This window comes from Anolis carolinensis, chromosome 2, assembly GCF_035594765.1.
Source record: "Anolis carolinensis isolate JA03-04 chromosome 2, rAnoCar3.1.pri, whole genome shotgun sequence".
Classification (NCBI taxonomy): Eukaryota; Metazoa; Chordata; class Lepidosauria; order Squamata; family Dactyloidae; genus Anolis; species Anolis carolinensis.
In genome coordinates, this window is record NC_085842.1 from 87363987 (window position 1) to 87642315 (window position 278329).

A 278329-nucleotide genomic window follows, 5' to 3' on the forward strand; every position below is an offset into this window, starting at 1 on the left:
ACCAAATGAGAAAATGGAGGGTATGCCTGGGAGTGGGCCTCCTTGTAGTTGAAGACCTCCTGTCCCCAGCGTTCTTGCAAAGTGAAGGGCAGCTTGGTCAAGATCTGCCTCTGGGACAGGTGCTGATCGAGGCACTTCAAACCGGGCAGTTCTGGATTCTCCTTGGCCGACTCTAATTCCGTAAGGAGATCGCTGAGGTCCCACAAGAGTTTGAAGTCTTTGAGTTTCAAAGCTGGGAACCTTTGGAGCTTGTCCATAAGAGATGCTTCAATCTCTGTGCTGGCCCCATACCTCTGCTGCAACCTGGCCCAGGCCTTTTCCAGGGCTTTGTCGGGATCGGCTACGTGGGCTGCGTAGATCTTCTTAACTTGTGAGGATGAGGCTGGGCCCAACCATGCAGCCAGAAGAGTCAGTTCTTCCTCAGGCAATAACTTTAAGTCTCTGATTGCTCTCTGGAAGGTGGCCTTCCAGAGAAGAAATTCCTCAGGCTTGTCCGAAAACTTTTCGACACCCTTGTCCTTAAGATCTCTTCTGGGGCTTCTGATGATGGAGACAAGCTGGGACTCTGGCGTCGAAGGGAACAATTGAGGAGTTTGCTGTTGTGGAGTGGACTCCCACCGTGCACCTTGCGTCAACCTTTGGCCTCTTGGAGGGATGACATCGACCACTGACGAATCGGTGGCTCCCTGTGCAGCTGTCTGTAAGGGCCAACTAGCACTTGGCCTTGAGGCCCTGATTGACTGACCTAGGGATTTAGCAGGAGGCACAGGTAGCTCGGGCAAGGGTGAGCTCCCCGCTATGACGCTCTGCTCTGCAGGAAACTCAAAAGTGACTTTGGGGCCCTGCTCTGGGTAAGGAGAGAAGTCTTCCTGTTCCTCATCCGAAAACTGGCTGTTTAAGCTATTAAGATGCACAAGCACCTTGGAAGAAGGGTCCTGCTTCGGCAACTGACTTACATTTTCTTCTGTGAGTGGCTCAATTAGGGCCTTGGCCAAAGTCTCAGCCCTTACCTTTTTGGCAGTAGCATCCATCCTTATTCTAAGCATTTCTATTTCACCTTGCCTTTGGGCCTGTTCCATTTGCATTTCGCTTTGTCTACGGGCCTGTTCTATTTGCATTTCGCTTTGTCTACGGGCCTGTTCTATTTGCAGTCGTTGCTCTTCTTCTTTAAAGGGAAGGGTGAGATCAGCTGCCTTAGCATCAGCCTCCGCCCCCGCTACCTTGCTCTTTAGCTCTAGACGTGCAGCCTCCTTAATGTGCAAGGCAGCTAGGGAAGAGATGGCACTCCCAGCAGCAGAAGACTTGCTAGAGTGGCTATGTTTAGATGATGCACACTCCCTTAGCTTAGATACCTGGCTAGAGCGGTTGGACTTAAGACTAAGTGCCACAGCAGGTGATTTTAAAAGATTGGTCTCATGGCTGCATAAAGAAGACTGATTTCCTTTTGACTCAGACCTTAGATTAACAGATGGAGAACCAAATTCCAAGGCATCTAGAATTGCCCTCACCTTATTTTCTTTCTCATTAGTGTCAGCTAAGACACTCACTATTTCTAACTCTGAATCCTTGGCGTTAATGCGCTCGAGGACCTGGACTATCTTAGACACCAAACCCCTCCAAATACCGAAGGTCTCTTCAAGGTCTGTCTGTAATATGGATGGCACCCTTGTAATACCCAAGCTCTCAATTCTGTCCATTAATGTTACAATTCGCTCCCATGCCGAACCTAACCTCACATGGAGGAGCTCCTTTTCATCTATTAGATGGGCTAGCATCTTGGCTGAAGGGTGCTTTATCCTTTGGGGCCTTTCATTCCTACTTTCAGCCTCAGAAGGAGGTATACCATCTGCATCATCTTGAAATTGCATAGACATTATGTATTCTTAATAGCAAGTAAATTTACAACAAAGGCAAATGCAATATACCTGCAAGTAAATTTACAATAAAAGCAAATTCAATATATAATACAATTCACAGCACTTAACCATAGCAATATATATCACTAAGTAACTATACTTTACAAAGATTGTGACCTTTGGCGCCAAACTTTGGTAGGCAAGCTGCAAAATGCCAACTGACAGCAACTTGCCACTTGATACCTCCCTTGCCCGAGTGACGTAAACTGCCAAAATGGCGACTTCGCCAAATTTTCAAGCACCTTGTGCTCCGCGGCTCGAGGCCTGCCGCCGAAGGAGCACTGAGGCTGGCTTTGGAAAGGAGGAGAGAAGAGACGCCTCCTCCCCGCTGTGAAGGGAGGTCACCACCACAGGACGATGAGACAGGTCACCACCGCAGGTCAATGAGGCAGGTCACCACCGCAGGATGATGAGACAGGTCACCGCCGCAGGTCAATGAGGCAGGTCACCACCGCAGGATGATGAGGCAGGTCACCACCGCCGGACCATGAGGCAGGTCACCACCGCCGGGCGACTGTCCCGGCCGAGATCCTAGCCACTGTGAAGACTCAGCCAGAACTTTCTTTTGGAGTTACCAGGCTTATCTGGGTCCCGGCCTGGTGCTTCTGGACTCACCACCTCTGTGTGAGCCCAAAGACTGCTGCTGGAGCTCCGCGGCTCGATACCTGCCACCGAAGGAGCTCGGGGTAGATTGCTGGGTTTTGCACAGCCGTGCAATTGCAGAAACAGCCGCAGCTGAAGAGCAGGATACTGCAGAGGCTGAAGGAATGGCAGCAAGCTTCACTGCAACAGACCAACAAAATCAAAGTCTCTATGGCCGTGCAGGCTAGCTCAAGCGGAAAACCGCTGATCGACCTCAAAACTGTGCCGTCCGCCAGACAATAAAAAAAAAAACTATAAAGCTGAAACGTGCCGTCCTTTATCCGGGCGAACTGCAAATCCCTATAAGCTGTCCTAAAATATTGAACGACTGAGTCTGGAGAACTTCAAAAAAGGATGTTTATTCATACAAGGTTGTAAACCTGGCACAGATCTTAAAGTTGCAGAAAATGAAACAAATTTCCATAGGTTTTAGTTGCAGAATTATCCCTGGTTCCAGAAGGCAAAGGTGATTATAAAACCACTATACCCTAATCACGCTGTCTATATTAGAAGGAGAAACTCTTTCCTTCCCTATCTTTACAGCAAAGATTAGTTCTAGAAGCGATGGAATAACCCTGCTCCTCTAACTAGATTTCCTATTCCAGATCAGTATAATTCAATACTTATCTAATTTGGATAGGCTTAGATTGGCCTGGTTTTGAGGATGATTTGTCCCAGTTAGCTTTGCACAGCTGCAGCACGTTGGAAGACTATAGCCAAAATGAAACTCTAAAATGGAGACTAGACCCTGGTAAAAAGGGCGGTCCTAAGATGTTGTACTCTTTGACCAATCATTGCAAAGAACACTGCAGCCAGCTCTTGCAGACTTCAAGCCACCTTTCCTGGGCTTTTGCAGCCAGAGGCTGAAACAAAATGCAAAGGAGGGAAAACAAACAAACGACCAATAAGTAAGGCAAACCATCGTCCTGGGGGACGGAACACATCCCCAGACTTCATATGGCTACCCAAAATATCAGATAATAGCTACCCTTATAGAAATGAAGGATTTCTGACACAAGAAGACTATAGAGTCATGCTGGAGGATCCAGAAAATGATATGATAGGATGGATTTTGTCAAATGTGGATAAATGAAATTGTAAAATTCTGCAAATACAATCATACTATGTTTCTTCTGTTATAAATGAAAAAGGGAGTGTAATTAGTTGTTGCATATTGAACCTGATAACCACAGGACCAGAGTAGCTCCATTAATGTCAGAGTCCCAGATTGCTACTCAGACATTGCCATAAACTCACAGTAATCATCCTGTAGCTCTTAAAATTGAGTGGAACAAAAGTAACAGCGGAGAAATTAGTCTGCTGAATATATACAAATAATAGTGTTCCCTTCTTCAGAAAGTTTACTTAAATGTAGTGCCATCCTTTGGAAGGATGTGTTAAACAGAAAATGCAGAACAGGTAACTGTAGGATAAGGACATTTATTTCTTAGATCAGTTGCTTCATTTTGACATGGTATCCTTACCTGTATTGAGATTTACTGACAGTCTGTTGAGTTATTTCAGCTGTTGATCTGTAGCCACTTATGTATTCTGTTATATTCTGAATTTTTACTTTTTATTAACTGGCCCAAAATGCTCTACTAGTGCACATATATAAAACTAGCTGTGGCTGGCCACACGTTGCTGTGGCATATGGGAATTCTTTGTTAGATAGGTGGAATAACAGTGAATAGCTTTGTAGCCTGAAAGCCTGGCCATTTTCTTATGTGAATCCTTGTTTGGTGAGGTGGAATAGAAAGGAATAGGCTTGTTGCTTGGAAGGTTAGGTAGTTGCCTTTTAGGGGAATGTTTTTTTTGGGCTGGTAGAATTGTAATGAATAGACTCAGTGGTTCAAAGCCTGGGTGCTTGCTACCTAGGGGAAATCTTTAGTTTGTCAGCTTCAGAGTAGTATCACTGTTTCAAAGCCTGGTCGCCTTTTACGAAGGTTAATCTTTTATTGCTGTGGTTGAATTGCACTGAATATCTTTGCAGCTCCAATGTCTGGCTGTATTTATTATTTTGTATTTTATATATATATTACAAAATATAGAAAGCATGGCAATAAGAATAAGAATAGTAGAAGTTCCCTCCTATGGTAGCCCCCTCCTGAAGAAAGCCCCTCCTGTAATTCCTCGTCCTGTTTTTCATTGTTTCCCAACCATGTGTTCTATTGTCGGGACTTTCCTTTCCTTTGTTTATATTTTGTTTGGAGGGGGGAGGGAGTGTGACCCCCCCCTTGCCTTCCCTCCTCCCGGTCGGGAAGCCCATTCCCCTTCCCTCTTCCTCCCCTTTGTCCTCTTTTTCCTCTTCTTCCTTCGCCCCTATGGGGCGGCCGAAGGGGGAGCAGTAATTCTTCCAAAGGAAGAGAAAGAGCAGGAGGAGGAGGGAGACCCTTGCTTAGCTTTTTCTTTTCCTTTTCTGGCCCTGGAAGGGAAGGCCGGAAAGCCCATGGACTTGGGAGTTAGAAAGCCGTGGAGGAGGTCCGGCGGTGGAGGGACGATAGGGAGGCCCATGGGTGCAGGAAGGTGTGGGCCCCAAGGTCCCGGAGGAGACTGGGTGCAGCCTGAATGGGCAGAAGGAAGGGGACGTGGCCTGCCGGGAAAAGGCCAGTAGGCATCTGGTAAGGGTTCGCAGAGAAGGAAGGGGGGACCTGAGAGAGGGAGCAAGCTGATCCTGGGCAGCCATGCTATCCCGAAAAATACTTTGAGTTCCGCACACATGCGTACATTGCCTGTTGTGGGTTTTGGCCTTTTTTTTTGGTGTTATGATTGTGTTTTTTGTGTGATTGTGTTGTATCTTACTGGAGGTAGGGATGATGGATTGTGTTGCCAATTTTAGAGTTTGGGGGGTGTTGGGTTTTGTTGTTTTGTGAGTCGCCGTGATGCCAAAAGCCTTTTATATATATAGATTGATCGGGAGGACAGGGGCAGCCAACCTAGCAGCAGAATGGTGGCTAGTTCCAGCATCTGGCTGATAACATCTGTTGCCCATGAAGGTAAATCAGTTGCCAACTTGCATAACTGGCAGTTGTGTTAAGCACACTCCCACCTGCTTCAGATGCAGGTTAAAGAAACCTGCTTTGAAGTGGGTTTCAGCCCCCGCAGGTGCCCAAAAGAACCGGGCTTTCCTGGGGGTTGTCTTCATGCCAGTGTGGTAACTTCTGTGCTGGCATGGAGCCATTGACCCTCCCCCACCCCAGAAGTAACAGCACAGCCCTATACATCTGGTCCTTGGTTTCCACTGGGGTTTGATTCCAGGTCACTCATGTATACCAGGTGCCATAATAAAATGCTATTCCTTATTAATATGGCAAAATTAAGATTTGTTTTTTGGACTTTTGAAAAATGTTTTTAAGCCATAGATGGTGAAATGTGTGGGTGTTGATGTGGCGTCTGAGAGTAGGGAGGGATGTTTCAATATATCTACTCAGAATAAGTGCCACTGCATTAAATATCAAATTGCCATAGTCTAATCAGGACCACCCCAGCCACTTCTATAGTGGCCCTAGCCAACTATTTAAAAAGATTTACATCAATTAGAGAGCATAGGAACAAATTATAACTGCACTTTACCCACTCCTGGTGTGTGCTATAAGCTGTGTGTTTTTGTGTGTGTGTGTGTGTCACCTGTCGGCCCATTACTTTCATAGAGTTGTCTTAGGCAAAGGAATATTCAGAAGTGGTTTTGCCTGTTCCTTCCTCTGAAATATAGCATCCAATGTTTGTTAGTGACCTCCCATCCAAGTACTAACCAGAGCTGGCCCTGCTTGGCTCCAAAGATCAGACAGAATCTAATGCCTTTAAGCTTTTACTGTAGTAAAATGGGGCGGCAGGATATTACCTCCATTAAATTTCATAACTGAGCAGGAAATTGAACCCCATCCCAAAGAAACACTATCCTGTGCAGACTAATGGGCAAGACCAGGGGTCCCCAAACCTTTAAAGCAGAGGGCCGGTCCACAATCCTTCAAACTGTTGAGGGGCCAAATTATCATTTGAAAAAAAAAACTGAACAAATTCCTATGCACACTGCACATATCTTATTTGTATTGCAAAACAACAACAACAATAACAATGAAAGAACAATACAATATTTAAAAATCAAAACAATTTTAACCAACATAAACCTATCAGGATTTCAATAGGAAGTGTGGGCCTGTTTCTGGCCAATGAGATAGTCAGGTTAATTAGGATTGTTGTTGTTGTGTGCCTTTAAGTCATTTCAGACTCTGGGGGAGCCTAAGTCTAAAATTATTTATTTATTCATTTACTACATTTATTTACTACATTTATATCCCGCCCTTCTCACCCCAAAGGGGACTCAGAGCAGCTGTATGTACATACAATATATTATATTATTAGCATAGCGCAATATTAGCATAATATATTACTATATTGAACTATACCACTATACTGTAATATTATATGTAATATATAACATATAATTAATATTATTATATGGTATTATTATTAGTATTATATTGTATAAAATGATAATATTATTATCAATATCATATGTATATACAATATATTATATTATTAAAACGGATATAAAAATATTATATTATAAATGAGGGCGGGGGCCAGGTAAATGACCTTGGAGGGCCGCATCCGGCCCGAGGGCCTTAGTTTGGGGACCCCTGGGCAAGACTATCCTTCAAAAGATATCCTTTATCCCAAACCATGTCTGAAAGCACGTTTTAATACAGAACCATCTTCTTGGGGAAGGAGGTGTGACTGGAATTATGGAGGTAAAAACAAGTTTCTTTTCCTACCTTCTTTCCCACCCCTCTAAAAGAGGTAGGCAGGAAAACTTTGTGTATTGGGGGGGGGGGGTCATGTTCTGCTTAATGCAGATGTCAGTTAATTAAGGAATAAGGTTATATCATTAGTGGCCAAATCAATACAAAAAAGATTAAGAGCTTTGGACAGCAAGCTCCTGCGCTTTCCAGTACAGCACCCAGGGCTGTATTTAGCTAAAACTCAATATACATTAGCAAGGCAATCAATGTTGAGTTGCACTGGGATGTCTTCTTGAAATACTTTAATTGGACTCTTTCTAGAATTATCAATGCTTTACAAGACGTCAGCTTTAAGCAGAATCACTCTTGTATATGATGGACAACCCAGAGCCTAGGAAGCTACATTCTCTTTAATTACAGCTTTTCTTCCTTCCTGATGCATATTAATAGTGATTTTTCCCTTCACAATTGTTTAGTCTGAGTGACCTGCCAAGTGTGCTGGCAAGAAAGGCAAATCAGTGCACCCATGATATTAGTGGTGGCCAATTCTGCCACCTTCCTTGCCGGCCTCTCTAGTCCCCGCCTTCAGACCTAGATTTCTTCGGAATAGATAAAGTGGCAGCAGTCAGGCCTGGCTGCCAATTTTTTCTCCTGGGTTTAAAATCTGGAAAGAACACAAATCAAACTGCTTGAAATCATCAGGTCAATAAGCAGAAAATGTCAAATCAATAACATCCATGATCAGCTGATATCTGACATTGCAATATTACACAAAGCTGCACAAATGGGGCTCATAATGTAATGCTTACTCTAAAATGTTTTCCGTCATGTTTATTCAATACAGAAGTGCACCACAAAACCTTATCTAAGATAGCTTTCTGTGCCGCACCCGGAAATAACTAATCCAGTACTACTAATGTTGCATTAAGCCCCGAAGGCCCCATCAAATCTGGGAGTTAGCAAATACAATTACTTTATTTTTTATATATATAGTTAGCACATAGTTGCATACAGAAGGAGTGGCTCTGGGAAATCAAAGTCAGCAGCAACTTTTGTTGTTATAATGTGAGCTGCAAAAGTTTCTGTTTTCAGTTTGCTTTGTTCATAAAGTTCAGCAAGTCTTATACACAAAAACACTCCCTGGTTCTTCCAGAAAGGCAATCATTAGAGATGTGCAAAACCGCTGAAAACTGATTAGTAATCCGTTTCAGAAATTCAGACAGCCGTCGCTTTGATTAATAAAGATTTGGAAGAGTCCTGTTCGGATTCGTAATTCGAATCTTTGAAACCTCGTGATTGCTTTGCTAAGATTTGATCCATTAGTAACAATTAGTAAAATTAGTAACAATGGGGGAAATTTTAACACATATTTATTTTAAACTACAAATGGTACTCACTTGAATTTCTGCTCAATAAAACAACATAAGCAGGGCATGAATCCTGTACCTATGTACATTGCATTCTTTGAACTTTCTGCTGCTTTGAGAATCTTTTGTAAATCCTGCTTAGAGCTTCACATTACTACTGGCATCTCAGGGCCCTTCCACACAGCCATATAACCCAGAATATCAAGGCAGATAATCCACAATATCTGCTTTGAACTGGATTATCTGAGTTTACACTGCCATATATTCCAGTTCAATGTGGATTTTATACAGCTTTGTAGAAGGGGCCTTAAAGTCCTGCAGAAAAATGTCACCTGTGAAGCTTTCCCCATCAGATCTGCATGCAGTGCTACTACCGATAAAGGACAAAGCTGCATTTTGATCAGAATTATTTTCTCTAAACAATTTTGAAGTTTAAACTTTGAATGCCATTTCTCCTTTAGACTATTAGCTGCCTGCCCCACTCCCAAACCAAAGGATACCAATATTCTATAAAGCACTTATTTGATGGGCTTGCAGTGCTCTTACGTGAGTGCTACAAGAACCCAAGAAGAGCAAAGATTAAAAATAACAGCAATGAAATCACTCCATTATATTGTAGTCAGAGCACAAAACAAAATGGGCTTGCAAGGGGCATGACTCTGTGGTTTTGAGACATTTCAGTTTTGTCTAAACAATTAAGCAAACACGATCCTTTCACAGAATATACCAACCCTCTTCCTGGCCATTATCGTTTGGCAGTTTCCAGTAGGCACTGTGGTAAAGGTGTGTCTCAAGAACAATTTGGAAAAAGCGCATAGTTGTGTACAGGCTTGCCTTGGAAGGACTTTATTTTTGGCTCTTGCAAAAAGAGAATGTAGAAGGAATTGTCAGAAAAAAACAAACCTCAGTAAGGCTGTCTGATCTCACAGTGGCAGCTGGAGCATCAGAGGTTTGTTGCATGTCTCTGGCAGAGAAAGAAGCTTGGTCTTGTGTTTTTTAATAGTAGAGTTAAAGCTTGGGTACCTATCACCACATGTTGCAATTTGAAATTATATCTGTCTATTGTTAAAGGTGCCGATTCATGCCAGTTAGAAAGTTAATTGTATTATGTGGGGCAGTTATAGATCCAAAGGCAAAAAAAAAACCAAAACAAAGTAGAGATAAACACTAACAGTCCATTGTTGATATCTCTAAAAAAAAAAAAAAAACCCTAAATGAATGCATGTTTTGGGGGAACCTTCATTTCAAAGTTATAAAGAACTTATTTCACTGAATAGCAAGGAAAAATCCCCTCATTCTGTTATGAGGATGGTGTCCAGCAGAGCAACTGTGCACCCAAAGCCAGCTGTACAGTATAATTGTTGCAGAAAAATATAATTGCATAGCTAACACATTACAGCATAATCCAGAAATAAGATGGCATTTATTTAACACAGAGAGGCAATTTATTACAGCATATGGGAGAAGATGTTGCTTGATTAACCCATGGGTGCTTTGCTCCTGCCTCCAAAATTATTCCCTTGAAATTTGCCAGGAAAAGATCAGCTGCTTCAGATGCACTTTCTGTGGCCCTGGAAAATCAAATGCAAAGTGTATCTGTGCTAGAAATGCACAGAAATAACTACTAACCTATATACAATCTTAATTCACTGTACTGAATGCAAAGGCCAAAGCAGCTATATCATGAGAAGTTATATAGAAGAGGGAATATGAAGAGATTTGGTTTGTAATATAACACTATGAAAAATGGGAAATATAGTTTCCCTCTTTTCCTTGGCATCTCATCACATTAATCTGTATCTATTTCATATTTTTACATAAGGCTGAAGTGGCCAATCTTTCAGAGATCTGTTCAATAAAGTGGTATTTGTTTGTAGCTCCCAGTTTGTAGTGCCTATTGACTTATGATGAATGTGAATTTCATAGGTTGGTCTTAGATGAGACATACTCAGAGGTGGTTTGCCATTGCCTTCCTCTGGAATATAGCCTACTGTCCCTGATATTTCTGTGGTGGTCTCTATCCAAGTACTAACCAGGCACAACCCTGCTTAGCTTCCAAAATCAAATGGAATCTAGTGCCTTCTCAGATTTTCGTTTATTAAATAATTATCTCATGCCCAGATACATCTGGGTATTCTCAAACTCATTTTAGCTGCCGGGACACATAGCCTTTCATTCATTTATTGTGCTTACTAATGTATTTCTTTTCCTAATTTTAATCCCAGGTTTTTGCTTACATTAAAATTAGAAGGAGAGATCAGTAGTACCAGTAAGTGTAAGAACTAAGGACACCTGCACTCCAGGATATGTTTGGGGATGCACTTATCATCTGTTTCCATGTTTGGGGGCTCTGTATAGTGATCCAGAAGAGCTACAAGATTGTCATCCTGGATGAGGTTGTTAACCACATTATGCTGATGCTTTGTCAGATGCATCATCTCTACCAGTTTTAGATGCCTGTATTAACATTTGGATCTGTGAATAGTGCAGGTCCGTGATCATATCATTTTTCTTCTTCCCTATCTCACTTTAAACCAATGTTTGCTCTTTTTAATAGCTTTTTTGTGGTAGTTTCTATACTCTGTTTTCATTATAATATATATTTTGTGAACTATCCCGCAAAAGTTACATTACAATTAAAATATAGCAATTAAACAAAAGAATATGACAAGGTTTGAAATGCTAGTTCTTGAGGCATAGCCCTGATTAAATTGAGCCAGACAATTTAGGAAGCCATGGTGTTTAGTTTGCTACTTTAAACCGTGTGAAACACATAATATGTTAAGTGAACTTAACAAACTTGACAAACTTGAGCTCTTTCCCCTTTCAGAGTAACTCATACAACTCCATGTAGTATTCTCTGAAATAGAAGTTACAGTGTATCCTCCATTACCTTTCCAGTTTAATTAAATGTTCTTGGAATTAAGGCTGTGTTTACATTCTTGCTCTGTGCTTCTGGTAGTGACTGCTCCATTTATAAACTGACTGGATACAGTCCAATCATCTCAAGTTAATGTATCTGCCACTCACTGAAAGCTAAGACTCCTGGGAGGTTTGCTATATGAGTCCTTTTAGTTGCTACAGTTATTAACTGTTGTGTCTCTGAAACTGAATTATTTATATTTGCTAGATATCTATACACACCTTTTTATTATCTTTTACCACGGTGGATGAAAGAAGTCTGGCATTACAAAGTGTTGTTGTTGTTGTTGTTGTTGTTGTTGTTGTTGTTGTTGTTGTTGTTGTTGTTGTTGTTTGCCTTCAAGTAGTTTTTGAATTAAAGCATTCCTATCATCGTTATGGCCCTATCCATACAACACACATCAATATACCCTCCAACAGTCCCTATTAATCCTCTACCATTCCACTTTTCAGATGCTTTTTCAGTGTCCCAGTTTCGCTCTCTTCTCAGTTCCCTCTTTGTCCTCAGCTGACTTCAGGTACTGCAAACTGAATTCAATTTACCAATGTACTTTGTATTAGATCAACAGAGGGGAGAGGAGGGGATGGAATCACAGACTTCCTTGTATTCTTAGGCAAAAGCAGATTGCTGCAGTCTCTCCTAGTTTAAGTGTATTCCTTATTAACAATTTTTGTATCTTAATTATACTCTAATGATTGCTTGATCACATATGTTCAGATTTGTGAAATGTTGGAGGATTTGATTCAAAGTGTGAAGAGGATTTCCACTTCATTATTCATAGAACCCTTTGAATTACTGGGGAACATGCTAAAGAGGTTCTTGGTTATATGGATTATTCCATAGAGGACTGATAGAGTAAAAGCAGTGCACATGGGGAAGGAGTGGTTTGGGTCAGCTTGTGAGCTCCTCACATACATTTACTCATGCATTCAGGGATTGATGATTTAGTTGGATTTTTGCAGAAACTGTATATTGAGATGGAAACAAATATTTCTCATTTCAGTCACTGAACCCAAAACTATGTGACATATACCTTGTTGTGGAACCTCATCAACTATATTTTTACTTCATTTATTTAAAATATTCATTTATTTAACTGCTGCTCCTCAGTCGTTTAGTCGTCTCCGACTCTTCATGACATCCTGGACCAGTCCAGCCAGAGCTCCCTGTCGGCCATCACCGCCCCCAGTTCCCTCAAGGTCAAGCCAATCACTTCAAGGATACCGTCCATCCATCTCGCCCTTGGTCAGCCTCTCTTCCTTTTTCCTTCCATTTTCCCCAGTATCATGATCTTTTCCAAGCTTTCCTGTCTCCTCATGATGTGGCCAAAATACTTCAGCTTTGCCTCTAATATCCTTCCCTCTAGTGAGCAGCCGGGCATTATTTCCTGGAGGATGGACTGGTTGGATCTTCTTGCGGTCCAAGGCACTCTCAGGATTTTCCTCCAGCACCAGAGTTCAAAAGCGTCTATCTTCCTTCGCTCAGCCTTCCTTATGGTCCAGCTCTCGCATCCATAGGTTATTATGGGGAATACCATTGCTTTGACTATGCGGACCTTCGTTGCCAGTGTGATGTCTCTGCTCTTCACTATTTTATCGAAGTTGGCCATTGCTCTCCTCCCAAGAAGTAAACGTCTTCTGATTTCCTGGCTGCAGTCTGTATCTGCAGTGATCTTCGCACCTAGAAATATAAAGTCTGTCACTGCCTCCACGTTTTCTCCCTCTATTTGCCAGTTATCAATAAGTGTAGTTGCCATGATCTTGGTTTTCTTGACATTTAACTGCAACCCAGCTTTTGCACTTTCTTCTTTCACCTTGGTGATAAGGCTCCTCAGCTCCTCCTCACTTTCGGCCATCAGAGTGGTATCATCTGCATACCTAAGGTTGTTAATGTTTCTTCCAGCAATTTTAACTCCGGCCTTGGATTCCTCAAGCCCCGCATGTCGCATGATATGTTCTGCGTACAAGTTGAATAGGGAGGTGAAAGTATGCAGCCCTGCCGTACTCCTTTCCCAATCTTGAACCAGTCTGTTGATCCGTGATCTGTTCTTGCTGTGGCTACTTGGTTTTTATACAGATTTCTCAGGAGACAGACAAGGTGACTTGGTATCCCCATACCACCAAGAACATGCCACAGTTTATTATGATCCACACAGTCGAAGGCTTTAGAATAGTCAAAAAAGCAGAAGTAGATGTTTTTCTGAAACTCCCTGGCTTCCTCCATTATCCAGAGGATATTGGCAATTTGGTCTCTCGTTCCTCTGCCTTTTCTGAACCCAGCTTGGACATCTGGCAACTCTCGCTTCATGTATTGTTGGAGTCTGCCTCAGGATCTTGAGCATTACCTTACTGGCATGTGAAATAAGTGCCACTATGTGGAAGTTTGAGCATTCTTTAGCATTTCCCTTTTTTGGTATGGGGATATACCATATATACTCGAGTATAAGCCGAGTTTTTCAGACCTTTTTTAGGACTGAAAAAGCCCACCTCGGCTTATACTCGAGTAAAGGTCCTGGTTGGCTTATATTTATTATTTTACTCTATTTTATCATTATTACATTTATTATTTTACTCTATTATTATTAAAAGGGCACGTAAGCACATTTACATTGAAGAAGATGAGAATAATGATTTAATCAGAGTTGGACAGTCTTATTTTAAATGACAATTTTATGTAAATATTCAAAAACATTTAATCTGATGCCTCAATTAATTTAATTTTATTGGTATCTATTTTTATTTCTGAAATTTACCACACTTGGCTTATACTTGAGTCAATGTTTTCCCAGTTTTCTTGTGGTGAAATTAGATGCCTCAGCTTATATTCAGGTCAGCTTATACTCGAGTATATATAGTAAATTGATTTTTTTTCCAATCTGATGGCCATTATTGTGTTTTCCATATTTGTGGGCATATGGCATGCATCATCTTTCAAGATTTTCGAGAAAGGCCTTATACCTCCCCAAAAAGCCAGCCACTGACTCACCTAATTTGTGTGGACACAGCACTAGTGATAAGAGCTTGAAGAGAAAGCTGGCCATAACAAACTATGTTTTTTTTCCTGGTAATTGAGATAACAGGAGGACTGTTCTTCATAACAGCTCAATCTTATGCCTGATTCTTACTCAGAGATTTTTTTCACTGAATGTTCTCCTAGGAAAACCTTCATAGCTTTGCAGAATCTGGGTGATTGTTTGCTGGGGTGGGGGTCACCTTATTTGTCATTCGGGAGCAAATCATTGCTCTCCCACTTGGACTACGGGGTATCCTGATTTGCTATTTCTCTGGCTCTTGTGTCTGGCTCAGTCTCACCTAATGACAACACGATATTGCTGTGCATGTAGTATTTAGACTTTCCCCAGTGTTTCATGGACACAAATGAAATACAAAACACAGACTATGTACATTTACCGAAAACTGGCTTCCCCAGATCTCTCAAAACAGAAAACCTAAGTGTGTAGGTTGACTGTCAAATTCCTGGTAACAGCTAACTTTGGAGGATTGATTGCCTGTTGTGTGGGAAGGTGACAGAAACCATTTTAGAAATGTTTAACAACTCAGGATTTGGTGGGGTTTCATTTCAATTGTATTGCTCCCTAGATGGGGTGAATCAGAGACTGGCAGCGAGTCTTTCTGGGATTCTGAGACTTCGCCAGTTGCCAGTAGACAGTAATTTGAGTTGCCAGTTCAGGATCATTTCAGGCCAGGTCTCACCCTGAGCCCTTGGGAAAGCCCCTGGGGATGTCTGTAACCATTATGCATTAACTACCAACCACAGTTGCTCAGTAAGTATGCTTGTCATTCAACCACATACACACAGAGAGCATATTTTGCTGTTTAGAAATGAAGAAGTAAATGGAGAGACTGTTCCCAGAACAAAGGGGATTGAGAAGATTATTCTTTCTCACTTACTTGTGGCGTTATGATAAGGAACACTTAATTTTTCCTACTTGCTTCTGGCCAGAAGAAGGATGTAGAAAAGATCACAGGATGAGCCCTGGCACTGCATAGAGGGAAGCTAACTATGGATGCACCTACACTGTAGAATTGATCTAGGGTGATACCACTTTAACTGCCAGGGCTCAGTGCTGTGGAATCACAGGAGTTGTAGTTTTACAAGATCTTTTGCCTTCTCTGCCTTTTTTTACATAACAAGTTCCATGTTGTTATCAGAAACCACTTACTATAATGACCAGTCTTCTTCATTCAAAGTATTGTGCCTAATCCCAAGAAACTGCAGAAAGAAAATGTTGCTAACAGTTATTTTAAAAGTTTTTGTAATTCTTTTGGAAATTACAGCTTTAATGATAATAATACATCTGCAAAGTTTTTTAGCCCTATACCCAACTGAAAATAAAATTGTTACTGTGTTCAATTTAATAAATGCTAGCAGCATACTGAAAGTCCCTGCTTTTCTATCCCAAAAAACAAATTAAGATTCTGAAATATTCTACCTTAGAAACAATTATCAATCTCATTCACCAAGCTGTAATTAAAGTGGAGGCTTTTAAGCATATAAGTATTCTCTGGGCTGCAGTTCAGCTTTTAGTAGAGAAAGATCACAAGGCAATCTGTGACAAAACGTTGCTGTGTGGAATGCTGTTGATCAGAGTTTCCAGTTAGCATCTTTTTCTGCAAGAAGTCTCTTAAATGGCCTCATTGAATCCACTCGCACTTACAGTACTTTTCCCTCTCTGTTCTTTCTCCAAAAATGTGATGCAATGACAATGGCATTTCCCCAACCCTACTCAAATTGGTTGTTGACATGAATAAGTGGATGAACTTAAGCTAGTTATCAGTGGCTAGATGTTTTGTATCCCTACATAGGTCGGAATGTTGTTGAACATAGCACCCCCACCTCCGTGATTTCTAGTTTCCTCAAAGGCAAGATTACATTAATATGAATTTGTATATATTTTTTCATTTTTGCCACTATAGCGCTATTTCGATCCAGAAGCATGCTGGCAGGTGATTCACAGCAGACTCCGACTCCCTTGGATATTGTTTCAGCCCTTAATAAAATGTATCTGTATTTAATTTCTTTATGTCTACATTGTATCCTTGCCTCTCTATTTATTCTATATAAAGTATATGAAATGTGTCCTGACAAGCATAGAAGATCGTCACCTCTGCCTGACCAGGCAGGGTGCTATGTGAGCAAATGTCCAGCAAATGTGTCCCGGGGGAGTTCCCAGCACCAGAAGATTGCCCCACCATTGTGCATGGGCAATAAGGATGGATGCTTTCCTGGGACCAAGCAGAGATAAGCCCCAGGTGTGTGTACAGATCATCAGCCTCTTGGGGCTAGGAGATTGCCAACAATAAAGACAAAGACTCACAATATGCATCCAACTCTGGACCCTGATCACTTTGTTTCAGAGACATTTTATTATCATATTCCCATTGTTATCACCCAAAGCTGGACTATTATACTAGCCAGAAGCCCCCTAAGACCTTCAAATATGGTCACAGGAACTTCCTAAAGTCATCCCCTCCCAGAAGGGCATTCCCCACAGCTGTCAGAAACCAACCACGACCATCCTCTCCCAGATGGGAGGGAATCCCTGCCTGGAACCAGTGACATCAGCAGAGCCCAGCCAATCAGCGAGTGGGCCCAGGCCAGCCCCTTCTCTCAGCCAATCTGAGGAGAGAGCAGAAAGTTTGGATGGAAACCGAAATGCTTAAAAATCAATGCTGTCTGTATTAATGTTTATGCTTGTACATTTTGGCATCAGCCATACTTGCATCCTTTCTGGGCAGATTGAGTAAAGCTTCTGCCGCTTGTTTTAACCTGGTGAGTGTGTTTTTTGACTTGGAACTTCAGGCTTTTAGTATATGGCTCACCAGGCACAGATCCTCGTTTCCACAGTCCTGACTCTAAATTTGACTACAAGAAGAATGTGGGCAAATGGTTATAGTTGTTTATCCTGCAGATTTGTCTTTTTTGTGAATAATTTTTATTTTTTTATAGTGAAGTATGATACATTGAAAGTGGTAGAACAATATATCAATAGAAAAGTGGGAAAGTATCGGATTATAATCCAAAAAAATCGGATTATACTTCACATCTTGGCTTCGGAGTTGTCTCTTTCGTTAATTGTGTCTTTATGTATTCCGTTTAATCTGCTTTATATATTAGACAGGTCTATCATAAAATCCATTCTTCTTTTTGTTAGAAATTTTGTAAAGTTTGTCCAGTCTGTTTTATTTTTCCCTTCTCTTATTTTTTGTGTTATTTTGTCCATTTGTACTATATCCAGTATTCTTATTATCCATTCTTCGGGGGTTGGGAGTCTTTTTCCTTTCCAGATCTTTGCAATTGTTAATCTTGCCGCTGTGCTTAAATAAAGAAATATTTTATTGTGATCATTTTAATTATAGAATCATAGCATCATAGAGTTGGAAGAGACCACACAGGCCATCTAGTCCAACCCCTGCCATGCAGGAAAAGCACAATCAAAATACCCCTGACAGATGGCCATCCAACCCCTATTTAAAAGACTCCAAAGAAGGAGCCACCACCACTTTCTGGGGCAGTGAATTCCACTGTCAAATAGCTCTTATGGTCAGGACGATCTTCCTGTTCCAGTTCAGGTGGAATTGGTTAGTGCTTGATTCCCTACAGAGAGACATCAAGTTGGACAACCTCCAAGAGTGGAAAAGCTGCAGTGACTCTCAACCTATTGGAGGACTTATCTTATTTCTGCTGCTACTGGTTTTGTTGCTTTGCTGTTGAAGTTTGGCAGTGAACAGTGTCAGTTACAGCAATTTGACTTAAAAACAAGACACATAATGGAAACAAGGGACCTTACTTTAAGGTAAATTGCTAACTTTTTGTCAACACTGAGCCACCAAAATCCAATTATATTGTGACAATTCTGAAGCAGCCCTAAGACATATATTTCTGTGGGGTTAGTTCAGATTCACTTCCAGACTTGTAAGATATGTAGCAATCAGGCAGAGATTCTCCACAGGTCCAGACCTGAATAAAGTCTGGAAAGACTACCATCAACATACTACATGGTATGGCCTTCCTTCTTTAACTGCCGGGACTGACCAGAGACATTTTGCTGCCTGAGATGGAGCAACAAATTATTCTCAACCTGCTCATCTTTAGCGAAAAGTACTTGAAGCCTGCCAATTTTTGGCACATCAGAAAATGACAGAAGTTCTTTCCCTGATCGATTGAAATAAAAATACAGCTGTCTTCCCTTATACACAGATTTTGCAGCTACAGATTAAACCAGCCACTGCTTGAAGATATTTTGGAGCTGGGGGGGGGGGGGGGTCCCCAAAAAAGCAAACCTTGATTTTGCTATGCCCTGAGCACTATGCTAGCATGCCATGTGGAAACCTTCTGCCATTTTATAGATCAATGGTTCTCAACCTTCCTAATGCTGCGACCCCTTAATACAGTTCCTCATGTTGTGGTGACCCCCAACCATAAAATTATTTTGTTGCTACTTCATAACTGTTATTTTGCTACTGTTATGAATCGTAATGTAAATATCTGATATACATTACGATCCATAACAGTGGCAAAATATCTAATATAGGAGCTCCCAGTGGTGCAGTGGGTTAAACCCTTGTGCTGGCAGGACTGATGACTTGAAGGCTGGGTGGCTGACCTGAAGGTTGCCATTTCGAATTCAACCCAGTGAGAGCGCGGATGAGCTCCCTCTATCAGCTCCAGCTCCATGTGGGGACATAAGAGAAGCATCCCACAAGGATGGTTAAAACATCAAAACATCTGGGCGTCCCCTGGGCAACGTCCTTGCAGATGGCCAATTCTCTCACACCAGAAGTGACCTGCAGTTTCTCAAGTCGCTCTTGACATGAAATAAAAATCTGATATGCAGGATGTATTTTCATTCACTGGACCAAGTTTTGCACAAATACCCAATACGCCCAAATTTGAATACTGTTGGGTGGGAGGGATTGATTTTGTTATTTGGGAGTTGTAGTTTCTGGGATTTATAGTTCAACTACAGTCAAAGAGCATTCTAAACTCCACCAACAATAGAATTGAACCAAACCTTGCACACCGAACTTCCGTGACCAACAGAAAATATTGGAAGGGTTTGCTGGGCACTGACCTTGAGTTTTGGAGTTGTAGTTCACCTACATCCAGCCTTCTCTGCCAAAGGGGTTCCTAAGACCATCAGAAATATGAGTTTTCTGATGGTCTTTGGCGACCCCTCTGACACCCCCCTTGCGACCCTCCTAGGGGTCCCGACCCCCAGGTTGAGAAATGCTGTCATAGATCATCAGATTTTCTCCAGTACTTGTTTTGAGTTATTCACCATTTTATATAAGCAATGCCATTTTACTATGCCATTGTATATAATGGGTCTTGAGCACCCACAGATTTTGGTATTCATTGTGGAACCTGAAATTAAACTCCAGTGGATACGGAAGGCCTACTGTAATGACAAATCAGCTCAACAACCACTTGATTCCATTTGATGATACGTTGTTGTTGTTGTTGTCAGATTCAGATAACAACAACAGCAACAACAACAACATTCAGATTGACTGTCACTTATGGTAATTCTATCTATTTTAGCCTTTACTTGGCAAGATATATTCAGAGGAGATTTGTCATTGCCTTCCTCTCAGATTCAGTGGGTATGCCGTGCCCAAATGCCATCCATTCTTCTCAATCCTGAGTGGTGTTTGAACTTCGGTCTCCTGGAGTCTTAGTCCAACACTCAAACTACTGCATCACAGTGGTTCCCTCATTTTATGGTGTATACCCCAAATCTAATTCCTAAGGTGATACCATGTGCATAATGCTGGGGCTGCTCCTATTTCTTAATGTTCTCTAAGTAGTGATTCACAGATAGACATACCATGAAATGGTATCCTATTAAATTCATGAGGTTGCTATACATTGACTCAGATACACATACTTCCTCAGGATCTTGCCACTGAATGTATGAACACCATCTATTTTATCTAATGTGAGATGCCCGGAAGGGTCAATTTTGCTATGAGATTCTCTGGGGCCACATGCATTACCAAAAAACAAAATAGTATTAAAATACCTGGAAACACTATAGGATGATACACTGCTCTTCTTCCTAATCTTCTTCTCAACACATACTCCATCTCACCCAGCATTTGAACCCCCAGGAATTGTTTGCAATTTATTATTTTTATATAATTTATCAAAGTAATGATGATTGATGAAAAGGATAACTAACTGGAAGGGAATTGATTACATTTTGGAACAGGTCTGGATGGTAATTGCAAAATGATTTGGGGATAGCTTCTTGATTTGCCCCTGCCTTGCATTTAAATTAACATTCTTGTCACATCTTTAAATGAACAGTTTGGTTAAAAAGTGTGAATATGAAAAAAGCTCATGGAAAAAATTATCAACCTCTCCTCATTTGTAGTTCATTGCAAATGACTTGAGGTATCTTGTGGAAGAGTATAAATAGGTTGCCAATGTGGATCTACAACCTTAACAATTAATTTTAAACATAAATACAGAATAACAAATTGGAATATGCAGTTTTTATGCAGATGTGTGTCCAAGCATCCTATGTACTTTTAAAATGTCTTATAGTACGTCCAGTTTTTTGGAAGTTCCTATTCCCAATATCACTGCAAATACTGGTTTTGGGGCATGAAGTGGTGGTTTTCTCCCCAAAGGCATTAAAATGTGGAACGCAGGAAGCTTTGAGGGGTCTAAACACGCTGAAAGCATCAGATCCACCTTGTCTTTGAAGCTAAGCATGGTTAGTTTTGATTCATACTTGAATGGGAGACTGCCAACAAATACCAGATCCACACTTGTCAAACACAAAGCCCACAGACCAAATCCTGCCTGTCACATTATTTTATGTGGTCAATGAGGCTTTCAATGTCAAGACAACCTACTCTTATATAGTCTTGCAATTACAAACTGCCCTTTGAAGGCAACCGTAAGGCTGATTTGGTCCTTGGTGAAAATGAGTTTGACACCCCTGCTGTAGATGAAGGAACTGGCAAAACCACCTTTTGAAGATTCCTTGCCTAAGAAAACCCTATGAAATTTATGACACACACAAAGCTCCTCTCTATTAGATAAACTCATTTTTTCTGCAAGTAAATAGGTAAACCTTACCTGTGATACCACACCAGGTGGAGAACACATTGGATATCATGAAGCTCATCCAGAATGATTTTAGATGAGATGGCCAAAATCATTGTAAATAATTTTAGTTTATTTTTGGGCCCATCAATTCTATAATCAATTGAAGAGTTCTCAGACAAGATATGACTTTTTAAAAAGCAGCAGACAGCCATCGTCCTATCTGGCAATTCCAATGAATGTCATAAAATGTGTATTTGATGCTACATCCTACAACACTTTATGACTTAATTTTCTTCAGGTTGTGTAATAGAGCATCTTACACAGCAACATCCAGGAAATAGTTTTACATTTGCAGCTAATGTACTGACAGTATATAAACCCTATTGGCAGATTTACTGCTTCATGATGTGAACGTACATGGTTCCATCTTATCTTTTATCTGAGTCAATGCGGCCAATAAAAATAAGAATTCCAATACGGCCGATTAGTTTAGCTTGAAAGCATCTCATCGCATCATTGGAGCTGTCATCCATCCAAAGTTTCCTGGGAGACTCAGAATGCATGATCAAGCTTGAGTTTCTAGGTATATTTGATGGGATCCCATATGAATTTGAAATATATATCTGGGAAGCACTTGATATTTTGGTCCCATTATCCTGACAGTTGGATGGTTTGTTATAGCAAAAGAAGCATGGAATGCTAAAGCCCTGCAGAACCAGACTGTTCTACGTACCTGCATCCATTTAAATTAAAGCAGGCCTGCAAACCTGCAGCCCTACCGGTGTTTGAGCCCCCAACTCCCAGATGCTCTAGCCAGTGGTTCCAATGCCAGGAATTCTGGGAGCTAAAGTCCAAAACTCCTGGAGGACCACAGGTTGTGCAGGCCTGAATTAAAGCAAGGGTGGAATCGTGTAGCGTTCCAGATGTTGTTAGACTGCAACATTTCTGGGCAGCACGGACTCTCCGCATCCCTGGGCAGCACAGCCAATGGTGAGAAATAATTGGAGCTGTAATTTATTGACACCTAGAGACTTGTATTGTTATCACCCTAAGGTTGACAGGAGTCACCCTCACGGTCATAGAACTGTGCAGCTGCCTGAGTATCAAGCCACATAGGAGCAAACACACAAAGGAAGCTTTACATTGTCAACCCATGAGGTTGATAGGAAATACAGCCCAGTCATGAAAGATTTCCATCCTTGCATTTAGACAGTATTGTATCTTACAGAATGACTGGAGATACCTGGGCACCTGGTATCCTGGAAGTGTTTGGCTTGACCTTGAAGGAGCTGGAGGTGGTGACAGCTGTCAGGAAACTTTGGCGTGGGCTGGTCCATGAGGTCATGAAGAGTCGGAAGCCACTGAATGAATAAACAACGACAACAACACCACTTGGGCACCATTTGTGTTCCAACAGTCCAACGTATTCCTGATGTATTTCAATAGCTTTCTTCTTAATTTCCTGCTGCTGATGTACTTAAATAATATTATTTATGCTGCTAGTAAAATGGGGGGGGGGGCTTTAATCTGCTTTTGGACCTAGGCATGACGGACCTGTGCCCTTATCTTCTTCTCTCCTTCCAAGGCCAAAGCAGTGGCAGTTGGGATGAAGAATGTCCCCTAGCAAATGTATTGGTAGATGCAGCCCTCCAAGATCTCCTGTGGGTCTAATGTCTTTCAGTCTTTCACAGTTGCCCACCCCTTCTGTATTGCAATGATTTTTGGGTATCCCTCTAACATACAACTTTTAAAAAATCAGTTTTCTCATTTTATAGAATGTTACTGTTATAATATTAAATACGACTGTGCTGGTATTCTCTGGCATTTTCCATACAGATATAAACTAAATCTGTCAGCACTATGGACATTGTTTCCGCTAGTTAATTTTATCTATGTCTTGCATGAGGACCTTACAACATCTGTTGTGATTATGCTCAGCATCATCATATTTATGGTCAGGTTGGTGGGCAGCTGTTCCTAGGAATCAACTATTTAGAATATTCAGGCATTTTACGTTTTGTTTTTATTAAAAGGCACATGTATTCAGTCAATATGAAATTAAATCCACCCATTGGGACCCTACCGTCTTTTTTGGATGCTTCCCAGAATTAGTTCTCCCTCTCAGCATCACCCTAGGCATTTTGGTTGGGGAGGCAACAGCATGTCTGTTTTGCTAATCTGCTGCTGATTTGAATGGGGTTTGATAGGAGCTATGAATATGGGCATAGTTCTGGGACAAGCATTAATTTTGCAAGAAACTGGAATGATACCATGTACTGCTTGTGGAACTGGTATATAACAGTAGTTATTTTATCTGTTACAGTAGGCCCTTCACTTTCACTAAGGTTAGGGGTGCAGAACCCCTGTGAAACTGGGAAAATGTGAATTAAAAAGAAACTTTTTTATTCTAAGAAAACACTTCTCTGGGGATTTCTAGGTCCTCCATTCCAACTATATGGTCAACTTGACTATAGTCATGCTGGAGGACCTAGAGATTCCTGGAGGGAACATTATCAGTCAAATCCATAAATAATAAAATTTGGAAAAGTTAAACCTGCAAATAGGGAGGATTGAATGTACAGTAAATCTTCACTGTTTTTATTTCCTACCACTTTGTCTGAATGTTTTAATTTAACTATTACGGTAACAAGAACAAGTGGTACACTTTTCCACACCGAACACATTGATCAATACTGCACTCACCTTGAGAATTGAGTACCAGTTCTTGGGAGAGATTTTAAGTGATAGGTGTCTATGAAGTACAGTAGAGTCTCACTTATCCAACGTTCTGGATTATCCAACACATTTTTGTAGTCAATGTTTTCAATACATCATGATATTTTGGTGCTAAATTCGTAAATACAGTAATTACTACATAGCATTACTGCGTATTGAACTACTTTTTCTGTCAAATTTGTTGTATAACATGATGTTTTCGTGCTTAATTTGTAAAATCATAACCTAATTTGATGTGTAATAGGCTTTTCCTTAATCTTTCCTTATTATCCAACATATTTGCTTATCCAACGTTCTGCTGGCCCGTTTATGTTGGATATGTGAGACTCTACTGTAGTTCACATACAATCATGAGCAAATTTTAATTGCTCTCTGTGTTAGTGAACAGGCAATCTCCTATATCCTTAAATTATTTTTGGAAGATTTGCTTGGGAGAGCATTGCTGTATAGATTAGTTGTATAGATCAATACCGCAGTTGCCCATTCACACTATATGACTATGTTCCACTTTCAATACCATGGCAACATATTATGAAATCCTGGGGTCTTTAGTTTAGTGAGGCATAAGAGCTCCGTGGCTGAGAAGCGTAAATGCCCCTCTTTAAACTCCAGGTGCCAGGATTCCATGGGAACCATGGCAAATAAAATGAATCCTAGAGCTATAACTGGCTAATGTGAAATGGCTCCTAGCATCTGTCACAGTGGTCCTTGGTATCTACTAGGATTTTATTCTAGGACGCCCCATAGATATCAAAATCCATGGATGCTCAGATTCCATTATATATACTGGCATGGTAAGATGATGTCTCTTATATAAAATGGAAAAATCGATGTTTGCTTTTTTGATTAAAAAAAAAATATTTCCAAGCACTGGATGTTGGATTTTGTAGCTACAGAATCCATGGATCTGGAGGAACAATAATACTATTTTGCATCTATTCTGGGACCGCATCTTCTTCTATAAACCGGCGCGAGTCCTAAGATCGTTGGGGAGGCCCTCCTCTCGATCCTGCCTCCATCTCAAACGGGGTTGGTGGGGACAAGAGAGAGGGCCTTCTTGGTGGTGGCTCCCCAACTTTGGCATGCCCTCCCTAAAGAGATTAGGCTAGCCCCCACTCTCCAACTTTTCTGCAAACACTTGAAAACATGGCTTTTTAAACAAGACTTTGACCATGTTTAGTGATTATGGCCTAAATCACTACATTTGAGAATTAGTGATTTGTTTCACATGCACTTTAATGGGGACTGTTATTGTTTACAGCTGCTTTTTTGTAGCTTGCTGGGTTTTTACAATATATTTTAAATTTATTGCTGTTTTAAGTGTAATTGGGTCAATTTTATTCTTATTAATTTATACTTTTTGTATTTTGTTGTACTTGTATATTGTTGCTCTATTGAGTGCTTTCTGTGAGTTTCCCCAAGTTCCATCAGAGAGCTGGTGGCGGGATACAAATAAAGCTATTATTATTATTATTATTATTATTATTATTATTATTATTATTATTATTATTATTATTCCCACGGTGCCTTACCTTTGCCTATTTTGGGTAGGAGTGATGGAAATAGTAGCCTAAATTAACATCTGGGGGGTTGAAGTTTTTTTTACAGCAACTGCATGACTTAACCATAAGACATTTGAGCCCCTAAAATGAAAACCAGCCTGTGTTAGCACCACAAAATCCTCTTGGCAAAATGCCACAAAAGCTTTTTGGAGGAGACAAGCAAAAAAATGTGGACACAATTACATTCACTTTTTGTGGATACGGTATATTTGTGGAACCTGTCTGGACTTCATACTAATTAAATCATATATAAATTATGCCTCAATATAAGATCAGATTCTACTTCCTCTGACATACTGATCACATCATGTGCCTCATAGTCCGCATGAAGCCTCAGATCTTGTAATCAGATGGAAATCTTAACCTTCCCCCCTTTGGCCTTTTTTTCCTTAGTTTAACCAACATCACTGCAAATAAAAGCTTACTGAAGTGCATGGAAGCTTCTGAAATGCCATAAATAAGCAAAGTTAATTAACTCCAAATGTACCACTAGTTCTCTTAACAATTTTTTTAAAAAGCAAATCAATTTATCATTGTTGTTGTTGTTGTTGTTGTTGTTGTTGTTGTATTATGATTATTATTTAAACACTGCTTTTTCTCTCCACAAAAGAGACTCAAAAGGACTATATATATTTAAATCAATTATGGTTTTATTGTCTACATAGATCTGTATTTGAAAGAAAGTAATCCTAAAAAAGGGCATTATTTTAGTGCTTTGAGTCTCCATGTGGAGAGAAAAAGCAGAGTGTAATTAAACATAATAGTAATAATAATAATAATAATAATAATAATAATAATAATAATAATAATGTCCCAAGGGGTGTCATCTCTCCAAAGTCATCTGCCCCAAACAGCAATTTGACTAGATTACTGTGAGTTTTCCAGGCTGTATGGCCATATTCCAGAAGCATTCTCTCCTGACGCTTCACCCACATCTATGGCAGAACCTCTGAGGATGTCATAGATGTGGGTGAAACGTCAGGAGAGAATGCTTCTGAAACATGGCCATACAACCTGGAAAACTCACAGCAACCCAGTGATTCCGGCCATGAAAGCCTTCAACAGCAATTTGACTAGAGCCCCAGCTTGAAACTGTGCCACAAACAACTATTTAGGTCTGAAAGCAAGTCAACAAAATGCACACCAGGAAGTGAGGTAGAGGAATAACCAAGAACAGTGGCAGTGTATGGTTCCCATTCCAAGGAAACAGGAGATCTACTTCAGGTTTCACAGAAGATCTAAAAGAGCTGTCCAAGGTGTTAATACCATTCTGTTAACAGGTTCAGCACTTTGGAAAGTATGGGTTAAAACCTGGAATGGACACCCTACCACACTGACATTGGAGCCCTCGGCCACCCCTGTTTCTTTGTATGGGAGAATGAATTCTGCTTTTGAAAGGGGTGCGGGAAGAGTGAGGACTGGTAGCACTTCAGGTATTGTTACACTACATCTTCCATCATTCCTTACCACACTGGTCATGTTGGCCAGGGATAATTATAGTCAAAGATGTTCTGGAGGGACACATACTGACCTCCAAGCTTTGAGAAGATATCTGCCACACACCAATTTTTAATATATTAAGAAGTCCCATTAAAAATAATGAACTAAAAAGAAGGCTGCTTCTCAGTTAATCAGAAACACCTTTCTGGTGGAAATTGTTCAATGAATTAATAAAAGTGATGAAAACATTTTAAATCTCTTCATCATCATTACTCATTAAATGGCAGTGAAGTGCTGTTTAAAGAGGTTTTGCAGATGTTTCACCGAATCTTTGGCATTGGTAGCTTGGAAGATGAATGCAGGAGCATTGCCCATTTTCAAGAACGATAACATCATTACCATGAGGCAGAATAAGACAGTAACCCCTAGAAGGCCAATTTGGGGTATTATGAAAGGACAACCAATTGTTAGGATTTTTTATTTCACCTTTACAATATTTTTATACCTCAGGAGAGATGCTAGGGCAATTTATTGCCAGAGGTGCAAATTAACCTGGCAAGTCTTAGTTACCTCAACTATGGGAAGGAGCCATCGATGGTGTCACTAGGGTCAGTGTCACTCACCTCCTCCCAGACCAGACCAGACCAGACCAGACTACAATATTGTGGTAAAATATCAGAAAATTTTACTAAATCAGTGGCTCTGCGAAACCAGCAGCACTGAAAATGGCAGTGTTCGTGCAGTTGAAACCACACGATTCGAAGTGTTATTTGTAATTGGATAATGACAGCTCTGACCAGAGCACATTAAAAGGGTCAAAAGTCAATTAGGAGAGAGGTTTAGCCTTGAAGGTATATTGATGCAGGACTTGGCAGTTGGGTTTTCAGAAAGGTTTTCGTGGATCTGTCTATCTCCAGGGACGTTCTTTTTGTAAAATAAATTAAATTTCTGCTGAAAGATGGCATCAAAACGGCATGGACAGTCATTTTGATGTCACCTCCTCAAAGAGTCATCCAGTGAGATCTGTACTTTACACAACCTTTAGGAGACACTGCTTGCTGCTCTGCCTCAGACTACAAGTTACTTGGGGCTGGCCCTGTTTGGGGCTCACATGTTAGCCTGCCTCAGTTTTGCATTTCATTTTGGCAGCTGTTCCCCAGACCATGGCTGTGAAATGTGAAAAGCTAGGCTGGCTCTCTCCCTGTTATCCTTTTATAACTCGGGTAGGCTTTTAACAACTAATCAGATGCTGAGGAAAGGGCATTTTTTTATTTAGAGTATTTCTATTTCACCTCTCAGGACACTACGACTCTCCTGTGACTTTAGATTGTGTACTTTTCACATACATTCTGTTTAAAGAGTACATTTTTTACATTTATAATCGGCCCTCCACATTTATGGATGTAACTTTTACAAATTTAATTAATATGGTCTCTAGGAATCTAGAAGGCCCAGTGGCACAGCGGGTCAAACCGCTGAGCTCCTGAAGTTTGGCGGTTCGAATCCAGGGAATGGGGTGAACTCCCGCTGTTAGCTCCAGCTTCTGCCAACTAGCAGTTCAAAAATATGCAAATGTGAATAGATCAATAGGTCTAATAGCTCTGGCAGGAAGGTAACAGCACTCCATGCAGTCATACCGGCCACATGACCTAGGGGCTGTCTACGGACAATGCCGGCTCTTAGAAATGGACCAGCCCCCAGAGTCGAACACAACTGGACTTAATGTTTACCTTTACCTAGGAATTGCTAGGTATCACAGGTTTTCCAACATCTGCTGACTATAAAGCCAAACTGGAGGAGTGGAGGTTCCTAGAGAGCATTTTTTAAATTTTCTACTCCCCTAATCCCAGCAAATGTGGAGGGCTGACTGTATGTTGGTCTGGGGACCACTCCCTCCTAATGTTTTTAAAGATCTGGAGTCCCAGTTTTGGGAGAACCACAGGACATATATCAAATAACTTAAAACCAAAACAATTAATCTTAGGACAGAAGTAGACACTCTTCTTGTGGAACCATGCACAAACCTCTGTAAAGGAGGCCTGAATCTCTGACAAATACACAGAGACAGAGGAGCCTTGAGAGTTTGAATGTCAGTTTGTATTGCCTAGTGAGTGTTGCAAAAGTTTGGAGGCAAAGTGTGGAGCATCCATGTGAGGAAATTTGCCCTGGCAGACTGCACTAAATGTAGGCCATGCTTAGATAATGCAGGTGGCAGGACAGGCCTGGGGCCCTGCTTTCCTGTAGGGCCTACACATTTCTTTTCAGTTTAGTGAAGTGGCCTCTCCCCACCACCTCCCCTCTCTTTCTTTCATTCTTTCTAGGAACGGTACTGGCAGTCAGCACTACTTACAGTCAGATCTTTAAATTAAAAGATTCTGTGCCAGGAAGTCGTCTGAGAAATTGTGAATTCTCAGATGCACTCAAAGAGCGCCAGAACAATGTAGTGCTTAAATGGTTAGACTGCAACTTAGGAAATCGTCAAATTCCCACTGAGTGATGGAATTTGGCCTTGGATACTCCCTCTCAGTCTCACACATTCACAACATAAGGTTGTTGTGAAGATAAATATGAAGGAGAGTCGTTTATCACTTTGTGGCAAGAATCATAGAATTGGAAGGGACTGAAAGGCCCATCCAGTCTAACCCCATTCTGCCTTGTAGGTAGAAACCATCATAGGACTCCCAACACATGGCCAATTGACCTTTTGATTAAAATACAGTAGAGTCTCACTTATCCAACATTCACTTATCCAACGTTGTGGATCATCATACATTGTGATGTTTTGGTGCTAAATTCGTAAATACAGTAATTACCGTGTTTCCCCGAAAATAAGACAGTGTCTCATATTAATTTTTGTTCCCAAAGATGCTCTAGGTCTTATTTTCAGGGGATGTCTTATTTTTCCATGAAGAAGAATTCACATTTATTGTTGAACAAAAAATGAACATTTATTATATACTGTACCAGGGGTTCCCAAACTAAGGCCCGGGGGCCGGATGCGTCCCTCCAAGGTCATTTACCTGGCCCCTGCCCTCAGTTTTATAATATAATATTTTATATCATTTTTAATAATATAATATATTGTATATACATATAATATTGATAATAATATTATAATGTTATACAATATAATACTAATAATAATACCATATAATAATATTAATTATATGTTATATATTACATATAATATTACAGTATAGTGATATAGTACAATATAGTAATATATAATGCTAATATTGTGCTATGCTAATAATATAATATATTGTATGTACATACAGCAGTTCTAAGTCCCCTTCGTGGTGAGAAGGGCGGGATATAAATGTAATAAATAAATGTAGTAAATGAATAAATAAATAATTTTAGACTTAGGCTCGCCCAAAGTCTGAAATGACTTGAAGGCACACAACAACAACAATCCTAATTAACTTGACTATCTCATTGGCCAGAAGGAGGCCCACACTTTCCATTGAAATCCTGATAGGTTTATGTTGTTTACAATTGTTTTCATTTTTAAATATTGTATTGTTCTTTCGTCGTTGTTGTTGTTTTGCACTACAAATAAGATGTGCAGTTTGCACAGGAATTTGTTCGGGTTTTTTTTCCACATAATTCGGCCCCTCCACAGTCTGAAAGATTGTGGAGCGGCCCTCTGCTTTAAAAGTTTGAGGACCCTTGTACTGTACAGTAGTTGTCATCACAAACCAGCATAACCAGACAAACTGTGAATCCTATCAATAATTGCTTGTTACTACCATTATTTCCATGTACAACACTCTATGGTAGGTACATTTACCGAACCTGCATGCTCTGGTGTTCTGTTCGTTGGGCATGCTTCCAAACAAAAACTTTGCTAGGTCTTACTTTCAGGGGAGGCCTTATATTTAGCAATTCAGCAAAACCTCTACTAGGTCTTATTTTCTGGGGATGTCTTATTTTAGAGGAAACAAGGTACTACATAACATTGCTGTGTACTGAACTACTTTTTCTGTCAAATTTGTTGTCAAACATGATGTTTGGGTGCTTAATTTTTAAAATCATAATGTAATTTGATGCTTAATAGGCTTTTCCTTAATACCTCCTTATAATCCAACATATTCGCTTATCCAACGTTCTGCTGGCCTGTTTATGTTGGATAAGTAAGACTCTACTGTAGTAAGATTGCACCACATTCCAGTCTCAAAAAGCTTTTACCCTCCAGAGAGGTTTTCCAAATGTTTAGATTGAATCCCTTTTCCTGTAATTTGAATCCATTGCTCCAGTCTCTAGAGCAGCATGTTGGTATCCTTTTGGAATTGTGATGTATTGTCCCAATGCCCGATCACTGTCTCCCAAAACAGTTATTTTATTTTCGGCTCAAATACAGAAAACAGAACATCAGTGGACAGCATAAGAGCTTTAAAGATGGACCTAAATATGGCATAAACACTAAGAACTGGGAAGCTCTGGCCCTGGAGTGTTCTAACTGGAGGTCAGCTGTAACCAACAGGCACGAATGGAGGGCAAAAGGGAGAAACGTGCTTAGAGGAGGGCACATCAAGCAAATCTTTGTCAGGACTGCATTCTATCTCGAAATCTATGTCCTCATTGTGAAAGATCATTCAGATCCAGAATAGATCTCCACAATCACATATGGACTCACTGCAAGACCCTACCCTTGGAAGGCAATCTCACTTGGCCACGAGGGAGGGATCACCTATGATGATGATGATGATGATGATGATGATGATGATGTCCAGAACTGGACAGAGTATTTCAAATGAGGCAGGAAACAAAGCAGAACAGAGTGGTATTACTACATCCTTCATTCTAAACACTATACTTCTGTTGATGTAGCCTAGAATCACATTGGCTTTTTTAGCTGCCACATCATATTGCTAGGATAGCAACCAGCCTACTATCCTTTGATTACATGGACTTTTTTAACCCATACTTTGCCACATTTTGACTCTTTGGTTCTTACTAATTTTATATGTCTGGTTTTAAATGTGTTATTGGGTTTAATGTCGATATATTGCATTTTAAATGTTGTGTGACACCATTGTGTGCTATTTGTAAGCTGCTCCGAGTCCCTATGGAAGATGGTGGCGGGGTATAAATCAAAGTTTATTATTATTATTATTATTATTATTATTAGTTGTTGTTGTTGTTGTTGTTGTTGACTCAGGTTCAGCCTTTAAAGGACATTTTCAAGTTTTATGTAATTTCTTATAAGTTCTAAAGGGTTTTTTAATCAGCAAAAGTAAAAGTGACAGGTAATATGGTATTCAACTACGGTAGTTATTTTCTTATTGTTGCAATAAGTAGGAACAGCAAATTTTCTTCTGTGTGGAGTATAAGAAGTAACAGGAATTAAGCATTTTAAAATATGCATTGTTTTAGCTGAACTGCCTTTATTTGTTATCTTTCAATTTTAATTTAACTGTTTTAATAATTGTAGTTAGTTTAATTCTGATTCAATAATTATTTATTGCATGTTTTAACTATATTGTTGTTTGAAAGTGTGAGCTGCTTGGGGGTGGCAGAGTGAGGTATAAATAAATATAAGAACAATAACAGCAACAACTTTCCATTTTCTGGTTTCAGATTTGAAAAGCAAGAACCACATCACTTGGCTCTTGATATGTTATTACTGCATAAGAGGCACAGGTTGGCATTGTGTAGAGAAATGCTTGAACTGAAAAGGACCATGACTCTTGCACCACATCATTTATTAACTTTACATGAGTTTTGCACTGGGCAAAGGACTGTGGAGACAGCAGAGTTGTCATTTCTGGCCTTAAAAAGCATTCTGGTGTCTTTATTAAGAATACAACAAAAGGCAAGGATTTGGAAGACAATTACATTTCCGGTCGATGCAACTCAATGCTATGCCAAAGTAATGTTTATCAAACTTTGTCTCATAATAATTCCCTTGGGTAGGAATTGTAGTACATGAGAACTCTCAGAATCTTGATTCAAGTTGTTTTTAGTTTTGGAGTTCATTACAAGCGTGGACAATGGCAGTGAACATTGTTTTCTGGCTGGCTTTAGATAGGATGCATTTGCTAATGGATTCCTGGAGCATTTTTTAAAATACTACTTAAAGTAAGGTTTATGTCTTTATGTTGACTGAATCAGGGTTCCCTAGAGACAACTATATTATTTAGTCACATTTTATTAACAGTATCACTCATCACAGGTAAGAGTTATATAGGACCGAACAGAGAAAGATTTACAGCTTTCTTGACACATTGAATTGCCACTATGAAGTCATCGTGTTATAAGGCTGAAGTTAGAGACTGGGTCACTCGGTGCCTAGAAGTAAATGATGGAGAGGAAAGGCAAAAATGTAAAACTGAGGGGTTTTTAAAAAAGAATGAAAAGGCAGAGGCAGAGTCATTGAGGCGGCAAGTAGCTCAGGTCAGAAAAGCAGAATCATCAAAGCTTGATGAAATTGTATTTCCATTGCATATTAAGCAAGCATCTTAAACTGGTATTGCATCCTAAGAGATTTTAGCCAGGTTAATGTATCTGCTGGGCCACTTAGCTGCATGTATTCCCATCATAATCAATAACATGATTGCAAGTAAGCAGCTTAACCATGGTTTCTTCAGTGACTAAATTGTCTTTGGAGCACTGCTGTGGTTTTTAAAATGGATTGACTGTTTAAAAAATGTTCTTTAACAAATTTGATCAGAAGGTGGTTTCTCTGTCAAAGCAGGGCCGCTACAACTGAACCAGAACATTTTGCAAAAAGTTGCTGAAGAGCTGGAGTTTGTGCACCCTAGAATTTACAGTATCTGCACTATTTTGTGCAAGCAAACAAAAGAGCAAAACAGGCCCTAAACCATTTTTCAAAGAGTCCAGGCAAATATGATATCCCGCATTATAACTGCACCTCACTTTCATTGACACAGAATTTCCCATTTTTGTTTTAATAGGGCATGTTCTGAAAGTTCTTGATGTAGCAGCTTCCTGAAACCAAGCATTTCAGCAATCTTGTCGGTGCCTACATGGAAGGCTGGTTTGAACAGTAAGCATCCTGCCTTGATTTTCAAGCATGAAAAGAAAGTAGTATATTCCTGAAAAGAAAAACATGCATTACTTCAGAAAAGTTGGGTAGATCAGTGTGAAGACTTGATGTGATGACAGGGATGGAATCTTTTTGGATCCCACCTCTGCCACCAAATTTGCGAAGGATTCACCTTCTACCTCTACGTATTCCACTTTTAAATGTTATCGGTGCCACCACCTTTGAAAGATGCTTTGCTCAAATAATAAGCAACATTTGAAGAAACAGTAACTTGTTTATTTATAGCACAAAGCTTGATGGTTGCAAGAATGTTATATCTTAAGTTGAACGATGTTACTTCTGTACAGTAAGTGTTGCAAGACTTCTCAATAGTTTCACTGAGCTTAGTATGGTATCAGCTTTATATTACTTGTTTCTTTCAGTTAGGAATACTGTCCTTCTTGAACTTAGTTGATCTGTACCTGATCAAACTTGGACTGGGGAGTTTAACTGGTTAACCCTAGTCCTCCTTGACTTAGGGATATAGCCTCAGCTCTTTAGTTATTCCTACTAAAGGCTCAGCAACTTTAATTTTAGCCCTTCTCCGCTAAAACTCTCTAGCTGCTCAACTTCCTCCCACAATCTTTTTTTTCGATCACACTCCTTTCTCACTGAACAGAACCAACTGCTCTGCTCAACCGACAAACTCCAACTGCCCAATTCCAACTGCTAAATTTTGAATTCTAAGGCTTCCACCAGCAAGGTGAAGCCACGCCCCTTTTCCTGGCCATGCCTTAGAGGCTCCCAGCTTCTGTATAAGAATAGCTGAAATATATAACCTTAAACAGTCAACCTAAACATAGCAATCATGAATAAAACACAATGATCATGACATCTTTACAATCAGGAACAAGGAGACTTGCAAATTTAACTTTTCTGAATTTGATATTTGACACACACACACACACACACACACACACACAGAGTCTCTCTTGGGTTTGTGATTCTCCAGTGTGTTTTTATTGACAACTTCTGTTGGACATTGTGTACTGGAGGACCTGGGGATTCCTAGGGTACAGGCACATTGCAGAATGAAAGCAGCTTAACACCACTTTAACTATATTGCTTGATGTTATAGAATCCTGGGATTTGTAGTATGTTGTGGCACCAGAGCTTTCTGACAGAAAAAGCTAAATATCTCACAAAACTACAAATCCCATATTTCTATAACATTGAGGCATGGTCATTAAAGACTGGTCAGACTGTTATAGTTCTGCAATGTGGCTACACCTTTAGATAAGTGTTCTCGCAGGTGAAAAAATAGTGGAAGGCTGGCTGTACCGTTTGGGAAGAAGCTCTCTTCTTTTTAATGGGCAGTCAGAACTATCTAATGCATAATGATTTCAAATGCTTATTCTGCTGCTACCTGTTAAATGGGAATATAGTTGATATTGGAAATGAAATATAAGTACAGAAAAACAATGCACAGATGTGAGCTGGTTGAAACACAGGCTTACGCATTTTTTTTTTTCGTGTCAGGAGCAACCGGAGTTGCTTCTGGAGTGAGAGAATTGGCCGTCTGCAAGGACGTTGCCCAGGGGACGCCCGGATGTTTTTGATGTTTTTACCATCCTTGTGGGAGGCTTCTCTCATGTCCCCGCATGGAGCTGGAGCTGATAGAGGGAGCTCATCCACACTCTCCCCAGGTGGGATTCGAACCTGGCAGCTTTCAGGTCAGCAACCCAACCTTCAAGTCACTTAGTCCACTACGCCATCTGGGGGCTCCGGCTTACGCATTGAGCTAGAGAATCTCAATGCAAACTTTACTTTAGTTGGGATTTGCTAAGTAAACTCAAATAAAGAACTGTTTCTCAATTGCACTGCCTTATAAAGGGGGCTGTGACTGAGAGAAACAATATTTATTTAGTACAAATATTTCTAATATATAGTGGGTCCTTGGTATCTACTTAGATTTGGTTTAAAGACCCCTTCAATGTCAAAATCTGTGGAGGCTCAAGTCCCATTATAAACAGTAATATAATAAAATGACAACATCAAAGCTTGCTGTTTTGAATTTTGGGATATTTTCAAGCTATGAATGATTTAATTCATTGATGTGTTGTTCAAGGCTTTCATGGCCGGAATCACTGGGTTGCTGTGGGTTTTCCGGACTGTATGGCCATGTTCCAGAAGCATTATCGCCTGACGTTTCGCCCACATCTATGGCAGGCATCCTCAGAGGTTGTGAGGTGTTGGAAACTAGGCAAGTGGGGGTTATACATCTGTGGAATGTTCAGGATGGGAGAAAGAACTCTTGTCTGCCTGAAGCAGGTGTGAATGTTTCAATTGGCCACCTTGATTAGCATTGAATAGCCTTTCAGCTTCAAAGTCTAGCTGCTTACTGCCTGGGGGAATCCTTTGTTGGGAGATGTTAGCTGGCCCTGATTGATTCATGTCTGGAATTCTGAGTGGTGTTCTTTATCTTTATTTTCATGGATGTAGAATCTGTGGATACGGAGGGCCCTTTGTGCCCTGTATCGGTGGATTTCAGGATGTATATCACCAATGAAAACAAGAAAACAATCAAACCATACAAATAATCATGCATAATTCAATATAAAATCAGTCTTTGCATGGGTCAGCATATGGTGGGCAGAATAATAAGTGGTGAAATGTATCTCCAATACAATTAGAGTATAATTTAATTATAGTCAAGTCTCAAATAAAATGATACCAAGTTGGAACATAGTTATTGGTCAGCAATGGCTCCAGGTTGGGGATGTTTTATCCACAATATGCTCCCAGTCCTCCCACTGTCTGCCCCTCCCATAGCTCCCCCCCCCCTTCCATTGCTAGGCTGTTATCTATTTCCTTGCTCTGCCCCCCTGTGCCCAATTTGTGCTATTGACCACACGAAGGTGGCAAGTCGGGCCACTTGGAAGGACTGGCAGAGAAACTTGCATCATGGTCAAGGAACAGCAACAAGGAAAGTGTTGTGGGGGGTATGTCCTTGAAGTTTGCAGTGGGTCTTCTTGTAGGGATCTGAACTTTTGCTGGTGCCCAGCAATGCAGATTCCTCATTCCATGTTTTAAAAATGATAGCATTTTCAAACAGTATATCCGGCCATCTGAAAAATAGAGGTCAGAGGACTGCAAATGAGAATCACTATTGTATACTTGTCCCATTTCCATTTAGTGCCATTATTGTTCTTACCTTGGTTCTTCTTAGCTCACAATTCAAATTAGACGTATCTTTCCATCTCAGCAGATGAATAAACCACAGGGACACGATTTCATTATCAGTCGTGGAAGCAACTCCTATTTTTTAAAAGAGCAAAGAGATGGCTTGCGATACTCAAACATGGGGTTGCAGGCAGAAGGATTGTCTCTAAGGCTATCAGGATAGCACCTTTTGCCAGCAAAAGATGACAGAAATAAATAAAACTCTGGAAAGAAAGGTTTGCTCCTGCCATTTCCATAATGAGGGAAGGTCTGTTTTCCATCAGAGCTGTTCCCTGCTTTCCCTTAAGTGTATTCTATCAATGATTGTCCCCTAAGGGCTGGAGACTAGATAGCAGCACTACATCAAATAATTGGAAAGTCAAACTCTGTGTCCTATTACTCATGTTAACAGGCTCTCCAGATAGTAGATGTTTCAGATGGAGAGCTAATCATCGCTGCCACCAAGGGCTGTCTGTATGTCTGTGCCTCCCGCACATAAGACATCACCCCAGCAGTGGCCAATGACATGTCCCCTGGTATTGCATTGCGAAGCCCCTGATTTGTTAGATGACAAGAGAAGAGTGACAATGGGGAGGTGGAAGGGAATCATAAATGTGATTAGTTAGAACAGTTGTGCCTAATTTTCCATGTTGGCAAGCAGCGGCCATTGCTAACAAATTGCTTGACTTCCAAATGGTTTGATTCAAATTTATATCTCTGTTTATATTGCTAGCTCGTTAATGGAGATTCTGTGCTTGTACACTTTCTATTATTTAGCCATGAAGAGAGGCAGGTAATTAATAATAATAATAATAATAATAATAATAATAATAATAATAATAATTTAAACTTCCCTTTAATTAAAAAATATAGAGATAATTTTCATAGTATAGATAGATATGAGAGAGTGATAAATAGGCAGACTTAAATTCTATCTATCTCTGGGCAAAATTGCTTATTTCCTTCCTCATCTTTATTCTCTTAGATAAAGTCTAATTTTACTGGACTACCCTGTATCCAAAAGGCTAAAAGACCCTTTTACATTGTGCAAAACTCTTAACTGCCTTTAGGTGTGAAGGTAAAAATATTTTCAGAATTAAGAAGGTGATATTATATTGATTTGTCATCCACAGCCATGAGCAGACTATAGTAGATCCACAACTAGTGGTGGCTGACATATAAATGGGACAATGAATCCTCTACTATCTGGTACTGGTTTCAGGTAAAAATAGTGACACAAAGCAGATTTGAGCACATCTGTCTGCCCCATGAAACCACAATTGTTCCCCCTTCCCAGGTCTTCATTTTCTTAGGAAATCTGGGTTTTGGAGACACCTATTCATCAAGAGAATTGGTAGTTGGTTCTTTCCTTCAAGATCCCTATCAAAAGTGCTGTGCTTACTTTTGTCTTTAATATAGTTGTTTAAAGTGTATGGATATAAACTACACAAAATTATATTACACCATTTCTCCATTTAGCTCTTAACTTTGTAACTGTGTAACAGTTCTCAGATATGGGTTTCATGACTGAGCACAGATTCAAACTCTGGCCTCCATAGTCATAGTTCAATGCTCAAACCACACTGACTCCTGATATCTAGTGTACTTTAGAAAATTAAGTATTCTGGACCAACACCTTGAGGAGCCAACCAAGCTTCAGGTTTTTAACCATTGTAATCATGGATGTCACTGAGATTGGGGACATAACGGGTTCAGATTAAAAGAAGGTCCTCCTCAGTGGCTGCACCTACATTCTGGAATTTCTATCACATAAAACTAGTTTAACTAGGCTGAGACTTCTCTGAAAGCATTAACTTATTTTTAAGCATACTTTTGTTTTGTTTTATGAGATAGGCACATTTATCTAACCTTGTTTTATCTTCTGCATCTTAGTGTATTTTTATGACTGTTCTTGAATGCACTGTATTAACTGTTCATTTTAATTGTACTTAGCTACCCTGAGTGTGTAGGAGCACCTGAGCGATGGGATTAAAACTGGTTATTTAAATAAATAAAATATAAGGTCAGTTCCGCTTTTTCTACAAGTCTTTAGTTCAAGCTTGGACTCTGTACATATTGTTTGCAAGCCTGTTTCTACAGTTGTAAAGGTCAAGAAACCACAGAGGTTGGGATCTATTCAGTTTCTGAGTACATCTGCAACTCCGGTGCTTTGTATGCTCTTGTCTCTTCTGAGGGGCAATGCACACTAGGTTTTTTTTCTCAAGATATTGGTTTTCAGTCTCACTACAGCTGTTAATTTGCTCAGCGATGTTAAGTTGATTGTGTTACCACTGATTGGTGAAAGATTACGGAGCATGCATTTCAGCTCTAATTGAATTGTCACAGATTGTACTTTTGTATTCCGTTGCCATTTCATACCAATCTTTACATGCTATTTTCTACTTACGTGTGTGCGTGCATGTGTGTGTAATAATTCAAACTTTAAAAAAAAATACCATTTGAACTACAGCTCCCAGAATCTATGCAGCTAGAAGTAGTGTCCAAAAGGTAAACTTCCCAAGTTCTGAATATCTGGCAATGGAGGTTGATGTTCCATATATCTGATGAATTGGGTATTTCTCCATGGTCCCTTCCATAGAGCTGAATAAAATCCCACATTTTCTGTTTTGAATTGGAATATATGGCAGTGTGGACTCAGATAACTCAAAGCAGATATTGTGGGATTTTCTGCCTTGATATTCTGGGTTATATGGCTATATGGAAGTGCCCCATGACAACTCATATCAAAGCAAAATTTCTGGTACTAAAGCTGAGACAACACTAAATTGAATAGGATTTAATTCACTTTCTAATTGCTTGGTACAACAAGAAGCCCTTTTTATGCTCAAGGTTTTTGAAATTTGGTACTGCTTTTCCCACTTCCCTGGACCTGTTTTTGGATGGTTCCTACACTTCCTTTACTTTACTAAAATTATACCCATATCTACTGTGTCCAAGGTTCACAGCATTTCATATAGATTTAGGGTGTTTAGGCAGTCATACTAAAATAATTTATTTGTGTAGCTTTAAAGATGATATTAGAATTGAGTGGTTGTCTTATATGATCCCTGTAACAACTTATTTGACTGCTTCATCAGCACTACAATAATAACAAAAATGCCTGAATCACTAGGTGCTGCAGAGTAATTAAGTTAAAAGGAATAATATACCTCACAGCCTCTGAGGATGCCTGCTATAGATGTGGGCGAAACGTCGGGAGATAATGCTTCTGGAACTTGGCCATACAGCCCGGAAAACACACAACAACCCTGTGATTCCGGCCATGAAAGCCTTCAACAACACATTGATGTTAGAATTCCCTTTTTATCTCTCAGTATGTTTGTACTTGCATACACAGATGCATACATATAATCTACCAATACTTTCTGCTGTGTTGTGCCCATTCTAAAGTGGTTGTCTTATATGATCCCTGTAACAACTTATTTGGCTGCTTCATCATCATCACAATAGCAACAAAAATGCCTGAATCACTAGGTGCTGCAGAGTAATTAAGTTAAAAGGGACAACTCATCCCTCCAGGCTTACTATCTAAGAAAGATAACCCCATTAGGAAAGGGAGATGAAAGGGAAAGAGGCAAAGTCCTGAGGTTAAAAGGTCTCTAGAGAAAAGAGGCTTTCTCAGATGCCTTTAAATGCAAAGAGGGATAACTGCAAATATGGGAAGGAAGGAAGGAAGGAAGGAAGGAAGGAAGGAAGGAAGGAAGGAAGGAAGGAAGGAAGGAAGGAAGGAAGGAAGGAAGGAGGGAGGGAGGGAGGGAGGGAGGGAGGGAGGGAGGGAGGGAGGGAGGGAAGGAAGGAAGGAAGGAAGGAAGGAAGGAAGGAAGGAAGGAAGGAAGGAAGGAAGGAAGGAAGGAAGGAAGGGTGAAATGAGAATAACTAAATTCCAGAGATCAATGACTATGGAACTTAAAAGTTACTCCCCTTTCACACTTTCATCCTTCCTCTCTTACTTTCACCCTCTCCATACTTGCAGATATCATTCTTTGCAACTATGTAAAGGCATCTCCAGACCATTGAACCTCAAGATTTTGCTTCTTAAGCTTTCCTTTCCCTTCTCTTTCAGCTCCCATAACAAGACAATGTGCCTAAGGCACCAGCTCCCATTTCAGTTTGAGAGCACCGTTGGGCCTAGTTTGAACTTGAACAGGAGGCTTCCAATGAATATCAGGAACTCTGGGCTCCATTTCAGAGGAAGGAACTGGCAGAAAGCTCTTGCTTATTAGGTTGCCATATATCAGCAGGTGACTTGAAGGTTCCACAAGACTATGAGGAAAGACTTTTCTGCCACATGTGCCAAAATATCTTGGGTGACTTTAGATCAGGCATGAGTAAACTTGGGCCCTCCAGGTGTTTTGGACTTCAACTCCCACAATTCCTAACAGCTGGTATGCTGCTTGTCACCTCTTCGTTCCAATTCTTTTTCTACATTAGTAGCATTTTCTTGTTAATGGGTTGGGGAAGATTTTTACCTGGAGTCACCCTTATCTAAGAACCAATAAGTCCAGATAGTTATAGTGTATTCCTGGTGCTATCACACTTTTTTCTCCCCTCCTGCCCCAGGGCTGAATTGAAGTATGCAATTTGTACATCTATGCTTGTGCACAGACACATACATACAAAGTCAAAGAATATTCCTACATACCAACATGCAGAAACTTTCAGGGGATGTGATCTTTTAACTCATCCTGTACAGTGTTTCTCCAGCTTTGACCTGCCAGATATTTTTGACTTTGACTGCCTCAAACCCTGTTCATGCTGGCTAGAGTTGCCAGGTTGAATATAGAATTAGGCTCTGGTAACTGCAAGCCCAAACAAATGGAAAAACAGGATGAAGCTGGGCAAAGGTGCCTGTTTTCTCTTCGCTTTCAATACCTAACTTTCAGCTGCAGCTGTTCTCTTTTTTTACTCTCTAAAGCAGAGTGTATGTTAAAGCACTGAGCTGCTGAACTTGCGGACCAAAAGGTGCCAGGTTCAAATCCCAGGAGCGGAATGAACACCCGCTGTTAGCCCTGCCAACCTAGCAGTTCGAAAACATGCAAATGTGAGTAGATCAATAGGTACCGCTCCGGCGGGAAGGTAACAGCGCTCCATGCAGTCATGCCGGCCACATGACCTTGGAGGTGTCTACGGACAACGCCGGCTCTTCGGCTTAGAAATGGAGATGAGTACCAACCCCCAGAGTCGGTCATGACTGGACTTAATGTCAGGGGAAAACCTTTACCTTACCTTAAAGCAGTGGTTCTCAACCTGTGGGTCCATAGGTGTTTTGTCCTACAACTTCCAGAAATCCCAGCCAGTTTACCAGCTGTTAGGATTTCTGGAAGTTGAAAGCCAAAACATCTGGGGACCCACAGGTTGAGAACCACTGTTCTAAAGGAAAACAGGGAGAGGAAGCATAGAAGTGGCAAAGACAAGAACAGATCTTGTTTATAAGGGCAGCAACAGAAGTCACCACAGCATAGTGGTTTGGGCATTGCACTATGATTCTGCAGAATAAGGTTCAAATCCCTGCTTGGCCTTGAAACCTTTGGGCAAGTCACACATTCTTAGCCTCAGAAAAGACCATTAAAGGTTCTCCTTAGCATCACTATAAGTTAGAAACAACTTGAAGGCACATGACAACAGTGATCACTTCATGAGCGCAAATGGAAAATGGATTCAGAATAAACCACTAAATCCCAACAGAATAAAAAGGGTTGCTTTGCACTTATCTCTTGGGGCTTACTCTGCTCACCTAGTGTCACTCGATCATAATTGTGGTTTTTTTGGCTAAACATACTGTAAGTTGGTGGCAAGCTTGCCATTCATGAAAACTTGAACAGAATATTTCCTCAATATTTTGATCCATCTATCTCCAACAAAAGCTGATTTATTTTGAAAGGCAGGGATTTCAGCAAATCCCATGAGGTGGCAGGTGGGTCTTTACATCCTGAGCCTATAGGCTAATCTGGCCATGATGAGAGCCAACAATGGATTCACACAAAGAGGCTCCCAAAATAATCAAAGGTTAGCTATAATCTAGTTATCTTCAGACTGAAGAGAAATTTTGAAATGTAAGATTGCCGTAAAAGCCATAAAAATCAAGGCGACTAAAATACACACATAAAAGTAAGGCACAAATGTGTATTACCGACTGTTTTAAAAGAACAATGTTTTCTCCCATCCTGTTAGGAATTCAAAATTTTATTAATAATTCTATGTACACAGCTTTGTCTGCTTCAGAGAAATTATCTTTGCCATCCCCAAAGATTATTCTGGTGGAATTTATTTCAGCACAAACTGTGAGCTGAAGATCTTTTAACCCTACAAATAAACCCTCATAGCCCAATAATTATTGTATCTTAGCAATTTATTCGTGTAATGGGCACATTAGCCTTCATCTTTTTATTGATTCTCGGCCGCTCTCTTGCGAGCAGGTTGTTCCACAGGAGAGCAGAGATTATTAGTCTAAAATTGGGCCGTTGTGCAATGATGTGATGAACTAACTCCTACTTTTCCAATGGCTCCTCCTCGCTTAATGTCAGCTAAGTTAATCTGCCACTGTCTCAGATGTTATCAGCTCCATGCACAGCGTATTTAATTAGCCTCTTGCTTTAAAAGCCAGCCCTGGGTGTCACTTAAAAGATGCATCTATTACATACTGGAGTGACAGAATGAATTATGAGCTCTCATTATGAGGCCAGTATGGAGAAATTGGATTACTGAACTCTTAGCAATCAGTACCCTTTTGCCCTTTTCACTCTTGTTTTCAAGGAAAAGCCCAAAGCGCCATCTTCTGCTCACTAACTGGAACCAAAAATAATGCAAGCACTCAGCTCCATCCAAGGGGAATTGCTAAGAAGGGGGCCTTACAAATTTAGATCTAGCTTCCTGTCCATCCGTTACCTCTTCTGCTTGTGCATGCATGCCACAAGCCAACCAGAGATGCCCAGACTGACATAGAAACTGCTTATGAGCCAGGAAGGATGATGGAATGATACAGCTAGGCTGGCATGCTAATAATACGGGTGAGGGTGGTACCCGTAGGGATGTAGAATGACGGCAAATTGGATTCCCAGAGCCCCAGCACACATGCCTTTTTTGAATGAATATGCCATCTCAAACCTCCATGGATAGGACAGTGAAGAGATAAGAGTTCTGTGATCCATCTGAATGTACCAGGGCCATAGAACCTCTTATGATCTGGGCATATTGACCGTAAGACACAACAATAGAAAATTCACCTAAACCCTTATACATAGCCATTCAGATAGCCCTATCTAATTGCCACAAGTATCTTGGCACAATCTGCTTATGGACTCACATATACGTAGCTCTTTCACAAAGACATTGACTTTGTAACTGCATATGGTCAGCGTAGACTCATATAATGTTGTTCAATGCAGTTGAACTGCATTATATAACATACACTGACCATACAATGCAGTTGAAAATTGCATTATATGGCATTGTAAATGGGGTCATAGTGATTATTACAGATATTTATCTTTTTGGAACATAAATAACAAGCAGTATAGACAGGGCTGCCCCTAGGTAATTTTCAAGTGTAAGCAAACAGAATTTTGCCCCCCCCTTCACAACCAATCACTGAAAAATAAAAGTGTCGGATAAGCGAAAATGTTGGATAATAAGGAGGGATTAAGGAAAAGCCTATTAAACATCAAATTACATTATGATTTTGCAAATTAAGCACCAAAACATCATCTTTTACAACAAATCAACAGAAAATGCAGTTCAATACATGATAATGTTATGTAGGAATTGCTATATTATATACTATAATATATTGCTATATTTGCGAATTTAGCACCAAACATTGAACTTGGATATAGGGCAGTGTGGACTCAGATAACCCAGTTCAAAGCAGATATTGTGGGTTATCTGCTTTGATATTCTGGGTTATACCGTGTTTCCCCGAAAATAAGACAGTGTCTTATATTATTTTTTGCTCCCAGAGATGTGCTAGGTCTTATTTTCAGGGGATTTCTTATTTTTCTATGAAGAAGAATTCACATTTATCATTGAACAAAAAAAATGAACATTTATTATATACTGTACAGTGGTTTTCATCACAAACCAACATAACCAAACCAGACAAACTGTGACTCCTGTCAAGAATTTCTTATTACAGTAGAGTCTCACTTATCCAAGCTTCGCTTATCCAAGCTTCTGGATTATCCAAGCCATTTTTGTAGTCAATGTTTTCAATATATCGTGATATTTTGGTGCTAAATTCGTAAATACAGTAATTACATCATAACATTACTGAGCATTGAACTACTTTTTCTGTCAAATTTGTTGTATAACATGATGTTTTGGTGCTTAATTTGTAAAATCATAACCTAATTTGATGTTTAATAGGCTTTTCCTCAATCCCTCCTTATTATCCAAGATATTCACTTATCCAAGCTTCTGCCGGCCCGTTTAGCTTGGATAAGTGAGACTCTACTGTATTACCATTATTTCCATGTACAACTTGTATGTACATTTACCGATCCTGCATGCTCTGGTGTTCTGTTCGGCGGGCATGCTTCCAAACAAAAACTTTGCTAGGTCTTACTTTCAGGGGAGGCCTTATATTTAGCAAATCAGCAAAACCTCTGCTAGGTCTTATTTTTTGGGGATGTCTTATTTTCGGGGAAACAGAGTATGGCTGTGTGGAAGAGCCCTGAGGGTCCTTCCACACAGCCATATAACCCAGAATATCAAGGCAGATAATCCACAAGTATGTTTCAGTCTACTTGGAATAAATGAAGTGTGTTTAAGAAGTGGTCCAAGAGTCCAGAAGAGCCTTGACTCCCCATATGACCATCATCCCAATTTCTTTGCTAGTTAACTTGAACCCAGTATGCTTTATTATGCCAATTGTTTGCCTTAGATCAGGCATGAGGCAAACTTTGGCCCTCCAGGTGTTTTGGACTGCAACTCTCACAATTCCTAACAGCCTACCTAACAGCCTACCCGGAGGACCAAAGTTTGCCCCATGCCTGCCATAGATAGTGGAGCAAATAGTTTTCATGGTTGCCCCTTGCTGTTAGGAATTTTGGGAGTTGAAGTACAAAACAACCGGAGGGCAGAAATTTGCCTATGCCTGATGTAAAGTAAACAAATGCAACTTGGCAGCACTTTTAACTGCCATGACTCAATGCTATAAAATCCTAGGAGTTTCAGAATGTCTTCGGGCCAGTGACTCTCTCCCTCCCTCAAGCCCAGGTATCTGAAGCAACCAATCAGGAGGCCACACCTCAGCCCTCCCGGGAGCGCTCGGAGAGCTCCTTCAACCCCCTCCCAAACCCCCCGCCCACCCCGAGTCCCAGCTTATGGCGCTGAGGAGTCAGGCGAGGACTTGGGGCTGCTGCAGGAAGCGCCACAGGTCGAAGGGGCTGCCTGGAGTCCAAAACACCTGGGTCACCACTGAAGCTTGAAGGAAGTGACTCTGCGCCTCTGCTTTAAAGTGAAGGTACCTCGGCGCCACTTTTAACTGCCATGGTGTCCTGGTCGCCGTGGAGGCGCCTCAACGGTGCCCCCTAGAGGATGGCGCCTTCAGAGACCGCCTGCTTCGCCTAATGGTTGAACCGCCCCTGAGTATTGAGTACTGAGTCTGGGTATACATAGTTAATAACTGGGAAATCCCAAATTCCCCAAATCCCCAAATTTACCACAAGATTGTTGGGAGCATAACATGGGATTACCCCGTGTATTAATTAACTTATTTGTACTCTCCTTTTCAGCCAAATATCTCATGGCAGGGTATATGGATTTTCAGTCTCCCAACAGCAATATGCAGTATATTGATATAAGAAACTATAAGAAGCATGTGAGGCCACTTCTACACAGCTGTATAAAATCCACATTGTCTACTTTGAACTGGATTATATGGCAATGTAGACTAAGACAATCAAGTTCAAATCAGATAATGTGGATTTTCTGCTTTGATAACCTGGATTATCTTGCTGTGGAGAAGGGGACTTTCTTGCTGCAAACCACCTACTGAATGCCATCTGCTGGAAATCATGGCAGGAATTAAACTTCTCCTGTCCAGGTTTAAAACTCTATTATAATATATTGCCCAAAGTCCACAAAAGAAAGACAAAGTGCAAACTTGACCGATGAATTCCCCTTCAACAGACAGGAAGAGAATGAAGAATCGAAACCTTCCCTATGTAGGTAAAGATAGTATGGGAGGAAAAGACATATGTGTGTTCATCTCTCCTCTGCATGTTTAATAGCCCAACTCCTGAAATGGGCTTTTGAACTATAAATAGACCCAGTAGTTATCTCTGCCAGCCGACTGGTTCTCAGCATCTTCTTCTGTAGTAGTTCCTCAAAACAAACACAAAAGGGCAGGGTCTCAACCACAAATCCAAAACACACACAAGATCATCACATAAACAAACAAATATATAACAAATACCAAAAACCAATAAACATGATGAATATGAGCAAATATGAACAATGGAGACTTGAAAATAAAGAACTAAATAGAATATCATATTGAGCATACAATATGAAAAATAGCATACAACATGGCCCAAAGTCACGTTGCATATATGACAAGGCAATGCAAGAAATATAGTAAAGGTTAAGGTTTCCCCTGACGTTAAGTCCCGTCATGTCTGACTCTGGGGGTTGGTGCTCATCTCCATTTCTAAGCCGAAGAGCCGGTGTTGTCCGTAGACACCTCCAAGGTCATGTGGCCGGCATGACTGCATGGAGCGCCCTTACCTTCCCACTGGAGCGGTACTTACTTATTGATCTAGTCACATTGGCATGTTTTTGAACTGCTAGGTTGGCAGGAGCTGGAGCTAACAGCGGCCGCTCATGCCGCTACCGGGGTTTGAACCTGGGACCTTTTGGTCTCCAGCTCAGTGCTTTAACGCACTTCGCCACCGGGGCTCCTACAAGAAATATATAATAATGTATATATGTGCAACAGAAAGACCAAGACTTATACAAGTAAACAACCCCCCAGCTGTAAGATCAAGTAATTGTTGAAAGAGTGATGAACAAGTGAGTGATAACAAAAAACTTTATCAAAAGTCCAGCAAACAGTTACTGTTGATTGATTACTCAAATCATATGCAACCAGGAATGGGGTGGAAACAAACTCTAAACCGTATGTGGATTGCAAGATTCCAGCTACACAGTAGCCGATCTGAAATTCATGTCCTGAATATTGCTTATTAGGTTTGCATAAGGTGGCTGGTTTTTGAGGGTGCAGACTAAATGATCACAATTTTGCCAGGCCTCGCTAGAGCATTTTCATCCTTCAGGGTAGCAATATATTTGGGTGCTGGAACAAACTCATCACTAGGAAAAACGTGTGGGTTAGGTTAGGAATGAACACATGAACTGCCAGAGGTTTTTAGACTGTGTTGGCCCCATTTAAGGAGGCAACCCCTGGCAGTGAGACCAGGGAGATGCCTGTTGGCAGAAATCCAGGCAAGTGATTCGCCTGAGCTGCCCATTTTAGTGAGTTCCTGCTATGACAAGCATTCAGATTAGGCCCAATTGAAATTAGCCAGCAAGCAAGGGGAGAAGGTGATTTTCAGCCAAGGAAGATTTTATTATCTGCAGATAAGATGCTAGCTAGTGATACATTCACAAAGTAGATAGCATACAGAATACAGTTTCACAGCCCCTTTTATACAAAAGCTGGTAGGCTGCAGCCAAGCCTCGAATTCTGACCAATCGCAGAGAGGGGCTTGGCTCACATGCCAGCATGGGCTGGGACAAGGAATGATTAAGTGTCAATGAATGGGGTTCCTTTTACTCAACAGGAAAAATAACAAAGTGATTGAGGGCATTTTCTGGCCCTACCCAGGAATGCTATTGTCTTATGAGATGAACATGGCATGGCCCCTTAATAGGGCTAGGCTGGTGGTTCCAGACCCCAGAGAAACAAAAATCATATATTAATACAATCATGCAAAAATGACAGAGGATGGGTTTGGCTGTAGACATGCAGATTCCTTCTGATGTGAGAGGTCCCATTCATCAATGGCGCAGGTGGTGAAATTGGTTCTTCCCCAGAGGGCAGGAAGAGGTGATTGCCCTGCCCGAGTAAGTTATTGTGTTGCAATATCCAGGTAAAGTCTAAGAAATGGGTGAGGCTGGAAATTGATGAGGAAATTCCCAGCTTGGTTTCTTTCCCCCAGGCGATGCAATTGTGTGGGATGCAAGACATCTTTGGGTTCAGAAACAAGGTTTCCCTTGGGGATCTCAGGAGCATAAAACATTAGTTTAACACAACATATAGGCAAAATAAGAACATATAGGGGAAAAAATGGAGCATTTAGGGCAAATTATATACACGAGAGACATAGTTTTCCAAAGTACCTTTAACAAGCCAGGCTTCCCAGAGGAAAAAGGGGAAGGAAGGCAGGCAGAGTGGAAGAAAAGGAGGAAAGAGGGAAAAAGTGAGGAAGAAAAGGGGAAAGGAAGGAAAAGAGGGAGGAAAGGAGAAAGAAAGGAAGGGAAGGAGGGGGAAGTGAGTGGGGACCTGGCCCAGGTAAACTAGACATCCCAAGGACCCAGGGCTGGTTTTCTCATGCAACATAAACTGCAATTCGCAACACAAAATCCTAGAGTTGGAAGAGACCCCAAGAGCCATCCAGTCTAACCCAATTTTGCTATGCAGAGACACACATTTAAAGCATCCCTGGCAGATGGCCACCAGCCTCTGTTTAAAATCCTCCAGAGAAGGAGAGTTCTTCCTAATGCTTAGGTGGGATCTCTTTTCCTGCAACTGGAATCAATTGCTCCATTGTGCCCTAGTCTCCAGATCAGTAGAAAATAAGCTTGCCCACTTCTCAAAGTGACATTTTTTCAAATATTTAAACATGGCTATCATGTCCCCCCTCAACCTTTTTTTCTCCAAGCTAAACATACCCAGTCCTGAGCCATTCCTTATAGGGCTTGTCTTCCAGACCTTTGAAATTTTTGGTAACTCTTCTTTAGACACTTTCCAGCTTGTCAATATTCTTCTTGAATTGTGGTGCCCAGAACTAGACACAGGATTTCAGGTGAGGTCTGACCAAAGCAGAATAGAATGGGACTATGACTTCCCTCAATTGATGCAGCTGAGAATCACATTAGCTTTTTTTTGCTGCTGCAGTACACTGTTGACTCATGTTCAGCTTGTGAACATCCCTCATCAGAGCTCCTGATGGCACAGTGGGTTAAACCCTTGTGCCAGCAGGACTGATGACTTAAAGGATGGGTTGCTGATCTGAAAGGTTGCTGGTTTGAATCCAACCCTGGGAGAGCACGGATGAGCTCCCTCTATCAGCTCCAGCTACATGCAGGGACATGAGAGAAGCCTCCCACAAGGATGGTTAAAAAAAAATCAAAACATCCGGGTGGCCCCTGAGCAACGTCCTTGCAGATGGCCAATTCTCTCCCACCAGAAGCGACTTGCAGTTTCTCAAGTCACTCCTGACACGAAAAAAATCAGAGGCAATGATGGCTAGGATTGGTGGATGCTGAGTATCTTGGTGGCTACACATCCTTCCTCCTTGGTTTAAACCAAACTAAGGACACAATAATTAGAACTGCCTGATATGGTACAGAAGCAATCCCTGAGATTTAGGGAGACCCGTTCTACATAGCACCAGGCTGCAAATTATTATCCCAAGCTATATTATTTTGGGAAACACTTCAGATGTGGGTATGAAGCCTGCTGGGGTTTTTTGTTTTGCTCCTCCTTTGCCTTCTTCCTCCACCTCTCACCTCTATGTGGGAAAATACAGCTCTTAGATGTCCAACCCATGGGAGTTTGGTGAGGCACCAGCAGTCCTTGGCAGAGAAGGCTAAAGACCCGGTAAAACTACAACTCCCAGGATTCCATAGCACTAAGCCATGGCAGTTATAGTGATGTCACATTGCTTTAATTCTAATGTAGATGCAGCCTTGGTTATTTTTCTTCTACATGATTTTAATATTCCCTAAAGAAACCCTTCCAATTGCAACATTCACACTTGCCTCAAACAGACAAGTTCTTTCTCCCACCCTGTGACTTTCCACACATATATAAACCCCACTTTACTAGTTTCCAACAGACCTTTCAACCTCTGAGGACACCTGTCATAGATGTGGGCGAAACGTCAGGAGAGAATGCTTCTGGAACATGGCCAGACCTCCCGGAAAATTCACAGCAACCCAGTCTTTCTTTTGTTTGTTTTGGATTTGGTTGTATTTCTGTACATAGGCAACAGTATAACAAGCATGGGCAAACTTCGGCCCTCCCGGTGTTTGGACTTCAATTCCCACAATTCCCAACAGCCTGTGGAATTGTGAGAGTTGCAGTCCAAACACCTGGAGGGCCGAAGTTTGTCCATGCCAGAGTTCCATCCCTAGTGAGTGTGCAGAAGCCGCCAGCAGGAGGACCGCAATCTCATTTGTCCACTGGCCCCGCCCCTCCTCCTTAACACTATCACCTCTCGACCAATCCCCGTCCACGAGTTTGTGTTTCTCCCGTTTTCATTAGTCGAGGAACGGGAGAAGGCCACAGAGGCATTGTCCAATAGGACCTTCGTATTCTGGTTGCGCGCGCTTCCAGGAGCCCTAACCAAAGCCCTGATTGGGCGAAACGGACCACTCTAAAAACATGGCGGCGGCGAGCGTGGCGGCGGTAACGGTGGCGGCCGGGGCCGGCTTGGCGAGTGCGGACTTCTCCGACCTGCGGACCATCAAGAAGCAGCTGCTGGACGTGGCAGAGCGGAGCCGGGAGCGCGGCCTGCAGCACAGCGGGAAATGGTGAGAGTCCCAGCCGGCCGTGGTGCTCGGAGGGTCTAGTGCAGCGGCTCCTTACCATTGTGTATCCAATAGGTTTTGGACTTCAACTCCCACAATTCCTTGCTATCAGTACAGCTGGCTGGGGCTTCTGGGAGTTGAAGTCAGAAATGTGTGGCGGAACAGAGCTTGGGAACGTCGAAGGCTTTCATGGTCGGAATCACTGGGTTGCTGTGAGTTTTCCGGGCTGTATCGCCATGTTCCAGAAGCATTCCCTCCTGACGTTTCGCGCACATCTATGACAGGCATCCTAAGAGGTTGTGAGGTGTTGGAAACTAGGCAAGTGAGGTTTATATATCTGTGGAAAGTCCAGGGTGGGAGAAAGAACTCTTGTCTGTTGGAGGAAAGTGCGATTGAACACCTTGATTAGCCTGGCAGCTTCCTGCCTGAGGAACATTCACACTTGCAACACTTACACTTGCCTAAAACAGACAAGATTTCTTTCTCCCAACCTGGACATTTCACAGATATATAAACCCCACTTGCCTAGTTTCCAACAGATCTCACAACTTCTGAGGATGCCTGCCATAGATGTGTGCGAAACGTCAGGAGGGAATGCTTCTGGAACATGGCCATACAGCCTGGAAAACTCACAGCAACCCATAGCTTGGGAAACCCCACATCACTATGGGCTCGTTTGCAGGGGAGAGATTTGTGTCCCCTTCCATTTGATTGAGGGGCTGCGGCTGATGGGAAGTGGACTTCCCCCAGGCCCTGATCCTAATTCCTATGTGGATTTGGTGCAGAGCTGATCCTGGCACGAGGAGTTGAGTGAATGTGGCATTTGAAGTTGATTCAAGCTGCGGGTTGAGTATCTCTTAACCCCTCCAGGTGTTTTGGACTTTAACTCCCACAATTCCTAACAACCAACTGTTAGGAATTATGGGAGTTGAAGTCCAAAACACCTAGAGGGAACCGAAGTTTGCCCATGCCTGCCTTAACCAGAAGTCCAAATTACACCAAAACCCATTATTATTGACACAAAGACATAGTATGACACAGCAAACGAGATATACAGTAGAGTCTCACTTATCCAACATAAACGGGCCTGCAGAACGTTGGATAAGCGAATATGTTGGATAATAAGGAGAGATTAAGAAAAAGCCTATTAAACATCATAATAGGTTATGATTTTACAAATTAAGCACCAAAACATCATGTTATACAACAAATTTGACAGAAAAAGTAGTTCAATGCGCAGTAATGTAATGTTGTAATTACTGTATTTACGAATTTAGCACCAAAATATCACGATATATTGAAAACATTGACTGCAAAAAAGTGTTGGATAATCCAGAACGTTGGATAAGTGAGTCTTGGATAAGTGAGACTCTACTGTATATGCTGGATTTCGTATCACAAAATCACAAGTCGAACACTTCCAAAGTGTTTAGGACTGTGTGATGTGATTATTATTGTTATTATTATTTATATGCTGCATTTTCTCTCTCAAAACTCAAAGTGATGAACGGTACTAAAAACAATACAGTATTCCAAATCTAAAGACTATAAACACTAATGTAAAATTCTCCACATGAGTAGCAGAGGGTGCATCTACACTGTGGAATTAATGCCATTTGACATCCCTTTAACTGCCAGGGCTCAGTGCTATGAAATCATGAGAGTTGTAATGTTTTACAAGGTCTTTAGCCTTTCTGCCAAAGAGTGCTGGTGCCTCACCAAACTACAAATCCCATGATTCCATAGCACTGAGGTAGTTAAAGTGTTGTCAAACTGCATTAATTCTACAGTGTAGGCATACTCTGGGGTAGTGAAAGCTTTGCTTTCAGTTGGTTCAGGCTACACAGACTTTGTTTCATGCACACGATTATTAAAAATAAAATGTATAAAATTACCTTCAAGTTATATGTATGAGACAAATTATTCCTGTGTGTGTGCGCATATATGCAAATATTCTGAAATCCTAAACACTTCTCATCCTAGGCATTTCAGAGAAGGGATACCCAGACTGTATTTCGTTTGGGCTGGGATTGATTTCCTACTTGGCAGAAATGGGATTGGACTGGATGACCCCTGTGGTTTCTTCTCACTCTTACGATTCTATGATTTGTGAACAATATGGATTTTAAAACTGCCAGTTAATTTAAAGGACACACTGGCTGCAATGTGAAAACATAAACAGCATTGGAAATCTTGGCGCATGTGTATCCAAAAAGAGTTGGTGTGAGCTAGGCGTGCTTCCTGCCTGTATGCTCAGTAGATATTCTTATTGCAGGGCCTCGGAGCTGGCATTTGCCCTGGACCCTCTGCCCTTGAATGAGCTGCCGCCTGCGCCTGCACTCACAGAGGTATGGACAAGGGGGGATTTTCTTGTGACATTTATTAGAAATCTACTAAGGATGTCTCTCCCAAAAACCATCATCTGGTAGTAAAAAAAAAAAAGGATATAGGGCAGTGTGGAAGGGGCCTTAGATTCCTTATAGCAGTGCTGGGGTTCTAAGTCATCAGGCAAGCAATAATAGTTTTTTGCAAACAATTTCCTTTTTAGTCACTTTTTCTTGGCTTCTCCTTTACTTTAATTTCTTATCCATTAGGCCTAAAACTAAGTAACCCTTTAAGTATTCTGAGAGAAGATACATTTTAATTATGCAATGGCACTTGGTCTGACGACCACAGTTCCTTACTGTCATTTTGTGGATGTTTGGTACATTGGAAACCTAAAGTTAAAGAAAAATCATCATCTTCTTTCCTTGAAACTTTTCTTGCCAAAAGGGAATTCATTATGTTGGAATTCAAGTTGTTTTCTTCTTTCTTAGGAAGATGCTCGTGACTTAGACGCCTACACACTTGCTAAATCTTACTTTGATCTCAAAGAATATGATAGGGCTGCTTACTTTCTCCGGGGCTGCAAGAGCCAGAAGGCCTACTTCTTATATATGTATTCTAGATACCTGGTAAGCTAATAAAACAATTCAGTCTCTTTTCTTGATTTTGACCTCTTTTTGTTTGTTTGTTTGCATGAACAACCCTATTGCATCTAGAAAGGGAAAACTAAGTTGCCACTTTTCTTTCTGCTGAGGCTGGTAACTGAACCATTGTCGTGAATATGTAAATATAGGATGATATTAGATTGGTTATTGCAGTTGTCTTTTTTATTTTGCAGTCAGGTGAAAAGAAGAAGGATGACGAGACAGTGGATAGTCTGGGTACGAAATTACAAACAAATTCTTCATGTTTTTGTTTTTAATGCTTAATTTGGTACTCTGGCAAATTATTTTTTAAAATAAATAAAATGTGAAATACGAAACAAGAGCAAATAATGATTCAGTCTTTTACATTTCTTTCCTTGCCATACATCTTTCTGAGGTTAAACTGAGTATCAGATTCTGTTATTGAATTGTGCTTAATACGTACACATTTCTCTCTATATACTAGGGTTTATAATGTTGCTTTGATAATTATCCAGCTCCAAGGCACAGTAAGCAATACATCATTGCTGAATGTAACATTACTATTAACAGTACTATTTTGAGGCATCACAGAGCTGGGTAAAGCTTGAAACAGGGTCACTAGGTTTAATCTTAGTGGTTTCAAGTACAGTAGAGTCTCACTTATCCAACACTCACTTATCCAACACATTTTTGTAGTCAATGTTTTCAATAAATTGTGATATTTTGGTGCTAAATTTGTAAATACAGTAATTACTACATAACATTATTTTGTATTGAACTACTTTTTCTGTCATTTCTTGTATAACATGATGTTTTGGTGCTTAATTTGTAAAATCATAACCTAATTTGATGTTTAATAGGCTTTTCCTTAATCCCTCCTTATTATCCAACATATTTGCTTATCCAACGTTCTGCTGGCCCGTTTATGTTGGATAAGTGAGACTCTACTGTAACAAGAAACCAAAGAGGATTGATGGAAATCTGTGTGTCTGATTCTTGAATCTGCTTCTCTGGAAGATTTTCAATGTGAGAAGTCTTTGGATAAAAGCAATCCAATTTGTTATTTGTAAAACACTTGAGCTGCTGTAACCTGCAGGACTTTTTTCAAGTCATAGTACTCTTCCTTCAACGCCTGGAGGCGGAAATTACTGAAGCAAAGTCCATAATTGGGTTTACTGGCAATTGTTTTGTGTTGCTGTAAACTGTTCATTCCTATCTACTCTACTGATTATAAGCCAGTATAAGTTACACATTTATCAGTTTTACATTGGTTGGAGAGAGATGAAACACATACTAATAGCCAATTACTCTTTCTTACAGGTCCCTTAGAGAAGGGACAGGTGAAAAATGAAGTTTTGAGGGAGTTACGGGTAGAGCTTAGCAAGAAACATAAAGCCCGAGAGCTGGATGGATTCGGCCTTTATCTGTAAGTATCTAAGAAGGACACGAGTAAATAACGCAGGGAAAGAGGTGGAAAAATTCATAGGGTGCACTTTTCTGTATATGAATACAGTTTGAGTATCCCTTATCCAATCTTCCTGCAACCAGAATTATTTGGGATTTTTTCAGTCTTTGCATATATGTCCATAATGGCATATCTTAGAGATGGGACACAAGTCTAAACATGAAATGGTTTATGTTTTATACATACCGTGTACACATAGCCTGCAAGTTATTTTATATAATACTTAAATAATTGTGTGCAGGAAACAGTCTGCATACATTGAATTATCAGAAAGCGAAGGTGTCATTATCAGCCATCCATGTAGACATTTTCAGATTTTGAAGTATTTAGAATATCAGAATTCTTGTTAAGGGGTGCTCAACCTGAATTCCCCCACTGTTAGCCCCAGCTTCTGCCAACCCAGAAGTCCAAAAACATGCAAATGTGAGTGCATCAATAGGTACTGCTCCGGTGGGAAGGTAACGCCGCTCCATGCAGTCATCCCACATGACCTTGGAGGAGTCTACGGACAACGCCGGCTCTTTGGCTTAGAAATGGAGTTGAACACCAACCCCCAGAGTCAGACCTGACTGGACTTAATGTCAGGGGAAAACGTTTACGCTTTACCTTAACTACCACCAATTTCTCAATACTTTATTTCCCATACCACCATACTTCGCCACAGCAACGCGTGGCCGGCACAGCTAGTGTGTGTGTGTGTGTGTGTGTGTGTGTGTGTGTGTGTGTGTGTGTGTGTATGTGTATATATATATATATTAGTGCATTTGTTCTGTTTTATCATGTCATGTTTGCTGTTAGCCGCCTTGAGTTCCTATATCTGGAGAAAGGCAGGATAAAAATAAAGTTTTTAAAAGAATAGGAACATTTTGAATGTAACAATAAATCAGAATTGCTCTGCATTGTGGCTTATTGCTAAGAAGTGGCATGTTGGGAGCATACTGCTGGATAGTTTCCTTTTGTTTTGTCCATAAGAATGGCTGAATAAATCAAGAAATCTCCAGCAGAATTAACTTCCAAACTAGGATTGGGGCTTTTTGTTCTTCTGCTAAGACAGACTGTCTTCATAACTTTTGACTCTTGGCTTTTGGCATAGCAAAAAATCAGAAATCTTGATTCCAATATAATGTTAAGCAAACTAGTACTGAAGGTTTCCTGCTTTGTCTGCCTTCTCCCTCTAGCAGGAGGAAGCAAGTAGCAGCAATCAAGCATGCTGTTCATAGTAGTTCTTAGTAGTTCTTGCTTCCACTTCCACACAAAGTCAGCTTGAGTGTCAGGAGCGGGCACAGTGTTTTTATAAACCCTTGCCTTTGTAGTAGTTTTTTCCCTCTGTAACCCATCAGGTACGGGGTTGTATTACGAAAGCTTGACCTAGTGAAGGAGGCCATTGATGTCTTTGTGGAAGCTACCCATGTTTTGCCCTTGCATTGGGGGGCCTGGCTGGAGCTGTGCAACTTGATTACAGACAAAGAAATGGTAAGTTTGCAGATTCTCAAGGGATGTATACATTTTTAGATTCAGTCTTTGTTTCTTGTATAATTTAACCATGAAATTACCATATTCTTGATGGTTTTCCTTAAGGAGAAGCAGCTTAATTTACCTGGAAAGCTGTAAATCACAGGTGTCAATGTTAATCCATTCCAACCATCTAGGCAAATTGAATACTGTTCTTGGGGGGCTGCTGTAGACTCCTCTAAGTGTATCCTTCTTCTGTTTGTTGGTTGATGCCAGCTGAAGTTCCTGTCCTTGCCAGATACCTGGATGAAGGAGTTCTTTTTGGCACACATCTACACAGAACTGCAGCTGATAGAGGAAGCCTTGCAGAAGTATCAGAGCCTTATTGATGCAGGATTCTCCAAAAGCACCTACATTATCTCCCAGATTGCAGTGGCTTATCACAATATCAGAGGTTAGTAACATTTCTCAGACATGGGTCTTCTTCCTGTTTGGCTGCTTGCAGTACTTACCATTGTGTCTGTCTTTCTCTGCAGATATTGATAAAGCGTTGTCCATCTTCAATGAACTACGAAAACAAGATCCTTATAGGATAGAAAATATGGACACCTTTTCTAATCTGCTGTATGTTAGGGTGAGTGTTTTTTCCCCTCAGCCACTAATCCCACATCACCCACATAACTACAGTGTCTCTCTAGAACAGTGGTTCTCAACCTGTGGATCCCCAGATGTTTTGGCCTTCAGCTCCCAGAATTCCTAACAGCTGGTATACTGGCTGGGATTTCAGAGATTTTTTGGCCAAAACATCTGGGGACCCATAGGTTGAGAACCACTGCTCTAGAACATTAAACACGTATATATGTGTATATATAGGTAAGTGTTGGCACTAACAGTATGATTTTATGCATGTCTTCCAAGAAATGTGTTCTACTAATTTGATGGGGACTTTTTTCTTGGTGCTGTAAATATTTATATACCCTCAGTTCAGCAGAAAAAGACTTTAAAAAAGTTTTAACTTAATTCTAAACAGAAAATAGAACTCTAGTGGTTTACACTGAAATTTCTGTCTGTTTTTGAGCCTTTGTGGCTTGATCATCTTAACAGGATGAAGACCGTAAATATGTGTTACTTGATTCCATTGCAATGGTGTTCTTACATTTTCAAAAGGTTTATGGGATGCACCCACAATATCACTTAGCAAAATTCAGATTTGTATTTCTTACTAGAATATCCTGATTATTCAGTCCAGTAATTCAGTTTGAGGATTGAAAACTTTGAAGAGCATATTTCTAATTCCTGAATCTATGCCTTGTTCTTACCCTGTTTTACCTTCACATTGATTATATGGTAGCCTTTGACACCTTGTGCTTATCTACCTTTATCACCCTAGGGAATGAAGCCTGAGTTGAGCTATCTGGCCCACAACCTGTGTGAGATTGACAAGTACCGTGTTGAGACCTGCTGTGTGATTGGTGAGAGACCGTCTTCCTTCCCTCCTTGCTGAAAGGGGCTTGTGTTTAATTTCTTTCCCCCTTTACATATCAGCTGTTGTTTCCCAGTTTCAGGTTAACTTTGGTTCACTGATCATTGTACTTTCTCCCAGGAAATTACTATAGTTTACGTTCCCAACATGAGAAGGCAGCACTTTATTTCCAGAGGGCATTAAAACTGAATCCCCGATACCTGGGAGCATGGACTCTCATGGGGCATGAATACATGGAGATGAAAAATACATCAGCAGCTATTCAGGCATACAGGTTTGTTTAACTGGCGCTTTCCAAAATGAAAGTTTCACTTTGGATTCTGCATCCAGTGCTCTAACAAGAGACTTCTTCCACTCTGGTTAAGCCTCCACCTCATTGACCTTTTATCTCTCTCTCTGACAGACATGCCATAGAAGTTAATAAAAGAGACTACAGAGCATGGTATGGACTGGGACAAACATATGAAATTCTTAAGATGCCTTTTTATTGCCTCTATTACTATCGACGAGCCCATCAGCTCAGGTAAAGAAATCACCATAGGCCTCTTTTGTGTGGTTGCAATAGTTTTAGCAATGTCTTTATCAGGGTGTGACATCAAATTCTTGTAAAGGTTGGGAGTCATGTGACCCTTCAGCTATTGTAGCAGCAATGGTAGGGCTACATGATACCCACCAACACTGCATATTAATTTATTTATTTGGAAGCAACCATTTAAACATTGACATAGTTTTTTTTAGCAAACAATAAAACTGTATGGTGTTGTGCAGACTATAGTGGATTTACTAGAGGCGGAGGATTATTTTTCCTCTTTTTAAAAAAGTCTGCATGTCACCATATGGGAAGGGCATAGTTAAATACAATTATTGCACAGATGTTAGATTGTATTGTACTGGTCCATGTATATACATGTACATAGATTTGTTTTATTTTTTATGAATATGTAAATTGTAAAATAATATATGTACCTCAGAAAATAAAAAAGGAAGTTCTCAGTGTTACAAATAGTAATGCTACTTTAACACTATATAGAGCTTTCTGCATCTCATCATTGGCTCTTTTTTCACTTCAAGCTGATGAGTGAGTTAAAATCCAGATTTAAAGTATTCTGAATTTAGATCCCAGTGCCAAATTCCAAACTCTTACTTGGGCATACTGTTGGATTAGTGAGAATACTCAATGCTCAGCAAGTTTAGGATGACTGTTGAATTCTGAGCGCATTGGGTCAGTTTGTCAGCTAGCTGGCTGTTTTGTGTTTTTCACAGACCCAATGATTCACGAATGCTGGTTGCTCTTGGAGAATGTTATGAGAAATTAAATCAGCTAGTAGAAGCTAAAAAGGTATGAGGGACTCAGATTTGCATTTCAATATTATTTGGGTTAACACCCCAAAATGCATAAAGGCTTTGTGTTTCAAATGGACTGTTATATTGCAATATTTTGAGTTGTCTCTGTCTATGCTGATCCATATGTATTGTATAGTCTTTTTTGTTCTGTTTATGATTTTGGACAGGGTTCTATACAGCAATAAGGATCACTCCTTCAAATAGTGTTCTCATTGCTTTAAGTTCTCTGTTCCAAAAAGGAGATTCATCTCTAGGCATTTTTTTTTACTCATTTGCCCCTGCCAAAGGGCATTGAGGGGACCGGGTAATAATAATAATAATAATAATAAAACTTTATTTATACCCCGCCACCATCTCCCCAACGGGGACTCGGGGCGGCTTACATGGGGCCATGCCCAAGACAATACAATAAACCATAACATAATACAATTAAATAATACATTACATAAAATAAACAGTACAACATAAGATCAAAACAGCAATATAACACGAGCGGGCTGCATGAATACTACATTTAAAAACTAGATTAAAAATTAAAACTCTGGGTGAGAAAGGGATCAGAATAAAACCTCGAGGGACGGGACATCAGATAGTGAACCAGTCTAGAGGATAAATATCGGGGGGGAGTAGCATAGAACATTTACTCTCCGAAAGCACACCGGAAGAGCCATGTTTTTAAATCTTTCCTGAAGGCTAAAAGGGTGGGGGCTTGCCTGATTTCAATGGGCAGCGAGTTCCACAAGCGAGGGGCCACCGCAGAGAAGGCCCTCTCCCTTGTTCCTACAAGGCGAGCCTGAGATATAGGTAGTGGCGACAGGAGGGCCTCCCCTGATGATCGGAGAGGTCGGGCAGGTTTATGGTAGGAGATACGGTCACGAAGGTAGGCGGGTCCCAAACCGTTTAGGGCTTTATAAATGATGGTCTGCACCTTGATTTGGGACCGGAAGATGAACGGCAGCCAGTGGAGCTCCTTAAACAGCATTTTGCTTCCAATTTGCATTAGACAGGTTATGTTCATTTCATTCTTTTTTTCTTTACAGTGTTACTGGAGAGCATATGCTGTTGGAGATGTGGAAAAAATGGCACTGGTGAAATTAGCAAAGTGAGTAATAAACAGCATCTCTACTGCATTGGATTATTATGGGCTTTCTTGGCAGTTTGGCAGTATACACCCATTGGATATGTCCCTATTGTTATTGGTGTGGCCATTGGGAATGCCTGGATGAAGGAAACACAGAAATTCAAATGTTGATTTATTTCTCTTTTGGTCTATAAATATGTGCAATTATTCCTGCCCAATAACAAATTAGAGTAGTACCATCAATTCTGTATGAAGGCTCACAGAGAATAATAAGTGTGTTTTCTTGGTAGATACTTAGGCCCAAATCACCTTGTTAGTCCTGTCTAGAATTTGTTATTATTGTGTGCTTTCAGGGCATTTTCATCTTAAAGTGTCCCTAGAACAACAGTTTTCTGGGCTCAGTTTGTGTGACTTACCCAAGGTCACCTAGTGGGTTTCCATGATTGAAGAGGGGACTGAACCCTGATCTTGAAAGTTTTGGTCTAATGATCAAACCAGGGTTCTAGTCATTGGCTTTAGTGTCCTTTGACCTGGGGCTTCTTCATCCATTTTCTTATTCTTTTCCAGGCTTCATGAACAGTTGAATGAGTCGGAGCAAGCGGCTCAGTGTTATATCAAATACATCCAAGATATACATTCCTGTGGGGTGAGTGAGTTCCCTACTACTTAGGAAGGGAAAGCAGAGATACACGGCCAAACACAGCTTAAATATTTTTATCTTGTTCTAGGAGATTGTGGAGCATCTGGAAGTGAGCACTGCCTTCCGCTACTTGGCTCAGTATTATTTCAAGTGCAAACTCTGGGATGAAGCTTCAGCGTGTGCCCAGAAATGCTGCGCATTTAATGATGTGAGTAGACATTTCGCTGTTGGCAGAATGTTTTACTACGATTGTCAGAAATGTATGTCAACCCTATTCACGTTTCATTAGAGCAAACATTTTATATATTAACTATCACTGAGAGCAGCCTTTAGATGTGGTCCACTCACGATGCTTCCTTAACACTATAAGACAAATCAGTGCCAGATCCTAGGTCATATTGCTATTTTTGCCAAGGTCAATCAGGTTAAAAGCTGTAATAAGACCTTTGTGGTGTGTGACATAGAACAATGTTTGGGTCTTAAAAATGTCTTTTAAATACAGTCTAGTGCAGGCATGGGCCAACTTCAGCCCTCCAGATGTTTTGGACATCCAACTCCCACAATTCCTAATAGCCAGTAGGCTGTTAGGAAGGAATTGTAGGAGCTGAAGTCCAAACATCTTAAGGGCCAAAGTTGGCCCATGCCTGCCTTAACCAGAAGTCCAAATTAACCAATTGCCTATGTGCCCTGTTGTAGGTATCCATGTATATGAATTCCTACTAAAAACCTTTCATGGAGCGTGGCTGGATTTTTTTGAGCAGCTTTGGTGCATGGCGTTTCTAGCTATTATCAGTTTTTGTTCTTTGTTAATGATGTCCCTTCTTTTCCAGACCAGAGAAGAAGGGAAGGCCCTCCTGCGACAAATCCTTCAGCTAAGGAATCAAGGAGAGACATCCTCTACAGAAATTGCCACACCCTTCTTACTTCCATCCTCATTGTCTGCCAATAATACTCCAACACGCCGTGTGTCACCACTGAACTTGTCAAATATTACACCTTAAACCATGCCTACCTTTCTAAACTGTCTTGAGCCAAAAGAATAATCCAGCTGGAACCTGGATGTCTCCTCCTAATGCTGGCTCTCTAGAATGGGGTTTATAGTCTGCACTGAATGCTGGTAGCTCCTTATTGAGGCAGTTGTTGTACAGCAGCTGTATCCAGAATGAGCTGAATACTCATCAACCCTTTCTTCTTGGAATGAGATGTCATACTAGTTAAGAAGACAATTTTCCCTACATCAAAACATGTTTAAATTGTTTTTCTGCCTTTCCTAGGTAATCATCACAACATGATAGTTACTAATGTGTTGAATATATATAACTCATGACAAGAAATAGTGCCTTGCTCTTTATTTCAAGATGCAAGAATGGGTTATTGAGCTGCTGGTCCCTTTTCACCTTTCAACAAACCAAGCTGCCTTGGGTTAGTAGTCTAGGAGCCATATAAATAGCACAACATAACATAATGAAGAAAGGCCTGGTTTAAAAGCTGGTCACTAATCAGTGAGAATGCTCATCTGTTGTACAGCCTAATAACATGGAATATTATTTTTGTTCAGATAATTGGTTCTTGATAGATGAGACAAACGCCTGTTTGGTTTGTTGTGGCTATAAGCAGATCTCTTCCTTCAAAGTGGCTCTACACAGTTCTTTGTAGAGGAGCTGATATCTATTAAACTGATGCTCTTCTTGGGATGCATAGTGGAGACTGAGTATGCTCTTGTAACTTAATGGCTGTGGCCATTCTTGAGTGTCACACAACAGAATGTCTTTGTATGTATGAGCTTACTCAAGTCAACCGTGGAAAGTGCAGAGGAAGCCAAAAAAGGACTTGTATAGATAGTAATATTAAAATAACCTTGCATTCTACTTCTGTCATTACATTTTTATCAGTACATTTCATTGTAACTTGTTTGATAAAAAAAAATGTGGCTTCTTTTTTGCATATCTTTTTCTAAGAGATCTTTTGTACTCATCCTATTTATAATGTTATATGCAGTGCTTTCAAACTCTGGCCTTCCAGGTGTTTTGAACTTCGGCTACCAGTTCCTGGCCATTGGACAAGCTGTCTAGGCCTTTGGGGTGTTGGGGTTCCAAACATCTGGAGGACCATAAGTTTGACACCTTTGAGTTATAGTGAGAAACAGACTCATCACTGAACAAAGGTATAAGGCCAGGTCTTGCTGCTCTTTTAATCTCATCAGACTGAAAGCCAAAACCAAGGTCACATCATCTGTTATAGAACTCCAATATGCTGATAACTTCTGTACGCATTCAGAAGATTTACAAGCCACTCTAAACACCTTTGCAGAAGCATACGAGAAGCTCAGCCTCTCATTTAACACCATGAAAAGCAAAGTGCTCTTCCAGCAGTTGTCAGCCAATCCCTCTGCAATGCCAGGAATACAGCTTAATAGTGTAACATTAGAAAATGTTGACAATTTTTGCAGACTTGGCAGCCACCTCTCCACAAAAGTCAGCATTGATGCTGAAATATAGCACTGTTTGAGCTCGGTGAGTGCAGCATTTCTCTAAATGAAGCAAGGTGTTTGAGGATTGGAGCATCCGTAGGGATACTAAGGTGGTTGTTTATAAAGCTGTTGTCCTCCCAACCCTGCTATATGCCAGCGAAACATGGACTGCCTACAGACGTCACACTCAACTCCTGGAAAGATTCCATCAGCGTTGCCTCCAAAAAAAATCCTGCAAATCTCTTGGGAAGACAGGCGGACAAATAGAATGCTGGAAGAACCAAAGACCACCAGCATTAAAGCAATGCTCCTACGCCATCAACTCCACTGGACTGGCCATATTGTCCAAATGCCCGATCACTGTCTCCCAAAGCAGTTACTATACTCCTAGCTCAAGACTGGGAAACATAATGTTGGCGGACAGGAAGAGAGTTAAATATGGGCTCAAAGTCAACCTTAAAAACTGGCAGACACCGAGAACTGGGAAGACCTGGCCCTTGAGCAGTCTAACGAGGTCAGCTGTGACTAGCAGTGTTGCAGAATTAAAGAGGCACAAATGGAGGGCTTAAGGGAATATATGCCAAGAGGAAGGAGTGTAAAGCCAACCGACTGGGACCAACCCTTCTGTTTGGAAACCGATGTCCACTGCAGAACATGTGGGTCAAGAATAGGTCTCCACAGCCACCTATGCATCCACTGCCAAGACACTACACTTGAAGGGCCATCATCCTCGGTCTGAGAGATTGCCTAAGTAAGTAATCTAGCACTATAGCTGCTATACGTTCCAAGGTGTTTCTTGCTATTATGATCTACGCTGTCCTTGTAGGACAGTGTGTGACTGGACAATGAGTTGAGGACTTAGAGGGAGGCATTCATGTTTTCTGCAGGTGACATTCACTCTGGGGACCTGGTGATTCTGTGTATTAGCAGGAACTAAGGCACCAGAGTAAGCAGAAACTATGGTTGGCCACGCTGAATGCACCAGTAGAAAATTGATCTCTGGTTGTTGTCGAAGGCAACCCTGATCTCTGGTTCTTTGGACTACTACACATAGATCTGTTAAGATATCTTTCCAGGTGGCAGTTCCTGTCATTGCAACAACAAAAAGGTTAATAACCCCGCTTTTGTATCCATGTGCAAATAGGTACACTTTTTTCAAAAGGGCATGATCATTGTGTCCTGATCTATTTTTAAGGCCAAAATGATAGATTTCAGGATTTACTACCACCATCCTGTCTGTAAATATCCTGTTATGTAAACTGATGTTAAAAGACTAGCCTCTTACATGTCCAGAGGCTTTGATTATTTTGCTAAATTGCCAGGGAAAGAACACTATACAGTAGTTAAACAATAGCTAGGTGGATCAAAGCATGAATTAATGTGTCTGATGAAGCATTGCATCTGCCTAGTCAAAACATTGGATTATAATTTTCCATAAAATGGCCTGCTAAACAGTCATACTATCTAATGTTCCATTTACACCAAACAGTTCAGTCCTTCCATTTCCCACCCAAGTATTTTCAATGGATCAATAAAATCTGGTTGATGCTGCCTCTGGAATACACAGCATTTGTTTTCTTTTTCTAGAATTATACCTAGCAGTTATTGTGGAGAGACATTTGTACTCGACACATATTGTATTTTTTCCTGGCTGTTCTGGGATTATCTATAACTATCCTTCTGTTTCAATATTGCTAATTGTTTTAAAGCGAGCATCTACTGACCCACAATGTATCTGTAATTCCTTTGTATATTTAAGGAAGAGACAAAGTGAGCTTATGCAAGATCAAGTTCTGAAAAGCATCTAATGTAGGAAGTATATACCTAAAAGAGTAAATAAAATTGAGAAAGCGCCTGCTGAAATTGCTCATCCTACAGAACTGTAAAACACAGGTTGTTGTTAACTCCATTAATTAGCTGAATAGTGTGATTTTTGAGGAAAAGGCTAACAAAACCATTTTCACAGATAAGAGAATTTGTGAAATAGAAATACACGAAGACATATTGCTGTGAGAAAGTATTTTTCTTTTACATCATTAAAAGCAATAACTAAATAGAAGGCACGAGATATATACAGAAACCGCATTTAACACAGACTGAATACATAGAACATGCAGAAACACATATATAGGTTGGGAAAACAAAAGATTATCAATCCAGGTTCCATATACCCTGGAATAGCAGCTAGCCTGAAGTAGTGAAAAGTCATGCATAGAAAGGATCTTTGGGAAGGCAAAATTTGATCATACATTCAGGCCTCAACACACTATCTTAAATCAGGATATAAACTGTGCTTCCCTCCAGATGTTGGAAATATAGCCAGTGGTATGTAATGCTGGAATTTGCATTCTAGCATCTGGAGGCCTCATTCCCATCTAAATCAGTTTAAGTTCCAATTGGAGCAGACCCACTAAAATCAGTGAGAGTGTGATAAGTCATTAATAGTTCTATTGACTGAAGAGGTCTACTCTAATTGGAACTAACTCTTCAATTTAGACCATAATACTTTTTGGGTTAAAACCATACACAGCCATGCTCACGAGAAGCCTACTGAAGTCAAAGGGACTTAAATGTCAATAGGTCATACTATAGAAGTATGGCTGTATCTGGACCTAAGCCTTTAAACGTAGTGGCAGCAGTCCAAAAGGCTTTCAGTACTTTTTCCCAAAAGTCATGGTTTTGAATGGAGGAGATTTTCGAGCACGTAATATGCGATTGTAGGGGCTCTCTGATGTTACTGAAGGGCAGGCTATCGAGCGAGTCAAGAAGCTGCGCAAGAAAGGCTTCTTGGCAGGGGTCTGACTTCTAGGCTGCATATTTTCATTGTTTGCACAGAAGCGTTTTTTGGCAGAAGGGGGTAGGGGTGCAGGTGTTGCCACTGCTGCTTGGAGTTTCTGTACTGTTTGGTATTGCTCTGCGATACAAGTTGCTTTCTTCCTCAAATCTATCTTCACCAGCATCATGTTGTTATGAAGTTCAGCCAGAGTCTGGTCCTAGAAAGAAAAGATAGCAGAGAGATGACGTCTGGAAAAGGTCTCACATGACAGATACAGTACTATGTTAATGAAATGTCCCAAAGTTTCAAGTGACACAATTCTGGTATGAGACTTTATAGACTAGAGTCATTTTAGCAGACACAGTCAATATACATTAGCAATTTCACATAAATGAAAACAAAGCAATTACATTCCAGTCACTTAGAAACAAAATTGATTATAGTTTTAGCAATAAAACCTACTGTAATTCAGATTTAACTGGATCAGAAGCCACTTTTTTTAAAGATAGAGCAAAAAGGAGAAAAATAATGAAGATGAAGGGAAAGCAATGAAATAAACCCACTAGAAAGCAGAGAAGCTAGCTTTCCTGGAGAAGGCAGGGGGAAAAGAATTGAGGAGAAGGGCTAGGGAACCCATAGTAAATACACTTCAGAAGATACACAGGAGATCTTGCCTAACCTGTGATTGGAATTAAACCTTTCTTGGAAGGCTCTTTCTCCACTGACTGAGAATTAGACAATTCCCTGTGCTTAGGCTCACACAAGGAACGGGGTATGGCAGTGGAGGAGGGGATTCCAGTGAACAAATGCTGACTGCTCTTCTCTCAGAGAACAAAGCAATGGCAATTGGTATGGAGGAAGGACCAAGGCGTGATTCTTTTAAAAATGCCATCAGATATAGGCCAAGAACCGATACCAGTGTAGCTCTCCCATGCCATTCCTTGCCTTTCTCCTATCCATGCAGATGTCAACACCCAGGAGAAAAAGAATGAATCTAAACATGTAGCAGGGAAAGAAGGTGTGCTTGCAAGGGAAACAAGGGAGTTCAGGCAAGAGAATAGCCCCCAGGTAGTCATGCATATTGTATACATATGTAGTACTCTGATATATTTTGGTGGAATTGCCCCAACTGAGGGTTATTTTTGAGCCTAACATCTCAGATTCCCCAACAATGCCACCCATTATAGCTCTCCAAATATTCCCTGGTTTAGAAACTAGATTATAATTTTACTGGACTACTGTGTGAAGTTGTTTTAATTGTTGCGATCTGAGGCTGCAGTATTAATAGTTGGATTTCTTGTGGCTCTTTTGTTCTGCAGGGTGAGATAAAAACTTATCTTAATGAACTAACCTGGTAATGATTGCCTTGTGCCATAAAATGTTGACACAATTCCTTCTCTTACCTGCTTGATCAAGATCCTGTCACAATTGGCGAGGGTCTCGCGGAGCTTCCCGGCCCCTGTGCTGTGACAACAGGCTCTTTCAGCTGACTGGAGTGACTGTTCCAGCTTCAACAACTCAGAACGTAGCAACCTCACATTCTGAAGGAGGAAAGAGAGTCAGCACCAGACATCCAGCTCCGGAACAGACAGAATCAATTACACCAGAAAGCCCACAGCAAGGAGGGCAAAAAAGACACGGTGCAGCCGGTAAATGGAAACATTGTGTTTTTGGAAGAGCATTCCCAGAATTAGCCAACCACCATGGCCAAAAATAATTTCCAAGCTCTAAGTACACCCACTGCAGGAAGACAAGGATCTTGCTAAAGAGCTGAATCAGACAGTTCCTCCCAATGAAAATAGATCATTGAATCAATGAATTGAGCTGATTTGCTTTTCAACTATTAATTCAACAAGTTTAGTTGGGACTAACCGGTATGAATGAGCACATGGTAAAGACGATCAGTGGCATTTGCCAGGGAAAATGATGTTTCCCTTCTCTCTCTTCTACATCAATGCAGTTACCTTTTGACCTTCTTCTAGTTTCCGGTCCACATTGGCAGTTATGGGCTTTGCAGAAGGTGGAGGTTCCGTCATCTTCCGGTATTTACGTAACTCTGAAGGGAAGCAGAGCAAAACACTACAGTTGTTACCTCAACAACTGACATTTGTACTAAGTTTTAATTTTAGAGTTGAATCCTGAAATGTGTAATGCCGTCTCTTAACAAATATAAGGTACCCTTACAATTAACCAACAATTCTAGTTCTAAAAAACCTGAACACTTGACTGTAACAGGGTTTTAGAGTTTGGTCTTGGTCCAAAACCTTCACCCTACAATGATAAACAGTGAGGAATCGAAAAAGATCATGCTGAACGTTAAATAAGCTCAGGAAGAGACCCCATTTTGCATGATTGCTGTACAATACTCTACTGTGGTTTGACGACCCCAGTTTCTGTTTTGATGATTTATAGGCCTGAGTATGTTGGGAGAAGCACTTGAAGACAGGTATGCAATAAGTGTGAAGATACTAGGCTAATGAAACACCCAATTGACATTTCTCTGCCTCCAAGGAACAGAAGAGCAGCAACTATTTGCTGGACTTAATCTCATCTACTGTCTTCGCTTTCTCCTGCCCAGGACCTTTTGGATTGAAGGGTGGGATATACATGCTAGTAAAGATTTCATTTTGCTCTAGCTTTATCCCTCTCTTTGTCTGCTACAACTAATGAAGCATAAGGAAAGGACCTGTAGCTTTTCCACGTGTTTTGGCCTGTGATTCTCACTAGCTCTGACTAGCGGGACAAGATGTTAAGGGAACTTTAAAGACATCTAGAGATGTTCCTATGCTCTTTAGAATGCAAGGCGTGCCCTCGAATGGCAATTCCCAAACTTTAGACCTTCAAGTGATTTGGACTTTTAACTCCCAGAAGCCTCAACTACCTTGGTTAATGATCAAGTATTATGGGAGCTGAAGTCCAAAACTCCTGGAGACCCGAGTTTGGAAAACACTGCTCTAGATTAACAGCTTCACTGTTTGTCAAACAAAATATTGGCAGGTCTAGATGGCACTTACAATCTGAACAATTCACTGCTAGAAACCCAATTTCTAAGTTCTTCAAGCAGACCTTTTCCCATCATCCACTACGTGGCCTGATCTCTTCTCAAAGGTCTGCTTGGAGTTTTAGAAGACATAAAAGGAGATCCTCACCTTCATTGGCTCTGCTCAACTCTGCCTGGCATTGCTCCAACTTGGCTTGCATCTGCTGCTGCAAATTCTGCTGCTGGTTACATGTCACTCGCTTGGACCTGCGGAGTGACTCCTCCACTTCTTGAGGCTTTAGGTCTTGGGATTGTTGCTGTTGTTTTGCTTCTTGCAAAGCCGCTTCTAATTCTTTGATTCTTTCATCTCTATCCTGAAGAGGAAATACAAGACTAGAATTAAAGGAAATGAGAAATTGGACTTACCATGAAGACTCACTCTGGGAAGATTGGAGAAGCAATCCACTATGACTGGGTTTAACTTCCGCATGCCAACTGGACTGGCAGAAGACCACGTTCTTTTTCAATCAAGGCACTAAGGGCCTTTCCCCTTCTCTGGCAAGTTTTATGATTAAGCCTTAACTAAATTTATTTGTTTTTGTTACTGGTCCCAAGGAGGGTGTGGATTGTGTCTCCTGACATCCCAGAATGAACCTTCATGGTAAGTTCAATTTCCCATTCTTGGGATGGAAAGGAAGACCAATTCACTATGACTGGGACTTATCCAAGCCCTTCTTCTGGATGGGAGAATCACTTTGATGTTACCGATTGCAGCATGATGCTTCCAAAAGCTGCTTGCACTGACTTACACTGGTCCAACTTACAGCGTCTCACAAACACTGAAGTCTTGACCCATCCTGCAGCATATCCTGCAAGGACACTTCAACAGACAAATCTGTTGAAAATGCCCATGATCTTGTCGAATGCAGTCAAACGTATTTTGATTGCGGCTTATAGTCATGGTATTGCATGCAATATGCATGCCTTAACTCATCTTTCAATAACTGCTCTAGATACTCTTTGCCTCAAGCTCCTAGGATTGTATGATATAAACAAAGTCCCTGATTTAGGCACAAAAATTGAAAATAAATTACCTCCAAGGCACTCTTTCTCTGTTAGTACTCAGGCAGAAAATACAGATTCATTAATAATTTTAATCTTTCCTGCTCCACTGACAGAAATTAGGTCTCGCTAATAAAGCTGCCTACTTTGACATCCTTCTTGATGATCTTATGAGAACTAAGAATACCATCTTAAACAAAAGCATTCTTCTCAAAGCCTCCCTAGTGGTTCACGTGAAGTTGTTGTCAACCTACTCAGCACTAAATTCAAATTCTAATTTCTTTAAATAAACCCAAGTCAGAATAGAATAATGGAAGAGACCACCCAGTTCAACCTGCTGCCATGCAGGAAAAGCACAATCAAAGCACCCCTAACAGATGGCTATGCAGCCTCTACTTAAAAATCTCCAGAGAAGGAGACTCCACCACCCTTTGAGGCTGCATATTGTACTGCCGAACAGCTCTTCTGTTCTGTTTGTGGAACTGTAGCTTACTGACTGAGAAATACAGATAGGATCAGTTACATTTTTAGAGAATAGCTCCCACAAACCCTCAGCAAGCAGTGTGTCATCTTTCCAAGCTCTGATGAAAAGCAGCTGCAGAACCCAAGTGTAAATATCAACTCCAAAACCTCCAACCTGGAACCTTATGGTGCCTCCCACCATTCACATCTAGCAAGCCTATTTGCAACCTCTCCTGTGGAAGATGGGATTTGCAGACCTATCATTTGGAAGGATGCTCAGCTGTAGTATTTTCATTTAGTTTTGTGTTGGCAACATGATCATTTTAGCCTGCCTACATACATCCATTTAGAATTTCATGTACAAGCCAAAAAAAAGTCCTTGTGCCTCCATGTCACATTTTCCACCATGACTTGATTAGGTGCAGACACATATGAAATACAGCAATATAAATAGTTGTTAATAAAATAAAAGGCTGCTTTCGTTGAAAGCTAAGTTGATGGTGTCAATTTGAACTTTCTTATCTTTGTGCCTACAAGACAAGTTCGTTGTAAAAGTCAAAGTGACTGAGATAAAAACAAACAATTTATCTCAATTTCTTAACAACTCCTGTGCTTCAGGGCCACATGCGGTGGGGTTGCTCTCTGAATGATCTTGCCTGCAAACACTTGCCTTCAGGATGCTTTGCATTGTCTTCCATTCCAGTTCAAACATACCTCAATTTGCTCAAGATAATAGTCTGTCAGCAACTCCTTCTGACTGTTCAGGTTGCTCTCATGCATCTTCTCCAGTGTGTCCTTTTCAGCTTCCATATAATCACTGCAGGAAAGAAAGGTGAAGTAAGGGGGGAATGAAAATAAAGAGCCACATTATACAGTGAACCAATGGAAGAGTTAGTTTGCTGCCTGAGGTGAAATATAAAATTATACTCTTCCCCTAATACCAAAGTAAATCCAAGTTAAATCTTAATTTAAGACAGGCAAGGGGATGGTATCCCACTCAGGAATAGGTAAAATTACCCTTAGCACCACCTTTCCAGCTCTGCCTACTTGTATCCCTCTGCTATTTTGCAGCATCCCTTGCTGGAGGCAGCAGCATCAAAAATGCCCAATGGGAGGGCTGGCCCTGCTATGGATTAATCGGAGCCTTCCAGATAGGAAGGAACTGCAAAGCAATGGTACCTCCACCATCGTTCCTTCTCTTGGAGCTTCTCCATCATCACATTGCAGACCTCCTCACGGACCTGAATTTCCATCAGAAGCTTATCCCGGCGCTCCTTCATCAACAGTTCTTGTACAGCCTCAAGAGCCTGGGAAAAACATGTGTACCGGGGAAAATGATGAGGCGAGAGAGAACACAACAAGGGCAGCTTAACCAGAAAAGTCAAGAGCATCACAGAGATCCAACAGTTTGATTTGTTTGTGTGGGTGACTTCTGCTGGCATAAATATCTTTATGCATAAACATCTACAGCCCTGGGAAGGGAATATTAACTAGCATGAATGTATGCTACACTGGTATTACTCAAAATGATGGTGTACAATGAGTTTCCAGGAAAGAATAAGTTGTACCCAATGGATACATTGGCAAAAAAAAATCCATCAGGTGCCTTAAGAAGAACTATGGTACAAAACCACTGAGCAAGATCTCATTTTCTCAAGCTCCATCTCTTGCAAATCCTAGAGATGCCAGATGACTGCTATTAACTAAGTTGGAATGCTTTTCTAATAAAGTCTAGATCTTATTAAAATTATTTTAATGGCTTAAATTTTGTACTCCAAAATGACTTTGCCAGGCTTTCAGCAAGTAAGAGTTCAAATCTCTGTCTCTTCTTGGCTGAGACCTAGGCATACGCCTGTCTGTCCATCCATCTATCTAGACCCAAGAACAGCAAGACATTTGCTACAACCTTGCGTTTTCTACTCATGCCATTTGGCAACATTAGGCTTGGCCAATGACAAAGAAATGAACTTGCCTCTTTGCCATATGCAGTCACATCTGTTTCATCCTCACTTCCTTCATCGGATGCTGTCTCTTCATCCAAAACACCCATGGGGTCCTTGGGGCTTTGAATGCCATGCTCCTTTACAAGAGCCTGGATAGTTAAGAGTCCCACCTTTGAAGGAGCCTGTATGAGCTGGGAAGGAACACAGTGCAGCATCTAAGTTCAAAGGTCTTTCAGCAAGAATGCATTTTCTTCCACTGTTTTAGACCATAGCAAGGATTACCATCTTCAAGGATTACCAACTGCTGAGAGTCTTCTGACCAAGGCTTTTTCCTGTTGTGGCTTCTAAAAGAGTCTTGAGCCAAAGTGGCCATCAATATGTGCTTTTTCTTTTAATGGGAAACAGCTATTAAAATTAAATTAATTACAATCAATACATATTTATAACAGTTATTATATACTTTATGTTGGTTGGATTTATATATCCTATATACTCAAGTATAAGCCGACTCGAATATAAGCTGAGGCACCTAATTTTACCACAAAAACTGGGAAAACTTACTGACTTGATTATAAGACAAGGGTGGGAAATGCAGCAGCGACTAGTAAATTTAAAAAATAAAAATAGATAAAAATAAAATTACATTAATTGAGGCATCAGTAGGTTTTTGAGTAATTACATAAAACTGTAATTTAAGATAAGACTTTAATAAGATAAGACCATCCAACTCTGAGTACGTATATACTCGAGTATAAGCTGATCTGAATATAAGCCGACCAGGACCCTCACTCAAGTATAAGCCGAGAGGGGCTTTTTCAGCCTTAAAATGGGCTGAAAAACTTGGCTTATACTCAAGTGTATACAGTACCTGTTTTCCTCTAAGAAGTAAAAGGCAGTATACAGTGTTCTATTCATTTCCACTTAAATCTTACAACAATCCTATGAAGTAACTCAGATTGAGATTGGCTCAAGGTAGGCTAATGAGTTTCCTGGCTCAGGAGAGACTAGAATGCAGATCTCCCAAATGTCAATCCATTACTAAATTCTTACAGCATCTCCATAAAATAAAACAGCCCTGCACCTCTAATTATATACAAACTAATCTCCATTTGAAGGGGAACACTTCTCCCTAAAAGGAGATCATTGTCTAGATAAAATGAAACGAAGGTCAGGAAACAATGACCTTTATATTCAAATTGCAGACTACATTCAGCTATCCAAAGTAGGGTTACTAGATGGGAAACTGGAGATAGCTCCTACACCTTTATTTGTTTTTAGAAGGCATTTCAGCAGATGTTGCTTGCTACCTAATAAGGTGACAACCATTATTTTCTCAAAAAGTGCTATTTTATATAACAATTAAAAAGTCAGAGCAATGATATTCTAAAGAGATTTCTGAGGCCCTAAGAACTCACAAATTTTCTACATTTTCTAAACTATGATACCTCTCCACATTCTCCAGGGGCCATGAAAGCAATTTTGCTATTTTAGGTCCAAGAGATCCCTTTTTAAAAAGCAGGATAAAGTTGAAGTTGATAGCCCAGGGATTGCTAAAGACATGGCAAATGTGCAGCTCCTAAAGTGTGGTATATCTACAGATTTTATACATATTTTAAAATGTGGGGGCATGGCAAGGAAGGAATGTTCTCCTGAGGTTTTATGAGCAATTGAGGGAAGCCCCCAGTCCCTGTCAATTGTTGTCCCCACTTTATACCCTTGTAATGGGATAGAGAGAATATAGCAGGGAAACCTGAGGTTCACAGTGGCCACTAGTGTCTGCCGTCTTACCTGGCTGGCAATGGCAGAGAATTTAGCCACATGGAGAGTTTCATCATATGACGATGCACATGGGTTGATGTTAACAATCATACAGGACTGCCCACGCCCGGTGAAGAAGCCTTGGAAGACGCGGGTTAGCTTGCTGTCGCGAAAGGGCACAACACTCTGCTTCAGCCTATTTGGGATTTTTTTTAAAGAAAGGGGGGGGGGGAATTGACAAGAAGCACCTGATAAGTGAAATTCTATGAGCTCCAGAACACTTACACATAAGCAATTTTTAAAAATTGGCCTGTACAGGAAGCACTTCTTTTGAATTTCCAACCAACTGCGTGATGCACAGCATAGAAAAAATTGTCAGAAATATTAAAAATTAACTAGGTATTTTTAATTACAAAAATGTGAGTCAAGCACTGAAAGGATTAAACAAGCTAGTGACACCTTGAGGAGAGTGAGTAGGACGAAGCCTGTTAGTGTTAGTGGGCTAAAGCTAATGTCGTCCTGAGGAGTGTGAGAAGGTTTCAGTGTGAGAAGGCCTGGTGAGAAGCTTCTGTGAGAGAAGCCCCTGGTTGATGGTCTCATGTGTGAAGCTCCAGTGTGTAGGCTGCTGTGTATAAAGCTACTGTGTGAAGTCCCTGTGTAAGTTCGGCTGAGAAGAGGCACTGTGGGAGCAAAGCTGTTTACATGCATGAAAAAGAAGCCCAGCGTGGAAGCAAAAAAGGAAGTATAAAGAACCTTATTTGTGTTATATAAACATTGTTTTTATAAATAGTGCAAACATATTATTTTGCTACAAAGAAAAGCCTCCTAAGGAATATAACATTGGTTTGTGTTTTTGTTCTTTTTATCACTTTTTGCTAATGATGCTGGGTCACACTTCTGCTACTAAGTTACTCTACCATACATTTATGAGGAGGGTATTTTGTTAATAAGCCCATTCGCCCAACAAAAATAAGCTCAATTTAGGATCATTTTGAACTCACTTAGATTGCTGGTTCTGCCGCAGAGTCCTGAGGCAACGCCCCAAAGTATGCAAAGATGTGTTGATGTTATTTGCCTCCTTCATGCGGTCCCCGGTTCTTTGCTCTTTGCAGCGCTCTGAGCCAGCCAGGTCACACAGTGACAGCCTGGGGAGAAGAGAGGATCCTGGTCAGGATTAGGATTCCAGATGGTCTCAGTCCCTCTTGTGGAGGCTTGCTTTTCCTCCATGTTTCAGGGGTGCATCTAAGCTGTTGATTAAATGGCCCCAATTTAGTTGCCATGGCCCAATCCTGAGAGCTGTAGTTTGGTAAGGCACCAGCACTCTTTGGCAAGTAAGGCTAAAGACTTTGTAAGACTACAGCTCCCAGGATTCTACATCATTGATATCATTAAGCCATGGCTGTTAAAGTAGTGTCAAAATGCATTAGTTCTACAGTGTAGATGCACCACAGGTTAAAAATCAGGTTTATGTAAGTGTGGGAAATTCTTTTAACCAAAGATTGAAAACAGTTTCAGAAAGGGTCTTGATGACTTCATTGCTTTGGGGGGGTGGGTACAAATAAAAATAAATAAAGAATATGCTTCTTGAGGTTCAAGCTGTTACTTCTAGTAATAAAACTGTAGTGTCCATACAGCTGACTGATCCCTTTTGGATGAAGAAAAAAATCCTATGAACACTGGGAGAGAGGGTAGACTCAGACCTTAGAAAAGTCAGTTTTGGGCCAGGACATGAAGTTCCCACTCCACTTTCAAACACTCCACTCCCACTTTCAAACAGTAAAAGCTGTTTAAGCAAGGAACAGGATGATTTGAAGAGCAATGGATTACATATTTTTGGAGGTTGGATGGCTATCTTTTGGGAGTGCTTATTTATTATTATTATTCCAGTATAGAATCCAGCAGTGTATAACAAATTAAAAGTCTACAAATAATAATAAATAATACATTTTATTTGTATACCACTCTATCTCCCCGAAGGGATTCAAGGCCGTTTCCAACGTAGGTAAAACATTCAATTACAAACAAAGACCAAAAAAAAAAAGAATTATATTAAAAACAGTAAGTTAAAACAGTTTAAAACACAAGTGAAAGATAAAAAAAGAACAACATGCTCAATTAAAAAGCCGTTCTGTCATATGAATTAAGAGCCAAAGGCCCTTTTTTGCCTCTGGGCAGAAGCAGAACAGAGCAGCCTCCAAGAAGACCCCCTTCTCCTGTGTGGTTGGACTAAGTGGCCCTTGTGGTCTCTTTTAACTATGGGTCCATGTTCATACAGAGCACGACAGCCTAATAAAATATCTGGTTTAGAATATAGGTTGGTCATGTTCAATAGAAGACAAAAGAGGGCTAATTATATCCCACACTCATTTCAGTTGCCATACAGAGCAAGTAGAAGGAAGTGACTGAAATGTTTTAGATACAAAGGTGTCATTGTGAGGAAAATCTTGTAGTTGGTATGCATGCTTCTCCCAAATACCACACAAACTCCTGAGGACACAACAGAAACAAAGATTCCCCTCCCCTATTCCCACTTTCAAACATTTCAGCCACTTGACAGCCCTTAAAGTTAGGGTAAAATTAAAGTTATGTAAAATGTTTTACTTACTCACTGATCGTGGGGACCATTTCATTGTTGCTTTCCTGAAGGTGTAGAATTCGAATAGAGAAGATGCTGTGACTGCAGAGAGCAAGAGAGAATACCAGTTTGTTTCAAATTCTTCACTCTTTTTACACTCCTGCACATACCCCAGCCACTGTGGAATTTTTAACGCAAAAAACCCTCTCCATCAACACTGCTGAATATAACGATAATATTGCAAACCTGCGGCTAGAATTCTGGTTCATGTGAGTGCTCGCAAAACTTTGGTTTTTCCGACCAAGTTTCAACAGTCTCCAGGCCTCATCAGCATCTTTAATGTTGATCCAGTTAAGATCTGAGAAGAGGGAAGAGGTCAAGGAGTCGATTTACCAAGCTTTCTATCACCATTTGTATCACATATCTATTACATTTATTTACAGAAGTGATCAGTTGGATCCTGCAGAAACAGAGCTGCTGAACTGAGGTGACAATCCTCAGAGGAGAGGTTGATCTTTACCTTTGACATAGGGATTGCCTGTTTGGTCCTCACACAACCGCAGAGTGGGCCTCTTGGGATTCAGGCCATGCACACTCATCTCCAGCAAGTCATAAATTAGCTCATTGTAGATCTCAAAGAAGGAAACCCAGATGGAAAACTGCACATCCTCTTGAACCAGTAATGATACTTGATCCGAGTCATAACAGGGCAGATGTGTCTCTACCAAGGAAAACCAAGGATGTATCTTGTCAGTGACTGTAACATATCACAGCCTGACCCAGTTAGCACAGATTTTCTCCACATAAAAAGTTGCTCCTTCACCCAAGCCTGTGCCCAACCTATAAACTTCAATAGATTTCCTTATCATAATTAAAGGGCATGGCTTGCTCTATTAAGGAGGAATCTGCAAGGTTTCTCACATGTCTCTGAATCATAAATGCTTTGTTAGGCCTACACAGTTGGTGACAAGGGGATTAGTTTTATTGAGACCATTACAAATCCAGCTTCCCAGAAAATGTACAATGTCTCTCTCAAAAAGGTCAATTAATTCAGCTGAAAATAAAATATGATTAGCAATCAAAATTCCTAAACATCAGCAGGAAAGTAAGAAACATATTTAAAAAGAAGTTCCAAAACCACAAAACTTTATTTACTTGTCTTTTAAAAACATCAAATGACGAGGTGTCAGAGAAGCCTGACTGCAAGGACATTGCATTGAATACCATAGCTGAAAATACACTATTGGAGGCATATCTAGAAAGTTTACCATATGATAGTAAATAAAGAAGATGCCATTTCAGGTAGCCTAGCATCTGATTTTACTGTTACTTGGAGCAGCATCTTACAAACAACTCAAAGAAACACCCAAAGGAAATGGGTATGTGGATGCTTTTGATGCCAGATGTTCTTAGTTATTTTCTTGAGCTTTGATATTCTTCATTTCTTGAAGCCCTTCCCTTTTCAACTCTGATTACAAAAAGCAGGAAAAAAAAGCCTGTCCCAGAACCTGAATTTGAGAGCTGTAGGTACCTTCCAGCTGACTGGTACTGGTCTGGCTGGCAGACTGGGAAGCAGAAGAGAGGCCACCAAAGCCACTGTCAATGCTTGTGGTTGCTTCTTGGGATGCTTGACATTTGTTCAGAGAAGTAAAGAGGAGATCCTCCTACAAAGTAAGAAGAAAAGATCACCACACTATTGACTGGGTAAAACTTAGTTACCTCCACAGAATCAAACGGCTTGGGAGCACTCACTTCCTTCATCCTGCCACACATCAAAGCCTGCTTTTTCATTTCCTCCTGTCGAACCTGCTTGCTGTCCAGCCAGATTACCTCACTTGAGAGGATGGGCTTCAGGTCTGTGGCTTGGTACATCCGAGTCCCAATACTGTTAAATATAACAGCCAAAGAGCGGGGCAGGATTCCCCCATCAGCCCCATTTCCTGTATGCCAAGAAAAGAGGTGAGAAAACTCCTCAAAACCAGACTCTATCTCCAGGGCAGAACTTGTACCAGCAGACACCAAATGTATCTTACCTTGGATAGTATACGTTTTCCCTGAATTAGTGACACCATAGGTATAAACAAGCCAGTTCTTTCCATTGAGCACATCCGTTACCACATCCTTCATTGCTGCATCAAAGAAAGACTTCTGGCTCACGTCTGGCCCAAAGATCTGTATTCCAAACACAAATTAATGCTCTGCAAGTTACTAAAAGCTGGGTTACACTTTGTACTAAAACTTTAAAAAGTTACAGTTCTTAGTATCCCCCCACAACAGAGAGACAGAAGTCCCATATCACTAGATCCGAGTGCGTACCTGAGTGAAGGTGCATTTATGTATGGCATGACCGATGCCTCGTTCTGAGTTTTTATTTGCAAAAGAATCTTTGGGTGCTTTGAGAAGAAGAGTTTCATGATTCTCAATACAGACACAGCCCTGAGAAGGGAACATTCAGTAGTCAACACAATATACAGTGACAGCACAACCACCTTACTGAAAGCAGGCTGGCAGATGATAGCCTCACAGTCAAATTACTTCCAAGATTTCATATGCCATTATAAAACCAGCCAAAACAGACAAGTCCTTAGACCTCTCTCTGGTGATATTGGCCAAAATGATTGGTTATTGAAAAGCTGTTTTTCTATTTTTAAATGTTTTAGTGCCCCCACACACAAAGGTTGCATATTTTGTTTCTAAAAACTAGCTAAACCAGGAGATAAGACCATACTTTGGAACAAAAAAGGGATATGTAGTTGCTAATATGCAAGCTAATGAGGACATTCAAAATTATTCCCTGGCATGCAAAGAATACAGACTGTAGGACTTGTAAGGTCCTTCAAATTGCTAAATCAGGAAATACACATTCTGTTTTCTAATTCAAAACCCTGGTGGAAGAAACACCACATCCACAAAATGCCACCTCCCAGAACTAGCTCTTTATAAGCTGTTGGCCTGCAACTCCTATGAGTCCCAGTCTGCACAGCCAACAGTGAGGAGTGATGGGCCTTCCAATTCAACATTTGAAAGACCAGTTATTCCACCATGAAGCAAGTTTACGACTGCCCATCTTAAAGACTATTTCTATTTGACTGACAGAACCCAATAAACCAAAGGCAAAACAGGCAAATGTCACAGGTTCCCTCTGACAAAAGCCCTCCTAGGCCACCTTGTTGCCCTCCTCCTTTGTCCTAGACACTCACTTGATCTTCTTGTTTCTCCACTTCTGATGCCTTCAGAGGCCGCACCCTTGCATACACCTTCACTTTCCCACTGGTGTCAGAAGCAGCCTAGAGAGAATACACAGTTATTTGTTATCTAGAACAGGAAACACTGCTAGCCTGAGACTGCAGCTCTTTACACATTGATCTGGGAAGTAATCTTCCTTGCCATTTTTTGGACTTCTGAATATTTAGCTCATTCTACAACCAATTAACAGCTCAATCATTGAATATATGCCTATGGTCTGTCTCCACAAGCCCAGTCTTGACAAAACAGCTGGTGGCTAGAAAACATAACTGTGGTGGCTATTGGCTACTCTAGATAACCAATTCTGCTAAAGATCTGGATTTGGCACAGCCAGTGCCCAGACTCCTTTTCACATTTTATGTGGGTGCCATTAGAGCCAGTGAATTCAGAGAAATTATATTATCTCATTGGGTCTCAGCTCACAACCACTGGCATTCAGTTCTTAGGTACAGAACCCACGTTTGGCAGTTATTCACTGACCAATGCACATTTTGGTGCCTCAAATGTTAGTCCTGTTTCTGGATATATTTGACCTGCTTATTCCAAAAAATAGCACCAATTCTCCCTACCAGCTCTAGTTTTTGTGATACAGAATATATACCATCTACCAATCGCAATCTGCTCACCCATAGAAAATCATGATAACTACATCTAAGAAACTAGAGCTGATGTAGTCTATCCAATGCAGTTATCTGAATCAGCACTCCCCAAAATGCCAGGAAGAGACTAGAAATTAAGATTTTTTGGGGTTGGGCTGTGTTATTCTTTGCCACTAGTGTTTAAGAATTACAGTTGATTTCCAGCTGCTTCCCTGGTTTGTAGAAGCAAAAAAAAAACAAAAAAAAACCCCAAAAAACAAACAAACAAACACCTAGAGAGCAAGGGTTTTTGCTCCTCACCTAATCACTCTTACCTGCTCATGGGATGTAGAGATGACAGAGAAATCTGGCAAGAGAGATCTGCACAAGCCAGCCCCGCAGTCTGCCACTGTGGATTCCAGTACGGGGGAGGCAACTGCTTCGTCATCTGAAAATAAGTTCGCTGGAGACTCAAGTCCATGGGCCATTGTGACTGCTTGCCCTTACTGCAAAAAAAAAAAAAAGTTTAAAGAGACTTCACTCCAGGGTTCCCCACTGCTGTCCCTTTCTGCATGGGAATAGTGTATGGCAAGAATGGGAACTGTGAAGCTTTCCAGACATCGTTCACCTCCAATTCTCAGCAGTCTTTACCAGCTTGGATAACAATAAGGAATATGGGAGTTGCAGTACAACATCTCGAGGGCATCCTCCTTCAGTCACTTGGCACATGTGCTTGAATTACAAGGGGAACTGCACTCTGGGGAAAACATGTCTAATAATGAAAGCCACATGCAGCTTAAAAGTAAAGGGAATTAGCAACCCACCCAGGCTAACCAGGGTGTGCCAACAGCACTCTTTGGTACTAATGCCTCATGATTCAGCAGCTGGCATATCTTAGGATGAGTCCTTCTTGAGATGTAATAAAAACAAAATACAGTAAATGTAAGGAGAGATAACACATCTGAGTGGCTAGCTCAGACAATGGCAAACTTGGGCCCTCCAGATATTTTGGACTTCAACTCCTGCCATTCCTTAAGCAAATTAAAAGTTAAACAAACATTTGCTTAAGCAGCTGAGGGGGAAAAGAAAGGGACCTGAGACTGTTAGGAATGGCAGGAGTTGAAGTCCAAAACACCTGGAAGGCCCAATTTTGCCCATACCTGGGCTAAACAGAGAGGCAATGTAAAAGAGAAACAACCTCCTTTTCTTTGTCCTTCCTTTATGACATTTTTCTTATAGGTCCCTATTTTAAAATGTAATCTGGGCTCAATTCTACATGATAATGCTAACATTGTTACTGTGCCACATCCATCAGCAACACTATGTAACACAAGTTTGGTTCCTGGGTTATAAATGCCATTTCCTAATTGGTTCTAGCATAAAAACATGGACAAGGTGTATTAAATTGCAAAAACTTTGTTTTTGTGGGTTATCCTGCAGCACATTTGCTGTAGTTTTTCAATGAATATCTCGAGTCTCAACCAATTGAGCATAGTTTGTGGCAGCCACAAAAAAGGTATTTCTGAAGTATAACAACTACTTTCCAAGTAAGTGCCACACAATTGAAGAGGAAATAACACTCATATTAGGGATCGTCCCAGTGACTTTGAAACAAGCAAATTGAACAATAAATATGCTGTTTTCCTGTTATTTATTCAACAGAATGTTTAAAAAGTATTGATACATGGTGCAGAGGAGAGCTTTAAGAAGTTTCCTTAAATTCCCACCTAAATGTGCACTAAGGTCACAAAGAAAGAGGAATTCTCATATCCATGGAGCCTTGGGGTTGCTTACTTGACTAGAATAGATTCGATACTATTCAGAATTAAATCCAATCCAAAAATGGGAAATTGTGCCAGCTCACATATTATCAATTGGTTATATTAACTACAAATGCTCCACTTTAAATGGAGTCACTATTTTTGGGAGAGGAAGATTACAACTAATATTTGAAGTAGAATGGTGAAGAGGCCTTTCCTGAACAATCTATATTCTTGTGTTAAATAACACTAGAGGCATGTACTTCCTGTAGGCACCAATGAGTTGTTTGACTGTGACTCAGGAGACCAAGGCTCGAATCCACACTTATGACAGCCATGAAAACCCAGTGGGTGTCTCTCCCCGGAGTGTGGTGGAGGCTCCTTCTTTGGAGGCGTTTAAGCAGAGGTTGGATGGTCATCTGTCGGGAATGCTTTGAATGCGATTTTCCTGCTTCTTGGCAGGGAGTTGGACTGGATGGCCTACGAGATCTCTTCCAACTCTATGATTCTGATTCTACTGCGTTAGGCAGGAATGAAGACAACGCCCACTAAAGGACACCATCCCTGCCCCTCCAGCTGAGAGGGAGCTCGGGAGGCTCAGCCTTTCCTCCTACGAAACTATTAGTCTTAAAATATGCTTGAGTTAGCCAGCTAATCTACTTTACCCTTTACCTGCTTTGCTGTTTACACAGGCTGTGCAAAGGATTCTGGAGGTAGGTTTTGTTTACTTTATAGTATAGAAAGAAACATGAAGAAGGGGATTGTAGAATCCCCTTCTTCCTGAGCTCAAACTTGGCTGTCTCAGGGATGCTGTGAGGTTTCCGAGCTGTATGGCAATGTTCCAGAAGCATTCTCTCCTCACGTTTCACCCACATCTATGGCAGGCATCCTCAGAGGTTGTGAGGTCTGTTGGAAACAAGGCAAGTGAGGTTTATATATCTGTGGAAGGTCCAGGGTGGGAGAAAGAACTCTTGTCTGTTTCAGGCAAGTGTGAATGTTGCAATTGATCACCTTGATTAGCATGGAATAGCCTTGCAGCTTCAAAGCTTTTACTAGAGGCACACTGCTCCTTTGCCATTTAATGCAGTTTCAAATTGCATGGTTTATTTATATCAGTGGTTCTCGATAAGTGGGCTGTGAGAACCAAAATCCAGTCTGCAAACCTCCTTCCTCTTTATTTATTTTATTTCTGCTTCTTTCTGCAGAGCTCACCATTGCATTGGATAGACCACATCAGCTTTAGATTATTAAAGATGGTTTTCGGTGGGCGAGGAAATGGCACGTACTGGATTGTATATGTTCTGTATCAGAAACTAGATCTGATGTGGTCTGTCCAATGCAATTTACTGAATCAGCACCCCAAATAACCAAACCAAATCTAAAGTTGACCAGAAACTGATTTGTAACCCTTTTGGTACTAATGTTGGAGAGTGGTCCCTGGTCAAAAAAAGGTTGGGAACCATGGATTTATGTAAGTGTTTCTCAACCTGGGGGTTGGGACCCCTGGGGGGGTTGTGAGGGGGTGTAAGAGGGGTCACCAAAGACCATCAGTAAACACATATTAATTCACAGTGCTCTCCGGAGGTAGGGGAACTACACTTCCCCTAAATCACTGTCAATTCCACCCAAATCCCGCCAGTATTTTCCGTTGGTAATGGGGGTTATATGTGGGAAGTTTGGCCCAATTCTATCGTTGTTGGGGTTCAAGGGGCTCTTTGATTGTAGGTGAACTACAAATCATAGCAACTACAACTCCCAAATGATAAATACAACGATAAATACACACAGTATACTACACAATGTCGAAGAGATAAGCAAACACTATAAAGGTTCAAAACATAAAAAGAAGTATGTATATTAGAGCATCATGCAAAGGCCACAGAAATAGTCAGGCCTCTCTGAGTACAGAGCTATCTTCTTTCTATGTCAAAAAGGGCTGTGGCGCAGGCTGTTGAGCAACCAGCTGCAGCCAGTGCAACAAATCACTCTGACCAAGAGGTCATGAGTTCGAGGCCAGCTCGGAGCTCCGTGTTTGTCTTTGTTCTATGTTGAGGCATTGAATGTTTGCCTTATATGTGTAATGTGATCCGCCCTGAGCCCCCTTCGGGGTGAGAAGGGCGGAATATAAATACTGTAATTAAATAAATAAAAAAGATAAGCAAATGCTATAAAGGTTCAAAACATAAAATGCAATATGTAATTTAGAGCATCATGTACATACAATATTCACCTGAGAGTTAACAATAATAATGAAAATAATAATAAGTACAGTCAACTGTTGTAATACACAGTAGTATTTTCCAGACTGTAATGTTTAAAGAAAACTGTAATCATCAAGGCTTAAATGTGGACTAGAGTCAAAACATATCAAGTATTCTCCACTATTTAAACAGTTTCTGAAGACTCCAATTGGATTTGGCAACCAACATAGTATAAACACATTCAACCTTTGCAAAATAATATTTGTTAATACAGTAGAGTCTCACTTATCCAACATTCGCTTATCCAACATTTTTGTAGTCAATGTTTTCAATACATCACGATATTTTGGTGCTAAATTCATAAATACAGTAATTACTACATAGCATTACTGCATATTGAACTACTTTTTCTGTCAGTTTTGTTGTATAACATAATGTTTTGGTGCTTAATTTGTAAAACTACAGGAGAGTCTCACTTATCCAATGTAAACGGGCCAGCAGAATGTTGGATAAGCGAATATGTTGGATAATAAGGCGAGATTAAGGAAAAGCCTATTAAACATCAAATTAGGTTATGATTTTACAAATTAAGCACCAAAACATCATGTTATACAACAAATTTTACAGAAAAAGTAGTTCAATACGCAGTAATGTTATGTTGTAATTACTGTATTTACAAATTTAGCACCAAAATATCACGATGTATTGAAAACATTGACTACAAAAATGTGTTGGATAATCCAGAACGTTGGATAAGCGAGTGTTGGATAAGTGAGACTCTACTGTATAACCTAATTTGATGTTTAATAGACTTTTCCTTGATCCCTCCTTATCATCCAACATATTCGCTTATCCAATGTTCTGCCAGCCCGTTTATGTTGGATAAGTGAGACTCTACTGTATATCTTTTAAGACTTCACAGGTATTGAAAAGCTTATTCTAGAAGAAAAACCTTGACCAAAAGTTCTTTTGATTCTTTGAGATCCTGTGTTTGATTCTTTGAGATCCTGTGCTCTCTGGATACAGGTGAACTATCACTCCAAAACTAAAGATTAATGCCCATCAAACCCTCCCAGTATTTTTTGAGTCATGCGAGTTCTGTGTGCCAAGTTTGGTTCAATTCCATCATTGGTGGAGTTCAGGATGCTCTTTGATTGTAGGTTAACTATAAATCCCATCAACTACAACTCCCAAATGACAAAATCAACCCCCCCCCCCCCTCAATTCCACCAATACTCAAATTTGGACATATCGGGTATTCGTGCCAAATTTGATCCAGTGAATGAAAAATACATTAGGCATATCAGATATTTACATTACCATTCCTAACCATAGCAAAATTACAGTTATGGAGTAGCAACAAAAATCATTTTATGGTTGGGGTCACCACCACATGAGGAACTGTACTAAGGTGTCGGGGCGTAAGGGAAGTTGAGAACCTCGGAGAGAAGTTTGCACTGCGCGCGGGCGGCCCCTAGAGGCGGAAAGGAGAAAGACAACTTTGGAATTCTTTGTAGACCAGGCCTGGGCCAACTTCGGCTTTCCCTCCAGGTGTTTTGGAATTCAACTCCTACAGTTCTAAACAGCCCATCTGTTAGGAGTTGTGGGAGTTGAAGTCCAAGACACCTGGAGGGAGGGCCGAAGTTGGCCCAGGCCTGTTGTAGGCGCACACAACGCCGTTGAACTGCATGTCATGGTACCGGACAGGCCAGTTCTTAGGGGGCACGTGCTCCTTCCATCCAGGCAAACGGAGCGCCGACTCCAAGCCTCTCCACAAACCTCCACAGCCCTATCCAGCAAAGCGGGTCGACATCGAAACAAATATCGCTACGAAGAGGCGCTATCTAACGAAAGACACTCTCCCCGCCCCTCTGGCCGTTACAGCTCGGCTCCCGGTGAACCCAAGCAGCAGCCACGCGGCGACAGGACTAACAAGAGGCAAAGGAAACCGAAGGAGCGTTGTGCGTTGAGCGGCTCACCCGGCTTCTCTCTCGCTCTCTCGCTCGCCCTCTTCCACGACCAACCCTCCCGATTCTTCGCTCACCTCCTTCTGGCTTTTCCACTTGTTTCAAACCTCGCGGCTGATCCAATCAGCCAATCAGAGCGCGTAAAGCGCGGCATCCAATCACCGATCGCTGCGTCGCTGTACACTGACCAATAGCGAGGCTGCTCTTTACTGCTCTTACCTCGTGGGCGGGGCTTGCTTTGTTTCATTACAGTTGGTCCCTCCCTCCCGGCAGAGACCAAAGAAGGCATGCTGACACCTCCTAACAAAGGATTCCCCCAGCAGTAAGCAGCTAGTCCTTGAAGCTGCAAGGCCATTCAATGCTAATCAAGGCGGCCAATTACTACATTCACACCTGCCTGAAGCAGACAAGTGTTCTTTCTCCCAGCCTGGACTTTCCACAGATATATCAACCCCTCTTGCCTAGTTTCCATCAAACCTCACAACCTTTGAGGATGCCTGCCATAGATGCAGGCAAAATGTCAGGAGAGAATGCTCCATACAGCCAGGAAAATTCACCGCAACCCAATGATTCCAGCCATAAAAGCCTTGGACAACACACTAGATTTAATTTAAGTGCCATGACTCAATGGTGTGGAATCATGAGTGAGGTGACTGTCACTCATTGGCGGAATTACTCAGGACCTTACAAAATGATAACTCGCATGATTATGTAGCATTGAGTCATGGCAGTTGAAAGTGGTTAAATCTGCATTAAGTCTACAGTGTAGATCCGCCCAGAGACTAGAAGTGTGTTGTGACACATTCATGTGTTGGCTACAGTGTGTCATGCGAATTTAACAAAAAACCTCTATGTGAAATAAGCAATAAATTCTATTTTAAAAATAGTAATGAAAAGTTTTCATGAGTTATGTTGTGTCCCTATAATTTCATTGTTACAATTTAGGTATGTGTCTGTTATCTCTTATAAGGGGTTGGTTTAACCTCCAATTTGCTAGTAAAACTGAATTACTGTGTCACAAAATGATGCATGTCTAAAAATGGTGTGTCAGCAACACTAAATGTTTGGAAATCTCTGTTTTAGGCACTTATTAATAAATTTATTTGTAGTAGCAATCTATTTGCGGATTTTAGTTGTGTTTTGCTTTGATTTATGATCTACTCCTGTTGAATAAATTGTTATGTTTTTTATAAATGCAAGCACTCTGAACATTGGGTTGCTGTGTGTGTTTTCCGGGCTGTATGGACATGTTCCAGAAGTATTATCTCCTGATGTTTCGCCCACATTTATGGCAGACATCCTCAGAGGTTGTGAGGCATAGATGTGGGTGAAACGTCAGGAGAGAATGCTTCTGGAACATGGCCATACAGCCCGGAAAACTTGCAGCAGCCCAGTGATTCTGGCCATAAAAGCCGACAACACATTCTGAACATTGTATTTCTCCCTCAGGTTCTTCAAGGAGAAGTCTCATTCTTTCTTCAATGTGAAGGAATAAAGTTTCATGAAATATATTTTAAACTTAGCGTGCTCAATGTTTTTTCATTTTCCTTTGTGTGTAATATTTATTTGCCTCCAGCAGACTTGATTTCACAAACTATGATCATATATAATTGGTTGATAACTCCCACCAGCTCTCATGTCCGACCTATGTTGAGATAACACTAGCAGTGAAGGAGCTATTTAGCAATTCTTGGAAATATGACGCAGAAAGGTGGACACATTGGCTGAAAGATTCTGAGAACTGTAGTCAAGAAAGTAATATTTCCAAGCCTCGTCGTTTGCTAGTAATGGTTTATAGAAAATACAGTTTCAAGCAGCCCTCGATGGCACAGCAGGTAAAACCACTGAGCTATTGAACTTGCTGACTGAAAAATTGTCAGTTCAAATCCGGAGAGCAGGACGAGCTCCCACCATTAGCCCCAGCTTCTGCCAACCTAGCAGTTCGAAAACATGCAAATGTGAGTAGATCAATAGCTGCAACTCCAGCAGGAAAGTGACAGCGCTCCATGCAGTCATTCTGGCCACATGACCTTGGAGGTGTCTACAGACAACTCCGGCTCTTCAGCTTAGCAATGGAGATGAGCACCAACCCCCAGAGTCAGACACGACTAGACTTCATGTCAAGGGAAAACCTTTACCAACAGTTTCAAGAAGTAATGCTCTATATTAGTCGATTAAGAAGCTGAGGGGGAAAAGAAAGGTGCCTAAGGCTATTAGAAATTGTGGGGGTTGGATTCCAAAAAACCTGGAGCGCCAAAGTTTGCTCATGCCTGCTCTATATTCTCTAACAAGGGACATAAACTATGTTTTCAAATACAGGTATTTGATGGTCCTTTGTTTTATTTATGTATGGAGTTGTGTCGTACCCCACAGAGAGGTGGGAAACGAATAACATGTATTTTTATCATTATTGTTAATCTGGGTTCATTTATAGTAGGGATGGGGCAACTCTTTGGAGGGCCACATCCATCACTGCACACTGTCCCTCAACAACAACAACAACAACAATAATAACAACAACATCAACAACAACTTTATTCTTGTACCCCACCTCCATCTCCCCGAAGGAACTCGGGGTGGCTTACATAAGAAAAACAGTCCATAAATTTAAAACACAACATAATAACATAGTTATAAAACAACATAACATGACAATTATTAAAAGTAAAAAAGGCACAAATTGAATGTTCCTAGCTGCAGTCAGTGTGGAAAAAGAGAACCGAGGCTGTAGTCCCGGCTTTGGGCATATATACTCTTTGGGAGAGTAGGTGGGGCTACCATCAAAATGTTTCAATAGAAAAGGTCTAGAAGGTTCCGAACTGCATTGCGCAAGCGCAAAGGGAAACCCATATGTGCGATTTCACAGACACCATGAAGAAGCATGCATTCGACGAATGACACCAATATGCAAGCAGCTAAAGGAAACCATGGGATCGAAGCAATGTTTAAATGTCTTAATGCTTAATGTTTTATGGTTATGCTGATGGTTTGTATAGTTTTTAATGATTTAATGTATGGCTATATGTGATTGCTTTTAGACTTGTAATGTTCTTTTATATGGATGTGAAGCATTGAATCTTTGCCATTTATGTTGTGAACAGCTTTGAGTCTCCCCAGGGGTGAGAAAACAGCATATAAATGAAATAAATAAATAATAAACACAGTAAAAGGTTTCTGAGCACCACCTAGTAGCTGTTAGACATTTACATGAATCTGCAGCATGCAGTGTTTACAGAGTCCTGTGGTCTGCACTTTACCCACTCCAATTTATGCCAGTGTTGAAAATCCTAAAAGGTGAATCATATATTGTCATTAACACCTATATAATCGTTCAATTCTAGCATGCTACCAAAAAAAAAATTAAAACAGCATAGGCTGTACATCCTGCGGCAATCTAGAACAGAACAGGTCTGGGAGAGTTAAAAGTCAACACAACATTTATTATGGGAAAACATATGTACTTTAACTACCCAAAAGGGCTCTAAGCCTTTGCTTATGATGCCAATAGACATACTTTGGTTTAATGCTCTGAGCTTCTCTTTCCCTTCATTTCTTCTTCACTAAGGTTCAGTTAAGAAGAGAATGATTTTCCAGGAGTCAGCACTGACCAGACTATCATTAATTTTCAAGTTATAACGGAGCCTGCTAACAAACAAATGGGAGAAATATAAGAACATAAAGGATCTTAGGAAAGGGAAAGGGGTTATGCAACTGATAAACTTTATTGAATTATCAAGTAAGGCTTCAGGTGGGTGGACTGAAGTCTGGCATCTCAACTTCAGATGGGCTTTAGTCGTCTGGGTCCTCAACACCTAGAAGGAGAGAAAAACAGTAAATCTCCCTACACTAGGATGACTAATGTAAATGTTTCCACCACACACAAGCTCCTTGCCTCTCAAGAAGCCTTGCATTTCTTCTGAGCACAGAAGGACCTCGCCCAGCATCTGGAGCTGCTCCAGGACCTCTCGCTGCATTTCCACAGCAATGCGGTGTATGTGGTGGTTGGAACTATTGTACATTATAGCATTCTGGAACATCAGCATGAGATCTCTCTGCAACTGGATCATGCTCTGAATCTGGCCTTTGGAGAGGCTCTTCTTTATGGAGGAAAGATCCATAGGCCTATAGAACGCAGGAAGACATTAATGTTAATGGTTTATAGCAGCTTTCCCAGCCTGCTACAATCCACATTTCCTGTACTATGACTTCCACCATTCGGTTATTCATGCTGTCTGAGGTTGGTGGGAGTTGCAATCCAACACATATAGAAGGTAGCAAGTCCAAAAAATTATTTATCGTAACTCACAAAGAAGCTCATTTTCACAAAACTCCCAAAACCAATAAAAATGTGTGCTTCCTACTCTTGCCCCCAAATCTGTGCCATTTTAGTCCAAGAGCTAGTGAGACTCAAGTCAACAGAAATGTGACTAATAAAAATGAATATATTAAGGAATGGTCATTTTAAGAAGAGATAAGTAAATCACTGATCATCAAGAATTCTGAGAAAGGCCCATATATTTGGGAGTCAGCTCCATATATGTCTTTGAAATTTAATTGCATATAAAATATTGTTGGCACTATTTACTATCTGGAGGAGGCAGAAACACTGCTGTGGGAGGAGAGAGAGACAAGCAAACAATAAAAACCAAAATGACAGCATTCCAGTGTGTAGTATATTATTTTGCTTGTATTTATATGTAATGATACTTGGAAAGCCTATCCGTGTTAATATTGCAGTGCTAAGTATGCTCACTGCCAAATACAGAGAACTTGTCTTTCAGCAGCTATCACAAAGAATCGAGAGGCAAATGCTTTCTACTGTCTTCCAAAATTAAAATAGCATCAATATAGGCTGAAGGTCATTTTTTGCTGAAATGGTTCTGTCGGTCTGAAGCTTTCTGGAGCATTTAGCTGGGTCTTAGAGGATTCGGTTAGATCCCCAAACATCGAGAAAATGGCACTATATAGAACTGTATACAACGTTGCATAGAACAGTTCTATTCCAGTGTATCAGGAACCCTACTATATTTGTTAGTGATGGGTGCAATTGTTTCTTTCTTTCCCAGAAACTTGCCAGTGACAGCCAATGGCACCAGTCCAAGGAATATAACTGGTGTAGAACATAGATGAAATAAAAATGCAACCCCACTAAAATTGTGCTCCACACCAGCTCTCCCATTTACTCCCCAACTGACCTCTTCACCACTTCATTATAACCAGGAGCCTGTTTCTCCGAAACAGCCTTCAAGAAAGGTCCACTGAACCTAGGAGGAGAAAGCCAGACAGGATAAAGAAAGCGAACTAGGGTTTTCTATATATTTTGTCCAATGACTGAATCCATCATAGAACTTCATGCCATGTGTTGTGTATGAAGTAACCTAGGAATGATTTTTGATAAAATAAATTAGCAGATGTCATAACTCAGCTGTCTGGCCGAATGAGTGTATAGTTCATGTTCACCATTAAAAATGCTAAGAATAAAATTCTGAGAGTAAAGGAGAAGGCTGAAGCATCAAGCTTTTCTCCAGGCCAGAACTGTACAAGATTGTATCCCTTTAATTAGATATGAGGGATGGGGGAAGAAGGGAAAGAGAGGGGAAAATAACGGGAAATGGAATCAAAAGTTGTTGGATCAACCATCTTGGTTGAGTAAGCTTTCTGATACCTAGGACCAGCCAGGTTTTCACCACAATTTTCCAGCCCACTGGCTACAACTATTTCCTTAATGAAAACTTGCTGTGGACTAACATCCAATAGCTCACAGACTGGCAACAGTCTATGAAGAAATACTTTAAGTAGCACTAGAGTAAATTACCAGCTCTTGGCATATTTGCCCATTCCTAACTGCCATGATGACTTTGAATGTACCTTGGTTCCCTTCCCCTCTCCAAACCACAGTAACACACCTGTGCCCAGTCACCATCTTCAAGATGGACAGCAGAGTTCTTCTGAAGACCAAGCGCTGTTGGAGCAAATCCTCTTGACTTGGTTGCGTCCTAGACAGTAAAAGACACAACATGAGCCATACTATACTTAAGGAGAAGTTGTCAGAGCGGGATGAAAGTAAAATGGTACAAGTGGCTAATTTATAAAATTCCAAACAACTATAAAAGCTGGCCAGCACAAGATGCAACCACTAGGTTGTAACCCAAATCCAGAACCACTAGTGATCCTGGGACAGCTGACGAAAGACCATTGTTAAACTTTAAAAGGCACTGAAAGTAGTATTACATTGCTATCATTGTGTAGTATGAACCTCCCGACATGTTGCTCCTTAACTGTTTTATTGTTTCAAAACACTGCTCTTGTGTCAAAGCTAACATGCCATAATGAGGGTTTCAAGGAATGAACCTAAGAAGCTGTTTTATGCGAAGTTGGACCACCGGTCCATTTAGCTCTATATTTCTCCATTGATGGACAATGGCTTTCCACAAACTAAAAGTGCATCTTCACTGTAATGGCTCAATGCTTTAGAATCATGGGAGTTGTAGTTTTACAAAAGTGCAGGTGCATCACAAAACTACAAATGCATGCATTTCATAGCACTGAGCTGTGTAGGTTAAAGTGATGTCAAACTGCATTAATTTTGCAGTGTAGATGCACCCTAAGGCAGGAATCATTCCCACTCTTATTTGTGATTTAATCTGAGGACATCTAGTTGGAAGATACGGTATCACAAACTGTCATGATTTCCTGGAAGTCATGCCACAAATGTCACCATTGATGGCATATGACATATAGACATTTTAGGCAGACTATTTGGCTAAACATTTGTTGTATGGGAATTAAAGGACTGCTGCAGAGTAAGGAAGCAATGAAAGGCTGTTTGCACCTGGACTGATAAGAGTTAGGAGTGTAGAGAGGGAAAAGAGACACAAAGGATGGGAATCAAAACTAATTTCCGGTAAAAGGCATTAGCTCAATGAGATGTAATGTGGTTAGTAAACCAATGAATACAGAGGATGATAGTTTGAACAGTATTCTGAGGTTAACCAATGAACAATCCACTGCATCAAATTTCAAAATGCGAGACTTTTATAATCTTGTAACTGTGATCAGACTCTCAGTCTTGACAACGTAGTGTGTACCTTTTAACAAGTGAGACTTTGATTCGGACAGATAGCTAGGCTGCAGATTCAAACACAAACAAACATAGAGAACACAGTGCAGGAATTATTTATGCTTCCTATTCCTCTTGCATTATACTTAAAGTTATTACATAAATTGTTCTGGAAGCTATCTCGTCACTGGCTAGACAGTCACTCCTTGCCCTGCCTTCATGTCTCCATCTTTTTATGTCCAAAACGTAATACAAAATGCTTTGGAATTCTCTGGTGTGAGCTTTTGACAGCAGGCCTCAAGTCATTTACCTGTGCTTACATTTGAGGGAGGAGTAGACATACTGCTTTTTGTACACAAGAAGTTTGAGATGTAAATGTGTCAGCATTACTTACGAAGGCAAGGAGGCTGTACTTGTGGAAGGAGAGCTCATCCAGGGGGTTCCACAGGGACTGGGGTCATCATTTCCGTAACTCATGTGAAAGTCACTGTCCTTCCAGTCCTCAGCTTCCTCCTCAGTGTTTTCCACAGCTACCTCCTCCTGGTGACCAGAGAACATGAATGGGCTCACTTGACAAACAAGAACCCCAAATTCAACCCCAGATCTTGTTTTTTAACTATCTGAGAGGTACTTTCTTCTCTCACTTCTTCCTGTATGTGGACTAGAAATTCCTTTGTGTCTTCTTTGTAACTCAGGCCTCCTTTCCCATTTTTCTCACCAGTGGTATCAAGAGCATGAGGACTTTGTGTCAGATTTGTGCCATCAATGCACAGTGGTTCCATCAAATGGGTCACCTGGAACAGAAAATGGCAGGTTCTGGACCGTTCTAGAACCAGTGACTGGTCTGAGATCAGAGCATATGGGTTTTTCATCTATATTCTTTCCTCCCAATAGGTGAACTTTGCATAAGAATTAAAGTAAGAGACAGAGTGGTAATGTAGGACTGCATTCCAATAATATCAGATCTATATCAGGATTAGAACTGGATAGAATATCAGAATTAGAACCTGCCTATTTAACTAGACTAATGCATGAAAGGCTAGTGTGAGGAATGCTGGCTCAGCGCAAAGGTCCCTTCAGCTGAGCTTCCCGTTTCTACAATAGCTGACTAAATGCTTATGGGGTAAACACCAGAGGACCTGAGTTTGATATAAGACTTTCCATGTGTTTCCAACAACTAATTTCAGGTTACCTTTGATGTTGAATACTACTACTGTCAGGGCCAGCCCTAGGTAATTTTCATGTGTAAGCGAACAGAATTTTGGCACCCCCCCCAAAAGCCGGCCCAGCCCCCTCCTCCTCCTCCTCCTCCTCCTCCTCCACCTCCTATGGAGCCCGGTGCGGACGAATGCAAGGTAGGGACGCCACCGGCGGGAGGAAAAGGAGGAGGGGACAGGGCTGGCTGGGGGGGGGGGGGGCAGCACCAACCCCTAGGCTCTACGGTGGTCCAGGAGAGCATTGGAGAGATTCCAACCACTACCAGGGAAATTGGTCTTCTTATCGCTCTTTTTCTTGTTTACTTGGAAAACTCCCTGGGGATTTCTCCCAGGCAAATATACACAGGCTTGGGCCATGTGTTTCGGATAAAAACCCGTTCAGACCTGCGCTGGCAGTGGGCGCTTCCCCACCACTAGATCTCTTTCTCTCTCTCTCGTGCCTCCGGAGCAACCCAAGCCGCCTTGTAAATGGAGCGGTCCGGCAGGCTCCTTTCGTCCCTGCCCACAGTGTGAAAACTTCTCTCGGCTAATGGCGAGGGCCGTAGCATCGGAGAGGGCTCAGAACGCGGCATCTGCAAGCGCATTCCTGAATGGCTGCGACAGGGGGATCCCAGCGCCCAGCCCAAATTAGGTCATTCCTGGGCATTATGAAAGCGATACTTTCTTGTCCGGGAAGGGACGAACGAATGAATGAACGGGCGGGACGGGAAGGAGGTCAAGACCTCTTGAACCCAGAAGACTGAAGGGCCAGGGTTTCGGGTCCACACACGTGGATGCTAGGCTTTTGCAAGTAGCGTGGCTCCCTTGACCCTCTCAAGTAGCTAGTCCTTTTGATTTCCTTTTGCTGACCTACAAGTTGCTGAATATCCCCCCTGCTCTCTGTTGCCCAGAGGACACAATGGGCTCCCCGGCCAGGGTCCTGCCACGAGTGGTGCTGGTGCTCTGCCTGGGTGGCCCCCTGGGAGTCTCCACTTTCAGGAAGGAGAGGGGTGCCCACCCGGAGCCCCAGCTCAGCGAGCAGCAGCACGAAGACAACCAGAACTTCCAGTATGATCACGAGGCCTTCCTGGGCAAAGAGGAGTGGGCAGCAACAGGCCAGTAGACCCTACAGTGGCCCTGGGCCACCGAAGGGCCTAGGTGCCTGGCGCTGCCTCCCCCAGCTGGCCCCGCCCCCTCCTCCTCCTCCTTGTGCCTACCTTGCCATTGTCTGCACTGGGCTCCATAGGAGGAGGAGGAGGAGGAGGAGGAGGAGGAGGAGGAGAGGGCAGGGCCGGCTTGGGGGGGGGGGGCAGCGCCAGGCCCCTAGGCCCTACTGTGGCCCACTAGGGCCACCATAGACCCTAAGGGCCTGGCGCTGCCCACTTCCAGCCGGCCCCAGCCTCTCCTCCTCCTCCTCGCGCCAGCAGCGTCCCTACCTTGCCACTGTCCGCGCCGGTGAAGGTCTCTCTTGTTGTCCCTCAGGGCACGCCTCCCTCCTCACCTGCCTGCCTCTGGCAGCGAGTCTGGGAGGAGGAGGCAGGGGTGTATGCGCATTCATGCACGCATGTGCGCACGTGAGAGGGCATGTCCCCTTACAGCGGGGAGGGAAACAAAGAAAAAAAAGACAAGAAGCTACTCAACTTAGAGGCGCCTCAGGAGGCGCCTCAACTGCGCCCCCCAGAGCATGGCGCCTTCAGCAACCGCGTAGTTCGCCTAATGGGTGAACCACCCTTGACTATTGTAACTAGTGCCTATTAATAGCTTTATCCTCCTTGCCTTCATGTTCATGTTCACATTCACCTTCACCTTCACCTCCATCTAGATGTCTCTACTAAATAAAACAGAAATAGCCTATTTGGGAGGCTCTCACACCAAAGGCAGACCTTGTAGCTGAGTAGATTCTTTTTCAACAGATTGTTCCAGCTGATTCGTTGAACTATTTGCAGCCATATCATCTCACGGTCACCTTCTCCCCGGTCCGTTACACCTACTATTAGACATACCTCTGATATGAATTGCAAAACAATTTCATTCTTGCACGTCTCGGCTCCTTCTTTATTCTTGGTGCTGACTTTTTCACATGCTGCAAGGTCACCAATTTCTGACCTGCCATTCTCTTCTTGGCTGCTGCTTTCCTCTAAGTCCTCCTCATCGGTTTCTTCCATTTCTCTCCAATTTCCCCATTTCAATTCAAGATCCAAACTAGAGTCTGGAGAACTGCAGGAAGATTGGCAACTGCTGCTTTTCTCAGATTCAGTGAAGACTTCCCCTTTGGGCTCTAGCCAGGTCCACACATGACCCATCTACAAAGGTACACATGAGATGGAAAGAGCATTTGTCAAAGCAATCTTTTCTAACTTAAGTGCATACCATAGACATTAGAAAATGCACACTGGGTGGGTCAGAGCTTCAAATCTAGATGTACAGGGAGTGGGATTAAACGAAGGACCTTTATTAGCTAATCCAAATTATAACCCAACAAAGGCTATATTTTCATAAAACTTTAAAAAATCACCATATTATCCCAACTTATCATAGAACTTTATGATCTTTGTCCTGGGTTCAAGGAGGGATGGGTAAAAGAAACAGGGTCAGAACACAGCTGAAATAATTTTCCTAAAGTATCAACAAGCTGGGCTCACCTAATTGAGTAAACTCTTAATCCAGTATCATTTAAGAATACTTCCAAGATACTCAACACTAGAAGGTTCTGAATGGGGTCTTGGTGCAGAGACCACAAAGAAGAATCTATTTCCATATAACAGGCTAAAAAATTCTATGAAAAGGCAAGGCAAAAGTACTGAAAATAAATTTAATTGATTTGAAAATTACACATTGGTGGCAGATTCCCAGAACTTGTGGGTAGTTGAAATTCTGAAGGGGGGAGGGCAGTGTAATCTCCTCACACCTTTTTTCAAAACAGCTTCCCAGAAGCTTTAAAGCATGTGTTTTGCCCTCATTTAAATGTACAAACAGTTAACTTTGTGGAGGCAATACTTCTAGGGGCTGAAAAACTGGCTGGGTTCAGGCCATGCTGCAGTATGCACATCACCCACTCTAGTCTACATCCACTCCAGTCGGGGCTTAGGTCTGAAATGAAAAGCAACTACTACAGTCCCTCATTAGACATAGGATCAAACAAATATTGAAAAAGTTATAAAAACAGATTGACTACAGCACTATCACGCATGTCTGCTCACTTGGGTAAACAAGCCAGAGTTGCTGACTGATTGCAAATCACAGAATGGGTGAGACTATTTTATTTGCTATAGAACTCTAATATAACAGATAGTTTTGTCATGGTATGCAAAGATACTATATGTGTGTTAACTGGAAAATCAAATGCATAGAGCCGATTTGCTGATTTCGCAAGGACCTGGGAATTAGTTTGTATCTGTTGCTATCCTGCTGCTGGAGAACCTGTTTGAACTGGTATCTCTCTCTGAGTGTGTGAGTCTACTGAGTGCTGACTGGAAAGAAGATGGCTCTATACTCAGAGAGAGGCCTAATTATTTCTGAGGCCTTGTTTGCTGTTGATCTTCACTGAAGCAGACTCATGGCCTAAGGAAGGATTGCCTATTAATTGCTGATTTCTATAAGCAATCGGAGGGACTATTGTAAATACCATGGTTCCGTTGATCTTTTGGATTCAGTAAAAGTTCCTATGTTATTTGTTCTGCAGAGCTGAGTGGTGCATCATTCTGCAGGGTGTCTCCTGGACTCACGGGAGCATGTAAGAGCTTCCATCTATCACCCACAATCCCCAATAGGTTATGAGCCCAGTCTTACAGCCTGTTTGATCCAGTTTCACACCTGCTTGTGTAAAGTGCCACTGCAGAGACTATTTTAAAGACTGTAGCTGTGATTTTGTGAAGCTGTGCTTTGGCATAATGAACCTGGAAGTTGGACGCGAATCTTGTAGCTTTTCCCAGGCTTGGGACCAATAACTATTTCACCTGGAAACTTAAAATGGAAAGTTATCTGAGGAGGGAATCCTTGTGGGGATGCACAGTGGCCCCGATCCAGGAGCAGGCTGCAGAGGAACAATGCAGAGCAGATGAAAGAGCAAGATAAACACTCATTCTTAGTGTGGATGATGACCAGTTAATCCACATTGGCAGGCTGGCAACAGCCCGTGAGATTTGGGTAAGGCTGTGGGAAATCTATTCTTCAAATTCAGCAGCATTGGTCACTGTTCTTGTGAGGAAATTATACAGAACACATTTGCAAAGGGATGGACATTTGAAGGAACATTTGCAAACACTGCAGATTTTAGTTTTGCAGCTGGAGGAGAGAGGATTTCACCTCACAGAAGAGAACAAATGTATATTGTTCTCTCCTTGATGGACGATTCTTCTGATAGCATTGTTAATGCATTAGAATTGCTTCCAAAGAGCCAGCTAAATCTGCAGTACATTTGTGCAAAATTAACAGCCAACTGGAAGAGGAGAATGGATCGTGGCCAGGAATTCCAGGGAAGGCAGTCGACAGGAGCAGCTCCAGCAGTAACCAAGGAAGAGACAGAGAAGATCAAAAAGATATGCTTCAGCGGCGGGTCTCCTAGACATTTCAAGAGGGACTGTCCTAAGTAACAGAAGAGGAAGGTGAACCAGAGGAGAAGTTCATCGCATGTCAAGATGGTGCAGTCCCAAGGAGACAGAGAAGATGAGGACATTTTTCTCATTGAATCTAGATGCTCTCAGCATGTTGTGAATAAGAGAGAGCTAATTTCTAATCTTGTTAAACCTGAATATGTAAAAGTTTCTCTTCCAGATGGTGTTTGTTACCATGTTGAGGGGCAGGAAGATGTTTATGTTAAGCATTTGGCTAGAACGTTGAAAAATGTATTATTTGTTCCAGAGATTGAATATAACCTCGTCCGTGAGTTCTCTGGATAAGCAGGGGTATGATTTGAATATCTCTAGGGGCAAGGTTACAATCTTAAAAGGGAAGAAACTTTCTGGGACTGTAAAGTTGCAAGGAGATTTGTATGTGTTAAATTCGAGGGGTAATCAAAGTGAGGTTAACATGATTAACAAGAATATACTCCCATTCATCAAGAGTGAATAAATGAATTGCACAGGGCATTGGGACATCAAAGTTTTAAGGTGTTGTACAAAATGCAGGACTTTGGTGAAGGTGTAAATTTAAAGGATTGCCAGAAATTTCTAGATTGCAACATTTGCAAGAAGACTAAAGCCCAGTCTGCACCAATTTGAAAGAAGAGCTAAGAGAAAGCTTTTGATCTAGTTCATGCAGATCTGATTGGACCATTTAAGCCCAGTAAAGGAGGGGAAGTTTTCTGTTTATGTATTTTAGATGACTATTCCAATTTTTCCTGGAATTTTGTTTTAAAGCAGAAGAGTGAATTCTTTGGCATATTCAAAAACTGGGTAGCCTACGTCAAAAGGCAATTTAATGCTGGGATTAAGGCACTGCAGACCGACAGAGGTGGAGAGTTTACCTCTCACAATCTGGAGAATGGAAAGAATGAACATTATGTCAAACAAATTCAAATTGTTAAAGACTCTTTGCTAGAAGACTCAGGTCTACCTCAGAATCTCTGGGGAGAGGCAATACTAACAGCAGGATATTTGATAAATAGCCTCTGGTTAGAGACAAAGCAAAACACTCCTTATGATTTGCTTTATCAAAAGAAACCACCTCTGGGACATTTGAGGATTTTTAGTTTAGAGGTATGGGTTCATATACCAAGGCAATAAAGAGAAAAGGGCAGGATAAGGCCTGAAAGTTGATTATGGTTGGTTATGCACAGGGGGCGAAAGCCTGGAGGTTCCTAGATAAGGATGGCAGGATTGTAATTTCCAGGTCTGCTAATATTGATAGAAGTCAAAAATGGGAAAAGGTACATGCAAATAGTGAGGTTTTCTTGCCTGTTGCTAATGAGGGAACTCATGAGGGTAGCAAACAGCAAGAACAAAGGACTCCTGTCATTAAGCGATACAAGTCTAGGGAATCTGATAAATCTGATGTGCAATCATCTTAGGATGAAATAAAGGAAGAGCCAACAGTACAAGAAGATGGCAAGTTGCTTAGCACTAGTCAGGATGTGGGCCTGAGAAGGACCAAAAGGGTCATAAGAAAGCCTGAAAGATACAGGATTTGTTTAGTGAGTCAAGAGCCACAGACTTGAGGAATTAGTAAGTGTGCCTCAGAAAGAAAAGGAGTTGTGGTTAGGGGCTATTGAGGATGAGCTAGAGAGCATGAAGAGGCTCAATGTATATAAACCAGCAAAATTACCTGTAGGGTAAAATCCCATTGATACCAGGTGGATTTTTAAGCACAAGGTAGATGCCGATGGCAAGGTCAGATATAAGGCAAGATTAGTGATAAGAGGTTTCACATAGGTCAAGGATATTGACTACAAAGAAGTATAGTCTCCCATAGTCAGTCCCAGTTCAGTTAGACTGATTTTAAGCATTGCGGCTTGTTTGGATTTACAGACATTTTGACATCAACACTGCTTATTTAAATGCTGATTTGAAGGAAACTATATATATTGTGCCACCACTGGGTACAAAGGACAGGGACGATAATGTGGTTTATCATTTACAGAAGGCTCTTTATGGTTTGAAACAGGCGGGACTTGCCTGGCACGACTGTCTGAGTGAGGTTCTGGTTGAGGAAATGGGTTTTGTTAGAAGTAGGGCAGACTCATTCATGTTCACATTTATTTATTTACAACATTTATACCCCACCCTTCTCACCCGAGGGGACACATGGGGACTGAACCAAGATTACCAAACACTCATTGTGTTTGTGGACGGTCTGTGTTTTTCTGCGAGATTAGTACAGGAAATTGAACAGTTCAAGAAGGAACTGGGGAAGCATTTCAAGCCGAGGAATTTGGGTCCTGTACAGTATTTACTAGGAGTTAATATTGTGAGAGATAAAAAGGGGGCTTCATTTTGAGCCAGAAAGCCAAGATAATGCAAGTGCTGGAGAAGACAGGAATCTGAATCCAAATCTCTGAAATTAATTACTAATCAGACTTCAGCTGTTTCACACACCTCTAAATACAGTATGACCCCTTTATCTATGTATTTGATATACAGTTTCACTTAACTGCGCTCCAAAAAATACTGCCATCAGCTATTTATTAGCCTCTCTAGATCTTCCAGTGTGATTCTATGGCGTGATTAGAGTCAATGTATAGTCAAAATATTGGGTTTACCACAGCCCAAGTATTGTCAAAATGTAGGGTTCCTGGTGGGTCTTGGAATGTATCTCCTGTGAATATGGAAGTCATACTGTACTGCCTTTTGTACTATGGTCTTTCAGGCTGGTGACAGAAATTGAGCTGGAAAAAACCCAAACCTCAGAACATAAAACATTTTGTTCTCACCTTCTCATTTCAGTTTTCTATCTGGAAGGGATTTACCGTATTTTTCGCTTTATAAGACGCACCTGGTGATAAGACGCACCGCTTAAGGGCCCCATCAGATGTCAAAAGAGGCAGAGGCCCAGCAGGCCCAGGTTCAGCGGGGAGCTCACCAGCTCCAGCAACAGCCCGCCGCTCTCTGGGCTCGCGCCCTCCTCCTCCTGCGCCATGGCCGACGAAGAGCAGAGCCGAAAGGGAGGGGAGAGAAGGGTCTCTGAACCAGGAAGGGGAGGAGGAAGGGGAGGAACTGGGAAGGAGAGCCAACGGGATCAATGCCCACAAGCCCGAGGAGGAGGTGCCCAGGAGGAGGCGCGCCATGCGTCTCTTTGCAGGGAAGGGAAGGCCCCTCTTTGCAGGGAAGGGAAGGGTCTCCAAGCCAGGAAGGGGAGGGGAAGAGGAGGAAGAGGAGCTGGGACGGATAGCAATGGGGATCAACACCTCCAAACCAAAGGAAGAGGAGGCGCGCAGTGCGTAAAGCTTGGTGCATAAAGCTTGGCACTTTAGCAAAGGAGCTGCCCCTCTCCAACGCCCCTCTCTCCAGGGAAGGGAAGGGTCTCCTAACCAGGAAGAGGAGGGGAAAAAAAGCAGGAACTGGGAAAGATAGCAATGGGGATCAGCCAAGCGCGCGCCCCTGTTTGCGTGTGTGCGCGCGTGCACGCTCTCCCTCTTTCTTTCCTCTCCTCGCCTCGTGAGGTCATATTGCGTTTATAAGACGCACTGACTTTTCCCCTCTATTTTGGGGGGAAAAAAGTGCGTCTTATAAAGCGAAAAATACGGTAATTTTTCCCCAAAATATGCAACCTTTACCAGCAACATGAAGTGATACTGTTCAGATTTTTATATAATATCAGATATGTTACTTTCAGATTTTTCATTGTACTTTATTTTGGTGGTTTTACCTCTATTCTGTGAACTACCTAGAGTTCTATTAATTGTATAAAAATGCATAGAACAAGCAATTCATCCATATAAGAGATACGCTGTTAGTTTACATCCAGGATGACAACACTTACTCAAATGTATGTTAGTTAGACAGTAGTATCTGGGTATCCAAAGTCTATGTTCACAAAAACTGATCTAAATGATATCCCTTATTTCCTTTCCCTCAATACCTTGCTGACCCAGTAAGTAGGTAGTATTACAAGTTCCTGTTGTGTGACATGAACTGAAACATAGGATTAAATTCACAAGCAGAAAAATGTGTTTATAAAGTAACATAGAAGTAATGTAGATAAATCAATGCCACAAGCACATTGATATAGGATTCTACTACTGTTTATTATACACATTTACACTCCACAAATACAAAAATTAAAAATAAAAGTAAAAATAAAAATCTGTACACTTCACATTACAGTACGTACTAGCTAATTTGCTAGCTAATATGAGAACACTAACAGGGCCCCAATACAACCACCCTACAACAGGCAGTGGAGCTCCCATCTTGTTCTTGGTTATACATTCAAGGATGACACTTCTTTGTGCAGACAGGCCAGTCTGCTCTGTCTATAGCCGATTCGCCCTCTGCATCAGGAAGGCTCTTGCTTCTATCTCCTATATCAAAATGACAAAAGAGTGGGCTGTCTTCTGCCACCTCCATCATTTTTTCATCTTCATATCTGCTTCAATGGCACAACGTCGTCCTCTGGTCCCCCCATCCTGGTCAAGATGCAAGGGAAAAAGGAAAAATTTGTATTAGCATGTCCAAAAGAAGAAAAATGCCCAAGGGGGTTGGCTGCCATCTATGTTACCAATAATGGTTCTGCCCAGAGTTTGTCAGTAATGTGTCCTTTGCTAAAACACTGAGGACTACCTTATGAAACTGATGGTGGGCTTTGTGTGTCAAATCCAAGACTATCCATCTCATAACATCTGTGGGGGACTCTTGGCAATGATATGGAAAGTGGATTGTTCCGAATCATTCTTTCAGTGGGCAGAAGGGATGCTGCTAACGTACCTTATCAACTGCTGCTCTTTAGAGGGGCCTCTCTCTTCCACGTCCGTGGCCCTGGCACTATCTCCCTAGCATCTCCTCACAGCGTCTGTCCACGAACGTAGCGCAGTCAGAGAGCTTATTTTGATCTGCTGCCCTCTCCTTCTGGCTGTCTCCTTATAAGCTTCTGTCTTTCATAGATAAATATTAGAGAACAATCCCAAACCTGATTCATGTGGATGTAATCAATAGACTCCTTAATGACAGGCCATAGCTACTACATTTTCGTTTTCTTGTGTATGCTCTTCTAGGACTATCACACAGTTTGAAGAGAATTTGGAGATAGGAAAAGGTGGCTAAAGTAATGACACAAAATATTGTGAACAATGCATAAGAAACATCAGCTCAAAGTTTAGTATAATTGTATTTATTAAAATATTTATACAAGAACAGATCATATGTAGTTTGGTCTCTCCTTACAAGAAGTGAAGTTAAAAGTACTTTTCAATGCCTCCTTGGAACAAGGCAAAGTTCCAACTTGCCTAAGAGGAGGCAGTTTTGAGACCTATATTTAAAAAGTCATCCCTGAACCCCTCTATAATTGTCAGCCAGTGTCCAACCTCCCTTTTCTGAGTAAGGTCTTGTAGCTTGTGGCGGCCCCCCAACTTCAGGGATTTCTGGATGGGACGGATTATCTAGATCCATTTTAATCTGGTGTTACTCCTGGCTATGGAACAGAAACAGCTTTGGCTGCCTTGGTGGATGACCTATGAAGAGATCTAGACAGGGGGAGTGTGTTCCTGATGGTTCTCCTGGATCTCTCAGTGGCTTTCGATACCATTGACCATGGTATCCTTCTGGGTTGTCTTGCTGGTATAGGACTGGGAGGCATTGTCTTACAGTGGCTCTGGTCCTTCCTGGAGGGCCGTATAGAAGGTGGTACTAGGGGATTCCTGTTCGAACCTCCGGTTGTTGACCTGTGGGGTTCCCTAGGCTTCCATTTTGTCCCCCATGGTGTTTAACATACACATGAAACCATTGGGAAACCAAACTCATCTGGAGTTTTGGAGTATGGTGCTATCTACATGCGGATGATGCCTAGCTCTACTATTCCTTTCCACCTAATGCCAAGGAAGCTGTCCTGTCCCTAAACCAGTGCCTGACATCAGTAAAGGACTGGATGAGGCCAAACAAATTGAAACTTAATCCAGGCAAGACAGAGGTACTCCTGGTCAGTCAGAAGGCAGTCCAGGGAATAGGGATTCAGCCTGTGCTGGACTCCCCCTGAAGACACAGGTTCACAGTTTGGAGGTCCTCCTGGACTCCGCATTGAACCTGGAGGTCCGGGTGTCGGCAGTAGCCAGGAGAGCCTTTGCACAATTAAAATTTGTGCGCCAACTGCAGCCGTTCCTTGAGAAACCAGATCTGACCATGATGGTACATGCCTTAGTTACATTGTGTCTGGGTTACTGTAACACACTGTACGTGGGGCTGCCTCTGGAGAGTGCTCGAAATCTTCAGCTGGTCCAAAAAGCTGCAGCCAGGTTGCTCACTGGGGCTGACTACAGGGAGCAGACAATTCCCTCTGTTGCAACAGCCTTCGGTGGCTGCCCCTCAACTCTGAAATTTCCAGCCCAGGGAAGCCAGAATGGCCCTCTCCCTGCTGTCCTTCTGGCGGCAGGCTAAAACCTTTTTATTTAGACAGATGAAGGTTTTTAAGATCAATTTGGGCACTGCTGTGGTTTTTAACTTTGAATTGCTTCTGGAACAAGGCCATACAGCCCGGAAAACTCACAACAACCCAGTGATTCTGGCCATGAAAGCCATCGACAACACAACTTTGAATTTGTTTTAATGGTATTTAACTTGGAATATTATAATACTGTTTATATTTAATCCTGTTTTAATATTTGTATATTTGTATATTTCAAATGGTTATGCTGATGCTTTTATGTTAAACCACTTTTAGTCCCCTTCGGGGAGATAAAGCAGGGTAATAATAATAATAATAACTGCAAAATAATAATAATATTAATAACTGCAAAAGGCCACCCTACTGGGATCTGCACGCATCATCCGAAAATACATCACACAGTCCTAGACACTTGGGAAGTGTTCGACTTGTGCATTTGTGATACGAAATCCAGCATATCTATCTTGTTTGCTGTGTCATACAATAATAATAATAATAATAATAATAATAATAATAATAATAATAATAATAATAATAATATTCACTAAGATACCCTTTCCTGATAATCTTTTCTTTGTGAATCTCAAACCACCACTCCAAGGTAAGTAAAAGCAATGCTTGGAAACATTACTTGGAGTACAATTCCCATGCTGGCTGGGAGGATTCTGGAAAGTGTAGTAATAAAAATATAATAAAAGACATGGCAAAAATATATATGAATGAAGTGTATCATGGCCACTGAATATGCAGGTTGGAGATTCTGGTAATTGCAGTCTAAAAAGTTATTTTTCAAAACTATGTTCATATGTATGCTTAGTCCTGTATAGGCGCAGAAAAGAACCATAGACAATGCAACATAACAAGTACACTGTTAGTCAAGGAGACCCTGAATCCTGTGTGTATGTAGATGATAAAGGGTGCTGTCAAAGTAACAAAATATGTGACGAGACCCACTTTCTCAGCAGTTTAAACGTAACACAATACAGTGGAGCACAAACACATAGGATGGTTTCTTAATGTTTCTTTGACTTTAAACTATACTATGAAAGATCTCTGAGATTAAATGAGAAGACAAAAATCTGTCATAAGCATAAGCATGGAGTGAATCCTTAGTAGACAGAGCTATGTACAACTGGGAGAAGTGGAAAGTATTTCATGAAATCTCATGTGCAGAACTTGTAGCTAATATTGTACAAAACAGGGCTATTAAGTACTTACGAAGAGAGAAAGGAGAAAGGCAGGAGAGCCCATAGGAACACTGTCCTGTTAAAAAATAATTGAAGGTTGAGATTTAGCATAAATCTTAATCAACACCCAGAGTTCAATCCTATTCCAAAAAGGGGACCTACTTAAACCACAGATGCACTGAAATACTGCAAAAGATATCATATTCTAGGGGATACTAATTTGACTGTAGAGAGAGCTCCAAGATAATGAGGGTGCATTCATATGTACATTTCTCTTAAGAGTTAGTCTCAGGAAATACAAGGGGCTTGATTCTGAATAAATGTGCTTAAAACTGTGCTGGAATTCCTTTCAGCCATAAACTGGGTACTGCTGGTATCAAGTAATGATATAATTAGGTGTCATGTATCAATACAGTGTTATAATTTAAACACCAATGAATATTCTGCAGTTGAGCTTAGTGTCTGTAAGAGAATTCCTTTGGTTTTATGTTTGCAGAAAATAACTTTCTTTCCTTTCATCTGACTCTAAAACCACAAGATTACACCCTGGAGTTGCTCTTTAGCTTAGTGAATCACCAGCCTATTTTCTCATCTACAAGCAACAACTGGTTTCAAGAATGAAATTAGTCTTCTCCTTCGTGGTGTCTGTGGAATCAGCACATATGGTATTGATTATGCCTAAGCAATACTTCAGGAACACTCTCAGCTGTGAAGCTTTGGCTATAGCCCCGCCCGGCCTCCCCATGAGGCATATAAGGCCCGGGTAGGGATGTAGCCGCAGTTCCCTTTTTTCTGCCACCTTACAAGCAGCTTAAGGAACCTCTCGTGATATTCTTTTGACTCGGTTTGTTAGAAGTTTTTGATTCTCTGGAACCCTTTTGGACTTGGACTGTATTGACTACGCTTTGGCTTTATCCCTTCTACACAGTAAAATGACATTGGACTGTTTGACTATGGCTCTCTTTAAGAAATATGCTTCTTGTTCGGAGAAACTATTAGCCACCGACGGGCATGATAGATGTGTTGGCTGTTTGGGGGAGGGCCACGTGGTTAAAGGCTGCTTGGCTTGCATGGCCTTAACACCACAAGCTAGGAAGGAGAGGGGAAAGCGGCTGAGGGCACTTGTGTATGAGCGCGTGCTCCTGCCTGCTTCTGGACTCCAAAGGGCTACCTCTGCCCCTCCCACCCCACACTCCCTCGTACCTGCAGCCACCACTTCCCCAGTGCCAGCAGCACCAGGCAAACGGATGAGGTACAAGTTGCCCAAAGTAAAGGCCATGCTGGTGCCAACTCTTGTGGAGCCGCAGAAAAAGAAGAAGCAGAGAGCAGCTTCCGCCAGTGCTGTGCTGGCCATGCCCCCCCGCGCTGAGCTCGCTGGCCCTGCTCCTGTGCTGCTTCCAGCTAAACCTGGTTTTTGCCCTCAGACACTGAGGAAGCAGCCGAAGCTGCCTCCGGGGACACCAAGAGGGGAGAGCATTGTGGCCTTGCTCCCCCGAGCGGGAGTAGCCCATCCTCCTCCAACAAGCAGCCGTACTCTCTTCCCTCCTGCCTTACCCCTGGCAGTGGAGGAGAGCAGCCGGGACACAGCTTCTGGAAGGAATAGCACCCTTCAGATGGGAGTTGCGCAATCTGGGGAGGAGCATGCCTTGCTGGCAAGCACTCTGCGTTCCAGAGATGATTATTCTCTGGCGTCTATGTCTGCATCACTCTATTCACAGAGCCCTATACCATATGCCCCTCCGCCTTTCCCTTCTCCTCCAAGGAGACAGTCAGGTCAGCAAGACTTCATCCATAGGTCTCCAGGAGGCCGTGCGTATTTCTTTGGGCCAATCCAAGAGTGTATACAGCCACCAGTGCTGACTCCACAGCAGGCCCTTCCACAGCTGCTACAAGATCCAGCAATAGACCCTAAGGAAGGTCTTTCCCCCTCACATTCAGAGACATCTCGCTCTGAAGGGGATAAGCAGACTAATCATCAAGTTGAATCATTGCTGCCAGAAGGATTTACTGGTTTTTCTTCACTTATGGGTCATTCATCAAAAGCATTGATCCTCCCAGTTGCAAAGCCTGATCAACTACTTGAGGACCATCTGTTCCCCTCTGATCAGCAGCAGCAGCAAGGTCCAGCAACTACTGCATTACCATCAGTGCCCTACCTGCTCAAGCTTGCAATAGCACCAGACCTAGCATCCATGTCAGTGTCTCCAGTGCCTAGAAGAGCAGATGCTCTTTATAAGGTTGACTTGGCAAAGGTACCTTGGGTGTCAAAGCCACCGAAGCCTAATGGTGTAGTGCTCGAAATGCAAAATAAAAGATCTAGCGCAACCCATTCCTCACCAGCTGATAAGAAGGGTAAGAAATTGGAATCTATGGGAAAGAAAGCTCATCAAAGTGCTGGCATAGTGACCACGTTGATGCATTATGGTGCCTACATGGCTACATATCAAGAGTACCTGTGGAACAAAACAGCGCCATATTTAGACTCCCTTCCACAGCAACATCAAACGTATGTAAAAACGATCCAACAGGAGGCATTTATCCTCACAAGGGTGCAGAAGGACATGTTGAAAGATACGGCGGAGGTGGCAGGACACATGTTCGCTACATCTACTATGATTCGGCGCCATGCCTGGCTCAGGGCCTCTACCTTATCGGAGTAGGGTAAGGCCCTGGCAGAAAGCCTTTCAAACAGCAATGGAGTGTTCCACCTCACAGACTCAAAGGCCGTATACTTCAGGCAATAGATCTTTCCCTCAGACAACGTCAGCAGCTATGTCAGGACAGGCCCCTCCAACTCGCTCACGCCAGCAAGGTAAAGGGCGTTACCAGCCCAAGTCGAAGCGCCACTTTTAGCGGTGCTTATGCCTCATCTGGGCACTCTTCCTCTCCTCATCGCATGGTGGTGGAACACACGGTGGTGGGGCCTGATACTTCTAGCACTATCTCATTTTGGAGCCTGCAGTTCAGGAATATCCTTTACCAGGGGTGCATTTTCGTTTTGGCTCACATTTAGCACAGTTTGCAAAAGCGTGGCAGCAGATTACCACTGATAAGTGGGTCCCAAGCATAATACAACAGGGTTATGCTCTGGAGTTTCATACATTGCATAAGACTGGCTATGTTAAGACTACGCAGCCATCTGATGTTCTCTGGTAGGAAATTCATACTTAGTTGAATAAAGGGGCGATTGTCCCGTTGCACCCAGATTTCTTTTCTGAAGCTTTTTTCTCTCGTTATTTTTTAGTCCCCAAAAAGGATGGAGATCAGCGTCCTATATTGGACTTGAGGGAGTTGAACCAGTATATTTTTTCCTGCACCTTTCAGATGGTAGCCTTGTGTACTATCCTTCCTTGGTTACCTGAACGGGTGTGGTTCACCACTATAGATCTTCAGGATGCGTACTTTCACATCCCCATTGCACCCCGTCATCACAAATATCTTTCATTTATTATTGACAGCCATGCTTTTTCCTTTCGGGTGTTACCTTTTGGGATCTGTACAGCTCCACAGGTGTTCACGAAATGCATGGCCGTTGTTGTATCCTACCTTCATGTACAGGGAATCACTGTATTCCCATACATAGATTATTGGCTTTTGGTGGCAGACTCATGGCACCAACTCTTGCATGATATTCATTCACCCTTTCCCTTCTTCAGGACCTGGGTCTAGTGGTCAATGGGGACAAGTCCCACCTTCAACCACAACAGTGCATCCAGTTTATCGGAGTGAATCTCAATTCACTGAGCGGCAGGGCTTACTCACCTGAAGATCGTTTTTAAGCCCTTCGGAAGGCGCTCAGCGATACCCTTTGGTCATCTTGCATACAGGCCAGACGTGTCCAGTGCCTGTTGAGGTACATGGCATCCACAACAGCGGTTACGGCATATGCACGTCTCAAGATGCACCCCTTGCAGGCGTGGTTTCTTCAGGCCTTCAACCCCCTTTGCGATGTGCCTCACACCATGCTGCACTTACCCTTGTCAGTCAGGTGGCCTCTCCGCTGGTGGATGATTTGAGCAAACGTATGCAGTGGGATGCCGTTTCGTCCTCGTGGGCAGTCGAGAACAATAACAAGATGCCTCTCTGCACAGGTGGGGAGTGTATTCCGGGTGTCTCACTATCCAGGGCTTTTGGTCCCCGGAGGAGTCCGGTCTCACATCAACCTCCTCGAACTTCTGGCACTCTTCAAGGGTCTTCAGGCATTCGAAGATGTCCTTTCCAACCGAACAGTACAAGTCAGGACAGACAATACTGCAGTCCTAAGGTATGTGAACAAGCAAGGAGGTACACGGTTCCGCTCGCTGTAAGAATTGACCATCCAGCTTTGGGAATAGTGTATCCAGCATTCCATTCACCTTGTGGCGATTCATGTCCCAGGACAGGATAACACCTTGGCCGACACTCTGAGCAGGGTATCACTCACCAGCCACGAGTGGTCATTGCACCAGGCAGAGGTGGAACGGCTATTCCAAGAATGGGGTCAGCCATTCATCGACCTATTTGCATCAGAGGACAACTCCAAGTGTCCACTTTAACTGCACTCGGTTGCATTACAAACCCAAGACCGGGAATATCGGGGATGCCTTCCTCTACAAGTGGACCGGCCGGTTGTTATATGCCTTTTCTCAAATACCGCTGCTAACCAGGGTAATTTCAAAGATCTACCAGGACAATGCTGACTGCATTCTTGTAGCGCTGCGGTGATCCCGTCAGCCATGGTTCCAGATGCTTCGCCAGTTGGCAGGCAACAGCTACTGCCGTCTTCCTCAACAGCCCAACCTTCTCACTATGCAGCAAGGGCAGGTTCGGCACCCGGATGTTCCATGGCTGCAACTCACTGCTTGGTGCATTCATCCTCACTGCTCTCCCGCGCTGTTCAGACAATCTTAGAAGCAGCACATTGCCCATCCACAAAGCGTTTATATCAAAGCAAGTGGAATACATTTGTCACCTTTGGGAACCAACGGCGCTGTGATCCACTCACAGCACCCATACCAGTGTTGTTGGATTTCCTGGCTTCTTTAACAGATAAGGGTTTGGCCCTGTCATCTCTAAAATGTTATTTGGCGGCCATAGCTGCATATAGGAAGAAGGAAGGCCTTACTTCAGTATTCCAGGACCCCATGGTACTTTTTCTACGGGGATATAAGAACATCAACCCTCCTAGAACATTGCCTAGGCCTGCTTGGGATCTCCAGCTTGTCTTCTCTGCACTTGCAAAACCACCATTTGAACCGCTACCTACAGCAGAACTATGCCATCTTTCATGGAAGACAGCTTTTTTGGTGGCTATAACAACAGCACGGAGTGCCAACGAGCTCTGTGCTCTACGTGCAGATGCTCCTTACATATGATTTCATGCTGATAAGGTAGTAATGAGGACAGATATTTCCTTCCAAAGGTTGCCTCGTCATTCCATAATGCACAGGATATAGTTTGCCAGCTTTCTTTCCTGCTCCAACAACACCTTTGGAGCGCTCTCTTCACCTACTCGATGTCCGGAGGGCATTATCATACTATATTGATAGAACAAAAAGTTTCAGGATGTTGCCTAGACTCTTCCTTCACTATCACATGTCCTCCCAAGGAGTGCTCATCTCCTCTCAGAGGCTGTCAGTCTGGATAGTGGCAACAATAAAGCTCGCCTACCAACTGAATAGCAAGGAGCCTCCATTCCAAGTGAAGGGCCATTCTACAAGAGTGATGGTCACTTCGACATCTTACCACCAGGGCGTGGCATTGGAAGATGTCTGTCGTACAGCCATATGGACCACACCATTGACATTTGTCACACATTACAAGATGGACCTCTAATCCAAGCGACATGAAGCGTTTGGCAAAGCGGTCCTCTTTTTGGCAGTGGCGTGATGCCCACTGGCCATGGTGAGTAACTTGCTAGTCTACAATATGTGCTGATTCCACAGACACTACAAAGGAGAAAGATGGGTTGCTTACCTGTAACCATGTTTCTTCAAGTGGTTATATGTGGAATCCACACATTCCCACCCATCCTCCCCGCTGATTGTCATGCCGCTTTTTCGCCCGCTGCCGATGGCGGCGGGAACTGCGGCTACATCCCCACCTGGGCCTTATATGACTCATGGGGAGGCCAGGCGGGGCTATATAGCCAAAGCTTCACAGCAGAGAGTGTTCCAGAAGTATTGCTTAGGCATACCATATGTGCGGATTCCACAGAAAATCACTCGAAGAAACATGGTTACAGGTAAGCAACCCATCTATCTCTCTGATAGATACTGAAGACACTGAGGCTACCACAACCACCTTGTTACCAATTCAACCAAAAGGTGTGCATAGTTTGATTTCCAAATAAATTTCTAAATGAAGGATTCCAGAGAGACTTAGTTCTAGTGGTGTCAAACCAATGGCCCTCCAGCTGTTTTGGACTCCAGCTTCCAGAATTCCTAGCCATTGGATAAGCTGGTTGGGGCTTCTAGGAGTTGAAGGACTAAACATCTGGAGGGTCACAGGTTTGACATCTCCGCATAAACCATAAATGGGTGGATGAATATACTGAATGCTTTTCTTTTGTCTCCCTCAAGCAAAAGGAAATGTTCACCAGCACTTGTCAGCCTCACCTTCTCTGAAGCATCTTGTTTTCGTGTGGAATCTCGTCCACGTAGACTTTTTGCACTGATTCCAGATTCAGATGTTTGCATGATCAATTGTGTGGCTAGAAATTGCTGCAAGAGACCACATAATAGCTATTAGAAAGCTTAAAATGAACACCAGTTTTAATGGTTTATAACCACAGGACTGGAAGCAACCCCTTGGGTACTGGCTTGATTGTATGTTAGCAATCCTTCCACCTGATCTTGGAAACAGGAAATGATCTAGCATAATGTTCCAGACATCCCATCCCATTCTCTGTACACAAACCAATAAAAATGCAAGGTGCCTCAAGTGGACACCATTTGCCACAAGGACTCCACACCTTCTTTGCCAAATCAGAGAGAAATGCTCGTCCACTGCAGATGGTGCTAATACCTGGATCTGCTCCAAGACATCGCGCTGCATTTCCACAGCCATGTGGTACACATCATGGTCTGAGCTGTTGTACATGACAGCATTCTGGAACATCAGCATGATGTCTCGCTGGAACTCTGCTGTGGTCCGGATAAGTCCATTCTCAATATTTTTTTTAATGGTTGATAAGTCCATTGGTCTGACAATACAACATCAAGCAGGTTTGGTCATTATCATGGCATACATTCATTGACAACAAATAAAAACAGATTAGTATAACCATTTGTTGAAACTATCTGTTCTACATCTGTCTAGTGATATCTGATCTGATTATACTATGAAGGTACAAATCAGTAATTCTTTTGCTTTTGTCTACAAGCCAACTGAATACTGAGTGCTGATATGTGACGAATACAAACGCAAAGTTTGTTACTAACCTCTGCACAATACTGTGGTAACCTGGAGCAATATCATCAGTCACCGGCTGCAAAAAGACATTGGCATATCTGTAGAAAGAAAAAACACACCAGAGTTCTCGTAAATAGCGAAAGATTGGCTGTAGAAAACCTGAGTCAAACTGAGGAAAAAGTCAACTGGTATAATTCCCACTCTCAAAAACATGAAACATGTATTAAACACTATTCCTTCTCTCATTTTTTTCCAGCATGCTAAGGAACAAAAAAAAATCCACATTCTTTGATGAACAGGAGACTAAACACTTGGTCCATATATATATTTATGTACCAGTTCTACAAAACATTTTTAAATAATGCAAAAACAGTAGCAAATATAGAAAGTCGAGGAACTCAGAACTGCAGAGTGAATGACACCACAAGAAATCTGAAATACCTACTAACATTCTGCAAACTGTGACAAAATGGTAACTATAATAAAAATCAATCAGTTCCTCTTCAGAGTTTTTACTATGATCAGAAAAACTTGGTATGTGTGTTGAATGATAGTTCTATTTTAAAGTAGCAATGTTAGATTCTCAAGATTTCAGATAATTTGTCAGACATTGTGCTATATGCTCTTGTGGAAATATCCAGAGCTACAGAGTTTTATTAATTAAAAACCATACATTTTAATAGACTTTTAAAAATCAGGGAGCCCCCGATGGTGCAGCGAATAAAACTGCTGAGCTGCTGAACTTGCTGACTGAAAGGCTGGTGAGTTGAATCTGCAGAGCAGAGCGAGCTCCCGCTGTTAGCCCCAACTTCTACCAACCTAGCAGTTCAAAAATATGCAAATGCGAGTAGATCAATAGCTACCACTTCTGCAGGAAGGTAACGGCGATCCATGCAGTCATGCTGGCCACATGACCTTGGAGGTGTCTATGGACAACACCGGCTCTTCAGCTTAAAAATGGAGATGAGCACCAACCGCCAGAGTCAGAGATGACTGGACTTAATGTCAGGGGAAAACCTTTACAGTAGAGTTCTGGTTATCCAACTTCTGCTTATCCGACACACCGTATTATCTGAGGTGCCGGCTTCTCGCCCCTCCCCACGGGTGCCCGGTGCTTGGAGAGGCCTGCTGCACCTTGCTGTTTTTCTAGGCAGCAAGGCGCAGCAGCTTGCCAGGAGGAACGAGACTCGACCCACACAGACTTTTCCCTCCCAGCAAGCACGAGGCGCTTTGAGAGGTCCCCTGCACATTGCTGCCTAGAAAAACCGCAGTTTTTCTAGGCAGTCGGGTGCTTGCCGGGAGGAAAAAGTCGCCTCCCTCCCTGCCAAGCACCGGGCTTGAAGCCTTGCTGCCTCCTTGCCAAGCCACCAGCTTCCTCGGTTGATGCCTAGGTAGGGAACCTGGGGCTTGGGTAGGGAGAGAAGCATCCCTTCCCTCCCTGCCTCCCTATTATCCAACAGTTCTGGTTATCAGTCATTCAGCCCGCCCCTTTATGTCGGACAACTGGAACTCTACTGTACCTTTATCTTAAAAATCAGACAATCCTGAAACGCAAGTCTTATCAGAAGCACAGATGGCAAAATAATGTCTTTAAAAAGGCACTCCTCTCTCATGCAAGAGGGAATGTCTCTTGCAAAATGAGTCTTGATACAATGCACAATTGGTAGTTTGTCTCCCCTGCTTCTTTCTATACAAATGCAGACAGGACACAAACCTCAAGGATGTTAATATTTACCTGTGGTTAGCAGCCGCTCTCCAAACCAACATAATAGCCTTTTTCCAGATCTTTTGGGCCTGAATGGCTTCCTGATCCTCACTGCAAACAGAGCTAGAGAGAGGAGAGAAAGAAAGAATAGAAAAAGATATCCATAACAAAAGAATAAAGAGGCTCTTAAAGCAAGCACAAACAATATGGTCAAGCAAATAAAAAAGACCCCCAACTCTTTAATTCCACTTCCTTCACATTTCTCCCAGTTATGAAAAAAATAACTGGCTTCCTTGCAGTTAGAGTCTGGCGCACTACACAGCAAACAAGCAGTCTGAAGTCCTTCGGGATTACATAGGTCTCTGCAAATTTGCACTACCAACAACTACAAGAGTGAGGGACGCAGTGAGTCTCAACTGGCAGCATGCTCTGGGATATCTACTGAGTAGCTGGAGGTTCCCCAATACTCACAACTGTGAGGAGGCAGGGCTGCTGGGGATGGAATCGGCCAGCGTGTGAGACTGCAAAGGCGCATTATGGATACTGAAGCCATCATCGCTCTCACTCACAGGAGGTTCATTGTCCATCTCTGAGAGATACTCCTCACCCTGATCTTCCTCTTTGGGCTCCTCCAAACTGGCAGCCTCGCTGGCACCATCCTCCTCATCCTCTTCACCCTGAGCAGCCCGAGATACAGGATTAAAAGTCCAGCCAATCATCTATACAGCCAAGATGCAGCTGCCACTAACAGCATCAGCACCAGTCTCCAAAGCTGACAGCAATGGGGAAAGCACAAGCTACATGCACAACCGTCTGCCAAGAATGCTGTAACATGCTTGAGGCTCATTCCCCCACCTGACACCGGCCTGTCTGCCGAGGAGTTTCAGACGGGATTGTGTCTGTCTGAAGTACAATATACGTACGAGACAGACAGGGCCTTTTCAGTAGTGATACAGTAGAGTCTCACTTATCCAACATGCACTTATCCAATGTTCTGGATTATCTAACACATTTTTGTAGTCAATGTTTGCAATACATTGTGATATTTTGGTGCTAAATTCGTAAATACAGTAATTACTACACAGCATTACTGCATATTGAACTACTTTTTCTGTCAAATTTGTTGTATAACATGATGTTTTGGTGCTTAATTTGTAAAATCATAACCTAATTTGGTGTTTAATAGGCTTCTCCTTAATCTCTCCTTATTATCCAACATATTTGCTTATCCAACGTTCTGCTGGCCTGTTTATGTTGGATAAGTGAGACTCTACTGTACTTAGAGTGGAAGGCATGTCTGGTCTCCTCAATGTTTGTTTTGAGGGATTATAAAGGCCATTCTGTCCCATCAGGGTTTTCATTACTACTGAGTAGTTACTCTTTTTAAAGAAATGTCTATTTATTGTTTTGTAGAATTCAGTAATAACAGACAAATCAATTCACATCACTCAGTGCCCCCAAATTAATATAATCATAACAGTATGTCAAATACTGTTATGTACATTCATTATCAGATAATTGATAAATGTGTATATATTTTATGCTATCATGTATAAATGTATCCACCATTCTTTAATGTATATTATTAGTTGCTTTAATTCTATATCATACTAATATCTACTATGCCAAAAATACAACTGATTAGTTGAAGGTACAACTTCAATATTCAATTCTGGTAAATTTACTGAAGAAAATGGGGGATTGTGTTATAAAGAGAAGTTAGCAATCTTTGCAAGAACTGAGATGATCACAATTTGAAAAATGTCCAAGGACTTTCTTTTCATAAATATTTTAATAAAATATTGTTGATTGCAATTGCAGAAAAAAAATAGCTGTTTCCATGTTATAATTTTTAAATGTTTACTACTAAATAGTTTTGTCCTATTTCTTTCCCTTTGATTTCTATAATGTTATGGTAAATTGTTTAAATGTATCGATTACATTAGTGCCCGATTTTGACTTAGTTAGATCTTAAGTACCTTTCACTTTTTAATGCTAAGAAGATTTTTTGGGCAAAGGTTTTTCACAAAGGACTTTATTTTTAGGTAATGTGGAGCTATGATGAAGAAATGCAATTGAGAGCAAACAACATAGAGGAACAGTGAAATATGCAAAGTTACAACAGAAGGACACCAGAAAAAGATTAATGAAGTTTTTCTAGTCTCTGATTTTGGGGCACTTTATATGTATTGACTAATTCTGACTTCCTCTGTCTGTGGATTCAAATGTAAAGAGCTAACCACTTATGTGAAGAAATGCAGTATTAAATAACAAACCTTCATTTGGTTCTCAAATAAAGCTTGTGCTTCTTCCTTCATTGAGTCTGGGAAATAAAAACAAAACAAGAGAATTCTCTAAAGCCATTCTCTAAAGCATTAGTGTCAATCTTTGTCAACCTATTAAAGATGATCCCATCTTCCCATGAACCCAGTGAAGCTACCTGAAAGCTCATATTTGTGGTGAAGATCTGCCTGTGAGGAGTCTTCACTTGCACTCGGAGCATGCGAAGAGGAAGTCTCATCATCAGCAGGGAGCTAGAATGAACAGGACAAACTTCCTACACATCTCATAATAAAGGCATCAAATGCCATTAGCACTACTAACAACAATGCCATTTTGACTCAAATGTCTGCTAACACTCTGTGGGCAGGCTGAGCTGCATGCAGCCTTTCGGATCTTTAAGTGCAGCATCCTCTAAAACCCTAGAATCCCCCAATATTTTTTTTAAAAAATAGCAATCTTATTTTGGGGTAATTTTTACCCTCGACTCCCACCCTCCAGTCCTTCTAATCCTAAAAGGCCATCAATTTATTTGTCTAGCCTCTCTGGTAGCCTATCTAGCCTCCCAGGCAAAAAAGGAGAAAGAAAAATGCCTCCAAATCAGCCAATCAGTCATGTCACTTCAGGTGAGCTGAAACCTGCTGCTGTGGCCTGCCAGGCAGGCTCAAAAAGAAAAAATGAAGCCTACCCTGTTGGTAGTAACCCACCCCTGTTCTAGGGGATGTAGGAGACATTTTCACTGTGTTTTTAGGTTGATGAGAAGCCTCTTTTCAAAACAGGATGTGACCAGAAGTCACTTCTGGTTAAATTCCATTTTTTAAAAAAGGCCTTTAATGGGAATAAAATGGCCCAAAGTAGGGCCAAAATGCAGGGAAAATGGCCCTCACTATCCATAGATGGCATTTTTTTCCAGACATGGAGGCTGCATGTTGCCCATCTCTGGTAGAGAACTTTAGTGTTAAAGAGAGTAAATACAGTCCAAAATCTAGCCAAAAATTAAAACTGCACTAAGTACAGATACTAAAACCAGCTCCAAACTATGGGTCTCTTGTCATACTTTCGCATTTTCCTCCCTTGCCTTATCTTCCAACCACATTTACCTCTGTCTTCACTGTACCGTGATCCATTTCATCTTTTGATGATTCCATCTCCAGTTCAGATCCCTCCAGGCCAACAACCGCTGCATCTTCATCTTCAGAAATCTGTCCCCTCAACTCAGTGGCTTCACTTGTTCTGGCTGCTAGTGCAGAGGCTTCCTCAGAGCCCAAATGAATCTGTCCCTGCTCCGGAGGCTCACTTTTTATTTCTGCTCCCAGGTCTCCCATGTTCATCAGGTCCCGGATGCCCTTGGCCTCTGGTTCCTCACAGTCTGACCTCTCCTGCTTTACCGTCACAGGCATTGGGGGGATCTGGCTTTGCTTCTCATGCTCTGCCTGGAGTGGATGCTCCCGCTGGAGAGGATGTTCCCAAGGACCAGTCAGTGACTGAGGGTCCTCAATCTCTTCGCAGAAAGACAAAGCAGCCTCCACTGCTGCTACATCCAGGACTTCAGGATGATCATCCACCTTCATCAATAATAGTACAAAGAAAAAGGTACTATGATAAATGACGAAGATGGAAAACCTTTCCCATAGAGTCAACAAAGACTGCACTCATTGTCTTAGAGACCTAGATGCAGAAAACAGGAGCATGGATGAAAACATTTTTCATTCTCACTATTTCTCAATGCAATGACACTGACCCATGAACTAATGGTGAAAGCATACAGTTTAGGGACTTGAGGAAGAATGTAATCAATATGAATCTTCTTTTTGGAAGGCAAGATACTCTCACTTTATGTAAATATATCCAGAACTATTAATAAAAAATAATTTTACTCACTATATAGGACTATACTTCTGGCTTCCCCTTTCTGCAACAAAATTAACTGCACCTTGCTTCTTTACATATCTGCTTTTGAGGCTGTCATCCATCCAGACCCAAAACTCCTGTCTATACTCCAAATCTAGCACTAATTATATTTGCATACAATTATGACCACAAGATCAAGTCATGACAAGATATTTTGGAGAAACACATATCAAATATCACGAACATCCTGATCACTGTTATTATTATTATTAATAAATTATTATTATTATTATTATTATTATTATTATTATCCTTTATTACAGACTAAAGGGTGTTTTAAATAAAAAACAAAAGCAAACAAACAACTCACCTTCATATTGCAATGGCTAAAGGCACATCCAAAACCAAAATGTATTTCTAAAATCTAATAAACCCTGGCCTGTCTCATTCATTGAAATTTAGCACAAGTGCACAGTTCTTGCAATGTTTTCAAGAGAAGTTTAGATTCTCTCTCAAGGAGGCCTCTGTTCCATTAGATGGGCACAGTTTTGAAGAATACCTCTTTCCACATCTGTCATGTGATTGGTTGTCAGACAGTAGAGAAACAAGAAAATCCCCCATTTTAAAGTTACACATACTTGCTCACTATGAGGAGCATCCCTAAACCCCCTGAAAAGGCAATGGACACCTGGCCTGGAAAGTGTGTGTGGGACTGCAGAAACACCCAAGAGTTTTCCAAGCTCACATAACAATGGAGTCGGGCAAGATAAAGGGCCACTGGGATCAGAGTATCACACATATTTAGGTCAGTTTTGGTAACTGTAAGACATCTGGAGCATTAAGTATCAGTAATTTTGATACAGGGTAAGGAACAAAGCAGGAAGAAATGCCTTCAAAATTGTAGGAAGCAATGACCGACATCGCAGGCCTATCTAGCTCACTTACCTTATCCTCAATGATGGCTATGATGTCCCCAACAGTCTCAAAGTCCAGTTCTTCCCCAGTGTAAGAAGGCTCTTCTCCTGCATAGGAAACTGCAACATCCATCTTCTCAGCCAGATCCAGGTCTTCCTTCCCATCCATGCTGTGGTCTTTGGAAGTACCTACAGCAGCAGATGCCCCAGAGCCCAGGCAGTCTTTCTTGATGGAATCAATGATCATGGATATTTCACTACTGTCCATTGACACTGTCACAGTGTGAGGATTAGGAACGGGCTCCATGGAAACACAGGTGCTGGGCTGACTCACTAGACAAGAGGGACAAGTCGAGTGAACGTCTGGCAGTTGTGCTGACCAGCATGGGACAGATCAAGAATTAAAAGGCACTCCATAGCTCCCAGTAAAGAGACATGCAGGCTGATGCTCTCTTCCAACATTCCCACACCCCCACAATGGTTGGAGCAAAAAGGGAAACCTCTTCTTTGCATACTAGTCCAGCCCTGACCTTAAACCTTCCCAACTTTATCCCCATCCTCTTTCCATCCTCTGCTCTGGTTGAAACTCAGAAGACTCCTTTTGGTAACCCCAGCTTAGTCATCCCAAGATCAATCACCCTATTATGAATTTGAAATGCTCACAGTCCACATTCATACAGCCCCTTTGTACAACCCAAGAGAGAAAGTCTTCCATAAGTTACTGCGTGACATATGAGTGCAAGGACGCACCTGTCGCTACACTTTCTGGAGTTGCAGCAGGTGGCACAGCAGTTGGTGCTTGTAACGTAGGGACCATGACTATAGTTGCCTGAGGCACGGACTCTACAGGGGGTGGCAGGAGTTTGGCTGAAGGTTCACTGGCAACAGCAGAAAAGGAAGCAAGCGATGTGGTGAATTGTGTTGGACCAGCTTCTAAAAGGCGGGAAAGAGTAGGAGCACCTAACAAAGCATGAAGAGGGGAAAGGCACATTAGCTAAGAAGCAACAGCTACAGAAGACTACTCAGCAAGCAATCCCAGGGCTCCTTCCAGCACAACCAAGGCTATATACAGACAGTTACAGAACCAGGGACAGGCAGGTATTCTGTGGTAATTCCTAAGCAAAGCCCAGGAGCACATACAAACAAGGAAATAGTGTCCTTTCAAATGATGGCTGATACTAATGTCAAACAAAAATAAAAGCTTAAAGTCTGCACCAGGAAAATCCACACCAGCCACATTTTATACACTAAACACCTGCTGGATGTTTACATTGCTTTCCCTAAAACTACATCCAATTTTCAACTTTCAGAGAATTGTAGAATTCACAGTACAGTAGAGTCTCACTAATCCAAGCTAAACGGGCCGGCAGAAGCTTGGATAAGTGAATATCTTGGATTATAAGGACTGATCAAGGAAAAGCCTATTAAACATCCAATTAGGTTATGATTTTACAAATTAAGCACCAAAACTTCATGTTATACAACAAATTTGACAGAAAAAGTAGTTCAATACGCAGTAATGTTATGTTGTAATTACTGTATTTACGAATTTAGCACCAAAATATCACGATATATTGGAAACATTGACTACAAAAATGGCTTGGATTATCCAGAGGCTTGGATAAGCGAGGCTTGGATTAGTGAGACTCTACTGTATTTCGATAGATAACTAATACAAGGGAAGGAAAGAGGGGAACGTGTAGGCCAAGTGCAAGGAGGGCTGCTTCAAGGGAGAACTGGTTATAAGGACCAGTGAAACCTCTGCCCTTGGATACCCGGCCAAAGTCTTTTGCTGGTTCCCAGGCCTCCTGCCAACATGGGCCCTACTCCTGCTAATTTTTCATGGCATTATAGTTGGGAATTATATGTTTAACTTAAAAAAAAAATTAGGATGTCAAATCATAGTCAAGATTTAATGCCTCTTCATGATCAACTAGGTTAAATCTGATACAGAACTCTAAAGAGATGGTTGCATATGCACCTTGCTAGAAATGCCCAAATTTTCCTTTTGTGGGTTTCAACATCCATATAGTACTAATATTTTTTTCTCCACCTGACACTCCTACAACATGAACTTTCATCAGGTATTTTATTGCTTCAAACTTGCTTTAGTAAACAAAAATGTAAACTGCATTCTCAAAATAAATAAATGTGAACAGTATCTATTTTTGTTTGCAGGACACAACGAGAAATTTATATACCATTTCTAACTGGGCATGTTAGCAGAAAAAAGCCATAAAAGGACTTTGTTCAGAGAATCAGGTGCATCTTAAGAAATTATCTAAACATAGACAAAATGGCAGATAAATGAGAATTAGTAAGAAGAAAATTCCAAAGCCAAAAACTACAAACAGAAAAGAGCTAAATAGAAGATATGGTTTAACTATAAAATATTGAAAGCAATATAAAAGGCATAACATAGAACATACAACTGAAAGTGAGATGAAGGGAAAGGAGAAGTAAGTAAAGGGGATGATTCAAAAGAGAGGCACAAAGTGCTGAAGTTCTTGTCTCAAAGCTATCCACACAAAGGTCTGACTACAAGCTTTGCCATTCACACAAATCATCTGGTCCTTTATGTTCCCAGCTTTCAAGGGATCATTAAAAAACTTACCTGAAGCAGCAGGGGATGCAGGAACAGTAGTAGGAGCTGACGGCATCTCTCCACTATGCAACACCGGAAGAACTCCTCCAACCTCTAGGAGGATACCTGAGCTGCTTGCATGACCAGAAACAACCGACATGTCACTCTCGCCCACCTGCCAAAGGACATGGATAGACTAAAATCCAGTGTATGACAGGGTCTCATATCTATACTCAGTTGCAATACAATGCATTTAATAAACCTGTTCTAGGCTCCCCTCTGGATGCTACCTCACAACATTAAAAAATATACCTGCATCATAAATGGAGATAATCATGCACAGATGCACAAAAAATAAAACGCCAAAACAAAACTTAGAACTCTCTCACTTCCAACAAACAGCATTCTATGCCTCTCTAACATTACCTAGAAATCTATATTGGTTTGACAAAGTTTAATAAAATGCTAGGAAAGCAACTTGATTTAAAACTGATGGGAAGCTTTCACTGATGGAATTAACAGTAAGACAGCAACAGGAGCAGGTATACGTGTATACCTCAAAAATCACAAAATATGAGGAGAGCAGAGGTAAGTAAGCAAGATGGGGATCTTGAAGGAAGCACTAGATATATTGAAGCCAGTAATAGCACGAACATTCCCACACCTGAAAGTTTTGCACCCCCATACGGAGAGATTTTCTTCTTCTTCCTCCCAAATTTGTATCGCATTCCAAATAGGTAGAATGAAGGAAGACAAGAGCATTGTTGATCTTTACAGAAATCCTGTCATACACAGTTAAGCAAACGTGCTCTTGCTATATGAAGGCATACAAACAAGCTATAACAGTATTAATTGTTGTGCAACTGTGGATTGATAGCACTATCAATCACACTGTTTGCATATTTGTACTAGCACCGATATAATTTTGGCATAATAGATTCATATAATATAAAGAGCTCCCCACACACACTTTATGTAACTTGGTTATTCTCTCCTCCTCCTTTGTCACACTAATATTGACAGAATATATTTAAAACATTTTGTGGTATTTTTCCATTCCCTGAGGTACTGTATTACACAGGTACAACTAAATTAGGCTCCAAATATATAAAAATGGGTCAAAAGACATATCTTGTAGCACCTTATGCTGAAGCATCACTATTTGTGTTCCTCTTGAACAAAAAGGTACTGGGAGCCCAATTTTACAGCAGGAAGCAAATACTGTACATGCATAAATCTTTTCTAAAATTCCCAAATCACAAAAAACCTATCAAAACAGTCTTAACCTGGTGCCCTCCAGATTTGCCAATACAACCACCACCAACATACTCTGCCATAATCGACAACACGACCAGAACTATGTTCCAGCACATCAGGAGGACATCAGATAAGAAAAGGAAGTTCAGGAACAATTGATTATAAACACTTAGAATCCCAGCCAAGAGCTAAATGCATTTCTATATGTCAACATCAACCTTTTCTAACTGTTGCACAATGCAGTGGTTACTATGAAACAGCCTCTCTTTAAATCACAATGCAGCCATGAACTCATTGTGTTGCATTAAGAAATACTCTCTCTCTTTCTCCCAACTCTAAAGTGGTTAATAAATAATATTGTTTGGATGACTGAGATGATGTATGCGAAGCACTCTTGTGCATTTTGGAAGGTGTGCTTTGTATTTATGTATGTATGGCTGCCATGTGTTATTTGGGCTCCTACATCCTCTGTAAACCTTCTTCTTTGAAAAAAGGTTTGTGCCTTTTGTGGTGAAAGTCAGTCACAGAGATTCACCAGGACAATTGCATATATAAAGCAGGGAACTCCATACCAGCCTGGGGCTCGTGGGCAGGAGGCTGCCCTTCTTCAGCAGCTCTGAAAGCAGAGGAGAAGGAGGCGGAGTTGCTTTCTGTCCTAGCATCTTTTTCTGGGTTGAATCATCTGTGACTGGGGTCATGGGGGCATCCAGGGAGGTGGAGCCCAAAGGGGTGTCAGGGATCCCAATGAAGGAGGCAACTGGGGTGCTGGGCAATGTCCCTGGAGTTACCTGAGAAAGAGAAAAACCACACTGTTCAAAGCCACATCCTTGCCATCTTAACAAGACCCACTGACTTCTTCCACCAGGGCCAGTCACCCAGCACACCCCAAGCACCTCCTCCATCACTCCTGCTCCCCTCAAATCTTTGTGTGTCTCCTCCCTATTCCTATGCTAGACATTATCACTGAAGAATGTTCTATGTCTTTGTCACACAGGACAAAGCAAACCTGATTCTCTGGACAGGGCTGCCCAGAAACCATTTGATTACAGAAGGCAAGAGAGTGGGTAGGAAAGCAGAAGCCTTGAGAATAGTAGGAAACACTGAACAGTCTCTCATGCCTGCTGAATCCTTACCCCTGGACTAGTCTCTTCAACACTGGGTTGAGACAAGTCCCCGAGACCGTAGTCTGCTCCTGGAGAAGTAGAACCTGCTGGAGAGCGAACCATCATTCCAGGCAGTCTTCGTGATGTGGTTTTAACTGCTTGACGAGCTGGAGGGGAACAGGCAAAACGTTACATCTCAAATGCTCTCCTTCAAAAGTCTCCTCTGCAGTTTCTGCCACTAAGGTTGTAGCAAGTTCTTCCACATGATAGCTCTAAGAAGCAACTTTCTGACTGATTTTTTCTTCAAACAGGAATATTTCAGGTATTCTGTCTTGGTTCAAAATCCAGACTAGGGCTTCTGCATTACAACTTGTCTTGCAAACTACTTTTTAAAGAGCCATCGGGAACTCTAAAAACTGCATGCAACTTCACAGAGAAGAAGCCGAGAAAGATGAAACTACACAAATGCTTCTATATATTGAATGTTTCTATATCATCATTATTAAGAACATTGTTTTTTTGGCCCAAGGTGGGACATAGGCAGCTTGTAAACTGAAATAAGTTTAGTATAATTAAAAACATACAAAACATCAAGGGTGAACTTTAATTAAACTAATGACAATAATAAAACAATTAAAAACCTACACCAAAAATGACAAGTTTGCTTGAAGTGGTAAGACCAACCACTAGTTTTGATTAGACTACTACATTTCACTCTATGCGGGGCTGACTTTGAAAAGTGTTTGGAAACTGCAGCTAGTGCAAAATACAACAGCTAGACTGGTGTCAGATGTGCATTTTACATCTGTCTTGCAAGAACTACACTGGCTTCCAAACTCAATTCAAGGTGCTGGTGTTGACTTACAAAGCCCTATATGACTTGGAACCATGGTATCTGAAAGACTGCCTCCTCCCATATGACCCTACCACGAACTGAGATTTTCAGAGAAGACCTTGTTTCATGACCCAACACCTTGTACATTAGGTAGGTACGCATAACAGAGCTTCCTTTGTAGTAGTGTCTTGACTGTGGAACTCGGTTTGAAGCTTCTGAGGTGCAACAAAAACAGTACTGTTCCCCATGACATTAAATGTTTTTAAGGCTGTTTTAACTGTTTTAAACTGAACTTTAGACTTGTTTTTAGATTGCTTTCAGAAGTTTTCAAAGAATACTTCAATTGTCATTTAAAATGCTTTTCATCTTTATATTCTGAATTGTTTTTGTATTTTCTCATCACTTCAAGATACAATACAGAAGTGCTTTAAATCAATAAAAATGATGAGAAACTAAAACCATTTAAGAGCAGTACAGAACCTTCTTAAAACCCTCTCCTTAAAACCCTCCAGTTCTAGAAATATGTCAAAGTAAAAATGTCTTCACTTGCTATTGGAAGGATAGCAAAGAGAGAGCCAATATAATCTTTCTAGGAAGGGTGTTGGAGAGACTGGGGCAGCCACTGAGAAGGAGATCCTATCTTGCATTCCCATCCACTGCACCCATAAAGATAGTGGATCTGAAAGAAGACGCTGTTTGGATGATCTCAGAGTACAGGCAAACTCAAAGAATGAGGAATGATTTGTCAGATAGCCTCGTACCTAAGATGAATAGGCAACTAAATTCTAATGGAAATTGAATTCCACAACGCTTATGATTATTCTCAATGTTTTGTGAATAAGCATAAGGAGTTTGATTCTATTTTAGAAAGTCCTGATTTTCAACTAACCCTGATAAGCAGCATCTGTAGCTTTCCTCTTCATCTCTGCCTCTTCCTCTTCCATTCTCTTCTTCCTGAAGAATTTCAAGGTAATCGGTGTCACACAAGGTACTGGATACAAAAGTGAACTGAGGTTCTTCCTACTCACATATTAGACCCTCAGTATTTAAAATGATGTGAAACTCATCAAAATCAAGCCCTCATGAGGACTTTATTTAAAACAAAACAAAAAGTGTCAGAGCCACTTTTTAGAGGCATCTTTAAAGTCTTGCAAAATAGCCCACAATAAGTGAAGATGCAGGAATAATAAAAAGAATGCAAATCACTGGGAAATCTTGTGTAATTTTGCTACATTGATCAATGACATCGCCTAACTATGTATAAAACTTTTTCAGATCCACGATTCCAGGTTCAACCATTCCAACAACATGCTAAGGATAGGCAAAGAAAATACAAGTTGCATAAAAAGAGACCATAACAAAAGAAGAAGAAAAAGATAACCCACACCACAATGTCATTATATAATTCCTCCAGCCTGTGGTCCATATGCCCTGCTTGGATCAGTTCGGCATCCCTCTTCAGCTGCCTGTAAACACAACACAAGAGAGATTTAGTTCATTTTATTCCTAGTAGACTGCCCTCAAATAATCAGGGCATTCCGAAAGTTCCACATTCTAGTAAATCCGAACCATACCTGTATTTCTCCTGAGTTTCCTTAATCATCTTCTTCAGCTCTTCCACCCGTTCTGCTGTCATTTTCCTCACAATAACATCTTCTACGGTTTCTACCACTTCACCTTTCTCACCACGCTTTCTTCTGCACAAAAAAGGAGAGAACCAATATAGGCCACCGAAACAGAAGTGTTTAATCCCCTTAAATTCAGTAACTTCTATTCTGACAAATCCCAGCACACCTGTTTCTAGAAGAATTACGTTTTACTGATGACACCCTGCAATTAACCATAAACACTCTTGCAAAGGCCCATACATACTTTACAACATTTCAAGCCTAATTACAAACACTTTATTTGTATCAGAGTTTGTAAGATGGCTGTACAAAACCATAAAACAAGTTCATTCTTGGCTAATCATTCCGGCTTGTTAGAGCAATTAGACACTACGGAAAGAAGCCACTTCTACAAAAATGCCTACTTATCCAAACCAGACTACTTATCCAAAGCAAGTCCCTAACTCGTTATTTGATAGGATGGTGCTTATTAGAACTGTTTGAGAAAAAGGTTTTGAGTACTTTTGACACTAATTACGCAAAGACATTTTAAACATCAGAAGATAAATCATCAGGAAAAAAAGAAAAATGGTCATGCCTAGCAAAGAAGTCCGATTATCAATGTAGGAAAAACTACTGAAGCATAGGGGAAAATGAACAAGGGAAGCACAAAATATTGTGAAGCAATGGAATAAGAAAAAACCCTGGATATACAATTACCTTGGTATATAATCTAAATATTTAGATTAGGAGAGATTATATGATACACAATTGCTGCCAACCAGACTTGAAAAAATAAGTGGAGCTGGTGAGCTAGGTTTTCACTACTTTGGTAAACTGTTCTGTTATTCCTTTCAAATTTGGAAATAGGCTATAATGCTGATTTGATCTCCACTGTACAGTGTCCTCTTTCTAACATTAACTCCTGCCCTTCCCCCACTCAAAGTCAAAGAATCAAAAAAGCAAACACCACATGGCTTAGCCTTTGAACTCACTTTGGTGTTTCTGTTGTCTCCAGAAGCTCAGAATATTGTGATGCACAATGCTAGGGAAGGAAAAGTAAACAAAGTTCTCAGAAGCTATCAGTTCAGACAATACTAAAAGTTTTTGCATGTAGAGAAAGACATTTTCCACATATGCACACAGTTGGCTCTTAAGAGAAAAAAGGTACACCACTGAGCACATTTATAACTGGCAGAAGAAAGGAGGAAATGTGAAGAAATTCACATAGTCTTGGAAGGGATGGGATAAGTACAGTCTTCAGGCTACATGCAGCCCTTGAGCCCTAATTTTCTGGCCCTCAAAGCCTCTTCTTTTAAAGTTCTGGCATTATTTTCAGACAATTTTTTTATAAAAATCACACCCAAAATCCACCTAATTAATGCAAACATAACAAAAACACTGTCATCCATTCAACCACATTTCCCCCTCAAATACATTGTTTTCTCCGTTTCTCCTTCAAAATTATAAAAGAAGTGACACCATGTCCTTCAGCTGAAGATGTGCCCTGCAGTGGATGGGTTCAGATGTGGAAAATTGCTCCTCTGCTCTCATCCAGTCATAAACCCCTCATTTAGGGCTTGTATTCAAAACTGAAAATTGGGTTACTAAGCTTTTGGGAGGAAGATGCCATATTTCACAAACAGAAGAGAAGCATCAGCCATTATATGAAACAATCCTACTATCAGCACTAGCAACTGCTAACTTCTACATGCCATGTTACCTATTGGAATTAACAGAACCACAACAGTCATGAATGGCTAACCCAGTTTTAATTCCACTATCTTCCGCTGAATTCTTGATGATATATATAATCATTGCACTGGAAGCCAGGGAAAAACAAGCATATTCCATATTACCTTAAATTTCTCTCAGGGGCAGATCCATATATAGCCCTGTCAGTGTAAGGAAACGAGTTCCCTATACATTCAATTTTTCCAATATGAAGAGCAAAGGTCTTCACCTCCAGAAATTACAACAGTAAGTGATAGAATTCTGGCTGCTGAAATGAGTGGTGAGATATCATAGAATCATAGAATAGTAGAGTTGGAAGAGACCTCATGGGCCATCCAGTCCAACCCCCTGCTAAGAAGCAGGAAATCGCATTCAAAGCACCCCCGACAGATGGCCATTCAGCCTCTGCTTAAAAGCCTCCAAAGAAGGAGCCTCCACCACAGCCCGGGGGAGAGAGTTGCACTGTCTCACAGTGAGGAAGTTCTTCCTGATGTTCAGGTGGAATCTCCTTTCCTGTAGTTTGAAGCCATTGTTCCGTGTCCTGATCTGCAGGGCAGCAGAAAACAAGCTTGCTCCCTCCTCCCTATGACTTCCCTTCACGTATTTGTACATGGCTATCATGTCTCCTCTCAGCCTTCTCTTCAGCAGGCTAAACATGCCCAGTTCTTTAAGCCGCTCCTCATAGGGCTTGTTCTCCAGACCCTTAATCATTTTAGTCGCCCTCCTCTGGACGCTTTCCAGCTTGTCAACATCTCCCTTCAACTGCGGTGCCCAGAATTGGACACAGTATTCCAGGTGTGGTCTGACCAAGGCAGAATAGAGGGGGTGCATGACTTCCCTGGATCTAGACGCTATACCCCTATTGATGCAGGCCAGAATCCTGTTGGCTTTTTTAGCTGCTGCATCACATTGTTGGCTCATGTTTAACTTGTTGTCCACGAGGACTCCAAGGTCTTTTTTGCACACACTGCTGTCAAGCCAGGCGTCCCCCATTCTGTATCTTTGATTTCCATTTTTTCTGCCGAAGTGAAGTATCTTGCATTTGTCCCTGTTGAACTTCATTTTGTTAGTTTCGGCCCATCTCTCTAGTCTGTCAAGATCGTTTTGAATTCTGCTCCTGTCTTCTGGAGTGTTAGCTATCCCTCCCAGTTTTGTGTCGTCTGCAAACTTGATGATCGTGCCTTCTAACCCTTCGTCTAAGTCGTTAATAAAGATGTTGAACAGAACCGGGCCCAGGACGGAGCCCTGCGGCACTCCACTTGTCACTTCTTTCCATGATGAAGACGATGCATTGGTGAGCACCCTTTGGGTTCGTTTGCTTAGCCAATTACAGATCCACCTAACCGTAGTTTTGTCTAGCCCACATTTTACTAGTTTGTTTGCCAGAAGGTCGTGGGGGACTTTGTCGAAGGCCTTACTGAAATCCAGGTATGCTACATCCACAGCATTCCCTGTATCGACCCAACTCGTAACTCTATCGAAAAAAGAGATCAGATTAGTCTGGCATGACTTGTTTTTGGTAAATCCGTGTTGACTATTAGCAATGACCGCATTTGTTTCTAAGTGTTCGCAGACCACTTCCTTAATGATCTTTTCCAGAATCTTGCCTGGTATCGATGTGAGGCTGACCGGACGGTAATTGTTTGGGTCGTTCTTTTTTCCCTTCTTGAAGATAGGGACCACATTCGCCCTCCTCCAATCTGCTGGGACTTCTCCCGTTCTCCAAGAACTCTCGAAGATAATTGCTAGTGGTTCTAAAATAACTTCCGCTAGTTCCTTCAATACTCTTGGATGTAGCTGATCTGGCCCTGGGGACTTGAATTTGTTTAGAGTGGCCAGGTGTTCCTGGACAACTTGTTTCCCTATTTGGGGTTGGATTTCCCCCAATCCTTCGTCCATTCCATGTTGCTGAGGTTGAAGATGGCTTTCTTTTTGTGAGAAGACCGATGCAAAGAAGGCATTAAGCAGTTCTGCCTTTTCCCTGTCCCCTGTCGCCATCACCCCATCTTCTCCTTGCAGTGGCCCTATCACCTCTTTTTTCTTCCTTTTTCTACCAACGTAAGCAAAAAAGCCTTTTTTGTTGTTTTTTATGTCCCTGGCAAGCCGGAGCTCATTTTGCGCTTTAGCCTTGCGAACCTTTTCCCTACAGGTGTTGGCTATACATTTGAATTCTTCTTTGGTGATTTCTCCCCTTTTCCACTTCTTGTGCATGTCACTTTTGAGCTTTAGCTCAGTTAGAAGTTCTTTGGACATCCATTCTGGCTTCTTCGCACTTGTCTTATTTTTCTTCTTTGTTGGCACTGTTTGCATTTGCGCCTTGAGTATTTCACTTTTGAAAAACTCCCATCCATCCTTAACTCCCTTGTTTTTTAATATTGGCGTCCATGGAATGCCGCTCAGTAATTCCTTCATTTTTTGGAAGTCAGCTCTTTTAAAGTCCAGAATGCGTGTTTGACTTGTCTTAGTTTCAGCATTCCTTTGTATTGCAAACTGCAGGAGCACATGGTCACTTGCCACTAAGGATCCAACCACTTCAACTGTATTGATCATGTCTTCCACATTTGTTAAGATTAGATCAAGAGTTGCTGATCCCCTTGTTGCCTCTTCTACCTTCTTTACCATAAAATTGTCTGCAAGGCAAGTGAGGAATTTGTTGGACTTTGTACTCTTGGCTGAGTTTGTTTTCCAGCAGATATCGGGATAATTGAAATCTCCCATGACTACTACATCTCTTCTTTGTGCCTGTTTGGTCAGCTGTTGACAGAAGGCTTCATCAAGTCCTTCATCCTGACTCGGAGGTCTGTAGTAGACACCCACGACAAGATCTTTTTGAGTCCCGGTTCCCTTGATTCTTATCCAGATGCTTTCAAGCTGGTTTCCTGGATTACAGTCTTGCATTTCTTCTGCAACGTAACTGTTTTTGACATATAAAGCTACTCCCACTCCTCTCCCCTTTGTTCTATTTCTGTGAAAGAGGTTATAGCCCTCAATGGTTAAATTCCAGTGATGGGAGTCATCCCACCAGGTTTCAGTGATGCCTATGACATCGTATGTGTGGTGCTGTGCTAAGAGTTGGAGTTCGTCTTGCTTATTTCCCATGCTCTGAGCATTAGTGTAAAGACATGTAAGCCCCTGTGACCTCCCCTCGAGCTGTTTATTTGGGATTATTGTGCTCTCTGTACTTGGTCCTTGCTGTGTTTGTGCAGCCCTCCGTTTAGCCTTTTGGCGGTTCCCTGTGGTTGTGGGTAATACAGTGTTCGCCAGGCTGTTGTTCCCTTCCCCCAGTGGATCTAGTTTAAAGTGCGCCTGATGAGGTTTGTGAGTCTGTGTGCAAAAGGATGTTTTCCTACTTGTGTGAGATGCACCCCATCACTTGCCAGTAGTCCATCCTATTGGAAGAGTAGACCATGGTCAAGGAAACCAAAATGCTCCTCTTGACACCATTTTCTGAGCCAGTTATTGACCTGTACTATTTTTCCAGCCCTTGTAGAGCCGTGTCCTACAATGGGGAGGAGGGATGAAAAGATCACATGTACATTATACAGTTTTAGCTTTGTTCCCAGAGCTCGAAAATCATTTGTGATCTTTTGAAAAGTATGCCTAGCGGTGTCATTGGTACCTACATGAATCAACATAAGGTGTGGAGGGTGATGGGGCTTTAGGAGCCTGCTGAACCTCTGAGTGATATGGTGTATTTTTGCCCCCGGGAGGCAGCATGTTTCTCGAGCCATCCCATCCGGTCTGGAAATGATGGCTTCCGTTCCTCTAAGGAGGGAGTCACCTACTACCAAGACCTGTTTCCTTTGAGGATTGATAGGGTCCCTTTTGTGCAAGACAGTGTGTATGTTCCCTGAAGAGTGTTCCAGTTGAAGTGAATCATGTAGTTTAAGCATCATTCACATTGACATTTTAGTCTCATAGAGCAAATTTTGTTGCAAAATCTACAAAAAAACCTATACTGTACTAACAATTATATAGTCTACAACCCTGATGCTGAGACAAAATGTATCCCAACATATTCATCCCCATCCACCCCCAATTATGGCATTTCTTTGTTCAAACCAACATACTATACTGGGACAAAAAATGTTCCATGTCATGTTCATCAAATGATGATAAGTAGAACAGATATATTCTAGTTGTCAGCAGGTTGGTCGTATCAAGTGCAGGGCAAGAGGGGCAATTAATTATCCATGGGTTCATTAAACACAAGACAGTTTAAATTAACCTATCCATTAATACTATACCAAAATTCCCATGGAATCAGAAAACATCTGCAAACACACTCAATTCAAGTTGTTTGTAATTCAGATTTATTCACATGCTCAGAGAGAGGTCCCAAAGACAAACAGATTTCAAGCATGGAATGAAAGCTTATTGACATATCAATGAGAAACTGAAACATCTTACCTTCTGAGAAAACCAATCAGGTGGGCGCCCTGGCTCTGCGAAAGGTTTGATAGCTCTGCTGACAGACACCCTAGAGAAGAATAAAGCAGAGTTGAAGATCTTTAGTCCCCTTTTTTCAACAATGCAATGGGAAAACATTTGGTCTCATGTTCATTGAGTCCTGGAAACCTCAAGATACACAAAATAGACTTAATTAAAATAATCATTCTATTTTACTTTAGGATCATGCCCCATCCCAGAACTTTTTTCACATAATAGGGTAATTTTAGTGCTGAGCCAAAGCAATAGGGGAAGCTGCTTCAGGAGCACCTGGAGCTTCTATTTGAGGGATATCTGTATTTTAATTGCCACAGCTCAATGCTATGTAATCCTGAGATTTGTAGTTTGATGAGGCATCAGCATTCTTTGAAAGAGAAGGTTCAAGGCTTTGTAAAACTACAGTCCCCATGATTCCATAGCATTGAACCAAGGTAGTTAAAGTGGATACATTCCACAGTACAGATGCACCTCACTGTTTCTATTCCATTGCTAAAAGCTTTGGTGTTCTAATACAATAGTTTTAAAGAAGGAATTCTAAGCAGGCAGCAACTGTAATGGGCATGTTACAAAGAGTACATCTTTTGCTGCTGCGCATTATTTTTGGTAGCATTTTTTTAGGATTTTGAAAATTGAGGTGCACATTAGATTTGATGGTACCTTAGACTCGAGTAAATAAGGGTACATACATATTCCAAAATCTGGGTGGAAAAAACTTGAAATCCAACCCCTTCTAATCCCAAGCATTTAAGATAGGGAATGCTTACCTGTACTTTATAAATAAGAACTACAACAAATTAATTTAGAGTTTTGTTCAAAGTACAGACAACTTTGTTAATTGACATTACAATGCACAGGATTTAGCAGCAAGTTTTGGCAGATTGCATCTCCTACTATGAACTTGTCCAGACCCTAAGATCTTCAGAAGAGGTCCTCCTCTCAGTCCCACCACCATCGAGAGCAGAGTTAGTAGAGACACAAGAGAGGGCCTTCCTTCTCTGTGGCTTCACCTCAACTCTGGACCTCCCCTTCTTCCTAGAGAAGCCAGATCAGCCCCTCCCTGCTGTCCTTCCGGTGGAAGGCTAAAACCTTTTTTTTCAGACAGGTTGAGGATAAAGAATAAAATTTTTAAGGCCAATTTTAAGGCTGATTGGCCTTTAGGTATTTTAATAGATTTTAGCAATTTAAACTTATAGCAATTGTATGTTCAGGACTACTTCAATATGTATATGTTGTAGATTTTAAACTGCATTGTTTTTAATGTTGTGAGCTGCTTTGGGTCTCGATTAAGAAAGGAAAGTTAGCTATAAATAACAACAAAAACAACAACAATTGTCAGCATGCATCTCATACCAGTTCTGGTCCCCACTCCGCATAACAGAGGAGGCCAAGCACAGTTTCTCCCGGATGGACCATGGCTCTGTGGGTCCGACACTCAGTAACTTGTGCTCTGGAAGGAAAAGAGAGAGAGAAGAAATAAACACTGCAATGTTGCAACCTGCCCAGATCCTTTTTGTGGCAGCCCCTCAAAATAAACCTAACTACAGTAGAGTCTCACTTATCCAACACTCGCTTATCCAACGTTCTGGATTATCCAACGTTCTGGATTATCCAACGTATTTTTGTAGTCAATGTTTTCAATATATCGTGATATTTTGGTGCTAAATTTGTAAATACAGTAATTACAACATAACATTACCGCGTATTGAACTACTTTTTCTGTCAAATTTGTTGTATAACATGATGTTTTGGTGCTTAATTTGTAAAATCATAACCTAATTTGATGTTTAATAGGCTTTTCCTTAACCTCTCCTTATTATCCAACATATTCGCTTATCCAACATTCTGACGGCCCGTTTATGTTGGATAAGTGAGGCTCTACTGTAGTTATATTTTTAACAATTCTAGCTACCCTAAGAAGACCAGGATACCATTTATAGCAGGCATGGGAAAACTTGGGCCCTTCAGCTGTTTTGGACTTCAGCTCCCACAATTCCTAACAGCTGGAAAGGAAAGGTCCTGAGACTGTTAGGAATTGTGGGCATTTAAGTCCAAAACACCTGGAGGGTCCAAGTTTTCCCGTGCCTGCTCAAGAGACTGTAGTAATCCTATGCTGCTAGGTTCCCGTTCTCCTAGGCCCTATTTGACCACATGGCTAAAAAATGAATGCCCTGAAAAGATGTGTGGCAGCAGATATGTTTTTTCCCTACATGGAAACAAATTTTATGGAAGCTGCTTAAAAAACTAGGTGCCCTGTCACCCACCGTCCTCCCTCCCTTGAATCATAGAGTTGGACGAGACCTCGAGGGCCATCCAGTACAACCCCATTCTGCCAAGAAGCAGGAAAATCGCATTCAAAGCACCCCCGACAGATAGCCATCCAGCCTCTGCTTAAAAGCCTCCACCACACTCCGGAGCAGAGAATTCCATTGCTAAACAGCTCTCACTGTGAGGAAGTTCTTCCTAATGTTCAGGTGGAATCTCCTTTCCTGTAGTTTGAAGCCCTTGTTCTGTATCCTAGTCTCCAGGGCAGCAGAAAACAAACTTGCTCCCTCCTCCCTATGACTTCCCTTCACATATTTATAAATAGCTCTCATGTCTTCTCTCCTGCAGGCTAAACATGCCCAGCTCTTTCAGCCGCTCCTCATAGGGCTTGTCGCCCTCCTCTGGACACATTCCAGCCTGTCAACATCTCCTTTCAATTGCGGTGCCCAGAATGGGATACAGTATTCCTGGTGTGGTCTGACTAAGGCGGAATAGAGGGATGGCATGACTTCCCTAGATCCTATTTATATTCCTTCCTTTCTTTCTTTCCTCCCATCCCGCAAAAGACAGACCCCCACTCACTACCCGTCCCGGCGGCCATCTTTCCGGCTCTGGCCCGGTGCATGCTGGGAAAGGAACCGCGATCTGTGCCATAGAGTGGTGGGCAGTGCTTCCTCCTCAAAGCTGCGGTCTTATTGGCCGACGTCTTGCCTTGCCTTCCCGGCAGCCCCTGGCCTGGGCCGGAAGCGCGGCGGTGCGGGTCTCGGAGGCGCGTGGCTCGTTCTTCCCGGACGGAGTGGTAACTAGCCATGGGTCGGGCCAGCAAGCGCCAGGAGGCCGAGGAGGAGGCGGCGCCGGAGCCTGAGGCCACCCCGGAGCGCTCTTACCACGAGCTGGTGGAGAACGTCAACACTATCGCACAGCCCCTGGCCTCCCGCAAGCTCACGCGGAAGCTCTACAAGTGCATTAAGAAAGGTGCGGGAAGGAAAGAAGGAAGGGGTTGGGCTCGCATCTACTACACCAGGCATGGGCAAACTTTGGCCTTCCGGGTGTTTTGGACTTCAACTCCCACCATTCCTGGCCTCAGGCCCCTTCCTTTTCCCCCTCGGCCGCTTAAGCGGCCGAGGGGGAAAAGGAAAGGGCCTGAGGCCAGGAATGGTGGGAGTTGAAGTCCAGAACACCCGGAGGGCCGAAGTTTGCCCATGCCTGCACTACATTTTAGGATTCATACAGTTTGGTGAGGCACCCAGCACTCTTCGGCAGGGCAGGCCAAAGACCGCGTAAAATGACCACACCGATTTGTGTTTCTTTATTTTGTGTCAAAAACATTGCATACATATGGTTCGAATCCGGGGAATGGGGTGAGTTCCCGCTGTTAGCCCCAGCTTCAGCCAACCTAGCAGTTCGTAAGTAAGTAAACTTTTATTACAGTCAATGACCAGCTCGTAGACCTACCGTAGCAGTTCGAAAACATGCAAATGTGAATAGATCAATAGGTACTGCTCCAGCGGGAAGGTAATGGTGCTCCATACTGTCGTGCCGGCCTTGGAGGTGTCTATGGACAATGGCGGCTCTTCGGCATAGAAATTGAGATGAGCAACAATGCCCAGAGTCGGACACGACTAGACTTAACGTCAGGGGAAAACCAAACCAAACTTTCTAGGTTGTCATTTGCCATTTTGCCAGTTGTCTTTTGATCTACCCACTCCACTTCTGAGTCTGTTCAGAGACTTCCAAGTTGCCCATTCTTGTTTTGCCTCTGGAGGCAGACCCTCATGGGAGTCAACCAGTTGGGATTTCCTGGTTTAGCTGCACACAGGGATACTCTTGCTGTTGCTGGGGGAACATTAAGAGGAATGGTGGTTATCCTGCATGTTTCGTTCAATGCTGTGTTTACCTGCTTCACGTGGACATACTTCTGCCATACAGGGCAGGCATACTCAGCAGTTGAGAAAGACAAGGCCTGGGCTGATGTTCTTATTGATCACTGCCAGTAAGTTTCCACAGGATGTTGTTGCATGCAGCTACTTTGTGCTTGGTATTCATACAGTGTTTCCTAAATGTTAGTGTTTGATATAAGATGACACTGAGATATTTAGGCACCAGTGATTCCATGGCACAGAGCCATGGCAGTCAAACTGCATTAAGTTTGCAATGTAGGTGTACCCTTGGGGAAATGGGAGGTTTTAGGGTAGTAGTCCTGCAGGGAGGAATGAGGGTCTTCAGAGGGCTCTCTTCCAAGCCTCCTTGCTGTGTTGGTGGCTTCCTGCTTACAAATTCTCCCCTTCTATTTGCAGCATCGAAGGTAAAACAGATTCGGCGTGGAGTGAAAGAGGTCCAGAAATTCATCAACAAAGGCGAGAAGGGGTAAGAATCTGAACATGATTCGCCTTGGAAGACTCCCCAGGGGCTACTTGGTGCGCTACTCACAGATACCAGCCCCTCCTTTGCAAGAAAAGAAAGTGTATGGGGTTGGAAGAGACCCCAAGGGTCATCTAGTTCAACCCCATTCTGCCATGCAGGAACATCCAATCAAAGCACCCCTGACAGATGACCATCCAGCCTCTGCTTAAAAATCTCCAGAGAAAACTTCACCCCTCTAAGATAGCAAATTTCATTTAACTAATGAGCATAAAACTATTTCTTGTCCCAGTTGCATTGTATCATGTTTGCAGTTAGCTGCTGTAAGTTCCTATATCATGGGAAAGGCAGGATAAGTAAATTAACATTGGGGCAATCACAGGTGCCTCTCATTTAATTCCTTGAGAGCATTTATCTTGTTTAGTGCTTCTTAAGCTATCTAATATGGGGGATAACTCCCCCTCCCCCGGGGAGCAAGAGACCCTTGACTATAACTACAATATTTCCTTCCTGGAAACAACATGCCAGTAGATTGCTGACCTGCACCAGCCCACAAATTATCGTTTTGGGTATCAGTAGGTATGCTGCAAATGCAAGAATCTGCAGTATTGTTCCTTGAATGGTTTGCTTCTCTCAGAGTTTCCTCTGTGTCAAGTTTGACTCGGTATGGCTGACTTCAATTCAATCATCAGCTGCAGATCTTGGAACTCGGTCCTCTTAACAGTGTTCCTGATTGTTAATGAGTAAATTACAGGATGTTTCAAAATGATAAGGCCCAATTCGAAAGCAGCGTATTTCATGCTAGCAACATTTTACAGTTACAAACAGTTTAATGAGTTATCAGATTTTACTAACCATTTTGAGCCAGAAACAAACCTAAAATATTAACTCCGCAAACGGAAAATATCTCATTAGTCCATATGTTGTGGGATCCCCGTCTTGCGAATGACTGAAGCTAAGGGCCGTTTGTAATTCTTTGAAGTTCTATACCCTGTCCTTTCAAAGGGTAATAGTTTTATTTATGGGTAGTTCATAGTTGCAGAGAAATAGCCATTTCAAATAATGTTCTTATTTAGAAACATTCTGTATTTCTGTGTCATATGGGAGACTAAAATGTGCACAATGTGTCAAAAATACAAACTTTAGTAGGCCACGAGTGATTGCTTATGACGAAGCCAGAAGGCATATAACAACAGCATCAGCAGCATTGCTTTCATTTGGGATCTGCATAATGCTAACCTCAGTGCCTCACACTACTGACCTATTTGCCCTTTTATTTCTCACATTCTGTGTGTGAGAGAGTAAGAGTCTCCTAGGTAGACTCCGATGATGTGAGTACTGACTACACTAAAAAATTTAAATAGCAGAGAATTGGTTTGTAAAGCAGCTGCAAAGATCAGAGCAAACCACATATACTTAGAAATTTTTATCAGATTAAGGAGGCTTATTACAACTATCAACAGTATTGCAGCTTTATATTAAGAAGGGAGATTAACAGTGGCTTTGTTGCTCACCAACTTCATTAAAGAGCAATGTCTAGTCCCCACCCTGTCCACATTCCATAAAGACTTGAAACTTGTTCCAACATGCCTTTAAATAACGGTTTATTTTGTGATCATGGCTGTCCAACTCTAATTTAATGTTTTTTCTATCACTTTATTTCCAACCCAACTCTATTGCTCTGTGTTTTGCACAAGCCTTGCCCTTCCCTCTCATATCTGAACATGCCCACTTTTTCCAGCATTGGTTGTGATGTTGATTGTTGTATTTTTATGATGTTTGTTATTTGTTTTAATTATGTAACTTTGAATTTCTTGTGTATGCTTGGCTTGGTCCCCATGTAAACTGCCCCGAGTCCCTTCCGAGAGATGGTGGAGGATTATAAGAATAAAGTTATTATTGTTGTTGTTGTTATTTTAATGCTATCCTGTTTCTCTTAGGATCACAGTTCTTGCAGGAGACACACTGCCTATTGATGTTTACTGCCACATCCCCATCATGTGTGAAGACCGGAATCTTCCATATGTCTACATCCCCTCCAAAACGGTAATGATTTAGAGGAAGAATGGGAAAGGGACCTTCTTATTTGTGTGTCTTATGGGCCCCTGGTGGCACAGTGCGTTAAAGCGCTGAGCTGCTGAACTTGTGGACCAAAAGGTGCCAGGTTCAAATCTCGGGAGGGGAATGAGCGCCCGCTGTTAGCCCCAGCTCCTGCCAACCTAGCAGTTCGAAAAGATGCAAATGTGAGTAGATCAATAGGTACCGCTTCGGCGGGATGGCAACGGCGCTTCATGCAGTCATGCTGGCCACATGACCTTGGAGGTGTCTACGGACAACACCGGCTCTTCAGCTTAGAAATGGAGATGAGCACCAATCCCCAGAGTCGGTCACGTCTGGACTTAACGTCAGGGGAAAACCTTTACCTTTTACCTATGGGAACTGAATGCAAGTCAAGAAGCTACAGGCAGTCCCTGAGTAACAAACATTGGACTTACAAACAACTCGGTTAAAAGCGGGGCGAGACAACAGGAAGTAAGAGAAATGTACGCCTAGGAAGGGAAACTCACTCCTGGAGGAGTTATCATGGGGAAAAGGTGTCTCCGCTGAAGCTTTCTCACCAATCCTTGTTTCTACAACAAACCAAAATTTTCAAAATCCATTCGTCATAAGGACAGAAAGTGAGGTGCAATCTTCTGAACAGCGACACAGACAGCAAAACAAACACCATAGGGGTGTTCATCCTTCCCTATGCTATCCAAACCTAAACATTACATATTTTTGACTGGAGTTACTCTGAATAAAATGTACCTGTTCAGACTTACATACAAATTCAACTTAATAACACACCTACAAAACCTATCATGTTAGTAACTGGGGACTGCCTGTATTTGCATTCAGTTCAGTAATTTGTAATGCTATTGAAAGTGAGTTGGGGGCATATATAGTGCATTTACATTTATGTCTGCTTTTGGTATATTAGTAATGGCTACTTAATAGAATTTTAAATATGGTGTCCAGACTTAAAGTGATAATGTGCCTTTAACTGCAACCTTAAATTTTGTGATTCATGCTGCCCACATTGAATTCAGAGGCTGATATAAGAGATTCCTCTGTTAAGTAGTCAGGTCAAAGCTAGATACAACCACTTTCCTATTGATAGAAACTCGTGGATGGAGACTCCCTGCTATGCCAGATCATGTTACAGCTTTGTACCAGTTTCAATAATGTCAATTACTGTCAATTAAAATTTCTATAACACAGCAAGGTCATTTTGCATTCTGAAATAAGTGCCACACTGCAGGTTTTATGAGGGTTTCGAAAATTATCACATTTTTATGTGGGTTGACTGGTTTGTCATGCTTTAACAATTGATCGGTTTATCTTGCTTTATGGGACATGTTTATGCAAATTATGACAGTGGAGCTGTCTATGAATCTGTTAAATAATTTGTAAACTAGACAAATGTTTTCTTCTCTCAGGATTTAGGAGCAGCAGCAGGTTCAAAACGTCCAACTTGTGTTATCTTGTTCAAAGCTCATGAAGAATATCAGGAAGCCTACGATGAGTGTTTGGAGGAGGTGGAAGCCCTTCCGCTCCCATTGTGAGCAGCATCAACAAAATATGTTCATGGACTGATTTAAATTGCAATTTAAGTTCATTCCAGTTGAGCTACAGCTACACAGATTTGGGACATTTGGACAGGAGAACTTCCCTTGAGTAAATTACTGCAGCTAATACTGTCTGCAGTCCAGCAACTCTTGCCTGCTTTAACTGAGTTATGAAGTGTGTTTCTTACAAAATGGGACTTACTTTGCAATGAGATCTACTGCCTGTTAAGTGGATATATCTGGCTGTAAAGTAAATCAATGGCATTCTTATTGGAATATAAATGCAATAAAATGTTTTTTAAAAAATCTTTTACTGGCTGTCCTGGCCTACACTTGCAGTAGATAAGTCATCCACTTTGTTTTTATGCAGCCTTTGCATATTCAGTATACTGTTAGGGACACAAGTACACTGTGAAGGTGGGAAAACTGAATACAGTAGAGCAGGGGTCCCCAAACTAAGGCCCGGGGGGCGGATGCGGCCCATCGAAGCCATTAATCCGGCCCCCACGGCACAAGGGCAGAAGGGGGTTGGGCTAAATGACCCAAGGGGTCTCTTCTCTTACAACCCTTATTATTAATATTAATATTGAAGCTGGGAGGCCATCTGTCAGGGGTGCTTTGCTTGTTCTTTCAGTGCACAAAGGCAGAAGGGGGTTGGACTCAATGGCCCAAGGGTATATTATTATTTTATTGTATGACACAGCAAACAAGATAGACATGCTGGATTTCGTTTCACAAAATCACAAGTCGAACACTTCCCAAGTGTCTAGGACTGTGATATATTTTCGGATGACACGCGCAGATCCCAGTAGGGTGGCCTTTTGCAGCTATTATTATTATTATTATTATTATTATTGACATTGAGGCTGGGAGGCCATCCGTCAGGGGTGCTTTGCTTGTTTTTTCAGTGCACAAAAGCAGAAGGGGATTGGACTCAATGGCCCAAGGGTCTATTATTATTATTATTATTATTAACATTGAGGCTGGGAGGCCATCTGTCAAGGGTGCTTTGCTTGTTCCTTTTGTGCACTAAGGCAGAAGGGGATTGGACTCAATGGCTCAAGGGGTCTCTTCCAATCCTCATTATTATTATTATTATTATTATTATTATTATTATTGCTCGGTGGCCAACTATAGTCCGGCCCTCCAACAGTCCAAAGGATCATGAACTGGCCCCCTGTTTAAAAAGTTTGGGGACCCCTGCAGTAGAGGCAGGACAAACCTTGGAGGGCTTCTAAGACTATTGTAGCAAAATGGTCCCCATAATGGCTGAGGGATGAAGAATGTGCCCCACAGCAGGTACACTCACACAGTTGCCTTATGCTTGGGGGGGGACGGGGAAGGACTAACAATCACAGCCACCCCCCACCCCAAGCTTAGGACTGCTGCATGCACATCAACACAGCCCTGCACCTCAGGAGGAAGGAGATGAGTGATTGCAGTCAATGCACTAGTGACCACTTCCTTTTAAGTCTGAGCTGCTGTGTGAATGCATATGTGCATTCACACAGCAGCTCCACATCTCAGGTAGTGGCAGCTGTGGCTACTGGTGGTGTTCCCCTCTGGGTGACAAACAGGATAAGTTCTGTGAGTTTGTTCTTAAGTTAAATTTGTATGTAAGTTGGAACAGGTAATTTTTTTAACTCCAGACAATTTTTGTTTAGTTTTGGATAGCATAGGGAAGGGCTAACACCCCTGTAACGTTTGTTTTGCTGTCTGTGTACCTGTTCAGAAAGTTTCACCTCACTTTGTCCCTGTAACAGTTGGATTTTGACAATTTTCGGTTGTAGAAAGGAATGATGACAATGCTTCAGTAGAGACACCTTTTCCTAATGGTAACTGTTACATGACTGAATCTCCCTTCCTATGGGTAGATTTCCTCACTTCTGGTTGTTTCACCCCCATTTGCAAGTCGGAGTCAGATATAAGTTGCATGTTTGTAACTGAAGGACTGCCTGTACTTAATAGTTTCAGCTAAGTTTGAGTTCAAAATTATGAATTGCTACTTCTACACTGAAATGAAATTTCTCTGTTTCAGTTTGTAATCTAAATTTGTTGTTCTTAATCTTGGATTACCAAGATAATTTGGATTTCAGCTCTTGGAAGCCCTAGTCATTTCTGGGGAGTTGGAGGATGAAATGTTGAGAACTAGTGCTATCAATCACTACATAATAAAAGGAGATAATGTACTGATAATCTCCAGTGAATGTCTGTGGCTGGATTTGATTTTGAATCCTGGAGTCGTAGCCCACCACTTTCACTAGCTGTCTATGTTGAATTTATTAGGCTGAAGATTTTCAGGCTGAAGTGATAGTGTAAGAAATACACCTGCTTTAGAGAAATATTTACTTGGTTTTAAATAAGCCAAAACAAAAAAAACATTCACCAAGCAATCGGAAAAGAAATTTAATTAGGTGTATTCCTATGCCAGTCTTCTCATAGTCATAACAGTCATTGGTGCCCTGGAGAAAGGCAAAATAATGATCACATGCAGTCAGATAAAATCCCAAGCTTATATCAGCCAGCTATAGCAACATAAGACTGTATCATACGTTTTGCTTGTTTTAGGCACTGACTTGTTCCAGTAGCCTTCAAGTTAGAATATATCTTTATCATGTATTTATAAATAACTTAATTTTATCGTACTTTTCCTAAAGGAGGTAGGCTCAACTCTTGAAACTTAGTTCATCAGAACATCAGTTCTAGATTTTATGAACTATGACAGTAATTGTATTTTCTTTTTAGTGTATCTCCAAGGATGTTTTGTAGATATCTATAAAAGATGTAATATCCCTGTTAAGAAGAAATCTGTATCTCATACATTGGCTTTATAGGGTCCTTGCCATACCATTTTCCAAAATGGTTCATTTATATAGCAGGACCTGTATTTAGTACCATATTTAAGAAACATGTATTGTAATACAAGGGGGAAAGTTGAATTGTATCTTATCTATATATCTACCTGACAGGGTCCTAATTACTATTGTACCAGTTTTCTCACCTTGTGTTGATCACAAGGTTTTGTTGTTTAAAATCAAAGTAGCTTAGTTGTTTCTCCCTAATCTTACTCAGTAATACAGCAGCAGGGCACTAATACATATTCTCAGCAGATATGTGGTTCTTCCACATTAACCTTAACGGTTTGCTAGTTCTCCAAGTGGAAGGGGACGGAGAGCAAGTGTTTTTTGTCCAGAAACATTAACTCTTATGGTTACTACAACTTCATTTTGTAAAGAGTTCTGCTGCTTGTGGCTGTAGGCCCAAACTCCACCTTTGGTAAAGCCTATGGGCCAGGATTCCTTTCCATCCTACTTTAAAACTTTCTTCACAACAGCAGCAGAGCAAGCTCTAAATTATATTCCTAACTCAAATTAGATGTAACCCATCTTTCTACATTGTCCCATTTTCAAACCGCACACAAGAAGCAAAAAGGAAACTATAATTTTCCTCATATCAAACTGAGTAAAATAAAATAATGCTTTTGTTCCAAATTTAAAATGACAGCAGCAGCTCCTCTTGTTTGTAGTACAACCCCTATCACAAGAAGAAACTGAATTGTGCATGTGGAGATGTTAAGTCACCTTGCCATCAAGGAACACTGCTCAAAGGCCAAGGAAGAGAGGTAAGAGAGAGCAATAGAATAATATCCTGACAGAAGTACAGAATCATGTCTTGCTCCACACTAGAAAACTCTCATTTTAGCCCAGACGGTTCCACAGCTATTGCAGCTGAGGCCTTCCCAAGCAAGAGACTATGCACTGTTGCAAGTACAGAGCACTACTCATTAAGCATTGTCCTCACTGCCCAATTTCACAAACTCAAAGTTCCAAAGTTTTCCATTATCAAAAGATGAGGCGTTTTCCATCGGCTGGATTCTGTTCCATGGGACAATATGGACACTTCAGCCTGTAGAAACAAGAGGCAGAATTGAAGCCTTAGAAATGTAACAAGCAACTATCCACAGGTGCACTCACACAGAATGAAAGTTATGGAAAGCTGGATCAGGTCACGCTTTCTGCTGGATTGTCCCACCTGTGTCCTTGTCTCTACCTGACTTAACAAAGTATCTGATCCATAGTAACAATATAATGATCTCTGCCTTCAAAACAAGGGGTGCATGTGTGAGTTCCTCCAGATGTTGAACTGCAACTTCCAGCAGCCCTAGGCAGTTTTTCCAATGTGGAAGGATGGTAGAATCTACAGGTCAACCATTGTATAGAAGGCTACACAATTCCCCCCATTGTTAAAGTGATGCTATATCATCTCTTACAGGTACTGTAATACAGTCCTGCCCATTTACCCAGAAGGGGGCAGCAGACACAATGCAGCTTTATCATGAAACTAAACACGTGAACTCGCTTAAGACATGACTTCCTAAATATAATGTATTAATGAGATATGTTGAGGAGAGCAAGAGAGACTTTTTTATTTACAATATGTAATTATAGAAGCTTAATATCACTTCAACTGCCATAGTTCCAACCTGGAAATCTAGGATTTGTAGTTTACTGAGATTACTGTACTTAGAATTCTCTCCAAGAGCAGAGGTTCCCAACCTTTGGTCCTCCAGGTCTTTTGGGGACTTCAACTCCCACAGTTCCTAACAGATGGTTCACTGGCGGGGATTTCTGGGAGTTGAAGTCTAAAACACTTGGAGGACCAAAGGCTGAGAACCACTGTGCTAGAGAACTCTGGGCTGTAGAGTTCAGAAAAATATAAAGGACACCATTTTAAGTACCTCACCCAACTGTAGGTAAAGGTAAAGGTTTCCCCTGATGTTAAGTCTAGTCGTGTCCGACTCTGGGCATTGGTGCTCATCTCCATTTCTAAGCTGAAGAGCTGGCATTGTCCGTAAACACCTCCAAGGTCATGTGGCCGGCATGACTGCATGGAGCGCCGTTACCTTCCCGCCGGAGTGGTACTTATTGATCTACTCACATTTGCATATTTTCAAACTGCTAGGTTGGCAGAAGCTGAAGCCAACAGTGGGCACTCACTCTGCTCCTCGGATTCGAACCTGTGACCTTTCGGTCTGCAAGTTCAGCAGCTCAGCGCTTTAACACGCTGCACCACCCAACTGTAAGTCCCAGGATTCCATTGGATGGAGCCACAGTAATATCAAACAATTATAATTGCACAGTATGAATACACCCTTAATCTAATCAGGTCACTAGAGTATTTCAAAAGGTTGCTGTCTGTGGAAGACAGGAAAACTGGTGATACAGGCGAGGCCAGTTACAGCTGATGCTACTGAAAATTTTAAGCACAGCTTTCTCATCCACTGGCTTCTGGAATTTTGACCAAAGATGCAAAAGTTAGTAAAATCACTCACTTCCCTCCATTGATGAGTTTGTTGAGGGCATCTCGAGAGATAACATGTCCACAGATGAGCTTGATAGGTGGGTTGGAGTCTGTTGTCTGCTGGCGTAGGATTGGGCAGGCAAAGACTGAGTGGTACCAGCATTTCATCCCTAGTTCAATTTCAATCTGTTAGAGCAGAGAGTAAGTTAGCCCCACCAGCTAATGGTTACAATGGTACTTTTCTTCCAGAAGACCCTCCACCTCATTCTGCATGCCTTGTATCCTCCCCAGGATGGGCCAGGCACTCACTGGCAGCTCATCCTTGTGGCTCCAGACCCCCGAGCACTGTCTCTGCTCAATCACAGCCTTGATGTTCATCAGCACTGGCAGCGCCACGCACCCTGCAGCAAAGCTGCAAAGAAAGAGCAAGAGGTCAGCCCTGCCCTGCCCAGCCATGCCTCCCCATCCCACCTCCCAATCACGCTGTACCTGACACTTAGAGGGGACTCCACTGAGAGTCCCAGCAGGGCACAGGCATCACGCGTAAAAGTCTCACAAATCTCAGTCCAATGGCTGTCATCCAGCAGGTGGCGGTATGGGGAGTTCTTGAGGCCCAAACGCAGGTACACCAAGCTGCCCATCATGACCTGAATCTCTGTGTAATAAAACAGAGAGAGCACCCTTGCCTTTTTACATGCTTCCATGCCCAGACACTTGGATACTTCTGTAACCCAATTATCATACCACAGCACAGAACAGTGAACAGATAAAAGTTTTTCATTTTCACTCAGGGGAACACCAAGTCTCCCCCGATTTTAAAAAAGAAAGATAATACAATATATACACCAATAGGTTCCCATAAAGCATAATTCTGAGACTTGGCACAGAGAAACACTGCCCAGAGGCACTACTTCAAAAAGGTTTATCACTGCAGGAGCCTCAGGGAAGAAAGACCAATCTTTATCAAAAGAATACTATTAGAGAAAAGTATGGCAAATAGCTTTCTGGGAACAGCCTCACCTTGCTGGTGTAGATGTGCAAAGGGCTGGAAGTGGCGTGCATAGCTCAGGGCCTCCAGCTCCTTTCCAGGACCACCAGCAAGGAGCCTAATGAAGTGGAGCCGATGCAGACGGAACTCGAGAGAACTGTTCAATTCTGCCAGCTGCTGCCTGTGGAAGATTGCCCAGCTGGAAGAGGAAACAATGTTGCTCAGAATCAGAGTCCATGGAGAAAGTGGCCCTTAAAGTGGCTGCCAGGGCAAAAGAGGAGTGATGGAATCTAAATTACAAATGTATAGACGCTGAAGGCAATGGATAGCACCAGTATGTTTTCATCATTCTATGAGCTCACAACATTCATACAGCTTGTTATAAGTGTATAGGATATAATATTCAGTGAAAAAACAAACATTTCACTGTGCTGATTCAAATAAAAGGCTACACATACACATACACAAACTCCTGCTCCAGAACTACTGTAGAAGAGGGAACAGAAAACACAAAGGACAAAAGCACTGCACATCTCTTCGCCATTACCTCAAAGCAGGCTCCAAGTCTTGTTTCCGTAGAGCTTCCAGTATGCTGTTAAGTTCCAGGAATGGCCTTTTGAAGTCTACATCCACATTTGCAGTGGATTCCTGTTGCAGGAAAATCCAGAATTAAATTAAAAACCTGTCTTGGTCCTCTTCTCAGGAAAAATAGATGGGAGAAGAAAACAGAAATATTTTCAGGAAATCAAGATAAAGTCAATCTTGATAGCATGGCCATCTCGGGATGGCGTCAAGGAATGCCTTCCAGATATTATGGGACTGCATTTGTCTGTTTTTTCCAGAACTGAATATGACTATGGTAAGCTACTTTAAATTTGAGGGGGGAAACTGTTTTGAGTCAAAACAGTCGCACTCTCACATAACATTTTATGGCCAATTATGTCCAGGATGTTTCTGAGGGAATAGGTTGCCTTTTTTTAGAATGGCATCTTTCTTGGATTGGGGGGGGGGGGGAGGGGGGGCTCTTGGGAGATCACACAATTCATGCCCTTTACTCACTCTCTGCATGTTGAACATAACGAGCAGGTTGCAGGATAGTCAGTCATTTCCTTTTCTATTGTGAAACTAGTTTATGGTGTCAAGCCAGCATTTGTAAGCAAGAAACAAAAATGTCACCCGGCCAAAACCAAGTGCCATCCACCAGCCACACGATAACAGAATAAAACCACAAATGTATATACTCCAGGCAAACACTAATTTTACTCCAATACCTGACAAAGTTCCTCAGCTACTCCCAGCATCCCTTGTTGGTAGAGGTGCTCTATAATGGCCATCACCAGGATCTGCTTCTCTTGGGACTCCCAGACCACAGCAGGAACAATGCCACACAAGTCTGCATCGAAATTCTGAAAACAAACGAAAAGTCAGCCATGCAGAAGAGTCAAAAATCCACATACCTATGCCCACTATTCGACATCCTAAAAATACAATCTACTTCTCATCAGTGGTGATGGGAAATATTGGCTATGATTACAGATTATTATGAACTACAAAATTATTGAAAGCATGAAAACATGAAATCAGCTTATTTCCAATACAGGATAACTATTTTGTTTTTAAGATGTTGCCAATAATTCAGTCTTTAAAATATGGGCAGTTAATAAAGTTCAGGAATTTTCAAAACTGTATTTAACAGATTTTTTAACTTTTGTAAAATATTTGTTTTAATTGTATTTTTAAATGACTGTAAGCTGCCTTGAAAGATAGGGTATAAATCCAATAAATAAATAAATAAACTTTAATAAAATAAATTTGAATAAAGCTTGAGAAGCAGGGTATATAGAAAAACGTATTTCACAGCAAAAGGAACACTGCCTTGAATACTGAATCAGTATTGATAAAGTACAAATTAGTAGTAGGATATTTGAGTAGTTCAGAAATACTAGGTTACAAGAAACCCCTTGGACTGACATTTATTTTCACAATGCATTGGATTCAGCTTGATAAGAGTTGGTTTTCATCTTGTTTCTGGAGCCCAAGCTATGCAAATGAAGTCACTCACTCTATCAATTGCTTTTCCCACCCGTGAAATGCTGCTGTGAATGTCCTTGTGGTCTGAAGCTAAGTTCTGCACAGTGTCCTTGATCTTCTTACAGCACTGGGACATAACTAGGGAGAGTGTAGCAGACAGCGGTGTCCGTTGCAAGGCTGTAGAAGAAGAAGCATGGTATCTTAGCTTTAGAGAGCATGATTTACAGTTTCCTTACAAGCTTACCGATATTGGATTGCAATTAATGGAATTACTCATCATTGGCTGTGCTAGATAGACCTGCTGGAAATTGTAGTCTACCAAAATCTATGGCATAGATTCCCACACTCTGGTCCTCCAGCTGTTCTGGGCTTCAGCTCCCAGAAGCCTCAGCTGCCTTGGCCAATGATCAGGGATTCTGGGAGCTGAAGTCCAAAACTCCTAGAAGACCAGGGTTTGGGAAACACTGATCTAGCGGATTCCAGCATTCTTGTCCCTATCTATATAATGAGAGAAACTTTGCTCCAATCATACACTAAATGAATGCAAACAGATTTATCCATTTATTCTAGTTTGGAAAGTTTATGTTGCATTCCTTCCACATTATCTTACGTTTCCTCAGAATGCTTTAGAGTACTGGAATTATCTCAGGAATATAGCTATGCTGGTTACGGATTTTGGGGTTTACAATCCAATACACCTGGAGGGCACTATATTGGAGAAAACTGCTGTAGGAACTATACATATTGACCTTTCCCACAAGGATGAACTAGATGTTCTCAGGACTAACATTTTTAAAGATGTTACACTCTTTTCTGACCTGCAGTTTTTCTGGATTTGGAAACAGCTTGTATGTTATGGTCAGCAGCACCAATGTCCACCTTGTGCTAACATATTCACAGCTGTGTTGGATCAAAACTTGCAAGTCATTCTCAACTGGCTCCCCTTAGTACTGCACATATGGACAGACCTACAGGAAAGTCCTTCTGAAATTCTTGTAGGAGCTTCAGAAAGTGAACCTGCTGTATGAATTGGACAAAGTGCAGAGTGGTGCTGGGATAGAAGTCACTGAATACAAGCCTAAAACATTTTTTCCAGGGAAGGAACCCTAAAAGTTACTCTAAAATAAACCATAGACATCAAATGCAGTCAACACACAGGCAAATTTAAACTGATAACCAGGAATAGTCTATTACAGGCACGACCACAAAAGAAAGTGAGAAAACTACTTTATGTCAACGTCAGCTCTGAGCAAAAACCGTTTTAACATATCCTGAATGACCTATAACATCTCCTGCACTATGATACAACTCCCACAACAAACAGTAGTAATATCAATAGCTAATGTTTGTGTATGAATGCTGTGCTTATCTTGTACACATCTGAGGTTGCACACAATCAGTTTGGCTTCCATTTCATGACCTTTGGGTCCCATTGTTTACTGGATTCTACACTAACACATGCTGTTATTGGCCAACTGAGGATGCATCTCATAAACTGGACTCAAGTCTAAAAGAACAATGCCACGTTAACAAATCGTTAGCCTGAATAGTACAACGTTGTTTTTCATATTCTTTGTATTGTTTTCAGTCTAAAGAAGTGAAGGTTAAGCTGAAATCTCATGGATTATTATGGCCTGCTATTCTCTTTCAGCCTAACTTTTAATTCAAGGGATTGTTGACAGGATAAAATGGAGCTGTGTGATCTGTACTGAGCTCCTTGGAGGAAGTGTGAGATCGAGACACAAAGTATACACCACATAAAATAAAGCTAATTTTCTGTGAGGCACAACCTTCTCGCTATCAAGGAAGGCCAGAAAATAATTTTTAGTTTCTTAATTATTAATTATTTTAAATGTTTTTCATCCTGACAAAAGGGGAGAGGTGCTTGCAGGGCTTTCTCGGTGGTGACCCCCCGACTTTGGAATTCCCTCCCCAGGGAGATCACGCAAGCTCCCTCACTGTCCGCCTTTTGTAAGGAACTGAAAACCTGGATGTTCCAACAAGCTTTCAAGAAGGCTTAGTCCCTAGGCCCAGTCCCCAGGTCGCCAGATAGCACTCTGTTCTGCACTTTATCCACTTCCCCGGCCCTATGATATGCTGTTTGCACTACCCCTTGCCCAGTCCTTTTATAGTTGATTAGGTCCATTTTATTACTCCTGGCCATTGGATTCCTGAACCTCGCATGATGGAGCTCTGATGTATTCAGTTTTATATTTTATTTTAGTGTGTTTTATCAGGGTTTCTATATTTTATGATGTTTGTATTTTATGTTTATTTCTCATTTTTATTTGTCTTTATTTTGTCGTTTTGTTTATTAAGTTATAGTTGGGTTGTTTATATTGTCTAATGTGCCTTGCCCTGATGTAAACTGTTTGTATGGTTTTCTTTTGGCATTGAATGGCTGCCTTATTGTTGGAAACCACCCTGATTCCTTCGGGGAGATAGGATGCCCTATTAATAAAGCTTATTATTTTATTGACACAAAAGCACAGTATGACACAGGAAACGAGATGTATATGCTGGATTTCGTATCACAAAATCACCAGTCGTACAAGTGTTTAGGACTGTGTGATGTATTTTCGAATGATGCACATAGATCCTTTTGCAGTTGACAGATTGTGATTTTGTTTTCAAATGCCAGCTAAGAACTTTTGGCACCGCACCTTCTGTGCTGGTTACTACTGGGACCACCTGTACTGGTTTATGCCAGAGCCTTTGCAGTTCGATTTTGAGATCCTGATAATGGCTCAGTTGTTGTTGTTATTATCATCCTGTCCCATGTAGCAAAATATAATGCATTGTTGAAGGCTTTCATGGCCAGAATCAATGGGTTGTTATGCATTTTCCAGGCAGTATGGCCATGTTCCAGAAGCATTCTCTCCTGACATTTTGCCCACATCTATGGCAGGCATCCTCAGAGGTTGTGAGGTATACTGGAAAACTAAGCATGAGAGGTTTATATATCTGTGGAAGGTCCAGAGTGGGAGAAAGAACTCTTGTCTGTTGGAGGCCAGTGTGAATGTTGTAATTCAGTGTGGTCCAACCTTTAGTTACCCGAGGACCAATCAAACTTTACCATAGGAATGTCAGGGCCAGAGACATTCCAGAAAGAAAACGTTTCTTAAAAACTTAAAGCAGTAAGAAAAAAGATTTTTTTTCCAAATGTTAAATTAAAATATTTTTCCAGTAAGAAGGGCAAGGGACAATAAAAATGAATTGGCGGGCCGCATGTGGCCCGCGGGCCACAGGTTAGACCACACTGTTGTAATTAATCACCTTGATTAGCATTAATGGCCTTGCAAGCTTCATTCCAGCCTGGGGGAAGCCATGGGGATGATCAATCAGGGGCAGCTAACACCTCAGAACAACCTCTGAGGATGCCTGCCATAGATGTGGATGAAACGTCAAGAGAGAATGCTTCTGGAACATGGCCATACAGCCCGGAAAATGCACAACCCAAAATACAATGTGCCATTTTGAGTACTTTGATTGCGTGGTGGCATGTGGGGCACAATATATCCTTTGTGACTGTGCCTCAGGCAGCAACATGTATTGGCCTTGCCCAAACTCTAGTTCAGCAAGACCAATTTTGAACCATTTCTGTTGCATGGTGGTTCACTACACTGCAGAATTCCAGGGGCCTGATATCACTAACTGCCATTAACAGTCAACTAGAGCCCATTCCACCTGAAACTCAATGAAGAGTCATTTAATGTGTTCTCCCCCAGTTGGACACCACTTTAACTGCCATGTATGGCGCAGGCGTGGGCAAACTTGGGCCCTCGGGGTGTTTTGGACTTCAACTCCCGCCATTCCTAACTGCCTCAGGCCCCTTCCTTTTTCCCCTCAGCCGATTAAGCGGCTGAGGGGGAAAAGGAAAGGGCCTGAGGCAGTTAGGAATGGCGGGAGTTGAAGTCCAAAACACCCCGAGAGTCCAAGCTTGCTCAGGCCTGCTCTAGACTCTTTGGTTGGCCAGTTGAGGAGGGAGCCGGCAGTGAGTAGGCCCTGCTTGTACCTGCGGCGCCCAGCTCCTCCCTCAGCCGGGTGACGTAGCCGAGCAGCTCCTCCAGGCCCCGCTCGCAGTGCTGCCCGTAGCAGAGGAACTTCTGCAGCACTTTGTCCAGCTCCCTTTCTACGCAGGCGCAGCGCTCCATGGGCCCGGAAGGAAGAGGAAGAGCGTCCAGTCTGGCTGAAGAGAAAGGAGAGGGGGGGGGGGGGGCGGTTAAGGATGGAGACACAACCCTATACAGCCCTTTATTGGACCCTTTCAAAGGCAGTTGAAGACAGACCCTTTGGCGGGCTCACTGTATGCGTGTGTTCCTTCCCTCGCCGTATAAGCCCAGCCCTCCAACTATGCTTACAGCAAGCCCCGGGTTACATAGCCACCTCCCTACCTCTCTCTCCCCCAAATACACCAATGGTACACTCCAGTAATAGTACATAAGGGGGACCTGGGCTATACCACTTGGCTGGGAAAGGGGAAACTCAAGAAAAGCTAACCTGAGAGCCGCGGGATGAGACGTTCAATTCCCTTCAGTCCGGGGCAGGGCGATCATAATTATTGTTTTAATTTAGCGCCTCCTCCTTCGCTTGGTCCCGACATGATAAAGTTCTCTGATGATGGGGCAAACCATTCCTATGAAGAAGGGTGTGCCTGGAATGAACCACCGGCCGGCAACAGCTGGGTGGAACCAGCCTCTTCTCTTTTTTTTTTCCAAGCCGAAAATGACGCGCAGCGCTGGAAGCAACCATTTCTTCGCGGGTCGGTTTTGAGAGCTCAGGAGAGGGTGGTAAATCACGCATGGGCTTGCCCATTTGGGGAAAAATAGCAAAAGTACCTATTAAGAAGGGTCAGCTTGAGTGCTTCCAGCGGTGACTCAGGTTTGGTGCTGTTCACACACGTTGAGCATCCCTTGTATTCGAAAGGCTTGGAACCAGAAGTGTCCTGCATTTCGGATTTTTTAAAAAACCGTATTTTGAAATACAGTACTTGCCTATACATAATGAGATATCTTGGAAATGGGACCAACTCTAAACACAAAATGCATTTATTTATTTAATTTATATACCGCTCTTCTCCCCCAGGGAAGAGTATGTTTCATATACACCAAGCATGGGCAAACTTCGGCCCTACAGGTGTTTTGGACTTCGACTCCAACCATTCCTAACAACTGGTAGGCTGTTAGGAATGGTGGGAGTTGAAGTCCAAAACACCAGGACGGCCGAAGTTTGCCCATGCCCAATATACACCTTAAACCAGGTATGGGCAAACCTGTTGTAGATTGTAGATATAAATAAATCGAAGCTTTACCACAGTTTCTGAACCAAGATATACCCTGAAGTATTATAAAGTGTCATTCAGGCTTGTGTAACAAGTAACAGTATCTTTACTTCAGTTCAAAAGATAAACAGGGCAACAATATATACAGCAGTTTCTCTGAATTCACACAGAGAACAGAGAGAATAAAAGTCATTTTATACAGTCTTTAAATGTGTCTCATTTTCCTTATAAATAATCAGGCTTCGGAGAGTTGGCTGCCATTTTCTTCCTGGCCATTTCCAGTCAGCATTGTCTTCACTCTTCAAGGTGAAAGTGGCAGTTAAAACCGTTTGTCTCAGCAGCAACTAGAGACAGTAGCCAATCAGAATTTTGGCTCCTGGCTGGCTCAGCCAGTCAGCTGTCGACACATGCCTTTCCAGTCAACCCGTTAGATCATGGTGCCTCTTTACAAATACTCACAAAACCCAGACCTGGGGGCTGGATGTGTCCCCTTGAGCTCTTTTCTCAGCCCTCCTGTCTCTCACCATCCTGTCCATCCTTTCTTCTCTCTCTCTTTCTTTCCTCCCTTCCTTCCTTCCCTCTTTGTCATGGACACACTTTTCCTCTCCCGTCCACCACCTCATCCTGACCAAGGCCAACCCTTTTGGGATCCAAATGTTTCCTGTCTTTCCTTCACTTTCTGCCTCCAAAAGAGAAGGGGAAGAAAGGGTAGGGAGGGGGCTTGGGGAGAACCCCCTCCCTCCCAGCCCATCCACCCCGCTTCAGCCTGCCATGTGGCCCCCAAGTTAGAAGGTTTGCCCATGCCTGTCTTAAACAGACAGCCTAAATATTTTATACACAATATTTTAAACAATTTTGTGCACGAAACAAAATGTTTGTGTGCATTGAACCACCATAAAGCTACCCATATCTTTCCCACCCATTTGTGAACCTTGTTTCCCAAATCTATATGAACAAATTTTACAGGAATCAGGAAAAAAAACATGCTGAGAATATGCATCCTTTTGCTATAAAATGCCATTTTCCAAACCCTGTATCAAAGTGATCTGATGAATGAATGAATGAATGAATGAATGAAGCTTTATTTACGGTTCCGGCTCAGGTTACCTGTCCGAACATATCTCGCTCTATGGACCATCTTGGAGGTTAAGATCTTCTGGGGAGGCCCTGCTCTCAGTCCCACCTCCTTCGCAGGCACAGTTCATGGAGATGAGAGACAGAGCCTTCTCAGTGGTGGCCCTTCAGCTGTGGAAATCTCTCCCCAGTGAAATTAGATCAGCTCCGTCCCTCCTGTCCTTCAGAAAGAAAGTGAAGACATGGATGTGGGACCAAGCCTTTGGACAATCTGCCATGCAACTAGTAACTATGGAATAGTGCAATTTAGGACCAGAATGGCTCCTTGAATATGCTTTTGGACTGCATGGTTTTTAAGTAATTGGTTTTAAGATTATGATGTTTCAATTATTGATTTGAATGTATATGTGTTGTTTTTACCCTATGTATGTATATGTGGCATCGAATTTAGCCTTTTTGTGAGCTGCCCTGAGTCCCTTTCAGGGTGAGAAGGATGGGGTTTTAAATGCAGTAATAAATAAATAAATATTTATATCCCGATCTGTCTCCCAAAGGGACTTGGAGCGGCTTAAAACAGAACAATAACATAAATAATAATAAAGCACCTAACAAGTCAAACAATTTAAATCACCAAAAATAAAACAAGTCATAAGATGGAATGCAACTCAAGAATGTCATACTCAATATAAAACTATGTGAAAGTTAAGCATATAAAACATAACATTAAAACGAGTAAAAATGATCAAGGGTCTGGAGAACAAGCCCTATGAAGAGCAGCTTAAAGAGCTGGGCATGTTTAGCCTGCAGAAGAGAAGGCTGAGAGGAAACATGATGAGAGCCATGTATAAATATGTGAGGGGAAGTCATAGGGAGGAGGGAGCATGCTTATTTTCCTTCTTTGGAGGCTTTTAAGCAGAGGCTGGATGGCCATCCGTTGGGGGTGCTTTGAATGTGACTTTCCTGCTTTTTGGCAGGAAGTTAGACTGGATGGCCTGTGAGGTCTCTTCCAACTTTGTGATTCTATGATTCTATCGCGTGTCTTGATCTTGCTATTTTGAGCACTTGGGTCAATTAGAATTCCATTTTGATACATTTTGATAGTTTTTTTATCTGTGCATAATATTGTACTCTTAGCCAAAAGTGTACTGCCACCTATAACTTATTTTTTAATTTAATTTTTTATTTGTTACCTTTTGGGGGAAAAAACTCCACATATGGATTTGGGAGTATTTCTCATTTCAGAATTCCAGATAAGGGATCCACAACCTGTATATGTACTTTTTCTAAAAGTGTGGTTGTTTGTTCACATCAGCTCCAGGAGAAGCCTTTTTACGTTTTTAATTCCAGGCCTGGAGCAAATATTCAGCTTGATAGTTGCCATGCATGCTAAATAGGATCGCCCTTGAAAACAATTTAGAAACTTCCAATGACCGAGCGGATTGGTTGTAATCTAAGATTGAGATCCAGTGTGTCAGATCTTGAGAAGGCATGACTCAGTAGAAAAGATAATAATGCTTGGTAGTATGAAAAGAGGAAAAGTGCATTATAGATGAGTAGACTCAGTCTAGGAAGCCACAACTGTGAATCTGCAAGAGGTGAACACAGCAGTTGAGGACAGGGTGAGGTCTCTCTGTGAGGTCTTGCACTCATATGGTCTCCATGAGTCACAGTCGACTTGGCAGAAATTGACAACATCAGGAGCTTACACTTAAGGTGAAAAATTTTTGATCTTGTAATCCACTTTTTATTTAAAAAAATAAAAAATTGCAAAAAAAAACAGTTAGGACTGAATATAGCAGTGTATTCTCCTGTTGACCCCCACTATCAAGAAATCTGACAATAAGGTTCTATCACTTTAACCCCATTTCCACTGCCATATAATGCAGTTTAAAACAATACCATTGGTTGTTACTTTCATTTTAATTTTCTAAGTCATTTTGGGAACTGTCCAGTTGAAAAGTGACCTAGATGTTAGTTGGAATAAATAAAACTAAAATCCAATTTAGATCCATATTCCCAAAGGAAAATCAAAAATTTGTATCCAGTATTTTATAATGTTAGAAATAAGCTATTAATATAATGTTATAACATATAGGCTCCCTTCATTTTACTATTGGTGTTATTTTTAAAATGTTTTCCTATGAGCAGACTTGGGACAATCTGTTTTGAAAGGCAGCACAAGAATCTTAAAGAAGATATAAATAAATTATCCAGTCTGTTTTAATGAGTGCCTTCAGTAGCCAAGACAGGTGGTAATTCCTTGTGTCCAGAAATAATGCAAGCATTAGTCGCACATATTTCTCAGTTCCCTATGTTAATGTTCAGGATAAAGAAGAAGTAGCTAAATTACTTCTTCCTCACTGGTTAAGTTTGTATTGTAAGTTTTTTGGAGAAGGGACCTTTTTTCGTATGCTGTTCTGCACAGCAGTGCTATGTAGAAGTGGTGGTCCATAGATAAGTTATGGTCCCTGGCAAGCTTCCAAGGAAGCAACATATGCTAATATTGCTGCATTTGTGGTTGTCTACATAGGACTAAATATAGAAATGTTATTTCTTGTATGAGTGGCCAGGCTCCACTAATTAAGCTGAAAATACCTAATAATTCTACAAGTCGAATACATTGTTCTAGCATTATGATATTAGCAAGGCAAGAAGAAAAACCAGTATTATTTCTATAAAATTTACTGAAGAGGCAGGTTAATGATAGTACTTTATCTGTGACATGTGATATCTCACTGTTTCTTTGAGTAAGGACATTTGAGTAGTTAACTAAAGGCACTTTGTAGGAAAAATATATACCATGAAAGTATGTTTAGTTTTTATCTATATTTGAAGATAATTTTATTATCCTTACTAATCAATATGTACACCCACTTTTTCAGATACAGTATAGAGTGATACGTATTAAAGCCTCGGGTTGTTGAGTATTATTTATACAGTATATTTAGACAGTTGTGGGAGTAGAATAGAATGTAATAGAATCTAAATCATGTCCCTAAATTTTCAAAGAGCTGGGTGTGGTGATACAGGTCTTCCAGATATTTACAGTGGTTAGTTACTATTGGTGTGTGAAAGTAATAAATCTGTTTTCCAAAACTCTCTGAGAAGGTTCCTTTTATTGCATGTGTAGTAGCGAGAACTCTTGTATTAATAAAGAGTACCATGAAGCCTCTGTCTTTGTTCATAGTTATGCTAATGGTTTGGAATTTGTAGATATAATTAAGTTCTGCTGTTTCTCCTTTTAATCTTCCTTTGTAATTTCCTTGTTCATAAACTGCGACTTCTAAACTTTATTATATGCCTAGGGAGGTTGACATGTTCTGCAACTAATGTTTGAGTATTGCCATTTCTAATGTCAGATTTGTGTTCATTTATCCCTTTGCCTACAAACTGTCCCTTGCTTACAAACTGCCCTGTTTATCCAATGTACAAGGCATTGCTAGAATAGGACAGCTTATATCACATTGGATGAGCAAGTAAATGAACCAATGGTGTGTTGGGTAATGTTATTGAGACAAGTATATGTTTGCGATCACTTTATTATTGTAATATTGGATTATTGTTTTGCTGATGTTATTGGCCATGTGATATTGTTCCCAGAGTAGATGTGGGGATAGAATTAGCATCCATTTTATATACTCTGTTTTGTGGATATTGGGGGGCTTGGCTTTAAACCATAGATTTTGTGGGATGTTCTGGATGGAAACTGGAGGCATATGAGTATGTGTAGTGATCAGTGTGTTTTTGATCGAGCTTGGTGCTAAGAAGTCCATTGTGCAGTTGTACAGTGTCAAGAAAATGAATTTGCTGGGTGGATTGTTCCAGGCTCAGGTAGGGTGGAAGTTGTTGAAATCCTGGTGGAGCTTCTCAAGTGATTGCTTTCCATGTGACAAAATTACAAGGACGTCAACAAGAAATCATAGCTGAAAAGGAGGTTTTGAGGTGCATATGCTGAGAAAGTGTTGTTCTGGGTCAATTATGAAAATGCTTGCATACTGTGGTGTTGTGTGTGTGCCACTAGCAGTGCCAATGACTTGGAGATCCATATTACTCCTAGAAGTATAGTTATAAGTACAAAGTGGCAGAGTTTGGTGACCAAGTGTGATGTAGTCTCATTCAGAATGGTATTATTGGTGGGTTATACTCCGTCTGGTGTGGGATAGGAATTCCACATCTGTAGTGGCTAGGATCATGTTATTTAAGAGAAAGGTTAGGACAGGGATATGATTTGCATCTTTCTGGATCCCATTTCACTCTCACATCTGTTGAAATAGGCTTTATGTCCCAAGACTTTAATACTCTGTACTGTATCAGAAAAGGTGGGTTTTCTCCATGGAAGTTCACATTGAAATAAAAACCAATTGGTCTCAAAGGTGCTGTCACATTCCCTTTTTCCTTCAAGTCTCCATTCTTTTTATACTACAAAACTGGAGAGACCATGCACAAAGGAAGAACATTATACCGGGGGGAGGGTTCCCTCACCCCAAAATGGAAGGGGAAGGTGCCTTTACTATTAAAAGTATGAGCTACCAGCACATCAGTGTATTTGTGAAGATGTCTGGGTCCAGCTGGACACAAAACCATGGCAGAAAGAAATGATTTGAAATTGGGGAACACTTCCAAAAAGAAAACATTTTATAATAAGAACTGGAGTGTACTATCTGCATTGTAGGGAGGACTATAAAGAGCAGGTTTCTGGGCTGGGAGCCAAAAAGGAAAAGCTGCTGTCATAGTATGCCTGCAGAGGAAGCACATGCCAAATCCAGCATGGAGGGGCCATGATGTCTGAGCAGCAGCCTTCCTTGTATCAGTGACACCTGCCTGGGCCTCAGCTTCTTGGAGCAAATGAATCAGTCCTGTGGAATTCAGGAAACGCGTTTGTCCAGCAGCTTGTATGAGGTGAATGTTCCTGCTTCTTCCTGCGATGCTTCAACCTCTTCCCTTTGGCATCTGAGCCAGCAGTTTAGTTTCTGGCTCAGCTGCCAAGTTTTGGTGCCACCCTCTCCTAGGTTGTTCCTCTGCTCCTCACAGCTCTAATTGATGGGTGGAAACTTGCTCTGGGGGTTTGAGAGTGAGGCGCCAACTGAAGCTTGGACTGGCGTGGGCACAGTGAAACAAACAAAATATTTCAACAGCCAGCTGTCCCGCAAGAAAAACAAGCATTTGCAGTTTCCTGGGACCTGGAAAGTCAAATCTAACAGGGTTAGTAGGAAGCACATTCCCTCTCTAAACTGTGTTCTCACATGCAGTCTGCTTTGTAGGTTTTTTTTTTTACAAGTTCCTTTTCACCATTTCCTAACTCAGGCCAATGGCTTGTACATAAATATATAATAGGTATGCAATAATATGGTATTGGTTTTCCAGAGTGGTGGAGCAGTCATGAACCTTTACCAGCCTTTCACGATAATCCTTTTAATGAATGCTTGCGTGCTTGAGAAGACTGCAGTAAAATGGTTGTTTATTGTATAACATTATTTTATTCCACACTCTGTGTTGTACTTACTCCTGGGATTAAACACTAGACTTGGCTACCGGCCTGCAACTTTACCCTTTCTACCACTGTAGCATGTAAACTGTTGCAGAGTGAAAGCTCAGCTAATCTCCAAACACCTTACAGAAAGGCAGCAAATAAGCAGTGTCAACTCAGTAGGGGCTATGGAATGGAACAAGTAACAAACAGAATCAAAGATGTTGTGTCTTTTTGACACCTAGAGATCCACATGTACCTGACATTAGTTTCATCCCACCTGTTTTGAGTACAGGCTTCAGGATTAGTGTGCTATATTGGGCAGTGGCATGTCAAGAGTAATACAGTTTGAGAATGCACTGGGAATGTAGCAAGACAGCACTCTTGCCTCAGTTACTGGAGGAACATTTATCTCATGAAGTGAGTCAGAAAGCTTCCAACGACAAAGTAATGCCATGCTTTTTTTAAAAAGCACCATGCCTTCATATTTAACATCACAATTTTCAGTCATACTGTACATTGTATCTATATAATTAGTAACCTGAAGTCAGTTAGTTTGGGCATGCCTACTCTGCATATAAACAGGTTGAAAGCTTCATCTCATACTTCCCTTGCTGACAGGGATGTGACAGGATGGCAGAAATGCCAATCAATCATTCTGCAATCACAAAATGCATTCCTGGTACAAGTTTGTCCTCCCTTCCCATGACTGGATTCAATAAAATCTTTCCATTGTCATCACCATTCTCCACCCTTTCTCAAAAAAGGGGAAGAATGAGCTGGCCACTTCTTCAGATTTTCCCTCACATTTTGAAATGTGCACAGTATCAATACTTGTAACACTACTTCCCTCACATTTTGAAATGTGCATAGTATCAATACTTGCAACACTGGTTTCGAGCCAACAATTGTCTACTGATTTTAGATTAAGTGCTATCTGTTGGGAAGGAGCATTGTAGTTTAGATGCTGTGGTTTACAATTCCATGATGGGAAGAAAAAGCAACAGCCTTGGAGCCAGAAATGTCAGGCAGATACTTTATTCTAGCAGTTGCCAGGTAGAACTTCCACTGTAGAGCTCTCCACTCTGGCACAGCCTTCAAATCCAGAACTTGGGTACCAAGCAGCAACAGACTGCAGGAATCAGCAATGCTCACTGAGGCAAGACTCAGCTTAGGTAACTTTCTCATAGCCTTTTGAGTGGTTGTACTGAACTGGCTTGGCTTTCAAAGTTTGTTTGGTATTTTTTGTCTTAGAAGCCAGTAGGGCAGAGGTTTATGCTTCATTTTCTTGTGCTTTCTGGAGCCAAACACAGAAGACTCTCCATCAGTCACAATGTAAGGCATACACAACAACCATGTTAGATCTTCAAAACTTTGCACAGCTTGAAAACAAGGCAAATGGATGAAAGACAAATTCTTCAGGACAGGCTTCAGGTGGGTTGCTGTCAACCTTCTCTTTCCTGCACAACAAAATTAAAGAGACAAAAGCAACAAGGAACCAATAATTGGCAGCACAATACTCATTTGTTTTCCCTGTCAGATCTTATCAGGAGTAGTTGTAGCTCCCAGTTATAGTAATTCACATTCCTCAATGATAAGCCTTCTACCTTGATAGGTAGAGCCAATGTTGACACAAAACAGGACATGACAAGAAAGCATCCTGCCCTCTAGGACACTTGTGACAGGCCAACAACAGTCCATTTGGACAAATAGAAAATACCAGATGTAATGCTAGGACCCCATTCCTTCCATGACTACAGTCTGCAGTCTCCAATATATTATTACAGGAGGAGGCTTCTGAACCAGACTAACAAGCCTCTTCAATGTTTTCTCATACTCTTCAGATCTTTGAGGACTCAACTCTCTCAATCCAAGGTGATTCTGAGTTAATGCCTCTGGGCTCAGCCTGATATTGCCGGAATTCACTCAGCTGCCTTTCCAGAGCCTGATTCCGGTGGTACATCTCCATATAGCTGGCCTGAATCTCTCGCTGATAGCGCAGAACTTTCTCTTTCTCCTCGCGCCAGGTTTTCCGCTCTTGCTCAAAGTCTGCCACTTGCAGCTGGGCCTGGCGCCTCTCCCGTAGCAATTCTGCCCATAGCCATTCAGCGCTCTCTGCATTCTCCCCCTGCTTTTCCCGACATTTAGAGTCATCTGTTTCACAACCCAAGAAGTCCTGGCATGGCTGCATAGGAGAGTCCCTCGGTGGAAGAGGGGAGCCATGCTCTGGCAAGGGTTGGAGAGAGTCCCCCAGTTGTGCCAGTTGTGAGTCCTTGGCGTGCAATTCTGTTCGGGCTTCTCGCAGCTGTGTTTTCAAACTGAAAATTTCACTCAGCTTCTGGGCCATTTCCTCTTGAGCATCTCGGAACTGCTGCTTAAGCAATGAAATCTCTGCAGTCTTCTGACAGACCTGTCAAAACAACATATTAGAATAAGGGCAAAGATCAGACTTGACACACAGAAATAGTGAGCCACTGGGACATGTGCAATGCAGCAGCAGCAGCAGTCAGTCAGCAGAAGAAGATGCAATATTCTCATAACAACCCCAGGGGGAATGGGAGGTGACTGGAAATGGAATCGTGAACATACTGCAAAAGCTTTACAATGGAGAACTGGATCCACACGATGGGAAAATCATAATCCAGGGTTAAGCCCTGGAGCCAAATCCATCCTTCTCAGCTTCCTCCAATGGCCATACCATGACAGCACTGTTCGATGGTTTCTCAGAATGTGTACTGTTTTCCCCTCTGTTTTCCCTATTCTGAAAGGTTGAAATGCTTTTCCCAAGGCTCAGTTGCTGGCAGGTGACAGCTTTAAGCTATAATACACTTCTATTTTTTGTTCTACCCTTTTGTCCTTGGCCTCATCTGCCACTGGAATGCAGCTTGCTATGAATGCTTCTGAAATTAAATTTGGCTTTTAGTCCAAAAGATCCTTTGTGCTCAGCCATAGTCAGTAGCAGTAGTAATGCTGTTGGCTACATTTTGAGTTTTATCAACTCCATAAACATCAGACATTTCAGTATGCTTGGCAGCCGGCATACAGACAAGATAGCATATAGAGCAGTAGAACCTTGTGTGAAGTTAGATGTAACCAGGAACTACAATAAGTGAGAAGATGTACTAGCGCACTGCATATGCTTTCTCCACTCACCTCCCATTTGGTCTCCTCCAACTTGGGGCTCAGGCGTTCTGCCTGATTCTGCTGCAACCTCAGCTCCTCACACTGGCTCTGAAGAAGATCCAGCTCTTCTTGCAGCCGCTTCTTCTCCTGATGTGCTTTGTAGAGCTGTAGCTGAAGAGCCCGCTGGCTGCGTTGAGCCTGTTGCATGACTTGCTGCAGTTTGGCCAGGTACATCTGCTTCAGGTCCTCCAGCTCATCCATCCACAAACGCTGTTTGTCTTCAAACATCTGTCAAGAAAAGAAAGGATTATGGAGGTGGCTTCTTCCAGTCCTAGAAAAAAGAGGCAAGATTGAACTGGCAAATCAACAAATTTTCTCTATAAGAGAGATTTCTTGCCCAAACCATGAAGCTGAGGCCCTCTTTGAAAGGCAACCAAATATCTTCCAAATGCCTCTTTAAAATAGTAGCTGCAATCCTGAACTGGTAGGCATAGATATGAGACATAACTATGATAGTCTTCTTGTTAGAAATAGCAAGCTTCTTCAAGCCTCAACTAGTTATTTGTTATGTACATATATAATTCAGCTTGCTTACTGTATTGTATATTTATGTATTGGTATGCAGTTTTCCGTAACTCTTTGTTGAGGGAGGGGCTACAGACCATATGATCAGATCTGGGTTTGTTCAGGACTCAGATGCCATTTTAGAAACCGTATGCTTAGAGACTTCAGTAGAAACAGTACAGTTTAGAAGTTAATTGAAAAAGACTACAGAGACTCTATTAGACTCTCAGAACAGAGAGATGCTTTGGATCTTGGACTGTTGATTATAAGAAAGATGTCCTGTGTTACCTACACAGAGAAACTACTTCGAATCCTATCTGTAACTGGACTAAGCAATGTACCTGTGTGCTGAATACATGAAGTTTGTCAGTAAACCAATTATGTTACTTTTAAAGAAGTCTGCTTATTTTTGTCTCTTGAGAGCATGATTTAAACCAAGATGTTTTAGGGGAGAGATGTTTTGGGGGCAACTAAAAGAACACTTCTGAAACTCTGCTATATATGTGTGTGTGTGTTTGTGCACTGGCATATCTTTGTCCCTAACATCTCTCTTTGAAATGTCTAGGTATATCAGTTTAACAGCTGAGATAATTAATTGCCTTTCATGAATGCAATTTTCCCAAAAGGTTTTTACCAAAATGTTATGGCATCATTTTACCAAATGGTTATGACTTCTAACAAGGTCATGCCTTTCCAAAGATCATAAAAATCTCCAAAAGGTTATGGAGATTTCCATTTTCCAAAACTCCTGTCTAGTCCTTTCAAACTCACATTTCACAACTTAAACTCAGTCATTTCCTGGTTGATGGAGAGAGGCAGAAGTAGATAAGCTTCCAGTTGTTTTCCTATTACTAAATGCAAACGTCAGGCATTGCAGGGACCTCAAAGGTCCTCTGGAAGGCCCTGAAGATGTCATTGCTCTGCATCCAGCTACAGAAGAATAACTGGATACTTATCTGCTGCTCCCTTCAGTCTCCACCAACTAGGGATAACCAGATTTGAGGTGGCTGCATATGAGAAAAGGTGGGATCATGCAGTAGAATCCACCTTTGCAACAGCCAATATGTGTGTGTGTGTATATATATATATGAATTCACCAACAGGATAACAGCCAACAATGGATAAATATTTATTATGATATCACAACCATGGTTCAATGTTAATGTTAAAATATCTCCCAAAGGCTGCTGCAATGCCCGTTACCCCCCTCTACAAACAAAGTGTTACATGTGATGTTATTACTTGTTACTTCTGAACTCTGCTTTCTACATACGGCCAACTCCACAGAGGGGATCTTTCAGCATCACAACTTTCAAAATAGCTGATTTCAGTAAGAAAAGTATCATCCCTCCTATATATCACCTCCTATACATCTACCTCCTGGTGACACATAAACTACCACAATGAAACTCAGGGGCGGGACACACCAGCTCCTACATAAATTCTTTCCTTTGTCTACTATGAATTAGATATTTAATGAGGAATGTATTAGGAATTAAGATGCTGGATTGAGGAGAGATCAGTGGCAGGAGTTAATATGGGTTTGGAAAGAAGACATGAGAGTCTCACAAAGTGTCAGTGAAAGGTTACCAGCATATCAGCCCAAATATATCCATTTTAATAATTTGTGGTTTAATAATTAAACCATGAAGGAAAGCATGGAGCGTTTTATCCTGTATAAAGCCTTCACTGCTTGGAGGTGTTGGACCAATTCTTATTTGCCGTAGGCATTCAGGCAAGTGGCTATTAGCAAGCCTGGAAAAGTGTGACATTACAAAGAACAACATGTGGGAGATGAGAGTCAAAAAGAATTTCATGAAAAAACAGGATTCAGAAGTCAAAATGAGAAAATAGAGAGCAGTTTGGCATAGCCACAGGACCAAGTGACACACCTACTCACCCCATGGAGAAAATCTACCCACCTGTGTGAAGGGGTCATCATTCTCACTCAGGTTCCTCTTTAGCTGGCGGAGCTCCATGCCTTTCTCACTCAGCCGGTCCTCAAGTTGCTTCACCACCCCTTCCAAGGAGTAAGTGGGCTCATAAGGTGGGGGTGGCTCCCCAGAGCTCTGCAGCCGGCTCAGGCTCTTGCAAGATAGTGGTGCTTTCTCTACAGCTAAGGGATCCCGTGGACTCCGAGAGGCCCGGTCTAATGAGCCACCAATGTGATTGAGGTGACCTATAGAAGCACTGAGTTGGTTTGGAGTGGGTTTGAAGCGGGGGTTGTAGGTAGGAAAGCTTTGAATAGAGTTGGTGCCCTCATCCAGGCTGATGGTATGCAGCAAGTGATTGCGCAGAGGACCACACTGTGAGGAGCTGCCAGTGCTGCTCTGTGTCAAGATTGTGTGGAGACTTCCATTGCTCTTTGAGAGCTTCTGCCCTTTGGCTGATGACAGTCCCTGCATGGATAGCATGCTCTTCCCAGACACTACCTTGAAAGCCGAGGGCCTGATCCGACACTAGAAAGAACATAACTTCCATTAGCAATTATATCAAGTAATAATGCTAGCTGACATGGTGAAGCAGAACTTGAATGGTCAGCATGTTCTTGCTATACCTTGGATAGGAGGATCCTCATATAATGAATTGTCCCACTACTCACACCTCTGTTTCCATCACTCTCCTAACTGCTGAAAATGACATAGACCCTTCAAGAGAAAGTGTTTCTAAAAATACCCTAGCCATATTTTATATGCAGCCTTTCTCCTGAAATGGGACCCAAAGTGTCTGGGAAACAGGACCAGTCCTGGCCATGGAAACTGGGCTCTTCCTGGTCAAGTTGCTGATGAAGTCAGGGCAGAGCCGGTCCAACAATGAGGCAAATTAAGCGGTCGCTTCGGGCGCCAAACATACGGAGGCGCAGTTGAGACTGCTTTTTCTGTTGATTTGTTGTAAAACATGATGTTTTGGTGCTTAATTTGTAAAATCTTAATGTAATTTGATGTTTAATAGGCTTTTCCTTAATCCCTCCTTATTATCCAACATTTTCGCTTATCTAACGGTTTTATTTTTCAGTGATTGTTTTTTTGGGGGGGGGGGGGCGCCAAAATTCTGTTCGCCTACACTTGAAAAATACCTAGGGCCGGCTCTGAGTCAGGGCAAAATATTCTTCCAAAATTACTTGCTTTCAAAGAACCTAGACCTAAGCTAAAATTCTTGGAAAGCATCCCTCCTGTCATGTAACAATATTCCAGAATGTCAGGCATTATACATATTGAGAAGGGTGCCTCTCAGATCTAAAGCAGTTGGTAATATGCTGATGGTGACCCAGATGGCATTGTTTCTTTAGATTGGTATGAATGGTTTGAGGTCAGAAGCAGCATGTAAGGTGCCCTATCTGAACTAGCTGGTATGTGACTTCCTGTGGAACAGGCCGTAAGCTTGGGTATGGCCCACGGACCCCTGCTCCCAGGCACTAGGAAATGATCCAGTTGTTCCATCCACTGCAGACCAATGGAGAGCTGCCTCCCATTCACTGGTTCCCACTGTGGCCATTACATCCTCCTATTGCTATTTTCTAACTTACTTCCAGGATGCCCCAATGCACAGAAACACTTTCACATTCCAAAATGCTGGATTGTCTCTAAAGCTGTAGGCCAATGTGAAAATGCACCATAAATCCAGAAATAATGGAAGTCCAAGTGCAGGGGAAGGCAATTTTCCATCCAAAAACCCATCTCACCCCAGGTGCACCATTCTCTCTCATCAAGATCAAATCAGCCACTTCAATGTTATTGATAAAAAAGTATATTACAACCTTTTCAAACAAGTAAACAAGGTATGTAGGACATGTGAGTTATGGTTTAAAGGCGGATTCCACAACTTTGAGCTAAATTATCCATATTTAACAAATAAAATTTTCCCACCAGTTTCCCCTCCTAACACACAGGTGGTAGCCCATGGATTAAAAATTAAATGATTTTTTGTGTGTGTGTCAGGAGTGACTTAAAAAACTGTAAGTCTCTACTGGTGTGAGAGAATTGACCATCTGCAAGGATGTTGCCCAGGGGATGCCCATCCTGTGGGAGGCTTCTCTCATGTCCTTGCATGGGAAGATGGAGCTGACAGACGGGAACTCACCCCACTCCTTGGATTCGAACCACCGACCTTTCGGTCAGCAGTCTTGCCAGCTCAAAGGTTTAACCCACTGCACCACCGGGGGCTCCTTAAATTGGATAATGGCTGGTGGGAAATGGTAATTGGGGGAATGCATTTGTCTCCCACTCTTCTTCTGACTACTTTCAGCCAAGAAACCCACTTCTCCTCACTGCTACCACACCACCTCACCTTGTCAAAGCGTCCACGTTCTGGCAAGGAACTCTTGGAAAAATCTTGCCCCCGTTGATTGTCCCGGAAGTATCTCTCTGGGGACTGGTTCTCCCGGTCGCTCTCATAGTCCCGTTTAAAACCACCGCCTGATGACTGGTGCTTCTTTTCTGACCGAGCGTCCCGTTTGCCCCCGTGCAAGTAGCCAAAGACTTCCCTTTGGGACATTCCTTTACGAAGCAACCCATCCGGCTGACGCATCCCCCGCAGACCTCCGGGTGCAGATGTTGAGAAATCCTGCTTTTCAACAAGGCTCCCCACGCTGCCCATGTTGCAATCTGTGTCGGGCCCCGAATTCAGAGAGTAAGGATCAAAGAGACAATGGCCGAGGTCACAGGTCATATGAGAGGCCTGGGCTGTTGCCATGGAGATTCAAAGACAAGCAGAATCCCAGCGCTGCCAAAAAAAAAAAAAAAAGTCATATGCATACAAAAGTTATTGATAGGTTTGCCCCCAACTGTCCCAGAACAGGGAGGGGGCAGGGATCAGGCTAAAATCCCTCCCAACTTATTTCTGGCACTGAAAGGATATTTGCCCAGTTCCTAGAATAGCCAGGATAGAAAACAAGCTTTCCTCTGCTGCAAGCATGAGCAAACCTGGGCCCTCCAGGTGTTTTGGACTTCAACTCCCACCATTCCTAACAGCCTCAGCTTAAGCAGCTGAGGGGGAAAAGGAAGGGGCCTGAGGCTGTTAGGAATGGTGGGAGTTGAAGTCCAAAACACCTGGAGGGCCCAAGTTTGCCCATGCCTGCTCTATTGCCTTGGTAGCTAAAGTTACTCTCTTGCTTCACTCACCTGGCTGGAGGAGAGTTCAAGTGGTGAGGATGTCTCACCAGGAAGAAGAAACGCCAAGCAGATCCACCCAACCCGGCTTCCTGCACAGGCCTAAGCTGCTCCTTTTTCCCCATGACAGGCTAACACCCACGTCAAGTTCCTCCCTTTTCCTCAGGCAAGAAGGTGGGAGGCCAAAATTAACTTATGGCAGATGTCCAAGGAACTGCTCTAAGACTGGCATTACTTGTGAAGCCTCCAGTTCCTTTCTAATTAAGGCTAGTGTGAATATTTTCCTTGTCTGTAGGGTCAAACCCTCTCTTTCGGTAGACTAGTTGCAGTGGCAGTCTCCACTCTCCCCAGGAGCACCTTAATGGGTGACAATTACTCCACCAGTTGAACTGACCTGGTGGGGTCAGAGTCATTCATATCTGAATATACATATGGAGGGGCCCTCCACTGTATCCCAGCCCTGGAGGTAACAGACTTGAGTCAGGATGTGGAATAGCTTGGAATGACCTTGGCAGGAGGTTTACTTAACGCTAAAGCTGGCTTCACTATGGCACCAAGTTAAAACATTGTTTCGTATTAATCAGTTTGTATTTGGATAGGTAACTGGTCTGTTTTAATTGTTTCATGTGCTTCTGGGTTGGTTAAATTATTCCCACTATTTAAAATTTTGTTCTAAATTGTTTTAATTTTTAAAAAATAAGATCTTGTGATAAAAGGTGGAATATAAATTCAACATCTTACCAATGAATTGGATGAGAAAATAGAAAGCATGCTTATCAAATGTGCAGATCACCCAAAATTGGTATGTAGGTAAAGGTTTTCCCCTGACATTAAGTCTAGTCGTGTCCAACTCTGGGGGTTGGTGCTCATCTCAATTTTTAAGCCAAAGAGCCGGCATTATCCGTAGACACCTCCTAAGACATGTGGCCAACATGACTGCATGGAGCGCCATTACCTTCCCACCGGAGCGGTACCTATTGATCTACTCACATTTGCATGTTTTCTAACCGCTAGGTTCGCAGAAGCAGGGGTTAACAGCGGGAACTCACCCCGCTCCGTGGATCAAACCAACAACCTTTTGGTCAGCAAGTTCAGCAGCTCAGTGGTTTAACCTGCTGCACCACCGGGAGCTCCCACCAAATTGGTAGGGAGAATTAATACCCCAGAGAACAAGACCAGAATCCAAAATCATCATAACAGATTAGAGGGCTGGGTAAAACTCACAAAATGAATTTTGACAGGAAGAAATGTAAGGTACTACACTTTGGCAGATAGGATGGGTGACACATGGCTTGAAAACAGCACAAGTGAAAGGGTTCTTGGAGTTTTAGTAGACACCAGCTGAACATGAGTCAACAGTGTGATGCAGCCGTTTAAAAAGCCAATGCAATTCTAGGCTCCATCACTAGGAATATAGTGTCAAGCTCAAGGGAATGTATAGCCTGACTTCACCTAGAAAACTGTGTCCAAATCTGGGCACCATAATTCAAGAAGGATATTGACAAGCTAGAACAACTGAAGGGTGACCAAAATGATTAAAAGTTTGGAAGCCAAGCCCTATGAGGAACTGTCTAGGAAAGTTTTCAAACTGTGCTCCCATCAGGTGTTTTAGACTTCAGCTCCCAGAAATCCCAACCAGCTTACCAGCTGTTAGGCATTGTGGGAGCTGAAGTCCAAAACATCTGGAGGAGCACAGTTTGAGAACCACTGGTTTAGGGAGCTGGGTATGTTTAGCTTGGAGAAAGGAAGGCTGAAAGCCATGTTTTAAACATTTGAAAAGATGCTGAGAAGGGGGCAAGCTTGTTTTCTGCTGTTCCAGAGACTAGGGCATGGATAAAAAGATTCAAAGTGCAGGAAGAGTCCACCTAAACATTGCGAATAACTTTCTGACATGAAGAACTATTCAACAGCAGAATATGTTGCCTGGGAATTGGGTGGAGTCTGCTTATTTGGAAGTTTTAAAACGGGCTAGATGGCCATCTGTTAGGAATGTTTTGATTGTGTGTTTCTGCATGGCAGAATGGGATTGGATTAGAATGCCCGTGGGCTCTCTTCTAACTTCATTATTCTATGAGCTAAATATTTTTGGAAATACCGTAAATCTTTTAATAGATATATGCAACATGAATTAATCTCAATATAGGAAGTCAGATAAGTCACAAGAGGCAGTGAGTTACTGTCATGTTCAAAGGGAGGAACATTAGTAGGAAAGGTTTAATCTAATTTAATTATGTACATTTGAAGTTAAGAAATTTAACTCTTACATTTATGTTTAATTGCCATGTAAATGAAACGCCTACACTTACCAGAATGAACTTAGAAAATGCCCACATTAATTTTACTCAATTCCACCCTCCTTTCTCCCAGTCCTTGATTTGTAGAGGCAGAACCTGCTGTGCAAATTTTGAATGTTTCATTTCTCATCTACCTCACCTAAAACTTCTCACTTTCTTTCTGTTTCTCTTACAATCCAAGGTTCTCAATTTTCCCCTTTCTATCATTTACCAATTCCCCTGTGGAGCCCAACAAAAATCCCAGAATAAGAATGTTGTCAGAGCCATAGTGATCTAGTGGTTTGAGTGTTGAACTATGACTCTGGAAACCAGGATCTGAATCCTTGCTAGGACAAACGACAGACACATATAACAATAAAACCATCTATAAGAATAACCTAAATAAACATTCCCACTGGATGACCTTGGGCAAGTCCCACTCACTGAGCCTCAGAAGAAGCTGAAGGCAAATCTCTTCTGAACAAATCTTACCAAAAAACCCTGTGATAGGTAGTATTTTACTGGTCCATGTACATGTATATAGCTTTGTGTGTGTGTGTGTGTGCGTGTGTGTATGTGTGTGTGTGTGTGTATGTGTGTGTGTGTGTGTGTGTGTATATATATATATATATATATATATATATATATATATATATATACACACACACACACACACACACACACACACACACACACACACACTAGCTGTGCCCGGCCACGCGTTGCTGTGGTGAAGTATGGTGGTATGGGAAATAAAATATTGAGGAATTGGTAGTAGTTAAGGTAAAGGCTAAACGTTTTCCCCTGACATTAAGTCCAGTCATGTCTGACTCTGGGGGTTGGTGCTCATCTCCATTTCTAAGCCGAAGAGCCGGCGTTGTCCGTAGACATGTGGGATGACTGCATGGAGCGGCGTTACCTTCCTGCCAGAGCAGTACCTATTGATGCACTCACATTTGCATGTTTTCAAACTTCTGGGTTGGCAGAAGCTGGGGCTAACAGTGAGGGCTCACTTTGGTCCCCCAATTCAAACCTGCGGCCTTTCGGTCCAGAAGTTCAGCAGCTCAGCACTTTAACACGCTGTGCCATCAGGGGATATTATTTCCTAAAGGTTGTGAATATACAATATTTCTGATTGTTTTTTTTTTTTGTGTCTGTTGGAGGCAAGTATGAATGCTGCAATTAGGAAAAATGATTAGGATGTAATGGCCTTGCAGCTTTAAAGCCTGGCTGTTTCCTCCCCGATTAATTTTTTTTGTTGGGATGTGTTAGCTGGCCCTGATTGTTTCCTGTCTGGAATTCCCTTGTTTTCAGAGTGATGTTGTTTGCGATATTTTATGTGCTTCTACTGTCTGTGGCCCTGAGAAAACAGAGGATTTGCCAGACTTTGATGATGGGAATACTTTGTCGGGAGGTTTTAGCTGGCCCTGATTGTTTCCTGTGTGGAATTCCCCTGTTTTCAGAGTGTTGTTCTTTATTTAGTGTTATGATTTTAGAGATTGTATTGTTCTGTTTTATTATACCACATTAATTTTTATATATTCTGATTTTAGTGTTTTTGAATACTTGGAGCCAGATTGTATTCATTTTCACGGTTTACCGCAACACAATAATAATAATAATAATAGTAATGATAGTAATAATAATGACTTTGGTAATACACAGTGCTTCACTCTCTTCTCAGCTTCCTTTCTGGAAGAATCCTTTCTTGGGAGGTGTTAGCTGGCCCTGATTGTTTCCTTCGTGGAATTGCCAATTTCCCTGCTTTCAGACTGTTGGCCTTTATTTACTGTCCTGGTTTTAGAGATTATATTGTTCTGCATTATTCTATCCCAGTAATTATTTCATATTAAAGTAGAATCTCACTTATCCAACATTCGCTTATACAATGTTCTGGATTATCCAACGCAGGCTGCCTTTTCATAATGAATGTTTTTGTAGTCAATGTTTTAAATTCATTGTGATATTTTAGTGGTAAATTTGTAAATACAGTACAGTAATTACTACATAGCATTACTGCACATGGAACTACTTTTTCTGTGAAATTTGTTGTATAATATGATGTTTTGATGCTTAATTTGTATAACAATGACCTAATTTGATGTTTAATCAGTTTTTCCTGAATCCCTTCTTATTATCCAACATATTCACTTATCCTGCCGGCCTGTTTATGTTGGATAAGTGAGACTCTACTGTATATTGATAATCTTATATTATCTGCTTAGAACTGGATTATATGAGGCCCCTTCTTCACAGCTGTATAAAATGCACACTGAAGTGGATTATATGGTAGTGTGGAGTCAAGATAATCCAGTGCAAAGCAGATAATATAAGATTATAAATGGGTTATATAGCTGTGTGGAAGGGCCTAGAGTCTACACTGCCATATAATCCAGTGCAAATTAGATAATCCGTGAAAGAAGCCTAAGTGAGGCCTAAATCTGCCTGTCCCCTAACTGAACCCTGCTGTCCTTGGCTGAGTTGGTTGCTAGGCGACCAAGTGCGCAGAGATTAGCCCTCTAAACTGGCAGCAGTTTCACATGGAAGAACTTTCACATGGAAGAACTTCCTCACTGTGAGGGCTGTTCGGCAGTGGAACTCTCTCCCCCGGGCCGTGGTGGAGGCTCCTTCTTTGGAGGCTTTTAAGCAGAGGCTGGATGGCCATCTGTCGGGGGTGCTTTGAATGCGATTTCCTGCTTCTTAGCGGGGGGTTGGACTAGATGGCCCTTGAGGTCTCTTCCAACTCTACTATTCTATGATTCTATGATTCTATGATTCTATGAGCAATTGGATAAAAACAATTATTGCTCTCCCTCTGATTGGGACTTTATTTTTCTTTTCTTTTTGTTGTATCAAACTAGAGGCGTGGATGATGGGTTGTGTTGTCAAATTTCGAGGTTGGGGGGCCTGTAGTTTTGTTGTTTTGTGGGTCGCTGTGATGCCATCACTCATTTATATATATAGAAAATATAGGGTAAAAAGTTGGAAACGACTTGAAGGCATACAACAACAAGAAGTTTCCTGTGACAGATGAGAAGTTTACATGCATTTTCAGGTGTATGGGAAGAGTACCGAAATATAAAAAAGGCCGCCACTCTTCCAAGCTGCCTTTACTATTTGCCACAGTGGTCCACGTTCTGGTTACATCCCGTTTGGATTACTACAACGCGCTCTATGTGGGGCTGCTTTTGAAGACGGCCTGGAAGCTCCAACTAGTACAACGAGTGGCAGCCAGATTAATAACTGGAGCGGCATACAGGGAGCGCACTACTCCCTTGTTAAGCCAGCTCCACTGGCTGCCAATATGCTACCGAGCCCAATTTAAAGTGCTGGTCTTGACCTACAAAGCCCTAAACGGTTCTGGCCCATCTTACCTGTCTGAATGTATGTCCTCCTATGAGCCTTCTAGAACCCTTAGATCATCTGGTGAGGCCCTGCTCTCGGTCCCACCAGCCTCGCAGGCGCGGCTGGTGGGAACGAGGGACAGGGCCTTCTCAGTGGTGGCTCCTCGGCTGTGGAATGCCCTCCCCAGCAACATTCGGTAGATTCCATCTCTCCTGGGCTTCAGAAAAGCCTTAAAGACATGGTTGTGCACGCAAGCATTTAATGAATGAGAATATTGATTTCACATGGTCTGGACTAAGATTTACGTATGAGAATTTTGGATGAATTGATTTTAACTTGGATATGTTTTAAATTTTGTATAATGTGTTTTTATTCTGTAATGTTACATTGTTTTTATATGAACTGTTGTTTAGTGTATTGTTTGCAGACATTGAATTTTTGCCTATTTATTGTAAGCTGCCTTGAGTCCCCTCAGGTGAGAAAGGTGGGGTAAAAGTGCTGTAAATAAATTAATATATAAATAGTGTTGGCTCAAATGCCCGGCTGCTCACTGGAGGGAAGGATATTAGAGGCAAAGCTGAAGTATTTTGGCCACATCATGAGGAGACAGGAAAGCTTGGAAAAGATCGCGATGCTGGGGAAAATGGAAGGAAAAAGGAAGAGAGGCCGACCAAGGGCAAGATGGATGGACGGTATCCTTGAAGTGACTGGGTTGACCTTGAAGGAACTGGGGGCGGTGACAGCCGACAGGGAGCTCTGGCGTGGACTGGTCCATGAGGTCACAAAGAGTCGGAGATGACTAAACGACTGAGCAGCAGCAGCAGCAGTTGGTTCAAAATCTTTTCACCTTGGAATTAACTGTCATTCTTTTATGACAAACTAAAGTATAGAAATATTTATCTAATTCTTTACAGAATCAGCTAGGACAAGTGAAATTTGCTAGCTTTGTAGCATAGTCTTTTATATAAATTCTTAATTAATAATATAGTTTTGGGATTTAGTTAATACTGAAAGTCCAATGTAAGACAATCAGGTTAACAAATAAGTTAAATTAATTAATTTATTTCATGTTATATTTTGTAACTTAATTTATAATGCTTTTGATTAGTTCTTACAACTGGTAACACCTCCATATGACATTATCTATTTTTTGTTATATTGTGCTTGGTCCATCACAATATACTAATCTATATCTAACAGTTTGTTTTGTGAGCTAAACAGGTCAAGCACACTGTAATATACTGTGTATGGCAAGAGCCCCTGCCCATGTGAGGGTGATAGTGAAGATGCACCTGCATTTTCCCCCATGCAAGAAAAAGTGTATTTATTCTTGCTACAAAGTTTAACAACCAGTGCTGCTTCACTGCCCTCAGTTAATATCCTTGTGTCACACAACAGGACTGATGTGTGCTATGGATATTTATGAAGTCAACTACTTGCATCACAAGTCTATCTAAGGTGGTAGGGATTCAATATTATAATGGAACTAAGGACCACATGTATGATTTGCAGAAAACAAGTTCTGCCTTCATTGCTGCAATATGATACATATTTATGTGGGTCAGCCAGTTATTCCTATATCTCATGAACACCTGTAGGTTCTTAGCATCAAATCTCCAGTACTAGTCCTGGAAAGACACTAGATCCAGGTGCTTATGGAGTTTGAGGAACAAGAATACATAAAGTGGGCCCTCTGTATTCACAGGGGTTTTGGGGCCAGGACAACCCATGGATACCAAAATTGTGGATGCTCAAGTCCCATTACATACACTGGCATAGTAAAATGATGTCTTGTAGAAAATGTCAAAATCAAGGTTTGCTTTTGGGATTTTTTAAAAAAAGTATTTCCAACCATGGATGGTTGAATTCATGGATGCAGAGTTCATGGATACAGAGGGCCAATCGTAATGCTATTCAGCCATTGATTCCCTAGTCCCCAAAAGGAGTAACAAGCCTCGATTCTTCCAGCCAAAGGCAAGACTTACATATCTTTAACTGTTTGGTCTATCTTCTTTGGATAAGAACTGAACACATATAAGCACTAAGTCATTCTGATGAGTTTGGACTTTAGTACATATTGTTCCAGGCAGTTAAAGTGGAAGCAGATGTTGAGAGGAGAAAGAGTAATGCAAACAGCTGAGCAGGAGGAAACAGGAAAGGATACTTGGGTGGGAAGAAAGGCAAGCTTGCACCATTTCCTGAGCAGGTGTGAAGGCTTCAGATACGCAGCATTGCTATGAGGGAAGCTGAAATGAATTCTTCCCGTGAAAGATAGGGAAGCGTCTCATTTTTCAGCAACAGCAGATCAATTTGGTGTCACATACTACAGGCCCAGTTTATACCTGCAACAGCACAAAGTATAGAAGCCATAGATTCAATAGTACACCTATTAGCTACAAGTGATACACTTAGTGTAGACTGCAACATAAGATAAATGTACCCTGCTAGCTCAGCAAGCAAATGGAATTTTGGGATATGGTTCTATATTCATCATCATCATCTAATTACTTACTAATCGCCCTCCATCCAAGATGCTCTAGGCAATTTACAAGCTAAATTGTAAAGGATAAAAAACATACATACAAATATTGATAATATTCAGGATGATTCCTGATATGCTTGGGTTTTCTCCATATTCAGTGAATTTTTCAATATTCAGAAATGGTATCTCCCAAATGTGGTCTTAAATTATGAAGCATGTACTGAGCAGATCAAGTGCCCAGGATACGAAACATAAAAGAGGGAATATATACAGACAAATGATGAGAGATTCCAACTCTGCTGGTGGCTCGCTATCGCAAAGCTCTTTTTAGGGCACTGTCATTCAAGTGCTTACCAGAAGCTAAACTCAAATTGGCACTAAGGGAAAGCTGATTTCCACCATCATCAAATGTGGACTCATTTCCTGGATTGCCCAGGGCAGCAAGACCGGTAGATCCCTTTTAAACGAGTTTGCTTCCAAACACTTGCACTCTTGCCCTGCATGAAAGTGGCCCTGGGCATGGCACAGGTTACAGATGATTAAATGAATAATTAAGTCAATATCTTCACAATCCAGGGTCAAATAATTGCCATCAGTATGAAAATGAGCCAGACACCCAGACTTTGCTAAAAGGCATAATGTCATTTAATTATTTATTTACCCAATTTATACCCCGCCTTTTTTACCTGAAAGAGGACTCAAGGCGGCTTAGGTAAAGGTAAAGGTTTCCCCTGACATTGTCTAGTCGTGTTCGACTCTGGGAGTTGGTGCTCATCTCCATTTCTAAGCCGAAGAGCCGGTGTTGTCCTAGGTCATGTGGCTAGCATGACTGCATGAAGCACAGTTACCTTCCCATAGAGGCGGTACCTATTGATCTACTCACATTTGCATGTTTTCAACTGCTAGGTTGGCAGAAGCTGGGGCTAATAGCAGGAGCTGGCTCCACTTCCCGGATTCGAACCGCCAGCCTTTCTTTCGGTCAACAAGTTCAGTAGCTCAGTGGTTTAACCCGCTGTGCCACTGGGGGCTCCAGGCAGCTTATATATGGCAATTATTCAATGCCTTAAAACACATATAAACTTGAAGCTTAAATTAAATTAAAATTAATGTCTGCTAAACATTTAAAACATTACATACAATATTAAAATCACGCCATCCAGAACATCCACAGATAAAGTGGCCACGGATCCCAGAATCCATTTCTTTCCTTCAGAGACCAGCAAGCCAAATTCAGTCAGGATAAGTGGTCAGAGTCCAGGCAGTCCCAATGGGGAAGATTTCCATGGCAATAACTATCCACAAAGCTGTTTATGTTCCCTCGTACACTGTGGCGGAGTGTTAGCCCAGTTTAGCAGATGTTGACATAGCAGACTAAGAAGTTCTTCATCCTTCATGCACATAAATGGGTCCCCAGTTTACATGGCATCAGCCTTGTCTCAGCTTCAGTGGAAAACAGGATGGGGTAGTTCATTATATAGTTGTTCCTTCACATTTGTGATTTTGACTTCAGCAGATTTGATTATTCATGGATTTGATTTAAAATGTTCTCTCTGGAAATCTCCAGGGCAATGGTTCTCAACCTGTGAGTCCCCAGATGTTTTGGCCTTCAACTCCCAGAAGTCCTAACAGCTAGTAAACGGACTGGGATTTCTGGTAGTTGTAGGCCAAAACACCTAGGGACCCACAGGTTGAGAACCACTGCTCTAGATCCTCCAATACAAATCTATGGTCAGCTTCCCGCAGAACTTAAGCATAGGGTTTTGCTGGAAGACCAAGAAATTCCAAAAGAGGTAGTTTCTCACGTTAAAAAAAACTATAAAAAATCTTTTATTCACAGTTCTTCACTTTCATGGGGGTCCTGTGACCTTAAGTCCAGTGAATGTGGAGGGGTGACTGTATATCCCAGAGAGCTGATGACCCAGATTCCTATATATTGCCAAGCCCATGCGTTCATGGAACCTCCCTGCCCAGAGGGCACACTCCTTGCATTCAACAACCTGTGTGCACTATGAATGAGAATAATGACAATAACTTTCCTTTAATTGCATTCTCCCTCTCTTATTTATGCACGCACACAGGTATGCACACACACCTACACTTGTCTGACAGCTTGGACCTTGTGCTGTCATTGCCATGCAGAGGATTCCAGCATCACTTACCAAAAGCTGAATAAGGAAGGCTTCCAAACAGAAGAAATGAAACCAGCAGCTGGGTTTCATGCTTTGCTTCTTGCCTGGAGCTTTATACTATGTGTGGGAGGACTTGGAAAGAATTAGGACAAAGTACTTTAAATTCTTTGTGAAGTTAAGTTGGTTCAGGCTTTTCTGAGCCCATTCAGGGCAGTCACATTTGGGCTGTGATTTCTGACTCTGTAATGTGACTTCATCCAGCAGACTTGTTATCTCTGCTAGGAAGGAAGGCAGATTCTGTCAGATCCCTGTCTCTTTCTGCAGACAGGTGCCCTATCATTCTCCACTATTCATTATATATAATTGGAAATCCTTTCAAGGCAGCATGGGTCTCTACTGTTCTCACTTTTTAAATTTGCCTCATGAAACCATACCTCAGCCATTCTCTCCCTTTCTTTTTTTAAGATTCATTTCAATAATACATTGAATTACATGACTCACCGTATATACAATATTCTATAGGATATGTCCTGTTCAGCTTGACTGAGTCATCAGCAAACATCAGCAGTCTTTGTTCAGTGGAGGCTGGACAGTCCGATGTCTATCTGGCAATGAAAGCCTCTGCACCTTAAACCTAAACTTCAGAGGAGTTATCCAAGGTGCTAAACTCTGTCACTCAAAAAGTTTCAACACCTTATTTAGCTCCTGAAAAATTGGGACTGCAACCTGGAACAGTTCTACCTTATTAATATTGGAAAAACCAGTTTCCATTGCCAAATAATTCACTACCTGTTTCCTTCCTGTCTGGTTCACATTTTCCCACAACATAAGACACAAATGCCCTTTCTCCACCATAAAGGCCATTTGGCCTTTAAACTATGCTTTGCATACATACAGAACTATACCCTAGCAATGTGTTTTTATGACTTACTTTTTTTTAGTTCTGAACCACTCTGCCAGATTTACTGTGTTAAATATTTTATCACTCGGTGCAGTGAATATTCTGCTTCACAGCATGACATCTTCCTCCATTCAAACACATAATGGGCTTACCCAGGGAGAATGCCCTCACCTTGGCTTCTATATTGACAAATGGAGGCGACACATACTGCTTAAAATAGGAACAAGAAATGTGCAGCTCTCATAGAAATAAGCAGATCTTATGGATATAATTCTATATTAGGGATCCACCAGTTGAGGATATATAGCAGCCTTCTTCAAACTCAACAACCTCTGTACATTGTGGATAACAATTCCCCTAATCACTGAGAAAATTGGCTATGCTACCTAAGGATGATAGGAGCTGTCCAGCATGTATGCATGGTGGCAGACTGGAGAAAGCTAAGCTATAGGATGCAGCAGAAGTGATGCTAATGAAACAAGAGATATGAAAATATATTGCTGGTAGAATCATCATATGTTGAAAGATGCATCCCTACAGAATCCGAAATGGAGTATAGTTGTGAGGAAGAAGTGAGTATAGTTGTGGGCAGGGGAGGAATACACTTAATTTTATATTTTGTATCCTATCAACTGTTGCCATTCCCTGTTGACAGCACAATTTTACAGCAGTAAACTTGGCATAAATAAGGCTGCACATGTTAATATTTTCCCTGCTCTTTCCATGCAGCCACCACAGAGTGTAGGATATGGCGTAACCCAAAAACCAATCACAGTACATTACCACCAGCTCTGTAGTTGAAGAGGAACCTCTGTGTGACATGACAGTTATGTGTAGCATGCGGCTATACTTTACCTCTCATGTGTGACCAAACTAATAGAAAGGAGATTCTGAACTTCTTGATGGTAAATGCTGTTTAACAGTGAAACAAAATATCTCAAAAGGTGGTGGATTTTCCTTCACTGGAAGTTTTCAAACAGAGATTGGATATCCAGATGGTATTATGGACTGGGAATGGGAGAGGCTGTTGTGTTTATCAGAGAAGTTATAGTAAAATATGATTATGTATGTGAAATATAGTAAATGTAAGAAAGTAAGGATTTGTTGCGGAGAGAGTGTTTGAATATGATTTTAAAAGGCTGTTGTGTAAGATACTTGGACAATTAGGAGTATGAGTTAGAGATGTGGCAAGAATTAGTAGCAGAGATCAGTTAGATCATATAGTTACTTGGTTAGATAGATATATAAAAAAGAAGCAAATTACCTAGATAGAGTCTACATGACTACCCTTTGGACTCTGCTATTATATGATACACTCACAACTCACAAAACTGGTAGTGAGAAACTATAGAAAGAAGTCATTTTGCATACAAAGGGAGAAAACTCTTTGTATAAAACTGCCTGGCCTCAGAGCCTACAGGTAAACCAAGTATATTGCTAATATCTCTCTATTCAGATCCTTTAAAACAGTGGTTCTCAACCTGTGGGTCCCCAGATGTTTTGGCCTTCAGCTCCCAGAAATCTTAACAGTTGGTAAACTGGCTGGGATTTCTGGGAGTTGTAGGCCAAAACACCTGGGGACCCATAGGTTGAAAACCACTGCTTTAAAAGATGCCTCAAGGTATAAACACAGAGATCAAATTCCCATTCCAACAACTGTGGGTGCCAGGAAGAGCACTCTACAGAGGTATGCAATGGACGTAAAGAACACGTTGTGCACAAAGTAATAAGGGTTGCAGTGGAATGTGCTTCCTCTCCCGCCAGTCCCCTTTCCTATGTACATTTCCTGTGTAGTTGCCAAACTATTTCTCTAATATTCTCCCTTCCAATACTGAAGAGCAACATTGACACACAGAGAAGGCCCTCGTCCCCATATACATGTAAGCTTTCTTATGGCAAAGGCTAGGCAGCACAGCCACTGACTTCAGTGGCTGAAAACCCATCAGTGTCTACACTTCAGAAGATCAGATCCTATATGCATGCACAAAACCCCAGAAACCAATCAGAGACTGCATAGTGCTAGTTTCACTATAGATCCCAAAGGGGAAGAGGGTTGTACAGTTGCAGACATGGAGACTTGAGTGCACTGTTCCTTTCTCTATCCTTATATACATCAGTTTTGCATTCAAGTCCAAAGATTATGTGACCCAGGTCCTAATTTAGGGCTCCTTCTCTGTCCTGGTCTTCATTCTCCATCAGCTGCTTCCACAGTTACAGGAACCAACCGGACCCTATATTCAGACCAATGAACAGAAGCAGTGACCAAGATGCTTGGGCCACTCTGTCACTAGATAGACTGGTGGCTCCAAATAGACCCTTGTGCCCTTGCAAACTCAATGCCAGCATTGCCCTTAACTGGTATTATCAGCAGTTGTTTCAGGAACATTTGTCACTTTTATACCTTTTTCTCTGGCATGTGTTGTCGCCTCCCTTCCCCAGAGTTAAATATAGGACATAGTAACTGATCTGCCGGTATGATGGCAGCATCTCTGCACATCTGCCACTAGTTCACTGTCCAGCATAATTAGAATATAGGATTGCTCACCATGTTGGGTAACTTCAAATTTGTGTTAGAAAACTGTTTCGCATGATGTCTCACTGATACATGAAAATCTCTGCCGAAGTTTATATTTTAGAATAAAAATGACACCAAGATTTGAAGTAAAATTGGAAAGCTCTATAAATAGAAAGTAGAGCAAGAATAATAGGTGTCACATAGCTGGTGGAGAATAAATCCTTTAGGGAGAAATATCATCACATTATGAAAAATTAGGAGATAATATAACTCAAAAAGGTCAGACCATAATGTAGACTCTGCATAACTTTTCACCTCCCTCCTGAAATTACAGAAAATGTTCTTGACACAGACAGAAAACTGACCTAATTTGGCAATTTCTGTGGAGATGATATATAATCTGTACATTAATTGGGTGTAAACTCTGGTTCATCACAGACTGGGCCAAAGGGCTTTCAGCTACACTGAACCAGCTACTATTAGCCTTCTTGTTTAGAACAGATATCAATATTGTCTATTGACTACAGACTCCAATAACGTCTGGATAAAAGCTTTGTGACATACATATTAGATCTGATTCCCCTTTGCTAGATCAATTTCCCCGTTTCCCAAAGAAGTAAGCAAATCTAAGATCTGGTAAATGGATACGGAATTATTCTGCATCATCAGTGCAAGGGGGGAAAAGGAAAATGAACAGGTTCCAAACTGAAGCAGGTAAAGTTTGGGGATCTTAGTGTGTGGCTTTGGTTATAACCCAGAATTGTTAAAAGGGGGATATATGAATAATGGGCAAATCTTCCCTCCATGCACTAAATGCCAGGTGTACAACCCCTTATGAGAAAGGCACATGATATTCTACTTTGGACATTGCTTAAGTATATAGAAAAAAGCATCCTCTTTTCAATGCTCTCAGACAAACTGCTTTGAATCCAGAAGAAATGTTTTGTTCATGTTCTGTTGGACAATCAAGAATTATAGTCAGGAAAGGGGGAAATATAGAGGCTGCACTGTGAAATTGCAGAAAGCATTATCTTGTTCCCGCCACCATCACAAGCAGAACAAGGAGTGAGGACATGGGGAAGGATGGGCCTTCTCAGTGGTTACAACTAGGAAATGAAATTCCCTCTGACAGGAGTCCTAGTAGAGCCTTTGCACCAGCAGACAAAGATAATTTTATTTAAACAGGCCTTCAGTATTTAATGGGTTGAGAAATATGGGTTTTGTATGAGATGTGCTTTTTATCTTCTGACTAATGCAAATGGTTTTTTAAAGTTTCAAGTTAAAGTTCTAATAAGACAGATTAATTACTTTAAAAACTTTGTATTACTGCATGTTTGGTTGTACTTGGTTTTAATTCATATTGTCAGCCATCTTGAGCTCTATAGTAGGAGAGAGGTGGAATATACACTCAATAAATAAATTAATCATTTTCATCCTCTAAATAATAATAATAATAATCTGACCACTTAGTCTAAGGGTTATTTTGTATAAATATGGCTATGCTTATCATTTCAGTCACCTCTATTCTGGTCTGTGTGGATTCTCCAACAGTTGCTCAACACTAATTTAAGGATTTTATAAATAGCTCCATATTAGAGATTGTGGAGGTGTACAATAAATTAAAATAAATGAATCCAGGTTGACCATCCCTTTTCCGGAATTCCAAAATTTGAATTTATCCACTTGGGTGGCTGAAATAATGACACCCTTGCATTATGTATAAAATTATCTCCAGGCTATTAGGTATGCAATGTGTATATGAAGCATACATTAAATTCATGTTTAGACTTGGTTCCTAAGGCATTTCATTATGTATATGCAAATGTTTCAAAGTCTAGAAAGAAAAACAATATCCAAAACACTTCTGGTCCCACGCATTTCAGATAAGGGATACTCAACCTATATATTTTTAAATTACAATAAAAGGTATGGCCAGAATTTATCAGTATAACTATCAGGAAATGTTTGTTTGAAAGGACATCTTCAGACGAACTAATCCAATGTTAGTTGGAAAGGTAGTCTCCATTTGGAAGCATAAGAAGCTCCTCAGTGATTAGAAAGGATGATTACAGAATAATTCCCTGCCCATTTATTGTTGGAAACACCTATGCTGCTCAGAATATACTGCAAACAATTCTATTAGGTGATCCCGAGTTCCAATATTATAGAACAGTGGTTTTCAACCTGGGGTCCCCAGTGTTTTGGCCTTCAACTCTCAGAAATCCTAACAGCTGATAAACTGGCTGGGGTTTCTGGGAGTTGTAGGCCAAAAACATCTGGGGACCCCAGGTTGAGAACTACTGCTATAGAAGAAAAATAACGTTTTCATGTATCTTCTCTTGTCACATTTTTAAAAGTATATACAGTATGTGTTTTCATCATTTTTATACTACTTCCAGATCTGCAGAATCTGTTTATATGTACAGCAACTACAACCAAAATTTCAGCTAATTTAACAACTAAGAAAGATTTCACACTGAAGTCGGCCCCTGTTATCTAGATGGTTGAAATAGCAATTACTTGGAATAGTTTTCATCAAACTATATTTCTATAGTTGCATGGCCTGCAAAAAGCTTGATGTTAGTGAATACAGTAGACTATTTTATGCGGTAAGCCTCCTCTGAGTCATTTCATTTTTTCCTAGGGAGCGCTTCTCTGTAGGAAAATAATATGTTATCTGCTTTGAGTACAGAGTGGACCCTTGGTATCTATTAGCCTTGGTTCCAGGAACCTCTACACTCCACCTCCGCAGATACCAAAATCCATGGATGCTCAAGTCCCATTGCATACAATAGTGTCCCTTATATAAAATGACAAAATCAAGGTTTTGTTCTTGGAATATTTTCAAACTGTTGATGGTTGTATCCATGGATACAGAATCTGTGGATATGGAGGTCTGACTGTATGTAGGGTTCATACTCTGCCTACTTGTTGCTTCTTCACATGTCCGCATGCAGCTCTCACCAGCTACGAGCACAGATTTGAGCACAGCACACATATCTTACCCCACTGAAGTTCACCATCCAGATTTTCTGAAGGTGTTGTCCTTTGAAACTTAAGAAAGACATAATCCATGCACTGCATATTTAAGCCACACAGTTGCTTCTCCAAACAAGGTGAGGCAGAGGCTGAAACAAGGAAGTAGCTAGTGTTTCTAGATCTAAAAATAGCAATTCTATAGGAAACAGCTTGTGAAACCCCCAAGCAGGTAGGGATGACTCTCACTAGAGCATTTGAGGTAAGGAGCAATGCCCAGACATTCCTTTGGGTATGAGTTCTCTCAGACTTGGCTCTGTATTGATCAGTTGTCTTTCAGAAAAAGAATAAAGCCGCCCACAGAATTTCTCAGCCATGAGACTGCATTCACAAACACCCAAACCCAACTCATAATACAAAAGAAAGGACCTGCAAAGAACCCAAAAGTTTGCACATATGCAAGAGGCTTCTTCTTGTATAGCTACAGTGAAATTGCCATTTCCCATAATTCCACAGACTTTCTTTTCAAATCTTTTAAACAAGATGACAGAGACAATGTTCATTTGATTTTTTTATCTTCAAGTATCTAATAATTTTCCCATTTTAATAAAAAACAAGAATAAAATGTATCAGTACCAATGTAGTCCACAATTTAAGTCACGCATGCACATATCAGATAATATTATAAGGCTATAATGCTAAATCGGTTTACCTGGTAGTAGGCCTATTGAGCTCAATGGGGCTTATTACTAACCAAATCTATATAAGATTGCAGTATTAAACATTGGGCATTAATGGACACAAAGATACTGTACAGTGAATCAGACAAGTGCTGCATTCAGCTCAAAGTTGTTTACTTTGACTGGAAGTGACTCTAGATTCCAAGCATAGCTCTTTCCCCATCCCTGAGAACCTTTTTCATTGTACCTAAAACAGGGATGGGCAACTTGCATTCATTTAGATGCAACTAGACTGCAATTCCCATGATCCTTCACGATTAGTTTTGTTTGCTAGGGCAGGTGAGAGTTGTAATTTGACATCTTCCCTATGTTCGCTAGGGCCACAAATTGCCCATCTCCCGTCTAAACTGGGATCAACTATATAATTTACTATACTCTGACTCACTGTGGCTCCCCTGGGTGTTATACAAGGAGAATGTTAGACAGATTCTGGTTTCTGAGCTAGAATTTATATCCTTGAAAACTTTCAGTTCGTCTTTTCCAAAGACATTGTTAAGGACAGAGTTATATTTGAAGGAATAAAAGCAATGTGCAAGAGGCCTGGCTCCATTTCCCACTTGATCTTCGTAACCTTTAGTTATGGATGTTTCTTTAAAGTCCATGTCTTTCCTTCTGCCATAACACTATTTTTTGATAGACACATTCTAAATTCTGTAAGAAGTCAAATTGTGAGCTAGATAAGAACACACAAAGTGAATAATTTTTGCACTACAATTTAATCTAATAATTGGGTGGAAATGCAAAAAAAACCACATTCTTGGGGTGGATAATATCTTCAACTTTAATGTCTGCCCTTATTCTGCTATTACAATAACAGATCAGCCTATTTTTAGAAGACAAGGCCAGAATAAAATGGGCATAGAAATTGCACTGGTGTTTCTGACTATTTCTGCAAAGAAGAACAAATACAAAACCAAGCATCATAAAACTCTTAATTGAGTTTCCTGCCCTACAAACACAGCTTGGATTCCTTTGCCAAGACAGAAGATACAATAAACCATATGCCAGCTTTAAATGTTCATCTAATATTCTGAGACTTCTGTGCTTACAAAATAAAATCTGGTAAACGAAATGAGGAAGAAAGGATATGCATACAAGCAATTCCAAGATATACGATTAGTAGTAAAGATAATGTTTTATATGCCCTTATGATCAGAGACAATCCTGCTTGTGATCTGGGTTATACACTTTGCTTGCGGCACTGTTTCGTTGTATATGTCTGGAAATCAACAAGCTAAGAATTCACACCAGGTTGATCTTACATAGAATTTCTCCAGGGTTTGACACAATGGGAGTCCGGGGGCTTTTGTGTTCCCTTGTGTGAGTCATCAAAAGCTATCTTTGCCCTGTACCACTCGCTGCTTTTGGCAAACTGTGTTGTGCTCTGGGCAGACTGATCTGGAAGTAGAAGGATGTGCTGCTGCCTCTCTGACAATTTGTCTTATCTTTCTATCCCCTCTAATGATACCATTCTATTTAAAATTAAGGCGATGTAACTACAGTTGGATGGACAGCTTGAGAGCAGTAGTGGTGGAGGTCTTTAATCCATTCTGAATATTTTTCTGTGGAATCTTCTTTCACAAATACCCCTTGTTATTTTCTCTTATCTAATCTATTGAGAATATCTGAAGACAAGAATCTTAAATATAATGAAGAGTCTCGGGCTAGTTTTTAAAAATTTCAACCCCTGCAGTCTTGCTGCCAGATTGCATAAACTGGACGACGTTGAGATATCTGTATCATGATCAGATACAAATGACAACAGCCTTACTATGTCTTTTAACATTTTATTTATTTATTTATTTTAATTTATCTATATCCCGCCCTTCTCACCCCAAAGGAGACTCAGGGTGGCATATAAGGGCACAATTCAATGCCTTGAACAGTCGTGTTGGAAGACTTGATTTCATAATCTAGACCTCCTGAAATCCCCCCCCACACACACACACACACACATCCCACGAATAAGGAGTCAGCTCAGATCTCTATAAAATGTCTGGCCAGCTAAGATATTTACAATATTCTAAAGGGGATCACAAGAAAAAAAAAACCCATCAAGCCATTGTCTTATTTTATATCTAGTATTGCCATATTTAGTTCTGTGCTCTCCTTTCACAAATGACGGCAAACTTTTGTGCTTGCAATATTTCACGCTCCTTCAGGGTGGTCTCTGCCAACAATAGGGTTTGATTCCTAGCAGAAGGGAGCCACCTCTTGCAGTGTGCTCATTCAATTCATTCTAGTTAATTCGGTGATCTCAGAGTAGGAGGCTCCAAGTGGAATTCACTGCTTTGCCCTACGTGGGAGACCCAAACGGAATTAATGGTTGGATTTCAAGGTCCTTTTCTTATTACGAATAAGGAGAAGAAAGGGTAAGGTCACTCTAGAAGAACTAGCAGCGATACCACAGAGTTCACATCTTCCAAGAACATACTGACAAAAAGAAAATGTTTAGCCAGAACAACTACTAAACTTGCAATCAGTCTCACAATTGCTTAAATGGATTTCAACATACAATATAGGAAGCCGCGGTGGCGCAATGGGTTAAACCCTTGTGCTGCCTGGACTGCTGACCTGAAGGTTGGGTTGCTGACCTTAAGGTTGCTGGTTTGAATCTGTGAGACGGGGTGAGCTCCTGTCTGTCAGCTCTAGCTTACGGGGACATGAGGGAAGCCTCCCAGCTAACACATCCGGGCGTCCTCTGGGCAACGTCTCTGTAGACGGCCAATTCTCTTATACCAGAAGCGACTTGCAGTATGTTCTCAAGTCGCTTCTGACACAATTTAAAAAACCATACAATATGCACAAAGGCATGTTCTTTTGCTGCTCGGCTGCGAGATTAAAATATCACAACCAAGGATAGCATTCATCCAAGAGAAAATAATACTTAGTAATCCATATTCAGGGCATCTGGAACTTTTACCCCTCTAGTAAAGCCAAAGAACAAACCATGAAAACCCCTTTCAAAATGTTATTTTACTTCCAGGAGTATCCATGAGGTACAATCCCAAAAACCTGTTCGCCCCTGTGGCAGTCAGACCTGGGATCAAACTAGCAGGGTGTTTTATGGCGAGACAGATAGGACGCGATGAGCTCAGCTTTTGTGAGCATGTGAGGTTTTGCTTGTCAAGCCTCAATATGTTCAAAACAAAGCCACACACACACACATGGGCAATACACACCTCCCTATAACGTGTTCCGGTTTATCCAGATCTGCAGCTAAGTAAAAAGAAAAACGATCCTGGTGTGGATGTCACAATGTCAAGCTCCCCAGGAGGCAACCTCTGCTCTGAGGTGGGTTCCAAAACACATGCAAAGGGATCACAGGATGCATCTACACTAGGCATGGGCAAACTTGGGCCCTCCAGGTGTTTTGGACTCCAACTTGCACCATTCCTAACAGCCTCAGGCCCTTTCCTTTTCTTCCTCAGCCGCTTAAGCGGCTGAGGGGGGAAAGGAAGGGACCTGAGGCTGTTAGGAATGGTGCAAGTTGAAGTCCAAAACACCTGGGGGGGGGCAAGTTTGCCTGGTCTACACTGTGGAATTAATGCAGTCTGACCCCACTGCACCTTCTATGGCTCAATTCTATGGGATCCTGAGGGTTGCAGTTTGGTCAGGTGCCAGCATTCTTGAGCAGAGGACAGTCCTGGAGAACTGCAACTCCCAGGGTTGCACAGCACTGAGCCGTGGCAGTGACAGTAGTTTTTTTTTCGTGTTAGGAGTAACCGGAGTTGCTTCTGGAGTGAGAGAATTGGCCGTCTGCAAGGACGTTGCCCAGGGAACACCCGGATGTTTTTTGATGTTTTACCATCCTTGTGGGAGGCTTCTCTCATGTCCCCGCATGGAGCTGGAGCTGATAGAGGGCTCTCCCCGGGTGGGATTCGAACCTGGCAGCCTTCAGGTCAGCAACCCAACCTTCAAGTCACAAGGCTTTTATCCCCTAGGCCACCGGAGTAGTTTAAAAGTGCATTATGTACCTCATCACACTTGAGCATGAATCCACTTTAAATCCGGTTTCTGCCTCCTGCAGAATGCTGGGGTTTGTAGTTTGGTGAGGCCCAGAATTTCTCTGGCTAAGCTGTTTAAAGCCCCCTCCCTAAAGTGGATTTAAAGTGGATCCATGCTTTAGTGTGATGGGGTCCTAACTCTACAGTGTGCATTTGCACCCTTCCCAGTAGGTTGAGAAGGCAGGGCAATGGCTAAAACAGGGGACGCCAAAGCGATGTGTCTGCCTGGTTTCTCACTCCCGAAAAACACCAAGGCTGTTGTCGAAGGCTTTCATGGCCGGAATCACTGGGTTATTGTGTTTTCCTGGCTGTATGGCCATGTGAGGTAACCTCACAACCTCTGAGGATGCCTGCCATAGAGGTGGGCGAGACGTCAGGAGAGAATACCCCTGGAACACGGCCGTACAGCCCGGAAAACACACAGCAACCCAGCACCAAGGCTCTCTGTGCCCCCTTTCCTCCATCCCCAAACACATCTGGCCCCATATGTAAGCCAATGCGCCCCCCAAGGAGCCCTCTCACCTCCACGTACCCCATTGTCTAACTCTGCTGACCCGGGAAGCACCCATGCGTGGAAGACCCCATATACACTGCCATAGGGTCAGGGTAGAAGGGTCCAGAGCCGGACTGGGAGTCCGAAAAGGAAGGGGAACAAAGAAGGACCTCGCCAACCGGACCCATCCCGGTCTTGCTTGCCCGACGAAGAGAGCGACTACTTAGTACTCACCATGCTGGCTGCCTCTAGCCATAGATGATCCCGGGCTAAAGTGGGACTGCGCCCTTCCCCGCTCCCTCTTCGGCAGCCCCTTCCTTCCTTCCTTGCTTCCCTCGCTGAGATTTGAACACCCCTCGATGAGCGAGGAGCCCGGGAGTCTTTGGCTGCGCCGCCGAGGAAGAGGCGGTGACGGCAAAACCCGGACTGGATCACCTCCGCTCCCGCGCCTCCTGGCTGCTTAGGCGCGAAGGCACCCGCGGCGTTCGCATGCCGCCTCCAGGGCGGGGGTAAAACCCGGACTGGATTACCCATGCTTCTCCCAGACGGAGGTGGAAGGCGGCCAGGAAAGTTTAGCCTGGGTGTAACCCCGCTGGCTCAGGTGAGATTACGTCACGACCACCAGTGGTCAATTCAGAGCAAGAATAAATTAGAACTTCTGGGAAAAGGAGTGCAAATACTGCTGAAGACAGGAGGAGCAAATATGGAGTGACACCAAAAATCAAAAGGTTGCATTCAGCACTCTGAATAGGTCAAATGGGGATGGTTGCCCAGGAAAACCTCCTTGGGAACAGAAGAATGCAAAAGGGGGGAAATGTTAATTTAAAAAAAAATAGAAATTGCACTTCCTATAACTGAAATACAGTAACATCAGCCCTCCTTGCTCTGAATGGGTTAAATAGGCCCTTTCCCAGGGAAACCTTAATGGGAATAAAATAATGGAAAAGAGAATAAATCTCATAGAATCATGGAATCAGAGAGTTGGAAGAGACCTCTAATCCAACCCCATTCGGCCAAGAAGCAGGAAAATCGCAGTCAAAGCACCCCCGACAGATGGTCATCCAGCCTCTGCTTAAAAGCCTCCAAAGAAGGAGCCTCCACCACTGTCGGGGGGGGGGGGAGAGTTCCACTGCCGAACAGCCCTCACAGTGAGGAAGTTCCTCCTGATGTTCAGGTGGCATCTCCTTTCCTGTAGTTTGAAGCCATTGTTCCTCATCCGAGTCTCCAGGACAGCAGAAAACAAGCTTGCTCCCTCCTCCCTATGATTTCCCCTCACATATTTATACATGGCTATAATGTCTCCTCACAGCCTTCTCTTCTGAAGGCTAAACATGCCCAGTTCTTTAAGCTGCTCCTCATAGGACTTGTTCTCCAGACTCTTGATCCTTTGAGTCACCCTCCTCTGGACACTTTCCAGCTTGTCAACATCTCCTTTCAATTGCGGTGCCCAGAATTGGACACAGTATTCCAGGTGTGGTCTGACCAAAGCAGAATAGAGGGGTAACATGACTTCCCTCGATCTAGACCAGGGGTCCCCAAACTAAGGCCCGGGGGCCAGATGCGGCCCTCCAAGGTCATTTACCTGGCCCCCGCCCTCATTTATAATATAATATAATATTTTTATATCCGTTTTAATAATATAATATATTGTATATACATATGATACTGATAATATTATTATTTTATACAATATAATACTAATAAAAATACCATATAATATTAATTATATGTTACATATTACATATAATATTACAGTATAGTGATATAGTTCAATATAGTAATATATAATGCTAATAGTGTGCTATGCTAATAATATAATCTATTGTATGTACATACAGCTGCTCTGAGTCCCCTTCGGGTGATTAGGGTGGGATATAAATGTGGTAAATAAATGTAGTAAATGAATAAATAAATAATTTTGGACTTAAGCTCGCCCAAAGTCTGAAATGACTTGAAGACAGACAACAACAACAATCCTAATTAACCTGACTATCTCATTGGCCAGAAGCAGGCCCACACTTCCTATTGAAATCCTGATAGGTTTATGTTGGTTAAAATTATTTTCATTTTTAAATATTGTATTGTTCTTTCATTGTTATTGTCGTTGTTTTGCACTGCAAATAAGATATGTGCAGTGTGCATAGGAATTTGTTTGGGTTTTTTTCCCAAATGATAATTCGGCCCCTCAACAGTCTGAAGGATTGTGGACCGGCCCTTTGCTTTAAAAGTTTGAGGACCCCTGATCTAGACCCTAGACTCCTATTTATGCAGGCCAAAATCCCATTGGCCTTTTAAGCCACTGCCACAGTGTTGGCTCATGTTTAACTTGTTGTCCACGAGGACTTCAAGATCCATTTTGTAACAAATGGTAATTGCTCTTATAACTGAATGAAATACACCACCACATTCTACAGACTTTCAGAATGAAAATGGGATTTATTCCAGGGATTGTTATTTTCATCTTAAAAGCTTAAAAAGGATGAAAGTATGTAAAGTCTGTGTTGCAACATCTGTAGAGAATAGTGTAGATCAGGCATGGGCAAACTTGGGCCCTCCAGGTGTTTTGGACTTCAACTCCCACAATTCCTAATAGCCGGAAGGCTGTTAGGAATTGTGGGAGCCAAAATCCAAAACACCTGGAGGGCCAAAGTTTGCCCACACCTAGTGTAGATCCAAAAAATGGAACCGGAATCTTCAAGTCTTCAAATCTTAGTTCAAGGTAACAAGTCCAGCTGTTTTGTACCTTCAATTTTCCCATCTGTGAAATGGTAATGTGGTCCTCATAAAGGTCGTAAGGTAATCTTCTCACTAAAGGTGGTTTGTAGGTCTAAAGAACATGGTATTCAAATGATCTGTGCAATTCATGCTCGGTTTGTTTCACTAAACTTTATCTTTATTGTTTATTTGTTTATTATCCATCCTATATCTCGAGTGCAGGGAAGATAACAGTAACTTTGTAAAAAGAAAAAACATTATACAACCATATTACCAACCCATGGTTTGTAAAACAATGATCTCTGCATTCTCACTCTCTAACCCACATCTCCCCTTCACCCCAATTTAAAAAGATTGTATGACAAGAGAAAAGAAAAGAGCATTTGTGAAGGTAAGGAAAAAGAATAAATACGGAACCAGAAGAAGTAGAGGAGGAAGAATCTGCAATCAAGAGTGGTAAGGAACAGGTATTTTTTAAGTGGAAAATATAAATGGACGCAACAAACGCTATATCATCATAATCACTACTACTTAGTTGTATGCCAATACTAATTAAACAGAGCACCCATTAAAGTCAAGAATGTGCTTCCCCATTCTCTCTGGATTTTGATGAATTTCCAGGAAGACAAATGTCTATAATCCTGGGGAAACCATGGTGAGGGCGAGGCAGTTTTTTCTGGTGGCAGATTTTGGGAGAGGTATAATTTCAAGGCAGCAACCAGCAGTTAGTTTTTAATAAGCACTATGGGGCATCCATTTGAAGATCTTTCTCTGCTAAAAGTTTCTTCCCCCCTCTTTAGAAAAACATGTACAAAACACTTTTGCCCTGGTATTTCCATTGGTATGGGCAAAATGGTACCAAAATTGCTTCTTTGGAAATTCATGGCTTCTTTGGAAATTTTCAGGAGAACCCAAATCTCTTTGTCAGGGAAAATTAGCAGGACTGTGTGGGAATCTGCTCAGAACTGGACACACATGTTTAAACAGAAAGGGTCAATATTTGTAATCAAAAGTAAAAGTATTGTTAATTTGGGGACAAAAACTGCAACAAACCAAAAGCCATGTATTTTTGAAGACTTTCATGGCCGGAATTACTGGGTTGCTGTGAAAATTTCAGGCTGTATGGCCATATTCCAGCAGTATTCTCTCCTAACATTTCGCCTGCATCTGTGGCTGGCATTTTCTGAAGTTCTGTTTGCAGTGAGGCAAGTAGAGTTATATGATCTGTGTATATAAGTGTAGTGTTTTTAAACCTAAAGCCATTTCTACCACTGAAGTCAATGGAGCTGTCTAAATTGGAGGTGCAAAAAATGATAACTGGACTGAAAGACAGGACTTGCAACCAAACGTAAGATTACTATTGTCCTTCTGAACTGATCTGGGAAACACAGTTCAAGAAGGATATTGACACATTGAGGAATGTTCAGAGGGGGTAACCAAGAAGGTAAATGTTCTGGAAATGAAGCATTAATAGAAATTACTTAGGAACCTGGGTGTATTTAGTTTAGAAGTGAAAGATTGAGAGGTGTTTTGAAAGCTATACTGGAACACTGGTAGGAGTGCCATATAAAAGGTAGTATGAGATTGATTTGCTCCAGAGACTAGAACACAAACCCATAGCTTCAAGACAGGAGATCCCATATTGTGATGACTCATGGGCCATGTAGTCCCGTTCCTAGTGCTGTTGTGACAGATGAAGAGGAAAACTTGGGTTTTCCACCATTTCAGCCAGAAAGGGAACTTTCCCAGCCTGAATTAGAGCCCTTGCACCTGCAGGAGGTTTGTATTCCAGAAATCTGCCAAACAAGCCCTGAGTCAAAATCTCCCCCATTTTCTCGCCGTAATTATTATCTACAACAAAAAGGAGTTCAGCAGGCTAATCGCCGAAGCCTGAGAATCGCAGCAAAGCATTCTGATGATTAAGCCTGCTCCCATGAGAAATTTTAGGGAGTCATACATCTGGACACAGAGATTGACTTTCGTTTCTGGTTTCCCCAGAGAAGTGTTCTCTGGTGGGAAACGAGGCCCTATTTAGGTTCCTTGCCCCTTTTGGAATCTTGCGGAGTCAATTCGTCAGCTACTGGAGTAGCGTGTGTGGACAGCTACTCCGTTTCCAAGCCTCGTTCCTGTTTCCAAGCCTTGTTCCTGTTTCCAAGCCTTCGTTCCCAGCCTTGTTTACTTCCACGGATCTTGCCTTGCTTCCCGGACCTTGCCAAGTAAATTCCACGGATCTTGGTTTTGCTCCTCGTTTCTTGTTGCCTTGTTCAAGCCTTGTGTTCCAAGTATCAAGTTATTACCTAGCCTTGCTCAAGTTTCATGGACTAAAGGACCTTGTCATCTCCCCTCACTTTGCTTGGCGAAGTGAGTGTTTCGGTTATTGGATTACAACTTTGGACCTTAATATTTCATATTGGACATTGTTTCTTTGGACTAATTTTGACCTTCCCTGAAAGGTCTACTCCTGAACTATTTCCTACACTTGCTTTTATTAACCTTATATATTTCCATAATAAAGATATTAGTTAGATTCTGGCCTCTGTGTATGGTTATTGGTGCTCTGCAGCCTGGGTCGTGACACATATAAACATTACTATGAGATTTTTGACAATGGAATAAACTAGCTTAGTGGGCAGTTCTTCTTTGGAAGTCTTTACATTAGTTCAATGGCCATCCTTATTTGTGTTTTCCTACATGGCAAGTGAGAACCCTAGGCATACGGCCGAGAAGGTGCTACCAACGCCCCTCCTGTCCCTGCTACTATTCAATGCTAGGTCTATTGTCAACAAAACTGCTACCCTTTCTGACTTTATTCTTGATCAAGCAGCGGACCTGGTTTGTATTACAGAGACCTGGATCTGTGAGGGTGATAACATTCCCTCACATGAACTGACACCTCCAGGCTTCCAGATATTTCAACACCCACGGAGTGGGGGTCGGGGTGGAGGGGTAGCAATACTCTCCCGTGATTATTTTAACATCAAAGCTATTCCAACTCCAAAGATAGCCGGTATTGAGTGTGTTGGTGTGGTCCTGGCTAGCAGGGAATCCCTAGCCATTCTTGTAGTTTACCGCACGCCTGGGTCTCCGGAAGAGAGTCTGCTGAATTTATTAGATCTTGTGGCGGACTGGGTCCTGAAGTTCCCCAGACTTATTGTTCTGGGTGACTTTAATGTACATGTCGAGGCACTGCCATCTTCATCTGTGACTAAGGACCTAGTACCAACCTTTGAAGCTCTGGGGCTCTCACTACTCAAGACTCGCCCTACTCACCGGGCCGGCCACACTCTGGACCTGATTTTTAATATCGGAGTACGAACATCTCTATCTGCGGTAATTGATGTTCCCTGGTCTGATCACGCTGTCCTGAAGGCCCGGATTAAGATTCCATCTCCTCCTCTCCATCCTACCACACCAATCTTTGCTAGGTCTAGGAGATTCATGGAACCTGCTAGGTTCTTGAATGCCCTTAAGGGCCTGGGAACTGTGTGCGTCACTCTCAATGAGCTAGTCAACACCTGGAATGCAGTTTGTTGGCTGCCTTGGATGAGATTGCCCCCAGTCGCCTCCTTCGCCCTCACCGGAATCGCTCCCCCTGGTACACTAATGAGCTACGGGTGATGAAGCAAGCACGAAAGCGGCTGGAACATCGGTGGTGACGGAAACCCGACGAGGTGTCACTGTCCGCTTTCAAGGCTTTTCGCAGGTCCTACGAATCAGCCGTCAAGGACGCTAAAAAATCTTACAATTCCTCCTTAATAGCCTCTGCTAGATCGCACCCAGCTCAAATATTCAAAATCGTCCGTGCTTTGACCAGTCCGGCTCCCTTAGTCCAAAACCCAGCAACCACGGCTCTTACAGCAGAGGCATCCCAGAAGTTTTTCACTGATAAAATCACTGTGCTTCGGCAGGAACTGCCCCCTACAGTTGATACCTTGAGTGAGCTTGAGACTTTGTGGCTGCTTAGTTGGCCTATCTTTGACCGATTTACTCCGATTGACAAGGAAGATGTCGCTAGAATCCTAGCTGTTGCAAAACCAACCACCTGTTCCCTTGATCCGTGTCCCTCCTGGCTGGTGAAGAGCTGCCTGGAAGGTCTACTCGATCCGTTGAGTAATATAATCAATGGCTCTCTTGAACAGGGGGTCTTCCCGGACAACCTAAAAGAGGCAAGGGTTCGTCCCTTGCTAAAGAAGCCTAGCTTGGATCCCATGACCCTTGGCAACTATCGACCTGTCTCCAACCTCCCATTCTTGAGTAAGATGATAGAGCGGGCTGTACTGGGACAATTGCAACAATTTCTGGATGATACAGCTGGCCTGGACCCTTTCCAGTCAGGCTTCCGCCCTGGCCATGGGACGGAGACAGTCCTGGTTGCCATTACAGATGAACGTCGCCAGTCTGATAGCGGCGGATCAGCGCTACTGGTACTTCTCGACCTTACCGCAGCGTTTGACACCGTTGACCACGATCTAATGATTCACCGTCTCGCCATGTCCGGAGTTCGCGGTCAGGCCCTCAACTGGTTCAACTCATTTCTGCGAAACCGGAGCCAATGCGTGGAGTATATGGATCAAGTCTCTGACAGATCTCCCCTCCTATGTGGGGTACCCCAAGGTGCAATTCTCTCCCCTCTTCTCTTCAACATCTACGTTAGACCCCTTGCTAGTTTGGCTCGGAGTTTCGGCCTAGACTGCTATCAATATGCTCCTTCTGCGCTTGGAGCCTGGAGCAACGTCAATACCAGACAATTTCACCTTATGTCTGGAGGCTCTGTCGAACTGGCTACGTGCTAGTAGACTGAAGGTGAACCCGGCGAAGACTGAGATTCTTTGGCATGGCCGCTCGACTGGTCTGACCCATTTGCTACCCACCTTCGATGGTGCTGCCCTATCTCCTTCACCTACCGTTAAGAGCCTGGGTGTCGTTTTAGATTCGCAGCTGACAATGGAAGCTCAAGTCGCTGCTGCCAGCAAACAGGCCTTTTTCCACCTACGACAAGCGAGGCAGCTGGCACCCTATCTATCTGATGAGGCGCTGGCAACAGTCATCCATGCCACGGTCTCGTCTAGGCTGGACTATTGCAACGCCCTGTATGTTGGCCTTCCGATGTCCACGACCCGAAAGCTCCGTATTGTTCAGAATGCGGCAGCCAGGCTACTCACAAGAACACCCATGAAATGCCACATAACACCAGTGCTGCAGCATCGGCATTGGCTTCCAACTGATTACCGTGGTCTATATAAGATGCTAGTTCTGACCTTTAAAACTCTTTACGGCCAGGGCCCATCGTACCTTAGGGACAGTCTCTCCTTCTCCCATCATCGGAGGTCGCAACAACCATCCCAGCGAGACTTACTTTATGTACCGGGTCCTAGAGAAGTGCACTTGGAAAGGACCAGGCGCAGAGCTTTTTCTATTTCTGCCCCTGCCTTATGGAATGCCTTGCCGCCCTATATGAGAGCCATGCGTGAGTTAGGGCCTTTTACCCTAGCACTCAAGACCTGGCTCTTTACTAGAGCTTTTAATCTATGTTAATTTTATCAATATTTGTATGTATATATTTTTATCCTTTACAATTTTATCTTGTAAATCGCCTAGAGCATCATGGATGGAGGGCGATTAATAAGTAATTAAATGATGATGATGATGATGATGATGATGATGATGATGATGATGATGATGATGATGATGATGATGATATTGTGTTGTTAGCGTTGGACTGAAACTTTGGAAACCAGGATTCAAATTCTCACTTCACAGTGAAATCCACTGGGTGATCTGGGGCATGTCAACCCCAGAAAACCCTGTAATAGGGTCACCTGAGAATCCCCATGTCAGAAATTACTTGAAGGTACACAACAACAAGAAGCACAAGCGTTTGGCCTAAATGGTTTTTTTCATCCTGCCTAACTTGGTGATTCTGTGAACTGTCAACTGAGTGGGTTTCTTTGCAAAAAGACCTCCTACACATATTATTTATAGTGGGATTAAATCGGAAACACAGGGAAAGCTGGAGGCGAATCAGATCTGCGACCCCATGGCACGCATGCCTATTTAATGCTCAGAGCAGGACCCTTCATTCTAAAATGAAGCCCAGCACACAGAACCATCTGGGTTTCTACTTGCTGATGGTGACAAAGGAGCCACTTTCAGCTTGTCCTCTCCTTTGTCTTGTCAGAATTTAGACTCAGCCTTGGATATGTATCCAGCCAAACTTACTTGCTCCCCTCCTGCCTTTGCTCTTGTGCAGGCTCACATTGCCAGAAAAGGCATGTTGTGATTTTCTTCCGCACAGCTGAAGGCCTGCTGCCCCCTCCTCCTCCCTAGCCATGAAATCCCACAGTTGTTACCTTTTGACTATAATTCTCCCCTCAGTTCCAGCTGCTAAATCACATTAAAGAGTCTAAAAATACACTAAACACTCCCTTGATGTGACAGCATTGCTTTACATGAGAAAGTAATTGCCAGAGAGATCATGAGCTAGAAAAGAGGCATTGACTAGATGCTGGCAATGACAAAACCCCGACCTTGGAATCAAAAATAAAAATGTAGGGAAATGTCTAGTCCTGACAAGATGGAATGCTAGAGCTTCACTGGAGTGTGTGGGCAGCCAGGCATATTGAAATTAGAGGGTAAGGAAGGACTGTGATTATTACCTGACTTGATTATTGCCCTTTGCAGCTGCTCAAGTGAGAGACATTCTTCATGCCAGAGAAAACAGTATCAGCAGTTCCAAAAGATAAACAGAAAAGCCAACCAGGTTATGAGTGATCTGGTTGTGACATTATGGAAAGCCTATAGAAATCAAAACAGATATTCAAGAGGGACCTGTGCAGATCTAGGCAATACTATTTTGGATTATAATGCCCTGAAAAACTGGTCATGCAAAATGGGAGATTCTAGTTCTTATGAGCTAAGAAGTAATTTTCCCAAATCTTACATAGAATCTATTACAATAAACATGATTCAAAGCATGCACAGTACATAAGGCAGCATTCACAATGTGAATGATTACATGTTGTCTACTTTTTTGAACACATATTAGTTTAAGGTTAGAGTTATATGGTTTAGATTTTTTTTTCCACACAGGAGACTTATGGAGTCTTTTCCAGTACTAGCTACACTTACAGGTATACCAAGAGAGCATACTAGAACTAAGAAGCCTCTTGCTTCAAGTAGAAATTCACTCTCTTGCCTTAGATCCCAAAGAATTTTAATATCTATAAGCCAAGGCTATATCTAGCAACAATTAATGCTTATACACATCCACCAAGGCTATACTTGCAAGAAATAAACTGAAAATCTTCCTATCCCATTAGTTATTTCTGCTGTTTTTCTAAATCCAATCTGTAAATTGGTTTCATGCTGTTTCTCTATTCTCTCTCACCAGTAGACGTGTGTTGTAATCACCAACACTGTAGGGTTTTCTAGTCACTAAAGAATGACCTTTATAGTACATTTACTAATATTTTGGATGCATAAATATCCCAATTATGTCATGACTGGCCAGAATAAAAAATGGGAAGAGTGAAAGTAGAATCATAGAATAGTAGAGTTGGAAGAGACCTCAAGGGCCATCTAGTCCAACCCCCCGCTAAGAAGCAGGAAATCGCATTCAAAGCACCCCCGACAGATGGCCATCCAGCCTCTGCTTAAAAGCCTCCAAAGAAGGAGCCTCCACCACGGCCCGGGGGAGAGAGTTCCACTGCCGAACAGCCCTCACAGTGAGGAAGTTCTTCCTGATGTTCAGGTGGAATCTCCTTTCCTGTAGTTTGAAAGTTGTCTAAAACAGAGACAAATATACCATCCTTTCACATTACAAAATTATATTACTATTATTCCACTTTAACTGTCTTATGGGTGCATCTGCAATATATAATTATTGCAGTTAGACATTACTATAACTGTCTAGGCTCAATACTGTGTAATCCTGGGAGTTATACGTAGTTTGGTGAGACACCAGGAGTCCTTGGCAAAGAAGGCTAAAGATCTCATAAAATTACAATTCCTAGGATTCCATAGCATCAAGCCATGAAAGTTAAAAGTGGTTCAAATTGCATTAATTCTACAGTGTGGATGCACCCTAAGGAGCCCTGGGGTTTGTCATTTGTTTAAGACGCCAGAATTATCCAGCTGAAGGTTTTAAATACAATTCTTCTACATTGTTCAAACCCTAGGATTGAACAATGGCAGTTAAAATATAATTATAGGGCTAGAATGTGATGTGATAATACGCAATGCAAAAGGGTTTTCTATTAAGAAGCAATTCTCACCCTATAAACAGCACAGAGATCCCTTATTTCAGCATACTACATCTCCATGACAGATAATAATAATTAGAGTGTCTTTTTTTGCTTTTGATTTTTGGAAAACCTCTCTCCCCTAAAATGAAGAACACTACCATGTAGTAGTCTCCTACTGTTCTGGAAAGAAATCACTGTTTTTTCTTTTGCTATACCTTTTCTTTTTTTTCTAGAAAGAAACAATTGAGACTTCATATCACCCACTTTTAAAATCAGTGAAACAAATTGAAATGTACACACTTTTATATAGGTACTTATATCATCATGTAATAGTCCTATAGCAATGTGCGTAAATTAAGAATTTCTACTCCTATTAAAATCCTAGAGACTGTAGAATTTGAGAATAGGATGGCTCATTTACAATTACAGTAGACTGGCACTCACAGGGAACAGTCTGTCACCAGGCTGAATCAGTGCCAAGGGAATGCGTCAGAACTGAGACACAAAGATGAAGAACTCCTCCTTCTCTGCTGCATATAAACCCTCCAAACTAGATATCCCTTTAAGTACACATATGATCCCAACAAGTCCCACATACGTTGAGAGAATGTACAATATATATGAAATGGCATGGGAAGGTTCCAGTGGGCAGGAAGAAAAATTACAACTGCTTGCATATTCTGTTCTGGCCACCAGTCCTAATTGGTTATGTTTTCCTCAGTCAGACTTGCTTCTTTTTCCATAGCCAGCAAAAGTGGTGGCACAGGCCGCTTACCAGCATGGTAGCATAAGATAACCACTTCAAATAGGAAATAACGGGAGATGGGAGAACCAATGGTTTTCTGGTATACTATACACAGTGCAACACTAATTACAACTTCAGCTCCATGAGGTTTTAACATACCATAGTCTTTTCTGGTTCCTGGATAGGATCTGACTACATTCCAGACCTCCCTCCAGTATTCATATGGTTATCTACTCTTCTTGGGTCCCGACTTTATTTCCCTACAACCATTGTTAAAATTGAACATGCCACCATATCCACAAGTTTCACACTTTTGTTGTTATTCGATGATGCAACTTGGTCATTCACATCTATTCCTCTGTACTTCAATCCATGCAGCTGATGAAATAGACTTTGGGTGAGTCTATACTTTTTAAACTGCCATGACTCGATGCTATTGGCAGCTGTAGTGTGGCAAGGCACCAGCAACATTTGGTAGAGAGGGTTAAACCTGTCAAGCTACAACTCTCATGAGTCCATAGCACTGAGCCAATGGCAGTAAAATGTTGTCATAGAATCATAGAATTATAGAGTTGGAAAAGAACATAAGGATCAACCAGTCAAACTCCATTCTGACATGTCACACAAAGCACTCCTGACAGATGGGCATTCAGCCTCTGCTTAAAAAGCTCCAGAGAAGGAGACCTCACCACACCCCAAGGCAGCAGCATAGTCCACTGCCAAACAACTCTTACCGTCATGAAGTTCTTCTTAATGTTTCGGTGGGATCGCTTTTCCTGTAATTTGATGCCATTGCTCAATAGCCTAGACTGTGCTAAAAGAGAAAATTCTTAGCACAGTCTCAGGAAATGAAAGAAGAAAGAAATCATTTCAAATATTTAAACATGTCTGTCATGTTCCCTCTCAGACTTCTTTTCTCCAAGTTAAATGTCCAGCTCCCTCAGCCATTCTTCATAGGACTTGGTTTCCAAACCTTTGATCATTTTGGACACTCTTCTCTGAACATATTCTAGCTTGCCAATATCCTTCCTGAATTATGGTGCTCAGAAATGGACACAGGACTCCAGGTGAGGTCTAACCAAAGCAGATTGGAGCAGGACTATTTATCCCTCCATCCCATTCTATACTCCTGTTAATGCAGCCAAGAACTACATTGGCTGTTTTAGCTTCTGCACCACACTGCTAACTCATGTTCAGCTTATGATCTGCAAAGACTTCCAGATCCCTTTCACAAGGACTGTTTGCAAGCCAGGTGTCCCTCATCCTATATCTGTGCATTTCATTTTATTGCCTAAGGATAGTACTGTATATTTCTCCCCTTTGACAATCATTTTGTTAGTTTTGGTCAAGCTCTCTAATCTGTTGTGATTATTTTGTATTCTGATTCTGACCTCGTCTTAGTCTACAAAAATTTATGCTACCAACTTCATTCTCTCATCCTCAAAAGTGCTACAAGAACCCTTTGCTTATTGCTCAAACTCTGTCATTCTCTTCAATGGTAGGACAGAACTATCGGTATTTCTGCCACATAGCTTGTACTAGCTTCTAAACTGCACACTGGCATAACAGAAGAATCTATCCCACAACCATTACTGAGCCATGAATCACTTGATGGTCCAGTTCGCTTCTATTGTCAAGAGGAGGAATGGTGCTGTTCTTTGCCATAGGAGTGAAAAAAAATCATTTGAGCAGCTCTAGGTTGAAAGGGGCAGTAAATAAAATAGTAGGGGATAATCTATAGGCAGGTGGGGATTAACACACTCCTTCCTTAGGCCTCACTTTAGCTTTAGAAGGACCATAATATGAGGACTTGAACCCCATGAGGTTTTCACAACATCTAATTTGCCCCTCAGTTTATGAGCATTGAAGACCTGGTGTATTATGGAGGAGGCTGAGATTGCACGGAGTGAGTGTTCTGTGGGTCTCTGTTTTTGTCAAATAAAGACAATAATTATTCTGAGGACAGAGTGACCTTCGAGATAAATGAATGTTTCTAGCAGAGAGAAAGCACCAATTTCTCCCAAGGAACAGTTGCAATTATCACTGGAAACTGAATAATGTTTCTTTCTTGTTTCAATTTTGGGAGAGTGATTGGGAGCACAATGCCTTACAGCTTGATTCTCTTGAAGAGGTTCATTCTAGGACAGATTACTGAGTAATGGTTACTCATCCATCTGTTATATTGTCCAAACAGCCAGGATATCTTCTTCCAGACACAGGGACAACTGTGTGGAAATGTTCCCGAGTTTGTCAAAATTGGTGTTTGTTTCTTAAGTGTTTAGTTTGAACACCACTCTCCCTTATTATATGTTGAGGTCAGGACAACTAAGGCTAGCCACCCTCTCAGGCAGCAGATGTTAAGGGAATTGAATGCATAGAGTACTGCCCTCAGACTCAATAGCATTCAGTGTTTGAAATGGCTGTTTTAACTGTTTTGAAGCTGGATTCTTGGGTTTTTTGAAGATTGCTTTTTGCGAGGTTTAAGGGGTCTTTTAATGTGTATGTGTTTTTTTAAAAAAAATCTTTTACTTGGTTTTTATTTGTTTATCATCTTGGGAGTCATTGTGGGCTGGGAGGCAATACATAAATACTTAAAATAAATTAAAAATAAACTATTGTCTGGTTAGTTTTTGTAGGAGGAATCAGATAGGTATGGGTTTGGTGGACACCAGCTTCTCTTATTCTGAAACTGGCAAATGTTTTAAGACATTCCTTAGCCCTGCCTTTTTCCTCATGCTGTAATGTTTATTCACTTAATGGTATCTCTTGCCTGAGATTGGGGGAAAATATGTTTTTGGACTATAACTCCTGTGAATATATCTTGGCTGGGAATTGTGGTCCAAAAAGTTAATTTTTTTCCCAAGCTCTCCTTCTGCTTCACTCAGGGGCCATGGAACTGTTTCATGTTGGCTCAACATTAGCAGGCAGGTTGTTATTTATTTTCCCTCTTTGCTAGTACTTGGAGGGGGAAGGCAAATTACTATTCCCATTCATTATCATTCAGCCTTAAGTATACAGAGCATTGTAAGTACAATGTGTACTTAAAGGTGCCCTCTGTGTGTTCAGTGTGGTTTACTCCCAAGTAATTGCACAGAGAATAGATTGTAGGCAGTCTTTGTTATTTTCTGAGAAGCTCTAGTTGCCTTAATCTTTGTTAATGCTCAATCATTTAATGTGCTTCTGATTGATGATTCCAGAGGAGGATAAACTACGTAGGAGTCTGGATGGTTCAGTTTTGCCAAATTATTTTGGGAGCGGAGAAGCTCAGACCCTTCAGCCTAGTTGAAGGGGGGGCACCAGGCAACTCCTCATCCTGTCCCAGGCAAGTAGGGATGCCGAAGGCTAAAACCCGGAGGACTAAGTCACAGCACAGATTAAACTGTTACAGACAGGCAAAGTCTGCTTCTGTACAATAACCCCTTAGAGAAATGGTTGTTCTGTGGCCATTCAGACCTGCCGGAACTTGCCAAGTGCACCACCCCACAGTTAACACAATAGCACCTTGATAGACATCACTGTTGTGAGCTGGATTGTGAAATCTCCTAAAGTCAATAACAGGAAGCAAAATTGGCTAAAGATGAAACAGTTTGACTGTATGATAAAGCATCCCAAATTCCCAGCTATGTGCAGGTCAGTGTCTGGAAGGCTGCCTGGAATTCCAGCTTTGGCTCTTTGATGTAATAGCATTGTTGGCACCGCTCAAGCTGCAGTATTGTTCTTCTGAGTTATTAGAGGCTTAAAATAATGTAACCACATGGGGGCTTCCTGCAGGATTCTTCTTTCTTTCTAAAGATTATTCATTCAGCACAAAGCTGAACATACTCCCTGCAAGCCCTACATTTTTCCCTAGCAATCTTGGTCATGGAGCATTAGTGGGCGAGCTCATAAGAGACCTGTAATCCTAGTCAGCAGGGGCAGAATATGGATTTCCTGACAGATGCCAAGAAACTCTTTAAAAAGCACTGATACTGCTACCAAAAAGAAAAGGGAGGAGTGTGTCATAGGAAGCAAAAAATGCAGTGTTTCAAGGTTTCCACTGAATCACTAACTTAGATAGGAAATCTATTTAAAATACCCAGATTCTAGTTTCAACATCTTAGAATATGCTACCAGCATCCTTTTGTGTGTGTGTGTGTGTGTGTGTGTGTGTGTGTGTGTGTGTGTATATATATATACACACATACACACACACACATATATATATCCGGTTTATTAACATAATATTTCATACATGAAGTAGACTAATGGCTTATTTATTTTGGGATGTTGTAAACCCCACTGTTATCACATCAGGCAGGCACTTTTAGCCTCGCCCAAATGTCAGAGAAGGCTAAATAAACTGCTGCCTTTTGAGAATTATTGCTGACATAATCAAGTTCAGCTCATGTCCTAATTCCTTACTCAGAGATAAATTAATTACATTCAGTTTTTATTGTTTATTATTGTTCATTGGAATAATGTCCTACATAAAGAGACAACTGGTCATCTTGGGAAATCTGGATGACTAAGAGCAATGACAATCCTCCATGTTGACTGGGGCTAGGGGCATGGGACCTCAGTCATTGTGAAAAATCTGCAAATAAAAAACCTGTTCTTTTTAAATATGACTCTCTAGGTACTCCAGTGGACCTCCATGATCAACTTCTGTCATAAAGTAGTGCTGGAGGACCTAGAGAATCCCAGAGAGACCATATTACCCAAATCCACAAATAATCAAATCGGCAAAAGGCAAACCTGCAAATATGGAGAGCTGACTCTACTGTGTAAAATGTATTAAATGGAAAAGAATGGGGATTACTGGGCGGATGAACAGTTCAACCTGGCTTGGCAAGTCTTTTTGCTGCTCTGCCTTCCATTATGCAAAGGAGACATGACACAGTTCATGGCTCTGAGTCAGCCTTGCTCCCTCCTGGCCATATCCTGATTTTTGTTACTTTCCGTCCCCTCCCCAGCTGTCACAGGCTCATGAAGCTGGGATGGGGGCGGGTTGCCAGGGAGCCTCCTGGCTGGGTGTAATGGTTATACCTGGGAGGGGAGCCAACAACACCACAGTTCAGTTCAAAACAGGAACCCAGGCACAGCACCTTCTGCCTGGGTAATTACATGCTGTGCTCCTAGCACATGCTTGGCTCCGCCGGCTGTGTTCTCCTCCAGTGACACACGACACACGTTCCAAACCTTCTTGCCCTCAATGTGCTCTCCTCAACCTTTCCGGTGATGTATTTCCAGGCACCGATAGTACTGACTTTGAAAACCTGCTTTGTAAACACAATCCTATTTTTTTATATTTACCAATTTCCCTCCCATCATATTGGGTTACTCTGAAAGAGCAATCGCTTTGAGTCTCCTTGTGGAGAGAAAAAGCGGGGTATAAATAAACATTGCAGTAGTTGTTGTTATTATTTCAGGTCTGTGCTTGCAGTTGCAAAGGAACTAAGAGAAAGCTAGATAGAGGGTAGATAGACAGATGAAAGAGAGATAGAAAGACAGACAGATGCTCATTGAGGAAGGGTAGATGTTTACTGCGTTGTTAGATTTCTTGTAAGTCATTTTAAATAATAGAGTTCTTTGAGAAGACCTAATTCCACATTTGCTTGTCTTTGGTGTATGGTATGGTCTTTTGAGCTCTTTATTCAGACACATCAACCAATCCCTAAGTTAAATAGGTCTTGTATGTGCCAGAATACCATTCCCTAGTGCAGTAGCAGAGAAACATAATACATATAATATGGGATAGAATGTAACAAGATTCAGAAAGATGCAAGGGACATGATTTGCATTTTTCTGAATTCTATTACATTCTCTCCTACTCCCACAACTGTATACCATAAATATGCTTTTTAATCTGAGGCATTAATATCAGTCTGCACTCTGTCCAGAGATGTAGGCTTATATCCATGAAAGTTCATGCTAAAATGAAAAGCTGATTTAATAGTACTGTTCCATGCAATTTTCTCTCTCCCTCCTTTTAAGGCTGACGTTAACATCTATGCATATTGCTTCATGCACAAACTTTCCTAAACCTGTATTGATAAACACTATTGCATTTAACTATTATTTCTTTAATATTCTCTAGCAATGGAAAATAAATTGTTTGGGCTTGCATTTCCCAATAGAAACATCAATTTTGCGCTTTCCAAGACTGGTGATGAAATGGAACACATCAGAAATCCACATACAGTAGAGTCTGACTTATCCAATCTTCGTTTATCCAGTGTTCTGTATTATCCAATGCAGTTTGCCTTTTAGTAGTCAGTTTTTTTGTAGTCAATGTTTTCAATACATTGTAATGTTTTGGTGCTAAATTCATAAATACAGTAATTTCTATGTAACATTACTTTCTGTCGATTTGTTATAAAACATGATGTTGTGGTGCTTAATTTGTAAAATCATAATGTAATTTGACATTTTATAGGCTTTTCCTTAATCCCTCCTTATTATCCAACATTTTTGCTTATCCAACATTCTGCGGCCCATTTACATTGGATAATCGAAACTCTACTGTATATCTGACTTTTCCAGTACCTTTTGGAGTTTTAGGAAGTCCACAAATTTACATATACATTTGAAAATGCATTTAAATTGCTTTAGTTAAAGGAACAAATATGCACAAAAATGTGTAAATTAGAAAAATGCATGTCATGTTCATAGGGTCTGAAAAGGCACACAAGATTCACTTCACATGGGAAGGAAATAAAGTCTCATATACTACTAGTGATCTTGCCTTGTCTGGATTGTCTCTTTTCATACAGTACAAATGTATAATTCAGTGCTGTGAGTTAGGCAGGATAGCATTGCTTTCAGTATTACCACCTATATCAAATATGGCCATAAATCCATTTTAATGTAATTCAGAGGCAGAATTATGTGCACATGATAGGGCATTAGCCCATCTCAGTGCGCATCATGCTACCAGATAACTACATTAAGCTGGGATGAACCAACTGTGGGTTTATTGGATTTGTTTATTGTACTCCTAAAGACCTCTGAACAGGGCCAGGTACAGAATAATAGCTGATGGTAGAGGAAAGCATAGCCCAGTACAAAATGATGGCCATTCCCACCTGGTTCATGGGCTCACTGGTATTTGGTTATCTCACATCTTTACATATGAATGTACCAAAAAGAGGGGAGCAAGAGGAAAGGATATGGAAGTAATTGGAGGGTGCATGCACTTAGACCCATTATGCAATTTTGAGCAAGGTAGGAGGGTGGAGGGACATCACAATACCTCTGATTTCTTGATGCTTAACAGAAGAGCTGTATGGCTTGAGATCCTTTCATATTACACATAGTGTTATGATCCCACTTTAACTGCCATGGCAACATTCTATGGAATCCTGAATTTGCAGCTGGGAGGGAGGGGTACTTTAACCTCCTTTTCTAGGGAGCTCTCCTCTGGGCTCTCTGACTGAACTACAGATCCCACAATTCCATAGGATGCAGCCATGGCAGTGAAAGTACAATCATCTATATATATAAAAGAGTGATGGCATCACGGCGACTCACAAAATAACAAAAGTACAGGCCCCGTAACCTCGAAATTTGACAACACAACCCATCATCCATGCCTCAAGGTTGATACAACAAAAAGAAAAGAAAAATAAAGTCCTAATTAGAGGGAGAGCAATAAAATTTTTTATCCAATTGCTGCCAGTTTAGAGGGCTAATCTCGGCCCATTTTGTCTCCTAGCAACCAAGGGATAGCCAGGGTTCAGTTAGGGGAGAGGCAGATTTAGGCCTCACTTAGGCTTCTTCCACAGATTATCTCATTTGCACTGGATTATATGGCAGTGTAGACTCAAGGCCCTTCCACACAGCTATATAACCCATTTATAATCTTCTATTATCTGCTTTGCACTGGATTATCTTGACTCCACACTACCATATAATCCACTTCAGTGTGCATTTTATACAGCTGTGAAGAAGGGGCCTCATATAATCCAGTTCTAAGCAGAGAATATAAGATTATCAAAATACAGTAGACTCTCACTTATCCAACATAAACAGGCCGGCAGGATAAGTGAATATGTTGGATAATAAGAAGGGATTCAGGAAAAGCCGATTAAACATCAAATTAGGTAATCGTTATACAAATTAAGCACCAAAACATCATATTATACAACAAATTTGACAGAAAAAGTAGTTCCATGCGCAGTAATGCTATGTAGTAATTACAGTAGCGTCTCACTTATCCATCACTCGCTTATCCAACAATCTGGATTATCCAAAGCATTTTTGTAGTCAATGCTTTCAATATATCATGATATTTTGGTACTAAATTCATAAATACAGTAATTTCTACATATAATTACTGTGTATTGAACTACTTTTTCTGCCAAATGTGTTGTCTAACATGATGTTTTGGTGCTTAATTTGTAAAATCATAACTTAATTTGATGTTTAATAGGCTTATCCTTAATCCCTCCTTATTATCCAACATATTCGCTTATCCAACGTTCTGCCAGCCCATTTATGTTGGATAAGTGAGACTCTACTGTACTGTATTTACAAATTTACCACTAAAATATCACAATGAATTTAAAACATTGACTACAAAAACATTGATTATGAAAAGGCAGAGTGCGTTGGATAATCCAGAACATTGTATAAGCAAATGTTGGATAAGTGAGATTCTACTTTAATATGAAATAATTACTGGGATAGAATAATGCAGAACAATATAATCTCTAAAACCAGGACAGTAAATAAAGAGGGGAATTCTACACAGGAAACAGTCAGGGCCAGCTAACACCTCCCAACAAAGTATTCCCATCATCAAAGTCTGGCAAATCCTCTGTTTTCTCAGGGCCACAGACAGTAGAAGCACATAAAATATCGCAAACAACACCACTCTGAAAACAAGGGAATTCCAGACAGGAAACAATCAGGGCCAGCTAACACCTCGCAACAAAAAAATTACTCAGGGAGGAAACAGCCAGGCTTTAAAGCTGCAAGGCCATTACATCCTAATCATTTTTCCTAATTGCAACATTCATACTTGCCTCCAACAGACAAAAAAACCAATCAGAAATATTGTATATTCACAACCTTTAGGAAATAATATCCCCTGATGGCACAGCGTGTTAAAGCGCTGAGCTGCTGAACTTCTTGACCAAAAGGCCGCAGGTTTGAATTGGGGGAACGGAGAGAGCCCCCACTGTTAGCCCCAGCTTCTGCCAACCCAGAGGTTCAAAAACATGCAAATGTGAGTGCATCAATAGGTACTGCTCCAGCGGGAAGGTAACGCTGCTCCATGCAGTCATCCCATATGACCTTGGAGGAGTCTACGGACAACGCCGGCTCTTCGGCTTAGAAATGGAGATGAGCACCAACCCCCAGAGTCAGACATGACTGGACTTAATGTCAGGGGAAACCTTTACCCTTTACCTTAACGACCACCAATTCCTCAATACTTTATTTCCCATGCCACCATACTTCGCCACAGCAACGCGTGGCCGGGCACAGCTAGTCTATATATATAAAAGAGTGATGGCATCAGGGCAGCGGACAAAACAACAAAACTACAGGCCCCCCAACCTCGGAATTTGACAACACAACCCATCATTAACGGCTCTAGGTTGATAAAACAAAAAGAAAAGAAAAATAAAGTCCTAATTACAGGGAGAAGAATAATAGTTTTTATCCAATTGCTGCCAGTTTGAAGGCTAAGCTCCACCAACTAGCAACCTACTCAGCCCAGGGGACAGGCACAGTTAGGCCTCATTTAGGCCTCTTCCACAGATTATCAGATTTTAACTGGATTATATGGCAGTGTAGACTCAAGGCCCTTTCAAACAGCTATATAACCCATTTAGAATCTTATATTATCTGCTTTGAACTGGATTATCTTGACTCCACACTGCCAGATAATTCACTACAGCTGTGTAGAAGGGGCCTCAGATAATCCAGTTCTAAACAGAAAATATAAGATTATAAATATACAGTAGAGTCTCACTTATCCAGTCCAACCCAATTCTGCCATGCAGGACCCAATCCAAGCATTCCCAACAGATGGCCACCCAGCCTCTCAATACTACTACTACTACTACTACTAATAATAATAATAATAATAATAATAACAAAAACATCATACAATCCTAAGGTGTGACCCCTAAGGATCATCCAGATCAACTTCCTTCTACCATGCAGGAGGACACAATCCAAGCACTCCTGACAGATGGCCATCCAGCCTCTACATAATAATGATGATGAACCTGCAAAAGTATTGGAAAATGAGCACGCAAAAATACTGTGGGACTTTTGAATCCAGACTGACAAAGTTCTGGAACACAACACACCAGACATCACAGTTGTGGAAAAGAAAAAGGTTTGGATCATTGATGTCGCCATCCCAGGTGACAGTCGCATTGATGAAAAACAACAGGAAAAACTCAGCCGCTATCAGGACCTCAAGATTGAACTTCAAAGACTGTGGCAGAAACCAGTGCAGGTGGTCCCGGTGGTGATCAGCACACTGGGTGCCATGCCAAAAGATCTTAGCCGGCATTTGGAAACAATAGACATTGACAAAATTACGATCTGCCAGCTGCAAAAGGCCACCCTACTGGGATCTGCACGCATCATCCGAAAATACATCACACAGTCCTAGACACTTGGGAAGTGTTCGACTTGTGATTTTGTGATATGAGATCCAGCATGTCTATCTTGTTTCCTGTGTCATAATAATAATAATAATAATAATAATAATAATAATAATAATAATAATAATAATAAAAAGCATAGAATCCAAGAGTTTGGAGAGACCCTTAAGGGCCATCCAGCCCAACCCTTTCTACTATACAGCAGGACACAATCCAAGCATTCACAACACATGGACAACGTATAAATACTATACAATACTACACAGGGACATAGACCCCCGCTATCACAATACACAAACAACCAAATGCATACTAAACATAAAGACAACCATACAACAGACATTCAATACCACCACTACCTCAACAATTTCTCACCAACACCACCAGACAACGCCACAGCAACGCATGGCCAGCCACAGCTAGTCATGCTATAACCGTGTAGCGTGAAATCTCCTTTGGAAATGGAAAGAAAAAACCTTCCCCATGAGATGGCTCTGAGCCTTCTGAAAGCTCTAGCAACAGTGTAAATTCTGTGAAAACTTATTTTGGTATGTGTCAAGTTAAGGCTGGAAAGAGCTGTGCAACTGCTGCAGTTACTGGGCATATTTTGCTGCCTTGCATAGCTATCAAAAGTAGGTCCCTACTGCCACCCAGCTCTGAGTTGCGATATTGCCTGGTTAGGTTGATTTTCTCAGATTCTGTGCCCATTCACCTTTCTGTCAATTTCATAATCAGCTGGCTCAGAAGTTTCCTAACCTTTGCTCTGTGACACCACAAAGGCCTGACCCCTCATATCCACAAATGCAAGATACTCCACTCAGGCAGAAAAAAATAAAATGCAGAGATACAGAATGGGGGATGCCTGGCTTGATAGACGAACGTGTGAAAAAGATCTTGGAGTCCTCGTGGAAAACAAGTTAAACATGAGCCAACAATCGGATGTGGCAGCTAAAAAAAGCCAATGGGATTTTGGCCTGCATAAATAGGAGTCTAGTGTCTAGATCCAGGGAAGTCATGCTCCCCCTCTATTCTGCCTTGGTTAGACCACACCTGGAATCACACTGTGGCCAGTTCTGGGCACCGCAATTGAAGGGAGATGTTGACAAGCTGGAAAGTGTCCAGAGGATGGCAACTAAAATAATCAAGGGTCTGGAGAACAAGCCCTACAAGGAACAGCTTAAGGAGCTGGGCATGTTTAGCCTGCAGAAGAGAAGGCTGAGAAGAGACATGATGAAGGCCATGTATAAATATGTGAGGGGAAGTCACAGGGAGGAGGGAGCAGGCTTATTTTCTGCTGCCCTGGAGACAGCAGAACAAGGGCTTCAAACTACAGGAAAGGAATTTTCACATGAACATTAGGAAAAACTTCCTCACTGTGAGAGCTGTTCAGCAGTGGAACTCTCTGCCCCGGGGTGTGGTTGGGGCTCCTTCTTTGGAGGCTTTTAAGCAGAGGCTGGGTGGCCATCTGTTGGGGGGGGGCTTTGCTTCTTGACAGGGAGTTGAATTGGATGGCCCACGAAGTCTCTTCCAACTCTATAATTCTCGAATTCTATGATTGGCTCTGAAATATCAGCAAACAAGATGCAGCTTGCCTGGCTGGCAATTGAGGGGATCCCTTAACACAGTAGATGCTAGAAGACATCATTATCCTGGTTGTTCTGCCTGAGGCAACTTCTACATTGCCAAAAGTTGACCACAGAGACTTACGTTGTATTTTCCTGCCAAACAGATCCTTAAATTCAAGAGTCTGTTACACATAAAAAGTGACCTATTTGATATTGGGTGCGTGCTAATCATTTCTGACTTTTGGTGACCCTAAGGGAAACCTATTAAAATTTTCTTTGCAAGATTTGTTCAAAGGGGTTGGTCTTTGTCTCCACACATGAGCAAATGCAAAGAGATTCAATTCTAGGTTTTTAGGTGCTATATATCCTAAACAACTCCAGTTGAGAGCTGCGGTGCTGCAGTGGGTTAAACCCTTGTGCCAGCTGAACTGCTGACTTGAACGTTGGGTTGCTGACCTGAAGGCTGCCGATTTGAATCCGCAAGATGGGGTGAGCTCCTGTCTGTCAGCTCTAGCTTGCGGGGACATGAGAGAAGCCTCCCAGTTAACACATCCGGTCATCCACTGGGCAATGTCTTTGTAGACAACCAGTTGTTTCACACTAGAAGCAACTTGCAGTATGTTCTCAAGTTGCTTCTGAAAAAAAAAGTCTCCAAGAAAAAGGGAGAGAGAGAAGATATGGAGCAAATTCCCCATTTATTTGAAAGTTTCTCACACAACAAGGAAGGAAACAAACTCACTAAATAACACTATGTAACAAAATTTTGAAAAGAAAAAAATTGTTCCTGGTTTTAAAGTGTTATTGCTGTTTAAATGTGCGGTACTTACTTTGAAAGTATAGTAGTCGTTTTTGTGGCTGCCACAAATTACAGTAGAGTCTCGCTTATCCAACATAAATGGGCCAGCAGAATGTTGGATTAGCGAAAATGTTGGATAATAAGGAGGGGTTAACGAAAAGCACAAACATCAAATTTTGTTATGATTTTACAAATTAAGCTCCAAAACATCATGCTTTACAACAAACTGACAGAAAAATCAGTTCAATACATGGTAATGTTATGTAGTAATTACTGTATTTGCAAATTTAGCACCAAAACATCACAATGTATTGAAAACATTGACTACAAAAATATTGACTACTAAAAGGCAGACTGGGTTGGATAATACAGAACGTTGGATAAGCGAAGGTTGGATAAGTGAGACTCTACTGTATAGTGAATTGGTTGAAACAATGTATTTGTATGTATGTATGTATGTATTTGTATTTATATTTATGTATTGTTGTTTATATGCTCTGTGAGCCACCCCAAGTTCCTTCACGGAGATGGTGTGGGGTATACATAAAGATTTATTTTTTTAAATGATTTTTATTGATTTTCAAAGTGAAAAGGATAAAAAGGCATAGCATAGTTAAGAAAAAAAAGAAAAAAGGGGGGAAGTGTGTAGGGCTAGGGGAGGGTGCAAGAAAGGGAGTTTGGGTAGGTTTTTAGGGAGGGGGGTAGTGTAGGGATAGGAGTATTTTCAGGCGTCTTTCTTCCTCGTGGGCCTGATTTGACAGTTGTCTTGATTGCATTGTATTGTCAACATCTTCATCACATCCAAGGGACAGGATTTTTTTCCCTGGTTTCTTATTCTTATTTATAGTAAATTTTTCATTTTATCTTGTCTCGTGTACTTTATCAGTTGTGACCAATCTGTTTCTTTTCTGGTTTTGTTCTGACTGTATGATAATTCTTGTTGTTTCACAATCTGTACTAAAAATGATAGAGATCATGAAAATGGATAAACTAACACAAGAATAAATAAAGATTTATTATTCATACCTCACAACCTCTGAGGATGCCTGTCATAAATGTGGGCAAAATGTCAGGAGAGAATGCTTCTGGAAAAAGGCCACATAGCTTGGAAAACTCACAACAACCTAGTCATTCTGGCCATCGATAATACAAGATGATGATGATTATTATTGTAAGATATTGAAAAACTAGAGCGAAATGTGCTGCAGGATGTCCCGCCAAACCAAAGCTTTTGCAGTTTAATAAACTATTTCCATGTTTTTTTTAATGACAGAACCAATTAGGAAATGACATTTATAACCCAGGAACAAAAATCATGTTACATAGTGTAATGAGAGCAGATAAAGACAAGGGGGGGAAAGAAGGAAAGCCAAACAACCAGATCAATGAATCAGTCAAGGAATGGAAATACAGATCAACAGAAACCAATGGAATTTCACCAGACCACCTTCAAACCCATACTGTATTCTTGAGATTATGGTGACAGTTGTACCGAAAGATCGGCGGTTCGAATTCGGGAAGCGGAGTAAGCTCTCGCAGTTAGCCCCAGCTTCTGCCAAACTAGCAGTTCGAAAACATGCAAATGTGAGTAGATCAATAGGTACCGCTCCGGCGGGAAGGTAACGGCCCTCCATGCAGTCATGCCGGCCACATGACCTTGGAGGTGTCTACGGACAACGCTGGTTCTTTGGCTTAGAAATGAAGATGAGCACCAACCCCCAGAGTCGGAAACCACTAATGTCAGGGGAAAACCTTTACCTTTAGTAGGGGGCATCCTGTGGAATGAGTACTGATATTCAAGAAAATAATAATAATAATAACAACAGGAAAAACTCAGCCGCTATCAGGACCTCAAGATTGAACTTCAAAGACTCTGGCAGAAACCAGTGCAGGTGGTCCCGGTGGTGATCGGCACATTGGGTGCCGTGCCAAAAGATCTCAGTCGGCATTTGGAAACAATAGACATTGACAACATTACGATCTGCCAACTGCAAAAGGCCACCCTTCTGGGATCTGCCTGCATCATCCGAAAATACATCACACAGTCCTAGACACTTGGGAAGTGTTCGACTTGTGATTTTGTGATATGAGATCCAGCATGTCTATCTTGTTTGCTGTGTCATAATAAAATAATAATAATAATAATAATAATAATAATAATAATAATAATAATAATAATAATAATAATAATAATAGGGGCAGAACCTGAGCTTTGGAAAATAAAATCCTGTTTATTTTCGGATCGAACTCCTTTTCCAAGAGGCTCAGCGAGAAATGCAAATGACGTCGGTTCTTATTGGCTGGATCTCTTTCGCCTTGCGCGCGCCCTCTTGGTCCCGAAAACGGAGAGGAGGCGTGGCCAAAGATCTGGCCGAAACGGCAGGGATTCGGGGAGAAGGAATTCCCGCCCAAGAGATTTGGCCGCCTGAGGAGAAGAGTAAGGGGCGCCCTCCCTGCCTCCTTTCCCGGGAAAGTGTCCCTGCTGGAGGCTTGGCTTGGGCGGGGAGGAAAGGGGAAGATTGCTGTAACAATGCGTAGTCTTTGACTTGATGGGTGGGTTTTGGGGCGGAGGTGGGAGATGGCTGGAGGCAGGCCTTGCGTCTTCTGACTGTGGATTAAAGGGATTTGGGTGTGTGTGGCTCTCAGGCCCCACTTGCCTACACTGCTATGTCGTCCAGCTTGGAACTGGATGAGATAGTTCAGGCATGGCAAACTTGGGCCCTCCGGGTGTTTTGGACTTCAACTCCCACAATTCCTAACAGCCGGTAGGCTGTTAGGAATTGTGGGAGTTGAAGTCCAAAACACCCGGAGGGCCCAAGTTTGCCCATGTCATGCACTTTCGAACTGCAATATATGGCAGTGTAGATGGGTCCCAGGGAACCTCCCTGAGAATCCAGTATGACAATTCCCATTGGCCGGCCTGCCATCCTGGGATGAGACCTTGTGCTTAGCTCAACTCTTCCACATCTCTCCTTTCCTCTACAGTCGCCCCTTTTTACACTCACAGTTTTCGACTTATGCAAATTGAATTATTTACAGATTTTATTGAAAATGACCGTTCTGGGAACCACAAGGTCCACCAGTTTGTTCCTATGGTCACTGATACCTAGGACGACAGTACTGGGGAATTTTACCAACCTGCCCTCCTTTGACCATCAACTTATTACTGAAACTGGGCTTGGCTTGGGGCCACTGATTTCTCTGCCGACGCTCATCTTTCAACTCTGTTCCTCCTGGGCTTTACTGGAGACTTATGTTTTTTGCTTTTATTTTGTTTTCAGATTTTATTTTATTTATTTATTTATTTTGTGGAGACTTCTCTTAATTTTCTCTCTGATTCACGTTTAGCAAAATATACTATTTAACGGATGACTCTCCACAGTAATTGTAATTGGTTTTAAATGTTTTTAATGCTTAGTATTTATTTAATATTCATTTGTGTTTGTCTGTCTCATGTGATTGTAAAGGCATTGAATGTTTATGTGATTGTATGTAATTACCGTAATTTGCTCTGAGTCTCCTAGGGCAGAAGGGCGGAATATAAATAAAGTGTATTACTGTATTATTATTATTATTATTATTAGCTGTGCCTGGTCATGTGTTGCTGTGGCTTATGGGAATCATTTGTTGGCCAGGTAGAATAGCAGTGAATAGCCTTGCAGCCTCAAAGCCTGGTCGTTTTCTTCTTATGGGAATCCTTTTTTGGTGAGCTGGAATACAATGGAATAGGCTTGCTGCTTGGGAGGCTGGGTAGTTATGCTGAAGGACCTAAAGATTTCCAAGGAGAATACCTCAGTTCTCCAATGCAATTCTATGTCCAGCTTCCAGTCAAAATTTACCATAGTATTATGTTGAAAGTCTTAGAAATTCCTAGATAGGTGTTCTATTGGGTGAAAAAAAAGTAATATCCTTATTAGTGTTTTTTTCACTTTCATAGGTGTTCTATGCTCCTAATCCCAGCAAATGTGGGGGGGGGGGGGAGGGGGGGAGAGATGGTTAACGACAACAGGCTGGAGAAGCAGAGGGAGGCTGCATATCTTGACTACTAAGGGATAAAAGGGTGTGCTTTGTGGTTTCTGGGGGAATGCCCCAGCCCTAGTCTGAATCTTCCCATCTGACCTTCTTTCTCTGAAGGAGACATGGTCCTAAGCTGGAGTCCCCCATGCTTCATCTCCCAAAACTATAAGAATCCTTAATCATTGATAATAACTCTTTGCTGTGACAGATTAAAGGGAAGATGTCCTATCCCTCACTGTATGGATCAAAGATGAAGGACAAAGACTCACTTGGACCTGATGCAAGAAAAGGCACTGATGCCCCCAGGAGTGAAGGCGGTGACACTTCCTGGGAAAGAACTGTCCAGAAGATCTTGGTGGGTGACGTCAGCTCCGATGCGCAACGCCAGCCCTTCAAGCAGGTCTGTTACCAGGAGTCCAAGGGGCCCCGGGAAGTCTGCAGCAGACTCTTTTATCATTGCCATCAGTGGCTGAAGCCAGAATCTCATACAAAAAATCAGATCCTGGATCTGTTGATCCTGGAACAATTCTTGAGCATCCTGCCACCAGAGCTGGGAAACTGGATCAGAGAATGTGAATCTGAAACTTGTTCCCAGGCAGTGGCCTTGGCAGAAGGTTTCCTCCTGAGACAGCCAGAAGAGCAGCAGCAGGTAAGAGCATGTTGTTGTTGTTGTTGTTGTTGTTGTTGTTATATTTATTTATACCCCCTTTTTCTCCCCAAGGGGGACTCCCTTTCACAGATGTGTTTATTTGTGAGTCTGTAGCTGTTGCTTAACTAGTTCAAGCCCTTTGCCCCACCCCTTTGTTGTGCTGCCGCCTGTCCTTCCATGTTATGTCAAATGTGCCTGTCCCTCACTCCATTTTGACAACTCTCTCTTGCTGACAACTCTCTCTTGCTACTGCCAGATTTTAAACCATTTCCCCAGTGATCCATATCCTTAGCTCTTTCCTTCTGCTGGCAGATTTTGAACCCCTTTCTCCTGAAAAGAAGTTTCTGTTGTGGGAAGGTGGTAAAAGGAGAGATGGGTTGGTGAGGAAAGAGTCTCTATATCTTGAATGTTGGGAGCAATGTAAGATCTGTAAATGAGGTGGGAGGGATGATGAAATATATTTGCACCTCACCGCCTAAATTTATTTAAAGCATGTGCCTTGCTTTGAAGGGAATCAGGGTTATCTTGGCCTCATACTTTTAAAACTTGCTGGCTACTCCCTGTGTGCTTAGTTTTCAGAAGAAATTCCTCAGTTTTGAGGTAACTGTCAAGCCACCAATGTGGTGCATGTGAGTTCAGTGCTGCTTTGGGGATTCTAGAGAATCTGTCCCTGGCCCTTGCCATTAGGAAGCCTGTCCCTAAGTGGTTAAAATGTGAGGAAATGTATTTTTCTTATTCGAAATACTTCTCACCCCTCTTTATTTATTAATTTGTTTGTTTGTTTACTACATTTATATCCTGCTCTTCTCACCCCGAAGGGGACTCAGAGCGGCTTACAAATCAAATGTACATACAATATATTATTAGCATAGCACAATAAAAGCATTAAATTACTATATTGTACTATATCACTATAATGTAATATTACTAGTAATATGACATGTAATATATAATAAATAATTAATATAATATATTGTATTATTATTAGTATAATATTGTATTACATTATAATATTATTATTATCTTTCTACCAGGGCACCCAAGGTGATGTGCAGGTAAAATCATTGAATGTATTAATAATTTAAAACACACCCAGAGAGGCCACCCAGATTTGAAGAACTGATAGCTCTACCACTTGCCCATCTTTATCTTCAGATCCTCTGTAGATGAGTATTCCATACCACCATCACCCATTTCCCAGCCTTCCCTACCATGTTCTTTCCTCCCTCTCTTTCTCATTCTTTTCCCCTTCACCATTCCTTGTTTTGATTTCTTATTATTCTTTCAGGTCAAACATCTCTCTGTGGAAGTTGAGTCTGATTTTGCACTGGCAGAGAAGGCTCCGTTGGATATCTGGCTGAGTCCTCAGTGGAGGAAGGTGATGCATGACGGGGACAGAGGTGCTGTCTTGCAGGGTAAGGTTCACTTTGTAAGACTGCATTTGTTTCCTAGTTGTACTTATATCCCACTCCTCTTTGTGACTTCTTATCTAAATCCTTGCAACAGTTATCTGTTTCAGTGGGTTGGAGTGAGGACGATGAGTAGTCCAAGGTGCCCTGGTGAGTTTCATAGCTCATTGGGACAGGGAATGTGGATTATTAGTTCACCACCCCAAGCACTACATCTTTCTTATGAGAAATATCTGTGGATTGCTCTGAAGCATAAATCCTATCATCTCGACAGGGTACATTTCTACTTCCTAGGAATGGTTTTGGGGATTGTAATGTCAATATCTGGATAAAAGATCTGAGACTGCTATTTCTTCTTCAACTCTCATTCAGGGACTGAAAGGAGGCTGGCAACGTGTACTCAGCCATCTCTTCTTCATTGTGGTGGAGTGGAAGCAGATCAGGTAAAGGAAAGGATTATCGAGAAGACACAAAGGCAACTGTCTGGGTGAATCTGTCCCTTGCTGATATCTCAAAGCAAATGGGGGGAGGGGAGAGTGAGATCATAGTTTCTGTTCATTTTGATGAAAGAAAATGATAGGGAATGTGTAATGTCCATCATATGTGGAGTGGAAAGATGCTGAAAATGTTAAAATGACAAAGTGACACATCCAGATGCAGAGGTTACACAACCAGGTTCCACTCTTTGGGTGTGGAAGTCTGAACAATCTGGGGCTGAATCATTGTGCATTTATCACATTAATCCTGAATTAGAGTTCTTGCCATATTTCTGTGTAATTTTCTTTAACTGAAGAATGAGATTAACTCACAGATGTTAATTACTGTCTCCTGGGCCTAAACCAATCTTTCCTTCTGTTTTTTTTTTAAACTCCCTCCCTAGTGATATAAGATAGGCCCACTCCCTCCTAGCCTTCAGGAAGAAAGTGAAGCCCTGGCTCTGGGATCAAGCCTTGGGTTAAGAGCGTAGTGCATTAATACATGTATATTTGTGCAACGATCATGGAACGGCTTAGACTATGTCTCTCGGACAGCGTGATTTTAATTGACTGTTAGGTTTTAATGTTACTGTTTAACTTTAATTTTGTAAAATTTTTAATATGTTGGATATTTGTTTTATATGTACTGGACAAGTGCCTGTATAAGCCACCTTGAGTCCCCTTTGGGGTTGAGAAAGGCGGGCTACAAATGTAGTAAATAAATAATTTTTTTTTCTGGCGAGATGAAGAGCATAGGAAGGCTCTGCTGGCACAGACTAAAGGCTCCTCTCATCCAGCATCTTGGTTCCACAGTAGCCAGTTGTGTGTGTATAGGCAGTTGGTAAGCTCTCTCTCAGTATAGTTTTCCATACTGGTATTTATGGATAGGCTGCCCCATGCCTGGCACTGGCAAGTCACTACAAGTGCTAAACGTCAATGTCTTCCCCTTGGAAAGCTGCAGAGTCATTGTGGGACTAGACATTGAAAACTGTAGTAAAAGACTATCTGCCATAAGTAGCTTTCTGTTAGATAATTTTAATGCCAGCTGTGATTAGGAAATGCTTTCTTTTTCATCCAGGCTCCAGTGATCTTTGAGGAGGTGGCTGTATCTTTCTCTGAGGAGGAGTGGGCCCTTTTGGATCCTGATCAGAGAGCCCTGCACAAGGAGGTCATAGAAGAGACCTGTAGAATCATGGTTGCTCTTGGTGAGGCCTCCTCTTTTCCTGGTGCAGGAGACTTTCTGTCTTTTCTGGATTTAGCTTTAGTTTTTTTTTTCTTCATCAAACCCTTTACCTCCTCCAGGCACTCATTTAGAGGAGACACACTATCCTTAGCAAAGGCTGTTTTCAAAGATATATATTTGAATGTCTTGCAGATGCTGAATAGCATTGGGGATAGAGTGGCACCCTGTGGTATGCTATGTAACATCTGTTTTTTTAAGAGCAGCCATCTTCAAGTTCTACCATCTGGAATCTACCTGAGAGGATAGGAACGAAAACACTTTAGCACACTGCCTCTGATTCCCAAACCCCTCAGGTGTTTCAGAAGGATACCGTGGTATCAAATGCTGCTGAGAGGTTCAAAAGCACAAGCAGGAACACTATTCTTGTTTGTGCTTTGGCAAAGACCATCCACTAAAGTTTGTCACTGTACAAAAAAGCAAATTCAGTAGCACCCTCTTCTTTAAAAACACATGAATAACCATAGTGGTCTCATTTCTATCCGGAGGCCAGTTTGAAACGGATAATTTTTATCATCCAAAACTGACTTGAGTTGACAGGCAACTGCCCTATCATCTCATCTAAAACAGGGAGATTTGATACTGGTTTATAGTTGCTAAACTCCAAGAGGCCCAGGGATGGCTTTTTAGAAGTGGTCAAACCATATCTACTGTTAAATATGATGGAAAACTTGCCTCACTAAGAGATGTATTACTAATATATGCAGTTGAGATCTGACCATCTCCTACCTGAATAACTAACTAAGAAGGAAATCTGAAGTATTCACCAACTGAAACTGATCTCATGTTATCTCACTCACAGAGTTGCTGGACACCTCCTTGTCAATTTCTGCTATAATATTGGTGTCTATGTCCGTTCTTAAAAATAGATTTAGTCTGTGAAATGATCATTAAGGGCACCACAGTGAATTGCTAAGGGCTCTAAAAGTGGATCCAGGGAGAAGGTGCCTGAGGTAGAGAGTTGCAGTGAACAAAACTATAAAACTACAAGAAAATCAACAAGAAAGAATCATGCTGCTAAAGCATATGAAACTAAACTAAAAGTAAGAAAATGTTAGAAGTGTCTAAGGCTGTAAATTCTTCAAATATGTGGAATAAAAATTCTTCACCTGGAACCTAAAAGGTCTGTGAATAGAAAAAATGGGATGTATGATCTCCCCTTCCTCCCACATCTCCAAGATTGTTTTCTTTTTGTTTTCATTAAATTCCTTTTCCAGTCCTTGAAATCCTCATTCTTTGGCATCAGTTCTTTTTCTTCTTCTTCTTTCCAATAGATACCCAGGGGAGAACAAATTTGTGTTGCCAGTATGAGAAACGTGTTAGAAACAAAGTGGAACTTGCGGCACGTGAGGAAGCACACACACGAGAAGAAATCTGTACCAGAGAGAAGCCCTATAAATGCTCCATTTGTGGAGAGTGTTTTGCCCAACATATGGAACTTACGCTTCATTCCACATCACCCCATGGGGGACACCAGAGTGTTCCTACAGGAAAGAAACTACACAAATGTCAGGAATGTGGCAGATGTTTTTCTCAAGCTTCAAACCTTTGGAGTCATCAGAGAGTCCACACTGGAGAGAAGCCATACAAATGCGAAGCATGTGGCAAATGTTTGGCCACTAGGGATTCCCTAGTAAGCCATCAGCGTGTCCACACAGGAGAGAAGCCCTACAAATGCCAAATGTGTGAGAAACCTTTTCCTTCCAGATCTGACCTTGTGAAGCATGAGAGAATCCACACTGGAGAGAAACCATACAAATGCCAGGAATGTGGGAAATGTTTTGGTTACAATTCATCCCTTCGGAGTCATTGGAGGCTACATACAGGAGAGAAACCATATAAATGCCAGGAATGTGGAAAATGCTTCACTCAAAGACCATCTCTTGTGGTTCACCAGAGAGTCCATACTGGAGAGAAACCATACAAATGCCAAGACTGTGGGAAATGTTACATTTCCAAGTCACACCTGATTACTCATTGCAGACTACACACAGGAGAGAAACCATACAAATGTCAAGAGTGTGGGGAATGTTTTGTTCATAATTCAACCCTTGTAATCCACCAGAGAATCCACACTGGAGAGAAACCATACAGATGCCTAGAATGTGAGGAATGTTTTGTTAGCAAGTCCAACCTTCTTAGTCACCAAAGATTTCACTCAAGAGAAAAACTATATAAATGCAAAGAGTGTGGAAAATGCTTTACTCAGAAATCAGATCTTTTGGTCCACCAGAGAATCCATACAGGTGAGACACCAGTCAAATACCAAGCAGGTGAAAAAGATTTGCATTGCAGTATATCGCTTCTGAGTCATATGAACCTTCCCCAAGGAGAGAAACCATACAAATGCCAGGAGTGTGGGAAAAATTTTACTCGCAAGTCAAGGCTTGTGATGCACCAGAAAGCCCATAGAGGAGAGACACCATATAAATGTCAGGACTGTGGGAAAGGCTTTACTTCTAATCCATCTCTCCTGAGTCACCTGAGACTGCACACAGGAGAGAAACCATTCAAATGCCAGGAGTGCGGGAAGTCTTTTACCCACAGATCAACACTTGTGACCCACCAGACAGTCCATACAGGGGAGAAACCGTACAAATGCCAAGAATGTGAGAAAAGTTTTAATTTTTATTCATCCCTTTGGAGGCATTTGCTACTCCACTTGAGAGAGTTACCAGAGAGTCCACACAGGAGGTAAACTACATGAATGTCAAAATCATGTGAAAGGCTTTGTTTTCCTGCTGTGGGTGGAGGGCCTCCCAAAGTTTCCCTTTTCTCCTCTGATCAGACAGGATGATGCAAATTATACAACAACCTCTATTCCATATGGAGAGTTACCACACTCAGGTCTTTTTTTTTTTTGGAAGGCAGGGCAGCAGCTATTTTTTTTTTTTTTGGATTTGCAACTTTTGATCTACATTAGATGAGCGTCTCTCAGCTGTGGAAGATAGAGACAATCCGACTGTTTCTATGACATGCACTTTGAAGTGCTGGAGGTTCAAGACATGAGAAGTTGGGCAGGCAGTTTCAATTGTCCTAGTGGTGAAACCTCTGGAGCTGTTCTTTCAGAGGAGACCCAGGTTGTATACAACCCACTAGTAGAGTTTTTAAAGGCTAGGACAGCAACAGTGATTACTCTTGGTGAGACCGAACCAATTTCTGCCTCCCCAGAGGTGGATGAGGTTCACTTTCACCCAAGGTTTACTGTGGGCATTGGCATCTGTGGGGTGGGTGAAGGTGCTTTGGTTTTGGGCTGTGCTGTGCTGCCAGATGGCACCAGCTGTGCAGCTTCATAAGCACACTAAAATATGCCAAACCTGCTGTAGTTGTAGCCCTTTATGTCAGCTGCTCAGAGGGGACATCCCAAGAACTGCCACAAATGTGTTCTTCCTAGGATTCATATTTCTTTTCTCCAAACACATCATCCTTACCAGCCCTCATCATCAGCTTCTTAACATCATAGGGAGATGTTTCCACTTTTAAAAACTCTTCAGCCAAGGCCCACAAGAACACGATTGGAATTGCCTTCCCTTTTGCCTCTAACTAGTGTGGAGCTGTGTTGTTTTTATTTAATTATATATATGTTATATAACCGCTGCCACCAGATTATAAAGATGTTTTTATTTAAACGCTGCCACCAAATGTAAAGATGTTTATAATGCGGCCACCAGATGTAAAGGGGATTATCAACACTTGCCACCACTATGGGGAGATGTAGCCACTAGCTACTCAGAGATGAGACCTTTTAAATTTTGGTTTTCTTCTTCTTGTTTACAATTGATGGTAATATATGTGACAGAAGCTGAGATGTTTGAAAGAACAACAACCCGTTTATTCAGGCACAAAGCTTAATGGTTACAATAACTTTCTCTTTAGAGGCACTTTAGTTAACAGTTGCAAAGCTAGAATGAGGGGTTTCAAATTCCTTAAAATGTCAATTCATTCTCTACTGCTCTAAACTGCAGTCACCCTGTGAATTACAATCACAGATTATCTGTTCCTTATCAGGAGACAGACTACCTTAAAATAAGTCACCAAGCTTATTTTAAACTGACTCAAAAATAAGCAATTGAGTCTCCCTGATTCCTTCAAGTGAGGATCAGTCTTCACTGTACCTCATCAGGGCACAGACTAACTGCTTCTTTTTTTAAACCTGCACTTCTCCACAAAACCGGCAGTTGGCTCCACCCACTTCTCCATGGCAACCAACTCTTGAGTGCAGAGATGCAATAACTGAAATATTGACCCTTTTAAAACACAATTAAACATGACATCTGTAAACCAAAAAATTCACACTTTATTACACTCTCCCACCGGAACCTGTAGCGTAATGTCTTTTTATTTCAGTGGATTTTCCTCCACTCACATGGAAAACCATCTGAACATTAGGGACTTCCCAGAGAGGGAGGGGTCAGAGAACAGGGAGTAACTTCTATTCTGCATAGAACTCACCTACTCTTCTAATACATCTCCAAGATTATAGACAAGATTAAAATCTAATTTTTGAATGTTGTTCTTCTGACATTTGAACTGATGTAAAGTAGCCTTCTTCTGACATTTGAATTAATTTAAAACAGCTATGAGTTTGTATAGGTTTGTGTGGCAGCCCCCAACTACATTTTTGGGAGATGCGGAGAAAACAGGACAAAAAGGTGTTGTGCAATCCATTTTTTTATCCATTCACATTTTTATATTCTGAACAGTGAGTCTAACAAATAGTAAACTCATACTTGGTTCTGTGAAACACCAGATAAAGGACAGAAGAAAAGAATTAAATTAGCTATGTTATGCTGCAAATACACATATGAAGCTATGACGGCATTCTGCAATGTATTTGAAAAATGCTATATCTATCGGCTGTTGTGTGCCTTCAAATTGTTCTGGAACTTTGCCAACACTGTCACAGGATTTTCTTGACAAGAATAAGACTTGATTTATGTCCCACCCTAGCTCCCTGAGGGGACTCAGGATGGTTAACAACAAATATCGGCAGACATTTAATGCTGCAAAAAATAGACCAGGACAAAATAATCCAACTCACCCAGACCCAAAACAGAGGTTTGCTCTTGTCTATAACTGCATCTATATCTATAGTATCTATGTTTGTATTTGTTAATAAACTTATCAATTTTTCCTATAAACAATAAATAACAAAAGGAATCTGCCTGGATCTATTTTTAATGTTTCTACAACTTTAGACCTAGTTCTTTGTCCATCCTCCTCCTTGTACTATATTGTAATCTGTGTCAGTTCTGGTGTGTTTAAAATTAGGTCAGAAGGGTTTCTAGCAGATAAAGGCGAACTAGTATGAAGCACAAATTTCAGTTTTGAGGAGCTTGATGAAAGAGCAGAAAACACCAATTTCCTAAATATTCATTTGAGTATCAGATCTGTTGAATAGTCTTATCCAGGAATTGTTATGGAGAGAAGAATCTCCTGTATCTGACAACAGAAAAGCCTTGAGAAAGTCCCATTTCAAATGATAGCACAGATTTTTGTAGCTAAGAGAGAGCTTTTTAAATGCCTCCCATAGAATTGCTAATAAGACAGCCTACTAGTAACAAATGTGTTGTCTTATTATAAATAGAGATGGTTTGCTGGGATACCGATAGAGACTAACACTTGTTAGACAGGGAAGGTGAAGTCCTAGGATGGACATGTTCTTGAGGCCATCGATATGGTAGAGCTGATACAGACATACAAATCAAAAAGGAAAAAATATGCCAGATTGTCTACCAGAAGTGGGCAGGTATGTTCCAGTAGCTGCAAGAACCATAGATTCAAACTGGTGAAAGAAGAAACATTACCCACTAACACAAGAAGTCACTAGAACTGCGAGGGCTTATTGTCCATCACTTGAAGTGACAAGGAGCCACTTGGGGTTAGACCAGGCATGGGCAAACTTTTTTGCCTTGGGGCCGCATTGTGGGCCCAACTGAGACGGCCAGGTTGGAAGGGAGAGGGCCTGTGACAGGGTGGGGCCAGGCAGGGAAGGGGCAGGGCCTGGGTCATCCTCAGGTTGTCCTGGTATGAGGATGGGCGATACTTGCCCCATCTTTATGCCAGGAGGAAAATGAGACATGTGGCAACTGCCCCAATCCTCCTCCCCCGATCTTTGGACTGTGCTCTGGGCATTATGCCAGGAGGAGGGCGAGAGAGGGGACAGCTGAGAGTGCTCTAGAGGGCTTTTAGCTATTGCGCACCTTCCTCGAGCCATCCTCTCAGCATAAGGATGGGGCTGCTCACACTGCCGGGAGAAGGGTGAGACATGCTGTGGCTGAGAGCCCTCCAGAGGGCGCTTGCCTCAGGCCCTCCTAATTTTGCCTGTCTGCCCAGAAAGAACAAGAGAGGAAGGCATGCAGCAGCTGAGAGCCCTCCGGAGTGGAGTGCTCTCAGTCACAGCATGTCTAACCCAGGCATGGGCAAACTAAGGCATGCTTTCCTCTCTTGTCCTTTCTGCATAAGGATGTGGCGGACCATCGTGTCCTTATGCTGAGAGGACAGGAAAAATTAGGAGGGCCTGAGTTAGACACTCTAAACCTGTAGTGAAAGATCAGCCACCATCTGCATTCTGGATTTTGATTTTTGGTAGTCTTGATGGCAGCTATGATTTTATTTTTTTAACTAGTAACTTTTGCCCTTCCCCAGGCAAGCACCTCTTTGCTGTGGAAGCTGATGACAGTCAGACTATTTCTATTAAATAAGGGGGAAAGTCCTCAAGGTGTGTTGTTCTAGGCCCAAAAAATGCTATTACCATGTTTCCCCGAAAATAAGACAGTGTCTTATATTAATTTTTGCTCCCAAAGATGTGCTAGGTCTTATTTTAAGGGGATGTCTTATTTTTCCATGAAGAAGAATTCACATTTATTGTCGAACAAAAAAATGATCATTTATTATATACTGTACAGTAGTTGTCATCACAAACCAGCATAACCAGACAAATTGTGAATCCTATCAAGAATTTCTTATTACTACCATTATTTCCATGTATATGGTACATACATTTATCGATCCTGCATGCTCTGGTGTTCTGTTCGATGGGCATGCTTCCAAACAAAAACTTTGCTAGGTCTTACTTTTGGGGGAGGCCTTATATTTAGCAATTCATCAAAACCTCAACTAGGTCTTATTTTCTGGGGATGTCTTATTTTAGGGGAAACAGGGTATGATGTTGAAATGAAGTGTGCTTATCACCTCCAGGGGAATGTGATTCTTTGCAAAGAATAAGCCCATTAACCTTTCTGTAGCTACCTGAAACTAGTTAATATTCCTGTCATTCTAGTACTTGAGGCATTTTGACCAGTAGTTATTTGTCATCCTGTCTTCTCACTATTTTATGACATGCAATCCTGTACGGTTTGATGTGCCAAAGGGTAGGTCAGTAGGCTTTCTGGGTAAATAAGGGAAAACAAGCACTAATCTTTAGTCTTGATGAGCTTGATGAAAGCGCAAAAAATAGAAATTCTTGTAATTAAGAATTACGATAGCATGAAATATGTCAAGTACAGTAGAGTCTCACTAATCCAAGCCTCGCTTATCCAAGCCTCTGGATAATCCAAGCCATTTTTGTAGTCAATGTTTTCAATATATCGTGATATTTTGGTGCTAAATTCGTAAATACAGTAATTACAACATAACATTACTGCGTATTGAACTACTTTTTCTGTCAAATTTGTCGTATAACATGAAGTTTTGGTGCTTCATTTGTAAAATCATAACCTAATTTGATGTTTAATAGTCTTTTCCTTAATCTCTCCTTATTATCCAAGATATTTGCTTATCCAAGCTTCTGCCGGCCCGTTTAGCTTGGATAAGTGAGACTCTACTGTAGCCCTAACCAGACATTTGTTAGGAAGTTGAGTACCAATTGTAAACCTCTCTGTTATATATCTTGAGTGCTGCCTGATTGCCTTTTGTTTTACTTTAGTCTCTAAGTGCATACAGTCTGATGGATAAGTCCCAGATTTTATTCTTGTTTTTGTTCATAGTGGTTAAAATAAGCCAACCTGGGGAGCAGTATAAAATTTCTGGTTGTACCAGGTGCTGACAGAATATATTCTGGGTGGAACAAAACATATTGAGATCTTTTCAATCTGTTTGAATGCATCCTCAGAAGGAAATTCAAACAACTCAGCATTCTCCCCCCCCCCCCCTTGCAAATAGCTAAAGGGGACTGGTTCTTTACTGAATTAGTCTCCATCCTTCCCAAAAGGATGTTAATACCCCAGGGCACTACTCTGTAACAAAAAGAGGGGCTGTTTATCTTGCTCTGCATCAGAAGATCTCGGGATACAATAAAACCTACACAATACATTTAAAATCATGTAAACAATACATCAATTTTGTAAAGTTGAAAGTTTCTTAATTCTTAAGTTAAATGAGGACTGATTTCACTAGGTAACACATTTTTTGTTCCTAATTGGGTCTTTAGTAAAAAAAAAACATGGAAAAAGTTTATTAAACTACAAAAACTTTGTTTTTGTGGGACATCCTGCAGCACATTTTGCTATAATTTTTCAATATACATCTGATAGAGTCTCAACCAATTCAACGTAGTTTGTGGTAGCCACAAAAATGAAGTTTCTGGACGATAGAAACTACTTTCAAAGTAAGTAGCGCACAACAGGAAACAGGAAATAACACTTCCAAACTAGGAACAGAACATTTTTAAAATAGTTATAGTGTTATAATTAGAATAATTTTAAACAATTCTAAGGCATGCACATATGTGGATCTGTATAAAACCAGTTGGGTCCCAAAGAGTTTTGGAAACAACCATGTTTTCATTTGGCACCAGAATGTCAGCAATGCAGGTGCCAATCAGGCCTCAGAGAAGAGGGTGTCCTGACATGTGGGTGCCGCAGGGCTGCCCTTCCCTGAGTCCTCCAACAGCATGTTGCCCCGAGTGATGGGACATGGGAGTTAACGCCAGCAGACCTCATATCCCTTGGGTAGACGTGTGACACTCCTTCAATGCTGTTTAGTTTTACATGCCATTACCAGAACCTTAAATTCAGAATGGAAACATCTTGACAGCCAGCTGGACTGCAAGGATGTCCCTTCTTTCCAGTTTTATGTGCATTTCTGATGAGAAAACATGCCTTCTACTGATGGGATATTAAAAAGAGCACCTGTTCATAGTGGACATTGTCTCCTTAGTCATGCATGCCACCAGAAACCATTATTTCTAGGGTATTGGAAATATTACCAGAATTTGGTGCAGTTTCCAAGTTCACGATTAAAGACAAAGTTGTTCACATCTCTCACGCTAATTGAATCAGTCATTCACATTTGCTGTTCAATGGGGTTCCCATGATGACCAGAGTCTCTCCTCTCCATGGACTGTTTTTTTGGACTAGATCACACTACCATATATTCTCATGTAAAGGTTTAAAAGGGATGCCAAATCTTTCCCCAAATTCTGGATTGATTTGCACAGGCAGCCCTCAAGTTACAAACATCCAATTTACAAACCATTCCTAGTTAAAGAGGGAGGGTTTTTTTCGTGTCAGGAGCAACCAGAGTTGCTTCTGGGGTGAGAGAATTGGCCGTCTGCAAGGACGTTGCCCAGGGGACACTCAGATGTTTTGATGTTTTACCATCCTTGTGGGAGGCTTCTCTCATGTCCCCGCATGGAGCTGGAGCTGATAGAGGGAGCTCATCCGCACTCTCCCCGGGTGGGATTCGAACCTGGCAGCCTTCAGGTCAGCAACCCAACCTTCAAGTCGCAAGGCTTTTATCCCCTTGGCCACCGGGAGCTCCCAGAGGGAGGTGAGACAACAGGAAGCCAGGGCCCTTCCACACAGCTAAATAAAACCCCATATGACCTGCTTTGAACTGGAATGCGGACTCGGATAACCCAGTTCAAAGCAGGTATTGTGGGGTTTTCCGTCTTGATATTCTGGGTTGTATGGCTGTGTGGAAGGGCCCTGAGAGAAATCTACCCCTCAGAAGAGAAATTCACCCTTTTGCTGTCTGTTCAGATTTCACCTCATTTTCTCTCCTTAGGATATTTGGACTTTGAAAAACTTGGCTTGTTATGGAAACAAGGATTGGCGATAAAGCACCAGTGGAGACCCCTTTTCCCCATGATAAGCCTTTCAAGGGTGAATGTCCTTTCCTCTTGAAAAGTCATGCAAGCACATGGTTTGCGTGAGTTAGTGTTATGGACGCAAAGACTAACATTCCCACGGTCAGAATTGGAACTGCGTTTGCCCTCCCTTGATCGTCGGGGGAAGAACCAATGACACCGCCGCTCCGTACTGGCTGGCCAGCAAGAAACGAGGCTTCGGCAAAGGGGGCGGGGTTATTTCTGGCCCCGCCCACACGATTGTCTCCCGAAGAACCAACCACGTTCTGGAAAGGATACCATTGATGTCTGGGTGTTGAGTAGCATGGAGAGGAAGGTTGACCAGGGGGTTACGAGATCCGTGTCAGCAGTCGGGTAAACAGCTGCCTGGAATCCAAGATGTATTGCCTACTAGCCTGCCTCAAGGAGAGCCACAACACCTCTTCCTCCAAGGACTTTTGGATAGCAAAAATGGGCTACCCTTTCAATAATTTTAGTGGCTGCTTGCTGAATCTCGTAGTCGTGGTTCCCAACTTTTGGTTCTACAGCTGCTTTGGACTTCAGCTCCCAGAAGTCATGACAGTTGGCTAAGTTGGCTTGAAAGATCCCAGGTTGGGAACCATTGCAGAATTCAAGAAGTTTGACACCACTTTTATCTGACATGGCTCAGTGCTCTAGTACAGGCATGGGCAAACTTCGGCCCTCCAGGTGTTTTGGACTTCAACTCCCACAATTCCTAACAGCCGGTAGGCTGTTAAGAATTGTGGAAGTTGGAGTTCAAAACACCCGGAGGGCCGAAGTTTGCCCATGCCTGCTCTAGTATCATGAGAGTTGTAGTTTGGTGAGGCACCAGCAGTCTTTGAGAGCGAAGGCTAAAGGGCTAGTAAAACTGCAACCCTCAGGGGTCCATAACTTGGAGCCATGACAATTAATGTGGTGTCAAACTACATTGATTCCACCATGTTGATGCGCCCTTAGTTGATTAGGAATCTGAATGCTGGTCTTTCGAAATCCAACATGACACTAATAATAACAATAATAATAATACTTTGTTTTGTCAAAGGCTTTCATGGCCAGTATCACTGGGCTGCTGTGAGTTTTCTGGGCTGTATGGCCATGTTCCAGAAGCATTCTCTCCTGACTGATGCCTGCCATAAATGTGGGGGAAATGTCAGTAGAGAATGCTTCTGGAACATGGCCATACAGCCCGGAAAACTTACAGCAACCAAATAATAATACTTTATTTATAGCCTGCCCTATCTCTCCTAGGGGACTAAGTGCAGCTTCCAACATAATAGAGGCAAGCAAACATTCAATGCCTGTATAGAACAAAGTAAAAATTAAAAATAAACAAAACAATACATTACACATTAAAACATGTAATGTAAAGAATCATCAGTTAAATAATTAACATATAAGCCATTAAAAGCCAGCTAAGGTAGAACATAACATCAGTTTCCTTGAAACTAGAAGTTCAATGAAGTCACTGCAACTGCTCTTGAACTGGGTAAATATACTTCTGGCTCTACTTTTATTTCATATCAGTATGTTATTGAATCCAACAGAACTGCTGATCATTGGGCCTGCTTCTGGGAGTTACAGCAATCCTACTGACAAATGTTGAAAATGTTCCTCTTGTTGTAATACCACTTCTATCTTGCTTGAATTCTGCTTTGGTTCATTCAGTGAACTCAGTCTATTTTCCATATTTTGACTGAACACAGAATCAAAAGTTCCCAACTTCTCATATAATGAACTACAGAGCTGTGCCATTCCTAATGTAGAACTCCAAATCTCCAGACAGTCTTACACAGTGGGGTAAGAATATCCAGTTGTTAGCGTATAATCTCCAGATCAGTTTTTGCTTTGTTTAGTAGTGTTTCAATTTCTGTTGAAACATTTGTTTTCTCTGAAAGCATATTTTATTCTTCTGATGGCATACACTAGCTCATGGTCTAAGGCTAATTTACTTTTTCAGGGCAATGAGAAGTTTGAAAGAAGGAAGACACAGGTGGTGTCTTTGCTGTAATAAGAGCTAATATTACCAAGGCTGTAGCCAAGGTTGGGGGGGGGGAGCGGGGTTAGGGGTTCAACCCCTTTCTGGAAATTTTTCAGGTTTTAAAAAAAATCTGGTTTACTCATGAATTTTAACTGGTTTACCAAATCCCCATGAGTGTCCATGGAAGTTTATCGATGGAGCCTGATTTCTAAATTATTTTGCGTTATGGAACTACTGTCCATAATTCGCTAAAAAAAGTTTCAACCCCCCCCCCCCCCCGAATTTTTTTTCTGGCTATGGCCCTGAACATTACTATAGGCTTTTGGAACTTAAGTTAAATAGTGACCATTTATGCACATTGGGTCTCCTTGACTTTGTTTTGTTACAAACATGTTAAAAGTGCATTGAAAATGCTAGCTGTTGGTCTTTCAGCCAATTTATGTCCGTACATAGCTGTTCCTCCTCTCCTACAAAATACTAGTCCAGCTGTCAGCTTCCATCACATGTTAGACATCAGCCACTCCCTCCTTTTCTCAACACAATAGTAATACTACCATTTGCTTGTCTTTGCAGGCCGGAAGAGGACTCTGAGAAGAGGCAGGCCTGGCACCCTACCCACCTGCGCCTGATCGTCATGCGGGCCTGCAACCTGCGCCCCAAGGGCACCACTGGCACCAGCAACCCCTACGTTGTGATTCAGCTAGAGAAGCAAAAATTTCGAACCTCTGTGTTACACCACACCCTAAAACCCGAATGGCATGAGGAGTGTCTATTACAGCTGCCTGCTGTGCTGGATGATGCCGAAGAGCATGGCCTCGTTCTCACTGTCATGCACCAGTCCTTGCACCATTTCAACCAGTTCCTGGGCAGAGTCTTCTTGCCTCTTGCCCAGCTCTTTCAGGATAAAACGAAGAGGAAAAATGAGTAAGCATAGGCAACTAGCCCCATAGCAAGGCATTTGGGAGGACGCATCTTAGAAGTGAAGGCCCTGGGATTCCCTTGCTTTGGTAAAGTAGATCATGCCACAAGCAGCAAAACAGTAAATAGACAGGTGCATTGTTGTACAATCCAGGGCCACAGCGGAAATATTACGCTTACATTGTAAGATCATCTAACAAAAGAAAACCATTTCTAAACAAAAGGCTAATATCAATGCAATTGTTCCCTTAAACATGGCAATCCTTTAAGGGATGGATAAACATGTCTACTTTGTGACAGGGACTAGAAAACTGGTAGGTATCAAAAGGAAAAGGCGTAAGTGGCCTAGTGAAAGCCAAGTGGAAGGCCTTTTTTAATCTTCTGACTTTGCAGATGAACCCCTCCCTTTTAGATGTCAAGCCTCATTCATTTCTTCTCTTGTTTTGCTATCCATGCAGGCATGCAAAACTATCACTAAACCAGCAAGAACTTAATCCTATTCTTTTCCAGCTCAAGCTTTATCACACTGCTGCAATCTCAACACTAAACTGTATTATATTGTGTATTGCTGGGCTTGGTCCCCATGTGAGCTGCCTTGAGTCCCTTCGGGGAGATGGGGCGGGATATAAGGATAAAGTTGTTGTTGTTGTTGTTGTTGTTATTATTATTATTATTATTATTATTATTATTATTATTACTATTTTATTATGACACAGCAAACAAAATAGATATGCTGGATTTCGTATCACAAAATCACAAGTCGAACGCTTCCCAAAATTACAAGTCGAACTACATCACTGTGTGATGTATTTTCGGATGATGTGTGCAGATCCCAGTAGGGTGGCCTTTTGCAGTTGGCAGATTGTGATTTTGTCAATGTCTATTGTTTCCAAATGCCAGCTGAGATCTTTTGGCACGGCACCCAATGTGCCGATCACCACTGGGACCACCTGTACTGGTTTCTGCCAGAGTCTTTGAAGTTCAAACTTGAGGTCCTGATAGCGGCTGAGTTTTTCCTGTTGTTTTTCGTCAATGTGACTGTCACCTGGGATGGCGACATCAATGATCCAAACCTTTTTCTTTTCCACAACTATGATGTCTGGTGTGTTGTGTTCCAGAACTTTGTCAGTCTGGATTCGGAAGTCCCATAGTATCTTTGCGTGCTCATTTTCCAATACTTTTGCAGGTTTGTGATCCCACCAGTTCTTTACTGCTGGCAGGTGGTACTTGAGGCATAAGTTCCAATGAATCATTTGGGCCTCTGTTTGTAGTCTGTCTGTGCGATTTTCTTACAGCAGCTGAGGATATGATCAATGGTTTCGTCGGTTTCCTTGCACAATCTGCATTTTGGGTCATCAGCTGATTTTTCAATCTTGGCCTTAATTGCATTTGTTCTGATGGCTTGCTCCTGGGCTGCAAGGATCAGGCCTTCTGTCTCCTTCTTCAGTGTCCCATTTGTGAGCCAGAGCCAGAGCCAGGTCGTCGTCGTCGTCTTCTTCTTCTTCTTCTTCTTCTTCTTCTTCTTATTATTATTATTATTATTATTATTATTATTATTATTGGACTTATCGTGTTGCAGTGCTTTCCAGACTCAAAGATCCAGGCACATCATTTTCATCATCTATATAGTAGAGAAGCACATGTCTCACATTAAGCCATTTATCAAAAAAGCAGAAAGCATACGAACTAAGCAGGTGACTGGTGAGCTCCAAGAGATAGTTCAGTGCTGAAAATCTTAGCAGATATAATCAGAAATCTTGGGGAATGACAAAATAATTCTAAGCACAGTATGGTTACATAAATGGAAATTTGAAAATTCACCAACATTATGATATCAGAGGCTGAAACAAACTCCTATAAATTTTAGCTGACAAAGCTAGTTATCAGAGGTTATGGACATTGTAGATGAGCAATACTGAGGTATGACAGAAAAGTAATGAGACTGATTTTCTTTTAACCATGGATTTTCAAGGTTATCACTTTCAAAGCACTTCCTTTGGGCAGCTACACAGCAACCGAGGCATTATTTCTATTATTTGTATCAGTGCTGGAAGGCTTCTCTTGCAATGCATTTCAGCCCATTGATTATGCTATTCTGAATATTATCAAAAGTACCAAAATTGTGCGATTTCAGGTGGTTTTTGAGCTGGGGGAAAAAAACTCACAGAGACTGCTATCCGGTGAACAGAGGGGCTAGGGAACCACAGGATTTTTTTTCTGCCAAAAATTCACTGATAGAGACTGCCATGTAACATGGACTGTTGTCATGGTGCAGCATCCAAATGCATGCAATGCCTTGTCTCACATGTGCCATTCTTTTCTTGAGCCTTCCCAATAAAAAGTTTGATTGACACTTTGTCTTGGAGGCACAAATGTGTTGTGGACGATCCCGACAGTCAAAAAAACAAACAAATGAACATTGATTTGATTTTCAATTTGCTTGTTCTTGCTTTCTTGGAAGCAAGACGGTTTGCCACTCCGGACTTTGGTGTTTGGCTTCTGAGCCATACCTGAAAAATCCATGCTTCATTACTTGTGATCATGCGACAGAATTCTAGCTCCCCTGTCAAAACAGTTCGGAAGATCAACACACACGTCCCTCTGACTGGCCTTCTGTTCCATCATGAGGTTTGTGGCAGGAGTTAGTCTTAACTTCCATGTAAAGGGGGAGGTAGTAGTGTTGTTGGTTCATACACAAGGTTGCTAGTTTCAATATTTTTCTGCCGCAGCTTATATATTAGTCAGATTTTCTGGCTTTGCCATACACCTGCAAATATTTAGAAATATAGCATGATACTGTTAGGAAAATCAAAGAAAAGGATGAGTCAGACACTCACTGCATTATCTCTGCAGGTGGTTTGTGCTACAGTCTCGGCCTGGAAAGAAGGAGAAGTTAAGAGGAAAGCTGCAGCTTGACATCCAATTCTTACAAATCTCCTCACCAGCTAGTGAGACTGCTATCAGTTCTCATAGGCACGGGTCCCTCTTCAACAGATTCTGGGGAAGCAAGAAGGACAAACGGTATAAAGCGTACAAAGAAACTCCATCTCAGTCAAGCAGCCTGGTATGTGTTGGGGGCAATTTTTTTTGTCCCACCAGGAGTATTCGGCAACTTCTAAGTCAATTTCCCCAAGGGGTCATTTAGATCCATTTGGTTTTTCCTCTATTTATAATTTCATTAGAAAACCTATATTCATTGGAATATATAGTAATCTCTCCACTTTTGAGGTTTTGACTTTTGCAGATATAACTATTCACAGATTTGATTAAAATGTTATCCCTAGGAAATTCTAGGTCCTTCACTGTGACTCTATTATCAACCTCCTCCAGTCATGCCAGGAGACCTAGAGCTTTCTAGAGATAACACTTCTCTACAAATCATTTGGTCCTTCAATATGATTCTGTGGATAGCTTCCAACAGAAGTTGATCACAGATTTGTGCAGGAAAACCTAGAAATTTCTAGAGAACTGTTATCTCAGGTTTAAAAAAAAGCAATTTCTTTGCAGTTTTTCATTTTAATTGGGGTTTTGTGTCTCCGACTCCCTTGAATGTGGAGGGCTGGCTGTACATTCAATTTATGAATAGCTGTCTTCTGATTTCCATCATTCAAAACTGACTGAAAGTGTTGTTAATGTTGCTTGTAAAAACCCTCAATGGTTTAAATGAGTCAAATACATATGGATTTCAATGCTATGTCTACTCAAGAATTCCAGTGTTCAGATGCAATAGCATGGAGGAAAGCAGATTGCTGAACAATGCATGTCCATACTCAATCTTTACAAACAGGAGTTTGGAAAGCAGTTTATATCCCCTTCATCCTTTGCTTCTATTATAAGACAATTTTCTAACGGACCCCAGAATATTAGGAATGACACAGTCTAGGCAATGTACTACTAATATTAACAGCTTTATAGAGTATCTACTTGTGAGTCCCCATGTTTGTGATGAAACAGTGATTCACACTAAGAACTCATAATCCAATAGAAGCATCTTAGGCTCTAAGACTATTTGTTGACCACATCTGTTTCTCTTCTATCCAGGCAAACGATGAGGATTCATCATCCTCCAGTGTGAACACAGAGCTGGAGGCCTCGGCAGGGAAGTCTGAACACAGATCTGGCAGCACCTTGCACATGGTAGCAGGTGACTCATTTAGGGACAGCACAAAGACTGTAAGCTTTACAGGAGGGTACTAGACTGGTCTCATGTCTAACTGGAGAGACTTGAAATTTTCCCTCTCCCTCTGCATTCACGCAGACTGTATCAGCTAGTTTAATAGCAGTGAGACAAAGATTGACTCCCATCCTTACCCTCAAAGTAGAAACCACTCCATGTAATTAACCTTTAGCACAGGATTGGGGAATAGGAGCTCCCTGTGACACAGTGGGTGAAACCACTGAGTTGCCGAACTTGCTGACTTAAAGGTCGGTGGTTCGAATCTGGGGAGCAGAGTAAGCTCCCACTGTCAGCTCTACCTTCTGCCAATCTAGCAGTTTGAAAATGGCAGGAAGGTGATGGCGCTCCATGCAGTCATGCCGGCCACATGACCTTGGAGGTGTCCACAGACAACGCTGGCTCTTCGACTTAGAAATGGAGATGAACACCAATCCCCAGAGTCAGACACAACTAGACTTAATGGCAGGGGAAAACCTTTACCTTTACCTATCATTCATTACTTGTGAAATAACTCTCACTTTAGGAAGCAAAACCAAAGATTAGTAGATGTCCATTTCTTGACAAAGAGCAGCACCTGCTGTGCTGCTCCATTCCTGGATTTTTACATTTTTTTAAACATCTTAACATTTAGGAGGTTGTTTCTCTACATTTTGGGCTTTTAGGTGGTTTAAAGCCCAGGAGGGGTCTAGTTTCTAGGGCAGCGCAAAACAAACCTGCTTCCTCTTCCTTATGACATATTTATGAAGGACTATCATGTATCCTCTCAATCTTCTGAAGGCTAAACATCCCCAGCTCCTCATAGGGCATGGCACTCCTCATAGGGCACAGTCTTCAGACATTTGATCATTTTAGTTGCCATCCTCTGGACACCTTCTGTCAATCTCTCTTTTAAACTGTGGTGCTCAGAATTGGACACAGTATTCCAGGTGAGGTCTAACCAAAGCAGAATAGAGGGGCACCATGAATTCCCTCAGTCTACACCTTTTGATGCAGTCCAAAATCCATTGGCTTTTTAGCTGCTGTATCACACTGTTGGCTCATGTTTAACTTGTTCACAAAGACTCCAAGATCTTTTTCATGTGGACTGTTGTTGAGCCAGGCATCACCCAGGCATCACTTTGCATTTCATTTTTTCTGCCCAAGTGTAATATTTTACATTTGTTCTTGTTGAAATTCATTTTGTTAGTTTTGGTCCAGCTCTCTAATCTGTTAATGTCATTTTAAATTCTGATCCTGCCCTCTGGAGTATTAGCTATCTTTCCTAATCTGATGTCATCTGTAAACTTGATAAGCATGCCCTCTAAACCTTCATTCAAGTCATTGATATTTTTTTCGTGCCAGAGAGACTTGAGAAATGCAAGTTGCTTCTGGTGTGAGAGAATTGGCCGTCTTCAAGAACGTTGTCCAGGGGACACCCAGATCTTTTGATGTTTTTACCATCTTTGTGGGAGGCTTCTCTCATGTCCCCGCATGGAGCTGGAGCTGATAGAGGGAGCTCATCCGCATGCTCCCCGGGTTGGATTCGAACCTGGCAGCCTTCAGGTCAGCAACCCAACCTTCAAATCACAAGGCTTTAACCCACTACGCCACCAGGGGCTCCAAGTAATTGATAAAGATGTTAAAGTACTGGGCCCAGGACCGAACCCTACGGCACACCAGCAGTCACTTCTTTCCAGGATAAAGTGGAACAATTGGTGAGCACTCTTTGGGTTTGGTCCTCCACAGAGATCAGGGCTGCTTTTTAAACATCCAAGATCTGATATCCTGCACTTTGTATAAGGCTTATGTAGTGTAACAGACAGTAAAATATACTCCCCTAGTCACAAATAAAAGATTGAATGAAAGATGCATTTGGAGTCTATGCAACCACACCTGTGTAACCCTTGTGGCTCTGCCCCACCCTACAGCAATCTCTGTTGGGAAGAAACCTACCTCCAAAACTCAGCTGCAGAAGTTGATCTCATGTAACTACAAGGGACTTCCCTCTGATGCTGTGAATGCCAATCAGTCAGAGCATCCAAGCAGCCTGGAACAGTTCAGCAGTATTTTTTCCCCACACCCCATGAAAAAATCTAAGCCTCTGAAAGAGGAGAGAAACCCGGAGGCAGCAGGTATCTCCATGGAGGCTTGGCAAGCATCTCTCCCTCCCCTCCATGTTGCAGGGCCCAGCCACCTCCCTCCACGGGCACGGACCCTCCACCCTTCCACTGTGAGCCTCCAGCAAACCAACACCAGCTCATCCACAACCAGTTTTGTGCCTGGTCATCTCCACAGATGCCGGATGAGGCTACATAGGAGCTACCAATTTTGTCGTAGGTGTTTTGGCCTTGGTTCCTGAAGCTGGAGTGTTACATTTCTGTTTCCCTTTGTGAAAAAGAAGGCTTACTATATAAATGCATTATATTCAGACGATATGTACGTGTACAGCTGTTTTTTGCAGGGAGGCGGTTGGAACTAAGCAAAGCTTAGTTGTGGCTTTGAAGGATGGGTTTAGATCAGGATTATGGAATCCAGGCTGATAACGTTATGGTTTTAATCCAACACTGCACTAGGAGATCAGCTTTTCTTTTTCCCAACTCAACCTACTTGGGGGGAGCTGAGGGAGCTGCAGTAGGAGGGGGATTGGCTCTTCCTTGTTCTACTGATGCAAATAGGTCTACCAGGAGAGCATGGGTGGATTCTACTTACAGAAACAGGAAAAAGGGGGAACGTATAGTACTGGATAATTTGGTGTTACAGTGGTCCCCCTGTATCCATGCCTCTACATCCACAGATTCAACCAACCACAGATTGAGCATATCCGTGGTTGAATCCAACCACAGAAATAAGAAAAATACAGTATTCAAGTGTGTATTTTTTTAAAGTTTAAAAATATTCAAAAAACAATGTAGGACATCTCAGTTCTCCCCCATTTCTGCTGGCCTTATGAGGCAGGAGCTCTTCTGTGGGATTTCCCTGCTGTGGGAGGCAGATGTTCTGTCACTATAATTATTTTGGTGCACATGTGGATGGTGGATAGAAGGGATCAGGTGGAAAGGGGGACTGACTGTCAGAGTGGGTAAGGGAGGCTGACATACACACTTTCACAGCTGGCTTCGGGGTGCGCTCAAGCTCCCTTCTCATCCCTACATATAAGGGATTTGAGCATCCATATTTTGCTTATTTGTGGGTGTTCTGGAATGAATCCCTCAGGGATAGAGGGTCCACTTGTACTGGTGTGCTTATCTGTGCAGCACAGAAGAGGCATGCTGGATGAGACCAAGGCCCATGTAGGGAATCTACCATTCTATTCATACAGCTGCCTGCAGGAGATGTTCATAGGCCCCTCCATCTCAAAATCTCCAGCAGCTGCTATTGAGAGGCATATTGCCTCAGATACTGAAAGTGATATATAATCATCTTGACTGCTACCTGCTCATGGCCCCAGGAGCCTCCATAAATCAATGCAGTTCCACTTTTAAAGCCATCCAAATTGACAGCTATTGCTACAACATGTGACAGTGAATTCAACAATGCCATTCATTCCAACTGCAGTATTCCTTCAGCATTCATTCACTTTCTTGGCTTTATTGCAATGATCCAACAGCAGTTACAGCTCCAGAAGCCCCAGGAACAAAATTCTTGATCACGATGGGTTTAGATGAGGTGGTTCCAGATAATATTCTTAAAGACCCAAGTGCAAGATGTTCATTGTCTTAGCAAGACCCCCCTCCCTGCAGAGGAAGAATCGGGGGCACATACGGGCTTCACAGCAGCAGATGCTTATGCATATTTATCATGAAATGCAAAGTTCAAAGAAACTAACCAGACACCGAGTCCTGCACGTGCTAGAATGGCAAAAAACTCAGACAGGTCCACAACTCTAGCTCTTCCATACCATCTGGGTACTGGAGCCTTGGTAGGCAGTGAGAAAAAGCTGATAGACATGATCTTGGCTCTTAAATTATCTTCAATTCTTGAGATGCAGGTAGTTGAGATACTATTCCTCTGAATGGCAGGCAGGCTGAGCAAAGACTCAGCCCATTTAATCTTGCCAATGCCTCTACATTCATAGTGAAACAGGCAGCATTGTGCAAGTGCCTGTCAATGGATGTGGACCCTCAGCCCTCTTCTTTTAACCATCTGTCTCACAGACATCCAATGCTGTGCTCTTGATTCCTGCAGAAGGGTCTGCCTCCAGATAGTCCAGCTGCAGTGCTGAAGACCTGCTGCTGCTTTTGCTTTTGCTTCTACTCCTGCAGCAATATATTAGGCAGTCTGTGAAGGAAGTAGTTCAGCCAAATGCACACCACGGAGTCTCACTGGAGTCACACTGTAGGAAAATGTTGAGAACAGTGCAGGGAGCGCCTGCCACACTCAGGGAAGTGCGCGACTCCACTCTGTATTCAAGGTTAGTCAGGCCTCCAGTACGGTCCACCTTGAACTGTTCCTGCATGGAAACAAAGTGCCACATACCATGTAAAAGGATCCAGAGTAGAAAAATGATGAATGGGAACATGGAAAATGGAATGAATGAAGTCTACATGAAAAGGCTCAGAGAATGCCTGGAATGGAGCAAGCAGGGAGAAGATAAAGGAGAGGGTACAGGCTAAGACTACCATCATAGAAGGAAATCTAGATTAATTAAGCACTGGAATACAAAATTACATAGCATCACAATTTTATGGCCTTTGGAATTCAGACATACACATCACAGTTTTGAGGCTGCAGGCAAGGTAAATTATGCAAGCTTCCATGAACTCACTTATGTAATTCACAATTGCAGGTTTTTGGAGCATTTTTGTGAATTTAGTAATTTGTAGTTATTAGCACCTTTCAAGCAGCACTCAGAAGGATGCAGTAGATAATCCCATCTTATATTTTATTTTCAGCAAAACCTACTCTGAAGGCTTTTCTTCACAATAGAGCTCATGCCCTTCCACCTATTCATCCCCAAATGTTTTAAAAAACGGTAGAAAAGGACTTCCAAGCATTTACTATTCAAATATTTACAAAACAATTTTAGAGCCTGTTATTACTCATAGTCAGTCCTAGACCGAGGGACAAAAAATTCTGCCCTTTCTCTGCTTCAGTTGCAAAGTTAAGTCAAAGCAAGAGGATCTAAGGAGTAATATGGGGCTCAACTGTGCCATGGGGTCAGCCCTAAACAGGTAAAGCAACATCTCCAAGTTGCAAAATACACATACATCTTTCATGCACTTCCCATACAAGAAACTCCTACCTGCTTCTGGGAAGCAATACGCTTCTGGTCTCTCTTACGCCAAGCTGGATCATGCAAATGTTGGAATGTCTTATATCCACTTGTAATTCCCAAGGGCCGGAAAAGCTGAAAGATTAACAAAAAAGACATGGCTTGCATAAGTCACTCCTCAGAAGTAAAAAAATATTTCTGAAAAATCACAAAACAAAGGAGAAGATTGCCTAAGTCACACCTATTTCTGGAAAATGTAGGAAAAAGTTTGTGGCCAGCATCAGAGACTGGAAGTAGATTCATACAATCATATGAATGAGACCACAAGGGCCATCCAGTTCAGTAAAATGCACAGAATTGCCAAAATGGATGCCTGAGTTAAGAGCTTGGAAATAATGCAGTATAAGTGACATTGTTAGCTGTAATTGATATGTAATAGTATTTTATTATTAAGTAAGGTAATATTATTGAGGTTGTCATTTTCTAAGTGTAATGGTACCATTTATTCCTTTTACTTTTTAAAAGGCACTTTGAGCAGACGTTCATGTGTCATGCTCATCTCTTAATTTTTTTAAAGCCCCAAAACAAACAATGGGCAACCCTTTGGGGCTTTGCTTTGAGATACATAACACACACTTTTTAAAAAAAAAAAAAAACTTTTAACTGAAAGTTCCAAGTCCACCAAATTCCACAATTAGCCATGCTGAGCCTTCACCTGAAGTCCAACTCCTCTGATACGGCGATAAAATTCATCATCCTCTCGGCCCCAACCCCAAAAGCGGTTAGACATTCCATTACACTGAAATAACAATAAATAAGTAGTTAATTGAAGAACAAGGCAAAGATTGTGAAAAGTGCTGCTGTCTGTGCTGACGCACTGCTGGCACTATTACCTCAAGACATTTACATCTTCAGGATTAAGGAAGTGGAATTTTCTGTATCTGAAGCAAGTAAATACAGAGTAAGAGCTCCAAAGTCTTAACCAACTAGTCTGTCACAGTATCAAGAACAGCAAGGATTTATTCTTTCTGGGGGGGGGGGACACCTCTCATGAACCCATCTTATAAATAAACAAAACTTAGACTTACCATTCGAAAGTGCTGCTTGGTGAGTAGTAAGATACCACCTACATAGGTGCTATAGTGATAAAGAGGATGCAGTTCAGGTGATGCTACATGAAAAGGGCCAGCAGCTGGGAAGCTATAGTCCAGTTCCTCATTGAGAGGTAGCAAGTCCACATCGTGCATCGCAATATAGTCTGTGTCATTTCCACTTTCCAAGAAGCCCACATTGATCAGAGATGCTCTGTTAAACCTGTCCAAGAGACCAGGTGTATTTAGGTTGAGCCTTGAGTTACGGAGTTTTATTCAGGCAATCTTAGGCCCCTTCTACATTGCCATATAATTCAGATTATCAAAGCAGATAATCCATATTATCTTCTTTGAACTGGATTATATGAGTCAACACTACTATATAATCCAGTTCAAACCAGATAATATGGATTTTATATGGTAGTGTAGAAGGGGCCTTAGTTACCTCTGTATCAAACCTCTATCCAATGGTAGAGGTAGGAAACATGATGTCCTACAGAAAATTTTGGATTGCAACTTCCATCAACCCCAACCAGCATAAGCAATGGTGAGAAATGGTGGAAACTGCTACTGGAAGGCTTTGTGTTTCCACTACTTATTTTAGGGTTTGTACCAGAGTTGGGCAGAAAATAAAAAAATGCACCTTATTTATGTGTATTTCTGAAAAGGTTTTTTTCCCCTCTGGAATTACGAGGGACCAGAGAAGAAAAAGCACAGAGGAATAAACATCTGAGATGTTTAGAATTTATGCAACATGTACTTCACAGAGAAGGGAATTTCAGATATGACCAGGTTGAATATCTCTCAGATGCACAAAAAGGTTAGACTTCTATTTCAGAAACAGGGAAGCCTGGTATTTCTGTTCATTCTATACTGAAGCTATACACAAAGCCCGAGAAGGGAAAGTACAATATCTAAGACAGAGAATAGGTCAGAATACAGACAAAAAAATAACATGGGGTTTGAAATAACCCATACCTCACAGTACCTGTAATGATCCACCTGGTTAATTATGAAGATATGATGCCGAATTTTCTTCCTATTGAGAAAACGATGCATGTGAGGCACAAAAGTCAGCAGCTCCTCAAAGCGCTCCCTGAACGGCACCAACACTGCTAGGCGATGTGGCCCCCATGATGGGTCATCGGGAAGCTGAGGTAGAAGGTCAAATGTGCAGAGTTTCTGCTGCACTGTGGCCTCCACTCTTTGACCTCTCATCATGTCTCCTGAGCAGCTAAGCTGCAGCCACAGCAGGGAGAGAAAACCCAGCAAAAGAACCACAAAGAAGAGCTGAAAGAGAGAGCATTTTCGGGGTAGGATGCTCAGAAGCCGCCAGAACCTATAGCAAAACCAGAAGAAGGCAATACAATACAATGAGAGATGATAGAGTAACAAAAGACAAAACAGGCTGGATCTACACTGCCTATATCCCAGGATCGGATCCCAGATTATCTGCTTATTCCAGGTTATCTTGCAGCGTAGACTCATATAGTCCAGTTCAAAGCAAATAATCTAGGATCAGATCCTGGAATATAAAGCCGTGTAGATCCAGCCACAGATTTCAGGATGGTCTGCTTTCATAGAGATTGCTACTCCAGTTGAAAATGCATTCTGCACATGCCTCCAGAAAAAGCTCAGCATACCACTACTGTTACATTGGAAAAATAAAGTAGGGAAGGACTGGGCAGCCATTGGAAGATGCTGCCATGCTATATTTATAGGAGAATGAAATGCCCTTGGTGCTCTTGATATTTTGGCTTACATTTCCATAAATCCCATATCACTGCCAGTCCTGTGGATGGACAAATGGGGAAACTGAAGTTCATAACATTTGAAAGACCAACCATTCCTCCCTGATATGAGTCCTCAAAGTATTTAACATGCTATTTTCAGAACCTTTATAAAAAGCTTTGACAGCTAAATCAGCTGTCGCAATTTAAAATACAAGTGAAGACCCATCTCTTTTGGCAGGCCTACCCAGACAGTTTTAATGACGAATTTTAAACCTGCATCTTTTGTTTAATCTCTGTTTTGTGTATTTTAATATGTCTCTTCTGGGAATATGTTTTAATATGTTTATTTTAAAGAATGTTTTAGGTGAATGTGTGTTTCATAATGTTATAACCAGCCTCTAGCTGTGAGCACAGGCGGGCAAAAAATAAAATTTATTATTATTATTATTATTTATTATTATTATTATTATTATTATACACTGCATGGTAGCTCATAATGCAGATGAAGCAGAAAGATGGTGGCTTAAGTTATCTAGCAACTGAAGGATGACTCTCTGCAACTCTATGCATGCTTACTTGAAAGTATGTCCAATTAAAAGTGGGATTTGCTCTGACACAGGGTTGACTGTTAGCCTGTCAAGTACATAATCTTATTCTCACATATTCTGAAATGAACTATTTACATAGAATGATTTGATCTGCCTCAAAGTTATATCCTTTCACCTAGAAACTGCATCCCCTCCCCCCAAGCTCAAATATGAGGCAGATAGTTAAATTGCTTGGAAATAATAGGCATTTTCCATTGACTGAGGCTGGATCTACACTGCCATATAATCCCGATTATCAAAGCAAGTAATTCAAATTCCCCTTTAGTAGGGGTGAAATATCTCTGGCCATCTGTTACAAATTAAGGTTTGCTGATTGAAAAGCTGCACCCGAAATCCTTCTCTCCTACATGGCCATCCAAGGTACTGGCACCCACTCCAGGTTCCATTCTGGTAAGCCTAGGGCTCACTGTGCTTTCTATTCACTCCCAGCATTCCACTATAAGGGTGCATCTATACCACGCATGGGCAAACTTCGGCCCTCCAGGTGTTTTGGACTTCAACTCCCACTGGCTGTTAGGAATTGTGAGAGTTGATGTCCAAAACACCCGGAGGGCCGAAGTTCACCCATGACTGATCTATACTGTAGAATTAATGCAGTTTGATATCATTTTATCTGCCATGGCAGATCAAGCGGTGTGTCAGACTGCATGCATTCCAGATCAGGCATGGGTAAACTTTGGCCCTCCAGGTGTTTTGGAATTTAACTCACACAATTCATAATAGCCTAAAGTTTGCCCTTACCTGATCTAGATGCACCTTCAGGCAATAATCCCCCAAACTCTAGTGTTACAGGTATTTTGGATTTCAACTCCCAGAAGTCTCAGTGGCCTTGGCCTTCAATGATTGTGGATGAAGGGAGCTGAAGTCCTAAACACCCGAAAGAGCACAATCTGGGAGACCCCAAGGAAAAGGAAAGGGATGCCCTCGCCACACCCAGTAGAAGGGAGGAAAGTTTTGGTTGCTGTGAGTTTTCCGGGTTGTATGGCTATGTTTCAGAAGTATTATCTCCTGACGTTTCACCCACATCAATGGCAGGCATCCTCAGAGGTTGTGAAGTTTGTTGGAAACTAAGCAAGTGGCGTTATATATCTGTGGAATGTCCAGGGTGGGAGAAAAAACTCTTGTCTGCTTGAGGCAGGTGTGAATATAGTGATTCGCATTGAATAGCCTTGTAGCTTCAAAGCTTGGCTGCTTCCTGCCAGGGAGAATCCTTTGTTGAGGTGTTAACTGGCCCTGATTGTTCCTTGTCTGGAATTCCCTTGTTTTTTTAATGTTGTTCTTTATTTACTGTCCTGATTGTAGAGTGTTTTTAATGCTGGTAGCCAGATTTTGTTCATTTTCATGGTTTCCTCCTTTCTGTTGAAATTGCCCACGTTTATGGATTTCAATGGCTTCTCTGTGAATTCTGACATGATAGCTGTTAGAGTGGTCCAGCATTTCTGTGTTCTCCAATAATATGCTGTGTCCAGGTTGGTTCATCAAGTGCTCTGCTATGGCTGACTTCTCTTTTTGGATTAGTCTGCAGTGCCTTTCATGTTCCTTGATTCGTGTTAGGGCAGTGCTGCATTTGATGGTCCCTATGTAGACTTGTCCACAGCTGCATGGTATACGGCAGACTCCTGCAGAGGTGAGAGGATCCCTCTTGTCCTTTGCTGAACACAGCATTCGTTGGATTTTCTTAATGAGTCTGTAGATAGTTTGTAGGTTGTGTTTCTTCATCAGCTTTCCTATGCGGTCAGAAGTTTCCTAGATGTATGGTAAGAACACTTTTCCTCTTTGTCTTTACTCTCGTGGCTTGTTCTTGGCCTTGCAGCTCTTCTGATTTGGAGTACCCATTGACTTGTAGAGCCCAGTTTAAATGGTTTAGTTCACCTTGGAAGAAGTGGGGTTCGCAGATTCCTTCTGCACAGTATGTCAGGGCTTTAATTGTGTTCCTTTTTTTTTTTTTTTTACTTGGGTGATGGTTGGAGTTCTTATGTAGATATCTATCCATGTGTATAGAATTTCTGTAAACTGTGTGGCCAAATTGTTGACCACACAGTTTACAGAATCAGTCAGGACCAATCCCAACAAAGGATTCCCCCAGGCAGGAAGCAGGTGAGCTTTGAAGCTGTAAGGCTATTCAATGCTGTCTGTTTATTTTATGTGTTGTTTTAGGCACCTTGTGCCATATGTAAGCCGCCTCGAGTCCCTTCGGGGAGATGGAGGCGAGGTAAAAAAATAAAGTTATTCTCCCACTCTGGGCCTTCCACAGATATATAAACCCTACTAGCCTAGTTTCCAACAGACCTTACAACCTCTGAGGATGCCTGCCATAGATGTGGGCGAAACCTGAGTAGAGAATGCTTCTGGAACATGGCCATACTGCCCGGAAAACTCACAGCAACCCGGTCATGAAAGCCTTCGACAACACGGAGGGAAATGTTTCCCAACCGTTGAGAGCCGAGCATCCTGTTCTTCCCTGTATGGGAACCGCATCTCAGAGTCTGTTTCCTGGCTGCAGGAGAGACAAGGAAGGACTGAGGGCTGCAGGCACTTCGGAGCGTGGCTTTGAAAACAACCCGCGGCGGAGCCTTGCTTCTTCCACCCAGAGGGTCGCCCCAGCGTTTCTCCTCTCTCTCCGTCCCTCCCCGAAGCCCTGTCTTTCTCATTTCCCTCTCGATCGGTCCCTTGCCCGCCAAGACTTACCCCCCTCCGCCCGAGCGCCGATACATGGCTGGTTTGCGCCGCGAGGGAAACATCCCGCCGCTTGGCCGGCAGGGCTCCCCGCCCGAGACACGCTGGCGAAGGCACACCAGGTCCGCCACCTCAGCGCTCCCCCCAGAAACGCGCGCCTCGCAAAGTGTTCCGCCCAACTCTTGTTCCCGGGCGAAGGCAGGCGGAGGGGCCGCAGGAAGGAAAGAAGGGCGGCACGGAGAGCTTCAAGACCGTGTTGAAAGGCTGTAACGTACTGCATTCCAATCTAGGCGGGGTGAAACTCAAAAGAAGTCGACTAAGGGTATGTCTACACCGGGCATGGGCAAGCTTGGGCCCTCCATGTGTTTTGGACTTCAACTCCCATCATTCTTAACAGCCCCAGGCCCCTTCTTTTTCCCTCAGGCATGGCTGAGGGGGAAAAGGAAAGGGCCTGAGGCTGTTAGGAACGGTGGGAGTTGAAGTCCAAAACTCCTGGACGGCCCAAATTTGAGCAGGCCTGATCGAATACCACTTGTATTCCATGGCTCCACGTTATGGAATCCTTGAGTTTGTAGTTTGTTGAGGCACCAGCACTTTTGGCTAGAGATGGCTCAACAGTACCTTGCAAAACTACAGCTCCCATGATTCCATAGCATGAACCAACAAACTGAAGCAATGTCAAACCACATTCATTCTCCAGTGGAGAAGCAACCCTAAGTCTGGGCAGCGCATTTTTTAAAAAAAATCAGTCAAGCAAATTGGGTTGCTGTGAGTTTTCCGGGCTGTATGGCTATGTTCCAGAAGTATTCTCTCCAGAACTTTCACCCACATGGCCACACAGCCTCACAACAATCCAGCATTTCCAGCCCTGAAAGCCTTCAACAACACAAGTCATGTAAATTCTTGAATGCATTAACTCAAGAAATAATACAGCCGTTTGGATACAGCAATATGGGCCTTTTTGCACTACTGTTGAAAGTTGAGGATCTTATGTGTGTGTCCCCCAATTAAGTTGGTTTTGACTTAATGAAAACTAGTACTCATTGTTAGGGGGGAATGCCCATCTTTAATCATTTCTCTCATTTTGCAGTAACAGTAGCAACCACAACTAAAACCAGCTCAAAAAATAAACCAAACATGTTCCATGCATTAAATCTGTCCTGTCGCCCATGACGTTTTATTCTACCACTTAAGCTTTGAATCCTACTTTTTAAACTTATCACTTTTAAACTTATTAAGCTTTCAGCCATAGATGGTCCCAGCAGCAGTAATATTCAGCACCAGCCCAAACACCTGGTATTTGCAAAGTTTAACACGCCACACGCCTTATCTCCCATTCTACTAAGCGGCATTTATTCATCTAGTTCAGATTATTCATCAGAACTTGTTTAAAAAGATCCCCTTTGAGGGCAGTATGTAGGAAACACATTGTCTTCAAAAATCATATCATACACTCAAAGGTATTGTTCTAGACAAGTTGAGGAAGTTTAATGTACTAGATGAATACTCTGTAATTTGATCAACAAAGTCATTTCATTACTCTGCCCTCAAGGAGTTATCATGAATGAAATTCTGGCCATTAGATTTCCAATCTCATTGTTTCCAATCTTGTATTAGGCATATTGGGCCATCCCCAACTATCTCAGCAGTACTATCCCACTACTTAATTTTGTTAATCCAGTTACAAAGTTCACTCATTACAGAAGTGAGTCTTCAGAGTCCTTTTAGAAATTGATGGCTGGTGCCATTTCAGTTGCAGATTTCCACTGCAATCAATAAATAATTCTGTATTCTGCTAAAACAAAGTTTTCCTTCATATATAAGGAAGTGGATATACAATCATTTTTTTAACCTTCTTGGAGAAAAACTCCAGAGATGTTTCAGATCTGTTGTACAAAAAAAGAAGACACAAGCAGTGGTATCATGACAGGGTAAGCATGGAAATGCTGTAACTTCAGTGAGTCTTTCTCTAGAATTAGACAGAAAACATGGGACTGCAGCACACAACCGCCCCCCACAATCTTATTTAGCATTAATATAAACAAGATTTATATATGTATGAAAAAGACAATGGAAATTAGGAATAGACCCTTTAATTCAATCCTCAACAAACAAAAGCCGGGTTCAAATGCATTAACTGTTTGGGAATGAGCCACCATACTCGATTCCTAGTACCATCCCTATGCACACATAGATTTGGTGCTTATATTCTGACTTGCTGAACTCATTTCCCATGACTTTCAAATAGAAAACTAGAACTCATCAGCACAGCTTGTCAAGATCTAAACTGGAACAATCCAATACATAAGTATACAAGCTGTGTGCTGAAGTGAAGGAGGAAGATAGGACCAGACGGCTCATTCTTTGGCCAGTAAAAATGGCTTAATGGCTCAATATTGTTGCCTGAAGTGAGCCAAACTTTTCTATCCTTCCCCACTCAAACAACAACTATAAATTTAGATGGTGGAAACCACAAATTGGGATGTTTTCATAGTATATTATCTTTCATTGGTGGGGCTTACTTCCAAATAAGGTAAGGTTCGTGAAGCGGCAGGAAATAGTATTATGTCATATATTTTTGCTATAAGAGCAGCAGCATTGCAGAACCAAATTTGCAACTGCTTATAAACTCATTTAAAAAACAAAATGGAATTGCTGATTTGCCAGAATAGCTGCCATATAAAGGAAAATCTAATTTAATTCTAAAAAGCTACATGAAGAAGATAAGTGGAAAGCCATACAAATCTCAGTACTTACCTATCCCCGATTAGTGGCTGAGCAATTCTCAATTTACCTGCCCCTCAACAACACACACACACACACACTCTCAAAGTCACTTAGAAATAGTCCCCAGTATTGCTCCTCTAATTCCACAGCAGAGCATCCCCAAATCATTCTATATTGATATTCACATTATGAATATACAAGAAGAGTAGTAGGCACAGCCTCCCAATTTTTTTATTCACCACTTGCCTCCTAAGCAATATATTGGTAACATTAACAGGCTGGAACTACACAGCAGGGCACATAACCGGCAGAAGTTCCTTGGCTTTGACATTTGTCATACTGGGTTAGAGAAAGTGTCCTGAGTGCCCTTCAGAGAAGAGTCTGATTTCAACAAAGAAGACTCAAGGAGGAAAAAGGGCTGAACAGACAGCTCCCAGCCCTGCATGTTCCAAGTACATTGTTAGGGATGATCGGAGGCAGCAGGGGCAGGCTGGTTTGGATTCTCTGGAGGGAATGTCTGATGAGGCCAACACACTGCACTCGAATCACAGCTGGCCAGGATGCTGAGTAGGAAGAAGGAGGGGCAGAGAGAGGTAGATGACCCTGAATGCGGCCAAGAGCCAGTCTGGTGGAAAGAATGACTGAGGGAACAGTGCAGAGAATCACAAGTACTGGAAACTGCACCTGCAGGAAATGTAGGCCGTTTGCAGAGGCCATCCCTTTCTTATACCAACTTCTTCGCCTCAAAGAAACTTTTGAGATGCCTCATCTGCCAAATTCCAATGGCTACAAGGATGAGAGTCTGGACAATAGACCACCAGAGAACCCGTTGGTTTGTGCTTTCACTGGTTTGCCGGAAGCGCTCCTCTCGCCACTGGGGAGGGGGGGGGGGAGATAAAAAAACAAAACAATAAGCAAAGACATTTAAGATTCTCTCCTCTTTCCTGTTCATAATCAAGAGCCAACGAGTCACCTTTTTCACCATAAACAGATTTGGACCAACAAGTCAAAGCTGTTTTCAATGAATTATATAATAGTATGTTACATGGACTTTTCCCTCATCTGGGATCTTACGGGAACAGAATAGGCCACCTTGTTAAGTCAGACAATTTGCACATCTAGTGTAGTATTTTTCTGACAGGCAATATCTGACCAAGGTCTCAGAAAGAAAGACTTTTCCCATTAACTGGGGCTGGACACAGGGAGCGCACACAATTCTACTGTTGCGACAGCTCCATTGACTGCCAGCTCATTTCTGGACACAATTCAAAGTGCTGGTTGTGACATATAAAGCCCTATATGGCTTGAGTCCAGGTTATTTGAAGTACCACATTTCTCTTAAAGAGCCAAATATAACTCTATGATCATCTCTAGCCCTGTCAAGCTAGAGACCAGGATGACCCATCCCTGCTTTCCTTTCATAGGCATGTAAACACATTTCTCAGCCATCAGGCATGTATAAACTGACAAAGATTGGGTTTTAAAGGCCGTGTGATTGGGATTTCATGGTGGGTTTAACATTTTAATATATTTTAATATTTTTATGCTTAATGGTTTTGATATCCTCGTTTAATTGTTTTAAAATTGATATTTATATTTTAATGTATTTATATTGTTTTAATAAGCATTGTTTCATATTTACTGTTAGCTGCCGAGTCTTTATATCAGGAGAAAGGTGGGATAAAAACGAAGCTAAATAAATATCATCTGTCGCCTGGCCTTTTCAAGTGGAGACACCAAAGGATGGGCCTAATGTCACCTGCAGGCAAGCTAGATGCTCTGCCACTGGGCTCAGTTTTCTCTTTCTTACCCGCTGGTAGTTCTGCTCTTTCTGGATCTGTTCAATCTGCTCCAGAAGCTGGCGCACACGCAACTGCAGCTCACTCAGCTTGTCTTTGGCTGCAATCTCAGCATAGTCATTGGCATGTTCCCCAACCTGGATATCAAGATGGACTCTCTACAAAGAAATCAGAAACAAAAGTGTTACAATCTCTGGCCTTTTCATATCTACCAAAGGAAGCTGGTTCACCAGCTGGCTTGACAAGTGAGTCTGAGACCAAGCCCTCCCATCCACTCTCCCATGGATATACTTACCAGCATGCCTCCTGCAAAAAGGGAAAACTTTGTAGAGTTGGAATGCAGGCAGATCTGATGTTCTCCAGGTGTGTGTGACGTAAAGGTGAACCTGCCCTCTGAGCCATACTGCCGAGACAATACCACCTACAAATGACAGAGATTTGAGAGCAACTCGTGAGAAAAGTCAGTTCTATACAACCATGTTTATGCTGGAATACCTATCTTATGTAGTCACAGTTCATATAAATTGAGAATTCGCCGCTGAATTCATCTGCCATTCCTTCTCATGCATTACACATTAATTTTTCATGGGGTGAGGTGTATTCTGAAGATAGTGGTGTAGCCAATCAACATTCCATCATTACCAGCCCAAGAACTACAATTTCCCATTATGTCATAAAACTAATATAAGAGGTGGAAGCAGCTGTGAAAGAGCATGTTCAGATCAAAATATTTATGGCTGAAAATTATGTGTGCTGTTGTGACCAAAAGCTCTTATCCTTACCAAGATACATAGCATGTATCCACTATAAATGACTATGGAATTATAAATAATTATGGAATATGGATGCCACTTTAAGTGCCACAGCTCAATTCTAGAAAATTCTGTCTGGTGATGGACTGAAGAATTATCTGCCACAGAGCTTTATTTATTTATTTATTTATTTATTTATTACTTACAACATTTATATCCCGCCCTTCTCACCCGAGAGGGGACTCAGGGTGGCTTACAATAAACACACATATAAAAATTGTACAATACACTATAAATCAGATTAAAAATTATTAGCTTACATCAACATTCATAAAAACCTTCTAAAATACAAATGGGTGTGTTCAAGTTCAAAAGACTGGGTCTGTCAATTGAGTTCTGGCGTACATAATAATAATTTGTGCTGCTGATTCTTATTTGAAAGCCTGGCCCCACAACCAAGTTTTAACCTTCCTATGGAAGGATAGGAGGGAGGGCGTTCCATAGGCGGGGAGTCACTACTGAAAAAGCCCTGTCTCTCGTCCCCGCCAGCCGCTCCTGTGAGGCTGACGGGACCGTGAGCAGGGCCTCATCTGATGATCTTAAGCTTCGAGGTGGGTCACAGCGGGAGACACGTTCGGACAGATAAGCTCTAAATACTGTAAACTTGGAGGAAGTGTACTAGATAGTACTAGATACCTTGTTGTTGTGTGCTTTCAAGTTGTTTTGACATGACAATCCTATTATGAGGTTTTCTTGGTAAAAATCTGTTGCCTTCCTCTAAGGCTGAGGGTGTATGACTTACATAAGGTAACCCAGTGGGTTTACATGATCAAGTAGCAATTCAAACAGAACGATCCCCATACCCTTAGGACTGGTATCCCCAGTTTTACCTACTTACATCCAACAAAATATGTCCTCTCTATGAAATTTTAGGGAATTCTATAGTATGCATCTGCCAGAGCTTACCACAGTAATGTATCCCTGTGAGCCTCTACAGCAGTGGTTCTCAACCTGTGGGTCCCCAGATGTTTTGGCCTTCAACTCCCAGAAATTCTAATAGCTAGTAAGTAAACTGGCTGAGGACTCACAGGTTGAGAACCACTGCTCTACAAGAATGTCCAGCACAAGTGGTCCATTTCAACAGGTTTCACAATTATGCATGGTTTCCTGTCTCCACAGGAATTCCAAGGACATATCACCTGCGAATACAGGGGTTGTACTGTAGTATCAATTGTGCAGTGTAGTTGCACATCACGGAAAAATGACAATATACAATTACTACATGTTTATTTATTTTCTTTTAAGATTCATATTCTTTAATTAGTTTTTGGAAATAAAGATGGTAGTTTGGACAAAAAAAGGCAGCATGTATCCTCATTCTTGGCATTGCTTGACAATGTGGCAGGCAAAGCTCCACAGAAAAGGCTTTTGGAACAAAATGCAGATTACCACCTTAAGGTAAAACATTCTGTATCTCAAAATAGTGCTTAATTGTTATCCAAGAAACTATTCTGGAAGTATCTTTTGTAATGAGCACAGTATATTGGCCCTATTTCTACAAAATAGAAAATGAAGGGTAACCAGTGCTATTGCCCTAGCGCAAGAGAGAAGAATTTTGAGTCCCCAGAATTAATTTTGAACACTGAATGAAACTTGCTTCTCTTAAAGTTACAAAAAGAAATGGAAGTATTTTGTGGTCGCTATTAAACAACTGTGGACCCGTTCACACTAGGTAATTACAGCATTTTTATGCCACTTCAACCACCATGGCTACTGCAAGTCATTTACTTACTACAATGCAGCCTGAGCCCTGCCACATGCACAATGGAGGATCTTCTTACAGTGACACCAGAGGCAGTCTAAGTGGCCAGCTTCTGGTCAAAGGAAATTTAGTATAACGCCTAGTTTTAACTTTGTTTGTAGTTTTCTATACATTACTAGCTGTGCCCGGCCACGCGTTGCTGTGGCGAAGTCTGGTAGTATGGGAAATAAAGTATTGAGGAATTGGTGGTAGTTAAGGTCAAGGGTAAAGGTTTTCCCCAGACATTAAGTCCAGTCGTGTCTGACTCTGGAGGTTGGTGCTCATCTCCATTTCTAAGCCAAAGAGCCGGCGTTGTCCGTAGACTCCTCCAAGGTCATGTGGGATGACTACATGGAGCGGCGTTACCTTTCCGCCGGAGCAGTACCTATTGATGCACTCACATTTGCATGTTTTCGAACTTCTGGGTTGGCAGAAGCTGGGGCTAAGAGTGGGGGCTCTCTCCGCTCCCCCAATTCAAACCTGCAGCCTTTTGGTCCAGAAGTTCAACAGCTCAGCGCTTTAACACGCTGCGCCATCAGGGGATATTATTTCCTAAAGGTTGTGAATATACAATATTTCTGATTGGGTTTTTTTGTTTGTTGGAGGCAAGTATGAATGCTGCAATTAGGAAAAATGATTAGGATGTAATGGCCTTGCAGCTTTAAAGCCTGGCTGTTTCCTCCCTGAGTGAATTTTTTGTTGGGAGGTGTTAGCTGGCCCTGATTGTTTCCTGTCTGGAATTCCCTTGTTTTCAGAGTGGTGGTGTTTGCGATATTTTATGTGCTTGTACTGTCTGTGGCCCTGAGAAAACAGGATTTGCCAGACTTTGATGATGGAAATACTTTGTTGGGAGGTGTTAGCTGGCTCTGATTGTTTCCTGTGTGGAATTCCCCTGTTTATTTACTGTCCTGGTTTTAGAGATTATATTGTTCTGCATTATTCTATCCCAGTAATTATTTCATATTAAAGAAGAATCTCACTTATCCAACATTCGCTTATACAATGTTCTGGATTATCCAACGCAGTCTGCCTTTTCATAATCAATGTTTTTGTAGTCAGTGTTTTAAATTCATTGTGATATTTTAGTGGTAAATTTGTAAATACAGTAGAGTCTCACTTATCCAACATAAACAGGCCGGCAGAACGTTGGATAAGCGAATATGTTGGATAATGAGGAATTAAGGATAACCCTATTAAACATCAAATTAAGTTATGATTTTACAAATTAAGCACCAAAACATCATGTTAGACAACAAATTTGTCAGAAAAAGTAGTTCAGTACACAGTAATGCTATATAGTAATTACTGTATTTATGAATTTAGCACCAAAATATCACGATATATTGAAAGCATTGACTACAAAAATGTGTTGGATAATCTTTGGATAAGCGAGTGTTGGATAAGTGAGATTCTACTGTAAATACTACATAGCATTACTGCGCATGGAACTACTTTTTCTGTCAAATTTGTTGTATAATATGATGTTTTGGTGCTTAATTTGTATAACGATTACCTAATTTGATGTTTAATTGGCTTTTCCTGAATCCCTTCTTATTATCCAACATATTCACTTATCCTGCCGGCCTGTTTACGTTGGATAAGTGAGACTCTACTGTATATTGATAATCTTAAATTATCTGCTTAGAACTGGATTATATGAGGCCCCTTCTTCACAGCTGTATAAAATGCCCCTGAAGTGGATTATATGGCAGTGTGGAGTCAAGATAATCCAGTGCAAAGCAGATAATATAAGATTATAAATGGGTTATATAGCTGTGTTGAAGGGCCTTGAGTCTACACTGCCATATAATCCAGTGCAAATTAGATAATCTGTGGAAGAAGTCTAAGTGAGGCCTAAATCTCCCTGTCCCCTAACTGAAACCTGGCTGTCCCTTGGTTGCTAGGCAACCAAGTGGGCCGAGATTAGCCCTCTAAACTGGCAGCAATTGGATAAAAAAAATATTGCTCTCCCTCTAATTAGGACTTTATTTTTCTTTTCTTTTTGTTGTATCAACATTGAGGCGTGGATGGTGGGTTGTGTTGTCAAATTTTGAGGTTGGGGGGCCTGTACTTTTGTTGTTTTGTGAATTGCCGTGATGCCATCACTCTTTTATATATATAGATAACTGTATTCTCAATTCCCTTCTGTCACAATAAATAAATAAATAAACACCATGGCTACATCCTTGGGTTTGTAGTTCAGTCACTGGCTGAGAATTCTATGATGCACCTTCCTAAACTGCCAGTCTCAAGAATCCAAAGGGCCAAACCATGATAATTAAAGTGGAATCAAAGTATTACAATCATGTAATGTGTATGGGTCCTAGGAATCGGAACTCCTTGCTAACTTACTAGATATCCCTCAACTATCTGTCAGGACATCTTGAAAAGTAATTTTTCCAGATCATGTACTTGACCTGCTTGTGTGTGCATTTAAAGAGAAGAGGCTTTCTGGTTTTACTATATATATAGGTTGAATATCTCTTTCTGGAATTATGAGATCCAAAATTCAAAAATAGCCATGTGATAGTGACACCATGGCTTTCTGATGGTTCAAACTTTGTTTCATGTACAAAATTATTCAAAATATTTCATATTAAATTACCTTTAGGATAGGTGTGTAAGATGCATATGAAACATAAATGAATTTTGTGGTTCAAAATCCTAGAAAAACTGAGATACTGAACACTTTGGTGTTCGGCTAGGGGACACTCAACCTGTCTATGTGAGGTTGGATTAGCCTCCCTTGGATTGAGACACAAACAAGCACAACAAACCGCCGGCAGCAGCCCTCCATACCTTTTCATCGGGGTCTTTCACTTCCACAAACATGCCCAGACCAGGAGTGGCAGGAAGGTACTCTTCCCGCTGCTTGTCAAACAGCTGTGTCCGGTAGTTCCCTGCGATGCAGAAAGGAGCAGAGGGGGGGGGGGGGTCACCCAACAGCCAATGACACACGTTCTTAAGCGCACAACTAGTCACACCTTGTACAATTGTACTTTCTTCTTTCTTTTGTACAGCACCTCAGCTTTAATGCCCATTCTCCTTTAGCCTCCATATTCCATTTATTCAATTTAATGTCCCGTGGGTCCTTCGGAAATCTGTTGGGAGTTTGTATCCAAGACTGATGATGATCAAGGCCCAACTATATACAGTGGCCTAGTAAAATGGCATCCCTTATATCAGTATTTTGCAACCTGTGAGTTCCCCAGGTGTTTTGGACTTCAACTACCAGAAATCCCTGATGTTAGGATTTCTGGGAGTTGAACCCCAAAACATTTGGGGACCTACTGGTTGAGAACCACTGCTTTATATAAGATGACAAAAATCAAGATCTGTTCTAGGGAGTTTAAAGCCGTGGCTGGTTGAACCTGTGGATACTGTATTCGTTTATTTATGACAAAACAGAATAAACAAATGAATATATTCCCTTGGACATATCAGCCTCCTCCCAAGGGCCTATCCCAGGCATGGGCCAACTTGGGCCTTCCCTCCAGGTATTTTGGGCTCCAACTCCCAACATTCCTCACAGCCTCAGGCCCCTTCCTTTTCCCCCTCAACCGCTTAAGCGAGGAGGAGGAGGAGGAGACGCCTAAGCGGCCGAGGGGGAAAAGGAAGGGGCCTGAGGCTGTGAGGAATGGTGGGAGTTGGAGTCCAAAACCTCTGGAGGGAAGGCCCAAGTTGGCCATGCCTGATCTATATTTAAGACTCCTTAAGTCAATCAACGCTGTCTCCTGGCCCTAACCTCAAATTCTGAAATTTGTTAAAATTTTCTAGGTGTAGCTATTTCTAGCTATTTAAAATATCTATATTCCAGATTTTCGGAGTCAATCAACGCTTTCCGAGGCCCGCCCCCAAAATTTTTGATTTTCTAATTGCGATTTGAATATAGTTTCCGAATGTTGTGCCTGCCTGTCCTCCAGAAGCCCACCCCTTCCCGCCTGAATCCGGCTCCTGGAGGCGAATCCGCCTGACCCCGGCTCCTCACCGATGACCATGGTCTCGTCGGGGATCTCCTCGATGAAGCACTTGCGCTCAGTCTCGCCCAAGTGGAAGTACAGCGTCCCTCCGGGGGAGACCAGCCCGGCCACCAGCAGCAGCAGCACTTCTTTCCAGACCGCCCGCCCGCGACACCCGGGAGCCGCCATCGCGCCGCGCGCTCTCAGGCCACGTAATCGCTCCCGCTGGCCCTGGTCTCAGCAGCGCGGCGCGGCGGAAGTAGCGCCGGAAGAGGAGGCCGCTTCCAACTCCCAGCCAGGCTTCGGGAGGAAGTGGAGCCTGGTCGTTGGGCCGCAAAGAAGATCCCGCCCTTTCCCCTGCGAGCAGGGAGCCGGCGCTATGCTATTGGCTACGAGGAGCAGGGGGCGTGGCCTCCGTAGTTCCCTCTCCTTTGGTCCTACAGGCACGTTCTGACTTCAACTCCCAGAATTCACACGCACTGACTTTACTGGGTAGCTATGAGTTTTTCGGGCTGACGTTTCACCTACATCCATGGCACGCATCCTCAAAGACTGTGAGGCCTGTTGGAAACTAGTCAAGTGGGTGGAATGTCCAGGGTGGGAGAAAGAACTCTTGTTAGTTGGAGGCAAGTGTGAATGTTGCAATTGATCACCTTAATTAGCATAGAAAAGCTTTGCAGCTTCAAGGCTTGGCTGCTTCCTGCCTGGGGGAATCCTTTGTTGGAAGGTGTTAGCTGACCCTGATTGTTTCCTATATGGAATTTCTCTTTTCTGAGTGTCGTTCTTTATTTACTGTCCTGATTTTAGAGTTTTTAAATACTGATTGCGAGATTTTGTTCATTTTCAAGGTTTCCTCCTTTCTGTTGAAATTGTCCATATGCTTGTGGATTTCAGCGGCTTCTCTGAGTAGTCTGACATGGTGGTTGTTAGAGTGGTCCAGCATTTCTGTGCTCTCCAATAATATGCTGTGTCTAGGTTGGTTCATCCAGTGATCTCCTATGGCTGAATTCTCTGGTTGAGTCACTCTGCAGTGCCTTTCATGTTCCTTGCTTCGTGTTTGGGCAAGGCTGCATTTAGTGGTCCCTATGTAGACTTGTCCACAGCTGCATGGTATATGGTAGACTCCTGCAGGTGTGAGAGGATTCTTCTTGTCCTTTGCTGAACGTAGCATTTGTTGGATTTTCATTTTTGTTGGATCCAACAAGAGTTCCTTCTCCCACCCTGGACATTTCACAGATATAAACCCCACTTGCCTAGTTTCCGACAGACCTCAGAGCCTCTGAGGATATCTGCCATGGATGTGGGCAAAACGTCAGGAGAATGCTTTTGGAACATGGCCATATAGCCCGGGAAACTCACAGCAACCCAGTGATTCCAGCCATGAAAGGCTTGGACAACACACTGACTTTACTGACTGAGGCTTCTGGGTGATGGAAGTCCAAAATGCGAGGAAGCTGACCCAAGTTGAGAAAGCCAGCTCCCCGACAAGTCCAGTTGCCTTTTCTACAAGCAGGTAAGCAGGGATGGACCTGCGACAGGCAGCATACACCGGCACAATTGGGGGAGCAGCTACATTTCAGATTAATGCAGTTTACTACTTTAACACTATGGAATTATGGCATCTGTAGTTTGATGAGCCACCAGCACTCTTTGGCAGCGAAGACGAAAGACCTTGTAAAATCACAACTCCTATGATTCCAAAGCATCCAGCTCTGGCAGTTCAAGTAACATCAGTGCCATTCATTCTACAGTGTAGATGCATTCTTAGATAATTAGAACTGTCACAATCCCATCCCAGCTTGGAGCTCTAGGCCAAAAACACGAGGAAAACCAAAATTCTCTTTCCCTAATGAGCTACTTTATCCATTTGTGGGAAGCAGGGACTGCAATTAGAAAGCATACTGGAGAGAATTGAGTGGTAAGAAGTTGGAGGAAGCTGGTATTAAGAGTGGATTTGGCATTAGTTAGGTGATTTTCTACACACTTCCTAGGATCCAGAGAGGCCTTCCTTACACTACACTATCTTACTTTTCATGGGGGAAATTAGGATCTTGCTGGAGGGAATTTATAGAAGCATATGTATTTCGTCTGTTTTCTGGTCTTGAGCTCTGGAGCCATCTCGAGAAATTTTCTGTTCTGTTAGGTCTCTCTTAAATGGCTACTCACCAGTGACTATATTCCATTCTGAGAATTAGTTTAGCATTTGATAAAGGTTAAAAAGAAGCACCTGCTAATTTTATGGGCAAAATGCAAATAGTTCATGTGCCACTGTGAGATAAGCCGCTTGAGAGAAACAAGAGAGGAACAGGTGCAGAGCCTGGCATGAATGTGCTAGCAGGATTAGCCACTCCTTTCTGTGGTATGAAAGGTGCCCTGTTTGACATGTTGCTACCAGCATTGTATAGACTAGCCTGCCAACTCCACTATATTCAGTATCTTTTACAACAGAGAAGTTGACTCTTTATCTTAAGAATTACCCTATTCATTATTATAATCAAAGCTCTGGGGATCCTTTTCCAACAGTAAAATTTGAACAGCTAACTCACTGATTGGGCTATTATAGGGAAATCAACTGCTGAATCTTTTTGTGCATTAAAATGTGATAGCCAGACTGGTTTTTTTTAATCAAGTTGCTTAAATACATTTTAAACAATGAGTTCTATGTCACAGGGCTGTGGAATTCTATTTTCCTTTTATTTCCCAACTAATCAGGTGAGTGCTGGTAAACATAATGCTGTACTAGTCCTGTATTTGCTAATTTTGTTTAGAAGACGTTGGGGCAGGGAAAATGAAGACTTTAACTTTGGTTCTCACTGTGATCTTGGAGGAGTCAGGCTTCGACCTTAGCCACGATTCTGATTTTAGAATGTACTAAAGAGAAAGCTAACCCTTCAACTTGTACACCTAGAAAGCTCGTTCTCTGCACTTTTGAGTCCCAGATTTCAGAAAAAGGTGGGTGATAAATAAACCAAAACAACTGGGAATGTACGTATCCTAGCCATCCTCCCCTGACTCTTATGTGACCCGCCCAAAGGATATTCCAGCCACGTTTGAAGACTTGTATTAAAATAAAAAAGTTCCCCAGGAAAAGTGTGTTCTGATCATCAGACTGTTTAATATGAAAGGTCTCAGAGCAAATTGTGTTAGATCATTCTCATCCGAAAATTAAAACAAAATACCATATCAAGATCATTTTTCCATTTTATTTCACATGTTCTCTCGTCTGGCAAACACAAAGAGCTATGTGGTTATGACAAAGTATAATCCTGTCACCAGAATGATGTATTACAGATGCTCCAGGAGATGAGGCATCTGATTTCAAGTAGTGGCGCACACACCACAGTGACTGGAAAAAAATCAAGCTCCTGCCCTTTCAAACCAATACAGTGGAAACGTACTTTCCATCACCAAAGGGGGGGAATGTGATCACCACTAGTTATTTTGGGGAAGCTTAATCTCACTTCCAACAATGCTTTAAAAAGTTCAACAACCAAGTGGGTTTATGTGCCATACCAAACAAACTGTCCCCAGCAAGGCTATGGGAAGACTGTCCTGTTGTTGGAAGCATCAGCAGATTCTAGTTGGCAAGTAGTCATGCCCCATGGAAGAAGGATACTTACCATTTGTAAGCTCCAACCAATTTTATTTGCTTTTTTGTCTTTAAAAGGGTTGATAGCTCTGAAGAGCATTCAAAAGAGAGGAAAAAAACCAAGGCTCCCAAGTAGGATCGTACCCTACATTCTGGATTGTTTGCAACAGGTTGCCTGGTTAATATATCCAGGACAAAAAAGATATGAAAATATTCCATATATTTCTCTGAAAGCCTTTTAGAAACCAGTCTATACAATTCTCCCTCCCCCCAACCCTGTAAAAAACTTGGCCCACTCCCTTGCTAGTAAAATCGCTTGTTCCGCTCCTGGCGTTTCTGGAAGACCACAGCGCCCACCACGGCACACACAATGATGCCAAGCAATGAGCACAGCAGCAGCAGGAACACCTTCCAGCCTGTCAGGGGCCCACTACGGAAGTTTCCTGTTGGATCATCCACATTGTCTAGAGAAATAGAAAAGCATTAGAAAGTAAGAGTGCACACACCACATAGTCATGCTATATAAAGAAAAAATCAACAAAGATTAGCAAAGCTGAACCACAGAGGAGTTTTCAGTTGGCAGTATAGGATTACATCCAACATATCAATGATAGTCATTTTGCACACACATTCTGAGATAGGCCCACTTGGGTTAATACGAAATTCAGCGGGTTTTACTTACTGGATTACACACACACAGTATTGCTCTTATAATTTCAAAATCCTACAAAGTACACTCCGGAGGAGGACAAGTGTCTTGTTTCAACCAAAGAAACAAGTATTGCTTAGTGAACATGCATACTTTCACAGCAGTCACACTAGCAACTCACCTTTGGGTGATTTCAGAAGGCTCACACTAGGCTCAATCTTTGTCCAATCAATGTTTTCTTCCTCTGGTGTATGCTCCACCATCAGCTGGAATAACTTCATTGAGATGATATCATGGTTGTCTGAGAAATAGAATCAAGATGTCATAGCAGCCAAATATCTTTCTCTACACGTTTCTAAACAAAAACAGCATTATCAATTCAGGAACTAACATTCCACTAGTACTAAAGTAAGGGGAATTAAACAGGAACACTCAATGGCTTTGTTATCAAGACCTGCATTTCCGGGCAGCACAGTCAATTCCAACTCAGAGGAAAACGCTTCTCACCAGATAGATCTCCAGTACCAGCAGAAGCCCCAAAGAAGTAACCTGTGGGTAATCGAACTCCTGCAACATCAAAGCAGTTTTTCCATTCATTTTTATCCTCTACATCAGTCATCACCTGTAAAATAAGTTTAGATATTAAGGAGTTTTTAGCATTCAACTCCCAGCCGTCTGGAATCTAAAAGCAGTTTCATTCCTGAGAAAAATGAAACTGGCTAAACCATAATAAAGTGCCTGGATCTTTACTGCTACGTTTTGCATTTCAGTGATGACAGGAAACTAGTGGTGACTCTGGCCTTTAATTCCAGATAACTATGGAACAGTCATGCATCAGGAGATGGCTCTACATGGACACTGGGACCGATGCGAGGTGGTGAATGCCAGATCTACCCCAGGATGGTTTTTACCACCAGCCTCTTGGCCACTGTGGAGGCAGGAGGGAGTTCTGACTGTCCAGCAGCAGCGAAGCAAAACCCTTCCCTTGACAACCCATGAGCAAGTTATTCAATGCAGTGCCACAGATGAACTTACTGTGAGACGCCCCCGAGAATAGCGGATGGCCAAAAATGTGTCATGGTTCTGGTTACGAATGTCAGCTGTGCAGCCTGCCAGTTCTGTCCAGCGTCCGTCCTTGCCATGGTCGTAGTTCAAGGATCCATTATTTACCATGGCAGAGATATAGGGAAATACACGCTGCAGAATTAAAATATTTGGAATCGAAATCTTGCACATAGTGCTTATCCTGAATATTTTTACCAGCTCCCAAAATTGCACACTATGTGCAGTATCACTCCTTTTACATCAGGGGTTCACAAACTAAGTTCTGTGGGTCAGATGCAGCCCTCTAAGGCCATTTACCCGCATCCTGCCCTAAGTCTGAAACGACTTGAAGACACACAAGAACAACAATCCTAATTAACTTGACTATCTCATCAGCCAAAAGCAGGCACACTTCTCACTGAAATACTAGTAAGTTTATGTTGGTTAAACATTTTCATTTTAAATACTGTATTGTTTCTGCACTACAAATGCAGTGTTTGTAGGAATTCGTTACTGTTTTTTCAAACTAGAATCCATCCATCCAACAGTCTGAAGGACCGTAAACTAGCCCTTTGTCTAAAAGGTTTGAGGGTCATTCTAGATCATTCTAAACTCCAGATATATCTTGGCAGTGGAAATAGCCTCCAAAGCATACACTAGTTACCACTGACCTCAGTAGCTTCATCATTTGGATAAGTGTCCAAGAAAATAGCCAATCCATGAAAGTTATCTTTGCTGCCAAAGACAGGGCCTGTGGAAAGCAAAGCACGCCAGAATGAATAGGGAAATCAGTTTTGATCAACTAAATCTATGTACCCAGCAAGCAAAGCACTGAAGACGAATCTAAACATGATTGCTGATATAAAAAGTGAAAGCAAGATCAGCCATTCGGAAGCACTTGAAAGTTGACAGACAGCATTCCACAAAAGGAATTTTATTATTTTCAAATATTCTCCTCAAAGGATATTAAAGGTATAGAAGAAACTACTCCACTTCAAAGACCTAAGACATTGGAGATTGGTATGTATATAACCTCCTAAAGTACCTGCTGTAAGGCGCTCTCGAGTGTACCACAAGGCAAAGCCATCCCCATGCAGATTCTTTTTTCCTGCTCCGTGGATCTTGAACTGAACATGAAGCTCCCAATCTTTTAAGAAACAGGGCTAGAAAAGAGAATATAGCAGCACAGAACACCTTTGAATACACTTCCTAAATTCACATAGAGATAATGAACACACACACTGGGTAACTGTGGGCGACACTGCGGTTATTTGCATCCCAACACTCCTTTCAATGAAGAAAGGACACTCACCACTCGGTTCCAGATGGAACCCTCTTTGCTGCGCTCATCAGGGGTCAGTCGAACGTATTGACTGGTCAGCATTGTGCTCCCTTGAAAATCCCAGAGGGGCATTGAACTGGAGCCAACCCCTACAACACAGGATGCAGAATGAAGTAGCTTTATTATGGAAAAGCTTGATTTTGTTACTTAGATATATAGCTTTGATTTACAAACCACAGCATAGAAAGTGAAGCTGCATATTTAAACTAGGACAAAACAAACTGCATCAAAAAATAAAAATGGCAGAGGCTGTTGTTTTGTTCTACATCAATCTGTACTGTGATGAATTTGGAGTTAACCAGTAGCACTCATAGAGACATTTCTGGTGGGAAATGACTCAATGGTTAAAGTACCATATATACAGTTGGCTCTCCAAAAGGAGGGTGACAAAAATGATCAAGGGTCTGGAGAACAAGCCCTATGAGGAGCTGGGCATGTTTAGCCTGCAGAAGAGAAGGCTGAGAGAAGACATGATGAGGGACATGTTGGGGGTGCTTTGAATGCAATTTTCCTGCTTCTTGGCAGGGGGTTGGACTGGATGGCCCATGAGGTCTCTTCCAACTGTATGATTCTTCGTATCCACAGATTCAATCATCTACTGCTTGAAAATTCCCCCCGCCCTCCAAAAAGCAAACTTAAAATTACCATTTTGTATAAGGGACATTTTACTGCACCATTGATTTCAGCACCCACAGATTTAGTATCCATGAGGATCCTGAAACCAAACCCCAGCAGATTTGAAGGGTCTACGGTACCAAGTATCTGGAGGCCCATCTGCACTGGAATTAATGCAGTCTGAACCCACTTTAACTGATATGGCTCAGTGCTGTGAAATCCTAGAATGTCTATTTATTTATTTACAGTATTTATACACCACCCTTCTCACCCTGAGGGGACTCAGAGTGGCTTACAGAGCACACATATGGCAAAGATTCAATGTTGATTATACATTTAACAAGGACAGACAACACAAACAGAGGTAAAGGCAGTTTTTCCCCATCTTATTTCCAGCATCTTGGAGGCTGTGCTTGGTGTGTGGAGCGGGTGGTGTTGTTGCTCTATCTTCCATGCCAAGGAGCTTTCCTTTGATCAATGTCCTTAAGGGCACTGTTATTACCTCCCTGCTAAAAGTGGTACCTATTTATCTACTAGCATTTCTGCTTTCGACCTACTAGGTGGGCAAGTGAGCTGGGGCTGACTGCAGGTGCTCATCAGCTCGAACTGCCGACCTTTTGGTCGGCAGGGTTTTTCTGCATCACAGTGGTTTAGCTCACTGTGCTAGGCCCAGAAGTTGATGAGATAATTTGGTGAGATAGCATTCTCTGGCAGAGAAGCTAAAGGCCTTGCAAAACTACAGCCCCCATGATTCCATGGCAACTAAAGTGCATTAATTCCACAGTGTAAATGAACCCTGGGTTTTCCCTGTGAATCCAGTAAGAGCGGCTTCTACTGCAAGGCAGGATCTCCTCTCAAATATGGAATTATGGTAGAGCAGGCCTAGGCAAACTTGGGTCCGCTGAGGGGGGAAAGGAAGGGGCCTGAGACTGTTAGGAATGGTGAGAGTTGAAGTCCAAAACACCTGGAAGACCCAAGTTTGCCCATGCTGAGGCAAAAGGTTTGTCTTGAGTACAGGCAAATTTCCTGAATTTTATTCCCTAAGCTCCGAAGAAGGAAAGGGCCCCGCGACCCACCCTGGTAAGGCTTGATGAGGGAGTGCTCCCGCTTGAGGTGCTCGTTGTTGCCGTCCGTGAGCTCCGCAGCCCCTCTTGGCGGCGCCGTCAGGGCCAGGAGCAGCGCGGGGAGGACGAGCAGCGTGGGCGCCCGCGCCATCCCGGCCCACCGCGCCGATCCCCCACGGCCGCCGCCACCTCCCGGGTCTGCTACCATCCTACGCCCCCTTGTCCCGCTTCTTCCTGCTTCCGGTCGGCCTCCCCAGACCGGAAGCACACGTCTGGGAAAAGCCAAGTCTGGGCCGGAAGCCGCTCTGTTTTCTAACCGGTCTCTATGGCCGAAACCCAGCCCTGACGGCTGAGGGAGATTGGAGGAAAACGTCACAATGGCCGGCGCTCCCTGCTGTCCCTGGGAGGCGGAGGGTTAAAGGAGCGCCACGTGTCTCCACCTGAGTGGAGGGAGGGAGGGAGGGAGGGGCAGGGGAAGGAGCCCGCTCTCAGTTGCCTCCCCGCCATTACATGAATGACGAAGGGTGGGGCGGAGTAGAAAGCCGCTTTGAGTCTGGCATTGGGGCCCCTTCCACACAGCTGAATACAATCTCACGTTATCTGCTTTGAACTGGGATATATGGCAGTGTGGACTCGAGGCCTCTCCACACAGTCCTATATATCAAGGCAGAAAATCCCACATTATCTGAATGTGGACTCAGGTAACCCAGTTCAAAGCAGATATTGTGGGATTTTCTGCCTTGATGTGCTGGGATATGCTGGTGGCACAGTGTGCTAAAGCGCAGAGCTGCTGAACTTGAGGACCAAAAGGTCCCAGGTTCAAATCCCGGGAGTGGAATTGGGCGCCCGCTGTTAGCCCCAGCTCCTGCCAACCTAGCAGTCTGAAAACATGCAAATGTGAGTAGATCAATAGGTACCGCTCGGCAGGAAGGTAAGGGCGCTCCATGCAGTCATGCCGGCCACATGACCTTGGAGGTGTCTACGGACAACGCCGGCTCTTCGGCTTAGAAATGGAGATGAGCACCAACCCCCAGAGTCGGACACGACTGGACTTAACGTCAGGGGAAACCTTTACCTTTACTTATGCTGGGATAAAAGGCTGTGTGGAAGGGTCCTGAACCTCATGTATGATACCTTTTGCTCAACCCTGGGTGTGATGCATATCCACTTCCTTAACTTTGGGCGTCATGAAGGAAACGTAGTTTTAAAAGGGAATTTTCAGGGATGTTTCCAACAACTATACATCCTGATTTACTGCCATTTGACCTAATCTGCAAAGGCTCTTGTAAGGCCCATTGTAACAAAATGCCTAGTTATAATATAGATTTTAAATATGTTTGTTGATGTTGGGATTTGACCTACCTTATAGGGCTGGCGTGTGAGTAGCCATTTTGTGGTTCTCAGGGAGCAGCAGCACCAGGAGAGGAACTATTTTGCATAGGAGTGGTTGCCAAGATTTGAAAGTCAAGGATGACAGTTAAAGAAAAAAAGGAAAACCCAACTGAACATTCTAGGAGAGTTGAAGTTATTAAGTGCGGGAGTTAGCTGGAGGGTCGTGACAGTTTGTTAGTAAGAGTCAGGGAGGACGTTAATGAAAGGTGGTTGGAGAAGTATTCAGAAGAATAAGTTAAAGATAATAAAAAAAATCTGTTTTTACGTAGTAATACAGCAGTCCTTTTTATGAAAAAGAAAAAGATTGGAGGAAAGCTGTACTGAAATGTTGTTTCTTAACTACTAAACATTTATACTTTTGTAACCATTACATTTTTGCCACAAGAACACTATAAATAAACTAAGTTACTGTTTCTCTTTAAATAAAAGACTCTTTCTCAATATCCTGAATATAATTCAAGAAGTCACAAAAGGTGTAAGAAGAATTAAACAGTCATGCTACCGAATGGCACTTGTTAGTGTGGTCTTAAATTATTCATATCAATTGAGCAATGCTTCTACCCTTCATTAAAATATTAATATAGCTTCAGCTAAAAATTAACTTTGTTTAGGAAATACCCTTTTTCCTCTGCAACTGTGTCTGTAATTGATGTCTTCTTCCATGTCAGTTCCTTGTAAAAAATGTTAATTAGTTGCTTTGCTGCTTGAATGGGCCCTAATAGAAAACAAGACTAGTTAACAGACTTTTCAGAAAAATTGCAGCTATGAATGAAGGAAGGTAACTAGCCGTTTTCAAACACAGACATTTTCTAATTAAAAAGACAACATCCTTGAAAACAAACAATAGCCACAGATCACGTGTTGTAGCTAG

General features: G+C 41.9%; 11 protein-coding genes and 1 long non-coding RNA gene across 22 annotated transcripts; 5 read left to right on the top strand and 7 right to left on the bottom strand.

The window, feature by feature from the left end:
- Positions 1–52213: 52213 nt before the first annotated feature.
- On the top strand, positions 52214–64759 carry cdc23 (cell division cycle 23). Its single transcript, XM_003217593.4, has 16 exons — positions 52214–52402; positions 54675–54747; positions 55216–55353; positions 55563–55605; positions 56671–56776; positions 58156–58288; positions 58544–58721; positions 58804–58901; positions 59658–59739; positions 59871–60024; positions 60154–60273; positions 61014–61089; positions 62135–62196; positions 62743–62821; positions 62904–63023; positions 63646–64759. Exons 1-16 carry the CDS (start codon positions 52254–52256, stop codon positions 63814–63816), a joined length of 1782 nt encoding a protein of 593 aa, XP_003217641.1. The 5' UTR covers positions 52214–52253; the 3' UTR covers positions 63817–64759.
- Positions 64760–67289: 2530 nt separating this feature from the next.
- On the bottom strand, positions 67290–88737 carry kif20a (kinesin family member 20A). Of its 2 annotated transcripts, none has more exons than XM_062970150.1 (19): positions 88671–88737; positions 83001–83171; positions 82042–82128; positions 81158–81277; positions 80875–81013; positions 80594–80781; positions 80373–80505; positions 79362–79562; positions 79088–79199; positions 78872–78943; positions 77268–77411; positions 76297–76462; positions 74538–74699; positions 73745–73872; positions 73280–73382; positions 71211–71415; positions 70026–70117; positions 69465–69602; positions 67290–68278 (listed from the first exon to the last, which is right to left on the bottom strand). In XM_062970150.1, the coding sequence occupies exons 2-19, from the start codon at positions 83151–83153 to the stop codon at positions 67937–67939; spliced, it is 2685 nt and encodes an 894-aa protein (XP_062826220.1). In that variant the 5' UTR covers positions 83154–83171; positions 88671–88737; the 3' UTR covers positions 67290–67936. The 2 variants fall into 2 exon arrangements, with proteins under 2 accessions (XP_062826220.1, XP_062826219.1); XM_062970149.1 differs by having other exon boundaries at positions 88606–88717.
- Positions 88738–91103: 2366 nt separating this feature from the next.
- On the bottom strand, positions 91104–139848 carry brd8 (bromodomain containing 8). Of its 5 annotated transcripts, none has more exons than XM_062970152.1 (28): positions 139623–139848; positions 138126–138222; positions 136737–136806; positions 131588–131637; positions 130560–130682; positions 130371–130451; positions 129875–129939; positions 128181–128317; positions 127620–127835; positions 125821–125965; positions 123957–124166; positions 123238–123539; positions 121542–122006; positions 120602–120695; positions 120438–120484; positions 118633–118838; positions 118192–118284; positions 116486–116554; positions 116070–116247; positions 115661–115765; positions 109096–109140; positions 98853–99152; positions 96298–96447; positions 96048–96193; positions 94500–94589; positions 93789–93857; positions 92486–92715; positions 91104–92405 (listed from the first exon to the last, which is right to left on the bottom strand). In XM_062970152.1, exons 1-28 carry the CDS (start codon positions 139846–139848, stop codon positions 92383–92385), a joined length of 4032 nt encoding a protein of 1343 aa, XP_062826222.1. In that variant the 3' UTR covers positions 91104–92382. The 5 variants fall into 5 exon arrangements, with proteins under 5 accessions (XP_062826222.1, XP_062826221.1, XP_062826224.1 ...); XM_062970151.1 differs by having other exon boundaries at positions 139620–139848; XM_062970154.1 differs by lacking the exon at positions 127620–127835 and having other exon boundaries at positions 139620–139848.
- Positions 139847–145314, top strand: nhp2 (NHP2 ribonucleoprotein). Its single transcript, XM_003217590.4, has 4 exons — positions 139847–140012; positions 141335–141404; positions 143339–143444; positions 144878–145314. The coding sequence occupies exons 1-4, from the start codon at positions 139847–139849 to the stop codon at positions 145001–145003; spliced, it is 468 nt and encodes a 155-aa protein (XP_003217638.1). The 3' UTR covers positions 145004–145314.
- Positions 145315–147397: 2083 nt separating this feature from the next.
- On the bottom strand, positions 147398–158166 carry rmnd5b (required for meiotic nuclear division 5 homolog B). Of its 3 annotated transcripts, none has more exons than XM_062970156.1 (10): positions 157827–158166; positions 157342–157511; positions 153358–153503; positions 152567–152701; positions 151843–151943; positions 151328–151494; positions 150797–150962; positions 150617–150719; positions 150339–150493; positions 147398–148912 (listed from the first exon to the last, which is right to left on the bottom strand). In XM_062970156.1, exons 2-10 carry the CDS (start codon positions 157478–157480, stop codon positions 148849–148851), a joined length of 1176 nt encoding a protein of 391 aa, XP_062826226.1. In that variant the 5' UTR covers positions 157481–157511; positions 157827–158166; the 3' UTR covers positions 147398–148848. The 3 variants fall into 3 exon arrangements, with proteins under 3 accessions (XP_062826226.1, XP_062826225.1, XP_062826227.1); XM_062970155.1 differs by having other exon boundaries at positions 157342–157515; positions 157827–158162; XM_062970157.1 differs by lacking the exon at positions 157827–158166 and adding an exon at positions 157616–157701 and having other exon boundaries at positions 157342–157515.
- An 8004-nt stretch (positions 158167–166170) lies between these two features.
- n4bp3 (NEDD4 binding protein 3) lies at positions 166171–196234 on the bottom strand. Its single transcript, XM_008104986.3, has 5 exons — positions 196039–196234; positions 173123–173557; positions 170758–171294; positions 168302–168559; positions 166171–167558 (listed from the first exon to the last, which is right to left on the bottom strand). The coding sequence occupies exons 2-5, from the start codon at positions 173525–173527 to the stop codon at positions 166989–166991; spliced, it is 1770 nt and encodes a 589-aa protein (XP_008103193.1). The 5' UTR covers positions 173528–173557; positions 196039–196234; the 3' UTR covers positions 166171–166988.
- Positions 196235–222761: 26527 nt separating this feature from the next.
- Positions 222762–233423, top strand: LOC100557086 (zinc finger protein ZFP2). The gene is made up of 7 exons (XM_062970158.1): positions 222762–222909; positions 224698–225138; positions 226173–226193; positions 226427–226553; positions 226920–226990; positions 228102–228228; positions 229538–233423. The coding sequence occupies exons 2-7, from the start codon at positions 224710–224712 to the stop codon at positions 230959–230961; spliced, it is 2199 nt and encodes a 732-aa protein (XP_062826228.1). The 5' UTR covers positions 222762–222909; positions 224698–224709; the 3' UTR covers positions 230962–233423.
- A 5051-nt stretch (positions 233424–238474) lies between these two features.
- On the top strand, positions 238475–247838 carry LOC107982343 (rab11 family-interacting protein 2-like). 2 transcript variants are annotated; one of them, XM_062970160.1, is made up of 5 exons: positions 238475–238707; positions 240905–241255; positions 244103–244313; positions 245291–245393; positions 247589–247838. In XM_062970160.1, the coding sequence occupies exons 1-5, from the start codon at positions 238658–238660 to the stop codon at positions 247762–247764; spliced, it is 891 nt and encodes a 296-aa protein (XP_062826230.1). In that variant the 5' UTR covers positions 238475–238657; the 3' UTR covers positions 247765–247838. The 2 variants fall into 2 exon arrangements, with proteins under 2 accessions (XP_062826230.1, XP_062826229.1); XM_062970159.1 differs by having other exon boundaries at positions 238583–238707; positions 247334–247838.
- A 1128-nt stretch (positions 247839–248966) lies between these two features.
- On the bottom strand, positions 248967–256892 carry b4galt7 (beta-1,4-galactosyltransferase 7). 3 transcript variants are annotated; one of them, XM_062970161.1, is made up of 6 exons: positions 256738–256892; positions 252697–252747; positions 251706–251931; positions 251333–251416; positions 250648–250752; positions 248967–249855 (listed from the first exon to the last, which is right to left on the bottom strand). In XM_062970161.1, the coding sequence occupies exons 1-6, from the start codon at positions 256788–256790 to the stop codon at positions 249700–249702; spliced, it is 675 nt and encodes a 224-aa protein (XP_062826231.1). In that variant the 5' UTR covers positions 256791–256892; the 3' UTR covers positions 248967–249699. The 3 variants fall into 3 exon arrangements, with proteins under 3 accessions (XP_062826231.1, XP_003217635.2, XP_008103190.2); XM_003217587.4 differs by having other exon boundaries at positions 252697–253047; XM_008104983.3 differs by having other exon boundaries at positions 252697–252998; positions 256738–256855.
- A 23-nt stretch (positions 256893–256915) lies between these two features.
- Positions 256916–265985, top strand: LOC134296102 (uncharacterized). The gene is made up of 2 exons (XR_010002672.1): positions 256916–257047; positions 261101–265985. It is a non-coding gene; the product is annotated as an uncharacterized LOC134296102 (long non-coding RNA).
- Positions 258803–268056, bottom strand: tmed9 (transmembrane p24 trafficking protein 9). Its single transcript, XM_003217586.4, has 5 exons — positions 267793–268056; positions 266604–266704; positions 261547–261672; positions 261263–261409; positions 258803–260326 (listed from the first exon to the last, which is right to left on the bottom strand). The coding sequence occupies exons 1-5, from the start codon at positions 267950–267952 to the stop codon at positions 260177–260179; spliced, it is 684 nt and encodes a 227-aa protein (XP_003217634.1). The 5' UTR covers positions 267953–268056; the 3' UTR covers positions 258803–260176.
- Positions 268057–270946: 2890 nt separating this feature from the next.
- lman2 (lectin, mannose binding 2) lies at positions 270947–276333 on the bottom strand. The gene is made up of 8 exons (XM_003217585.4): positions 276079–276333; positions 274358–274476; positions 274091–274208; positions 273717–273796; positions 273037–273198; positions 272509–272623; positions 272183–272302; positions 270947–271816 (listed from the first exon to the last, which is right to left on the bottom strand). Exons 1-8 carry the CDS (start codon positions 276272–276274, stop codon positions 271656–271658), a joined length of 1071 nt encoding a protein of 356 aa, XP_003217633.1. The 5' UTR covers positions 276275–276333; the 3' UTR covers positions 270947–271655.
- Between the last annotated feature and the right edge of the window lie 1996 nt (positions 276334–278329).

Bases quoted from the DNA above. Each gene is read 5' to 3' on its own strand.
- cdc23 (XM_003217593.4), top strand. From the start codon at position 52,254: ATGGCGGCGGCGAGCGTGGCGGCGGTAACGGTGGCGGCCGGGGCCGGC. The intron at 61,090-62,134 runs GTATGAGGGACT...TTTTCTTTACAG, and splicing joins AGCTAGTAGAAGCTAAAAAG to TGTTACTGGAGAGCATATGC. The intron at 62,822-62,903 runs GTGAGTGAGTTC...ATCTTGTTCTAG, and splicing joins AAGATATACATTCCTGTGGG to GAGATTGTGGAGCATCTGGA.
- kif20a (XM_062970150.1), bottom strand. From the start codon at position 83,153: ATGGCCCATGGACTTGAGTCTCCAGCGAACTTATTTTCAGATGACGAA. The intron at 74,700-76,296 runs GTAAGACGGCAG...GTTCCTTCCCAG, and splicing joins TCTCTGCCATTGCCAGCCAG to CTCATACAGGCTCCTTCAAA. The intron at 73,873-74,537 runs GCAAGTTCATTT...TGTTTTTCCCAG, and splicing joins TGACTGCATATGGCAAAGAG to GCTCTTGAGGCTGTACAAGA.
- nhp2 (XM_003217590.4), top strand. From the start codon at position 139,847: ATGGGTCGGGCCAGCAAGCGCCAGGAGGCCGAGGAGGAGGCGGCGCCG. The intron at 140,013-141,334 runs GTGCGGGAAGGA...TTCTATTTGCAG, and splicing joins CTACAAGTGCATTAAGAAAG to CATCGAAGGTAAAACAGATT. The intron at 143,445-144,877 runs GTAATGATTTAG...TTCTTCTCTCAG, and splicing joins TCTACATCCCCTCCAAAACG to GATTTAGGAGCAGCAGCAGG.
- brd8 (XM_062970151.1), bottom strand. From the start codon at position 139,848: ATGGCTAGTTACCACTCCGTCCGGGAAGAACGAGCCACGCGCCTCCGA. The intron at 131,638-136,736 runs GTAAGATGTTTC...TTCCTTCCCTAG, and splicing joins CTGATTGGTTTTCTCAGAAG to CATTGTGCATCACAATATTC. The intron at 116,555-118,191 runs GTAAATATTAAC...TTCTTTCTACAG, and splicing joins AGAGCGGCTGCTAACCACAG to ATATGCCAATGTCTTTTTGC.
- rmnd5b (XM_062970156.1), bottom strand. From the start codon at position 157,480: ATGGAGCGCTGCGCCTGCGTAGAAAGGGAGCTGGACAAAGTGCTGCAG. The intron at 153,504-157,341 runs GTACAAGCAGGG...CTTCTTCTACAG, and splicing joins GGAGGAGCTGGGCGCCGCAG to CCTTGCAACGGACACCGCTG. The intron at 150,494-150,616 runs GTGAGTGCCTGG...CTGCTCTAACAG, and splicing joins GCCACAAGGATGAGCTGCCA to ATTGAAATTGAACTAGGGAT.
- n4bp3 (XM_008104986.3), bottom strand. From the start codon at position 173,527: ATGGCAACAGCCCAGGCCTCTCATATGACCTGTGACCTCGGCCATTGT. The intron at 168,560-170,757 runs GTGGGTAGATTT...TTTTCTTGACAG, and splicing joins ATGATGACCCCTTCACACAG to ATGTTTGAAGACAAACAGCG. The intron at 167,559-168,301 runs GTGAGTGGAGAA...TTGTTTTGACAG, and splicing joins TGGAGGAGACCAAATGGGAG to GTCTGTCAGAAGACTGCAGA.
- LOC100557086 (XM_062970158.1), top strand. From the start codon at position 224,710: ATGTCCTATCCCTCACTGTATGGATCAAAGATGAAGGACAAAGACTCA. The intron at 226,194-226,426 runs GTAAAATCATTG...TTATTCTTTCAG, and splicing joins GCACCCAAGGTGATGTGCAG to GTCAAACATCTCTCTGTGGA. The intron at 228,229-229,537 runs GTGAGGCCTCCT...TCTTTCCAATAG, and splicing joins TAGAATCATGGTTGCTCTTG to ATACCCAGGGGAGAACAAAT.
- LOC107982343 (XM_062970159.1), top strand. From the start codon at position 238,658: ATGGAGAGGAAGGTTGACCAGGGGGTTACGAGATCCGTGTCAGCAGTC. The intron at 238,708-240,904 runs GTAAACAGCTGC...TTGTCTTTGCAG, and splicing joins AGATCCGTGTCAGCAGTCGG to GCCGGAAGAGGACTCTGAGA. The intron at 244,314-245,290 runs GTATGTGTTGGG...TCTTCTATCCAG, and splicing joins CATCTCAGTCAAGCAGCCTG to GCAAACGATGAGGATTCATC.
- b4galt7 (XM_003217587.4), bottom strand. From the start codon at position 256,790: ATGTTTCCCTCGCGGCGCAAACCAGCCATGTATCGGCGCTCGGGCGGA. The intron at 253,048-256,737 runs GTAAGTCTTGGC...GTTTTGCTATAG, and splicing joins CGGCGCTCGGGCGGAGGGGG to GTTCTGGCGGCTTCTGAGCA. The intron at 250,753-251,332 runs GTGAAGGCTCAG...TTAATCTTTCAG, and splicing joins TCAGAGGAGTTGGACTTCAG to CTTTTCCGGCCCTTGGGAAT.
- tmed9 (XM_003217586.4), bottom strand. From the start codon at position 267,952: ATGGCGGCTCCCGGGTGTCGCGGGCGGGCGGTCTGGAAAGAAGTGCTG. The intron at 261,673-266,603 runs GTATGGAGGGCT...TGTCATTTGTAG, and splicing joins TGAAAGACCCCGATGAAAAG to GTGGTATTGTCTCGGCAGTA. The intron at 260,327-261,262 runs GTAAGAAAGAGA...CCCCCTCCCCAG, and splicing joins AAGAGCAGAACTACCAGCGG to TGGCGAGAGGAGCGCTTCCG.
- lman2 (XM_003217585.4), bottom strand. From the start codon at position 276,274: ATGGTAGCAGACCCGGGAGGTGGCGGCGGCCGTGGGGGATCGGCGCGG. The intron at 274,209-274,357 runs GTGAGTGTCCTT...TCTCTTTTCTAG, and splicing joins GTTCCATCTGGAACCGAGTG to CCCTGTTTCTTAAAAGATTG. The intron at 273,797-274,090 runs GTACTTTAGGAG...TGCTTTCCACAG, and splicing joins TCGAGAGCGCCTTACAGCAG to GCCCTGTCTTTGGCAGCAAA.